The sequence below is a fragment of the Pseudophryne corroboree genome, chromosome 3 (assembly GCF_028390025.1).
Source record: "Pseudophryne corroboree isolate aPseCor3 chromosome 3, aPseCor3.hap2, whole genome shotgun sequence".
Taxonomy (NCBI): Eukaryota; Metazoa; Chordata; class Amphibia; order Anura; family Myobatrachidae; genus Pseudophryne; species Pseudophryne corroboree.
Window position 1 is genome coordinate 448,545,520 of NC_086446.1, and position 288,358 is coordinate 448,833,877.

The window sequence follows — 288,358 nt, forward strand, 5'->3', positions numbered from 1 at the left end:
GGAAGAGATTTCTCAGAAGACAGTTGCTAAGAGTCTTGGAATATCTGCCCACATCTTGTTCCATGTAAGGCCAGAAGAAACTATCAGAGATCAAACCAAAGGTTTGTGTCCACCACTAAATGTCTATGCCTGTCATGAAGGACCAACAAAGTGACTTGAACACCTAAGGTAGGATTAACCGAAGCCTCCCCTTCTATTGAACAATGGTTTCTGTCGGCACAACAATCCTTTCTCATAATCAAGTGTTTAAGTTGCCGTAATTATAGTCTATAGACTTTTGATAGGGCAATTAGATCTGGATTACTAAGCTTTCCTTGTATTATATCCAATGTGGGTGCAATATTAGGGCCATGGCTCTGTTCTGACCTCAAGTGTAACCAGGTTATTTTAGGCAAACCATCTATTTCCAATAGACTGAGCCAACAATAGGCTGGAGGCAAAACCTTACCAGATGCACCTAGAGCACTAACAACGACCTTTAGTTCACTGCATTGGAAGTTACTCTCCTTGAGTAATGCTCAAGAATCTCAGCAGTGACCGCAGTTTGTAATCTACCTTCTAACTTCAGTAGGAGAGATGATCAAATTAGAAGCGTCATAAAACCAACTGGTTAAAATTCAATATCAGTGCCTCAACCCAAACTATTAGCATAGAGAAATAATCACTTCAGCTAGCTCTGGAACACCCTTAAACCTATCACAATACTAATCACTTTACCTTGTGCAACCAATTTACTGTACACATCCTTAAATAAGAACACAAAGATTATGATTATATTTATGTTTTAGCAAAATACATCTATGTGGATACAGTATGTCGAAGACGATACACTCAGGAAACTGTATTGGAAAGACCTCCTCAGTATGATTACTTTTAGTGGTAAGCACAAGACAGAGATTCAGAATTAGGGGTAGGAATTAGTCATTACAGGGCTGCATGGCTCCCTGTGCCTGCCACGCCCCGATCAATGGTGGCACAAAGAAGGCAGGGCCACAGGGACGATGATAGTATGAAGGGACGAGACCACCGTCACCAGTGAGTGCAGCATTGCCCAAAGTGTTCTTAGGACTCTCTGGGTGGCTGCAGAAGGTGTAGTAGGGTATGCCGGCGGCCGGGCTCCCGGCGACCAGCATACCGGCGCCGGAATCCCGACAGCTGGGCGAGCACAAATGAGCCCCTTGCGGGCTCGCTGCGCTTGCTACGATGCTGGCGCGGTGGTGCGCTATGCGCGCCACACTATCTATTCTCCCTCCATGGGGGTTGTGGACCCCCAAGAGGGAGAAAAAGTGTCGATATGCCGGGTGTCGGGATTCCAGCGCCGGTATACTGTGCGCCGGGATCCCGACAGCCGGCAAACTGAAGACCACCCGCTGCAGAGGCTGCATGGTGGCAGACTGGAGTGTCTGAAAGATTCTCCAGCAGGCACTAGGCACCCTGTTAGCGAAATGTAGGGACCATGGGGCAGTGACGGTGCCACCCACAGAGCACATTCCTAGTTACAGCCCTGAGGATTAGGGTTTTTTATAAGGTAGAAATAAGTATACAATAATGATAGAGGAACACAGCTCTTTCCCAAAAATAGTCACATAATCACCAGGACCTGGCAGTTGAGCTGAAGCAGTCATCAGGAGACGATAAGTGACTGCTGAGCCACCAGGGACAATATGTCAATATTTCAAACATGGTGACATTTCACCACTGTCTACTTTATGAATGTCGACATGACGAATGATGACATATCCATCCTACAGGTATCTACTGTCTGAAAGGTTATTGTTTGTTGTCTGCATATGCAGGTTTTATTTTGTCTTTTCTGTGTTATTTTAAATAATATGGGGTCTATTCATGAAGCAGTGAAAAGAGTGGAGGAGTGAGCCTGTGGAGAAGTTGCCCGTGGGACCAAATCAATGTTGAAGTAACATTTATCAGGTGCCTTCTATAAAATTATATGAAGCAGCTAATTGGTTGCCATGGGCAACTTCTCCACTGGCTTACTTCTACACTCTTTTCACTGCTTCATGAATAGACCCCCATACATTCTCTTGTCTTGTTTAGTTGAACCAAAGTGTAAGACTAATTACTCTATCTATCTATCTATAGTTTTTTTTTTTACTGCTTTTATACTCTGTTTATGGTAACACATTCAAAATAACAGGCACCTGTTTCTCTAAAACTGCATTGTACAAATTAGTTAGTTTAGTAATTATACATATATTTCTATTTTATAGGTTTATACTATGTACTTCCAATGTATTAAAAGGAAACAACAGTCTAATGGGCCCTACACACTTGGCGATATCTTTGAAAGATATCGTTCAAAAAACGAGTTTTATGGTAAGAACTTACCCTTGTTAAAACTCTTACTGTGAGGTACACTGGGCTCCACAAGTCTGGACAATGGGGTGTAGAGTAGGATCTTGACTCGAGGCACCAACAGGCTCAAAGCTTTGACTGTTCCCAGAATGCACAGCGCCGCCCCCTATATCACCCCGCCTCCCAGCACAGGAGCTCAGTTTAATTAACCAGCCCAATGCAGTAGCAGGAAAAGAGATGACAACGGTTAGTAGCCACATACACCACACTCTCATGACAAGAGAAGTGTCAGCGGCTAATGCCATATCAACCCAAAGAAGCTAAGTGCGTCAGGGTGGGCGCCTTGTGGAGCCCAGTGTACCTCGCAGAAAGAGTTTTAACAAGGGTAAGTTCTTACCATAAAACTCGTTTTCTGTTGCGGGGTACACTGGGCTCCACAAGTCTGGACAATGGGGATGTCCTAAAGCAGTTCCTTATGGGAGGGGACGCACTGTAGCGGGCACAAGAACCCGGCGTACAAAGGAAGCATCCTGGGAAGCGGCAGTATCGAAGGCATAGAACCTTATGAACGTGTTCCCGGAGGACCACGTAGTCGCCTTGCACAATTGATCAAGGGTCGTACCACGTTGGGCCGCCCAAGAAGGTCCAACAGACCGAGTAGAATGGGCTGTAATATGAACAAGAGCTGACAGACCAGCCTTCACATAAGCATGCGCAATCACCATTCTAATCCACCTGGCCAGGGTCTGCTTGTGAGCAGGCCAGCCACGTTTGTGAAATCCAAACAAAACAAAGAGAGAATCAGACTTTCGATTAGAAGCAGTTCTCTTCACATAGATACGGAGAGCCCGTACCACATCCAAAGACCGCTCTTTGGGAGACAAATCAGGAGAGACAAAAGCTGGAACCACAATCTCCTGATTAAGGTGGAACGAAGAAACCACCTTAGGTAAATATCCGGGACGAGTCCTAAGAACCGCTCGGTCACGGTGAAAAATCAGATATGGGGAACTACAAGACAAGGCACCCAAATCCGACACTCTTCTAGCAGAGGCAATAGCCAGCAAGAACACCACCTTAAGGGAAAGCCACTTAAGGTCAGCTGAACCAAGAGGTTCAAATGGAGGCTCCTGCAATGCCTCCAAAACCACCGACAAGTCCCAAGGAGCCACAGGCGGGACATAGGGAGGTTGGATACGCAACACACCCTGAGTGAAAGTATGAACATCAGGTAAAGTTGCAATTTTTCTCTGAAACCACACCGACAAGGCAGAAATATGAACCTTGAGGGAGGCCAGACGCAGGCCTAAATCTAGGCCCTGCTGTAGAAAAGCCAAAAGTTTGGCAGTACTAAACTTGGAAGCGTCATAATGGTTAGATGCGCACCAAACAAAGTAGGAATGCCAGACCCAATGGTAAATCCGAGCAGAGGCCGGTTTCCGGGCCCGCAACATAGTTTTAATGACCTCTTCAGAAAAACCCTTAGCTCTTAAGACGGAAGCTTCAAGAGCCACGCCATCAAAAAGACAGCCGACTTAGGTCCTGGTAGACACAGGGGCCCTGAACGAGGAGGTCTGGGCATTGTGGAAGTAGAAGTGGACGCTCTGACGATAGGTCTTGCAGGTCTGAGAACCAGTGCCGTCTGGGCCACGCCGGAGCTATGAGAAGCAGATTTCCTTTTTCTTGCTTGAACTTCCGAATTACCCTGGGCAGGAGTGACACCGGAGGGAACATGTACGGCAGCCGAAACCTCCACGGCACTGCCAGCGCATCCACAAATGCTGCTTGAGGATCCCTTGTCCTTGCTCCGAAGACCGGAACCTTGTGATTGTGTCGAGACGCCATCAGATCCACATCTGGAAGACCCCACCTTTCCACGAGGAGTTGAAACACTTCTGGATGGAGGCCCCACTCGCCGGCATGCACGTCCTGACGACTGAGAAAGTCAGCTTCCCAATTCAGGACTCCCGGAATGAATATTGACGATATTGCCGGTAGATGGCGTTCTGCCCAATGTAGAATCCGTGAGGCTTCCTTCATTGCCAAACGGCTTCGAGTGCCGCCTTGATGATTTATGTAAGTCACTGTGGTGGCATTGTCCGACTGTACTTGAACAGGACGGTTCTGAATCAAATGCTGGGCTAGGTTCAATGCATTGAAGACCGCCCACAATTCCAGAATGTTGATCGAGAGGAGAGATTCCTCTTTGGTCCACCGACCCTGCAAGGAGTGCTGCTCCAGCACCACGCCCCAACCTCTTAGACTGGCATCTGTCGTCAACAGGACCCAGTTGGATATCCAGAAGGGACGGCCTCTGCACAATTGTCGGTCCTGGAGCCACCAGAGCAGCGACAGACGGACCTCCGGAGTCAAAGAGATAATTTGAGACCTGATCCGGTGAGGCAGGCCGTCCCACTTGGCTTGAATCAGCTTCTGGAGGGGGCGAGAATGGAATTGAGCATACTCCACCATGTCGAATGCTGATACCATGAGGCCCAGCACCTGCATTGCCGAATGTATCGACACTTGCGGACGAGAAAGGAAGCAACGAATCCTGTCCTGAAGTTTCAGGACTTTCTCCTGAGACAAGGACAACCTCTGGTTGTGAGTGTCCAACAGCGCTCCCAGATGCACCATGCAGGAACACTTGCTGGAAATGGCGCCCTGGGGCTGGGGGAGGGGCTTCAGGTCTAAGCCTCATCCCGCTTGCTGGCAAAACCACCGGGTACTGTGGGCGATATTAAAATCGGTTTTAAGAGAAAACCTGACATGCGCCCATGCCATACTTGCCTACCCTCCCGGAATGGCCGGGAGGCTCCCGGAAAACGGGTGACCCTCCCGGCCCCCCGGAAGAGCAGGCAAGTCTCCCGATTTACGGGGGTCACCCCCTGCCCGCCGCCCACTTAACGAGTAAAGTGGGCGGTCCGGGCAGGTGATGACGCGATTCTTGTTGAATCGCGTCATCGTAACCACGCCCCCTGCTGTATAATGCCGGTAATCGCGGCATTACACAGCGGGGCGTGGCTTAAATGACGCTGCCCAGAAGCCATGCCCCGTTCCACCTCTGACCCGCCCCCGTTCCGCCTCTGGCCCGCCCCCCTGACACGTCACCTCATTGCCAGCCCCCCCCTGCTGAGCCGACGGGCTGCTCTCTCCCGGAGAGAGCAGCCCAGAAGTCGGCAACTATGGCCCATGCCCTGGTGATCTAGCGGGATCGCCTGTATCCACAGTGTCCACCGCCAGCGCGTGCGGCCTGCCTTCCACTGACCGCACCGGATCGCGATAAAGACCGGGTCCCGCGAGCGGGACCCACTTACCACCTCCCGAAGCGCGGCCACGCGATCCTGGAGAGCCCCAGCCGTGTGTGTCTAACATGAAGAAAACCAGAGCCTCCGCTGTAGGTACCCGGCAACCAGGGCTCGGGAGTGTACAGCGCCGCAGGGGAGAGCTGGAGCTGCAGCAGTTAATGTCACAAGACATTTACCACCGCTGCTGCCCTTGAAGTCTTCACTTTTTACCTCATAAAAAGCTTTTCTCAGGGCTGCTAGGAGCAGCTCCTCTGTTAAGTGCCTGCTTACTGCAGCACCAACTGACAAACTGAGCTCCTGTGCTGGGAGGCGGGGTGATATAGGGGGCGGCGCTGTGCATTCTGGGAACAGTCAAAGCTTTGAGCCTGTTGGTGCCTCGGATCAAGATCCTACTCTACACCCCATTGTCCAGACTTGTGGAGCCCAGTGTACCCCGCAGCAGAAATGACAGATAAATAGTCCATATCTTTCAGTGTGTATGCAACAACGATGAACGATGCGCGTCCCTGCAATCGTTCATCGTTGATCGATCATCATTTAAACATGCAAGCCAATTTGGATGATATCGATGTAAGTAATGTCATATCGTCCAAATTGGCCATACGTATCATCTAGAGATGAGCGGGTTCGGTTTCTCTGAATCCGAACCCGCCAGAACTTCATGGTTTTTTTCACGGGTCCGAGCAGACTCGGATCTTCCCGCCTTGCTCGGTTAACCCGAGCGCGCCCGAACGTCATCATGACGCTGTCGGATTCTCGCGAGGCTCGGATTCTATCGCGAGACTCGGATTCTATATAAGGAGCCGCGCGTCGCCGCCATTTTCACACGTGCATTGAGATTGATAGGGAGAGGACGTGGCTGGCGTCCTCTCCATTTAGATTATAAGAGACTGAGAGAGATTTACTGGAGCTGACTAGGAGGAGTACTGTTACTGTAGAAGTGTAGAGACTGAGTGGAGAGAGTTTACTAGTGAGGACAGTGCAGTTTACTTTATAATCCGTTCTCTGCCTGAAAAAAGCGATACACAGCACACAGTGACTCAGTCACATACCATATCTGTGTGCACTGCTCAGGCTCAGGCCAGTGTGCTGCATCATCTATTATCTATATATAATATTATATATATCTGTCTGACTGCTCAGCTCACACAGCTTATAATTGTGGGGGAGACTGGGGAGCACTACTGCAGTGCCAGTTATAGGTTATAGCAGGAGCCAGGAGTACATAATATATTATATAGTGAGTGACCACCAGACACACAGTGCAGTTTATTTAATATATCCGTTCTCTGCCTGAAAAAAGCGATACACACAGTGACTCAGTCAGTCACATACCATATCTGTGTGCACTGCTCAGGCTCAGGCCAGTGTGCTGCATCATCTATTATCTATATATAATATTATATATATCTGTCTGACTGCTCAGCTCACACAGCTTATAATTGTGGGGGAGACTGGGGAGCACTACTGCAGTGCCAGTTATAGGTTATAGCAGGAGCCAGGAGTACATAATATATTATATAGTGAGTGACCACCAGACACACAGTGCAGTTTATTTAATATATCCGTTCTCTGCCTGAAAAAAGCGATACACACAGTGACTCAGTCAGTCACATACCATATCTGTGTGCACTGCTCAGGCTCAGGCCAGTGTGCTGCATCATCTATTATCTATATATAATATTATATATATCTGTCTGACTGCTCAGCTCACACAGCTTATAATTGTGGGGGAGACTGGGGAGCACTACTGCAGTGCCAGTTATAGGTTATAGCAGGAGCCAGGAGTACATAATATATTATATAGTGAGTGACCACCAGACACACAGTGCAGTTTATTTAATATATCCGTTCTCTGCCTGAAAAAAGCGATACACACAGTGACTCAGTCAGTCACATACCATATCTGTGTGCACTGCTCAGGCTCAGGCCAGTGTGCTGCATCATCTATATATATTATATATCTGTCTGACTGCTCAGCTCACACAGCTTATAATTGTGGGGGAGACTGGGGAGCACTACTGCAGTGCCAGTTATAGGTTATAGCAGGAGCCAGGAGTACATATTATATTAAAATTAAACAGTGCACACTTTTGCTGCAGGAGTGCCACTGCCAGTGTGACTGACCAGTGACCTGACCACACTGACCACCAGTATAGTTAGTAGTATACTTATATTGTGATTGCCTGAAAAAGTTAAACACTCGTCGTGTGACTTCACTTGTGTGTTTTTTTTTTTTTATTCTATAAAAATAAAACTCATTCTGCTGACAGACAGTGTCCAGCAGGTCCGTCATTATATAATATATAATATATACCTGTCCGGCTGCAGTAGTGATATATATATATTTTTTATATCATTTATCATCCAGTCGCAGCAGACACAGTACGGTAGTTCACGGCTGTGGCTACCTCTGTGTCTCTGCACTCGGCAGGCAGTCCGTCCATAATTGTAATACCACCTAACCGTGGATTTTTTTCATTCTTCTTTATACATACATAGTTACATAGACATCTTCTCTTTATCAACCAGTCTATATTAGCTGCAGACACAGTACAGTACGGTAGTTCACGGCTGTGGCTACCTCTGTGTCTGCACTCGGCAGGCAGTCCGTCCATAATTGTATACCACCTAACCGTGGTTTTTTTTCATTCTTCTTTATACATACATAGTTACATAGACATCTTCTCTTTATCAACCAGTCTATATTAGCTGCAGACACAGTACAGTACGGTAGTTCACGGCTGTGGCTACCTCTGTGTCTGCACTCGGCAGGCAGTCCGTCCATAATTGTATACCACCTAACCGTGGATTTTTTTCAGTCTTCTTTATACATACATAGTTACATAGACATCTTCTCTTTATCAACCAGTCTATATTAGCTGCAGACACAGTACAGTACGGTAGTTCACGGCTGTGGCTACCTCTGTGTCTGCAGTCGGCAGGCAGTCCATAATTGTATACTAGTATCCATCTCCATTGTTTACCTGAGGTGCCTTTTAGTTGTGCCTATTAAAATATGGAGAACAAAAATGTTGAGGTTCCAAAATTAGGGAAAGATCAAGATCCACTTCCACCTCGTGCTGAAGCTGCTGCCACTAGTCATGGCCGAGACGATGAAATGCCAGCAACGTCGTCTGCCAAGGCCGATGCCCAATGTCATAGTACAGAGCATGTCAAATCCAAAACACCAAATATCAGAAAAAAAAGGACTCCAAAACCTAAAATAAAATTGTCGGAGGAGAAGCGTAAACTTGCCAATATGCCATTTACCACACGGAGTGGCAAGGAACGGCTGAGGCCCTGGCCTATGTTCATGGCTAGTGGTTCAGCTTCACATGAGGATGGAAGCACTCAGCCTCTCGCTAGAAAAATGAAAAGACTCAAGCTGGCAAAAGCAGCACAGCAAAGAACTGTGCATTCTTCGAAATCCCAAATCCACAAGGAGAGTCCAATTGTGTCGGTTGCGATGCCTGACCTTCCCAACACTGGACGTGAAGAGCATGCGCCTTCCACCATTTGCACGCCCCCTGCAAGTGCTGGAAGGAGCACCCGCAGTCCAGTTCCTGATAGTCAGATTGAAGATGTCAGTGTTGAAGTACACCAGGATGAGGAGGATATGGGTGTTGCTGGCGCTGGGGAGGAAATTGACCAGGAGGATTCTGATGGTGAGGTGGTTTGTTTAAGTCAGGCACCCGGGGAGACACCTGTTGTCCGTGGGAGGAATATGGCCGTTGACATGCCAGGTGAAAATACCAAAAAAATCAGCTCTTCGGTGTGGAGGTATTTCACCAGAAATGCGGACAACAGGTGTCAAGCCGTGTGTTCCCTTTGTCAAGCTGTAATAAGTAGGGGTAAGGACGTTAACCACCTCGGAACATCCTCCCTTATACGTCACCTGCAGCGCATTCATAATAAGTCAGTGACAAGTTCAAAAACTTTGGGTGACAGCGGAAGCAGTCCACTGACCAGTAAATCCCTTCCTCTTGTAACCAAGCTCACGCAAACCACCCCACCAACTCCCTCAGTGTCAATTTCCTCCTTCCCCAGGAATGCCAATAGTCCTGCAGGCCATGTCACTGGCAATTCTGACGAGTCCTCTCCTGCCTGGGATTCCTCCGATGCATCCTTGCGTGTAACGCCTACTGCTGCTGGCGCTGCTGTTGTTGCCGCTGGGAGTCGATGGTCATCCCAGAGGGGAAGTCGTAAGCCCACTTGTACTACTTCCAGTAAGCAATTGACTGTTCAACAGTCCTTTGCGAGGAAGATGAAATATCACAGCAGTCATCCTACTGCAAAGCGGATAACTGAGGCCTTGACAACTATGTTGGTGTTAGACGTGCGTCCGGTATCCGCCGTTAGTTCACAGGGAACTAGACAATTTATTGAGGCAGTGTGCCCCCGTTACCAAATACCATCTAGGTTCCACTTCTCTAGGCAGGCGATACCGAGAATGTACACGGACGTCAGAAAAAGACTCACCAGTGTCCTAAAAAATGCAGTTGTACCCAATGTCCACTTAACCACGGACATGTGGACAAGTGGAGCAGGGCAGGGTCAGGACTATATGACTGTGACAGCCCACTGGGTAGATGTATGGACTCCCGCCGCAAGAACAGCAGCGGCGGCACCAGTAGCAGCATCTCGCAAACGCCAACTCTTTCCTAGGCAGGCTACGCTTTGTATCACCGCTTTCCAGAATACGCACACAGCTGAAAACCTCTTACGGCAACTGAGGAAGATCATCGCGGAATGGCTTACCCCAATTGGACTCTCCTGTGGATTTGTGGCATCGGACAACGCCAGCAATATTGGCCCTCATTCCGAGTTGATCGCTAAGTTTTTCGGTCGCACAACATATTCGCAAAGTTGCGTTAATGTAGTAAATATGCGAACCTCCGCCCCCAACGTATTTTTGCACATTCGTACGCAGTATTACACAAAGTGGGCGTACGCCAAATGACATCGCAGTAATGCGAAACCATCGCAGCATTGCGAAATCATCGCAATAACACATACTTAATCGTAAAAATACTAAGTTTGAGTATATTTACAAAGTTTTGCGTAAAAGTGCCCACTTTTAAGGTAAAACGCACAAAAATGTTTTTTTGGCCTATTAAGTGCAATGACACCTTTCCTTTTAAAGACCACAAGCCCTTTTCAATTACGAACCCAATTAGTGTAATGATTGATAATGTTCCAAAACAATTAAGTGTGAGAATAAAAAAAAATTAACACTTTGTTGCCATAATTGGCCATCAACATGTCAAAGTGTAAAATTTTATTTTTATTTTTTTCACTTTTTTAATTTTTAAAGGTGTTGTTTGTGAATGAAGGTGTTTACATGTTTCTTAACACAATAATCTCCTTTTTTTTTTGGTAAAAATGTAACGTTAGATGTGTGTAATTTTTTGTACAAAACAAATTCTGCCTGCCAATCTGCTGATCCTTTTTTGCATTAATAAACACAACACCCGGTTAACTTTAATCAACTTTTTTATTTTTGTATTTGTTAATATTTTTTTTTTTTTACAAATAAAAGAATACAAGTCAAGCAAATTTTTGCAAATGGTCCACACAATCCATCATTCCTTGCAGGTGTTGGCTCATGGTGTAAAGTATCCCTGAAAAACTTGTGGGATCTCCAACTGCAACATCTGAAATTAAGATGCAACACAAACATTAATAACTTAATTACATTACTTATTAGCCAAGCAAGGCGCAAAGCACACTTAAATGCTGGCATGTCCAAACTGCTGGACTCCAGCTGTTGTGAAACTACATATACCAGCATGCCTTTACACAGTTTTGTGGTCAGGGAATGGCAAAGCTGTGTCAGGGCATGCTGGGATGTGTAGTTTCTCAACAGTTGGAGTGCCGCAGTTTGGACAGGCCTGCTTTAATGGCAAAGTTACTACATCCTGCCTGTTTTATGGTACAATCATTAGCAGAACACACAAGCCTGCTCAGCCTTTTTATCAGATTTTAAAGTGTTCCAGACCATGTGTTACATTTACTACTATGTGAGTTATATTTAAGATGGAACGTTGCCCATAGCAATCAAGCAAAAATATGATTATTATATTGTAGAAGTGGATCCCAATTTTTTAAGTATAATCTTATTGATTGCTATGTCCGACATCCCATGTTAAAGATAACTACCATCTTCGTCAGTGTGACACCATGTTGGCATTCATTCCCATTTGTTGTTTTATTTGTTTTGTATTTTTAGTGGGTTGGTCCTGCATCATCACACTGCATATCTACATCTTCAGAAGGCCAACATATCATAGCATTCCCACACTCCATGAAAGCTGCCCTTACTAAATAAGTGCAAACATGTTTGACTTGAACACTTATTAATTTTGAGAATGTAACTTTCACACAAAAAAACAGTGTGTCATTAGGCTGCATAACAAAGTGAAGCATGTGATTTTTAAGTGTAAATATTCAGACTACACAGGCCCAAGTGTAAAAGGCAAACATACTAAACTCCACTCAGGTCTAACTGTTTCCCAGAAAAAGTAACACATATAAACCCTGTTCTCCTGGCAACCCTGGCTACCTAATGAGTGTCAACCTAGAGTGGACACACAAAACATTGCACACATACACACTGTACATATAATGACACTCACAAATATGTAAAGGCAACATGTACACCATGATGAAATTTTTAAATATTTTTCCAGGGTCCAAGAATTCAAACAGTACAACACTGCATGTTTTGGCATTGTAAGTGTAAGTGGGTAATCATTTTAAAAAAAATTAAAATATACTTACTTTCCACGGCAACATCCAGACTCCCGGAACGTTCGGCAGGGGCTTCCTCTGCCCATTCACTTGGTGGGGATGTTGGCTGGATGGGGGAAGGCGGCTGGATGGGGGAAGGAGGAGGGATTGGGGAAGGAGGAGGGATTGGGGAAGGAGGAGGGATTGTGGAAGGAGGCTGGATGGGGGAAGGAGGCTGGATTTGGTCCGCAATTTCAGAGGGGGGGTCTGATTGAGAGGGCGAGGGGGGCGGAGAAAAAGTTAAAGCAATAGAGGGTGAGGGTGGTTCAGATTGTGATGTTGATTTTGAAGGAGAAGGGGTATGGGAAGGAGGAGAAGGGGTCCCAGAAAGAGATGGAGAGGTGTGGTGAGAAGGGGAATGTAAAGTGGAGTGGGCCAGGGAAGCTGATGGGGCCTGGGAAGATGAGGGGGACTGGGAAGCTGAGGGGGACTGGGAAGCTGAGGGGGAGTGAGAAGGGGAGGGGGAGTGAGAAGGGGAGGGGGAGTGAGAAGGGGAGGGGGAGTGAGAAGGGGAGGGGGAGTGAGAAGGGGAAGGGGGTGGGGAGTTTTGCCGTTGTTGTTGTCCTAGAATGATAATATTGTTCAAATTGTTCAAACATGATAAATTACATAGTAATCAATTTGTTTTATCAATGTTCTGTTCATTGTTAAATTATTTGTTTTGTTCCAAAGAAAAGCAAACATGTTAAGATCCTCTTCATGTTGGCCACAGCAAACAAAATGAGTCTAAAATTTAACTTTGAAGCTCATTCCTTAATCTAGGCAATTGAGTCATAGTGATTGGTCTCAGCAACATCACCAGATTACTATTCAAGGCACCTTATTATATAGGCTGCACTGATCAAGTATTGTGGATTAATTTCCTGCCTGCTTCTTATTTTTTGTAAACATGCACTTGTTTGGTGTTACTTTGCTACAGTCAGTACTGTTTTACCTAACCACACACAGTGTCCTAATTTCCATAAAAGGGCATTGCAGGTTGCAATTAGCCTACCACTTACTGTAAAATGTCTGCAAATCCAAGGGGTTTACAGCAGGTATTGAGTAGGCAATTGGCCAAAAGCATGTGCAGTGCAGGGGTGGCAGATATAACATGTCCCGAGAGAGTGTGTTTTTTTTTTTAAATTTAAAATTATGGCCAGGGTAAATACATGCAGCTTTATTTTAGCCTTGCAAATTTTTGCACCTGATTTAACACACCCCACCCAAAACTTACTCTCTCTGCACATGTTACATATGCTTCCCCTGCAGTGCTCATTGTATTTAACAATTGTTACTTAAATTACGGAAGGCCAAAAATTGGAAAATAACACATTAGCACAATTTAGTGCAAAAAACTTATGTAAGGTAACTTACTTCGTGTATGCAGCGCACGGATTTGATGGCGGATCTCCGCCAACAAATCTGGAGTCCGCCTACGGAGATCACTCCACCTCCTTTCGAGCTGGATGATTGTCCGCCTGCTGCGGACTCGCGTCCGCAGCAGGCGGCGGACCTCCGCGTAGGCCTCGCGCTTCACCCGATTGGGGATGAAGCGCCCAACGCGGCCTACGCGGCGGTCCATCACCGCAACCAGCACGCGGAGCTCCCGCCTGGTGAACGGTGCTGCACGCATCATGGCAATGGCGTTTTCCTTATTTGGGCATATATTTATAGTGTCTGTTAGCATGTGATTGGTCAAAAATCTATGTTGTCATTTCTATTAACTTTATTGATCTTTGCAATGCTGTGAAAAGCAGAGTGTTATTTGGCACGAGCGTAAAAACGCAATAGCAGAAGCGAAAATGTTTGGTACACAAATTTAAGCAAACAAAACACACACAGAGACAGACTTTAGTTACAAATACTAAACATATCTGTGTACTCACCACAGTTCGTGTGATAATTCAGCTGGACAGTCACAAAGTGTGAAACATTGAGTATCATTTGTTTGTGTGTTTGGTTACATAATCAGGATTTGATGATATAAAACAAATAAGGACACTATTTAGCAACATTACAGTATTTAAATTTCAAAATAAACATTGTAAGCTTAACGTGTTTTTGTATTTTGAACCAAAAACAATTACACATTCCAACACCACAAAATCCGTACCCAATCACTTTACAAGATCATACAAATTGAAATCATGGTTTATAAAACAGAAGCATACTGTGTTGTATTATTTGGCCAAATATAAAATATATAAACACTATACCTGAAATATTCTGCTACAATTCTTGCCCTCACTTGGCTCCCCCTCCGTGTCACACTCCCCCCACCGAAGCGTGGCACAACCCCTGGCTCCTCATCAGGCAATTCCTCTGCCTGAGGAAGCTCTACACTACTCCTTACCGCGATATTATGGAGTATTGCGCACAGGACCACTATTTTACTTGCCATCTCCGGCGAATACATGATGTCGCCACCAGTGCGGTGGAGAACACGAAACCGCCCTTTCAGGACACCAATTGTGCGCTCCACCAGCTGCCTAGTGGCAGTAAGCGCGGAGTTAAATGCCATCTGTGGTCCTGGCCTGGGATTACGGTAAGGAGTCATGAGCCAGGGGGTGCAAGGATATCCACGGTCTCCTGTTGGAATAAAAGCAAAAATTTAGATCTTAAAATTTTAAAATTTAATTTTGTTTTAATCAAAAATATTTGAGCAACAACTCACCCAATAACCACATGTCTGGTCGTTGACTTGATCTTAATCTCTGCCATATCCCTGATTGTCTAATGACATACGCATCATGGGAACTTCCAGTAAACTTTGCGTTCAGGGAAAGGATCTGGAGGGATGGCCCACAAACAACCATTACATTCAGAGAATGAAACAGTTTCCTGTTTCTAAAAATTTCTTCATTATGTTTTGGTGGCTGAATAGCTACATGTGTGCCATCCACAACCCCAATAACATGTGGGAAGCGACTACCACCTTCCGCAAATTGCCGCTTCACCACATCTAGGGCACCAACATCCAAAGGCATAGCAATAAATTGCTTAACACGCTTGAGGAAAGCCTGGCAGACACGTCGCAGGACCTTACTGAACTGGCCCTGCGACATGCCAACCAGGTCTCCAACCACATGCTGGAATGATCCTGTGGCCAAAAAATGTAACACTGCAAGGAATTGTGTCAATGGTGGTATTGCTGTAGGATACCGAATTTCAGACTCCAGATCACTCTCTATTATGGAGAGAGTGTCTAGGATTAGATGTGGTGGCAGCCGGTATCTACGCACCACCACATCATCTGGCATCCCAAAAAGTCTGACACGGGTTCTGAAAATTGGTGGCCTAGCACGCCTCCGTTGCCTTGGTTGATGAGGAGCCGGCTGTGGTTGTGGGGCTGGCGGTTGGGGTGGGAGTGCTGGCGTGGGTTGGGGAGGTAGGGCTTCTGCCGCAATATGTATTGACATCACACACTTTTTGGAGAGAATGTTAAGAAATGTAAAAAAAAAATAATTCAAAGTTTTCCAAAATTTTACACAATAACTGTTTTTACAATTGTGGTGTCAACTTACTGCAGGAGCGTACATTTTTTCTGTGTTGAATTCATGTCCAAAATGCAAAAATAAAAAGCAAATAAAACTAAATTTAATATTTGGATATAAAAAACATATATTAATGCAAAAAAACTTTATTAAAAAAAAATACCAAAAAAATAAGAAATTTAGTACCTAGTCCAGGAAAGACAAACACTACTTTGCAGATCAATCCTGGAAAACCCAAACACTTTGTTTAGCAAACTTTAAAAAAAAAAAAATTAAAATTTTAACAAACACAAACAAGCACCAACACAGGCCAAGGACACTTACCTGCTCCTAAAGAAATAAAGTCTTGTTTTTGTGGACCACACCCAAAAATGAATACAAAATTGGTTTTTCTCACCAAAAAGTAAACTCCTACAAGAGAACACAAATGACAGTCAAAAACAGCATACAGACACTTCCAACAAACAAGCTCCAACACAGGCCAACGACACTTACCTGCTCCTAAAGAAATAAAGTCTTGTTTTTGTGGACCACACCCAAAAATGAATACAAAATTGGTTTTTCTCACCAAAAAGTAAACTCCTACAAGAGAACACAAATGACAGTCAAAAACAGCATACAGACACTTCCAACAAACAAGCTCCAACACAGGCCAACGACACTTACCTGCTCCTAAAGAAATAAAGTCTTGTTTTTGTGGACCACACCCAAAAATGAATACAAAATTGGTTTTTCTCACCAAAAAGTAAACTCCTACAAGAGAACACTAATGACAGTCAAAACAAAGAAGCACGGGAATATTTTCACAAATGGACTTGCAAAATATATATGTGTTATAAAAATTAAAATATTAAAATGTATTTAAAAAACTTGCCAACACCAAAAAAAAAAAAAAAAAAACAGAATACTCACAAACGAAAATACCCACAAAAAATGCCACTGTCTATATTCAAAACGCAAAGAAAAGGACAAAGGTATGCTTGACAATTACTCACTCTGCCAATTCCACTATCACCTTCCCGCACAAGCCAACAACTCAAACGCCAAACTACCAACACTTACAGCATGCACAGTAGGCCCTTAAATAAGCAGTGCAATCATTCAACAGAATAACAGTGTACACCTGTGTGAATTAACGAGTCGCACGTAGGTATATAAGCGCACACACCTCGGCGTACACACGTCATCACAAACATGGCTTCTCGTGAGCAAATCGCAGCAGAGATAGACCGCATTGCAGAGCAGCAGATGGCATTGCAGAAACAACGGCTAGAGTGTCAAAGGCGCTTGTTAGAATACGCCTCTGCGGAGGTTAATGCAGGACCTAGTACTCTGCAAATTTCTGCTTCTGAACCTCAACAATTGAGTGTGGATACCCTGCCACACACACATAGTGAGCAAACTGAGGGAGAATTGACTTTAGCCACACAAACACAGCAGACAGAAGCTGCTAGTGAGGAGGAAGATGGAGATGACCAACCTGAAGAAACCTCACAGGCTACCTCCAGACGGAAAAAAAGACAGCCTGCATTCACTAAGAGGGAGTTGCGTGTCTTGGTCACGCAGGCCATGTCCAAAATACATAGGGGCCCCAAAAACATGGGGGCTGCTTCCAAAGAACGCATCTGGAGAGACATCACAAAATCTGTGAATGAAGTTGGCTCTGTCGTCAGAACATCACAGGAAGTGAGACGACGGTAAGTGCATCTTGACAATCCTTTTTCTGTGCTAAGTTGCATAAAAAATGTAGTTACATGTCATGTTATGTCTAGCAAACACAAGCAGAACATGTGTGCTATATATTTACTTTGAACAATAAGAAGACTCAACTTTTTCCCTCTTTCACAATATTTATGTAGGTGGGCCGACTTCAAATCCCGCCTGAAGGCAAAGAGGGCTGCGGAGTGGAATGCCTCAAGGGCAACAGGGGGGGGACCACCTGTCGCTGTGGAGTTTACTGACTTGGAGGAGATGGCGATGGCCTGTGTGAGTTATGAGGAGGGCCAAGGGGTGTCTCATATGGACACGGACCTGCCTGAGATTCTGACGGGACATGACTTGGAAGGTAAGTTTACACATGTATTTGTCTGAAATTTGAACTGTATTAATAATCTTAAACTAATTTTGACTCCAACTTTTCCCCCACACATTCTTCTATTTGCTTGCCACAAAACACAGCACAGGGGGGTGAACAGTTTGAGTCACAGGCCGGTTATGTGGTTGAGGCTGAGGTGGAGGGACCTAGTGGGTCTGCCAGTGTGGGCCAACAAAACCCACCTATGCAGGTTCCTACTGGCCCCCCCACCCAACCCTCTGCTATCCCGGAGATCCTGCTTGAAATTGCTAGGTATGGTGAGAGCCTAAACACATTTCAAGACGGGGTCATCCGGGAGGTAAGCCAGATAACTGTCCGGCTCACTGAGATCCGAACCTGTGTTGAGCAAGGTGTTGCTCAACTCTGCCAAAGTCTGGCAGAGATCAGGCAGGCCCAAGAACAACTGGCCTCCTCAAACCAAAGCCTTGCAACTAACATCTTGCAAGGGCTCCAGGCCATCGCTGTCTCCCTTGCCCACAGTGGCAGAGAGCCAACCACATCGGCTCCCTCCCCTGCCCCTGCCCAGGAAGAACAGGACACTGGGCAGGCCCAACGAAGGTCACTCCGCAGACCAAGCAAAGAAGATCAGCCTCAGGCGGGGCGAAAAAGAAGAAAGTGATGTCTCTCCAGATGGGCAGCACCCATGTTTTTGTAGTTGCCTCTATGTTATTTTGGACTTGGCTTGTGTGGCCAGAATGGATCACTCCCTCTTAGTGAAATGACTTTTTTCTGTTTGGAGGAATTGTAGCCTGTGAGTTTCTTTTAAAAAACAACAGAGCCATCTTCCTCTCACTAGTGTGCTGTGTATTGTTGTGTTTGTGTGGTGGATACTAATTATTTCTCAGTTTGTGTCAAATTTTTGTGTGGCAGGGTGTGAAATATGTTGAATTTATGAATTTATAAGATACTTTTGTCAGAAGCAGAAATTTGCAGAGTACTGAGTTCTGCAATATAATTTTTGTCAGTGCCATCTGCTTGGTGCTTGGTCTATCTCTGCCTGTGAGACTCATGTGGAGCCATGTTTAAATGTTGGATAATATTATTACTGTAATAAAAATTTAAAAAAAAAAATGTGTGCAATTTCTTGAAGGTAATGCATTAGCAAAATCTTAGTTACCAAAAGATTAGGTCAACATATAGACACTTGGTGACCAATCTGCTAATTCTCCTTAAAATTAAACAAAAATGTTAAAAAAGGTATGTTTTGCACCACACTTTAATGTCCATATTAATAAAACAGACACGACAACTTGATAAAATATCTTTGGACAACATGACATCATTGAAAACATTGACAGATGTTAAAAACATATATTATTGTGACTTTTAAAAATAAAACATAGTGTATGCGGCATTATGTGGGTGTTGGTTAATTAATCAGAATGTTGCAGAATTATATAACTTTAAATAAAAATGTAACTTGTTTGTATTTAGTAGTCTAACACACATTAAAACATTTCGTCACAATGCTTACACACCAAGTTAAACACAAATAACAACCTTATTTCACAGTGTGTGAGATTAATATGTGAGTAGAATAAACATGTAATGTGTGTTCAGTCAATTGGTGGTTGGTAACTTTCATGTGCTCAGTAATTAACAAGTAATTGAACATCAGATGAATGTGCTCTCCAATTAACTGCTAATTACTGCATACACACTTGTACCAGTACTTCGCAAATGTAGAGTAACTGCAGACCTACTCTGCTGCTGCGTGAATGTTGCTACGGTTTCCTATGTTAGTTTTAACAGCGACAAAGTTTATTTGCGAAAAACACGCCCATTGCAAGTTGCATACTCCCACACAGTACGCCCACTTTCACGCCCATGTCGGAGCATTGCGAAGTCTCACCTCCGCCACGCCCACGCCACTCCTCGTTTTCATTTGGCAGTTACGGCTTTTTTTCCCCAAAGTAATTTTGCACAGTTGTCGTACGTATGTCTTCGCGCATGCGTAATCACGCATTTGCGCATGCGCAGATACTTACATTTCGGACATTTGCGATGCGATGACTCTTAGCGATCAACTCGGAATGAGGGCCATTGTGTGTGCATTAAATATGGGCAAATTCCAGCACGTCCCATGTTTTGCACATACCTTGAATTTGGTGGTGCAGAATTTTTTAAAAAACGACAGGGGCGTGCAAGAGATGCTGTCGGTGGCCAGAAGAATTGCGGGACACTTTCGGCGTACAGGCACCACGTACAGAAGACTGGAGCACCACCAAAAACTACTGAACCTGCCCTGCCATCATCTGAAGCAAGAAGTGGTAACGAGGTGGAATTCAACCCTCTATATGCTTCAGAGGTTGGAGGAGCAGCAAAAGGCCATTCAAGCCTATACAATTGAGCACGATATAGGAGGTGGAATGCACCTGTCTCAAGTGCAGTGGAGAATGATTTCAACGTTGTGCAAGGTTCTGATGCCCTTTGAACTTGCCACACGTGAAGTCAGTTCAGACACTGCCAGCCTGAGTCAGGTCATTCCCCTCATCAGGCTTTTGCAGAAGAAGCTGGAGGCATTGAAGAAGGAGCTAAAAGGGAGCGATTCCGCTAGGCATGTGGGACTTGTGGATGCAGCCCTTAATTCGCTTAACAAGGATTCACGGGTGGTCAATCTGTTGAAATCAGAGCACTACATTTTGGCCACCGTGCTCGATCCTAGATTTAAAGCCTACCTTGGATCTCTCTTTCCGGCAGACACAAGTCTGCTGGGGTTGAAAGACCTGCTGGTGACAAAATTGTCAAGTCAAGCGGAACGCGACCTGTCAACATCTCCTCCTTCACATTCTCCCGCAACTGGGGGTGCGAGGAAAAGGCTCAGAATTCCGAGCCCACCCGCTGGCGGTGATGCAGGGCAGTCTGGAGCGACTGCTGATGCTGACATCTGGTCCGGACTGAAGGACCTGACAACGATTACGGACATGTCGTCTACTGTCACTGCATATGATTCTCTCAACATTGATAGAATGGTGGAGGATTATATGAGTGACCGCATCCAAGTAGGCACGTCACACAGTCCGTACTTATACTGGCAGGAAAAAGAGGCAATTTGGAGGCCCTTGCACAAACTGGCTTTATTCTACCTAAGTTGCCCTCCCACAAGTGTGTACTCCGAAAGAGTGTTTAGTGCCGCCGCTCACCTTGTCAGCAATCGGCGTACGAGGTTACATCCAGAAAATGTGGAGAAGATGATGTTCATTAAAATGAATTATAATCAATTCCTCCGCGGAGACATTGACCAGCAGCAATTGCCTCCACAAAGTACACAGGGAGCTGAGATGGTGGATTCCAGTGGGGACGAATTGATAATCTGTGAGGAGGGGGATGTACACGGTGATATATCGGAGGGTGAAGATGAGGTGGACATCTTGCCTCTGTAGAGCCAGTTTGTGCAAGGAGAGATTAATTGCTTCTTTTTTGGGGGGGGTCCAAACCAACCCGTCATATCAGTCACAGTCGTGTGGCAGACCCTGTCACTGAAATGATGGGTTGGTTAAAGTGTGCATGTCCTGTTTTGTTTATACAACATAAGGGTGGGTGGGAGGGCCCAAGGACAATTCCATCTTGCACCTCTTTTTTCTTTTCTTTTTCTTTGCATCATGTGCTGATTGGGGAGGGTTTTTTGGAAGGGACATCCTGCGTGACACTGCAGTGCCACTCCTAGATGGGCCCGGTGTTTGTGTCGGCCACTAGGGTCGCTAATCTTACTCACACAGTCAGCTACCTCATTGCGCCTCTTTTTTTCTTTGCGTCATGTGCTGTTTGGGGAGGGTTTTTTGGAAGGGACATCCTGCGTGACACTGCAGTGCCACTCCTAGATGGGCCCGGTGTTTGTGTCGGCCACTAGGGTCGCTAATCTTACTCACACAGCTACCTCATTGCGCCTCTTTTTTTCTTTGCGTCATGTGCTGTTTGGGGAGGGTTTTTTGGAAGGGACATCCTGCGTGACACTGCAGTGCCACTGCTAGATGGGCCCGGTGTTTGTGTCGGCCACTAGGGTCGCTAATCTTACTCACACAGCTACCTCATTGCGCCTCTTTTTTTCTTTGCGTCATGTGCTGTTTGGGGAGGGTTTTTTGGAAGGGCCATCCTGCGTGACACTGCAGTGCCACTCCTAGATGGGCCCGGTGTTTGTGTCGGCCACTAGGGTCGCTAATCTTACTCACACAGCTACCTCATTGCGCCTCTTTTTTTCTTTGCGTCATGTGCTGTTTGGGGAGGGTTTTTTGGAAGGGACATCCTGCGTGACACTGCAGTGCCACTCCTAGATGGGCCCGGTGTTTGTGTCGGCCACTAGGGTCGCTTATCTTACTCACACAGCGACCTCGGTGCAAATTTTAGGACTAAAAATAATATTGTGAGGTGTGAGGTATTCAGAATAGACTGAAAATGAGTGTAAATTATGGTTTTTGAGGTTAATAATACTTTGGGATCAAAATGACCCCCAAATTCTATGATTTAAGCTGTTTTTTAGTGTTTTTTGAAAAAAACACCCGAATCCAAAACACACCCGAATCCGACAAAAAAAATTCGGTGAGGTTTTGCCAAAACGCGTTCGAACCCAAAACACGGCCGCGGAACCGAACCCAAAACCAAAACACAAAACCCGAAAAATTTCAGGCGCTCATCTCTAGTATCATCCAGTGTGTATGATTAAAATCGCTGAAGAAAAATCGGCCAACGATAATATCATTGGTCGGTAACATCGGCAAAATCGCCAAGGCTGCATTAGTAAAAATATTGGGGGTCATTCCGAGTTGTTCGCTCGCAAGCTGCTTTTAGCAGCTTTGCACACGCTAAGCCGCCGCCTCCTGGGAGTGAGTCTTAGCTTATCAAAATTGCGAACGAAAGATTCGCAATATTGCGAAAAGACTTCTCTGTGCAGTTTCTGAGTAGCTCGAGACTTACTCTTCCAGTGCGATCAGTTCAGTGCTTGTCGTTCCTGGTTTGACGTCACAAACACACCCAGCGTTCGCCCAGACACTCCTCCGTTTCTCCAGCCACTCCCGCGTTTTTCCCAGAAACGGTAGCGTTTTTTCACACACACCCATAAAACGGCCTGTTTCCGCCCAGAAACACCCACTTCCTGTCAATCACATTACGATCACCAGAACGAAGAAAAAACCTTGTAATGCCGTGAGTAAAATTCCTACCTGCATAGCAAATTTACTTGGCGCAGTCGCACTGCGGACATTGCGCATGCGCATTAGCGACTAATCGCTCCGTTGCGAAAAAAAAATAACGAACGAACAACTCGGAATGACCCCCATTGTGTAACAAAATTTGCTGCACAAAATAGAATACAAAAGATACTGACAGAGAAGAACTGGAGTACTCAGTAGAGTAATAGAACCTCTGTTGATAAAGTTTTTTGACTGAAAGATAGCTCATGGATTTGAAATGTGAGCTCTACAGATAAGATGCACAGGCCAGAGGAGGGACATAACATTTGTAGCTCTTAAGCACACACACCATGCTATGCTGGAAATCTTGTTCACCTCCTTCTGAAACATCACATAGTAAACAACCTCAGACATATGAAGCTAACCAAAATATATTCTAACAGCAACAGCACATTTCTTCTTGATAATTACTAGTGATGTGCACCGGGGACATTTTTCGGGTTTTGTGTTTTGGTTTCGGTTCCGCGGCCGTGTTTTGGATTCGGACGCGTTTTGCCAAAACCTCACCGAAATTTTTTTGTCGGATTCGGGTGTGTTTTGGATTCGGGTGTTTTTAAAAAAAAAACCCTAAAAAACAGCTTAAATCATAGAATTTGGGGGTCATTTTGATCCCATAGTATTATTAACCTCAATAACCATAATTTCCACTCATTTCCAGTCTATTCTGAACACCTCACACCTCACAATATTATTTTTAGTCCTAAAATTTGCACCGAGGTCGCTGGATGGCTAAGCTAAGCGACACAAGTGGCCGACACAAACACCTGGCCCATCTAGGAGTGGCACTGCAGTGTCAGACAGGATGGCACTTCAAAAAAATTGTCCCCAAACAGCACATGATGCAAAGAAAAAAAGAGGCGCACCAAGGTCGCTGTGTGACTAAGCTAAGCGACACAAGTGGCCGACACAAACACCTGGCCCATCAAGGAGTGGCACTGCAGTGTCAGACAGGATGGCACTTCAAAAAAATTGTCCCCAAACAGCACATGATGCAAAGAAAAAAAGAGGCGCACCAAGGTCGCTGTGTGACTAAGCTAAGCGACACAAGTGGCCGACACAAACACCTGGCCCATCTAGGAGTGGCACTGCAGTGTCAGACAGGATGGCACTTCAAAAAAATTGTCCCCAAACAGCACATGATGCAAAGAAAAAAAGAGGCGCACCACAGGTATAGAATTTAGATGGATAGTATACTTAATGACGACACAGAGGTAGGTACAGCAGTGGCCTTCCGTACCGTACTGCTATATATAGTATACTGGTGGTCACTGTGTCAGCAAACTGCAAAACTAAAATGCACCACAGGTATAGAACGTAGATGGATAGTATACTTAATGACGACACAGAGGTAGGTACAGCAGTGGCCTTCCGTACCGTACTGCTATATATAGTATACTGGTGGTCACTGTGTCAGCAAACTGCAAAACTAAAATGCACCACAGGTATAGAATGTAGATGGATAGTATACTTAATGACGACACAGAGGTAGGTACAGCAGTGGCCTTCCGTACCGTACTGCTATATATAGTATACTGGTGGTCACTGTGTCAGCAAACTGCAAAACTAAAATGCACCACAGGTTTAGAATGTAGATGGATAGTATACTTAATGACGACACAGAGGTAGGTACAGCAGTGGCCTTCCGTACCGTACTGCTATATATAGTATACTGGTGGTCACTGTGTCAGCAAACTGCAAAACTAAAATGCACCACAGGTATAGAATGTAGATGGATAGTATACTTAATGACGACACAGAGGTAGGTACAGCAGTGGCCTTCCGTACCGTACTGCTATATATAGTATACTGGTGGTCACTGTGTCAGCAAACTGCACAACTGAAATGCACCACAGGTATAGAATCTAGATGGATAGTATACTTAATAACGACACAGAGGTAGGTACAGCAGTGGCCTACTGTACCGTAATGCTTTATATTATATACTGGTGGTCACTGGTCAGCAAAACTCTGCACTGTACTCCTATATAATATTATACTGGTGGTCCCCAGTCCCCACAATAAAGCAGCACACTGAGCACAGATATGGAGTGTTTTTCAGGCAGACAACGTATACTGGTGGTCACTGTCAGCAAAACTCTGCACTGTACTCCTGCTATATAATACAGTTGCTCCCCAGTCCCCACAATTAAGCAGTGTGAGCACAGATATATGCAGCACACTGAGCACAGATATGGAGTGTTTTTTTCAGGCAGAGAAAAGATAACTGGTGGTCACTGATCAGCAAAACTCTGCGCTGTACTCCTCCTATATTATACAGCTGCTCCCCAGCCCTCCCCACAATTAAGCAATAATGCACAATCAAGTTCAACAATAACGGAGAGGACACCAGCCACGTCCTCTCCCTAACATTTCCAATGCACGAGTGAAAATGGCGGCGACGCGCGGCTGCTTATATAGAATCCGAATCTCGCGAGAATCCGACAGCGGGATGATGACGTTCGGGCGCGCTCGGGTTAACCGAGCCATACGGGAGAATCCCAGTATGCCTCGGACCCGTGTAAAAAGGATGAAGTTCGGGGGGGTTCGGTTCCCGAGAAACCGAACCCGCTCATCACTAATAATTTCTTGGCTTAGTGGTTAAGAGTCTGTAATAAGAAAAAACAATGACACACCACAATCAATTCTTTGTGAAGTCACTTTATTCCCATTGTGCCAGGCAACAATTATTTCAGAGAGTGCAGAAAATTGTGTTCTGTATGGATCAATTTTATTTATTGGTATTACAGTGTATTAGACCTTTACAAAGTCTATTTAATGTCTATGCCTTCCTTATTTTGTCATATGTGCTTAAACAGTATATAATAAAACAGGAATAATATGTAAGTAGTAAATAAGACCCACATACACTATATGCATCAGTAATGTTATTGGATCCTGAGAAGTCAATAGTCTGCATTTTCTTGCATACTGACTCAGTACACAAAATGGCTGCCACCACTGTGTCCAGGATAGTGATAGGTAAGTTCTAACAAAGTGATGGGCAATAGGCGTCACTTACTGATCCCAGCTCCTTTCTGCTTTGCGGTCATATTATTTTTTGTTTTCACTTGTAACACGTTTATACTAGTTAAAAGCCCATCAAAACGAAGGACGCCAGGGCCGGATTATATTAGGACATACCCTCCAACTGTACCTTTTTAATAGGTACAGTACCTTTTTTTCATGGTCTGTACCGATTTTTGCCTCTCCAAACTTCCATTGAAAGTATAGGAAAAGGGACGTGACCACGCCCCCCTTTACACGCGACCACGCCCCTTTTTCGGATTTGTACCGATTTTTCTGTGTAAAATGTTGGAGGGTATGTTAGGAGGGCGGTCGCTACTCATGCAGGAGGTGCTGGGTTTTTGGAAGTCCTGCTGCTGGGAGCTGGGGCTCTGTCATGCTAAGTGTGTGTCAGTGTGTGTGAGTGTGTGTGTAGCGTTAACCTTTTATAAATATAGATGCTGTATATCTGTAATGAGCAGGCTTTAATGATGCTGCACTACAGTATATCCACTAGTACTGGCACGTGTAAGCTCACCAGTCCCACACAGCTCCTGGCCAGTCTGTGGGGTAGAGGACACCAGTAGTCACCCGCAGCTGGGAGGGGCGAGCAAAGGACCCCCCGCTCTCTTGGCGCACAGTATATATCAAGCTTTTGAGCCAGTTATCTGCCTCCTCACCCGCATCATCTGCAGAACCAGAACTGACCCCTCCTCCATCCGGTCACTGCACTGCTCACCAGACACAGGGTCTCACCTCTTCCTGGCAGACTGATTCACCTTCTTCCCCCTGGGTCCCCGATGCCTCTGCTCTGAGCGCTGCAGGACCATCTGGTGGTTCCTGTATCCATTTCCTGGTTACTGCTGTTACTTGTTGCCAAGTCCCGGGATGGCAAGTAAAATAAGAATTTACTTACCGATAATTCTATTTCTCGTAGTTCGTAGTGGATGTTGGGAACTCCGTAAGGACCATGGGGAATAGCGGCTCCGCAGGAGACTGGGCACAAAAGTAAAAGCTTTAGGACTACCTGGTGTGCACTGGCTCCTCCCCCTATGACCCTCCTCCAAGCCTCAGTTAGGATACTGTGCCCGGACGAGCGTACACAATAAGGAAGGATATTGAATCCCGGGTAAGACTCATACCAGCCACACCAATCACACCGTACAACCTGTGATCTGAACCCAGTTAACAGCATGATAACAGAGGAGCCTCTGAAAAGATGGCTCACAACAATAATAACCCGATTTTTGTAACAATAACTATGTACAAGTATTGCAGACAATCCGCACTTGGGATGGGCGCCCAGCATCCACTACGGACTACGAGAAATAGAATTATCGGTAAGTAAATTCTTATTTTCTCTGACGTCCTAGTGGATGCTGGGAACTCCGTAAGGACCATGGGGATTATACCAAAGCTCCCAAACGGGCGGGAGAGTGCGGATGACTCTGCAGCACCGAATGAGAGAACGCCAGGTCCTTCTCAGCCAGGGTATCAAATTTGTAGAATTTAGCAAACGTGTTTGCCCCTGACCAAGTAGCTGCTCGGCAAAGTTGTAAAGCCGAGACCCCTCGGGCAGCCGCCCAAGATGAGCCCACTTTCCTTGTGGAATGGGCTTTTACAGATTTTGGCTGTGGCAGGCCTGCCACAGAATGTGCAAGCTGAATTGTACTACAAATCCAACGAGCAATAGTCTGCTTAGAAGCAGGAGCACCCAGCTTGTTGGGTGCATACAGGATAAACAGCGAGTCAGATTTTCTGACTCCAGCCGTCCTGGAAACATATATTTTCAGGGCCCTGACTACGTCCAGCAACTTGGAGTCCTCCAAGTCCCTAGTAGCCGCAGGCACCACAATAGGCTGGTTCAAGTGAAATGCTGAAACCACCTTAGGGAGAAATTGAGGACGAGTCCTCAATTCTGCCCTGTCCGTATGAAAAATTAGGTAAGGGCTTTTATAGGATAAAGCCGCCAATTCTGAGACACGCCTGGCTGAAGCCAGGGCTAACAGCATTACCACCTTCCATGTGAGATATTTTAAGTCCACAGTGGAAAGTGGTTCAAACCAATGTGATTTTAGGAATCCCAAAACTACATTGAGATCCCAAGGTGCCACTGGAGGCACAAAAGGAGGTTGTATATGCAGTACCCCCTTGACAAACGTCTGTACTTCAGGAACTGAAGCCAGTTCTTTTTGGAAGAAAATCGACAGGGCCGAAATCTGAACCTTAATGGACCCTAATTTTAGGCCCATAGACAGTCCTGTTTGCAGGAAATGCAGGAAACGACCCAGTTGAAATTCCTCTGTAGGGGCCTTCCTGGCCTCGCACCACGCAACATATTTACGCCAAATACGGTGATAATGTTGTACGGTTACATCCTTCCTGGCTTTGATCAGGGTAGGGATGACTTCATCCGGAATGCCTTTTTCCTTCAGGATTCGGCGTTCAACCGCCATGCCGTCAAACGCAGCCGCGGTAAGTCTTGGAAGAGACAGGGTCCCTGCTGGAGCAGGTCCTTTCTTAGAGGTAGAGGCCACGGCTCCTCTGTGAGCATCTCTTGAAGTTCCGGGTACCAAGTCCTTCTTGGCCAATCCGGAGCCACGAGTATAGTCCTTACTCCTCTCCTTCTTATGATCCTCAGTACCTTGGGTATGAGAGGCAGAGGAGGGAACACATACACTGACTGGTACACCCATGGTGTTACCAGTGCGTCCACAGCTATTGCCTGAGGGTCCCTCGACCTGGCGCAATACCTGTCTAGTTTTTTGTTGAGGCGGGACGCCATCATGTCCACCTTTGGTTTTTCCCAACGGTTCACAATCATGTGGAAGACTTCTGGGTGAAGTCCCCACTCCCCCGGGTGGAGGTCGTGTCTGCTGAGGAAGTCTACTTCCCAGTTGTCCACTCCCGGAATGAACACTGCTGACAGTGCTATCACATGATTTTCTGCCCAGCGAAGAATCCTTGCAACTTCTGTCATTGCCCTCCTGCTTCTTGTGCCGCCCTGTCTGTTTACATGGGCGACTGCCGTGATGTTGTCCGACTGGATCAGCACCGGCTGACCTTGAAGCAGAGGTCTTGCTAGGCTCAGAGCATTGTAGATGGCTCTTAGCTCCAGGATATTTATGTGAAGTGATGTCTCCAGCCTTGACCACAAGCCCTGGAAATTTCTTCCCTGTGTGACTGCTCCCCAGCCTCTCAGGCTGGCATCCGTGGTCACCAGGACCCAGTCCTGAATGCCGAATCTGCGGCCCTCTAGAAGATGAGCACTCTGCAACCACCACAGGAGAGACACTCTTGTCCTTGGAGACAAGATTATCCGCTGATGCATCTGAAGATGCGACCCGGACCATTTGTCTAGCAGATCCCACTGGAAGGTTCTTGCATGGAATCTGCTGAATGGGATTGCTTCGTAAGAAGCCACCATTTTTCCCAGAACCCTTGTGCATTGATGCACTGAGACTTGGCCTGGTTTTAGGAGCTTTCTGACTAGTTCGGATAACTCCCTGGCTTTCTCCTCTGGGAGAAACACCTATTTCTGGACTGTGTCCAGGATCATCCCTAGGAATAGAAGTCGTGTCGTCGGGATCAGCTGCGATTTTGGAATATTGAGAATCCAACCGTGCTGGCGCAGCACTATCTGAGATAGTGCTACCCCGACTTCCAACTGTTCCCTGGATCTTGCCCTTATCAGGAGATCGTCCAAGTAAGGGATAACTAAAACTCCCTTCCTTCGAAGGAGTATCATCATTTCGGCCATTACCTTGGTAAAGACCTGGGGTGCCGTGGACAATCCAAACGGCAGCGTCTGAAACTGATAGTGACAGTTCTGTACCACAAACCTGAGGTACCCTTGGTGAGAAGGGTAAATTGGGACGTGTAGGTAAGCATCTTTGATGTCCAGAGACACCATATAGTCCCCTTCTTCCAGGTTTGCAATCACTGCTCTGAGTGACTCCATCTTGAATTTGAACCTTTGTATGTAAGTGTTCAAGGATTTCAGGTTTAAAATTGGTCTCACCGAGCCGTCCGGCTTCAGTACCACAAATAGTGTGGAATAGTACCCCTTTCCTTGTTGTAGGAGGGGTACCTTGATTATCACCTACTGGGAATACAGCTTGTGAATGGCTTCCAATACTGCCTCCCTGTCTGAGGGAGACGTCGGTAAAGCAGACTTTAGAAAACGGCGAGGGGGAGACGTCTCGAATTCCAATTTGTACCCCTGAGATACCACCTGAAGGATCCAGGGGTCCACTTGTGAGTGGGCCCACTGCGCACTGAACTTCTTGAGACGGGCCCCCACCGTGCCTGAGTCCGCTTGTAAAGCCCCAGCGTCATGCTGAGGACTTTGCGGAGGCGGGAGAGGGCTTTTGTTCCTGGGAACTGGCTGTTTGTTGCAGCCTTTTTCCTCTCCCTCTGCCACGGGGCAGAAATGAGGCGCCTTTTGCCCGCTTGCCCTTATGGGGCCGAAAGGACTGTGCCTGATAGTATGGAGTCTTCTTAGGTTGAGAAGCTACCTGGGGTAAAAATGTGGATTTTCCAGCAGTTGCCGTGGCTACCAGGTCTGATAGACCTACCCCAAATAACTCCTCCCCCTTATAAGGCAATACTTCCATGTGCCTTTTAGAATCCGCATCACCTGACCACTGCCGCGTCCATAAACCTCTTCTTGCAGAAATGGACAGCGCGCTAACTCTTGATGCCAGTCGGCAAATATCCCTCTGTGCATCACGCATATATAGAAATGCATCCTTCAAATGCTCTATAGTCAATAATATACTGTCCCTATCAAGGGTATCAATATTTTCAGTCAGGGAATCCGATCACGCCAGGCCCGCACTGCAAATCCAGGCTGAGGCTATTGCTGGTCGCAGTATAACACCCGTGTGAGAGTATATACATTTTAGGATATTCTCCAGCTTTCTATCGGCAGGTTCCTTTAGGGCGGCCGTATCAGGAGAGGGTAATGCTACCTGTTTAGACAATCGTGTGAGCGCTTTATCCACCCTAGGGGGTGTTTCCCAACGTGCCCTATCCTCTGGCGGGAAAGGGTACGATGCCAATAACCTTTTAGGAATTATCAGTTTTTTATCGGGGGAAACCCACGTTTTTCTCACCAAACATAATACCCTTCTTAGTGGTACTTGTATTATCAGATATATGCAATACATTTTTCATTGCTTCAATCATGTAACGTGTGGCCCTAGTGGAAGTCACGTTTGTCTCCTCATCATCGACACTGGAGTCAGTATCCGTGTCTGTGTCTGCCATTTGAGGTAACGGGCGTTTGAGACCCCTGGACAGGCACAAGCTGATTAGCCGGCTGTCTCATGTCGTCAACTGTCTGTCGTAAGGAGCTGACACTGTCACGCAGTTCCTTCCACAAGCTCATCCACTCAGGTGTCGACTCCCTAGGGGGTGACAACTGTATAATAGGCAATTGCTCCGCTTCCATCTCATTTTCCTCCTCAAACATGTCGACACAATCGTACCGACACACCGCACACACACAGGGAATGCTCTGATAGAGGACAGGACCCCACTAGCCCTTTGGGGAGACAGAGGGAGAGTATGCCAGCACACACCAAAGCGCTATATATATACAGGAATACCACTATCAAGTGTGCTTTTCCTTTATAGCTGCTGTTAATATAAAACTGCGCCAAATTAGTGCCCCCCCTCTCTTTTTTACCCTTTTCTATAGTGCAGGACTGCAGGGGAGAGTCAGGGAGACGTCCTTCCAGCGGAGCTGTGATGGAAAATGGCGCCCGTGTGCTGAGGAGATAGGCTCCGCCCCCTTCTCGGCGGCCTTTTCTCCCGCTTTTTTGGTAATTCTGGCAGGGGTTAAAATACACCCATATAGCCCTGGGGGTTATATGTGGTGTATTTATGCCAGCCAAGGTGTTTTACATTGCTGCTCAGGGCGCCCCCCCCCCTAGCGCCCTTCACCCTCAGTGACCGGAGTGTGAAGTGTGCCTGAGTAACAATGGCGCACAGCTGCAGTGCTGTGCGCTACCTTGTTGAAGACTGATGTCTTCTGCCGCCGATTTTTCCGGACCTTTTCTTGCTTCTGGCTCTGTAAGGGGGCCGGCGGCGCGGCTCCGGGACCGAGCTCCGAGGCTGGGCCTGTGTTCGGTCCCTCTGGAGCTAATGGTGTCCAGTAGCCTAAGAAGCCCAATCCACTCTGCACGCAGGTGAGTTCGCTTCTTCTCCCCTTAGTCCCTCGATGCAGTGAGCCTGTTGCCAGCAGGTCTCACTGAAAATAAAAAACCTAAAACTAAACTTTTCACTAAGAAGCTCAGGAGAGCCCCTAGTGTGCACCCTTCTCGGCCGGGCACAAAAATCTAACTGAGGCTTGGAGGAGGGTCATAGGGGGAGGAGCCAGTGCACACCAGGTAGTCCTAAAGCTTTTACTTTTGTGCCCAGTCTCCTGCGGAGCCGCTATTCCCCATGGTCCTTACGGAGTTCCCAGCATCCACTAGGACGTCAGAGAAACTGGGGTTGCAGCATAGTATATGGAGGAGGGGGTGCAGAGTATGCAGTATATGGTGGGAGCAGTATATGGAGGAGGGGGTGCCCTGTATATAGGGGGCACTACATGGAGGTGTATGGGGGTGCAGTGAGTATATAGGGGCAGTATATGGTGGGGGTTCAGAATATGGAAGAGGATATGGGTGCAGTATATATAGGGGCAGTATATGATGGGGGTGCAGTGTACATAGGGAGTGTGTATGTGTGTGCGTGTCTGTGTCACACAGAGGTGACTATATTGAAAAAAATCAGCATCTCTCTCTCCACTGTCCCTATCTGCCCCTACCAATCCTATGCTCACTTTCTCTGCCCAGCCCCCTCTCTTCATATGCAGCAAGTGTGAAACAGTCAGATCAGTATTATTATTATTATTATCAGCAGTAGGTGAGGAGGTTGTAACATCTCCTTGCAGTTTCACTTTTGTTTGAGCACACAAAGGAATCATTTGGTCTGTGTGGCGGCCTCTAGTGGCCCCCAGCACACATAACAGATGTGAGGAGCAGACCTGGCTTTTATATTATAGGATTCCCACTGACATGTCTTCAAGGATAGGTGTCTCTTTCATTAAATGTATTCACTTCATTATTATGGAGATTAAGGTGTAGATTTACTAAAGCTTCTAAAGCAGACAAGTGGTGGTATTAGCCATAGCAACCAATCAGATTCTAGCTATCATTTCTCTATTTTATTTTATAAAATGATAGGTTGCTACACCACCACTTGTCAGTTTTAGAGGCGTTAATACGACTACCTCTAAGAGTTATGTGCTTAACATAGCTCTGGAAGTGGATCAGGTTGTCTATAACTGCTCTAACATAAAAGCATGTCTTTTTGGCTGTTGAAAAATGAAATAACTCTCAAAACAACATTGTATTATTACTTCTCAGCAGCAGTCAGAGATTAAGCTATAATCTCTGAAGCATCCCAATCTACAGGAAACATTACCATAAAATTACTTTTGCAATTTTTATTTATTTAATAATGTAAAAATGCGGCCTGAGGATATGGTCACGTAGTAACACCCCTATTTCCGAATTACCCCAATGTGTATGGTACAGTAAGTGTAGGATTATTACCATAAAATTAAAATGTGCATATTAAATAAAACAGTTGAATTTTGTTACTGCAACATTTTCTTTTATCTTTTCATTTTAAAAGTTTGGTTTTATTAGTAAAGCAACTTTTAAGCAGAAAATATATTACGAGTTATGACAAAACAAATCGAGCTTGCAATCTTTAAAATAATAATAATAATTCTTTCAAAGTTCTAGTAAAATCTTGAATATGTTTAAACCCCGGATCCCGGCCGCCGGGATTCCATCCCCAACCCGTTTAAACACAGTTCATAATGTGATCATTCTGTCCAGTATACAGTATAGAAAAATATTTATGTATAAAGTGCCTAGCAGTAGCTAACAAAGTAATTACTTTTTTGTACACTGAGAAACTGGCATGGTTCCATATATACAAACCCAATATTTCAAAATCGCAGTTTATTTGCTCCTTATGTCACCTCATCAGAGCATCTAGAGATCTAGCGTGCCTTTTATGCCAAATCTCTATTCCTGCCGTTACCAATAATGCAGTTGGTGAACCCTTACGTTTGGTCATGTGCAGCCGTAACAGTACTACTGCCCTTTCAGTTTATAAAGTGTAAATTCAGGGATTGACCAGAACTGTCTTGTAGCCCTTGAGGACCCGGAACTTGTTGCAGCTTAGGTTCACTAGAAGCTGTTTGAGTCCTGTTTTATAGGGAACCAGATCTAGCTCCAAGATTGATTTTTCTTTCTTACTCATGGTGCCCACACTGAAAGGAAAAAAGGGACAGGCAATTGTTATAATTCAGTGGTTATCATGTGACAATAAATAGAGGGAATACACACCTGTTACTGGCGGCCGGGATTCCGTCTGTCATTATCCTGACAGAGGGATCCCGGCCACCAGTATGCCAGCAGTGGGGCGAGTGCTAGTATCTATTCTCCCTCTATGGGTGTCGTGGAAACCCACAGAGGGAGAAAAGCCTGTGGCGTCGGGATTCCAGCGGCAGCATTTCACCACCTGTCGGGATTCCGGCATTGGCATTGTGACTGCCAGGATCCTGACAGGCAGTCTCGTGATTGCCTCCCAAATAGAGAATGTATGTTCAGTGTTGGACTAGGGCATGAAGGGCCCAACAGGGGAATGCAGGTGTAGGGCCCCATGCTTAAGGGATGTGGCCAGTTACCACGAGGAGACCAGCCACACAGAGGCTTAGACAGCCATTACAGACCATCATGTATTTGACACTCTAATAGAGTATCAATGTTTAATTTGACTACATTATCTGGATCCTGACATTAGAGGAAGGGATGGGTCCCTCAGGCAGCGGGGCCCACTGGCGATTTCCTCTGTACCCCTGTGGTCCAGTCCGACCCTGTGTATATTTATTAGATTTTAAGCTTGTGAGCAGGGCCTTCCCCCCTCTATGACTGTTTGCTTTTACCCAGTTTTGATTTATCATTGTTTCCAATTGTAAAGCGCAACGGAATTTGTTGCGCTATATAAGAAACTGTTAATAAATAATAAATAAATAAGTGGCGTGTTTTGAAATTAATATTATTTTAGCATTTTAAATGTTGTTACCAACCTGGAAACAATTGGTGGCTTTAAGAATCCACCTCTTAGAAATTATACCGGAGGTTTACTAGTCTGAAGGATTCTATTGGGGCCTCTAGTCAGTGTATTAACAGAGTTAGTCCTAGTTCAATAAAAACAATTATATTTTATTTTCAAGATCAGCAATTTGGTACAGGCATATTCATCACACCTCATTAAACAACCCAGATCATATTAGTTCAAGAACAACCATATTTGACATTTTGGTGGAAGCAGTTGGATTTAGGGTGTTATTCAGGTTTGTCAGCAAAGCAAAAAAGTTAGCAATTGGCCAAAACCATGTTGCACTGTAGGTGGTTCAGATGTAACATGTGCAGAGAGATTTAGATTTGGGTGGGTTATATGGTTTCTGTGCATGGTAAATCCTGGCTGCTTTATTTCTACACTGCACTTTAGATTTCAGCTTGAACCCCCCCCCCCCCCCCCAATCTAACTCTATCTGCACATGTTACATCTGCCCCACCTACAGTGCTACATGCAGGGGCGCAGCCAGTACTTTGTGGGCCCCCTAGCAACATTTTGAAGTGGCCCCTGTCCCAATACTTCTAGAGAGACACTTCTCTGCAGCAGTTGTTAATTTTATGCTCTATAATAATGCACTAGTTCATTTTCTGAACCATAGCAGAGCCTTATTTAATGTCATGCCCCATAGTAGTGCCCTAGTTTCTTTTATGAATCACAGTAATTCTCAAGTTCACACTATGTCACATTTTAGAGCTGCCAGTACACATTATGCAGCACAGTACCCCCAATTCACATTATGATATAGTGCTCCCCATTCATATCGTGCTTTATTACAGTGCCCCGGTTCATATTATATATTGCAGGTTCCAAGGAAAAAGTTTTAAAAGACCTCTACGTACCACCCAATGGCGAAAAATGTATATAACACATGCAACTTTGACAGGGAAGGTGGGCCCCTCTCAGCTCTGGGCCCCATAGCAGCTGCACTGCCTGCACCTATGGCAGCTACACCCTTGGCTACATGGTTTTGTCCAATTGCTAACTTTTATGTTTTGCTGAATAAGGCCCTTAGTGCTGCGCAAGATACGACAGAAGCAGGAAGATCTGTCCATTGACAAACTTATGCGATGCTAAATGGAAATTCAATAAAAATAGAAGGATAGAACAAATAATGAATAGCATTATTACTGCTGCTACAGAATGAAGCATGCAGATCACATTATATTTAGTTAGTACACATCAGATCAAATGCTAATTTTTAAGAGAAGGGGTTCTCAAATCTAGTCTTTAAGTACCACCAACACGTCATGTTTTGTGTATTTCTTTACTCATGCACAGGTGAGTTACTCTATGTTGCTGCATCAGTAATTATCCCACCTGCTTTTACAGACAGAAATCCTGAAAACATGACCAGTTGGGGAAAGTTGAGGGTTGAGGTTCAGAAACCACTGGTTTAAAGCAAAGCTAGTTCAGTTTTGAAGACCTAGAGCAAATGTTCTCAAACTCGGTCTTCAGGACCCCACACAGTGCATGTTTTGCAGGTCTCCTCACTGAATTACAAGTGAAATAATTAGTTCCACCTGTGGTCTTTTAAAAATGTGTCAGTGAGTAATTAATTCACCTGTTCACCTGCTGGGTTACCTGCAAAACATGCACTGTGTGGGGTCCTGAGGACCGAGTTTGAGAACCTATGACCTAGACAGAGCATAGGACCTATGCTCTAGGTCACAGGTTCTCAAACTCGGTCCTCAGGACCCCACACAGTGCGCATGTTTTGCAGGTCTCCTCACAGAATCACAAGTGAAATCATTTGCTCCACCTGTGGACTTTTTAAAATGTGTCAGTGAATTATGAATACACCTGTGCACTTGCTGGGTTACCTGCAAAACATGCACTGTGTGGGGTCCTGAGGACCAAGTTTGAGAACCACTGCTCTAGGTCATAGGTTCTCAAACTCAGTCCTCAGGACTCCACACAGTGCATGTTTTGCAGGTAACCCAGCAGGTGCACAGGTGTATTAATTATTCACTGACACATTTTTAAAGGTCCACAGGTGGAGCTACTTATTTCACTTGCAATTCTGTGAGGAGACCTGCAAAAACATGCACCGTGTGGAGTCCTGAGGACCGAGTTTGAGAACCTGTGACCTAAAGAAACAAAGCCCAACCACTTAACTGGCTAAAAAAAATGTCCAAAAAACATTAGTTTTTTTATTGTTTTAGGATTGAATTAGGTTAGGAACATTTAGTTAAAAAAAACATATCCAACACATATTTTATTTAAAAAAAGTTTTTTTCCAAAAACATTGATACATTCATCGATGGTTGATGATCAGACCCTTCACTACTTTATATTTACATGGCATTGCTCCTATCTGCAACCATCAGCAGGCTCGGCGACAGGGGGGGTCAGAGGGGACACCCGTACCGGGCCCCGATGTTGTGAGGGGCCCCAAGATTCTGAGGGACAGTCAGCATGGATGCAGCAGTGCGGCGCAGCTAGAAATGGATTTATTCTAGTTGGTTTGCGCCGCCCGCCCGCCTGGCAGGGACGTCAAAATAGGGGCAGATTGAGATGCTGTGTCAGTCCTTGCTCATCCGAGCCCCGTGCTCACCTTACCGGTTGTTCTCCCCCCCACTGCCAGGCCGATTCATCTCAAGCGAAGCTGCCATGACCAGAGCTTCTGCACATGCGCAGAAGCTCACTCAAGCTGCTAAAGCCACGGTGATGAGCTGCTCAGTGCTCACTGCTGTCCTGACCTTACTCCTCCTCCCCCAGCTCCCGCACTCACTGTCTGGCTGTTGAGTGCTGTGGGTGAGGAGCCCTTCGGACAGACACAGCAGGCAGGTAAGTGTACTGTGCCTTATAAAGTACCACATTTTAATGTGCTTAGTTGCACAAGTTTGGCAGCTATGTGTCACAGAAATCTTTTTTTAAAATGCTGACAACTGTCCATAAATGATGCAAGACACATGTCCAGCCATGTTTGCTGAGTGACTTATTAAGGTGTCCCAGCAACTGATTCCTTTGAAATACAAGATACCTATAACCTGATAGATAGATAGATAGATAGATAGATAGATAGATAGATAGATAGATAGATAGATAGAGTAATTAGTCTTACACTTTGGTTCAACTAAACAAGACAAGAGAATGTATGGGGGTCTATTCATGAAGCAGTGAAAAGAGTGTAGAAGTAAGCCAGTGGAGAAGTTGCCCATGGCAACCAATTAGCTGCTTCATATAATTTTATAGAAGGCACCTGATAAATAGACAGATAGATAGATAGAAAGCTGTCCTGACCTTGCTCCTTCTCCCCCAGCTCCCGCACTTACTGTCTGGTTGCTGAGTGCCATGGGTAAGGAGCCCTGCGGACAGACACAGTGGGTGGGTAAGTGTACTGTGCTGTGGGTGGGTGCCTAGGGGAGGGCAGCTTCCAAGACACAACAATAAGTATATATTGTTATATGTGCAGAGATGGGGGCAGCTATAGAGTTATTTGTACAGGGGGCTACTACTGTGTGGCATAGCATGTAAAGGGCACTATTACTGTGACCGCAATGTGTATAAGCCGCACTACTGGGGGCATTATCTGTATGAGCGGCAATACTGTGGGTGTTATGTGTATAAGTGGCCCTACTACTATGGGCATTATGTGTATATGTAGCGTTACTACAATCGGCATTATGTGTATAAGCGTCAATGCTATGGGCATTATGTGTATATGTGGCGTTACTACTATCTGCATTATGTGCATAAGTGACAATACTGTGGGCATTATGTGTATAATCGGCAATACTACTATCAGCTTTATGTGTATAATCGGCACTACTACCATAGGCATTATGTGTATAAACGGCAATGCTGTGGGCATTATGTGTATAAGTGGCACTACTGCTGTGGGCATTATACGTATAAGGGACACTAGTGTATTTTATGTGGATCTGTCTTTTTTCAATGTATTTTATGTTGGATCTGGCTTTTAAAATGTAGTTTATGTTGATCTGGCCCTTTCACTGTATGGTATAACAGTGTCTTATATTTGGCAATACATTTATTGGCACATGAAGTGGAGGGATGTGTGGGTCTGGGGTGAAGTGGGGAGAGGGACCTCAGAGAAATTAGTATACCAGGCCCCAAGATTTCTGTTGCCGTCCCTGCCCATCAGGAAAGGTGAGTGCTGCTTTTTTACAGACTGCTAATGTCTGCAGCCGTGGGATGGAGAGTGTCGCTGGGCTATCCAATCATCAGTGATCGACTGCACGACAGGCACTAGGGGAGGGAACCAGGAAGCAGAAGGACCTTCTGTGAATGGCAGCTGCTGGAAGATTCTCTTCCAGAAGCCACATAGTGGGCATTTCTGACTGGTCAGATGCAACCATGTCAGGGAAAGCATGGTCAATGGTGTAGATCAGGGACGTGGTGAAGATGCTGTATAATAAACTATTAAAAAAACTTGTGTCCTGTTTTTATTTTAATATTTACTTTACAGGTGGACTAGAGATACCAGAAGCCCTTAGTGTCTGGGCATGCTGGCTGTTGTGGTTCTCCATGTGCCAGCATGCTGGGGTAGGCTTGCTGGAACCTGTAGGCCGTTTTTAAAAAACAATATTCTCATACCATGAACCCCACATCCACTGCCACCAGGGGTGCGAGGCAGAGCACTGGGCTGAATGTTGCTCGGGAGCGGAGACCCCATTTAATTTGTTTGGGGTCCCCATTTTCTGAGGAATTCCAGCCCTGGACTGACCAGTTTGAGGGTGGCTAATGTGAGTGTCCCCCCCCTGCTATGGCATTACTAGTCCTGGCTGGTTCAGCCTGGTGCTGGTTATTCTTTAATAATGAGAACCCCACACTTTTTTTTAAGGGGGGCAGGGTTTAATAAGCCAGTGCCCCCAGCCATTGACTTCATTGCCTGTCACTGGTGTATATACTGAGTTGCTGCCTTCTGGTTACCAGAAATGGGTAGACTATAGATACTCCCAAACCCTTGAATAAACACAGCTGGCTGATAAATTTGAGGAGAAGTTGTCCATGGCAACCTATCAGCTTCTAGCTATTATTTTATAGAATGAACTAGATAAATTATAGAAGCTAATTGTTTGATATGGGCAACTTCTCCACTTAATCTCTTCAGAAGGGTTGATACATCTCCCCCTATGCAGTAGCGTCACAATGGGGTTGCGGCCAACACCCAGGTGTCACCCACCGAGGGGTGTCACCAAAGTGTGTAGAAGATTAACTGCAGTCTCCTGGGTTAGCCAGCATCTCCCGTATCCCCGTAGAGATGGAAACTGGGGTCAGGTAGCGTAACCACGCCCCGTGCTGTGAAGCCATGCCTGTGAAGTTAAGCCATGTCCCTTTCAGTGCCCATTAAGCCACACCCCTTTTATAGAAGCCGCACCAGGTGTTAGTCATGTATGTGATGCCTCTGCCCCTATGTACAATTATCATAAAGTACGTGCTGACACAACAACTATATAATATTCAGCCTGCCAAGGTTATCTGCAGCCCAACCATCAACAAGCAATGGACAAGAACTGTTTTAGATGTGGTCTGAAAAAAATCTGAGTTGCTATTTGTTCTTTGTCTCCTCATCCTCTGTCCCCTCTATACTCAACATCATCAAGTATGTTCCCTAAGTAGTAGCATAGTAAGAATTTCTGAACCAACTGCCACTCCACCATGGAACACTGGGTCCCGTGGGTGGGATAGCGAGACAGTGCCCAAAAAATGAAATGAAAATCGGTTGGGAGGTATGCACTCAGATGCCCCCTAGTGGAAACACTTGCAAGAAAATTCTGGTTTCCTCTTTAGTGCCAAACTTTCTTCCGATAAAGTTAATCATCACCACACACATAGTTACACAGTCATTTTTGATGCCTACTAAATGTACATTTACATGTACATTTGTTGGTGATTTCTCCATTTTTTTTCATTTCTTTGATTATTGCTTATGTTTTTTTATTTACTTACAGTAATTTCATTGGTGTCTTCAGGATACCACAGCCTTCAATAACCAGCAGACAGTCGTGAATATCCTCACTTAGAGGATTGCAGATGGTGACATGTACTTTGCATGGCTTGTCCACTACAGCAGATCCCAGGAACTGCAGGGGACATGACAGAATGGTTATTATAGCAGTTCGAATGTAGCAAATCTGTACTCTTCCCTCTGCATTCTAAAGCTGGGTACACAGGGAGGAAGCAGACAGCAACATTACAGGTGCTGACACCCCAAAGACCTAAATATAAAACAAGGAAACCAACAATATTTAGCCTATCCATACTGAATAGGAAAAATATACTGAGATATGTATCCATTTAGGGAACCATTGATCACAGCCACTGCTATGTCTATCTATCTATCTATCTATCTATCTATCTATCTATCTATCTATCTATCTATCTATCTGTCTATCTATCTATCCCATGTCCTCCTCCTGGTGTAAATCTCCAAATGTTCAGGTACTGAGATACCCATGTCAGCATCTTTAGATGCACCATTGGTCACATCACCCAACCTGGCATCAGCCCTGTGGAAGGTGCAGTTTCTCCAGCTGAGCATGACTGCCTATGTGAGCGGTTCAGTGTCTGTGCATGCTACTGCTTCGAGCGACACTCTCATGACATACCGCGACACTCCCATAAGACGCAACATCTCCATGCGTCTTTTTTAGCCACCCTGTTAGTTCCCAGTCACCCTCCCAGATCGCCCCTTACATTTTAGATTCGGCGCATCCATATCTGTACTGCGACTCTGTGTATATAACTTTGGTACATATGTGTACTACTACACAGCTGCATGCACATAGGAAGAAAAACATCGCTAAGCGGTGTCCGACATTGTTGCTACGTATTGTACATCTATGAATCAGGCCCATGGTCTCTTTAGCAACTGCCTGTCCTTGTGACACACGCGTACATACCCAGCATTAACACTTTTATACACCAATATGACAATTAATAATCCTTGTTCTCTTCTATCTGCCTATGCCCTGCACGCTCTGCGCTCTCTTGTGATTCGGGGTATCGGGGTATATGTAATACCATACAAAACAACTTTACTGTCATTGAACAAAACAGAATGAATTGACAAATAAAATAACACTGGTAACAATAAAACAACAGATGGCAAAAGCATTACGCCTTCTCACATAAGAAATCAGATCAGTGCGCCATGACAATTTAACATACATACAGCAGACTGAAAAAAAGTATTATATAAACATTTTGTATGTGTCAGCAAGGTTCTGATTACATTGGTCAGATAAAATATCCCTAGTTTTCCTTAAAACTCTCTTCTCATAGAGGTCCTGAATGCAAGTCAACTTCACCCCAACTACTTTTCCTGCAGTCCTAAGCAGACGGTCAAGCACACCTCACTCAGCTGCAGTACAGTTGCCATACAATAAAATCATCAAGACACTCTCAACTATGCATCAGTAGAAGGGTTTCTTTACTCACACAGACTGCCCTTAACTGTCTCCAAACAACAAATAAAAAAAGCATTGCTGTGCCTTTTTTTGATATAGGTGTAGTATTTAATTACCATGTCAGACTTATCAAGATCCGGATCCCCAAAAATGTAAAGCTTTCCACGACCTCAATGGTCAGAACATCTAAAACTATTGCATACCTCCCAACATGACCCTCTCCAGGAGGGACACAATGCTCTGCTTCTGGACTTTTCTCTTAACTTATGATTGCCGGCACCTGTGTTGAACAGGTTAGTGGATAAGAAAGGTGTTTCAGCACAGGTGAGGGCAATGATACATTAAGAGGGAAGTCCAGGAGCAGCGCATTCTGTCCCTCCTGGAGAGGGTCATGTTGGGAGGTATGCTATTGGTTGCATAAGCAATTTATTTCCCTACCTAAAATCAATAAAAAGCCTGTGTGATGCAGGCAAACTCAGGATTTCTAGAGGGGGGTTTCCAAAAGCATGTGCACAATTTCACTCTCTGCGGAACACCTGAACAAGAGCAGGAGTTTGGGGGAGTGGTAGAAGAACCTAGTAATGATCCTGGACATTAATGCAAACATTGGTCTTTTTTAGAGATGTGCAGCGGGCACTTTTTGTGTTTTGGTTCTAATTCCACTTTCGTGTTTTGGTTTTGGCTTGGTTTTGCCAAAGCCAGCCTTTCGTGTTTTGGTTTTGGATCTGGATGATTTTTGTTTTGGTTTTTTTAAAACACAGAATTTGGGGGTCATTTTGCTCCTACGGTATTATTAACCTCAGTAACATTCATTTCCACTCATTTCCAGTCTATTCTGAACACCTCACACCTCACAATATTGTTTTTAGGCCTAAAAGTTGCACCGAGGTGGCTGTGTGACTAAGCTAAGCGACACAAGTGTGCGGCACAAACACCTGGCCCATCTAGGAGTGGCACTGCAGTTGCAGACAAGATGGCACTATTCAAAAACTAGTCCCCAAACAGCACATGATGCAAAGAAGAAAAAGAGGTGCAATGAGGTAGTTGGATGGCCAAGCTAAGCGACACAAGTGTGCGGCACAAACACCTGTCCCATCTAGGAGTGGTAGTTACAGACAGGATGGCACTTAAAAAAACTAATCCCCAAACAGCACATGATGCAAAGAAGAAAAAGAGGTGCAAGATGGAATTGTCCTTGGTTCTTTTTACTGAACTTTGGCTTTTTGGATTTTACATGCCCTCAACTATCACATTGGGCATCGGCCTTGGCAGACGACGTTGATGGCATTTCATCATCTATGTCATGGCTAGTGGCAGCAGCTTCAGCACTAGGAGGAAGTGGTTCTTCTTGATCTTTCCCTATTTTATCCTCAAAATTTTTGTTCTCCATTATTTTTTGGGAGTTGTATAAGACAATATGCGGCACAGGAATGACTGGAATGACTGATGGACAGGACACTACTACTGGTCTGATGTAGCACAACACAACAACACTGTAAGGGACTTGTGGTTGTTGTTGTTATTATTATTATACGTCAGCAGTGGACATATAGCAGCAGCGTATATCGTCACTTGGATGACTGATGGACAGGACACTACCACTGGTCTGATGCAGCACAACACAACAACACTGTAAGGGACTTGTGGTTGTTGTTGTTATTATTATTATACGGCAGCAGTGGACATATAGCAGCATCGTATACCACTGACTCGTCACTGGAATGACTGATGTTACAGGACACTACCACTGGTCTGATGCAGCACAAACACAGCAACACTGTAAGGGACTTGTTGTTGTTGTTGTTATTATACGACAGCAGTGGACATATAGCAGCAGCGTATACCACTGTGACTGCCTCGTCACTGGAATGACTGATGGACAGGACACTACCACTGGTCTGATGCAGCACAACACACCACTTTCTACAGCTACACTGGATATATGGCAAGAGAGGACACCAACACTGTGACTGGCTGGACTGATGCAGCACAATACACTGACTACACTGGACTGGACAGCACAACACAGCACCACTTTATACAGCTACACTGGATATATGGCAGCAGAGAACACCAACACTGTGACTGGCTGTACTGATGCAGCACAATACACTGACTACACTGGACTGGACTGGACAGCACAACACAGCACCACTTTATACAGCTACACTGGCAGGAGGGGACACCAACACTGTGACTGGCTGGACTGATGCAGCCCAATTCACTGACTACACTGGACTGGACAGCACAACACAGCACCACTTTATACAGCTACACTGGCAGGAGGGGAAACCAACACTGTGACTGGCTGGACTGATGCAGCACAATTCACTGACTACACTGGACTGAGCAGCACAACACAGCACAAGACTCGCCACCCCACTTTCCCGCCCCCACACAGACACTAAACACCGAGGACACGTCCTCTTAATACACTCTCCGAGACTGGAGTGAAAATGGCCGCGACGCGCGGCTGCTTATATGGAATCCAAATCCTGCGAGAATCAGACAGCGGGATGATGACGTTTTGCCGCGTTCGGGTTTCCGAGTCAGGCGGGAAAAGCCGTGCCGGGCTCGGAACCGAACTCGGAAGGCAAAGTCCGGTATGGTTCGGTTCTCTGAGAACCGAACCCGCTCATATCTACTTTTTATATACTGGAAACTGCATGGAATACAGTATTAATATGTAACAATATAGATAGTCTATAGTATAGTCCTGTCTCTTCTTCCTGCTAGCTACTCTCTGGTCCAGTGCACTGATTGATGATTCAGATTCACAGACACAGCAAACTTGGTAGAAGAAGCTGCTACCACTGGGCATGTGCAGCAGCTCTGCTCTGTCCCTTACACTGCATGAAGTGGCTGCAGCTCTAGAAATCGTGTTATATACTATTGCTATTTTTCCTTATAATTTAAGCCATTTACCATGAGGAGGGGGGGGGGGGGGGGGTTCTAGCCAACCGGAACCTCCACCCCCCCGTGTTTGCCTATGAGTCTGTTTTAAAACTAAAAATTTCAAAGGCAAAACCAACCTGGTTTTGCTTGCATTTTAACTGTGTCTCTCTACTGGTGCAAATCTTCTGCATGTCGTCATTATGAATGTCAATATGCAGACTACATACCATGCTGAGGGTATACCTGACATTTAGACTTGGCACAGACTAGTGTCATTTACCATCAATCCTCTGCACCTTTTTGCTAGCCATATACTGGAAATAATATCCCCATTATCCAGTACCGTTAGAGATGTGGGGGTTCGGATTAACTCAGATTTACTCAGATCTCAAAAACGGCATCTTATTGGCTATCATCTCTCACATGCTTTGGATAGCCAATAAGATAAATCCAGATAAATCCATACTTGTGCTAATTTGGCAAAACAAAGTAAATCCGAACCCGCACATCTCTCCTGTATATACTGAAGTGAAATACACTCATAGGAAAACATATTACAACTATTGCTAGGCACTGAGGTAACCAAACATTGCCAGCTACAACTGCACATATATACACCAATTGCTTGCCATACACTACGCAGATACACCTGAAGTAACAACCATGTGCTGCACAACAGATTTCCTAGAGGCATACCCCAGCTGTCAGCAGGGGTCGTGGCCACAATGACACAATTTGACAGACACATCCCCGTTCCGCCTCTTCACATCATCACGCCAACTGGCATGCCCCCATATGTCACGAAATGCCCCGCACCTGCAATACCAACCTGCCAGAAAATTGGCAAGACTGCCACAGCCCTACCCCAAAGACATAATGCTGCAGATTGCGGGTCATGACAATTGCATACAAAAACATGCCTTGTCCCAGCTCAAATGCACCTTTAGAATGGAGAGAGTCAGAGTATAAGTCATTGTTGAATCGGTTCAAAGATTTTTTTATGTATTGAAAATATTTTATTTAGACACCTATTGCTGTTCTTAATAATGCTTGTTCTGTTTGCGTTTTGTTTATTTTAATACTCTAGTTACAGGCTGGTCTATTACTGCTAGTGTTCCACTGCACTGATTGGCTACAGGTTGGTATATCCCTGTGAGTGTTCTAGTGCACAGATTGGCTACAGGTTGGTATATCCCTGTGAGTGTTACAGTGCACTGATTGGCTACAGGTTGGTATATCCCTGTGAGTGTTACAGTGCACAGATTGGCTACAGGTCATACTTGCCTACCTGACCCTCTCCATGAGGGAGAAAATGCTCTGTTCCTGGACTTTCCTGGTAATGTATGATTGCCATCACCTGTGGTGAGCTAGTTAATTGATAAGAAAGGTGTTTCACCACAGATGATGGCAATCATACATTATCAGGAAAGTCCAGGAACAGAGCATTTTCTCCCTCATGGAGAGGGTCAGGTAGGCAAGTATGCTACAGGTTGGTATATCTCTGTGAGTGTTACAGTGCACTGATTGGCTACAGGTTGGTATATCCCTGTTAGTGTTCTATTGCACTGATTATCTGTAGAGTGGTATATCCCTATGAGTGTTGTAGTGCACTGATTGGCTACAGGTTGGTATATCCCTGTGAGTGTTCCAGTGCACTTATTAGCTACAGATTAGTTTATCCTTGTGTGTGTTTCAGTGCACGGATTAGTTGCAGGTAGATCTATCCCTATGAGTGTTCTGATTCATATATAAATGGCTAAAATGCATGCACATATTATTAGCATAAACACAAGACAAACTATTATAAACTCGAAATCTCTCCCAAATGCAGTTGTCTCACATTGATCATGATCTGTGGCATAGCTAAGTTGATATCCTTTTTCACTAGAACTTTCTCCCAGGTAACGTTCTGTTCCCCAACAGCGGTCACTCTGATCAAATTGTTGTCACCAAGATATTTTCCATACTGTGAATATGGGATTTGTAACAAAAGCCATTTCTCTGCCAGAAAATAGTCACAAAGACATTGTTAGCTATTTATACATTCAATACACATCACATAACCTGTTGGGAGGTATTCAATTTGCCGGCTGTCGGGATCCTGGCTGTCAGGAGACCGACACTGGAATTCTGACACCTGGTGAAATACCGGTGGTTCGGAATCCCGACCGCCGGCCGGAATCCCCCACTTTTAGTGCTTGAACCACTGCTTGGTGATTAACTGCACATCAATAATTTTGATATATCATGGCCCTGATAATAATTGCCAAACTTGTTTTACAGACGCAGGAAGGAGTATCCATATATATCACACAATGTACAGATATAATATAGCACAACACAATATGACATAGACTAGCATCAGACTAATACAATAATGTTCTCTTTCAACTAGTATTAAAGACCTGTCATTCGTTGGGTCGTTGGGCCTAATTCTGAGTTGATTGCAGCAGCAAATTTGTTAGCAGTTGGGCAAAACTATGTGCACTGCAGGGGGGCAGATATAACATGTGCAGAGAGAGTTAGATTTGTGTGGGGTGTGTTCAAACTGAAATGTAAATTGCAGTGTAAAAATAAAGCAGCCAGTATTTACCCTGCACAGAAACGAAATAACCCACCCAAATCTAACTCTCTCTGCAAATGTTATATCTGCCCCCCCCCCCTGCAGTGCACATGGTTTTTCCCAATTGCTAACAAACTTGCTGCTACGATCAACTCAGAATTACCCCCACTAGCTGTTGCGGCTGGTGTTGCTACTCCCCATCTCTTTTTTCTCTACCTTCTCGTTCTCTTTCCCTGTCTTAAGCTGGGTACACAATATGTGATATGTCTTAACATATCGAGCACATTGCCTAGTGTGTACCGGCAATTGCACACTGCCGCAGGGTTAGGCTGCCGAAAGGGACGGTTAGCATTAGGCTGTAGCAGGAAGGTGTTAGGGTTAGGCTGTGGGAGGGGTGAGTTAGGATTAGGATCTGTGGCGCGGGTTACCTGCAAAACATGCACTGTGTGGAGTCCTGAGGACCGAGTTTGAGAACCTGTGCCTTAAAGGAATATTGTTTTATCACCCAAGTTGGAGATGTATTAAACCTTCTAAAAAGGACAAGTGTGGAAGTTGCCCATACTGTAGCAACAAATCCACTTCTAGCTATCATTTTATAGAATATACTAGACAATTGAAATCTTGAAGCATATTGGATGCAATGGGCAACTTCTCCACTTTTCCTCTTTGGCAGATTTGATACATCTCCCTCAGAACACTATGTCATTAGTTACGATAACTGGTTACACTGTAGCCAAGCTTATTTTTTCTAGAACTGCTGACTTTGGCAGTAACTGCTCACAGCTGTGACACACAGTTAACAGAACCAATCTTTCTTGCTAATTGCCTATTGGATTACCAAGTGTTATCAGTGTTATCAGTGTATAATTTGCATATAAAGAAATGATTTACATTACCTTCATGAGGCCCAAGATCAATGTACTTGGAGTCCTTCCAGAACTGGTGACCCGCTTTCCCTCTGTGCTTCATGGACTGCCCATTAAAGCTTAACTTTAAGGTCTTAGCAACTGAGAGCAAGTTCGCAGCCAATAAAACCAAGTTGATGGTTTGCCCAACCTGTGGCGACTCTGTCAATTTAAACTTAAGTAATAATTTAGCATCTTGTAGTGGACGGTTGAGGGGTTCATGAACAGCAGAGGATCCATTTTGGAAAGTCTCACCATGTTCATGTGAAACTCCATTAGAAGAAATGCCATTGGTAACATCAGAGTGCACACTACCATTTGAAGATAACGTTACATTTCTCCTTTGTAATCTTCGCAAAGCTTTCTGGAAAGCTTTTCTTTCTTCAATGGATCCTTATTAAGAAACACAAGAAACAATTAACTTTACAGACGTTTTAAACAAAGGCAATAAGACAAGACATGCTTGTATACAATCTTTTGCCCTATACAAAACTCAAAGCATGCGCCATTGTACACTGACAGTGCTGCTCAACATCCATTAGTATCACACAACCACAAATACACACAAATATACACAGTAAAAATAATAAATGATAGAAGTCCAGCACATTCCTCTTTGAAATAGCCAACATACAATTTCCCTGGTAAGCCGCAGAGTTGGGATATCGGCAGTAGTCTGTGTGGGCTCCAACTGCCTCACCAGAAAAAGAAGGTACATATGTGTAGGCTATTCTGTATGGAATATCTTTATGACCTGTACCTTTGTTTTGATAAGAAGTTTTCATCTGCCAAAAAAGGGCTAAACTTTTTGCAATCAAATAATCACAATGCTGTATTATTGTTCTTTATTGAATTAGTATCTGCCTTGAGGCTATTAATACTTGTTAACTATGCTTTTATATAAACTATATGATAATTGGAGTTTAATTGGCCATACACTGAAAGATACTGTAATATGGCAAATCTGACTAATCAATGACCATTCTGAATGATTTTCTTCCAGTTTCAGAACATGAATGACTATCTGCCATTGCTCAAGAATGGCAAAACACAGTTTTTGAATCTTTGAAGTGTATGGTACTTTATGATTTCCTAATTTTGTGATGAAATGTCGGTGGACATTTACATGTGTCATAGGAATTTAATAAATAATGTTAAAAAAGGAACAAAAAGTGGGGATCTCCCAAAATTGTAACCAGCACTAGTGCTTTCAGTCTAGTTCTGGTTATCCCTAACTCAGGGGAAAAACCGATGTAGGGTCCTCCTGACTTTAGGGTAACCAGCACTAGACTTTGCCAGCTAGGGCTGGTAGAACCATAGCGGGAAGATAGGCAGTGTGGGGTCCATCCACCATGGTTCCAATAAGCTCTTAGCTAGTTGCCACCAAGTCTGAATCCCTAGGAGGATCAAGCCTGCATAGGGGTACACATCCTTAGACCATGATTTTGAGTTTTATGCAAGTTAAAAAATGGATGTTTATAACAATTATGCACCCTGACAGAGGCTATGACTGCAGATGGATCCCTGCATCCATGATGTGGTCATTTCTGGAAGCTAAATAGGCAGTTATCTTGTGGACGTAGACAAAGGAACCATTTGGTGGTAGTGTCTTGGTAGTGCCATAGGCATGTATCCAGAGTTCATTGCTATTCAAAGCATGCTTATAGCAAAGAGACATCAATTTTAGATGGATCTCTTGCACGCAGCATGGTGTAGGTGTAAGTGCCCATACCAATGATGATTATTGCATCTGTGGATCAGTGGGCCTATACGCATTATCATATGGTACTAAATCTGTCTGTCGCAGCTAATGGGATGGATGTAAGTCACAATGTGATGTAATGAGATTACGTTGAGGATAATGGGGGTGGCAAGGAGCCTCACAGGCAGCCAAGAGGAAGACTTCAGGAGCTGGGCGCTATTGCCAAGATGCTTTTAATGCCAGGGTCAGCCCTGATTCAGACTCTGAGTAAGTGAAAATCAGAAACAGTGTTAACTCTGGTATATTTTGCAAACATCCCTTTTATGAAGTCTCATATAAGTACAGTATAACGTATCTGGTCAACATTTTTTTTACTAGGTATACTATGCAAGGGCCACACATTACCTTTCATCAAGAATGAAAAAAAAAACAGCTCCAAAGCAACTTCAACACTCTCAAATGTCACAATGCCCACATGTGCAGCACACTTGCTGGAAGAATGCATTGCATGCCACTTTCACACATCCACTTGCCACAAAATGTTCTTCACATGCACTCAGATCACACAGGCACTCAGATTCCCACTTGCAATAACATGCTCCTCACATGCACTCAGAATCCACATGCACTTAGACCCCCACTTGCCATAAAATGCTCCCTGCATGCACTCAGAACCCACAGTCTTTAAGACCCTCACTTGCCATAAAAAGCTCCCCATATGCACTCAGAACACACAGGCACTGAGAACCACACTTGTCATAAAATGCTCCCACATGCGTTTGGACCTCCACGAGTCCTCACTTTCCACATTTACTCCTAAGCTCCACTCATATCTCCCATGTTCCTTTCAGATGTCCTCACATGCGCTTACTCACTAGCCAGTCTAAAACCTACCTTACAGCCAGTGTGGGCAGAGGTGGAGCATGTGATAGAGAGCACACTGTACTTCCTCCTCCTATGATTGGTTGACTTCCCTGCACTGTGCAGAAAGCGGTCATTTAACAAGCTGCAAGCTAACTTCTAACATACAGACTGATGTTGGGTACACACTAGGTCAACTTGACGGCAGACCTGCCGTCTCGTTGACCGAGCGGAAATTCAGGTAAGCATATACACTTACCGATTGACTGCTTGATGTATCATCCTTATGTCACAGCTGGTCAGGAATTTGAATTTGTCTGTCCAGGGGCCTAATTGAGACCGATCCAGGCAGCAAAATTTCCATAAGTGTAGTGTACCACATCATATACACATTATGCACCGCAATAGTAGGTGCCATTATAGATTATCCCACACATAATGACCCAAAATTCATATTATGCCACACTGAATGAGCCAAAATTCCCACAGACTGAGCCAAAATTCACATTATGCCACACAGAATGAGCGAAAATTCACAATATGCCACACAATATGAGCCAAAATTCACAATATGCCACACAGTATGAGCCAAAATTCACCATATGCCACACAGTATGAGCCAAAATTCACAATATGCCACATGGAATGAGCCAAAATTCACAATATGCCACACGGAATTATCCAAAATTCACATTATGCCAAAATGAGACAAAATTCAGGGACAGGGAGATAGAGTGACAGCAATGACAGGGAGAGTGACAGCAGGGATAGTGAGAGTGACAACAGGGAAAGGGAGTGTGACAGCAGGGACAGGGCGTAGGACAGCAGGGACAGGGAGAGTGACAGCAGTAACAGGGACAGGGAGAGTGACAGCAGGGACAGGGAGAGTGACAGCAGGGACAGAGAGAGTGACAGCAGAGACAGAGAGAGTGGAAGAGGGACATAGGGAAGCAGGAGAACCTCATTTAATGAGATGAGCAACGGAGGTGCGCAAGGGTCTGTGGCAGAGAAGCCCATGGGCAGTGGCGGTGGTGAGAAGGAGGCCTTCGGTGCGGCTGCGGCGAGGTCCCTCTGACCGCCATAATTTTTTTCTCAGTGGCAGTGAGCAGTCAGCAGTGGGCAGTGGTCAGCAGTGAGCGGCGGGCGGTGGTCAGCGGTGAGTGGAGGGCGGTGGTCAGCGGCGGGCGTCTGTGAGCGGCAGGCCTAGAGCCTCACAGGTCCGACATCTACACAGCCGCCTAGTCGGCGTGGGCGCCGGGCAGGCACGGGAGCAGCAGCATCCTTTAAGTGCAGCAGGCTGTCCACTTCCCTCGCCTCCTGCTGCACAGTGCACACTCTTTAATACAATAAAAAAAAAATGACTTCCAGGTCAGTGGAAGAAGTCCCGGTATGCCATACCGCCGCATACCGGCCCACTTCGACCACTGATGTGCAGAGAGAGTTAGGTTTGGATGGGTTATTTTGTTTCTGTGCAGGGTAAATACTGGCTGCTTTATTTTTACACTGCAATGTAGATTTCAGTTTGAACACACCCCAACTAAATATAACTTTCTTTGCACATGTTATATCTGCCCCATCTGCACTGCACATGGTTTTGCCCATTAGAGAAAGATTTTGCTGCTGCGATCAGGTCTGAATTAGGCCCCAGGTTTGGCCTCAGTCCCTGCAGCCAGTGTACGGGTGGTCTGTAGATATATTGGGCATCGACTGTGAATTATGTCATTAACAGACATATCGGATGTACACACCCGCCGACTGGCCCATGATATATGGCCCATTGTGTACTGAGCTTTATTCTCTGCTTCATAATAGAGCAGAGAATAAGTCACAATGGGGCCACAGAGCTAAGGGCCATCTGTTGTTCACCACTGGTCTAACTTGTAGGTGTAAAAGATTTTTGGAAAATAAACATTTAGTTGTGTTTCGCATCTAAATGAAGTATGATACTATTGTTGTATACTGTAGTTAATATTTTAAAAGTTTGTTAAAAGCCATTAAACGGGGCGTGGCCTGGCTGTGGATGCAGGAGGTTGTGCAGCACACGAGCTCCTGAGACAGTAGCAGTTTTAACTGCTCAATTGCACTTTTAATCGGGGAATTATAACCCCCCATATATCTACCCGGGCCCCCCAAGCATTGAACAGGGCGGTTGCGGAGCCGGCGGGTGCCCCCTGGACCCGTGCGGGTTGCGGCCTACCCTGCCAGCTGGAGCCGGGACCTCGCGCTCGGAGCAGCCCCGGACCGGAAGTTTGGTGCCCTGCGGCGGAGGGCCGAGACGGAGCTGTCCCCATTACCCCCGGAGCCCCCACACCACTCACCACTCTGCATCCAGTCTGGGTGAGTCTCTCCCTGGCCGACCCGCTCTGTGCGGCGATCCCCCGTGTACCCGGCGGTTAGCTCCGTAGTGTGAGAGATCGAGACGCCGGTCACGTGGTGCCGCTCCCGGGGCCGAACGCGGCCGCCGCTACACTCAGCGTGTCCCCTGAGACCCCTCCTGGGCTCCGGAGATCCCAGCCACTGCCACCACTGAATATACCCCGCAGGAGGGGTCTATATGGGGCATATAACAGGCACCTGAAGCTGGTGGCCTGGCGGCGCCATTTTGGATCCTGGCAGACACCTCTAACAACCAGGAATAGAAGCCTGGAAAAGCACCCACAATAAGAGAAGCTGAACTGGGGGGATTTCTAGCCCTGCGGCCAACTAAGGTGTCGGGGAAGGGGGCTGTCGACACAGAACTCCAGCCTAACCCTGACTGCACATTCTTAGCCCGACATAGAGAAGTGAGGCTCCCCCTTGTGGATCCCTATCACATCTCACCTCTCCTACTGTTATACTTGTCTGTATTATAACAAATTACCTTGCCTACGAATATTCACCGCAGTGCGACCAGCATGTCTCCACCCAAAAGAAAATAGATGCCTCCTCCAGCAGCCATGTAGGGCCGTCTCGAGGGATGATGGCTGACGCCTTCTGACACGTTCTATCACCCAAACGACCACAGATCTGTCTTGCGGACTCTGCAGTCTCTCGCTAGGTCCGACAATGATAACGCATCCACCCAGGCATGTCTGTAATTAAGCGACTTACCGAACGCACTCACCACTGCATATGGCACTCTGTTCTACAAGGTGGCGACATAGGGATTTGTGAATATCAGCCCCAAGCTCTGGGACACGGGACCGGGGGAGTAATCAAGGTGTGACCTGAGGTACTGGGTCGCCCGACACCCCTGCTTCAGTGCTGGCCGTGCAGGTTCCGACGCTCAAATCCCCTTCCTACCACCCATGAGTCGCAGGAAACGTAGGGGAGTGAAAACCTCTGCTTGCCAGTCTGACATCACCCCCCGCTCAGATTTAAGGAGGTTTCTCAATCTCCGGAAAGATACAGATATGGCGACTCCATCGACGTCTTCCTCTCCGGCACATGCTGAGAGGTCGGAGACGCAAGGCGAACCCAGGATGATTACACCAGATAGGAGCTCCTCTGGACAGCAGGACATGCAGAAGGTCCTCGCCCTCCTACAAACCCTGCCCACTAAAGCGGACTTCACATCTTTGGAGAGTAAACTTCGGGATGTGGTCCACTCTGAGGTGTCCTCACTTCGGTCGGAACTGACTCAGCTGGGCTCTCGTATTGAAATATTGGAGACCAGGGGAGATGACTCCAACGCTTTCCAACACGCATTGGTGGATACTATCAGACTTCAAGCAGAGGAGGTTCAGAAGTTGCACGACCATCTTGATGATATAGACAACAGGGGACGTAGGAACAATCTGCGGGTGAGGGGCATCCCTGAAGACATACCACAGCAAAGCATCCCAGATGCCCTTAATAAGATCTTTGGTGCAGTCCTGGAAACCGACCCGAACGACCCCATTGTCTTTGACAGGGCACACAGAGCACTGCGCCCCAGAGGCTTGCAGTCCGACCGTCCAAGAGACATTATTTGCCGTCTTCACTACTACAGCCAAAAAGAAGAGATAATCAGGAAACTTCGTAACACCAGAGACCTAGACTTCAACGGCTCACCTATCCAGGTCTTCCAGGATCTTTCTCGCCACACCCTACAGTCTAGACGTCAATTAAAACCACTAACAGATGCCCTCCGCAAAAACAACATCAAATACAGATGGGGATTTCCTTTCAGCATTACAGCAACCAATGATGGCCGGTCTGCAACGATTAGGACCCCTGAGGATGTTGCCCCCTTCTGCTCCACCCTATCTATTGACCCAGTACAGGTCCCCGAATGGCAATCCGTAGGCTTGAGGATTCGCCCCCCCCAACCGCCCCGGGCTGATATACCTTTCCAAACTGTGGGATCTCCCTCAGCAGCACAGAAACGGAATCGCTCCCTTCCGTCCCCGTTATCTTCATCATCCTACTCGGCTACGAAGACCTAATCTCCCCACCTTTGGAGTGGTATCTTTTTCTCACTACCCACGATTGATTGGAATAAAGAGGACTGCTTCAATATGTCGAGTCACTGCAGGAGGGACCACGGCTCCTACAGGAAGACTCCCTCCCTTGAGGCACCTTGAGGTTGAGGGACACGATGCCTCTCGGATCACCGTCTCTATGTTTGATAGTCACATCATGCCCGAGGGACCTAGTCATTTCAGTTTCCCGAATAGAGTGAGATTGAAGCAACTTTGTCACGGTCTCTACTGCATTACCATAGTTCGGTTACAGTACTGCCCTTATTGTTGTGACGGGTGGTCTTCTGTTTGCCGGCGGTCGGGCTCCCGGCGCTCAGTATACCGGCGCCGGGAGCCCGACAGCCGGCATACCGACAATTATTTTCCCTCGTGGGGGTCCACGACCCCCATAGAGGGAGAATAAAATAGTGTGGCGCGCGTAGCGCGCCACCGTGCCCGTAGCGTGGCGAGCGCAGCGAGCCCGCAAGGGGCTCATTTGCGCTCACCAAGCAGTCGGTAAGCCGGCGGTCGGGCTCCCGGCGCCGGGATGCTGGTCGCCGGGAGCCCGACCGCCGGCCAGCCGTAGTGAACCCGTTGTGACATGCAATGTTCATATTATTGTGGTCGCTAATTATGTTACACTGATATAGTTCGTGTTGGAGGGCGGATCCGTCCCTCCCTTGTTACCCCACTTACACCGCAATGTTTGGTCCTGGAACGATCAGCGGGAACACTGTCCCCATTGTTCGTATCACCAGGAGCGGTGTTATGTCTTCATTTGTTCAAATGTTCTATATTGTTCTGCTTTTCTGTTCTGTTGTTCTTCCTCTGTCCGCTTCTTTCTCCCCTTCTCTTCTTCAGGTTCTCTCCTCCCTTCCAAAACTACCTAGGCACACCAACGCCCAAACCCTACCCTATGCCGATGGGACCTTTGTCAGACCAGACTCACTATTTCTTTTTGGAACAGGTAAATGGCGTTACTAAAAGTGGTTTCTATTAATGCCCGGGGACTCAACATTCCTGAGAAGAGGTCAAGGGCCTTACGAGAATTGAAAGCCGAAAAAGCAGACGTTGCCTTTGTGCAAGAAACCCACTTTAAAGAGGGGGTGGCCCCCTCTCTCGGGAATCGAGACTTCCCTACAGGGTATTTCTCCAATAATGTGGAGGGTAAGACTCTGGGGGTAGCGATTCTATTTGCCAAACATGTCGCCCTTGCAGATGTTGTTTGCCATAAACTTGTCCCTGGCAGGGCTCTGCTTATAAACTGCACTATCGCCAATAGAGCTTTTACTTTTCTTAATGTTTATGCCCCCAACAAGATACAGCCAGGCTTTTTGGAAAGAGTTCTCACACAAGCCCAACCCCACATTAATGGGGTTTTGCTCTTTGGCGGGGATTTAAACTGGTCCTTGGAACCCCGACTAGACTCCTCCAACCCCTCCCCTAGGTATTCGGACAAATTGCACCGTAGGGTCAGGAGGATTCTACATAACTTTCAACTCATTGATGTCTGGAGGATACAACACCCCTCCACTCGAGATTTTACCTTTTATTCACACCCTCACAACACTTACACTAGGATTGACTACTTATTTATCCCGCATAGATTTTTGCACCTGGCTGAGGCATCTGCTGTGGGCAACATGTCCTGGACAGACCATGCTCCTGTCTCTTTGGGGATTCGCCTGTCCCCTGCTCACCCGAATTCCTACACGTGGAGACTAAACGAGATGGTCATCCAGGATCCCGGTTGCCAGCAGCAGATTAGAGAGGCTATAGCCAACTATATCGAAGTTAACGACACAGAGGGAATCTCTAAAGTGGTAGTCTGGGAGGCCCATAAATGTGTAATAAGGGGAAAACTTATTCAACTGGGCGCCCATAGGAAAAGACAACATATGGCGGCACGGGAGGCCTTGGTACAAAAAATTCAAGCCTTAGAACTTCTCCATAAATCTACCATGTCTGAGGATAACCTCCAATCATTACTAATGGCTCGGAAGGAATTGGACTCGCTTATGTCCCACAGATTGAAGTTAGAAGCTAGGAAATGCCGTAGTCGTTATTTTCTATGGGGGAACAAGCCTGGGAAGCTGCTGGCGCGGGCTCTCCAGGCCCAGCGCGCGGCATCGTTTATATCTAAAGTAAAATCGCATACGGGAACAACACAACACACCACGACTGAGATAGCAGCAGCCTTCCGACACTATTACACCCAGTTATACAATCTAAGAGGCCCCACGGAGGCAGAATCTGACCTCTCCCGAAAGGCCTCTATTGCAGAGTTTTTACGTGAAATTAATTTCCCCACTCTTACACCTGAAGAAGTCGAGTCACTTGAGAACCCCTACACTCTGGCAGAGCTTGAAGAGGCTGTCAAAGCCACCCCGAATGGCAGGAGTCCGGGCCCTGACGGCTTCTCTTTAGCATATTATAAGACATTTGGGGATGTTTTGCTACCTCTGATGCTTAGAGCCTTTAATCAGGTTTCAGTCCAGTACTTCTTCTCTCCCCAGTCTATGTTAGCACATATCACAGTGATCCATAAGGAGGGCAAAGACCCGTCACACTGTTCCAGCTATAGACCCATTTCCCTGCTAAATGTGGACTTGAAGCTCTTCGCCAAATTAATGGCGAATCGCTTAAAACTCTTCCTCCCAAAACTAATACACTCGGACCAGGTGGGTTTCGTTCCGGGCCGCGAGGCCAGGGACAACACCACGAAGGTGCTGGATTTAATTTATTACGCATCAACTTGTAAATCCCCCTCCATCCTCCTCTCAACAGACGCAGAAAAAGCGTTTGACAGAGTGGACTGGGATTTCCTGTTGGGGGTGTTGGAGCACATGGGCATGGGCATGGTAGGCCTCCAGAGAATTAGGGCCCTGTACTCCGGCCCCGCTGCTCGCGTTCGTATCAATGGTGAACTATCGGAACCGTTCCAGATACGGAATGGCACTCGCCAGGGGTGTCCTCTGTCACCACTTATTTTTGTGCTTTGCATGGAAGCCCTGGCGAGGGCCATCCGCCAGAATGTTGACATCACAGGGCTGCAGGTGGGGACGAAGGAGTACAAGCTTGCCCTGTTTGCAGATGACCTCCTTGCAGTGATTTCTAATCCTTTGACCTCTATACCCAACCTTCTTAAAGAGTTCAAGCGTTTTGGAACTCTCTCCAATTTTAAAATTAATTTGTCAAAATCTACAGCAATGAATTTAACACTAGACCAGACCAGCCTCCAAGTACTACAATCTATCTCGCCCTTTGCATGGCACCCAACACAATTAAAATATTTAGGAGTAATCCTACACAGGGATCTTTCCCAGATTTACCAATTGAATTTCCCCCCATTACTATCAAAACTTCAATCTGACCTCTCCAAATGGGGTGGGAAAAAAATCTCATGGATAGGGAGAATAGCGGTAATCAAAATGAATATTTTACCCAGAATTCTTTACCTACTACAAACTCTGCCGGTCACTATCCCTCGATCATGGTTCCTCTTACTACAACGAAAGATCAGAGACTACATTTGGGCGGGGCGTAAACCCCGATTTAAGCATGAGATCCTCTTTAGACGAAAACATCAAGGAGGCCTTCAGCTTCCCCACTTTCTATCCTACCACCATGCAGTACTCCTTACGAGGGTCATGGAGTGGAGTAGCGAACTCCACAGGAAACAATGGGTAGACATTGAACTGGCCTCTCTTCCCTCTCTTAGCCAGAACTCCCCCTGGCTTTCTAAGGTCCCCCAGGTATTGCACCCATTAGCTGGCCCCATCTTTTCGTGCTGGCGTCTTTTACGCTCCCTCCCGCATCTTTCAGCACACCCCTTCCCACTCTCACCGTTGTTTGGGAATCCAGAGTTCCCCCCAGGATGCCACTCCCTGTCGTTTTATTTGTGGCAGGAAAGGGGCATCCTGAGAACTAATCAACTGCTGGACTCATCTGGTATAATACCTTTTCCCGAACTGCAAAATAAATGGAATCTACCCAATAAGGAAATCTGGAGATATCTCCAAATTAAACATTATCTACAGACTTTTTGCTCTTCTGGAAAGGGTATACGAGCACTGACCCTATTTGAACAGATGTGCCTCTCCCACACATACCCTAGACACACTCTCTCCACGTTCTACAAATGGATCTTGAACCATAGATTTTCTTCCCAACCGAAATTTGTCAGGGATTGGGAGTTAGATCTAGGGGGTTTGGTGACCACAGATGATTGGGAGGGTATTTATAAAAATACCTTCTCCCTAACTACAAATGTGCTAGTCTTGGAAACTCACTACAAGGTACTTACAAGGTGGTATAGATGCCCAAATATCCTTGCGAAAATTTATCCTGGAGTACCCAACACGTGCTGGAGATGCGGGACTGCATTAGGTACCCCACTACATATATGGTGGGAATGCTCTCTTTTGCAACCATTTTGGCGCAAGGTGGTGGAGACAGCTAGCATTATCCTTGGGGAAGACTTACCCTTTTGCCCGGGTTTTTGGTTATTAAATCACACGCGTACACCTAGATATCATCTCAAGAAATCACTACTTCGCCATATTTTGAGTGCCTCTAAGGCAGTGATCCCAGTTCACTGGAAATCAACAGTGTCCCCCACTATGAGAGAATGGACGGCCCGCTTAGATCACTATATGGCAATGGAAGACCTTATTCTATCTTTGGAAATGAGAAACACTTCCTTCATAGCTACTTGGAGCCCATGGCTGGAATACAAAGCCACAACCCATCACAAATCCTCTCTTTAAGAAAAACCCATCCGCCATGCCTCCAGTAGTTATATGATATAAATCACGGTTAAAGCTCCTTAGGTTAGGATGAGAACCCCCCTCCCCAAACCTTGTCTCTCTACGCTATCTTTCCTTTTACTTCTCTACATTGAGAGTAACACTACTCCTAATCCCTTTCTCTTTCTCCCTACTTCTCGCTACCCTTCTTTCCTCTCATACTTCTACTCTCTCTCTTTCGCTTCAAGAAGTTGTAATCCACGAAATGTATAAGACCATACTCCTTTATGCCTTGTTTATATTTCTTTCTCTGGAGATGTGATGCATATGTGGAGGAGAGATATCCCCCTTCACGGGTCTTTCTGTTTTACGTGGTATTGAGTATCTCCAGAGGATGTTTCTCTGATGGTACTAGAAGCTATTGTAATGTTTCTGCAACTTCTTGTTTTTGCTCATTTCGAAACTTCAATAAAAACTATTTGCAAAAAAAAAAAAAAGCCATTAAACAAGTCCTTGCGCATGCCCAGTAGGAAAATCTCCGGGAAAATGTCAACTGTCAATATACTGTGACTACACTGCTGCTGCCTGCTAGAGAGGAGTGGGCCCGGACGGAGATTGAACACGGGCCCCCTCAACTCTTAATTCCCCCCTGATACAAATGTTCATTTTATACCCAGAAATAATGTGATTGTGTCAATGCTGTGTATTCAATATTTCAGGTAACATAAACCAGAATTTATTTAAGTATATTGGGCATGATTCAGGTCCCAACTGGATTGTGGCTATAGTCACAATGTACCAATGTTCTGTACGTGCCAGTATTGTGCATGTGCAAAGCGGCTGCAGATGCCAGGTGATTAACAGTCTGCAGCCATTTGGGGGCAGGGGAAGGGGGATGGTGATGGTCTCCGTTTCGCAAAACAGAGGTATGTCACCTCCATAATGTAGGCGTGCCAAAACCAGGGTCTCTGTATTCTGACAGAGATTTCCTGGCCTCAGTGACGGAGCTGTGGTAGCCGGTCTGCATAACTGGAGCAGGGGTGGATTGGGATGGAAAACCAGCCCAGGAAATTTATGGAAACAGCCCTAATAGGGGTACGGTCTGATGAGAGGGTGGGGACTGTTGAGGGTGTTGGGATAGCACCTCATAGGGCCTGATTATACGCATTTGAGGCCTTCCTTGCATCTTTTGTTGCAGTTGTGTCTGAGACCAGGGGCGGATTGGGAACTGAAAGTGGCCCTGAAAATTTTGTAGAACTTGCCCAACATGGGCAGCACAAGAGGTATAACATACCGTGTAGCCATGTCAGCCTACCAGGAATCTTCATGGTGAGCCCTATGGCCAATCCCCCCCTGAACCTGAGTGTCACTCAGCCAGCTGATGATATCGCAGGTGATCCAATTTTGCGTCCTAGTACACAGAAAAGGATCACACATGCATGAAGGAGGCATCTACTTATACCAGACTCCTCCTTCTGCATTACCACATGTAAGCATCGCTTCCAAGAAAGAAAAGCAGCGATACTTACTGCAACCACATCAGAATCACCCCCCCCATTGTGTCTTCAATGCCACTGCTGTACCATATTCATCTCCTCACCACCGACCCAAATTCTTATTTCTGTTCCCCCCTCTGCAAGCTGCACCATAAAACCAATATTGTATTAATAATATAACGGGTTTAAAAAAATAAATAAATTGGGTAAATTTTTTTGCAAAGTGTTCTATAAGTGTTGTGTACCTTCTTCATTCTTATAGCTGAGTGTGATATCTTCACGTTCATCCGACCCCACACACTTTGTGCTGATGCGATATCCAATCAAATGTGGGTCACAGAAATGCTTTTCTTTCTTTTTACCATATATTGTCCATGACACACAGTCTGCATTCACCATGGAGAACACAAATGAGGAATCATAGCTGAGGTCAACTTCTCCTTCTTTGATGGCCTTCACTGATGCTGGACCACAGCAATAGATTCCTATTGACATGCAAACTGATTAACACAAGAGACGTACTCAGTAGGTATGCAATATGGAGGATGACATTACCTATGCTTACCATCACTTGTTTCTTGTGGGGTTGGATCTAGAACCTGCCACCCTCCATAGCCTGGAGGTAAGTCTCTTCTCGCCATCCAGCATTCACACCACACGTGAAAGTTCCTAGAGGAAAATACATAATGTACTTCTATAAATTTTGGTACAGATTACTTTGACATGTGTATGCTTAGAGATACAGTGGAGAAGCTGCTCATAGCAGCTCATCAGATGTTAACTGTCATTTATCTAGCACAGTCTTACTGTTTTTATGTGTAGCCGCATCTGTCATCATTAATATCTGGACTGCAAAAGAACCACCTGAAACAGCAGTCCCATCTCCATCTGCATGCTGCGATTGGGCATGGAAGAGAGCATACTTGACACTCCCACAAGACAGAAGAGTTCCATGAGTCCACAAGGTCACCTCCCAGACTTGCCCATTTCAACCATTATGTGCTCCGTCAATGGTCGGACCAGTCCGTACACACTAGCAAACTCTGTCTATGGGCCTAATTCAGGCAACGTCAGCGATCGCAGTCTGAATCCCTTTGGGGAGTGCGCTCGCACACCCCGTGAAGCCCAGTGAGATGCGAAAGCCAGATTGACAGACAGGGGCGGTCGCGGGGCGAAAAGGGGCGTGCCAACGGTGTTAGATGGCACATGCAGCCACTGTGACCCAGAACACGGCGGGTAGCAGGCTGCCAGCGCAGCTAGGCTGCGCAGGCAGGGAGCTACAGTACTTGGCAGGTACAAAAGCATCGCCGCCGTGTGATGCATGGCCTTACATGCGGGGTAGACTAGTCCTGTGCTGAGCATCCCTCACATGTCTGAGAATCTGATCGTAGATGTGCTCAATTTAGCACATCTATGATCAGCTCTGAATCACCCCCTATGTGCATACATCTGGTCTGGCGCATATGCAGCCGATTTCTTGCTGTGCTGAAATCCCAGAGATCTGTGCACTGTGACTTGAGTACGACTAAGTGCGCAGCCCTAAGTGCAGTTTACATTGGCACAGTAAAAGTGGAATGTGGGTACATCCAATGTACAGTATGTGCAGTGTGCACTCTGATCAAATAAGAATCATGTGCTGTATGCCTCTGTTTCTGTGCACCAGGAGATGGCCCTAGCTATATTTAATATTATTTTTTGTTCTGCAATCACCCTGTTCCTTACCAAATGCTGTCATTGCTTTCCTCAGGAAGTTTCTTGCCAGTCGTATCATAATATTCATCAATAATCAGATTTCCATTAGTGTCATGAGCAGAGTCAAAGTTTGTTACAACCCGGGTTGGGATCCCTAAGCTTCTCATCACTAGAAAAAAAAGGAAATGTTGCTTACTTTACAACAGACCAGGTTATTGCTGAAGCTCATGTTAATCACAATTATATGTATATACTGTATGTGTATCTCCATCCATACCACTAGGGGGAGGCAGACATCACAGGCCAGTGATCTCCAACACGTAGCTCGTGAGCTACCGGTAGCTCGCCGTAGTATTTTCGGTAGCTCACAGAGAGCACGGGCTTGGACAGTCACTGGCACTCCTCCTCCCTTCATTTTTAACATGGTGCTGGCCGTCAGCCAATCAGAGCTTGTGAACCGGCAGTGGCGGCACCTGATTGGCTGCCGGGCCGCGAGTTTTGATTGGCTCACTTGCCGGCACCATATTTTAAATGCCCGCCGCCGCCGCCGGAGTCTTTGTCACCCTCACCACAGCCACTCTCCGGATTTCACAGGAGAGGCGCGCGCTGCGCCCTCTTCCCCTCCCATCAACCCATACAGGAGGAGCAGCACCAGCGGAAGTAGAAGAAGCCAGCAAGGGTTAGCACTATGTGGGGCACTGTATCGGACACTGCGGGGGGAAGGGGGGGGGGGCATTTTATCTGGCGCTGCGGGGGGCATTTTAAAAGGCACTATGGGGGGAATTGTATCTGGCACTGGTGGGGGCATTGTATCTGGCACTGCGGGGGGGCATTATTTGTGTATCTGGCACTGCTGGGGGGCATTATTTGTGTATCTGGCACTGCTGGGAGGCATTATTTGTTTATCTGGCACTGCTGTGAGGCATTATTTGTGTATCTGGCACTGCACATTATTTGTGTATCTGGCACTGCTGGGAGGCATTATTTGTGTATCTGGCACTGCTGAGGGGCATTATTTGTGTATCTGGCACTGCTGGGGGGCATTATTTGTGTATCTGGCACTGCTGGAGGCATTATTTGTGTATCTGGCACTGCTGGAGGCATTATTTGAATATCTGGCACTGCTGAGGGGCATTATTTGAATATCTGGCATTACGCGGGGGGGGGGGGGGGGGGGGCATTATTTGCAGTTGTGAGGCCGCACCGACTTTCACAGGAAAGCACGCGCATTGGGGGGAGAGGGTAGCTCCTTCAGAGGTTTTATTTTCTGAAAGTAGCTCACACCCCAATTAAGGTTGGAGACCACTGTCATAGGCCATCTACATATTGGAAATGTTGATAATGTAAACCTTGAAGGTTTTACATATACAGTATGTTTCCTAAGTAGAAAATGACCTTAAAGAAGTAGAAAAAGAAGTATACATGTGTTACGATCCTGATGCTCAGGACAGGGGAGATCTTATGTAGTGAGTCCTGAGCACCAAGACGGAATGCTGGGATTGGGAAATGGGAAGGAAATAGCCCCTAGCACCCTACCTCCGTTGTCTTAACCGTGTTATCAATTCACGCCTGAACGACTATGGTTTCTTGGGCCCATGGCAGCCGCGTTTGAAGGGCGGATTAGGTCTGCCCAACGCCGATGCCCCCTCAGGTCTTAAAGAGAGACAAGGCGTGAACTGAGACAGGGTAATAACAAGGGGACCTCTAACTGAAACAACCACGCTAGGGGCTATAAACTACCTAAAAACGAAACGTATGTGCGGCACGCCGCCAAAGGAAAAGAACTACAAAGAAACCACTGTCCACTCCCCTACACGGCACCGCCGAGTTCCGGGGAGGACAGTGAAAGCGGAAACCTCCGCAAATGCACCAATTCACAGTAAAGTAAACACTAAGCGGCATAGGCCGCAACACGCGGCAGAAGCCGCTACTCACGAAACCGGGCGAGAACCCCAGATGACAAACAGGTTCGCAAGGACTAGAAGGATTCCCAGGACCGGCTTTGGACCTCCAAAGTACCAAAGGGCAGGGAGCAAGATCCACCAAACACGGCTGACAGGAACAGAGTTCTGCAAGGCAGGAACAGCATACAAGAAGCTATCACCGGCGGGGCTGCAGTGTGCTGGCTCACATAAAAAGGCCCTGCTGGCCAATAACAGGAGGGCCAGCAGGACCAGCCCCCAGACCCTAATTACTAGTTGCCGTGCAGCTGCCCTGCTGCACGAGCAACCTAATTAACTATTCTTAGCAACGGGGAACGCGGTCCACCTGTGGCGTCCCCGTTGCTATGCACCCGGCGGCCCTGCACGCACGGCGTCCTGCGTTGCCAGGGACCCGGCGGCTATCATGCGCACGGCGCCCTGGCGTTGCTAGGCGCCGTGCGGGGGACAGGGAAGGAGAGAGGCGCGGCGGCCGTGACCGCTGCTCAGTCAGGGCACGGCCGAAGACCGCCGTGCCTAACAGTACCCCCCCCCCCCCTTGAGGAGGGGTTAAAGAACCCCTAGAGCCAGGTTTCTGAGGAAACTCCTGAAAGAAAATCCTCTTCAGCTTGGGAGCATGTAAATCTTTTTCCAAAACCCAAGATCTTCAGGACCATAACCTTTCCAGTGGACCAAAAAATAGAGCCGACCCCGAGAAAGCTTAGAATCTAAAACCTTCTCCACCAAGAACCCTTGTAGCCCCTGAACATCCACCGGAGATCTACCCTGGGAAGTCCTCCGAGGAAATCTCCTGGAAGAAAAATACTGTTTCAAAAGAGAACAGTGAAAAGTATTGCCAATTTTGAGAGATCTCGGCAAGCGTAGCCGAAAAGCAACTGGGTTGACCTTCTTAATGATAAGGAGTGGTCCAATAAATTTGGGTCCCAATCTAGCCGAAGGTTGTCGGAGCTTGATGTTGCGAGTTGACAACCATACCTTATCTCCCACCTTAAAAGTGCAAGGACGTCGGAGCCTATCAGAAAATTTCTTTTCTCGGAAGGCAGCTTTTCTCAAGGCAAGGTGCACCTTTCTCCAAATTGTTCTGAGATGGGAGGTTAAGGTCAACGAGGAGACTGGAGAATGAGGAAAAAAAGAGTTGGCTCTAGGATGAAAGCCAAAGACTGAAAAGAATGGGGACTCCTTGGTGGAAGAATGACAAGAGTTATTATAAGCAAATTCGGCTAACGGAAGAAATTCAGACCAATCATTCTGGAGTTTGGCCGAATACAACCGTAAATACTGTTTTAATGACTGGTTAACTCGTTCGGTTTGTCCGTTAGATTGTGGATGGTACCCAGATGTTAAAGAGAGTTTCATATTTAATGAGGCACAAAAACATTTCCAGAAACGAGCAATGAATTGCGGACCCCGATCAGAGACAATATCCCTGGGCAACCCATGGAGCCTGAACACATGACGGAGAAACAAGACTGCCAACCCTTGAGCAGAAGGTAATCGGGGAAGAGCAATGAAATGAGCCATCTTACTAAAACGATCTACTACCACCCAAATGACTCGAAATCCGGCTGAAAGAGGAAGGTCCACCACGAAATCCATGGATATATATGACCATGGCCTGAGAGGAACGGCTAAAGGTACGAGTTGCCCGATCGGCAATGAACGAGGAACCTTATGCCGTGCACAAACCTGACAGGAATGGACAAATTCCCTTACATCTTTAGAAAGACTAGGCCACTACACCGAGCGAGAGACTAACTCCAAGGTCTTAGTGATACCTGGATGACCAGAGACTTTGTTGTCATGAAACTCAGCTAAAACAGTGCCTCTCAGAAATTCAGGGACAAAGAGACGATCAGCAGGAGTCGGTTTAGGAGCCTGCTGTTGAAGCTGGACTAACTGAGTAAATAAATCCTGTGTGAGGCCTGCCCGGATGACAGATGATGGAACTATGGGGGTAGTAGCAGGATGGTTATTGTGAACCGGAAGAAAACAACGTGACAGGGCATCAGCTTTAGTATTTTTGGAATCGGGCTGTCACGATACGGGTATCTGGACGCCATTACTTACCCTTCAGATGCCTCCTAAGGCTGGCTCAGCGTTCCAGGACCGGATCCCGCTGTTCCTGAGTTTCCACATGCAGAATGTCAGAGTGGTGATTTCATCAGCCGCGGCCTCCGCTGTGCCCGCGTGGTTAAATGTGCGCTTGTCAGTCTGGCGTCTCCTGTCTCCTGTGGCCGGCGTCGCCATTACTGTTTCAATTCTCACATGGATTACAAACCAAACTTCCCTCCAAGTGTCTGCATGGGCGCAGCCATCTTGGATTTTGTCATCTGATCATTTCCACCAATCTGCTGTCTGTATTGTTGATTTGCATAATTGCCTAGCCAACCCCTTCCTTGCTGCAGGTATAAGTAAGCTGTGCCTGAGCAAGGAAGGCGTCAGTGCTTTGGTTGTCTAACCTAGTTCCAGTTTGTCTCTCTCCTGTGGTTGTCTTCCAGGTTCCAGCTCCTGTCTCCAGACTTCTGCTATAGAGACCCGCACCAGCATTCCATCTGCGGTGTAGCCTGACTCTCCGATCCATTCTGGACTCACCTGTTTCCAGTTACAACAATCACCTGCTTCCAGCCCAGCTTCCAGCAGTGTACAGCTTCTCTTAAAGGGCCGGTGTCCTTTCTGCAGTTTACCACTCTCCACCGGTATTATTATTTCACCGCTCTCAAACTGCAAACTTCATTATCAATCACCTGCTTCCAGCCCAGCTTCCAGCAGTGTACAGCTTCTCTTAAAGGGCCGGTGTCCTTTCTGCAGTTTACCACTCTCCACCGGTATTATTATTTCACCGCTCTCAAACTCCAAACTTCATTATTATTTCATCGCTCTCAAGTTCGTTTATTATTTAACTGGTTCCAGCCAGTACCCACTCCGTACCAACAACTAGAGATGAGCGGGTTCGGTTTCTCTGAATCCGAACCCGCACGAACTTCATGTTTTTTTTCACGGGTCCGAGCGACTCGGATCTTCCCGCCTTGCTCGGTTAACCCGAGCGCGCCCGAACGTCATCATGACGCTGTCGGATTCTCGCGAGGCTCGGATTCTATCGCGAGACTCGAATTCTATATAAGGAGCCGCGCGTCGCCGCCATTTTCACACGTGCATTGAGATTGATAGGGAGAGGACGTGGCTGGCGTCCTCTCCGTTTAGAATAGATTAGAGAGACACTTGATTTACTAATTTTGGGGAGCATTAGGAGTACTCAGTACAGTGCAGAGTTTTGCTGATAGTGACACTGACCACCAGTTTTATTTATAATCCGTTCTCTGCCTGAAAAAAGCGATACACAGCACACAGTGACTCAGTCACATACCATATCTGTGTGCACTGCTCAGGCTCAGGCCAGTGTGCTGCATCATCTATTATCTATATATAATATTATATATATCTGATTATCTGTCTGACTGCTCAGCTCACACAGCTTATAATTGTGGGGGAGACTGGGGAGCACTACTGCAGTGCCAGTTATAGGTTATAGCAGGAGCCAGGAGTACATAATATATTATATAGTGAGTGACCACCAGACACACAGTGCAGTTTATTTAATATATCCGTTCTCTGCCTGAAAAAAGCGATACACACAGTGACTCAGTCAGTCACATACCATATCTGTGTGCACTGCTCAGGCTCAGGCCAGTGTGCTGCATCATCTATATATATTATATATCTGTCTGACTGCTCAGCTCACACAGCTTATAATTGTGGGGGAGACTGGGGAGCACTACTGCAGTGCCAGTTATAGGTTATAGCAGGAGCCAGGAGTACATAATATTATATTAAAACAGTGCACACTTTTGCTGCAGGAGTGCCACTGCCAGTGTGACTAGTGACCAGTGACCTGACCACCAGTATATATAATATTAGTAGTATACTATCTCTTTATCAACCAGTCTATATTAGCAGCAGACACAGTACAGTGCGGTAGTTCACGGCTGTGGCTACCTCTGTGTCGGCACTCGGCAGCCCGTCCATAATTGTATATACCACCTAACCGTGGTTTTTTTTTCTTTCTTTATACATACATACTAGTTACGAGTATACTATCTCTTTATCAACCAGTCTATATTAGCAGCAGACACAGTACAGTGCGGTAGTTCACGGCTGTGGCTACCTCTGTGTCGGCACTCGGCAGCCCGTCCATAATTGTATATACCACCTAACCGTGGTTTTTTTTTCTTTCTTTATACATACATACTAGTTACGAGTATACTATCTCTTTATCAACCAGTCTATATATTAGCAGCAGACACAGTACAGTGCGGTAGTTCATGGCTGTGGCTACCTCTGTGTCGGCACTCGGCAGCCCGTCCATAATTGTATATACCACCTAACCGTGGTTTTTTTTTCTTTCTTTATACATACATACTAGTTACGAGTATACTATCTCTTTATCAACCAGTCTATATATTAGCAGCAGACACAGTACAGTGCGGTAGTTCACGGCTGTGGCTACCTCTGTGTCGGCACTCGGCAGCCCGTCCATAATTGTATATACCACCTAACCGTGGTTTTTTTTTCTTTCTTTATACATACATACTAGTTACGAGTATACTATCTCTTTATCAACCAGTCTATATATTAGCAGCAGACACAGTACAGTGCGGTAGTTCACGGCTGTGGCTACCTCTGTGTCGGCACTCGGCAGCCCGTCCATAATTGTATATACCACCTAACCGTGGTTTTTTTTTCTTTCTTTATACATACATACTAGTTACGAGTATACTATCTCTTTATCAACCAGTCTATATATTAGCAGCAGACACAGTACAGTGCGGTAGTTCACGGCTGTGGCTACCTCTGTGTCGGCACTCGGCAGCCCGTCCATAATTGTATACTAGTATCCAATCCATCCATCTCCATTGTTTACCTGAGGTGCCTTTTAGCTGTGCCTATTAAAATATGGAGAACAAAAATGTTGAGGTTCCAAAATTAGGGAAAGATCAAGATCCACTTCCACCTCGTGCTGAAGCTGCTGCCACTAGTCATGGCCGAGACGATGAAATGCCAGCAACGTCGTCTGCCAAGGCCGATGCCCAATGGCATAGTACAGAGCATGTCAAAACCAAAACACCAAATATCAGTAAAAAAAGGACTCCAAAACCTAAAATAAAATTGTCGGAGGAGAAGCGTAAACTTGCCAATATGCCATTTACCACACGGAGTGGCAAGGAACGGCTGAGGCCCTGGCCTATGTTCATGGCTAGTGGTTCAGCTTCACATGAGGATGGAAGCACTCAGCCTCTCGCTAGAAAACTGAAAAGACTCAAGCTGGCAAAAGCACCGCAAAGAACTGTGCGTTCTTTGAAATCCCAAATCCACAAGGAGAGTCCAATTGTGTCGGTTGCGATGCCTGACCTTCCCAACACTGGACGTGAAGAGCATGCGCCTTCCACCATTTGCACGCCCCCTGCAAGTGCTGGAAGGAGCACCCGCAGTCCAGTTCCTGATAGTCAGATTGAAGATGTCAGTGTTGAAGTACACCAGGATGAGGAGGATATGGGTGTTGCTGGCGCTGGGGAGGAAATTGACCAGGAGGATTCTGATGGTGAGGTGGTTTGTTTAAGTCAGGCACCCGGGGAGACACCTGTTGTCCGTGGGAGGAATATGGCCGTTGACATGCCAGGTGAAAATACCAAAAAAATCAGCTCTTCGGTGTGGAGGTATTTCACCAGAAATGCGGACAACAGGTGTCAAGCCATGTGTTCCCTTTGTCAAGCTGTAATAAGTAGGGGTAAGGACGTTAACCACCTCGGAACATCCTCCCTTATACGTCACCTGCAGCGCATTCATAATAAGTCAGTGACAAGTTCAAAAACTTTGGGTGACAGCGGAAGCAGTCCACTGACCAGTAAATCCCTTCCTCTTGTAACCAAGCTCACGCAAACCACCCCACCAACTCCCTCAGTGTCAATTTCCTCCTTCCCCAGGAATGCCAATAGTCCTGCAGGCCATGTCACTGGCAATTCTGACGAGTCCTCTCCTGCCTGGGATTCCTCCGATGCATCCTTGCGTGTAACGCCTACTGCTGCTGGCGCTGCTATTGTTGCCGCTGGGAGTCGATGGTCATCCCAGAGGGGAAGTCGTAAGCCCACTTGTACTACTTCCAGTAAGCAATTGACTGTTCAACAGTCCTTTGCGAGGAAGATGAAATATCACAGCAGTCATCCTACTGCAAAGCGGATAACTGAGTCCTTGACAACTATGTTGGTGTTAGACGTGCGTCCGGTATCCGCCGTTAGTTCACAGGGAACTAGACAATTTATTGAGGCAGTGTGCCCCCGTTACCAAATACCATCTAGGTTCCACTTCTGTAGGCAGGCGATACCGAGAATGTACACGGACGTCAGAAAAAGACTCACCAGTGTCCTAAAAAATGCAGTTGTACCCAATGTCCACTTAACCACGGACATGTGGACAAGTGGAGCAGGGCAGGGTCAGGACTATATGACTGTGACAGCCCACTGGGTAGATGTATGGACTCCCGCCGCAAGAACAGTAGCGGCGGCACCAGTAGCAGCATCTCGCAAACGCCAACTCTTTCCTAGGCAGGCTACGCTTTGTATCACCGCTTTCCAGAATACGCACGCAGCTGAAAACCTCTTACGGCAACTGAGGAAGATCATCGCGGAATGGCTTACCCCAATTGGACTCTCCTGTGGATTTGTGGCATCGGACAACGCCAGCAATATTGTGTGTGCATTAAATATGGGCAAATTCCAGCACGTCCCATGTTTTGCACATACCTTGAATTTGGTGGTGCAGAATTTTTTAAAAAACGACAGGGGCGTGCAAGAGATGCTGTCGGTGGCCAGAAAAATTGCGGGACACTTTCGGCGTACAGGCACCACGTACAGAAGACTGGAGCACCACCAAAAACTACTGAACCTGCCCAGCCATCATCTGAAGCAAGAAGTGGTAACGAGGTGGAATTCAACCCTCTATATGCTTCAGAGGTTGGAGGAGCAGCAAAAGGCCATTCAAGCCTATACAATTGAGCACGATATAGTAGGTGGAATGCACCTGTCTCAAGTGCAGTGGAGAATGATTTCAACGTTGTGCAAGGTTCTGATGCCCTTTGAACTTGCCACACGTGAAGTCAGTTCAGACACTGCCAGCCTGAGTCAGGTCATTCCCCTCATCAGGCTTTTGCAGAAGAAGCTGGAGGCATTGAAGAAGGAGCTAAAAGGGAGCGATTCCGCTAGGCATGTGGGACTTGTGGATGCAGCCCTTAATTCGCTTAACAAGGATTCACGGGTGGTCAATCTGTTGAAATCAGAGCACTACATTTTGGCCACCGTGCTCGATCCTAGATTTAAAGCCTACCTTGGATCTCTCTTTCCGGCAGACACAGGTCTGCTGGGGTTGAAAGACCTGCTGGTGACAAAATTGTCAAGTCAAGCGGAACGCGACCTGTCAACATCTCCTCCTTCACATTCTCCCGCAACTGGGGGTGCGAGGAAAAGGCTCAGAATTCCGAGCCCACCCGCTGGCGGTGATGCAGGGCAGTCTGGAGCGACTGCTGATGCTGACATCTGGTCCGGACTGAAGGACCTGACAACGATTACGGACATGTCGTCTACTGTCACTGCATATGATTCTCTCAACATTGATAGAATGGTGGAGGATTATATGAGTGACCGCATCCAAGTAGGCACGTCACACAGTCCGTACTTATACTGGCAGGAAAAAGAGGCAATTTGGAGGCCCTTGCACAAACTGGCTTTATTCTACCTAAGTTGCCCTCCCACAAGTGTGTACTCCGAAAGAGTGTTTAGTGCCGCCGCTCACCTTGTCAGCAATCGGCGTACGAGGTTACATCCAGAAAATGTGGAGAAGATGATGTTCATTAAAATGAATTATAATCAATTCCTCCGCGGAGACATTGACCAGCAGCAATTGCCTCCACAAAGTACACAGGGAGCTGAGATGGTGGATTCCAGTGGGGACGAATTGATAATCTGTGAGGAGGGGGATGTACACGGTGATATATCGGAGGGTGAAGATGAGGTGGACATCTTGCCTCTGTAGAGCCAGTTTGTGCAAGGAGAGATTAATTGCTTCTTTTTTTGGGGGGGTCCAAACCAACCCGTCATATCAGTCACAGTCGTGTGGCAGACCCTGTCACTGAAATGATGGGTTGGTTAAAGTGTGCATGTCCTGTTTTGTTTATACAACATAAGGGTGGGTGGGAGGGCCCAAGGACAATTCCATCTTGCACCTCTTTTTTCTTTTCTTTTTCTTTGCATCATGTGCTGATTGGGGAGGGTTTTTTGGAAGGGACATCCTGCGTGACACTGCAGTGCCACTCCTAGATGGGCCCGGTGTTTGTGTCGGCCACTAGGGTCGCTAATCTTACTCACACAGTCAGCTACCTCATTGCGCCTCTTTTTTTCTTTGCGTCATGTGCTGTTTGGGGAGGGTTTTTTTAGAGGGACATCCTGCGTGACACTGCAGTGCCACTCCTAGATGGGCCCGGTGTTTGTGTCGGCCACTAGGGTCGCTAATCTTACTCACACAGCTACCTCATTGCGCCTCTTTTTTTCTTTGCGTCATGTGCTGTTTGGGGAGGGTTTTTTGGAAGGGACATCCTGCGTGACACTGCAGTGCCACTCCTAGATGGGCCCGGTGTTTGTGTCGGCCACTAGGGTCGCTAATCTTACTCACACAGCTACCTCATTGCGCCTCTTTTTTTCTTTGCGTCATGTGCTGTTTGGGGAGGGTTTTTTGGAAGGGACATCCTGCGTGACACTGCAGTGCCACTCCTAGATGGGCCCGGTGTTTGTGTCGGCCACTAGGGTCGCTAATCTTACTCACACAGCTACCTCATTGCGCCTCTTTTTTTCTTTGCGTCATGTGCTGTTTGGGGAGGGTTTTTTGGAAGGGACATCCTGCGTGACACTGCAGTGCCACTCCTAGATGGGCCCGGTGTTTGTGTCGGCCACTAGGGTCGCTTATCTTACTCACACAGCGACCTCGGTGCAAATTTTAGGACTAAAAATAATATTGTGAGGTGTGAGGTATTCAGAATAGACTGAAAATGAGTGTAAATTATGGTTTTTGAGGTTAATAATACTTTGGGATCAAAATGACCCCCAAATGCTATGATTTAAGCTGTTTTTTAGTGTTTTTTGAAAAAAACACCCGAATCCAAAACACACCCGAATCCGACAAAAAAAATTCGGTGAGGTTTTGCCAAAACGCGTTCGAACCCAAAACACGGCCGCGGAACCGAACCCAAAACCAAAACACAAAACCCGAAAAATTTCAGGCGCTCATCTCTACCAACAACAGTCTGGTTCCAGCCAGTATACACAGTATCACTGACCTGGTCGAAGGGTGTTGTGGACTCGGGGCTTCTTCCGGTGACAGGGAAGAGGAACCGCTACTGGGTCGCAATAGAGATGGCCGGATGTAGGTCTTCTTCATACAGGATGAAGACGGTAAGCAGGAAGCACGGAGGAATGATGAAGGTCTCCTGAAAAACAAGACTAGTGAAAGTGCTGAGTGCTGAGGTACAGAGATGCTGGTATTATTGAGGTGCTGAAGGCACTGAGGTGCTGAGACACCGAGGTACTGAGGTGTTGGAGTTCTGTGATACTAAGGTGCAGAGGCTCCGAGGTGGAACAGAGGCACTGAGGTGCCGAGGTACTGAAGTGCTGATGGCGCTCAGGCGCCTTGGTGGCACGGAGGTGCGTGATAGCGCTCGGGCGCTTGGAGGCACGGAAGTGCGTGATGGCGCTCGGGCGCTTGGAGGCACGGAGGTGCGTGATGGCGCTCGGGCGCTTGGAGGCACGGAGGTGCGTGATGGCGCTCGGGCGCTTGGAGGCACGGAGGTGCGTGATGGCGCTCGGGCGCTTGGAGGCACGGAAGTGCGTGATGGCGCTCGGGCGCTTGGAGGCACGGAAGTGCGTGATGGCGCTCGGGCGCTTGGAGGCACGGAGGTGCGTGATGGCGCTCGGGCGCTTGGAGGCACGGAAGTGCGTGATGGCGCTCGGGCGCTTGGAGGCACGGAAGTGCGTGATGGCGCTCGGGCGCTTGGAGGCACGGAGGTGCGTGATGGCGCTCGGGCGCTTGGAGGCACGGAAGTGCGTGGAGACACTGGAGACACTGGGACACTGGAGACACTGGAGACACTGGGACACTGGAGACACTGGAGACACTGGAGACACAGCGGAAAATAGGAACAAGGGAGCTCTGGAAATCACTGCTTCTGACAAGCAGAACGATGATACACAGGCGCCAGCTCCCTGCTCGGCGTCTGGCTTTGAACCTCCCGCCTTGGTCTGATTGGCGGAGCGGGCAGATGACGTCAGCCCCGCTCCGCCTACCTAATCTAAAGCAGCATGGCGGCGCCCTCGCTCCGGGAGCCGCCGGAGAGACCCGCCGACCCGACGCCGGACCCCCGAGGCCGCCGGAGGGGAGAGACGCCAGGCCATCCAGGACACCCGCAGCGGTAAGCGCGGCCGCCGCTGCCCGCGGGGTGTGACAGTACCCCCTCCTCCAGAAGTGGCCCCTGGACACTTTCCGGGTTTAGTTGGATGTCTGGAATGGAAGATTCGAACCAGTCGGGGAGCCATTACCTCAGTAGCATTGATCCAACTTCTCTCTTCAGGACCATAACCTTTCCATTCTACCAAGTACTGTAATTTCTTATGAAAATAACGAGAGTCAAGAATAGCTTTGATTTCAAATTCTGTCCCAGCTTCAGACACAGTAGTAGTTGGCCTAGGAGATGCTGAGTGGAACCGATTTAGAATGAGGGGGCGGAGGAGAGAGACGTGGAAGGAGTTTGGAATTCGAAGGTGGGAAGGCAACTCCAATTTGCAAACGACCGGGTTCAAGACTTGCCGCACTGAGAAAGGACCAATGAACCTTGGGGCAAATTTCATGGTGGGTACTTTCAAACGAAGATTGCGGGTAGAGAGCCATACCTTGTCACCAACCTTATATTGAGGAGCTGCTCGTCGTTTCCTATCCGCAAAGAATTTATAGCGACCGGAAACCCTCTTAAGATTGGCATGAACTCGGCTCCAAATTTGAGTGAAATGTCGAAGAGTTGAGGCTGCAGCAGGAACTTCTTCTGGAGGACAAATGGGCAACTCCGGAACTTGGGGATGAAATCCATAATTAATAAAGAATGGAGACTCACCAGTAGAAGAATGATAAAAATGGTTGTGGGCAAACTCAGCCCACGGCAACAACTCCACCCAGTTATCTTGAGAAGGGGAAAGGTAAATACGGAGAAAAGTCTCTAGATCCTGATTGACGCGTTCAGTTTGCCCATTAGTCTGTGGATGGTAAGCAGAAGAGAATTTGAGCTTAATTTGTAGAGTTGAACAGAGGGCTCTCCAGAATCTCGCTGTAAACTGTACTCCCCGATCTGAGACTATTTCCAGAGGTAACCCGTGCAGGCGGAAATGCTCTTGGATAAATAACAGGGCCAACTTGGAAGCGGAGGGTAATCCGGTCAACGGAATAAAATGTGCCATCTTAGAGAATCGGTCAATGATCACCCAAATGGTGTTATGACCCTTAGAGAGCGGTAATTCAGTAACAAAGTCCATCGAGATATGAGTCCAAGGCCTTTTAGGAATGGACAAAGGATGCAACAAACCCGTAGGCGGCAGACGTGGAGTTTTGTGCTGAGCACATTGAGGACACGAATTGACATACTCTTGAACATCTTTTTTCATAGTGTCCCACCAGTATGATCTTCGCAGAAATTCCCACATTTTCTGAATTCCCGGATGACCAGAAAACTTAGAAGTGTGTGCCCACTGCAACAGTCTCGGTCGAAATTTAACTGGTACCGACATTCTTCCCGGAGGAGGGCCCAACCTAGTGGGAGCTGCAGAAATAGAGATGGGACTGAGGATTAATGCCTTCCCCATAGTATTTTCCTCATCGGAAGCCATCACTGAACGGGATAGGGCATCCGCCTTGGTATTTAGAATTCCAGCCCGATACTTGATGATAAAGGAAAATCTGGTAAAGAAGAGCGCCCATCTCGCCTGACGGGGGTTCAAACATTGGGCCGTCTTTAGATACAGTAAATTCTTGTGGTCCGTAAAAATTGTAATTAAGTGTTTAGCACCCTCCAGAAGATACCTCCATTCTTCCAACGCAGATTTAATTGCCAGTAGCTCTTTGTCTCCGATGGTGTAATTTAGTTCAGCAGGGGAGAACTTGCGAGAATGAAACCCACACGGATGCAACTTCCCATCTGAGGCGTATTGCGAGAGTACAGCACCTATGCCTACCGTGGAAGCATCAACCTCCAAAAAGAATGGTTTTAGGAAATCTGGCTGCTGAAGTACGGGAGCAGATATAAAGGCGGTCTTCAACTGTTTGAACGCTGCTATTGCTTCAGAAGGCCAATTGCTTGGGTCAGCCCCTTTTTTAGTCAGAGCCGTAATAGGTGCCACGATGGTAGAGAAACCTCTTATAAATTTCCGATAATAATTTGCGAATCCTAGAAATCGTTGCACTGCTTTTAAGGAAAGAGGTTGAGTCCAATCCCGGATGGCCGAAAGTTTCTCCGGATCCATACGCAATTCAGTTCCAGAAATAATGTAGCCCAAAAATGAAATAGAAGGAACCTCAAAGGTGCACTTGGAGATCTTGCCATAAAGATGATTCTTGCGCAACCGAAGGAGTACTTCCTTGACTTGTAGTCGGTGCTCAGAAAGATTCTTAGAAAAAATCAAAATGTCATCCAAATAGACTACTACATTCAGATACAACATATCCCGAAAGACTTCATTAATGAATCCTTGAAAGACAGCGGGGGCGTTGCTGAGGCCAAATGGCATTACCAGGTACTCATAATGCCCATCTCTCGTATTGAAAGCCGTCTTCCACTCATCTCCTTGACGAATACGTATCAAGTTGTATGCTCCTCTTAAGTCAAGCTTAGTAAATACTCGAGCTCCACGCACTCTATCGAAAAGCTCTGTGATGAGCGGCAGAGGATACTTGTTTTTAATGGTGACTTCATTTAAACCACGATAGTCGATGCATGGTCTCAGCCCTCCATCTTTTTTCTTTACAAAGAAGAAGCCAGCTCCCGCTGGAGAAGTGGAGGGACGGATGAAGCCCTTCTGCAAATTCGACTTAATGTACTCAGACATAGCTTGTGTCTCTGGAACCGACAAAGGATAAGTGCGACCTCGAGGCGGTATTTTCCCAGGAATGAGCTCAATGGGACAGTCCCAAGCCCTATGCGGAGGTAATTTATCAGCCGCCTGTTCCGAGAAGACATCCAAAAACTCTCGATAAGCCTCAGGAACTAACTCCACGTCCAACTTGGCCGACGCACGGAGTGGAACGACAGGAGTAAGACAATTCAATCGGCAGAAAGGACTCCAAGAAATTATTTGTGTCGACCCCCAGTCGACATGAGGGTTGTGTAGCCTGAGCCAGGGAAAACCCAAAACGAGATCATGAGACATTTCCTGAATAACTAGAAACTTCAGTTGTTCATGATGTAAAGCTCCCACTTGTAGCTGAATTGACTCAGACTGACTCGTAATCAAGGCGTTAGGAATTTGAACCCCGTTAATGGCTGTAATAGTAATAGGTCGTTCGACCAACTGTAATTTCAAACCCAAACTCTGGGCGCAGGAAAGAGAAATAAAATTCCCCGCAGCACCTGAATCCAAAAGAGCCATAACGGTCTTGACTTTTGTTTTAGTAGACAAAGATACTGAGAGTAAACAGTCCACTTCTGGAGAAGATTGAGAAACCACACCCAGCTTGACTTCCCCGGAACAGGCTAGGATTGCCCGTTTCCCGGGCGAGCTTTGCAAGACTTGAGGAAGTGATCCGCGGCTCCACAGTAGAGGCAAAGTTTGTTCTCACGCCGACGCTGTCGCTCCTCTGGAGACAGTCGAGACCGATTAATCTGCATGGGTTCGTCTGGAGCTGTCGTAACCGATGGTTTAGACGGAGGAGCCCGGAATCTGCACCGATCAGACCGAGAACGTTCGCCAACTCGTTCCTGCATGCGGAGATCCACTTTCACACAGAGCGAGATCAACTGTTCCAAGGAATCTGGCAAATCTCTTGTAATCAATTCGTCTTTAAGACGGTCGGACAGCCCGTTCCAGAAAGCGGCCCGTAAGGCATCATTATCCAAGCGCAATTCGGAAGCTATGGTCTGAAAATGAATCACATACTGACCCACTGAACGAGAGCCTTGTCGAACTCTAAGAAGATCTGAAGAGGCAGCGGCCGTTCTGCCAGGCTCATCAAAGATCCGGCGGAAAGATGAGATGAAATTAGTGTAGTTGGAAACCAAAGGATCAGATCGCTCCCATAAAGGAGACACCCATTCCAACGCTGAACCCTCAAGCAAGGAAATAATGTATGCTACTTTGGATCGATCCGTGGGAAAATTGTGTGCGAGGAGTTCAAACTGCACCTCGCACTGGTTAAGAAAACCACGGCAATTCTTCGGGTTGCCGTTGTAGCGAGAGGGAGTGGGAAGCTGAAGGCGTGACCTGGTACCGGACACTGCGTGAGCATTAACAGGAACGACTGCCGGAGTGGGTACTGGAGCTGGAACTGGAACTACTGAAGCCAGGGAAACCTGAATTTGATCCAACCTGCCGGATAGCTCTTGAAGATACCGCATCACCTGGTTTTGCGCCGCTTCCTGACTCTGTACACGGGAAACCAGATCTTGGATGGCACTTGCTTCTGGGTTCCGATTCCCCGGGTCCATGTGGCCTGTGTATACTATCACTGACCTGGTCGAAGGGTGTTGTGGACTCGGGGCTTCTTCCGGTGACAGGGAAGAGGAACCGCTACTGGGTCGCAATAGAGATGGCCGGATGTAGGTCTTCTTCATACAGGATGAAGACGGTAAGCAGGAAGCACGGAGGAATGATGAAGGTCTCCTGAAAAACAAGACTAGTGAAAGTGCTGAGTGCTGAGGTACAGAGATGCTGGTATTATTGAGGTGCTGAAGGCACTGAGGTGCTGAGACACCGAGGTACTGAGGTGTTGGAGTTCTGTGATACTAAGGTGCAGAGGCTCCGAGGTGGAACAGAGGCACTGAGGTGCCGAGGTACTGAAGTGCTGATGGCGCTCAGGCGCCTTGGTGGCACGGAGGTGCGTGATAGCGCTCGGGCGCTTGGAGGCACGGAAGTGCGTGATGGCGCTCGGGCGCTTGGAGGCACGGAGGTGCGTGATGGCGCTCGGGCGCTTGGAGGCACGGAGGTGCGTGATGGCGCTCGGGCGCTTGGAGGCACGGAGGTGCGTGATGGCACTCGGGCGCTTGGAGGCACGGAAGTGCGTGATGGCGCTCGGGCGCTTGGAGGCACGGAAGTGCGTGATGGCGCTCAGGCGCTTGGAGGCACGGAGGTGCGTGATGGCGCTCGGGCGCTTGGAGGCACGGAAGTGCGTGATGGCGCTCGGGCGCTTGGAGGCACGGAAGTGCGTGATGGCGCTCGGGCGCTTGGAGGCACGGAGGTGCGTGATGGCGCTCGGGCGCTTGGAGGCACGGAAGTGCGTGGAGACACTGGAGACACTGGGACACTGGAGACACTGGAGACACTGGGACACTGGAGACACTGGAGACACTGGAGACACTGGAGACACAGCGGACAATAGGAACAAGGGAGCTCTGGAAATCACTGCTTCTGACAAGCAGAACGATGATACACAGGCGCCAGCTCCTTGCTCGGCGTCTGGCTTTGAACCTCCCGCCTTGGTCTGATTGGCGGAGCGGGCAGATGACGTCAGCCCCGCTCCGCCTACCTAATCTAAAGCAGCATGGCGGCGCCCTCGCTCCGGGAGCCGCCGGAGAGACCCGCCGACCCGACGCCGGACCCCCGAGGCCGCCGGAGGGGAGAGACGCCAGGCCATCCAGGACACCCGCAGCGGTAAGCGCGGCCGCCGCTGCCCGCGGGGTGTGACACACAGCAGCCGTTTTATCTTCAGCAGCCCAGCCTTTCCTGGAACACCAGCTGGTACGATCCTGGGTTCTCTCCATTGCTACAGTCAGGCCTGGTAAGGACTTTCCAACTAGAAGATTATAAGAACTGTCTCACGCTACCAGTGCCTGTGGCCCTTGCCACCCTGTAGTACCCAGGAATTGTATTTATCCTCTGTTGACTTTTATGTTTCCTTTACTGCTGCTGTGTTACGGAGTTTGTCATAATAAACATCATTGACTTTTATCCTGGTTGTCGTGGTCACGCCTTCGGGCAGTTATTCTACATGTTACTTACATGTCTAGGGGTCTGATACAACCTCCCAGGTTCCGTTACATCTCAGCCCCTACAACTGAGGCTGCCTCCCGTCAGCTCAGGCCCTCAGTTGTGACACGGGCCTGAAGGTGATGATAAACCTGAAACGAGTAAAAAACAATGCCCAATGTGCCTGCCGAGCATTAAGCCGTTTAGCTGACTCAATATACTGCAGGTTCTTATGGTCAGTAAACACTGTAATAGTATGCCTAGCTCCCTCCAGCCAATGCCTCCACTCCTCGAAAGCCCATTTAACTGCCAGCAATTCTCGATTACCAACGTCATAGTTGGATTCTGTGGAGGAGAATTTCCTGGACATGAAGGCACAAGGGTGTAATTCCTGAGACTCCGGATCTTCCTGAGATAGGATAGCCCCCACTCCAACCTCTGAAGCATCTACCTCGACTATAAAGGGGAGCTCCGGGTTAGGGTGCCTGAGAACAGGAGCCGAGACAAAGGCCTGCTTTAAGGCCCGAAAGGCAGACTCGGCTGCAGGCGACCAATTGGAAGGGTCCGCTCCTTTTTTAGTCAATGCTACTATAGGAGCGACCAAATCAGAAAAGGTATGAATGAACCGCCTATAATAGTTTGCAAACCCTAAAAAGCGCTGAATTGCTTTTAAATTTGTGGGTTGCGCCCAATTAAGGATGGCCTGGAGTTTTTTCGGTTCCATGAAAAATCCCTGGGGAGAAATAATATACCCCAAGAAGGACACTTCCGTGATGTGAAAATCACATTTCTCTAGTTTTGCGTATAAATGATTCTCCCGTAGTTTTTGAAGAACCAAACGCACATGGGTAATATGTCGTTCCATAGACTCAGAATAAATCAAAATGTCGTCTAAATAAACGAAAACGAACTCTCCAAGAAAGTCACGAAGAACATCATTGATGAGGTCTTGAAATACCGCAGGAGCATTTGACAGCCCAAAGGGCATCACCAGGTATTCATAATGACCCGACTGTGTGCTGAAGGCCGTCTTCCACTCATCCCCAGATCTTATTCGGATGAGATTGTAAGCTCCTCTAAGATCGATTTTTGAGAAGATAACGGCAGAGCGTAACTGATCAAAAAGTACTGAAATCAAAGGCAAAGGTAGGTGTTTTTAACAGAAATTTTATTCAGTGCCCGAAAATCAATACATGGTCTGAGCGACCCATCTTTTTTCTCAACAAAAAAGAATCCTGCACTCAAAGGAGATTTCGAAGGCCTAATGAAGCCTTTTTTCAGGCTTTCCTGGATATAATTATCCATAGCCGTGGTTTCTGGCCCGGAGAGGGCATATAATCTCCCCTTAGGTAAAGTGGCCCCGGGAACTAAATCTATAGCGCAGTCATAGGACCGATGGGGAGGCAGAACGTCCGCATTTCCCTTGGAGAACACATCAGCAAAATCCTGATATTCCAGAGGAATAAGTTCTGGGGTAACTGCCGCAACCCGGACAGGATGGGAAATACACTCCTTAACACAAAAAGGACCCCATTGGGAAATCTCCCCAGACCGCCAATCTATGGTGGGATTATGAAAGGCAAGCCAGGGGTGACCCAAAACTACTGGAACTGCCGGACAATGTGTAAGGTAAAATTCTATTTCTTCTGAATGTAGGGCCCCCACTGTCAGCAATACTGGAGGTGTGCGGTGAGTAATAACCCCATTGGAAAGCGGACCCCCATCCAAGCCGTGCATGGTGATATGTCTATCTAAGGGTATCAGTGGAACACCTAAAGCCTTAGCCCAAGCTAAATCCATAAAATTTCCTGCAGCTCCACTGTCGACGAAGGCCGACACCAACGAACTGAGGCTGCCAAAGGAAATCTTTACCGGAACTAATAGAGAATTATTAGAGGAGAATAACTGCAGACCCAAGTGAACCCCCTCACAATTCACTTGGTCAGAGCGTTTCCCGGCTTGTTCGGGCAGTTACGTGCGATATGTCCCTTACCACCACAATACAAACAAAGACCAAAACTTAACCTTCTGGTTCTTTCCTCTGAGGACAGCCGGGAGAGACCCATTTGCATGGGCTCCTCGACGTCCTCAGGAAAAGTATATACACATGGATTAGGCCTAAAAGTTGTTCCTCTTTCAGCCCTCCGCTCTCGGAGACGACGATCAATTTTAATAGCGAGCTCCATGAGTTTGTCTAGAGTCTCAGGAGCGGGGTACTGAAGGAGACTGTCAATAATCACTTCCGACAGACCGAGGCGAAACTGACTGCGCAGGGCCGGGTCATTCCAGCCACAGTCGTTCGACCAACGGTGAAATTCGGTACAATACACCTCTGCTGGATTTTTGCCTTGCTTAAGGGCACGCAGGTGACTCTCAGCTGATGCTTCTCTATCTGGGTCGTCATATAAGAGGCCTAAGGATTTAAAAAAGGTGTCTACTGATAACAAAGCAGCATCATCCGCTCTTAGCCCAAACGCCCAGGTCTGTGGATCACCCTGAAGTAGAGACATCACAATCCTGACCCGCTGAGACTCAGTACCAGAGGAACGGGGCCTTAAACGAAAATAAAGCTTACAAGCTTCCTTAAAATTAAAAAAATCCTTTCGGTTACCCGAAAAACGGTCAGGTAAATGCATCTTTGGTTCTGGAACCATACTCGGGGAGGCTCGCAAAAGATCTTCCTGCGATCTCACCCGAAGAGTAAGGTCCTGAACCATCTGAGTTAATTCCTGTATTTGGTTAACCAAAAGCTGACTGGGGTTTGGCCCTAAACCTGCCGGATTCATGAGGCCGAATTTCTAGGCCCACCAATACAACGGAAAAAATTAAACCCCCTTTTTCTTTTTTGTGGGCCGGTGATAATGTTACGATCCTGATGCTCAGGACAGGGGAGATCTTATGTAGTGAGTCCTGAGCACCAAGACGGAATGCTGGGATTGGGAAATGGGAAGGAAATAGCCCCTAGCACCCTACCTCCGTTGTCTTACCCATGTTATCAATTCACGCCTGAACGACTATGGTTTCTTGGGCCCATGGCAGCCGCGTTTGAAGGGCGGATTAGGTCTGGCCAACTCCGATGCCCCCTCAGGTCTTAAAGAGAGACAAGGCGTGAACTGAGACAGGGTAATAACAAGGGGACCTCTAACTGAAACAACCACGCTAGGGGCTATAAACTACCTAAAAACGAAACGTATGTGCGGCACGCCGCCAAAGGAAAAGAACTACAAAGAAACCACTGTTCACTCCCCTACACGGCACCGCCGAGTTCCGGGGAGGACAGTGAAAGCGGAAACCTCCGCAAATGCACCAATTCACAGTAAACTAAACACTAAGCGGCATAGGCCGCAACACGCGGCAGAAGCCGCTACTCACGAAACCGGGCGAGAACCCCAGATGACAAACAGGTTCGCAAGGACTAGAAGTATTCCCAGGACCGGCTTCGGACCTCCAAAGTACCAAAGGGCAGGGAGCAAGATCCACCAAACACGGCTGACAGGAACAGAGTTCTGCAAGGCAGGAACAGCATACAAGAAGCTATCACCGGCGGGGCTGCAGTGTGCTGGCTCACATAAAAAGGCCCTGCTGGCCAATAACAGGAGGGCCAGCAGGACCAGCCCCCAGACCCTGATTACTAGTTGCCGTGCAGCTGCCCTGCTGCACGAGCAACCTAATTAACTATTCTTAGCAACGGGGAACGCGGTCCACCTGTGGCGTCCCCGTTGCTATGCACCCGGTGGCCCTGCACGCACGGCGTCCTGCGTTGCCAGGGACCCGGCGGCTATCGTGCGCACGGCGTCCTGGCGTTGCTAGGCGCCGTGCGGGGGACAGGGAAGGAGAGAGGCGCGGCGGCCGTGACCGCTGCTCAGTCAGGGCACGGCCGAAGACCGCCGCGCCTAACAACATGTATACAGTTGTGCAGAGACTAAAGCAAACAATGAAAATTACAGCCTATGCCAGTGGTTCCCAAACTTTTTTTGAATCATGGCACCCTAGAGTATCAGAATTTTTTTCATGGCACCCCTAAGCCAATAGTTTCATACTGAAAAATTTAGAAAGCAATATTAAATTAAGTAAATTGTCTTTATATGTCATCCTTAGGGTAACTTATGTGGTGAGGGACAACATTTGCTTCTGATTGTCAATATATTTTATGATTGTCAGCCATTAACACTGGTTTTGCTTTTTACATTGACCATGCAGAATTTGAATTGGTTCTGGACCACCAACCCGAGGCTCCCCTGCAAGTGTCCCAAGGCACCCCAGGGTGCCACGGCACACAGTTTGGGAACCACTGGCCTATGCTGTAACCCTTTCATGCATAAATAATGACAACCTAATGCAGGATGAAAATTTATATATATATATATATATATATATATATATATACATACAAATGAACAAGAAGAGGCGGCACTCAGCAGGCTTAAGAAAACTTCAAAGTGATGTATTCAGTGCAGTCAATGACTGCACTGAATACATCACTTTGAAGTTTTCTTAAGCCTGCTGAGTGCCGCCTCTTCTTGTTCATTTGTATGTATACTAAGGGTCTTATCCCTGAGGAGGGCACCGGAGCGAGTTACACCCATTACTTGGGGAGGCCATGAGTGCCGGAGTACTGTTTGTTTATATATATATATATATATATATATATATATATATAAATTCTTTAGAGCTTATAAAAACCTTTTTTTTTTCAAACTATAAAATGTTCTTTTCTAACAAATGTTTTTATCAAGTTGCTTATTTTTCTTCGGAAACAGAAAATACTCTAAGTTGAAAATGATACTTTTTTGTTTTGTCTGTTTATGGATATATTCATCCAGACACATAAATGTCCTCAGTGTTTATAACACAAATATTTACATGGATTCAGTATGATAACTGGCGGCCGGCCTTCAGTATACCGACAGCAGCATCCCGGCCACCAGTATGCTAGCAGCAGGGCGTGCGCTAGAAAGCCCCTTGTCGTGGACACCCACAGAGGGAGAATAGCCTGTGTTGCCGGGATTCCAGTGTCGGCAATTCTCAGCTTGTCGGAATTCCATCATCTGTATTGTGATCACCGGGATCCCGACTGGCGGTATGTTAACCGCTTCCCATTCACATGTACTTCTGAGTTTTCTTCATATGTAGAAAGGTAGCCTTTTTCACACTTTCTTTTTAACTGAATTTGACCGAATTTGAATTTGGTGTGAAAGTTGGAGAAGCACTCAGGACACAAAGGCTATCAGTTGTCAAAACTGGTATATATGGCTATTATATGAGGAATACTGTATATTTAGGTTAGGCCTGTATGCCAGGACAAGCCTTGCACACAGTATGGATCACTGAAGTGAACATATGATTTTATATTAACTGTGAAAAAAAACGAGTACTTGAGCAAAACATCTACCATATCACTGGAGTATTTATAATGGGTGCAGTGTTTGCGGTGCACACGGGCCCGCAGGGGTCCAGGGGGGCCCACACCGCACACCCTGTACTCATTAATTGATATACTTACCCTCCGGAGTCCCGCAGCGCAGCAGCGATACCGAAATAACTGGTAAAATGGCGCTGCACCATTTTCCTGGTGATTCGCGCATGCGCAGTAGGAAAATCACTGGGAAAATGGGCGTCGCGCCATTTTCCCGGAGATCTGCAAATGCGCTGTAGACTGTGGGACAGCACTAGGGTCCCCTAGTGCCCATAGTCTACACAGACCTGAGGAAAATGCCGGAATAAAAGGGCATTGAAACATTGTCCAATACACGCTGTGTGACTGTCTCTACAAATAGACGCTTAGAGTGCCGCTCTCGTTTGTTTGATATATATATATATATATATATATATATATATACAACGAACGGTCAACACATAAATGGTAGCATCAAAAGCAGCGATTGCTCAGCCAATCAGCTCTCATACTCTCAGCTTCTTACTTACTTCTTACTTGTCTATACAGACTGAATATATTTATTTTTGAAAAAGAAAGTGGTTGAAGAGCAGGCTGCCCAGCAGGTTGACTGCACCATACAGATCTAATATTGCCACATTAGCACATTAGTACAATAGAACTGATTGTGTTTCTGTGGCACAAACCAGCACAGCCCAACAGGGTGGCAGTGTGCTCTGTGCAGCTACCGCCCATCCCCCTGAGTACATACTGCCATAAGACTGTGCCCGTTGTGGAGGGTAGGCGGCTCTGCCACCACCGGGACACTACTGTACCACTCCGAACATCTTAGTGGTGCTTGGAGTGGCTGTACAACCTCTGTTATATGCTCAAAAGTGAACTTTTTATAAACTGAAACACAAAAATAACACTTTATGCATCATACTTATGTATTGCCCATTACCTGTGCACATAACAGCAGCAAAGACCCAACACTGGCCGTATCTGACAGGCTGACAGTCACTCTTATACCACTGTCTTAAAATGGCAGTACTTCCATTCCATGTAGAAGGACTCACTCCAGTTTTATAATCTTCACCCCAGTTACCTTGTAGGACTCCATTGTCATCATTAGAGTTGATCTACAATATTAATGAAAAATCACATATATTGACAGTACTGTGCAAAAGTTTTAGGCAGGTGTAGTTTGCTGCAAACTAAGAATGCTTTAAAATATAGAAGTGTTAATAGTTTTTTTTTTTAAATCAATTAACAATATGCAAAATGAATGAATAGAAAACAAATTTAAATCAAATCAATGTTTGGCGTGACCACCCTTTGCCTTCAAAACAGCATCGGTTCTTCTAGGTACACTTGCACACAGTTTTTGAAAGAACTCGGGAAGGAGGTTGTTCCAGATATCTTGGAGCACTAACCACAGATCATCTGTGGATGTAGGCTTGCTAAAATCCTTCTGTCTCCTTATGTAATCCCAGACAGACCCGATGATGTTGAGATCAGGGCTCTGTGGAAGCCATATCATCCCCAGAGCCCTGTCCTCTGTTTGAGGGCACACCCCTAGTCAGGGCCGAAACTAGGATTTTCCCCACCTGGGGCAAGGCAGTAATTTGCCCCCCCTCAAAAAAAAAAACACAGACAAACAAACAAACAAACAAACAAACAAACAAACAACACAACAAAATAAAAAACCCCAAAAAACCCCAAAACCCTGTGAGGCTTAAATAATCTGATTATCAAACATTTTAAAAATAGGGGATACTATTGGACCATATTCACCTATGTGCCTCAAATGCCCTATGTGCCATATGCCCCGTAAGCGTGTTTAACTACATGCTCTTCTGTGTGTCCCCATACAATGCACTATATCATAATACTTCATCACTGCACTACATTCCCCTATCCCCTGCACTACATCACTATACTACATCCCCTAAACCCTGAACTACATTACTACACTGCATGCCCCTGTGCACTGCACTACATACCCTATATGCTACACTACATCACTTTGCTACATCCCCTTATATGCTACACCACATCAATGCACTACATGCCCCTATATACTGCAATACATTACTACACTACACTACATAACCTATATGGTACACTACATCACTACACTACAACCCGCTATAAGGTATACCAAATCCCCCAATCTTGGAGGAAAAGCAGAGGTTGATACTGCTAACTAGGAGCACAGTGCGCTTCTATAGCTTGTACGGTGCCCCGCACGCTAGTCGCAGCACTGCATGGCAAAGAAGACAGTTTAAGACAGTAGCCGGCATAGGAGAGATCCCAGGTACTGGAGCTCACCTTACCCACACAGCGTCGGAGCCAGCTATGGGCAGACAGGGGGTTCAGAGACATTGCCCCGGGAGCTGTCTGCTGTCTCACTGGCGCAGCACAGCACTGCCCGTAAAAGGCAAAACATAAAACCCTGCTACTCTGTAACTCCTTGGCGCCCCCTCAAATCCTGCACCCCAAAGGGAAGCACCCTTAGCTCCCTCTCCCCCCCCCCCCCTCCCCAGTTACGGCCCTGCCCTAGTTATAAAGCTATAATATATATTGTGCTCATAGTAATATCATTTGTATTCATTACAGGTGGAATGCTTTATCTAAACATAAGTTTACTGAAATTCATGCAAATTTTACAACTTGCATATGTTAGGTTTAGTTCATACTTACCTACTTTGCTGCTCCCTCCTCCAGCGTTGTAGGTGCATGGGGGCGTGGTCGGCAGCAGGATGGGTGGTCCGGGGGCGCTATATAGCGGGGGGTGGAGCTACGATGACGCGATTCACCGCAAATCGAGTCATCGGACCCCCTCGGACCGCCCGCTTGTTCTCTGCTGCGAGCGCCCGAGGAGGGTCGTAGAGGGGCTGCAGGGTAAGCGGGAGGCTTGCCCACCTTTCCGGGGGGCCGGGAGGGCCACACGATTTTCGTGAGCCTCCCGGCCATTCCGGGAGTCTAGGCAAGTATGGTTTAGTTGCTACTAATCTCTTATATACTGTAATGCTACAGTATATCTGTGTATCTAGTAGCTGTAGGAGGTTCTGCCCCCTCTCTCCCCTTACATAGCAAATACTAAGACCTTATTATACTTACTTAAAATTTGCACTCACCATGGCACATACTACTCTGCTAATGTACACAGGATTATTCCTTAAAGATAAATCCTTAAATGCATCCTGTAGGTAGTTTAAATTCTTGTCCAATATCCTCAGGCTGATGTCCAAAATATCGTCCTCCCACTACAAAGAAGAGTTGATTTAGTTTATTACATAATAGTAGTGCAGATATAGCTTTTAACATAAAATATAGTACATTGATTTATGCATGCTGAATGGTCCAATTGTTATTCCTCTTATAATGTCGCTCATTTCATAGGGGTTGGTCTGGGGGTATAAGGCGTCCATTAGCAACACTCATCATAAAGCATTTTTTCAATGATTTTCATATGTTATCAACATCCCAAGATTGTGGCAGATAAACAATTGTGTTAAATAAATGTTAATATTACCACTGGTAGTAGATATCACCGGCATTAAGCCTTTGATGTACAGTACAAGCTTTATTGCTGGTGACACTCATTCTTTCACCAGCAGTATGGTTTTTCGCTCATCAATACAATGGGCCTAGGGGGTAATTCAGATCTGATCGCACATCTGCGATCATTTACTCTGACATGCGGGGGCAGTGGCAAACGCAGGATTTGCATGGGGGGTTTTCCAGAACTGGGTGGAGCCAATCACAGGGGTGGGGACTACTACAAACTAGTGTGTCTGTGTGTGTGTGTGTGTGTATATATTAGTGATGAGCACCGGAAATTTTTCGGGTTTTGTGTTTTGGTTTTGGGTTCGGTTCCGCGGCCGTGTTTTGGGTTCGAACGCGTTTTGGCAAAACCTCACCGAATTTTTTTTGTCGGATTCGGGTGTGTTTTGGATTCGGGTGTTTTTTTCAAAAAACCCTAAAAAACAGCTTAAATCATAGAATTTGGGGGTCATTTTGATCCCAAAGTATTATTAACCTCAATAACCATAATTTCCACTCATTTTCAGTCTATTCTGAACACCTCACACCTCACAATATTATTTTTAGTCCTAAAATTTGCACCGAGGTCGCTGGATGGCTAAGCTAAGCGACCCAAGTGGCCGACACAAACACCTGGCCCATCTAGGAGTGGCACTGCAGTGTCACGCAGGATGGCCCTTCCAAAAAACACTCCCCAAACAGCACATGACGCAAAGAAAAAAAGAGGCGCAATGAGGTAGCTGTGTGAGTAAGCTAAGCGACCCTAGTGGCCGACACAAACACCGGGCCCATCTAGGAGTGGCACTGCAGTGTCACGCAGGATGGCCCTTCCAAAAAACACCCCCCAAACAGCACATGACGCAAAGAAAAATGAAAGAAAAAAGAGGTGCAAGATGGAATTGTCCTTGGGCCTTCCCACCCACCCTTATGTTGTATAAACAGGACATGCACACTTTAACCAACCCATCATTTCAGTGACAGGGTCTGCCACACGACTGTGACTGAAATGACGGGTTGGTTTGGACCCCCACCAAAAAAGAAGCAATTAATCTCTCCTTGCACAAACTGGCTCTACAGAGGCAAGATGTCCACCTCATCATCATCCTCCGATATATCACCGTGTACATCCTCCTCCTCACAGATTATCAATTCGTCCCCACTGGAATCCACCATCTCAGCTCCCTGTGTACTACTTTGTGGAGGCAATTGCTGCTGGTCAATGTCTCCACGGAGGAATTGATTATAATTCATTTTAATGAACATCATCTTCTCCACATTTTCTGGATGTAACCTCGTACGCCGATTGCTGACAAGGTGAGCGGCGGCACTAAACACTCTTTCGGAGTACACACTTGTGGGAGGGCAACTTAGGTAGAATAAAGCCAGTTTGTGCAAGGGCCTCCAAATTGCCTCTTTTTCCTGCCAGTATAAGTACGGACTGTCTGACGTGCCTACTTGGATGCGGTCACTCATATAATCCTCCACCATTCTTTCAATGGGGAGAGAATCATATGCAGTGACAGTAGACGACATGTCCGTAATCGTTGTCAGGTCCTTCAGTCCGGACCAGATGTCAGCATCAGCAGTCGCTCCAGACTGCCCTGCATCACGCCAGCGGGTGGGCTCGGAATTCTGAGCCTTTTCCTCGCACCCCCAGTTGCGGGAGAATGTGAAGGAGGAGATGTTGACAGGTCGCGTTCCGCTTGATTTGACAATTTTGTCACCAGCAGTTCTTTGAACCCCAGCAGACTTGTGTCTGCCGGAAAGAGAGATCCAAGGTAGGTTTTAAATCTAGGATCGAGCACGGTGGCCAAAATGTAGTGCTCTGATTTCAACAGATTGACCACCCGTGAATCCTTGTTAAGCGAATTAAGGGCTCCATCCACAAGTCCCACATGCCTAGCGGAATCGCTCTGTGTTAGCTCCTCCTTCAATGTCTCCAGCTTCTTCTGCAAAAGCCTGATGAGGGGAATGACCTGACTCAGGCTGGCAGTGTCTGAACTGACTTCACGTGTGGCAAGTTCAAAAGGTTGCAGAACCTTGCACAACGTTGAAATCATTCTCCACTGCGCTTGAGACAGGTGCATTCCACCTCCTATATCGTGCTCAGTTGTATAGGCTTGAATGGCCTTTTGCTGCTCCTCCAACCTCTGAAGCATATAGAGGGTTGAATTCCACCTCGTTACCACTTCTTGCTTCAGATGATGGCAGGGCAGGTTCAGGCGTTTTTGGTGGTGCTCCAGTCTTCTGTACGTGGTGCCTGTACGCCGAAAGTGTCCCGCAATTCTTCTGGCCACCGACAGCATCTCTTGCACGCCCCTCTCGTTTTTTAAATAATTCTGCACCACCAAATTCAAGGTATGTGCAAAACATGGGACGTGCTAGAATTTGCCCATATTTAATGCACACACAATATTGCTGGCGTTGTCCGATGCCACAAATCCACAGGAGAGTCCAATTGGGGTAAGCCATTCTGCGATGATCTTCCTCAGTTGCCGTAAGAGGTTTTTAGCTGTGTGCGTATTCTGGAAAGCGGTGATACAAAGCGTAGCCTGCCTAGGAAAGAGTTGGCGTTTGCGAGATGCTGCTACTGGTGCCGCCGCTGCTGTTCTTGCAGCGGGAGTCCATACATCTACCCAGTGGGCTGTCACAGTCATATAGTCCTGAGCCTTCCCTGCTCCACTTGTCCACATGTCCGTGGTTAAGTGGACATTGGGTACAACTGCATTTTTTAGGACACTGGTGAGTCTTTTTCTGAGGTCTGTGTACATTTTCGGTATCGCCTGCCTAGAGAAATGGAACCTAGATGGTATTTGGTACCGGGGACACAGTACCTCCAACAAGTCTCTAGTTGCCTCTGCAGTAATGATGGATACCGGAACCACGTTTCTCACCGCCCAGGATGCCAAGGCCTCAGTTATCCGCTTTGCAGCAGGATGACTGCTGTGATATTTCATCTTCCTCGCAAAGGACTGTTGGACAGTCAATTGCTTGGTGGAAGTAGTAAAAGTGGTCTTACGAGTACGACTTCCCCTCTGGGATGACCATCGACTCCCAGCAGCAACAACAGCAGCGCCAGCAGCAGTAGGCGTTACACGCAAGGATGCATCGGAGGAATCCCAGGCAGGAGAGGACTCGTCATAATTGCCAGTGACATGGCCTGCAGGACTATTGGCATTCCTGGGGAAGGAGGAAATTGACACTGAGGGAGTTGGTGGGGTGGTTTGCGTGAGCTTGGTTACAAGAGGAAGGGATTTACTGGTCAGTGGACTGCTTCCGCTGTCGCCCAAAGTTTTTGAACTTGTCACTGACTTATGATGAATGCGCTGCAGGTGACGTATAAGGGAGGATGTTCCGAGGTGGTTAACGTCCTTACCCCTACTTATTACAGCTTGACAAAGGCAACACACGGCTTGACAAATGTTGTCCGCATTTCTGTTGAAATACTTCCACACCGAAGAGCTGATTTTTTTGGTATTTTCACCAGGCATGTCAATGGCCCTATTCCTCCCACGGACAACAGGTGTCTCCCCGGGTGCCTGACTTAAACAAACCACCTCACCATCAGAATCCTCCTGGTCAATTTCCTCCCCAGCGCCAGCAACACCCATATCCTCCTCATCCTGGTGTACTTCAACACTGACATCTTCAATCTGACTATCAGGAACTGGACTGCGGGTGCTCCTTCCAGCACTTGCAGAAGGCGTGCAAATGGTGGAAGGCGCATGCTCTTCACGTCCAGTGTTGGGAAGGTCAGGCATCGCAAACGACACAATTGGACTCTCCTTGTGGATTTGTGATTTCGAAGAACGCACAGTTCTTTGCTGTGCTTTTGCCAGCTTGAGTCTTTTCATTTTTCTAGCGAGAGGCTGAGTGCTTCCATCCTCATGTGAAGCTGAACCACTAGCCATGAACATAGGCCAGGGCCTCAGCCGTTCCTTGCCACTCCGTGTGGTAAATGGCATATTGGCAAGTTTACGCTTCTCCTCCGACAATTTTATTTTAGATTTTTGAGTCCTTTTTTTACTGATATTTGGTGTTTTGGATTTTACATGCTCTGTACTATGCCATTGGGCATCGGCCTTGGCAGACGACGTTGCTGGCATTTCATCATCTCGGCCATGACTAGTGGCAGCAGCTTCAGCACGAGGTGGAAGTCGATCTTGATCTTTCCCTATTTTTGGAACCTCAACATTTTTGTTCTCCATATTTTAATAGGCACAACTAAAAGGCACCTCAGGTAAACAATGGAGATGGATGGATACTAGTATACTTATGGATTGACGAGCGACTGCCGACACAGAGGTAGCTACAGCCGTGGACTACCGTACTGCGTCTGCTGCTAATATAGACTGGATGATAATGATATAAAATATATATATATATATCACTACTGCAGCCGGACAGGTATATATTATATAATGACAGACCTGCTGGACACTGTCAGCTCAGCACTGCAGACTCCTAAAGTAAGCTACTAGTAGTATCAAGAAGATAGAAAAAAAAAACACCACAGGTAGGTGGTATACAATTATGGATGGACGAGCGACTGCCGACACAGAGGTAGCTACAGCCGTGGACTACCGTACTGCGTCTGCTGCTAATATAGACTGGATGATAATGATATAAAAAATATATATATATATCACTACTGCAGCAGGACAGGTATATATTATATAATGACGGACCTGCTGGACACTGTCAGCTCAGCACTGCAGACTCCTAAAGTAAGCTACTAGTAGTATCAAGAAGATAGAAAAAAAAAAACACCACAGGTAGGTGGTATACAATTATGGATGGACTAGCGACTGCCGACACAGAGGTAGCTACAGCCGTGGACTACCGTACTGCGTCTGCTGCTAATATAGACTGGATGATAATGATATAAAAAATATATATATATATATATATCACTACTGCAGCCGGACAGGTATATATTATATAATGACGGACCTGCTGGACACTGTCAGCTCAGCACTGCAGACTCCTAAAGTAAGCTACTAGTATCAAGAAGATAGAAAAAAAAAAAACACCACGGGTAGGTGGTATACAATTATGGATGGACGAGCGACTGCCGACACAGAGGTAGCTACAGCCGTGGACTACCGTACTGCGTCTGCTGCTAATATAGACTGGATGATAATGATATAAAAAATATATATATATCACTACTGCAGCCGGACAGGTATATATTATATAATGACGGACCTGCTGGACACTGTCAGCAGAATGCGTTTATAGAATAAAAACACCACACGACGAGTGTTTAACTTTTTCAGGCAGACAATCACAATATACTGGTGGTCAGTGGTCACTGGTCAGTCACACTGGCACTGGCAGTGGCACTCTGGCAGCAAAAGTGTGCACTGTTAAAATATGTACTCCTGCTATAACTGCTCCCCAGTCTCCCCCACAATTAAGCTGTGTGAGCAGTGAGCACTCAGCACAGTCAGATATACAGTATTACATAGATGATGCAGCACACTGAGGGCACACTGAGGCTGAGCACAGATATGGTATGTGACTGTGTCACACTGTGTATCGTTTTTTTTCAGGCAGAGAACGGATTAATTAAACTGGTGGTCACTGGTCACACTATCAGCAAGTAGTAGTGGTCACTGGTCAGTCACACTGGCACTGGCAGTGGCACTCTGGCAGCAAAAGTGTGCACTGTTAAAATATGTACTCCTGCTATAACTGCTCCCCAGTCTCCCCCACAATTAAGCTGTGTGAGCAGTGAGCACTCAGCACAGTCAGATATACAGTATTACATAGATGATGCAGCACACTGAGGGCACACTGAGGCTGAGCACAGATATGGTATGTGACTGTGTCACACTGTGTATCGTTTTTTTTCAGGCAGAGAACGGATTAATTAAACTGGTGGTCACTGGTCACACTATCAGCAAGTAGTACTCCGTCCTAATATGCTCCCCAAAATTAGTAAATCAAGTGTCTCTACTCTCTACTCTCTAGTCTACTCTAAACGGAGAGGACGCCAGCCACATCCTCTCCCTATCAATCTCAATGCACGTGTGAAAATGGCGGCGATGCACGGCTCCTTATATAAAATCCAAGTCTCGCGATAGAATACGAGCCTCGCGAGAATCCGACAGCGGGATGATGACGTTCGGGCGCGCTCGGGTTAGCCGAGCAAGGCGGGAAGATCCGAGTCTGCCTCGGACCCGTGTAAAAAGGCTGAAGTTCGGGGGGGTTCGGTTTCCGAGAAACCGAACCCGCTCATCTCTAGTATATATATATATATATCTATCAGGATGATGAAGGGGCTGCGCGCCCCGAAACGTTGATGTAACTCTGCAGCTTGTTTACTAAATATTCTTTTGCACCTTCAAGTCTCTGAGTGCCGCCTTCTTTACATGGGATAGTGATGGAGGTGGAAACCTCATAGGATGGCACCTTAGCCAGAAAGCCCACGGAGGCCTTCCGAGTGCCGGCTACTACAAGGGTATCTATCTATCTATCTATCTATCTATCTATCTATCTATCTATCTATCTATCTATCTATCTATCTATCTATCTATCTATCTATCTATCTATCTATCTAATCTATCACACATACATAAACACATATACATAGCATATTAAACATGCATACATATATATATATATATACACGTATATATACACATGTATATATCATATGTGTGTGTGTATGTATGTATGTATGTATGTATGTATGTATGTATGTATATACATGTGTATATATGTATCATAGTTGCCTACCCTCCCTCATTCTGCAGGTGACTCCCTGAAATAGCAGCAATCTCCCTCACTCCCTGAATAGTCCAGCAATCTCCCTGATTGCAGCTTTTTCCCATTATGTTAATGTTACATTCTTGGGGGAAAAAAGAAGTCAGATATATACATTCAAAAGGGATCATCAGAGCCATTTCCCTGCATTGGTTATAAGGCACAATGATCCCTATGGCTACATGCCTTTTAAATAAGGTTTCTCTTGGTTACTTACAGTATATGGAACCAGGGCCGGATTAACAATGGGGCGGGTGGAGCTGCAGCTCCAGGCCCCCCATGAAAATAGGCCCAGATGGTGCTGGTAGACATTGGCGACAAGAAAAAATATATTATTTTTTTTCTGTCACCACCGTCAGTGGCCGTCCGAAACCCCACCCACTTCCCCCCTCACCCCTCCACCCCACCTAGTGTCCGACTACACATACACTTCATAGTGTGGCGCAGCTGAATGGCCTCCCTGCGCCTCTGTGCAGATGCACTGCAGTGCAGTACTAAGAGGCTGGCCGCGGGCTGAGGCGGTCTGGCCTCTCCCCTCCACTCACGTCATGTTTCCTCCCCCTGCTCCTCTCGGACGCTGCCGCGTGCTATTGCCACAGCTGAAAGCTGCGAGATCCAAACAACGGGGAACCGCTGCTGCCTGCTCCATTGATGGGGTCCCGCTGCTGATGTGGACCCGCTGCTGATGAGGACCCGCTGCTGCTGTCGCCTCTGATGTGGACCCGCTGCTGATGAGGACCCACTGCTGCTGTCGCCTCTGATGCGGACCCGATGCTGCCGGCGCCTCTGATGCAGACCCGCGGCTGCTGAGGACCCGCTGCTGCCGTCGCCTCTGATGTGGACCCGCTGCTGATGAGGACCCACTGCTGCCGTCGCCTCTGATGCGGACCCGCTGCCGCCAACGATGGGGACCTGCTACTATCGAAGGTGCAAAGTGCTGCCTGTACAGAGAGGGGATGCCTGGTCACATGTTAACAAAGTGCCACCTGTTCGGGGGTTAGGGGATGCCTGTCTCAACCCTTTCACTGTGCCCCCCCCCCTTTTCTCTTTCTCTCTGTCTCCTCCGCTCTCTCTTCCCTCTTTCTGTGTGTCTTCCCCTTCCCTCTCTCTCACACTCTCCCTCTGCTCCCCCCTTCTCTCTCTGTCTCCCACCTTCTCTCTCTGTCTCCCCCTCTCCCCTTCTCTCTCTGTCTCCCCCTCTCCCCTTCTCGCTCTCTATCCCCCTTCTCTCTCTCTCTCTAGCCCCCATCTCTCTCTCTCTCTCTGTGTATCCCCCCTTCTCTCTCTTCCCACTCTCTCCGCCTTCTCCCTCACAAATTTCTTCCCCTCTCACTTTGTCTCCCCCTTCTCTCTCTCTCTCTCTCTCTCTCTCTCTCCCTCCCTTCTCTGTGTGTGTGTGGGTCTCCCACTTCTTTCTCTGTGTGTGGGTCTCCCCCTTCTTTCTCTGTGTGTGGGTCTCCCCCTTATTTCTCTGTATGTGGGTCTCCCTCTTCTCTCTCTCTCTCTATTTGTGGGTCCCCCTTCTCTCTCTCTCTATTTGTGGGCTCACCTCTCTCTCTCTCCCCCTCTTTCTCTCTCTCTCTCTCTCGGTCTCTCTGGGTCCCCCCTTCTCTCTCTCTCTCTCTGGGTCCCCCCTTCTCTCTCTCTCTCTCTCTGTGTGGGTCTCCCCTTCCCGCACTCTGTGTGCGTCTCTCTCTTTCTCTGTGGGTCTCCCCCTTCTCTCTCTCTGTGGGTCTCCCTCTTCTCTCTCACTCTCTCTGGGTCTACCCTCTCTCTCTCTCTCTCTGTGGGTCTCCCCCTTCTCTCTCTCTCTCGGTCTCCCCCTTTCTCTTTCTCTGGGTCTCCGCCTTCTCTCTCTCTCTCTGTGGGTCTCCCCCTTCTCTCTCTCTCTCTCTTTCTCTCTCTCTCTGGGTCTCCCCCTTCTCTCTCTCTCTCTGTTTCTCTCTGTCTCTCACACTCTGTGTTTTCCTTTCACTCATCACCCCTCTCCCCCTTTCTATCTCTACCACTTATTCCCCCTCTCTCTATCTCCCACTTTTCCCTCTCCCATGTCTCCCCCTTCTCTCTGCCTCTCTCTGTCACTCTTTTCTCCCTCACCCCCTCTCTGTATCTTCCCCCTTCTCTCTCTCTTTGTGTCCCCCTAATCTCTGTCTCTCCCTTCTCCCTCTGTGGCTCCTTCCATTCTCTCTCTGCCACCCTTTCTCTCTCTCTCTCTCTCTCTCTCCCACTCTTTCTCTCTCTCCCATTTCTCTACCCTCCCTTTCTCTTTCCTTCTCCCCCTCTATGTTCCCCCCTTCTCTCCCTGTGTGTCTCCCCACTTCTCTCTCTCTCTCTCTCTCTCTATATATATATATATATATGTATCCCCCCTTCTCGCTCTCTCTGTGTATCCCCTTCTCTCTCTTCCCTCTGTCTCCCATCAACCCTCTCTCCCCCTTTCTGTCTCTACCACTTCTCCCCTCTCCTCTGTGTCTCCCACTATTCCTCTCCTCTGCGTCTCACCCTTCTCTCTCTCTGTCTCCCCCTTTTTTCTTTCTCTGTTTCCCCCTTCTCTCTCTCCTCTCCCCCTCACCCCTCTCTCTCTGTATCTTCCCCTTCTCTCTCTCTCTCCATATCTCCCCCCTTTCTCTCTCTGTCTCCCCACTTCTGTCTCCTCTCCCCCTCTCCTCCTCTCTCTCTCCCCCCCCTTCTCTCTGTGTCTCTCCATTCTCCCTCTGTTTCTCCTCCTCTTCTCTTCTCTCTGTCACCCCCATCTTTCTCTCCCCCTCTTCTCTCTCTCTCTCCTCTCTCTCACCCCCTCTCTGTCTCCCTGTTCTCCCTCTGTCTATCTCTCTCTCTGTATCTCCCCCTTCTTTCTCTCTCTGTCTCCCCCTTCTCTCTGTGTCTCCACCTTCACTCTTTCTGTGTCTCTTTCTGTACCTACCCCCTTTCTCTCTCCCACTTCTCCCCACTCTTTCTCACCACATCACTAGTCATGCCACCACAGCACTGGTCACACCCCTGTGGGGGCACACAATAGGCCCTTCAGCAATTTTAGCTCCAGGCCCATGTGGACCTTAATCTGGCCCTGTATGGAACCTCTTCTAGAACACAATACACAAACACATCCTGCAAAATATAAGAGTCTTTTCTTCAACAAGTAGATCTTACTAACTTTGGGGTCATTTACATTTGGATGTAAGTCATGTTTATGACACGTCCATGCTAACAGCTGTTACTGTCACAATCTCCCTGAAATTCTTTTTCAAAAGTAGGCAAGTATGATATGTATGCACATGGATATATATGTACTATAATTAAAATAAAGTAAACTTTTACTGCACTTACAAGTGCCACCAGGAAGACAGCAGGCTGCAGAGGATGCTAGACAGCCATTAATAATACTCATGCAGCTTAAAAAAAATAAAAAATTTTTTTTTTAGTGGAGGGGGGTTTCTGGGTGCTCAGAAACCCCCCCTGGGTGCGCCACTGGGGGGGACGCCCAGCACAGGGCTAGTTTGCACCGCATGTCAGGCTCGAGTCCCCCGCACAAGTACAAAAGCATTGCACTGCAGCGATGCTTTTGTACCAGGCCGCTACTCGCCGCGTCCCGGGTCACAGCGGCTGCGTGTGATGTCACGCAGCCGCGCCCCCCCAATGGTCCGGACATGCCTCCGTTGTCCGGACCGCGCCCCGCCAACGGCGTTCTTCTGCTGTTGGCTCGCACCCTCCCGCCCGCGGCCGCCTCTGTCTGTCAAGCTTTTAGCATCTCACTGGGCTCCCGGGGTGCGCACTCCACAAAAAAATTCAGACTGTGTTCGCTGCCGCTGCAGTGATCCAGTCTGAATTAGCCCCCTAATTTAGATCTGATTGCAGCAGCAAATTTGTTAGCTAATGGGCAAAACCATGTGCACTGCAGGGGTGGGTGGGGGGGGGGAGATATAACATGTGAAGAAAGAGTTAGATTTGAGTGGGTTATTTTGTTTCTGTGCAGGGTAAATACTGGCTGCTTTATTTTTACACTGCAATTTAGATTTCAGTTTCAACACATCCCACCCAAATCTAACTCTCTCTGCACATGTTATATCTGCCCCTCCTGCAGTGCACATGGGGCCTAATTCAGGGGCTGAACCAGATCTGATCGGTGCTGTGCGTTTTCGCACAGCAGTGATCAGGTCTGAACTGCGCATGCGCTGGCAGCAAATTTGTTAGCTAATGGGCAAAACCATGTGCACTGCAGGGGTGTGTGAGTGGGGGGGGGTGGGGGGGGGCATACTTACCGACAATCTGGCTGCCAGGTCGGAGCAGCAGGGGCGTGGCGATGTGGCTGGATGATGTATAGTGGTGGGGTTGGGGGCGTGGCTACATGATCATGTCATCGTGGCCCCGCCCCTGTCTAGCAATGCCGTTAATATTGCAAGGCAGGGAGCGGCGCCAGGATGACGCAAATCGCGTCATCTGACTCCCAGACCATGCACTTTGAACTGCGCCGCCGGGGGTTTGGTAGGTGATGCGGGGATGTTGCAGATGGTTGCCGCTCGGCCGGGAGACTTGCCTACTCTTCCGGGGGGGCCGGGAGCGCCACCCGATTTTCGGGTGAATAAGCAAGTATGGGGGTGGGGGTATATATAACATGTGCAGAGAGAGTTAGATTTGGGTGAGGTGTGTTCAAACTGAAATCTAAATTGAAATCGTAAAAATAAAGCAGCCAGTATTTACCCTGCATAGAAACAAAATAACCCACCCAAATCTAACTCTCTCTGCAAATGATATATCTGCCTCCCCTGCAGTGCACATGGTTTTGCCCAACTGCTAACAAATTTGCTGCTGCGATCAACTCTGTATAACCCCTTGTAAGAGTATGAACTTTTCAGTAATATAGGACTCATTCTTTACAATGCAGCAATTTTGACACTGGATTTTAACAGTTGGAACACACAGTAGGACCCAGCGCCGTAACTAGGTGTGTGCTGAAGGGGCATTGCCCACAGCGCACACCTAGTTAGAGTGCATATTCCCCCTGGCTGCGCTCCCACTGCCCGTCCATGAGGAGGCTGTCTGAAAGGGCCCCCTGCCACCCGCCACAGATCGGATCTCTATTACCGATCTGTGGTGCGGCAATGTGCTCCCCACTGACAGCCGATACAGCCGCCGGTCCTGCGCTCCGCCTACCCCTGCCTAATAGGAACCCGCCCGCACGTGATGTGAAGACGCCAGGCTGTGTGCGCCCTCCTCCTTTACCGCGTCTTGACGTCTCCTCCCCTGCTCCAGCTTTTTTTCATGAAGCTCTCTCCCGAACCTACTGTGCGCTCTCCCCTCCTGTTCCAAGGCTCTCCACATGTGCGCTCTCTCCTGTAGCCGCCTCCTGTCAGTCCTAGGATGCCTGCCAGGTAATTGTTATATGTGATGCGACTGGGAACTGGGGGGAAAGGGGGGGGGAGTTTGATTTTGAGCCACGTATGTAACTCAGTGCCGGATAAAATATGTTTGGATGTATATACACATTATAAGTTATATTGTAACTTATCATGTGTATATACTTGCAAACATATTTTAAGTGTTATGTCCCTGTATCTCACCCTCAGCACCCATAACCTCCCTGTAACTCCCCCTGAGTGCCCCTTTCCTCACCCTCCCTGTTACTCCCCCCTCAGCGTCCCAGCCCTTACCCTCCCTGTATCTGCACCTTCAGCATCCCTGCCCTCATCAAAAAAGGGCACGCTGTCTGCCGTAATGTGTAAAAGGGGGACGCTGTCTGCCGTAATGTGTAAAAGGGGACGCTGTCTGCCGTAATGTGTAAAAAGGGGATACTGTCTGCCTTAATGTGTAAAAAGGGGACACTGTCTGCCTTAATGTGTAAAAAGGGGACACTGTCTGCCGTAATGTATAAAAAAGGGGACACTGTCTGCCGTAATGTGTAAAGAGGGGATGCTGTCTGCCGTAATGTGTAAAAAGGGGATGCTGTCTGCCGTAATGTGAAAAAGCAGCTCTACCTGGTGTAGTGGTGCTACTGTGCGGTGTAATTTGAATAATGGTGACTACTGTGCACCATTATATAAATTGGTATTATTTTGTGGCCACACCCCTTTCCCGTGAAGCCACGCCCCTATATTTTTTGCTGCCGTCGGTTTACGTTAAGGGGGGGGGGCGCCGATGCCACTTCTTGCACACAGCGCTAAAATGTCTAGTTACGGCACTGGCAGGACCTAATCTATGGTGTGCAAAACAGCCTAATTAAAAATCCTGTTTGGTGATGCCACGCACCTCGATTGGCACTGATGTACCTAGAGTTCCAGCAAAGTATGTAAGATTGCAACATTTGTGGAGGAACATAAATGTGCACCAGCTAATGGGAAGATTGCTTGGCTGTTTCTTACAAAGTGAAGAGTGTGCACACTAGTGCATACCTCCCAACTGTCCCGATTTTTGCGGGACAGTCCCGTCTTTTTGGGACTGTCCCGCTGTCCCACCTGCGGGCCACAGTGTCCCACGGTGGGGGGCAGTTGGGAGGCTCCTGCACTCACTGGTCTGCTTAGCAGAGCAGTGGTGAACATAGGCGTGCGCAAGGGGGGTGCCTGGTGCGCACAGGCACCCCCTAATGTCCTGCACCCCCCGCACGTCACGCCTGCTATCCGATCATCGCTGTCTGTGTGCTGCTGTTATAGCAGTGCTACAGTAGCACTGCTACAACAGCAGCACACAGAGAGCGGTGATTGGATCACCTGCTGCATTGCCCGGACTGCCACAGCCCCTACCGACTCACACAGTCACAGGGCTCCTGCTGGTGTAGAGTAGACAGGAAAAGTTTTTTCCTGCTACATAGTCTGCAAGGGGCCGTCTGAGGTTCCGCTCACTAGAAGTCCGGCGCTGCGGCCGCCAGCCCACTCCTACTCCACTTCCGCCGCCAGCACTCACTGCAGTCTACACACCGGACGTTACATGCCGGTGCTTCGCTAGCCCTCACTGAGCCGCCTGACTCGGTGCCTCCTCTGCGGCTTGTGTCTTCTAACAAGGTATTCAGGCACCATAAAAAAAATGAGTGAATAAATGGGGTTCATATGTTTGTGTATGTTTCCTAGTGCATGTCCATGTATATGTCTATGTATGTATGTATGTATGTATATATATATATAGTATGTTTACAAGGCGGCACTCAGGAGACTCATGAATAAGTGCAAAAAAACGGTGCAGTTTTATTTATTAGGTTAATGTTTTCAAGGTTTGGGGACCCCCGTCCCCGAAACGTTGACCCAATGACCCGCTGCAGTGTGGCATACTGAGTATCGGAGGACACTACAATGTGGTATAGTGTGCATTGGCAGTGCCGTATGACCCGCTGCAGTGTGGCATACTGAGTATCGGAGGACACTACAATGTGGTATAGTGTGCATTGGCAGTGCCGTAACTAGCCATTTTAGCGCTGTGTGCAAGAATCGACAGTGGCGCCCCCCCCCCATGTAAGACAGGGGCAGTGCGCGCTGCAGGCGCGCGAAAAATTTATAGGGGCGTGGCTTCATGGGGAAGGGGCGTGGCCACAAAATAACAGCAATTCATACTACGGTGCACAGTAGTCTACATTATTCAAATTACGCTGCACAGTAGCGCCACTACACCAGGTAGAGCCCCTTTTATACATTACAGCAGACAGCGTCCCCCTTTTTACACATTACGGCAGCCAGTCCCCCTCTTTACACATTGCGGCAGCCAGGCCCCCTCTTTACACATTGCGGCAGCCAGGCACCCTTTTTACACATTGCGGCAGCCAGACCCCCTTTTTATACATTGTGGCAGCCAGTCCCCCTTTTTACACATTGCGGCAGCCAGGACCCCTTTTTACACATTGCGGCAGACGGTGTCCCCCTGAGAGAGAGAGAGAGAGAGAGAGAGAGAAAGAGAGAGAGAGAGACATACTTACCTTCTCCCCGCTGACAGGCTCCTCGTGCAGCTCCCTCTCGGTGCAGGCTGTGTGAGGTGACAAGGAGGAGGAGGGAGGGGGTGCAGGGAGCCGCAGCAGCGCTGTTTGATTGGTAGTAAGCGCTGCTGCAGCATCGCCCTCTCCTTCTGTATTGGTTGCCTGGCGCTGCTGTGGATGCTGGGATGAAGGAACCGCATCCCAGCATCCATAGCAGCGCCGGGCAGCCAATACAGAAGGAGAGGGGGATGCTGCAGTGGTGCTTACTACCAATCAAATAGCGCTGCTGCGGCTCCCTGCTCCCCCTCCCTCCTCCTCCTTGAACCCGGCGCTGGTCTCTCTCCTCCAGCGCGGCGCACGGCGCACACAGAGGCGGCATGTAATGAGTCAATTTGACTCATTACATGCCGCTGGCCGTTGCGCCCCCAGGGCAACTGCGCTGTGTGCCAAGCCCCCTTGGCACACACGTAGTTACGGCCCTGCTATAAAGTGGAATAATATGTATTGGGAGCAGTGCAATGGGGTATAATGTGTATTAGGTACACTACAATATGACATAATTTGTATCGGGTGCACTGCAATGTGGCATAATTTGTATCGGGAGCACTGCAATGTGGCATAATGTATATTGGGAGCACTACAATGAGGCATAATATATATCTGGGGACACTACAATGTTGCATCATGTGTATCGAGGGACACTACGATGTGGTATAATGTGTACTGGAAGCACTACAATGTGGAATAATATGTATTGGGAGCAGTGCAATATGGCATAATGTGCATCAGGAAACACTACAATATGACAGTATGTGTATCGGGGCACTGCAATGTTGCATAATGTGTATTGGGAGCAGTACAATGTGGCATAATATGTATCGGGGGACATGACAATGTGGCATGAAAAGTTTTGTGGGCAATACTAAAAAAACTGATGGTGATCATTTTAGCATATTCAGTGTGCTACACGTTGAAAAAATCTCTGGGGTAAGAAAAAGGAAGGGTCGTTTTGGTGGCAGGGTGGCTATATCTGTATAGATTTGATGGTTTCATTTATGCTTTTGTATATAAATAGAAATTGAATCATGGATACCTTAACTCCCAGCCAGGGCCATCCAATCATCACCTCTAATACCACTTTTACACCAACTCGAACTCCCGGGTTATTGCCGGGGCCAACCCGGGTCGGGCCTCAGTCATGATCTGACTGCCTCGCGATGTGACGTGCTGACGTCACACCACACGCCTTTCCTCACTGCCCACCCTGCGCTGTCTTCCCTCCCGTGCTCAGGCTCTCTCCACTCAGTCACGCACTCTTCACGTGTGTGCCCTGCTCTGCCTTCCATTGCCGACAGCCAGATACACGCCAGCCCAGGGGAGCCTAGGACTATCTGCCGCTGGAGCAGCAGTACAGAGAGGAAGGCAGGTGAGACAGACTCATTCACTGAGGGGAAAGAGAGGGGTTCAGACCAGCATCTATTCAGTGGAGACAGGAGGAGAGGGGACATGCTCCCACTGGGACAAAAATGGGGGCATGTCTTGCAATCACGGACCCTCCCGTGAAGCCACACCCCCTTTTCAATAGGCCACACCCCCTTTTTGGGTGGGTTTGTGCAGAAGTCCCTAATCACTGCAGCCAAAAGTTGGGAGGTATGCTAGTGCCACAAGTTATGTGGAGCAGTGCAAACATTGTTTAGTGCTTGTTAAAAACCACATAGCTAAATACAGTAGAGCTAAACACAAACTGTGAGTTGGCAGATGTAGGTACTTGTTTCATAAATATAATGTTAGTCTGCTTGTAAAGCACAACATTGAATGCAGTCACCATTGTGTTACTTCTCTTTCCTATAATCCATATTATAATACACAAAAATCTGTCCTGTCTCCAGCATGCCCAGTGGGAGCCTGGTCATATGCCTTATGAACCAACAGCTCCCACTGCACTGCAATGTGACAGGCCTTAGATGACCGAGGAGGACCATTCTTCGGGGACTGGGAATGGGTTTAGTATCAACAGGGGCTGGCTGGCAACTTTTAGCCTGGGGGGCAAGTCCAGAGCACTGGCCCATAAGTAGTGGCGCCATCTTAAATGGAGGCTATTTTGTTTAAAAAAAAAATGTTAATAAAAAAAAATTAGGCCTGGTGTAAATTATCGCAAAGATACAGTGATACAGTGTGTCATCCCGGGGTCAATGCTAATTGCCCCATTACCACTGGGGGGGGGGGGGGCTGTCATCAGGGCACTGGCTGCTGCTAGGTGTAGCTTTTACAATTAGTCAGCGTGTGTTTTACCTAGTCTCTCCTATCCAGATCTGTGACTCTATGACTCAGAGCTCCTAGCCACGCCCAGCGTTAGCAAATGAGTCATAGGGGGAGATTCAAATGTTTGAAAAGTCGGTTGGGTGTCTGTTTTTCCCTGTCTATTAGATGGTCTATAGCAGTAAACTCATAACAATGCATGTTTTCCAAATCTCCTAGTTAGTGCACAGGTGTATTTATTACATGTTGACACATTTTGAAAGATTCATAACGATTCATAGGTGGTGCTAATTATTTCACTTGTAATCCTGAGGAGATCTGTAAAACATGCTGCTCTAAATTAGAAATATACTATTTCTATTTTGATCATGGTGAGGTCCAGAAGTTTCCACACAACTGTAAACCCCACCCACATTTGCCTATGAAGTACATATACTTTGATTACTAATATGATTTTTATATATCCAAAACCTTCTTTAATTTTAAGGATTGTGGGGGCTATTCAGGTTTGTTAGCAAACCAAAGAGGCACACTAATAGCCAAAACCATGTTACAGGTGGGACAAATATAACATGTACAGAGAGAAGTTAGAGTTGGGTGGGTTATATTGTTTCTGCGCAGGGTAAATACTTTCTGCTTAATTTTACACTGCAATTTAGATGTCAGTTTGAATACGCCCCACCCAAATCTAACTCTCTCTGCACATGTGACATCTGCCCCACCTGCAGTGCAACATGGATTTGCCCATTAGTGTGCTTTTTTGGTTTGCTTACAAACCTGAATAAGGCCCTGTGTCTTTCTTTGATGTTTTCACGTATTGTCTATCTGTCCATTTTCTTATTACAACTTATTTATATATTATTTGTGATGAATATTGGTAGTGTAAATAATGTAGCTTATATGGGTGTTCCCGAGACAAAGTATCTTTTTCACTCAGCAGGAAACTGCTTACCAATTCCAACTTGTTTCTAGGTAGGACATGCATATATATGACAGTAATTAACCAGATGAAAGCAATACATCAATTACCTGTCCATAGTTCCAAGGACAGGTAGAAATCCATTTATGATTGCCTTGGTAAACAAATCCATAGTCATTCATGATGTATTCCTGCCGCTTGGCTTCATTTTCCAGAAAGACATCATCATCTGTCAAGTACAGACAAGATATTACCATATAAACTGTTATAGACACTGGAAAACTACTACAGTATCATAAATAATTGTCTTTGAACTGTGTGATACTGGCACTGTACTGGGAAATGTACTGGAATTGTTAAAAAAATAATAATTTCTCTTAACCCTCAGTCAGGCGTAGCTGGCCTGACAGGCGCCGCAAAGCTGTTCTCGCTCCCCTATCTGCCCCTAGGGCTCGCAGGGGCCTGTCCCTCCTAGTTCCTTCCTATCTCTAGGTGCTGTTCGAAACCCCCCTAGTCAGTTTTTCCGCCGCCTGCGTGGAGTGCCGTAGTGACCCTCCTGGTCTCTCACACTGCGCCCAAACTCCTCTGACTTTTGAAGGTTTGTTTTTCCTTTTATTTTCATCTATTAATTGTTTACTTTGCTCATTTTATGAATGAAAATTACAAAGGTTGTGGATATTTTGCGGAAATATGTAGGTTTGTCCAGAGTCGCCTCTCAGGCACACTGCACCCAAACTTATACTCATGTTCATGTTTTTTCTTTTTTGCTTCAGATTTTCTGCTGAAATGGCCCGTAAAACCTACGATTTCTCTCTTTGTACATCCTAATGAAGGTCACTGATCACTTTAAGAGTGTTAGAATTGAGTTAATTAGGTGCTAATGACGATTTTCTAACAGGCGCACTGCGCCTGAACCCGGGAGTCCCAGAGGTGTGCCTGACAAAGGGTTAACCAGCATTCACAGAAATGTTTCTGCAAAGAAATTTAAACAATACATTACCTATGGGCAGCACAGTTGATGTAATGGTTAGCATTACTGCGTCACAGCACTGAGGGCTTAGGTTTGATTCCTAACAAGACCCTAAATGTGTGGCATTAGTAGGCTTGCCCATGGGCAGACTTAGGGGTCAGGCCACCCCTAGGCAAATTATTTGCTGCCGCCAATCACATCACAGCCCTCTTCATTTTTGGCCAGTCCGGATGCCTCAAGGCCACCAAAGCAGACCTAACCTCACCCCACTACCAGCTCCTGGACCACTGTTTTCTGCCCATTGTCCCACTCAGGGGCATAGCTTTGCGCATTGGGGTCCCATAGCACAGTTGAGTCAGCCCCCCCCCCCCCCCCCCCTGTCCCGCCTCACCTGACTGCAAGAGGCACCCTTTTCCCCTAGTGAATTACTCAGAGATCCGTCCCCCCCCCCCCCCCGGCTACTTAAAGATCCCCTGCTGCCCGCAGGTGGTCACTCACTCACTGAACTGCAGCCACATCTGCTGCTCTCCCGGCCGCCTCCATCTGGAGGAGGAGAAGGTGGACGCTGAGAGGAGGAGTGGTGGACGCTGAGAGGAGGAGTGGTGGACACTGAGAGGAGGAGTGGTGCCCGTGGTCCAGTGATGTCCCTGCAGACTTGGCCACGCCTCCTCCCAGCATTAGTTAGGACTCAGGAGAGGCGGAGCCAGCCGGGTGAGCAGCAGTACAGCACACTTAGGTAATAGCAACCAGCGGGCCTCATAGCAACCGCATCCCCTGCACCTATGGTAGCTACACCCATGGTCCCACTCCAATCAGTTGTAATGGCAAAAAAAAAAAAAGAATCAGCTGGCCTCATCAGCCTTACATGGCACCCCCAGCTAGTGCCGTGCCTAGTGGTAAATCCACCACTGGGCTTACCATACTATTACTTTAAACTGGGACACTGTTCTGTGGCTGACTTAATTCAAGCCTGCATTTCAGCTGGCTTTAATCAACCACAGAACCTGTGGGGGTCATTCCGAGTTGTTCGCTCTGTAAATTTCTTCGCATCGCAGCGATTTTCCACTTAGTGCGCATGCACAATGTTCGCACTGCGACTGCGCCAAGTAAATTTGCTATGCAGTTAGGAATTTTACTCACAGCTTTTTCTTCGTTCTGGTGATCGTAATGTGATTGACAGGAAGTGGGTGTTTCTGGGCGGAAACAGGCCGTTTTATGGGCGTGTGGGAAAAAACGCTACCGTTTCTGGCGCGGGAGTGGCTGGAGAAACGGAGGAGTGTCTGGACGAATGCTGGGTGTGTTTGTGACGTCAAACCAGGAACGACAAGCACTGAACTGATCGCACTGGCAGAGTAAGTCTCGAGCTACTCAGAAACTGCACAGAGATGTCTTTTCGCAATATTGCGAATCTTTCGTTCGCAATTTTAAGAAGCTAAGATTCACTCCCAGTAGGCGGCGGCTTAGCATGTGTAAAGCTGCTAAAAGCAGCTTGCGAGCGAACAACTCGGAATGAGGGCCTGTGTAATTCATGAGTGTCCCGCTCTAAAGGGATAGTATGGTAAGCCTAGGCATTTCTATGTTCTAGTGTTTGCATGGGTTTCCTCTGAGTACGCTGGTCTCCTCCCACAAGCCAAAAACATTCTAGTAGGTTAGTTGTATTTGGACCAAAAAAACTAACAACCCTAGTAGTGTAGAGAGTTGAAATATGTGTGTAATATTGGGATCAGCATGGATGACTGCCAGACGGGATGCCAGCGGTCAAAATACAGATGCTGGAATCCTGAAAGGAGAAAACCTGACGGGGTGAGTATGCTATGCTAACCCCCCTCCCCTACCTCCTAACCTTAACCCTCCCTTCCTACAGCCGAACCCTAACCTCCCTCCTGAGTGCCTAATGCTAACCTCCCCCTGGTGGTGCCTAAACCTAACCCCCCCCTGCCCCGCAGCCTGAACCTAACCCTCCCCACTTAGTGCCTAAACCTAACCTCCCCCTGGTGGTGCCTAACCCTAACCCCACTGTCCGCAGCCTAACCCTAACCTCCCAGCCACCGCAGCCTAAGCCCCCTTGAGTTGGCTAAAACTAACCCCCGACACTATCCCAATGCAGCGCTACTTGCAACGGTTGGGATCCCGGCTGTCAGAGTTCCGGCGTCGATCTCCAGCCTGGATGCCAATGTCAGCGTTCTGACGGGTGTCAGGATCCCAACGTCGGTATTTAGACTGCTCAGATTCCGACAGCCGGGATCTTAACCGCATACCCTATTGGCGATGGTATGGCAGAGTAATAGTATACACTTGCAGATCCTTCAAAGTCATGAAGCAGCCCTGTACTTAACCAGCAGAGTAATTAATTTAGCAGTAATGTGGGTGTACAGTTGCATACCTCCAAACTGTCCCGACTTTGGCGGGACAGTCCATTTTTTTGGGACTGTCCCACTGCAATGTCCCGCGGTGGTGGTGAGGGGACAGTTGGGAGTCTCCTGTTAGTTGCTGCTCTGCCTAGCAGAGAAGCGGTGAATAGACGCTGTGAGCATGTGCACAGCATCTATTCACGAGAGTCAGAGGGACTGGGGGCAAGCCAGCAGCTCACAGAGCGCTGGGTATGCCCCCTCAATGATGAAATCAGGAGGAGTGGCTTGCGATTGTAGCATCCCCGCAAAGCCCCTTTTCAGACTCGGGTGCAACTACGCAGTGCAGAAGTCCCAACCCCCAAAGTGGCAATGGGGCATAAATACAAGTAAATAGTAATAAATCCAAGACAATAGTAGGCAGTCACCTCTGGCCGCCTGCCCTGAAGGGGGCACACTGATCTCCTCCATTGCGCCAGGTCCTGCTTTATGCTCCATGGAGCAGGAATAAGCAGGGAGCCCGGGGGGCAAAGGCGTAGCTTCCATAGGTGCAAAGAGTGAAGCTGCAATGGGGCTCAGAGGGTCCCACTTTTCCTGTCCAAGTTACATGTATTATATATTTTTTCACCATTGGGTGGTACTACACATAGAGGCCCTTACAAACTTTTGCCTTGGGGTCTACTAAAATCTAGTTGTGCTCCTGGACCTGCTCATTGTAATGAGATATAAAATGAATTGGAAGGCGTTATTGTGTTACATAATATGAACTAGGGCACTGTGCTGGGACCAATGTGAAGTGGAGGCACTATAAAGTGGCATAATATCAACTGGGGCACTGGAATGTGTCATAAACAGGGGGCACTGTATGTCATATTGTAAATTGGGGGTACTGTGTTGCATACTGTGTACTGGCAGCCCTACAATGTGACATAATGTGAACTATGGGACAACTATGGGGCATAACATTAACTAATGCACTACTATGGTTCAGATAATGAACTAGGGCACTATTCTAGGGCATAAAATTAATAACTGCTGTGGAGTGGTGTCTCTCTAGAAGCATTGGGACAGGAGCCTCTTCAAAATGTTGCTATGGGGCCCACAAAGTTCTGGCTACGCCCTTGCCAGGGGGCATGTGCCACGTTCTTCCCTGTCCCTGTCTGGGTGCTGCTGGGGTGGTGGATGTGAATGTAGAAGGTGAATGTGATCTGCAGAAGGCAGGGACCATCCCACAGCAGTGGCACCTATGGGGAGAGACTTTATCTTAAGTGCAAAAATCCTCCACCTTATAGTTCCCTCCTCAGAGCTGTATAGTGGCACAGGCAGCTGCACAGAGGGACCATTCTATAAAAAGATTGCTATGGGCAACTTCTCTACTCTTTAAATGGTGTGATACATTTCTCCTGCACTAATGTACTGATAATAGTGCTCAGCACCAGTGGCGGCTCCAGAGATGGGGCTGCAGTACAGTCCAAAATTGAAATAGGGAGCCACACCTACTGCAAAAACATTGCTGTCCAGGACTCAGTGGCAGTTGCTGTGGCTCCACTATTTGAATTTTGGACTGTGCTGCAGCCCCAACTCTGGAACCGCCACTTGTCAGCACTAAACTCAATCTCACTAGTGAACGGATGGGGTTCCAAGAGGTTATAGTTAGACCCCTTGCCCACTGGCATAAAAAGTAAAAAGCTCTTTTTGATTGCAGACATCTTCCTTTATCATTGGCCCCTGCCTGATATGTAAAAGGTTTTTCCATACCTGAACACCAGGGGTTGAAGAGAAGCACAAACATTCCCAGCTGATAGATGGCGGCTTTACTTCCTTTGGATATTTGAACTTTTAGAGTATATTGCCCAATTATTGCATTGGGAGAAGGCAACATGGTGATCATCATTGAGTTGGGCTCATTGCTCTGAATAACCGCACTCCAGGCCCTTCGATTTAAAGCCTTTGTTAAAGTGAATACTGCTTTAGTTCCAGAGGCCTCATCAGGCCATGGCCCTATTAATATAAAGGAGTAAGAGGAGATGAGTTAAGGTGGATGAAAGGCAATGTTCAGCATCAAAGTTCTGCATTTCTAAAGGCGGCATATGACATCTTTTATTTGTTATGGGATACCTTTGTTGTCATGCTAATATTTATGTTGGAGATCTTTTATTACTTCCTGCAGTCACTTGCCTGTTTCTGCAATGAAGATGATCTTGTCTGATCCTTCTTGAAATCCTGTTGTTTTGAAGTGCAATGCAATAAAAAATGGCTGTCCCCTTCGGATGATGAGACGTTTGTCACCAATTTCCACCGTATGATGCAAAGTATTATTTTTCTGGCAGAGAAAATCTGAGAAAGCAACTTCCAGCACTGGACAAACAAAAAAATATTAGTGTGTGTGTATAAATGCTTCTAAATGGTAAATCGGGCAGAAATCACAGGAAAAGAGACTGTAATGGACAGTTTACAGGAATAAAACGTGTTTTACAAGGCCCTTCTTGGTGAGTAGGACAAGGATATTTCCATGTTTGAAAGACACCTTGTTTCACACAGAGCAGTAGAGGGCCCCTACACAGTTTTCAGTAACGATTTTTTGCATACACACTGAACGATTTGTATGAACGATATAAACGATATGACATTGCAAACATCAATATCGTCCAAAATGGCTTGCAATGATAAACGATGATAGACCAATGATGAATGACTGCGGTGACGTGCATCATTCATCGTTGGTACCTCCACACTGAACGATATGAACGATATAGCGTTCATTTTTGAACGATATCTTTCATATCTTTCTAAAATGTTGTCCAGTGTGTAGGGCCCTTAAAACAGAGAAACCAACCAGACACCCAGTGGCGGACCTACATTTTTAGGACCCTGAAGCTTGAAGTGTTATGAGGGCTTCTTTGCAACCAGTGAATAGGTTGAAATTGTTCCAGGAGCTGCTGGCAGTTGTAGTCTAGCTCTGTGGTTTGTTCTCGGTATGGAGCGTGAAACGTGTATCCATTTTAAACTACAATTCCTGACTCTGGGAAAACCACAGATATCCCCGAGCTAGACTACAGCTCCCAGCAGCTCCCGTGGTACTAAGTGATGCGCATCCAAGGTGTAATAGCAGCTATGCTGTACTAGAAGGCTGGTTGTTATGGTGTTCTTGGTGACGAGCTATAACCAGTACATAAAAACAAGAGGTAAAATCAGATTTTTGGTGTTAAAATGCACAAGCGAGACAAGTGCAGCTGGATCCCTATTGTTATGAGCTATTAAACTGCACAATTGTGTACCAGGTTTAATATTTAACCTTCTACGTAATGTTTGGTGTTTCCAAAAAGATTTTTATTTCTTATGCCTCTCCTTTTTATACCGACTTTTAACTTTGTAATTGACAAAGGGTAAAATGTATCAAAGCTCTGAGAGAGAGAAATTGGAGAGAGATAAAGTGCCAACCAAACATCTTCTAAGATGACATTTAGAAGTTGATTGGTTTGTTCTTTAATTCTCTCCACTTTAACTCTCTCTCCAAACTTTGATAAATCTCCCCCAAATCTTTTCAGAAACATAAATCATAACAGAGGCACCTGAAGGTTGCAACGGGTACTAATTCTGTCCAACAAAACAATGAAGTCATTTGTAAAGTTCAATTATGTTTAATTACAATAAACATTTATGTAGTTTAAAGAACAATAGTATATTATATTATTTCTCTACTTCAGGCATAAGACATTATTTATTAGACGTATAATTAGCGGTTAATTGCTGAACTTCTGTCTACCTCTGTAGTGATTGGGTGCAATAATCAGGATACGGGCACCTGGATTCTCGGTTTTATGAGTCTGAGGGTTTTAGCATGTATAGACATTAACTCTTCCTGGTCAATATTTTAATTATTGCTGCAAATACAAGAACTATATCAAGGCTAAAGCCCCTTTCAGACATGTGACTCGGGAATTTACTGGGTCTAGCAGCCGGCAAATTCCCGGGTCTCAGCTCCGTGACCCTAGTCCCAGGTTGTGTCCTTTGACACATGCTGAAAATCCCTGGTTGATAGGCGTTCTCGTGCATAAACCCGGAATTTTAGCTGCCTGTCTGAAGTGTCTATAGAAAGAGAGACTGCTAATCTCAAATTCAATTCAGCCTTTGAAGTAGAGGAGTGGAGAACAGTGGAAGGACAGGAAAATATTGTTTATGATATTAAATAATAGAAACATGACTCTATGCTGATTTACATTTAAGTAACTGCTTAAATTTGCTGACAGCGTTCAGAGGGTTTTTTTCTGATTTGATTGCAGATTCTGCAATCCTTTTTTTCCGCATGCTGGGGGTCGCCCATTGCAGGGCAAGGCCGTCCAGCATGCTAAATGGCCTGCCCATTGGCTGCGACTACAATTTAATTGCGGTTGCAGCAACTGTTGCCGACCCCCTGCAGCCGCAGCTAGGCTGTGAATGCAGGCGATCCTCCGCCATTTTCTTGATCGGAGCGACTGCACGTGACGTCATGCAGATGCTGCCGCCCCGCCCCCCCCCTTTTTAAAGCACCGCGTGTGCACACTGCTGGCGCTGCCGGGTTTATTGCGACCGCATTTATTAGCGATGCAACCTGAATAACCCTCAGAGTTTGTGCTGCATATGGTGCATTGAAAATGTTGGACCTGGAGTCTTACGTATTGTGACACAACAAACGTAGGGAAACCATATACTTAGCACTAATTGCTTGTTGAGATTAGCACAGACATGCATGAGTCATAAGTCCACAAGAAAATACATCACATACATAGTACAGCAAAAAGTCTGTAGACTGAAAAAAGGTGCAAGACTTTTTTCGGGTAGCTGCAGTTTGTGTGCTCTGATGCGTGTTATTTACTAAGGTCTAACATTTTTTATATATAACTTTAGTACAGTTGTATATACATTCAGTTATATGTGATCTATATTTTAATTGTGAAATGCTTCATACATGTTATTTATTATTTACTACAGTTTAACACTCATTTGTCAAAAGAATGAATCATGTGTTATTTGTATCAGCAGCTTGGTCACAGTGCCTAAAAGGGTTTGGGTACGGATGACTGGCGGTCGGGGATCCCGACGTCGGTATGCTGACCCCCAGGATCCTAACCGCTGGGATCATAACTACATCCCCCTAAAAGAATAGGACACACTGGACTAAGGAATAGAGGCCCCCATTTATCAAGACTTGGAGAGTGATAAATAGCACGGTGATAAAGTACCAGCCAATCAGCTCCTAATTTCCATGTTACAGGCTGCGTTTGAAAAATGACAGTTAGGAGCTGATTGGTTGGTACTTTATCACCGTGCTTTTCATCACTCTCCAAGGCTTGATAAATCTGGGCCAGAATGCCCAAAGTGGTGAAACGAGGTTAACTGAGCAAGAAATATAACAGACAGACCTAGATGCTAATTTGAGTTCCTGTAAGGACATATGAGCACACTATGGAAGTTGAAACATATACTGAAAAATAATATTTTTAATGGTAGCCCGCTTCCAAAATCCTGCAGTACGAAGCCCTAACTCTGGTGATTGCTACACATTTCCATGATGAGCATGAGCCAGAAACATTATCATTTTGTATGCTTAACACTGATTTTCTATCTTTCTTTTTTTTATGGGAAGGCTGCATTCATATATGTTTAATAAATATACGCGCACAATTTAGAATGTGTTTTAAAGGTGCCATTGTACAAAGGACACATCTGTCCCGTCAGCCACTTGCATAGTCTAGATCTTGATAATAACTGCAGCATTTATATGTATTTTTTTGACAGTATGATTCAGCTTTCTGTATATTTTAATGCTGTTGTGAACAACTAACTGACACATTTAACTTCCATCATAAAGGGAAAATAAAATAAAAAATGTAGTACATAACCTAAAAGTGCATAGAACACAGTTTCATTTCCATTGGTTTTGAATATATCGTAATTTCTTTGCATATGGCAGCCTTCAGGTCTTTAGTGGTTCTTGGTCGCTGTTTGTAGACCTCAGCTCTCAGAAGGCCCCATTGGCTGTATAGAGGTCTTTCATGAAGCTGATGAGGATTGTTTTCCACCCAGTAATGAAAAATGTGCTTGTTAATGTAGCCAGACAAATGAATGTGAGCTCTGTCAGGACATTGCATCGATAACGCTGGAAGTGAGTTGCCGAGTGATGCGGAACTTCAGAAATCTACTACAAATGTGTATGACGAATGAGGGCCACACTTTGGACGATATCATAGTCAAATATAAACTGTATTCCATGTACTTTTAGATTACCATTTACCATGCCATTTTTGTTAACCTTTAAAATCTGCAAGGTTTTTTTTATGTTTACCTCACCCTATACATGGAAATACGTATGTTGTATATAGCAGAAGCTTTACAAAGCATGTAATGCTTGTAATTCTTTAGTATAACATGTCTGCTCTGTATTATCTATCAGAGGTTTCATGGAAAAACACTATACAATAGTTATAGTACACACATCATTGATATTGTTACTGCTTTTATACCCTATAGTACCTACCTTGCGCCATTTTTTCTTGCCTTGGTCCTTGTTGAACAGATCCTTCTTTTTCCTTATATGGAATGGAACCAAATCCACTATGCAGACTATACAGAGACACTGACTGCTTTGTTCCCTGCTGGATGGAATATGAAACAGGAGAGACAAGGTGGGGCGGCAGGAGTCATTGCTGTGTTTCTGACTTGGTAAAATCACAACTGGTTTGCTCACTTGAAACAGTTTTTTCTTGCCAACATTGTTTGACAGCAGGCGCGGCTATGGATTACTAGCTATTTTCATTATTTCATCACTTCCTTGGAGAAGTACTTTCTATTGTATTGTCTGACTACAAGCTATTAAATATGTTAAGATGCACTTAAGTGTCACAGCTTTCTGTATTTTGGATTTTACCTTTCATTTTTATTTCGTTATGTTTTTGTAAGTATTTACCGCACAGTGTCCTGGTTCCTGTTGGAGCTGATTCCTGTGACCGTTATTCAATGAAGAACCGATCCTCTGGTGGCTATTGTGCAATATAGAACCCAGTCCCTACTAGTTAGTGTATAGTACAGAACCTTATGTCTTGTGGCCAGGTCTGCCATCAGGGAAGGACTGCGGGGACTAGAGTCCTGGGCCCTTACAGAGAGGGGGGGCCCTGTATTCTACTGCCAATACCTTGAGAGCTGCACCAGGGTGCACAACAACAGCGGGCTGATGCACAGGGTGGACTTCTTAAAACAAGCCTTCCCTGTGCATTTGCCTTCTGTGAATCGTTCCTGCAAGTCCACAGCAATCCTTCTATATGTAACATCACGATGTGTGACATCACACAGGAGTGGATCGGTGGGGTAGACTCTTTTTATTTGGCGGTGGCCTGTCTATTTTGTCAGTCCCGGGCCCCATCATTTCTGATGCCAGCCCTGCTTGTGGCTAGTTGCAATACAAAATCAATTGTCAGGTAGCTAGTTTGAAATTTGGATCCCGCTCTTAGTAACTAGTAGAGATGAGCGGGTTCGGTTCTCTGAGAACCGAACACCCCCGAGCTTCACTAACCGAGCCCAGATCCGAGCCCCGCTCGGGTTTTCCCGCCTGACTCAGAAACCAGAAAGAGGCAAAACTTCATCATCCAGCTGTCAGATTCTCGCGGGTTTTGGATTCCATATAAGGAGCCGTGCAATGACGCCATTTTCACTCTGGAATTGGAGAGTGGCGATTACAGTGCTGTCTTGTGCTGCTCAGTCTATTGTAGTGTCTTATGCTGCATCAGTCCAGTCACAGTGGTGGTGTCCTCTGCTGCCATATGTCCAGTGCTGCTGTATAAGACCATTCCAGTGGTGCTGTGTTGTGCTGCATCAGTCCAGTGATGGTGTCTTGTGCTGCATCAGTCCAGTCACAGTGGTGGTGTCCCCTGCTGCCATATGTCCAATGCTGCTGTATAAATCCAGTCCAGTGGTGCTGTGTTGTGCTGCATCAGTCCAATGGTGGTGTCTTGTGCTGCATCAGTCCAGTCACAGTGGTGGTGTCCTCTGCTGCCATATGTCCAGTGCTGCTGTATAAGACCATTCCAGTGGTGCTGTGTTGTGCTGCATCAGTACAGTGATGGTGTCTTGTGCTGCATCAGTCCAGTCACAGTGGTGGTGTCCCCTGCTGCCATATGTCCAATGCTGCTGTATAAATCCAGTCCAGTGGTGCTGTGTTGTGCTGCATCAGTCCAATGGTGGTGTCTTGTGCTGCATCAGTCCAGTCACAGTGGTGGTGTCCTCTGCTGCCATATGTCCAGTGCTGCTGTATAAGTCCAGTCCATTGCAGTGGTGCTGTGTTGTCCTGCATCAGTCCAGTGGTGGTGTCCCTGTGCTGCTGTAAAAGTCCAGTGATACTGCCATATAAGTCCATTGATACTGCCATATATGTCCAGTGATACTGCCGTATAAATCCAGTGATACTGCCGTATAAGTCCAGTGATACTGCCGTATAAGTCCAGTGGTACTGGTGTATAAATCCAGTGGTACTGGCGTATAAATCCAGTCCAGTGATACTGCTGTATAAGTCCAGTGATACTGCCATATATGTCCAGTGGTACTGTCATATAATTCCAGTGATAATGCCATATATGTCCAGTGGTACTGCCGTATAAATCCAGTTGTACTGGCGTATAAATCCAGTCCAGTGATACTGCCGTATATATCCAATGGTACTGCCGTATAAATCCAGTTATACTGCCATATAAATCCAGTCCAGTGGTACTGCCGTATAAATCCAGTGGTACTGTCGTATAAGTCCAGTGGTACTGCCATATAATTCCAGTGGTACTGCCTTATAAATCCAGTGGTACTGCCATATAAATCCAGTGATACTGCCTTATAATTCCAGTGATACTGCCGTATAAGTCCAGTGATACTGCCGTATAATTCCAGTGGTACTGGCGTATAAATCCAGGGGTACTGCCATATAAATTTAGTCCAGTGGTACTGTCGTATAAATCCAGTGATACTGCCGTATAAGTCCAGTCATACTGCCATATAAATCCAGTCCAGTGGTAATGCCATATAAATCCAGTGGTACTACTGTATAAATCCAGTGATACTGCCGTATATAAATCCAGTCCAGTGGTACTGCCGTATAAGTCCAGTGGTACACCGGTATAAGTCCAGTGGTACTGCCGTATAATTTCAGTGATACTGACGTATAATTCCAGTTATACTGACGTATATGTCCAGTGGTACTGCCATATAATTCCAGTGGTACTGCCGTATAATTCCAGTGATACTGCCGTATAATTCCAGTGATACTGCCGTATAATTCCAGTGATACTGCCGTATAATTCCAGTGATAATGCCATATAATTCTAGTGGTACTGGCGTATAAATCCACTGATACTGCCGTATAAATCCAGACCAATGGTACTGCCATATAAATCCAGTGGTACTGCTGTATAAATCCAGTGATACTGCCATATAAATCCAGTCCAGTAGAACTGCTGTATAATTCCAGTAATACTGCTATATAAGTCTAGTGATACTGCTGTATAATTCCAGTGATACTGCTGTATAATTCCAGTGATACTGCCGTATAATTCCACTGGTACTGGTGTATAAATCCAGTGGTTCTACTGTATTAATCCAGTCCAGTGGTACTGCCGTATAAATCCAGTGGTACTGCCGTATAAATCCAGTGATACTGTCATATACATCCAGTCCAGTGGTACTGCCGTAGAAATCTAGTGGTACTGCCGTATAATTCCAGTGTTCCTGACAAATAATTCCAGTGATACTGCCATATAAGTCCAATGGTACTGCCGTATAAATCCAGTGATACTGCCGTATAATTCCAGTGATACTGCTATATAAATCCAGTGATACTGCCATTTAATTCCAGTGATACTGCCATATAATTCCAGTGATACTGCCATATAAATCCAGTGGTACTGCCGTATAAATCCAGTGGTACTGCCATATAATTCCAGTGGTACTGCCATATAATTCCAGTGATACTGCCGTATAATTCCAGTGACACTGCCGTATAATTCCAGTGGTACTTCCGTATAATTCCAGTGATACTGCTGTATAAATCCAATCCAGTGGTACTGCCGTATAAAGTCCAGTGGTACTTCCGTATAATTCCAGTGATACTGCTGTATAAATCCAATCCAGTGGTACTGCCGTAAAAGTCCAGTGGTACTGCTGTATAATTCCAGTGATACTGCCGTATAAATCCTGTGGTACTGCCGTATAAGTCCAGTCACACTGCCGTATAATTCCAGTGGTACTTCCGTATAATTCCAGTGATACTGCTGTATAAATCCAGTCCAGTGGAACTGCCGTATAAATCCAGTGTTACTGCCGTATAATTCCAGTGATACAGCCATATAAATCCAGTGATACTGCCGTATAAATCCAGTGATACTGCGGTATAATTCCAGTGGTACTGGCGTATAAATCCAGTGGTACTGCCGTATAAATCCAGTCCAATGGTACTGCCGTATAAATCCAGTGATACTGCTGTATAAATCCTGTCCAGTGGTACTGCCGTATAAGTCCAGTGGTACAGTCCTTTGCTGTATATTATTTACTCCAAATAAAGGGGTTATTAGTATTTCATCCAAACAATTTTTACAGGCTTTGCTCTGTGTGGTGTAGGGGTACGCTCTCCTGTGCCGAATATTGTGTTATATAACTCCACATAAATCCAGTGCTACTGCCGTATAATTCCAGTGATACAGCCATATAACTACAGTGATACTGCCGTATAAATCCAGTGATACTGCGGTATAATTCCAGTGGTACTGGCGTATAAATCCAGTGGTACTGCAGTATAAATCCAGTCCAGTGGTACTGCCATATAAATCAAGTGATACTGCTGCATAAATCCTGTCCAGTGGTACTGCCGTATAAGTCCAGTGGTACTGTCCTTTGCTGTATATTATTTACTCTAAATAAAGGGGTTATTAGTATTTCATCCAAACAATTTTTACAGGGTTTGCTCTGTGTGGTGTAGGGGTACGCTCTCCTGTGCCGCATATTGTGTTATATAACTCCAGAAAAAGAATGGAGAACAAAAATTTGGAAGATAAAATAGGGAAAGATCAAGAACTGCTTCCTCCTAGTGCTGAAGCTGCTCCCACTAGTCATGACATAGACGATGAAATGCCATCAACATCGTCTGCCAAGTGATAGTAGAAGGCATGTAAAATCCAAAAAGCCAAAGTTCAGTAAAAAGACACAAAAAAATTAATTTAAATGGTCTGAGGAGAAACATAAACTTGCCAATATGCCATTTACGACACGGAGTGGCAAGGAACGGCTAAGCCCTCATCCTTCTGCTAGAAAAATGAGAAAAGCACAGCAAAGAACTCTGTGTTCTAAGATGGTATCACAAATCCCCAAGGAGAGTCCAAATGTGACGGCAGTTGCGATGCCTAACCTTCCCAATACTGGACGGTAAGAGGTGGCTCCTTCCACCATTTGCACGCCCTCTGCAAGTGCTGGAAGGAGCACCCACAGTCCAGTTTCTGATATTCAAATTGAAGATGTCACTGTTGAAGTACACCAGGATGAGGATATGGATGTTGCTGGCGCTGAGGAGGAAGTTGACGATGAGGTTTCTGATGGTGATGTAGTTTGTTTAAATCAGGAACCGGGGGAGACGGTTATTGTCCGTGGGATGAATAAACCCATTGCCATGCCTGGGCAAAATACCAAAAAAGCCACCTTTTCGGTGTGGAATTATTTCTCCACAAATCCGGACAACAGGTATCAAGCCGTGTGTTGCCTTTGTCAATCCATAATAAGTAGGGGTAAGGATCTTAACTACCTAGGAACATCCTCTCTTATACGCCACCTGCTGCGCATTCATCAGAAGTCATTATCAAGTTTAGAAACTTTGGGTAAGAGCGTAAACTGTCCACTGACTCCTAAATCCCTTCTTCCTCTTGTACCCAAGCTCCTGCAAGCCACACCACCAACTCCCTCAACGTCAACTTCCTCCTCAGTCAGGAACATCAGTAGTTCTGCAGGCCATGTCACTGGCAAGACTGAGGAGTCCTCTCCTAACCGGGATTCCTCCAGAGGATCCTTGAGTGGTACTGCTGCTGATGCCGCTGCTGTTGCTGCTGCTGGGAGTCGATCGTCATCCCAGAGGGGAAGTCGGATGACCATTTGTACTACTTCAAGTAAGCAATTGACTGTCCAACAATCCTTTGCGAGGAAGGTGAAATTTGACAGTAGTCATCCTTTTGCAAAGTGGATAACAAAGGCCTTGACAGATATGTTGGAGTTAGACGTGCATCCAGTATCCGCCATTAGTTCAGTGGGACTTAGAGAATTGATGGAGGTAGTGTCCCCCCGGTACCAAATCCCATCTAGATTCCACTTCACTAGGCAGGCGATACTGAGAATATACAGAGACATCAGAAAACGTGTCCTCAGTATCCTAAAAAATGCAGTTGTACCAACTGTCCACTTAACCATGGACATGTAGACAAGTGGAACAGGGAAGACTAAGGACTATATGATTGTGACAGCCCACTGGGTAGATGTATGGCCTCCTGCAGCAACAACAGCACTGGCACCAGTAGCAGAATCTCGCAAACGCCAACTTGTTCCTAGGCAGGCTACGCTGTGTATCACCGGTTTCTGTAAGAGGCACACTACTGCCAACCTCTTACAGAAACTGAGGGACATCATTGCACAATGGCTTACCCCACTTAGACTCTTCTGGGGATTTGTGATATCGGACAAAGCCACCAATATTGTGCGTACATTACATCTGGGCAAATTCCAGCATGTCCCATGTTTTTCACATACAATTAATTTTGTAGTGCATAATTTTTTGGAAAATGACAGGGCTATGCAGGAGATGCTGTCGGTGGCACAAAAAATTGCGGGCCACTTTCGGCATTCAGCCACTGCATGCCGAAGACTGGAGCACCAACAAACACTTCTGAACCTGCCTTCCATCACCTGAAGCAAGAGATGGTAACGAGGTGGAATTCAACACTCTATATGCTTCAGAGGATGGAGGAGCAGCAAAGGGCCATTGAAGCCTATACATCCACCTATGATATAGGCAAAGGAGGGGGAATGCACCTGACTCAAGTGCAGTGGAGAATGATTTCCATCTTGTGCAAGGTTCTCCAACCCTTTGAACTTGCCACACGTGAAGTCAGTTCAGACACTGCCAGCTTGAGTCAGGTCATTCCCCTCATCAGGCTTTTGCAGAAGCAGCTGGAGAAATTGAAGGAAGAGCTAACACGGAGCGATTCCGCTAAGTATGTGGGACTTTTGGATGGAGCCCTTCTATGCTTTGCCAGGATTCTAGGGTGGTCAATCTGTTGAAATCAGAGCACTATATTTTGGCCACCGTGCTCAATCCTAGGTTTAAAGCCTAAGCTGTATCTCTCTTTCCGACAGACACAAGTCTGCAGAGGTTCAAAGACCTGCTGGTGAGAAAATTGTCAACTCAAGCGGAACGTGACCCGTCAACAGCTCCTCCTTCATTTTCTCCCGCACCTGGGGCTGCAAGGAAAAGGATAAGGTTTTCTAGCCTACCCACTGGCGGTGATGCAGGGCAGTTCAGGAGCGAGTGCTGACATCTGGTCCAGACTGAAGGACCTGCCAACGATTACTGACATGTCGTCTACTGTCACTGCATATGATTCTGTCACCATTGAAAGAATGGTGGAGGATTATATGAGTGACAGCATCCAAGTAGGCATGTCAGACAGTCCATATGTATACTGGCAGGAAAAAGAGGCAATTTGGATGTCCTTGCACAAACTGGCTTTATTTTACCTAAGTTGCACCCCTCCAATGTGTACTCCGAAAGAGTGTTTAGTGCAGCCGGTAACCTTGTCAGCGATCGGCGTAGGAGGTTACTTCCACAAAATGTGGAGAAGATGACGTTCATCAAAATGAATTATAAATTCCTCCAGGAAGACCTTGACCAGCAATTGCCTCCAGAAAGTACACAGGGGCCTGTGATGGTGGATTCCAGTGGTGACGAATTAATACTCTGTGAGGAGGAGGATGTACACACTGAAAGGGGTGAGGAATCGGAGGATGAGGTCGACATCTTGCCTCTGTAGAGCCAGTTTGTGCAAGGAGAGATTGATTGCTTCTTTTTTGGTGGGGGCCCAAACAAACCAGTCATTTCAACCACAGTCATGTGGCAGACCCTGTCGCTGAAATAACTGGTTTGTTTAAGTGTGCATGTCCTGTTTATACAACATTAGGGTGGGTGGGAGGGCCCAAGGCCAATTCCATCTTGCACCTCTTTTTCTTCTTTGCATCATGTGCTGTTTGGGGACTAGTTTTTTAAAGTGCCATCCTGTTTGACACTACCATACAAGTCCAGGGGTACTGCCGTATAAGTCATGGGGTACTGCCGTATAAGTCCAGTCCAGTGGTGCTGTTTTGTGCTGCCATAAGTCCAGTGGCAGTGTCCTGTGCTGTATATTATTTACTCCAAATAAAAGGGTTATATACATTACTTAAATTATTATCCAAATAATTTATACAGGGTTTGCCCTGTGTGGTGTAGGGGTACACTCGCCTCTGCTGCATATTATTATAATAGCTCCAAATAAAAGGGTTCTTATTATCCAAATTAATTTTACATGCTTTGCCGTGTATGTGTGGTTTAGGGGTACGCTCTCCTGTGCCACCAATATTGTGCGTGTATTACATGTGGGCAAATTCCAGCACATCCCATGTTGTTTGTGCCGCACACTTGTTTCGCTTAGCTTAGTTATACAGCAATCTTGGTGCACCTCTTTTTCATCTTTGCAACATGTGCTGTTTGTGGCCTATTTTTTTAATCTGCCATCCTGTCTGACACTGCAGTGCCACTCCTAGATGGGCCAGGTGTTTGTGCTGCACACTTGTGTCGCTTAGCTTAGCCATCCAGTGACCTTGGTGCACCTCTTTTTTTCTTTGCATCATGTGCTGTTTGAAGACTAGTTTTTTTCAGTGCCATCCTGTCTGCCACTGCAGTGCCACTCCTAGATGGGCCAGGTGTTTGTGCCGCACACTTGTGTCGCTTAGCTTAGCCATCCAGCGACCTTGGTGCACCTCTTTTTTTCTTTGCATCATGTGCTGTTTGGGGATTAGTTTTTTTAAGTGCCATCCTGTCTGACACTGCAGTGCCACTCCTAGATGGGCCAGTTGTTTGTGCCGCACACTTGTGTCGCTTAGCTTAGTCATACAGCTACCTCATTGCACCTCTTTTTCTTCTTTGCATGATGTGCTGTTTGGGGCCTAGTTTTTGAATAGTGCCATCCTATCTGAAACTGCAGTGTGAATCCTAGATGGGCCAGGTGTTTGTGCCGCACACTTGTGTCACTTAGTTTAGCCATCCAGCTACCTCATTGCACCTCTTTTTCTTCTTTGCATCATGTGCTGTTTGGGGACTATTTTTTAAATCTGCCATCCTGTCTGACACTGCAGTGACACTCCTAGATGGGCCAGGTGTTTGTGTCGGCCACTTGGGTCGCTTAGCTTAGTCACACAGTGACCTTGGTGCACCTCTTTTTTTCTTTGCATCATGTGCTGTTTGGGGACTATTTTTTGAAGTGCCATCCTGTCTGACACTGCAGTGCCACTCCTAGATGGGCCAGGTGTTTGTGCCACACACTTGTGTCACTTAGTTTAGCCATCCAGCTACCTCATTGCACCTCTTTTTCTTCTTAGCATCATGTGCTGTCTGGGGCTTATTTTTTTAAATCTGCCAACCTGTCTGACACTGCAGTGCCACTCCTAGATGGGCCAGGTGTTTGTGCTGCACACTTGTGATTCTTTCCCTCTGAAGAAATGACCAGTGCCTATTGGTCGAGAAACGCGTCAGGGTATAGGCTGTGGGACTCCTGATTTCTCCACGGACACCTTTGTCTGCGGCACTGAACTGCATTGCACCACTCGTTCTCCTCATTCTGGAGCCACCTGCAGTGGTCTTCCTTGCAAAACGGGGACTGTGGCCAGTAAACATCCTATCTACGGGTGAGCGGTGTAACCAGCTAGCGCACGGGGACTCCCAGCGCCGCCGGTCCGAACTGTCTTGGAAGCGGTAAGCCGTAACCACTTCAAACATCTCCTTCATTGTAATCTATAGAGAGCGGCTGACAGAGCCGCTACAGTGTGCAGATTAACATCTCGGATGCCGTAATCAGCAGTGCACTTGCTATTAAAGGCCTGAAAACTCCTTAAACTTTAATGAATTGCAACTGTCTATCAAAGGGTGAAGTTCCTTAACAATTTTCATTTGAAGTATTCTTTGGAACACGGAGTTAATACCTTTTGAAGTAAAATACTGGTTATAACCTCTAAATATCATCGGATGTATCTCATTGTTGTGCCATAAGGAGAACTTTATTATCTTATTGTGTCCAGTTCCTTGGAATCAATTGTGAACTTTAGTTTGGAGGATCCCATTTAATGTAATTTATTTAAGGTTTATTGATTTATGTTCATATGTGCAATATAAACTGCGATTATCATTAATTTAATATCTCAAACCCGGTCGATATGGGTTTTTTATTTAATCTTGAATAAATACTTATTATTATATAAGTCTGTTTGCGCTCTCTACGTTTCTTTTTCACTGTGTTTACAGGGTTGCTAATACTCTGGTTCTTGAGAGCAGCGAACAGCATATCAGCACAGGTTTAATAAGGCACCTTTTCTGCTGGTGGATAGTTTTTGAATAGTGCCATCCTGTCTGACACTGCAGTGCCACTCCTAGATGGGCCAGGTGTTTGTGCCGCACACTTGTGTCGCTTAGTTTAGCCATCCAGCTACCTCATTGCACCTCTTTTTCTTCTTTGCATCATGTGCTGTTTGGGGCCTATTTTTTAAATCTGCCATCCTGTCTGACACTACAGTGCCACTCCTAGATGGGCCAGGTGTTTGTGCTGCACACTTGTGTCGCTTAGCTTAGTCATACAGCCACCTCGGTGTAACCTTTTGGCCTAAAAACAATATTGTGAGGTGTTCAGAATAGACTGGAAATGAGTGGAAATGAATGTTATTGCGGTTAATAATACTGTAGGATCAAAATTACCCTCAAATTCTGTGATTTTAGGTGTTTATGTTTTAAAAAAAAAATCATCCAGATCTAAAACCAAAACCAAAACACGAAAGGGTGGTGTTGGCAAAACCAATCCAGATCCAAAACACGAGCGGGAATCCAGAACCAAAACCAAAACACAAAAAGTGCCCGCCGCACGGGTGGTATTAATGTGACCAGCCCCGCCCCCTTACTATCCCAATGGTCGGCATGCCAACTAACTGGGACTATTTCCACTCGTGGTGTCCACGACACCCATAGAGTGGGAATAGAACCCGTGGCGAGCGCAGCGAGCCCGCAAGGGGCTTGCTGCTCTGCCCCTCCCCGTCGGGATCCCAGCGTTGGTTTGCTGCCAGTATCCCAGCGTCGGTATGCTGACCAGTGTTCTCCTGACCGTCGGTCAGCCATACTACACCCCGCCGCACATCACTAGTAACTAGCACACAATAAAGAAACCATTGTCTGGCTGAAGTTGTTTGATAAAGGGCACATTGCCTGATAGTCTGTGTACAATGCAGAATGCATTCTCTTGTGGCTTGTATACAGTAAATTCCATTTGTTTGGCTGATGTGCAATATTGATTCTATCCACTTGTGGCTGAGGAACAATACTGATTCCATTCTTTTGTGGCTGGTTTACAAAATATATATATCTATAGGCATGTGTGTATGTACTGTATGTATGTGTGTGTGTATGTATGTATGTATGTGTGTATTGACAATCCAGCACTCTCAAATAATTGAACAAAGTAAAGAAATGCCCTTTGACTACCATGGTAAAAGTAGGTTGTCAATGCTGCAATAACAGGTAGGATAGAGCAGCACAGTCCGGATTCTAACTACAGATTTTGTGAAAATGTTGATTAGGATTTTGGAGAAAGTATATCCATCTTCACGCTGCTTTTCCATTCCAGCTCTGCCAGCAGCGTCAGAATGCTATATTGCACGCAGTGCCGTAACTAGGTATGTGCGCTGTGTGCCTTGCACACAGCGCAGGATGACTTGGGGTGCAATCAACCCTCCTCTGCCACACCAAGCCGACACTTCTAGTACAGCAACCCCGTCCCCCCCTGATTGAAAGGGCCCCCCGCCACAGTGGCACAGATCGGATTTCTTTTAGATCCGATCTCCGGTGCACTGCTGCGCTCGAGTGTGCGGCTCCTCACCGCATAGTAGACACTGGCAGGCAGCACGGCGCCGAAGTTCACAGGACAGCTGAGCGACGGCTCAGCTGTCCAATAACATTTGTACCAGCAGCAGCAGCAACCTGTGGGGAGGGAGGAGGAGGGATCACTGGCAGCAGCATCAAGGCAGCGTGTGGAGCCGCCAAGAGCACGGAGGTTGTCCGTGGTCACAGCTCCCTGCCAGCCAGCCAGCCCGCCCGCCCGCCCCAGCCAGCCAGCCAGCCAGCCAAACAGAATAAAGTAAGGCTGGCTGTATTACCCTCCATCTGCTATAAATTAATTTAGAATGTTAGGCATGTATGTGTGTGTGTATATAGTATATATACATATATATTACATATATATATATACACGCACACACTGATATATATATGTGTGTGTGTGGGTATATATACACACATATATATATATATATATATATATATATATATATATACATATATATACACATATATATATATACACACACATATATATATATATATATATATATATACATATATATATATATATTAGTGCTATACCTATTATTGCTTTTCTAGTGAGTCTTGAAAAAGGAGCAGACGATCCGAACCACATTGACCTGCAGACCTGCAAATATACCAGATTTTTATTGCATTATACCTTATGCCTTGTGAGTTACGTTTGTATTCCGCCATTGGTGATATATATGTATAGACCTGTCAAAGACGGCGGCATATCATTCATGTAATTCATCGGCCTTCCTCTTTATTAGGGGCCAGACGGGGGGATTCTACCTGCTGTAATGTGACAAAAGGAGCTCTACCTGTCGTACTGTGTCAGAGGGGATACTACCTGCTGTAATGTGTGAGAGAGGTTCTACCTGGTGTAATGTGTGTAAGTGGCACTACTGTTTGGCGTAATTTGAATAATGGAGACTACTGTGTAACGTAATATGAATCGGTATTATTTTTTGGTCCCTTCCCCATGAAGCCACCTCTATATTTTTTGCGCACAGCTACGACGCGCACTGGCCCTATTTTTAATATTGGGGGGGGGGGGCGCCAATGCTGTTTCTTGCACACAGCGCTAAATGTCTAGTTACGGCACTGATTGCACGACACACACTACTGTTCTGTAATGTGGGCAGACTGTGCAGTGCATCTGAGACATTGTCAGTGGGAGTCACTGATGCTCTACATGGAGTTCCTTCCCACATGGAGTAAACAGAGGTTGGAGCTGCTGTGAAGACCAGAATCTACTTCCATGAAAAGTGGTGTACACTGTAGGTGCTCAGTGTCTCTCATCTTCCATCTCTCTCATCAACCAGCCCAGCCACTGAAGTATTGGAGAACCAGAACAGTACTTGTACAGTACAGCACTACAAAATTCTACCAGCTTAGTCTACAGGTTTGCTTAGGCTTCCATGGGAAGAAGAGTGCTCATGATAGTGTCGAAGTCGAAAATATTATAGCCACACGCATCACGTACAAACACCACACAGATGGCCTCCGTGCGGGTACTTGTTCTGCCGTGCGTGCGCATACTCGCAAGCTATGTATAATCACTCACGCGGTCGTGCGTGTTAGCGCGTGGTACTAGTAACTACGGTAGCATATGCATTCGCATGGAAAAGCCACAAAGACATATCTCATATTTAATTCACATAGTACATAGTTTACACATAGTCTACACGCACCACACCAGCGAGTTTCATTTGTTTAAAAAGTACAACAACAGAGGGATTCGACTTTACAGGATATGAGGGGATAGAATTAGGTTAGGAGGTGGTGTTTGGTATCCAGCTGTACAGTATTTTAAGAGCAATATACCAGTAGCAGTTTGCGGAAGATAGCACGCTCCTGTGCATAGATATGCGCAGGAACAGAATATTAATATTACACTGTATTTACTGTACTCTTGATATTCGGCGGGAACCCAGTGGATAACATCTGCAAGTGCACCTGGACCAGGCATCGCCCACCTATTCAAACCGACCTATGACCCCTCCTGTACTGTAAATGACCTGCCCTTTGACCTTTGGGTGAAGAGATTACAGTTCCCATTGTTTCATGATTTGGACAAATGTATAAAGCCATGCCTCCTGGCCGGTCATACACATTCTCTGAAGGTCATCTACCCAGATTGACTGAGGACCGGAACCGGGTGGCGCTGGCGAACAAACGTATGTATCCGTTGATTGTAGCCTCTTCTCTTATGTGATTGTATTATTGTTGTAACCCCCTTTTGAGCAAATAACTGTTGGTGGGTTGGATCCCAACATTTTAAATACAATTGGTCTCGTATTCCTTTCCTGCTAGGGGTCATAAAGTGTATTCAGCCTCACATGTATCTACTCTGTGCTTACAGCATGACAACTTGCTTACGCAATGTGTACGTATCTGTTAGGGGTTTCATATACACACGCTTAGCGATTACAGCGGCCTGAACAGATGTATATTTAAGGTATTGCTTTTTCTTCCTGCAAGTTAATCAAACTTAACAATTGGGGGCTCTGTCCGGTTCATCTCACACTCACAGACTTGCAGGCCAGAGCAGACTTTGATCTATCAGCAAAGGGTGGAGACACATGTTAAATAACCTTGCATTGTGTGAAAACTAGTTTGTGCTGTTAGATCATGTCTGTTCTGTCTAGTCTAAAGAGGTGCTGATGTAACCCGAAGGACACAGGAAAAAAGCTGTTTAAAATCTGTGTGTAAATTGTTTTTCTTTGCATGCTCTCTCACATATTGTTGCCATAGGTTAACAGTCATTATAGATCTGTGTGACATCGGATACATTTGTTTGCTATATAGATATTTGAAAGTGTGTTAAGGGTGTAATTGTAAAACACGAAGCGCAGTTCCGGCCTAGTCATTTAGGTTTATACGGAACAATTGTGTGTCGTGTTAGTGAGTAATAGTAGTTTTTATTGCTTACATTTATCGAGATAGTGTGGTTTATTTAATTGTGAACGCACATTTGTACACGTGGTATGGTACGTGAGGACAATGTACAGAGGCATGCACGCGGCGCAGGGTCACGCACGTGGCGTAGAGACACGCATGATAGCGTGTTTACGCAAGGTTGCATAGAGTTGCAAGTGCAAGGTAAAACCACACGATAGCTGTTCAATTTAAGGCGGGATTACATTTAATAAATAGCACATAACTATCCGATTTCCAAAGCAGATTAATGTAAAACTTTGTTTAAACTGTACTACCTCTGGAATAAGACTACTAGTCAAAGGGAGTGATATTTTCTGTACAGAAAAAAAAACCCATTGTGTATTTGAGTGAGTGAAAGTAGGAGTGGCTGTATTGAACCTGGAAATTGGTATACCGTGGGGACACTGAGTAAGGAGAGGCTTGGTGGCATATGGTCGGCTGACTTACGTTAATATATAGAGAAGTACGCAAGTCATGAGGAGCGTGATAGAGTATAGAATTGTGTATTGAAGTTAAGGTTTTGTGTTACGCTCCGGCTGAGGAGCGGCTTGTGAATTCGACTCCACTGACCGCAGGGCGGATAGATAACAAGTATCTATACGCTGTGCAATTGGACCGTGCATTTGTGCATGCGATACGTGGTGAAATGTGATACCAGTTTGCGTACTTTTGCGTAAATTGTGGTATCATACGCGTTGTGTAGAGCATACGCAAGCATGATTTGTGTATTGTAGAAAGGAAGTTTTTTCGCTGTCTCTCTCAGGAAGAAATTGTCCAAGGTGAGACGTTCATTGGAAAGAGGTATCGATAGTCTGTTTCTCTCCCTACACAAATTCCAGTAAATAGAAACCAGTTGCTGATATGGTCCTCACTGGGTACGCGGTGGTCACTATTGGAGTGAGTCGTGGTACATCAGCGGAGAAGGAGTGGGTGTAAAGCGCTCGGAGAACTTACACCGTCTGTTCATTGTGCAGTTGAGTATTGTGTTTAAAAAGTCCGCAATGGGATACAATTGCACAAGCGGAAGACGTACAGCAGCCAGGGTTCAGACCGAAGAGGTGTGGCCAAAAGGGTCAACAAGATTGATAATGTGTGGGAAATATGGTCCACATGCAGAGGCTTTTTGCAATGAATGGGTACGTATGACTGCTGAAGATAGGGCATCATTCCCTAGGATGGGTATTTTTGAACCAGAGGTACTGCAGAGCATAAGAATTAGAATATGTCTGATCAAATCTAGAAAACAGAGGATCAGACATACGGACTGTTTAAATCTGTGGCAGCAGGAGGGGGAGGTGCACAGGGAACTGGCTCGCACAGCAAGTTCCAAACCTAGCGGGAATGCGATTGCGAACGCACCACCACCGCCATATGTCGATGGAGAGAAATTGGCTACAACCAATGGTGCATCGATAAAGGATAGCAAAATGATTAATCAATGTGTTAACCCTAACCCATGCCAGTTGTATCCTGTTCTGAATTTTCCCCAAGGTAGTGAGGAGGATGACAAGCCTAGCACGATATCGGCACTCTTTTTAGCAGCTACCATACAGGATACTCAGGTGGGCACGGCCCAACCACCAAGAGTAGTAGCGATGCCCCCCAGCGGAGGGGTGAGTGAGGTCGTGTCCACCGGTAAGTACGGTACCATACATTATGCAGAGACAATAGCTCCCCGTATTATAGAATCAAACAAAAAGGATGTGGTTGAGTTAAATCCAGTCAGGGTGATTGCAGTTCTCAATGGGAGAACTGATAATCAGGGAGTAACTCCCATCAGGAACATTGCAATGCATTGTCCGTGGTCCCGATCAGAACTGAGATCAATTATGTCAGAATTCCCTGATCCCAGAAAAGATCTAGTCGGACGCCAGAAATTCATTAAAAATTGGGCAACGCCCATGAGCCCACAAATAAAGATTGGCGAACAGTGCTACGAGCGAGTTTACCCTCAAACATTGACATCCCAAAATTCATAACTGATTGTAAATTAGATGTAGAAGTGCCTCTCACTGATGAGTACAACCAGGAGAATGTAAAGCAAATCAGCCTGCAATTAGGAGTGTATTTCCCTACTGTTGTTAAGTGGAACAAAATTTTCTCCATAAGACAGAAGGACAGTGAAATGGCATCTGAGTATTTCCATAGAGCACTGCAGGAAATGGCTAGATACACTGGGATAGAGGATATTAAGGAGAATACCAACCACAGGGAGGTAGCTGTCTCTGTGCTAATGGATGGATTAAAGGAGGCACTGAGGACGAGGGTGCAAACCTCTCTGCCAAATTGGAGATGTATTTCGGTAGCTGCGCTTAGAGAATCTGCCATCGAGCATAATCGCAACATCACTAAACACAGGGAGTCGCAAGGGGACAACCTGATGATGGTGAGCATACAGGCTCTTACAGGGAAGTCCCATCAGCCTAAACCCCAGACCCCTGATGGTAAGTCAAGGCCAATAATATGTTATTTTTGCAAGAGAGAAGGGCATTTTGCAAAGGAATGTAGGAGTAAAGGGACACATAATGTATATAGACCCCCTAGACATGAATACGAACCACATTACCAGACACATAGTTGGGAACAGGGAACACCTAGAAGAGATTATGAGCCGCAATGAGGGGAAACAAGGATGTACCCACCAAGGAGGGACTGGCAGACCCCGAAAACTCAGTTATCCCCTGCACATATAGTAGCTGCCAATGTCCGGCGGGAGGGTCCCACTACACAATAGAGGTTAGGCCACACCTGTAGTCTGCAGCCGGTGAAATTGATTGCTGGCCTTGGTAATGAACCTGAGGTCATGGTTGCTGTAGCTGGTGTACCATTAACTTTTCTTGTAGATACAGGGGTGGCAAGATCAGTGTTAAACTCCACCACAGGTGTAACGACCATGGGAAAAACAATTTCGGCAATGGGAGTAACGGGAAATGTACAGCAATACCCTTTGAGATAGACCTGCAGAGATTATGATAGGGCCCTTGCAAACCAAACATTCTTTTCTGCTGGCTGCATCGGCTCCGACTAATCTACTTGGCCGAGATCTGTTGTGTAAATTACGGTGTGTCATATACTGTACCCCTGAGGGTGTGTTCTTAGATATCCCTGAGAACCATGCACAGGAGGAACAAGATATATTAGACACCCCTCAAAGGCTAATGTTGCACTCTACTGTTATAGACACGCATCCATCAAAGGTAGAGGAAATGATCTCCCAAATACCGGGTTCCCTTTGGACCAAAGATGGACAGGACACTGGATTGATGGCAAATGTAGCCTCAGTAGCAGTACATGTAAAAGATGGCAGGATAGCTCCAAAAATCCCCAGTACCCTCTGAAGCCAGAGGTGGAATTAGGAGTATACCCCATGATAGAACGGCTGCCACAACAGGGCATCCTAGTCATGACGTCCGGCACAGCCAAAAGTCCCATCTTCCCTGTGAAAAAGAGTGGGGGGAGGGGTTACAGGCTAGTGCAGGATCTAAGGGGGATAAACAAGATAGTTGGGAGTCAATTCCCCGTAGTGCCCAATCCAGCTGTCATCCTCATGCAAATTCCCTCCACCTCTAAGTTCTTCACTGTCATCGATCTCTGTTCTGCTTTCTTTTCTGTCCCTCTCCATCCTAACAGCCAATACCTCTTTGTTTTCACTTACAGGGGAGTACAGTACACCTGGACTCGTCTTCCCCAAGGTTTCATTGACAGCCCAAGTATATAAGTATATTACATGACTGTTTGCAATCTTTTCGACCTGAGAGTGGATTGGTGCTAATACAATATGTTGATGACTTGTTGTTGTGCTCTGACTCATTCGAGTCATCCTTGGCAGACACTAAACAGCTTCTGTTTCATCTCTCCCAGACAGGACACAAGGTTTCAAAGGATAAGTTGCAGTTATGTCGGACTAAGGTTAAATACTTGGGGCATTGCTTGACGCAGGGACTTAGGCACCTGACCACTGACCGAATACAGGCCATCCGCGACATGACTCTGACACAAACTCAGCAACAGATCCGCACTTTCCTTGGAATGTGTGGGTACTGTCGGAACTGGATTCTAGGGTTCTCTATACTGGCACTACCGCTGCAAGAAATGGTCTCCTCGAATAAACCGGAATGGGTCTATCACACAGATGAGTCCGAACTGGCATTTGAGAGATAAAACAGTGCTTGTCACAGGCACCAGCATTAGGTATCCCAGATTATGAGAAGCCCTTTGAATTGTATGGTACCGAAAGCGCTGGGTGCGTGGCAGGTGTTTTAACACAGAAACATGGTGATGCCAGCAGACTGGTAGCCTACTACAGTGCACAGTTGGACATTGTAGCATGGTCTCTCCCCACTTGTGAAGTGTTGCAGCTATAGCTCTGCTGGTAAGTAAAAGCGAGGACGTAGTGTTAGGACACGACTTGACCATCCATACACCTCATGCAGTTTCAGCCTTGCTAAACTCCGCCCAAACCAGACATGTCTCATCCGCTCACTTTACAAGGTGGGAACTATCACTGATAGCCCCTGTAAACATCACCATAAAGGGGTGCAGCACACTAAATCCTGCAACTGATTTGCCTAGTGTGCCTGGTCATGTGCAAAGGGTGGAGGATGAGAATGATGGTGAAGGAGGATTTAGTGCAGACACTGATATGCATGATTGTATGGAATACCTGAACCAGACATTCACTGCGAGACCTGACATCAGTGACAACCCACTGGAAGGAGTAGAGTTTACCTTCGACGGTAGTTGCCACAGAAAGTCGGAATCGGGAGACCTGTGCACCGGATATGCAGTTGTAGATGACGAAGGTATCATAGAAGCTGAACCCCATGATCCACCTCACTCAGCACAATTCGCTGAGCTGGTAGCACTGACCAGAGGATGTGAGTTGGCAAAGGGTAAGTCAGCTAATATATACACGGATTCTAGGTACGCCTTTGGAGTGGTGCATGATTTTTGGGCCCTGTGGCGCCTCAGAAATTTCATAATGGCAGCTGGCACACCTGTAGTTCATGCGTCTTACATCAAAAGGATTCTGACAGCAATACAGGAACCAGACAGAGTGGCTGTTATCAAGTGTAAAGCACATACTTACAACCAAGACCCAATTTCACTTGGTAACAGCCAGGCAGACGAAGCTGCAAAATCAGCAGCAAGCACCACCATACAAACCAACATCACACCACTGATGACATTTAACACGGTTAACATGCAACAGTTAATTGAAATGCAAAATTTGTGTTCCCTACAGGAAAAGGCGGTCTGGAAGGCGAAGGGATATGGTCAGAAGTCCTCAGGACTTTGGACAGATGGATACGGTAAGCCAGTGGCCCCCAGGGCATATCTCCCAAGCCTAGCTGAGGCGGCACATGGTCTGACTCATCTAGATAAGGAAGGTATGTGCAAACTGGTAAGAGCCTACTGGAGTGCACCAGGATTCTCTTCTCATGCATAAAGAAAGCAATGACATGTCTTGCTTGAGGAAGAATATTGGTAAGGCAAAACCAACGGAGCCATCCCATATCCCTCCTACAGACGGACCTTTTCAGGTAATACAAATCGACTTCATACAGTTACCACCCTGTAGGAATTTGAAATATGTGTTTGTTTGTACCGATGTCTTTTCAAACTGGGTAGAAGCATTCCCCGCTGCCACAAATACTGCTGTGTTCACTGCAAAGAAAATCATGCAGGAATTTGTGTGCAGATATGGTATCCCTAGAATGATTGAAAGTGATAGTGGTACCCATTTTACAGGTGAAGTCTTTCAGGTCATGTGCAAACTGATAGGTATTAATAGCAAGCTGCATACTCCATACCAGCCACAGGCAAGTGCGAAGGTGTAGAGAATGAACAGCACTATTAAGAATTAACTGAGCAAAGTGATGGCTGAAACTGGATTGTTGTGGCCAGAAGCTTTGCCACTAGTGTTGTACAGCATCAGAACCACTCCCAGGTCACCGCTTAACTTATCACCCTTCGAAGTTCTTTTTGGTCGATAACCCCATGTAATGATAGACCCCAGGATAATTTGAAGTGCAATAACGAAATAACTGTGCAATATTTGGTTAGGATGAGCCAGCAATTGAGAAATCAGCAAAGGAATCTAAAACTGGCGATTCCTGACCTACCAAGCAGCAATTGTCATGACATTAAGCCTGGGGATTATGTGATGATTCAAAATTTTTTACGCTCAGGTTGCCTCGTAGACAGGTGGGAAGGACCGTATCAAGTTTTGTTGACCAGCACAACAGCACTAAAGGTTGCCGAGAGAGAGACTTGGGTCCACTCATCCCACTGCAAGAAAGTTGCCGACCCGGAGAAAACTCATGACAAAGAGCAAGGTGAAGAGAACCTCGTATCACTAGAGAATTTGTTCCGGGAAAGCTGAGAGGCAGGACTGTTGAACAGCACCTGAGCGCGGAGAACAACAAAATCAGAGATGGTTGTCATACCATTTTTCTTTTTTTTCCACCGCCCTACTGCATTTTTCTTTTTGTTTCCCTTCTTATTTTTGCTCCTTAACAAAATGGATCTACATCAAGAGACTGTTTCGGCTTTTTCTGGTGACTCTGTTTTTGATCAGGACAATCTGTTTTTGTGAGGGCCCCCGAGATGTTGAGCAAGGATCTGGAATGGGTTCTGATGGCGAGTACGGATTCGTAGGATCTCAGGAGCAGCATATCACTCTAGTAAAGGCTGGTATCAGTAAGCGATCTGGTAGACACGGAGCTCGGAGGCAATGTGAAGGGTTATTGTCTGATGAATATTGTATATGTAAGCATTGCGAAAATATAGTCGAAGATGGGTGCATCCAGAGATGTCAAACAGTAATATCGACATTGGCCGACATCCTGTGAGTGATTACCACTCATTAGTGGGTACGGTCTTAAACCAAACAGAATGCTGGGTGTGCTCACAGGTACCTCAAGGACAGAGTAAGTCGGGATTAGTGCCATACCCTTTAACGATAGATGAGGTACTCAAATTACGGGGTGGGAGACCGGTGGACAAGAAATTCAATACATCTAGGCCCCCTAACTTGAAGCTCCACCAGTATCATGTAGATAGGTCACTATTGTGTTTTAATGTGTCCAATTTCCGAAAACCAGGAAATTGGGAAGTGACATGGAATAACCAGACAATGACCTTTTCACACAGAGCTGATAGAATACCTATCGACTCTGAACTTGTACGCAAGATAGCCACCAGTGGGAAGTACTTTCGGTATAGGTATTACATGGGATTAAAACCATGTGGGCTGGAAAAGTGTCACAGGGGTATTGTGCCCACATCATTCAGCCCAATACTTGTACTGAGCAAATGAGAGAACTAGGGATTGGTTTCTTTATAAGGAAGATATGTGATATGGTGTTAATGCATTTTGTCCCTTATGTTCTCCCAGATGATGCTTATTTCATATGTGGGAGGAAAGCGTACAAGTGGCTTACTCTGAGCCCTGAAGGGTTGTGTTATATTGGGAGAGTACTACCAGAGGTCATGACCATAGCACACGACAAAATGAAAGACATTCACTGCAACACTCAGACTCCTTATACTCATACCCATTATGAACACATCATCAAGAGACACCTCATAAATAGAGCAGAGCATTCAGCCTCTGATTTTATCCATGAATCCACCGGGATTCAGTTCCTTCTCGCATTAGATATCACCCGTACTGCCAGAGGAACTATAAACTATAGGTATATCCATGCGCTAGCGAATTTGATAGATAATATCACTGAGATGTATGATGACACCTTCCGGTATACGGGTAGGGAGTTACAACCCTACAAGAAGGAGCGGATCCAGCACAGGATGGTCCTTAATTATGTTATGGCTGTGACAGGTGGGTACTGTGTTACCCTGGCAACTCAATATGGTGTGAAGTGCTGTATGTATATTATGAATAGCACTGACGACCCCACGGAGATCATCGATCAAAAGATGGACGAGATCTTGCAGTTAAAGTGGGAGTTCAGGAGGAAACACAAGCTTACCTTGGCGGCTGTGGGTAATGAACTGACCGGCTGGGTCTCATGGTTGAACCCACGCAAATGGTTCTCAGGGTTAGAAGAGTGGGCGCAAAATGTACTTATGAGTGTGGGAAAGTTTCTCCTTTGTATCCTGGGTGTCATCATAATTATTGGTCTGATATTCAGGTGTGTTTGAATTTTGACGCGGCGCAAACACAGCACAAATTTGATGAGTCTAAGGAGTGAGGGCATTGTTACAGCAGCAGATTTGATTTATGACCCATCTGTAGAGACAGTGTTATGATAAGGATTGCAAATGAATTTCATGGCCTGTTTATTTCACCATTTCTTTCTGTCTCCCCCTCTACCCAGAAACATACAATCGGAAAAGACGTCAACCAGACCCAAATTTATGTGAATGTATATTTTTATGTGTCTTACCTTCATCTCTGCAATCCTCAGTTATTGGCACACATAGTCGATAAACGTTATCTACATATAGTAGCACACACATACGTTTTCCCTCCATGTATCATCAGATAAATGTGCTCCCCATTTGTTGGTATAAGAAGCCGGAAAGGTGAGGGCTAATGACCTTGCCTAGAAAGAGCTCGGTAGTGTTTGTTTGCCCATTTACAGACCCTTAATACGGGATGAGAAGGAGTTAATGTAAACTTCGCAATACCTCAAAGCTTACTTAGAACATGTACGGCACGATGATACATGCCCCTCAGACATTAATTCATACATACATGCTTTTTCCTATCTTACTAGGCTATACATTTCCTACCTACAACTCTCCCCCAGTCATCCGAACTTTGTATATAATGTATAGATAATATCTTCAGTTTTATTAGTAAGGTGTGGCAGTTATTGTTGACTGCCAAAGGGTGGACTGTCGAAGTCAAAAATATTATAGCCACACGCATCACGTACAAACACCACACAGATGGCCTCCGTGCGGGTACTTGTTCTGCCGTGCGTGCGCATACTCGCAAGCTACGTATAATCACTCACGCGGTCGTGCGTGTTAGCGCGTGGTATGAGTAACTACAGTAGCATAGGCATTCGCATGGAAAAGCCACAAAGACATATCTCATATTTAATTCACATAGCACATAATTTACGCATAGTCTACACGCACCACACCAGCGAGTTTCATTTGTTTAAAAGGTACAGCAACAGAGGGATACGACTTTACAGGATATGAGGGGACAGAATTAGGTTAGGAGGTGGTGTTTGGTATCCAGCTGTACAGTATTTTAAGAGCAATATTCCAGTAGCAGTTTGCGGAAGATAGCACGCTCCTGCGCATAGATATGCGCAGGAACAGAATATTAATATTACACTGTATTTACTGTACTCTTGATATTCGGCGGGAACCCAGTGGATAACATCTGCAAGTGCACCTGGACCAGGCATCGCCCACCTATTCAAACCGACCTATGACCCCTCCTGTACTGTAAATGACCAGCCCTTTGACCTTTGGGTGAAGAGATAACAGTTCCCATTGTTTCATGATTTGGACAAATGTATAAAAGCCATGCCTCCTGGCCGGTCATACACATTCTCTGAAGGTCATCTACCCAGATTGACTGAGGACCGGAACCGGGTGGCGCTGGTGAACAAACGTTTGTATCCATTGATTGTAGCCTCTTCTCTTATGTGATTGTATTATTGTTGTAACCCCCTTTTGAGTAAATAACTGTTGGTGGGTTGGATCCCAACATTGGTGTCGTATTCCTTTCCTGCTAGGGGTCATAAAGTGTATTCAGCCTCACGTGTATCTACTCTGTGCTTACAGCGTGACGGCTAGCTTACGCAACGTGTACGTATCTGTTAGGGGTTTCATACACACACGCTTAGCGATCGAAGCGGCCTGAACAGATGTATATTTAAGGTATTGCTTTTTCTTCCTGAAAGTTAATCAAACTTAACAATAGTCAGGAGCGCAGAAGGGGAGAGGCGTAGTACTGATTACCCAGGTCCGGGTGTGTTGGAGGGGCCCAGGTCAGTTGCTGAGCGGGACATTTGTCGGAGGGGTGTGGCCAATCCTCCTGGATTTGACCATTCCCTCAGTACCCAAGTCCCGCTCAGCTCTTGGCAGCCTTGATGACAGGTTCCCAGGACCACCAGCTGCTCAAGCCAGCCAGCTGCCTGTTAATCATCATGATGCATATCATTCAGCGCAGAGTGCCCACCAGGCCACCTACTAGCTTAATCTGGATTTCGGGGGGACAGGGACACCATGTCAGGATGCATACCATTATACAGCCTACCAGGATAATGTCAGATTTTTTGCTACTTAGTTGACTTGGGTGGTCATTCCGAGTTGTTCGCTCGCTGCCGATTTTCGCAGCGCAGCGATCAAGTTAAAAAATGGCAAAAATGCGCGCATGCAGCGCGCATGCGCTAAGTACTTTCACACAAAACTTTGTAGATTTACACAAGCTCGAGCGACGTTTTTTCATCGCTCGAGTGATCATAGAGCGATTGACAGGAAGTGGGTGTTTCTGGGCGGAAACTGGCCATTTTCAGGGAGTGTGATAAAAAACGCAGGCATGCCAGGTAAAAAGGCAGAAGTGGCTGGAGAAACGTGGGGGTGGGGGGGTGGGGGGGTGTGTGGCTAATCTTTCGAATCTTTCGTTTGCTACTCTGCTAAGCTAAGATACACTCCCAGAGGGCGGCGGCCTAGCGTTTGCAATGCTGCTAAAAGCAGCTAGCGAGCGAACAACTCGGAATGAGGGCCTTGGTCTGCTCATAAATAGCCTTATGCAGTAACTGAGGATACAACTTAGGGTTCAGAATCACTTAAGCAAACATCTGGAAGGTACAACCATACTTTATTGTCAGTTTACAAGCACGTAGAAAAAAAAAACTACTCTAAATATTTAACTTCAAGTGGTTCAATTAATTCACAAAGAGCAATTCCACAACTTGCCTTAAGTGAACTCTATGTGAAAATGCCCCATTACAGCCCAGTTACTCTCCTTTAATTGCAAGTAGAGACTGAGTTATGTACAACTTTGCATCACCCATACTTGTGAGCACTTTGTTACGGAGCATGCGCAGCACAAAAAAACCCAAGATAAGCTCCACAAAAAGACACAGTCAACTCTGCATTAGCCCCTATACATATATTTTTTTATTTGAGCATATTGCCATTACTGAATCATCATATGATAAATGTCACTGAAATCTGATTTCGTGGATCCGTACTGGGACACATGGGTCTAGCTGAGGCAGTATTGTAGTTGAAACTGTCAGTCTTGATTAGATCTCTGCTCATTCAGGAAACACCAGGACCGGAGAAGCACTGGCAATAGGACAGGTCACTTAGAATGGGACCTGGACAGAAGTACGGAACTACAATATACATACAGTATATAATTACACATTTTTTTTTACACGTTGCACCAGGTAGAGCACGTTATACACATTGCACCAGGTAGAGCACGTTTTAACATTGCGCCAGGTAGAGCATGTTATAAACATTGCGCCAGGTAGAGCACGTTATACACATTGCATCAGGTAGAGCAAGTTATACACATTGCACCAGGTAGAGCACGTTATACACATTGCATCAGGTAGAGCAAGTTATACACATTGCACCAGGTAGAGCACGTTATACACATTGCGCCAGGTAGAGCACATTATACACATTGCATTAGGTAGAGCACATTATAAACATTGTGCCACGTAGAGCATATTATACACATTACACCGGGTACAGTACATTATACACATTGCACCAGGTACAGCACATTGTGCCAGGTAGAGCACGTTATACACATTGCACCAGGTAGATCATGTTATACACAATGCACCAGGTAGAGCACGTTATACACATTGCGCCAGGTAGAGCACATTATACACATTCCATTAGGTAGAGCACGTTATAAACATTGTGCCAGGTAGAGCATGTTATAAACATTGCGCCAGGTAGAGTAGATTATACACATCGCGCCAGGTAGAGCACGTTATACACATTGCATCAGGTAGAGCACGTTATACACATTGTACCAGGTAGAGCACGTTACACACATTGCATTAGATAGAGCACGTTTTAAACATTGTGCCAGGTAGAGCACGTTATACATATTGCACCAGGTACAGCACATTATGCATATTGCACCAGGTAGAGCACGTTGCGCCAGGTACAGCACGTAATACATATTGCACCAGGTAGAGCACGTTATACACACTGCACCAGGTAGAGCACGTTATACACATTGCGCCATGGGGGTGACACCATCATTTACCATACTGGGTGACACCAACCCTAGTGACGCCTCTGAATGGAGAGGCCCTAACACCCCGATGTGTGACAGTAAGAAGGTTCTTCACAGTGAATTAATCATTCCTATTAGGTGACCATAACCTCTGGATTACTTTTCCTTCTTCATTTGCATAAATATGGAACACTATTTTTTCAATTCACATCCTTGTTGGTGGTAACCATGTTGTACAAGGGGATGTAGTTATGTGACCGACGGAATCCGATCTTGACGGGTTATACCGACGCCAGATTCCCAATCTCTGCCCTTCCTGACAGTCAGCATGCCGACTAACAGGGACTATTGCCACTCGTGGGTATCCACAACCCCCATAGAGTGGGAACAGAACCTGTGGCGAGCGCAGCGAGCCACCGAACCCACTGCGTGGCTTCCTTTTGCTCGCCCCCTGCGCACGCCGTCAATCTGAGGACCAGGATCGGGGTCGGTATGGTGACCTCCGGGATCTTGACCGCCAGTTTCCCGATACCAACCCTTGTACATACTGTATGTGAAATTAAAAGTACAGTGTAAAAATAAAGCAGACAGTATCTACCATGCACAGAAACAATATCATCCGCCAAAATCTAAATCTCTCTGCTCATGTTACATCTGCCCTACCTGCAGTGCACATGGCTTTGCTCATTAGTGTGTTTTTTTGGTTTGCTATCAACTGTGAATAACACTCTTTAAATATATATATATATATATATATTTTTCATTTATTGGAGTTCCTTATGCACTGGATTTGTTTTAGATTACAGTAGGTTGTCATCTGAAGCATTGTTGGGAATTTTTTATCTATCCAGGTAGCAAAGGCAACGCCACTGCACTAATTCTAAGTACCAAGCACAACCCCAGGCATTACATTTGGCTCGTTATGTATTTCGATTTCATGTATCTTTGGTCTTTTTTTTATACTCCATAGTCTCTATTTGGCAACTGTACATATTATATGTATTTGGAATGAAAACGTACAAATGCCATTTCTTTGCCAATATATCTTTACGTTTCTTTTATATATATATATATATATATATATATATATTATATTTTTATTTTGTGATTTTCTTTTTATTATTATTATTATTAGTACAATTACTGTATCTATTTTTAGGTTTTACCCACAACTGTGGAATTTAGAGATGAATCACTGCCCCAGAGTCTGTCTGTCTGTCTGTCTGTCTGTCTGTCTATCTCTAGACTCAATAAGGAGTGCACTCCCCAGGCTTCTCAATAATCAGCAGGGGTAATTCATAGTACAGCCATTAATCCAACATCAACGTTTTGGTCCTTGCTTTGACCTTTCTTAAGATACTTCACATCAGCAGCTGAAATTCACGACAGCTTTTTGAGGTATACGGTATTAACGTTCTAACACGGAAACAGATTTAGGTTTGGTGCACTGCCTTTAATAGCTCCAGGACAGATGTTCAAGACAAGCACGTCAACCACAGGCAAATGCAAATCTGTTTCCATGACAGGATATTATCACCATACACCTCAACATGCTGGCGATGAATCTCAGCTGCTGATGTGCCCCTTAGATGCAGAAATCTGAACACACTACGCACCACAATTTTTGACCATGTTTCCTCCTCGCCACCACCTTACAACTGATTTTGGGACAGTATGACTGACACGAGGCACAGTCTAATGGCTCCTAAAAAAATCTTTATCCTGTGCCTATCTGGGATAAGCAGATTTTGAAGCTGCATCTCTCAAACGGACTTTTGTTAGCGAGACCAAGGGTTAAGATGGTTGAAATATCTAAGAGAGGGCGCTACTCTAAATGAAAGATGGTTAAAAGTGAACAAAATTCTACCAAGGGAACCTTTATTGTTACAATCTTATGTGAAATAGTCCTTTTACTGAAATAATATATGAAACCATTATAAAAAAATGGTATTTATTTTAGTGATGTGCACCGGACATTTTTCGGGTTTTGTGTTTTGGTTTCGGATTCGGTTCCGCGACCGTGTTTTGGATTCGGACGCGTTTTGGCAAAACCTCCCTGAAAATATTTTTGTCCGATTCGGGTGTGTTTTGGATTCGGGTGTTTTTTTTTCAAAAAACCCTAAAAAACAGCTTAAATCATAGAATTTGGGGGTCATTTTGATCCCATAGTATTATAAACCTCAATAACCATAATTTCCACTCATTTCCAGTCTATTCTGAACACCTCACAATATTATTTTTAGTCCTAAAATTTGCACCAAGGTCGCTGGATGGCTAAGCTAAGCGACCCAAGTGGCCGGCACAAACACCTGGCCCATCTAGGAGTGGCACTGCAGTGTCAGACAGGATGGCACTTCAAAAAAATTGTCCCCAAACAGCACATGATGCAAAGAAAAAGAGGCGCACCAAGGTCGCTGTGTGACTAAGCTAAGCGACACAAGTGGCCGACACAAACACCTGGCCCATCTAGGAGTGGCACTGCAGTGTCAGACAGGATGGCACTTCAAAAAAATTGTCCCCAAACAGCACATGATGCAAAGAAAAAAAGAGGCGCACCAAGGTTGCTGTGTGACTAAGCTAAGCGACAAAAGTGGCCGACACAAACACCTGGCCCATCTAGGAGTGGCACTGCAGTGTCAGACAGGATGGCCCTTCCAAAAAATACTCCCCAAACAGCACATGATGCAAAGAAAAAAAGAGGCGCACCAAGGTCGCTGTGTGACTAAGCTAAGCGACACAAGTGGCCGACACAAACACCTGGCCCATCTAGGAGTGGCACTGCACTTACCGTATATACTCGAGTATAAGCCGACTTTTCAGCACTTTTTTTATGCTGAAAAATCCCCCTCGGCTTATACTGGAGTTAGTGCCTGGGAAGAAGGGACACGGAGGGCACAGCGCGCGCCTCTCCTGTGTCCCTCCTGCATCTCCGGCAGCAGCGTCGGGTCTATTAAATGAAGTACCCATTCGTGAGCCCTGATTGGCTCACGAACCGGCACTTCATTTAACAGACCTGCCGCCGGAGATGCAGGAGGGACACAGGAGAGGTGCGCGCTGTGCCCTCCGTGTCCCTCCTTCACAAAACAGCGGGGGAGCGGGGAGGGTAAGTTGTACCTTGCACTGGGGGACCATATTTGACACTTGGGGGGGCATATGTGGCACTGAGGGGGCATATCTGGCAGTATGAGGGCATATCTGGCACTATGAGGGCATATCTGGCACCATGGGGGAATATCGGGCACTGTGGGGGCATATCTGACACTATGAGGGCATATCTGGCACTGTGGGGGAATATCTGGCAGTATGAGGGCATATCTGGCACTGTGGGGGCATATCTTGCAGTATGAGGGCATATCTGGCACTGTGGGGGCATATCTGGCAGTATGAGGGCTGTGTACGGCTAGAGCTGCATTTCCTACCCTAGGCTTATACTCGAGTCAATAAGTTTTCCATAGGTTTTTGGGGTAAAATTAGGTGTCTCGGCTTATATTCGGGTCGACTTAAACTCGAGTATATACGGTAGCTTAATAAGTACTATTTACAATCAATGAATGATAGATTAAAGAATCCCATATATGCACATGTACAGTTCACACTTTTGTTGGAGTCAATATCCACAATTTCATATTCACAGAGTGGGTCCAGTGAACGGTTACCCTGCGCGTTTCATCTCCAAGAGACTTCTTCAGGGGTTAATCTCAATTTGCTTACATATTACGGACAATTGTTGGCAATCAAAGTGCAACTTGTGCAGTAATATCCTGGAATGGGAAGGTCAGTGATTTCCTTGCCTCCTTTAAAAATCTGTCATGGTTTAAGAAGTATATCACACCTTTAATATCTAGGACCAAACATGATAAATTATAGACTGCAAATTGCCAGCTGTGGAAAGCAGATGAACTTCCTTCTATGTGGAGACTAAGTGAATATACAGCAAAAATATAGTGAATATAATAAATATATATATATATATATATATATATACAGCAAGGGAGAAGCGGCGGCACTCAGAGACTTTCACTTTCACGGATAATAAAGCAAAGGGTGCATTTATTAGGTCAACGTTTCGGGGGACAGACCCCCTTCTTCAGGACATTGCAGTGTCCTGAAGAAGGGGGTCTGTCCCCCGAAACGTTGACCTAATAAATGCACCCGTTGCTTTATTATCCGTGAAAGTGAAAGTCTCTGAGTGCCGCCGCTTCTCCCTTGCTGTACATATTGGGGTTGCCATACCCCTAGGAGGGCACCGGAGCATTATCCCGCTGGGGACAACGGAGTGCCGGGCTGCTTCCATGTTCTATATATATATATATATATATATATATATATATATATATATATACTTTCTAAATAATAAACATTCCAGATCAGGGCTCCAGAGTGATCCTAACAGACATATCTTTATCACCCATGGACATTGAGGATACAAAGCAGTGTCCAAAGTTTTACTTATTTTTGAAAAAGAGTGTAATATTATCTTCTTGACCAATTTCAAATTGTTTTGCATTCTTTGATTATGGAGAATTATAAAGGAGTACCAAAGACTGCCTTCAACAATGTTTCCACAATGGGCAAAAGACAGTGCTATATGTGTGTCCAATACCTGCTGACCACTTATGATAGGTGAATGTAAATCATTTAAGTAATTCTGCATTTGAACTCGAGATGTACGGCTGGCACTTTTCGTGTTTTGTGTTTTGGTTCTAATTCCACTTCCGTGTTTTGGTTTTGGATCTGGATGATTTTTAAAAAAACAAACATAAAAACAGCTAAAATCACAGAATTTGGGGGTAATTTGAATCCGCTCATCTCTACTTATTAACCTCAATAATAATCATTTCCAGTCTATTCTGAACACCTCACACATCACAATATTGTTTTTAGGCCAAAAGGCTGCACCAAGGTTGCTGGATGACTAAGCTAAGTGGACAACACAAACACCTGGCCCATCTAGGACTGACACTGCAGTGTCAGACAGGAGGGCAAATATAAAAAAAGGCCCCAAACAGCACATCATGCAAAGAAGAAAAAGAATTGCAATGAGGTAGTTGTATGACTAAGCCAAGCAACACAAACAATTGACCCATCTAGGCGTGGCACTGCAGTGGCAGACAGGAGGGCAGATATAAAAAAAGGCCCCAAACAGCACATCATGCAAAGAAGTAAAATAATTGCAATAAGGTAGTTGTATGACTAAGCCAAGTGACACAAACAATTGGCCCATCTAGGAGTGGCACTGCAGTGGCAGACAGGAGGGCAGATATATATAAAAAAAGGCCCCAAACAGCACATCATTCAAAGAAGAAAAATAATTCCAATGAGGTAGTTGTATGATTGACTAAGCCAAGCGATACAAACAATTGGCCCATCTAGGCGTGGCACTGCAGTGGCAGACAGGAGAGCAGATATACAAAAAAAGGCCCCAAACAGCACATCATGCAAAGAAAAAAAAGAATTGCAATGAGGTAGTTGTATGACTACGACACAAACAATTGGCCCATCTAGTAGTGTCACGCAGTGGCTGAATGTCGAAAGTGGGCCGCAATTGTTCGGTCCACTGACAGCATCTCCAGCATGCTCCAATCACTTTTAAAAAAATCTGCAATTGGTGGACTTATACGGCAGTACCCCAGGACTAATACAGCAGTATTCCTGGACTCATATGGCAGTGTCACACAGGATGGCACTTTTCAAAAACTATGCCCCAAACAGCACCTCATGCAATGATGTCGAAGAGGTGCAATAAGGTAGCTGTATGACTAAGCCAAGCGACACAAACAATTCCAACTGGAATTATACGTCCAAATCACTGGAATTAATTGGCAAAATCACTGGAATTATACGTCCAAATCATTGGAATTAATTGGCAAGATCACTGTAATTATATGTCCAAATCACTGGCATTAATTGGCAAAATCACTGTAATTAATAATTATACGTCCAAATCACTGGAATTAATTGGCAAAATCACTCGAATTATACGTCCAAATCACTGTAATTAATTGGCAAGATCACTGTAATTAATAATTATACGCCCAAATCACTGGAATTAAATGGCAAAATCTCGCTATCGCCTGCCTAGGGAAGTGGAATCTAGATGGGATTTGGTACCGGGGACACAATACCTCCATCAATTGTCTAAATCCCACTGCACTAATGGCAGATACCGGACGCACGTCTAACACCAACATAAGTGTCTAGGCTTCAGCTATGAGGACTTCCATCGTCATGTGAAGCTGAACCACTAGTCATGAACATAGGCCGGGGCCTCAGCCGTTCCTTGCCACTCCGTGTCGTAAATGGCATATTGGCAAGTTTATGTTTCTCCTCAGACCATTTAAATTTCTTTTTTTGGATCTTTTTACTGAACTTTGGCACACAACGTTGATGGCATTTCATCGTCTATGTCATGGCTAGTGGCAGCAGCTTCAGCACTAAGAGGAAGTGGTTCTTGATCTTTCCCTATTTTATCCACCAAATGTTTGTTCTTCATTATTTTTCTGGAGTTATATAACACAATATGCGGCACAGGAGAGCGTACCCCTACACCTCACAGGGCAAACCCTGTAAAAATGATTTGGATTAAATATTAATAACCCCTTTATTTGGAGTAAATAATATACAGCACAGGACAGCACCACTGAATTTATATGGCAGCACCACTGGACTGGATTTATATGGAATTATATGGATTTATATGGAATTATACGGCATGATAACTGGAATTATATGGCAGCATTCCGAGAATTATACGGCAATATCACAGGAATTATACGCCAATGTCACAGGAATTATACGCCAGTATCACGGGAATTATATGGCAGTATCACAGGAATTATACGCCAATATTCCGAGAATTATATGGCAATGTCACAGGAATTATACGCCAGTATTCCAAGAATTATATGGGAATATCACAGGAATTATACGGCAATGTCGCAGGAATTATACGGCAATGTCACAGGAATTATACGCCAGTATCTCGGGAATTATATGGCAGTATCAAAGGAATAATACGCCAGTGTTCCGAGAATTATATGGCAATGTCACAGGAATTATATGCCAGTATTCCGAGAATTATATGGGAATATCACAGGAATTATACGGCAATGTCACAGGAATTATATACCAGTATCTCGGGATTTATATGGCAGTATCACAGGAATAATACGCCAGTATTCCGAGAATTATATGGCAATGTCACAGGAATTATATGCCAGTATTCTGAGAATTATATGGGAATATCACAGGAATTATATGGCAATGTCACAGGAATTATACGCCAGTATCACGGGAATTATACGGCAATATCACAGGAATCATACGCCAGTATTACGGGAATTATACGACAGTAACACTTGATATACAGATGTGTCCACTTACATCTTTGCTTATTTGCTAAATTTGTTACAACATGCAAAACATGGCTAAGCTGTTTTTCACGAGTAACGAGTGGATGGATTTTAAAATTTTTGTTTGCCATAATAGAATATGTATAAAGTAACATATTAAAGAAGCAAGTTAAGAAAAATCACAAGGCATGGTTAAATCTCTGAATCTATGGTATGTTAAACCAAGCCATACATGGCCGGATATAGCAAAGATGTATGTGGACACATCTGTATGGCAGCAGAGGACACCTCCACTGTGACTGGTCACTGGACTGATGCTGCACAAGACACTTCCCCTGGTATAATGCAGGATAACACATCACCACTGAAAGAGACTTATACAGCTACACTGGATATATGGCAGCAGAGGACACCACCACTGTGACTGGTCACTGGACTGATGCTGCACAAGACACTACCCCTGGTCTGATGCAAGACAACTCAGCAAAAATGCAAGGGACTTATACAGCAGCCAGCAGCACTGGGGACAGTGGCGGATCTTGCCACGGGCAAGCAGGACTTTTGCCCGGGGCGCCGCCTTCCGGAGGGCGCTGGCGCCATCCGGAGGGCGCCGCACCGTGGCAAGATCCGCCACTGCTGCCCGCTGTGTCCCTGTCCGCCTCCGCTGCCGTCCCCGTCCCCGTCCGCCTCCTGAAGGGAACTAGACGCTATGCGTCTAGTTTCCCTTCCTGGAGAGTAACTTTGCTGAGCGGTGCGCGATGACGTCATCGCGCACCGCACAGCAAAGGTCCTTTCTACGAAGGGAACTAGACTCATAGCGTCTAGTTTCCCTTCGTGGAGAGGACCTTTTGCTGTGCGGTGCGCGATGACGTCATCGCGCACCGCTCAGCATTCAAGCGGCGCTTTTAATGTACAGGGGGCGTAATTGACCACGCCCCCTGTATTAGGCCACGCCCCATTTCCTGCCCGGGGCGCAGAGCGCCCTTGAACCGGCCCTGACTGGGGACATATAGCAGCAGAGGACACCAACACTGTAACTGGCTGGACTGATGCAGCATAAGACACTGACTACACTGGACTGGACTGAGCAGCACAACACAGCACAAGACTCGCCACCCCACTTTCCCGCCCCCACACAGACACTGAACACTGAGGACACGTCCTCTCACTACACTCTCCGAGACTGGAATGAAAATGGCCGCGACGCTCGGCTCCGTATATGGAATCCAAATCCCGCGAGAATCCGACAGCGGGATGATGACGTTTTGCCTCGTTCGGGTTTCCGAGTCAGGCGGGAAAACCCTAGCCTGGCTTGGAACCGGACTCGAATGGTGAAGTTTGGTATGGTTCGGTTCTCTGAAAGCCGAACCCGCTCATCTCTAATTTGAACTGTAGTATACTTTACTTTAATTCACAAGTGCAGGGAGATATGTAAATAGAGAAGAGGTGTGCCAGTTGTGTTCACTTGGGGAACTGAAAGTAAAAGCAGATACTGTATCTATTCCCCAAACAAGATGAGTATGTCCCCTTGGTGAGGACGAGGGCAGCTGGACATGCACAGTGTATACAGTTTATAGGTATAAACAAATGTTTATTTCTAAAAGAGGAGGAAGATCATTTGTAGGATACAGGAAGCACCAATTGTGCCTGTCCTCCAGGGAGAGGCCGGAGGTACATGTTACAAGGGCAGACTAGTGGAGGCATATGTGACAAGAGAAGAGTGGAAAGGGAATATGTAACATGTATTCCCATCATTCGCTCTCTTGAAAACATATTGTAGTTTATCTTTAATTATAGCCAGAGTTGGTTCATGTACTGGGTTGAAAAAGTCCCTGTATATTGTTTGCATGGTAATATTTTCCACTCTGAGTTACTCTCAGTGACATACTGTTTGTATCCCCACCAAATACCTGCAGGGTAAGGGCTGTTTGTGTTTCAACATGTCCAATTATTGTTTCTGTGATTCTGTGATTTTGTTCTCTGTGTGGCCAAGCTATTGTGCAATAACTTAATGTGTCATCCTTTGCTTTCAAGAGCTGTGGACACATTTATCAGCTTGGATTTCAAGGTGAAATAAATTATAATGATGCTCATAAGAACCACTCTGATGCAATGTGCTCCTCTGAAAGCTGTATGCTATAATGATCATTAACGTTCATCAGTTACTACCAGGGTCGGACTGGCCCACAGGGGTACCAGGGAAACCACCGGTAGGCCCCACTGCCTGAGGGCCCACTCCTTCCTCTAGGGATCAGGTTCCAGACTGTGCACTTGTATTATACATGGTAGATATGTTGCATTACACTGCACTAAACTATTGTGTATTTCAAGCCTCTGTGGAGGCTGGTCACACCCCCTTTGTAGGCTGGCCACACCCCTAAGCATGGGCCCCTATAACTGCATTCCCCCAGTGGGCCCTTCATGCCTCAGTCTGACACTGATTACTACAGTATATGCAGATGTGTGATGCATTTAGTTTATGCAATTGTACCACTTTTCACTATGTAGTACTGGCCTTCTCCATATAAGAAATTATCAGATCTTTATTAAATTGTTATTTATGTCCTCTACAGACAATATTCTATGTTATGCATGTTTTCTTGAAGTTACATACAGCATAACAATGTTATTGGCTTAATATACAGCTAGAAGCCATAAACTAATAAAATGTCACAGATGACATCATCATTTTTTTTTTCGAGGCTAAGACCCTTTTGTATGTTAGTACCAACCCCACATGTGGTAAAATACATTTTTATGTAGGTACCAGTTCCTTCCCTGCACTTTAATTACTACTATGTCCTCACTAAGATCTACAGGTCGATGTACTAAGTCTTTGGGGGCGAGATGTATTAACATACATCGCCGCCCACCGCTGTGATACTAATCGCATATGTACTAACATATGCAATTAACATCGCAATGCGGTACCTGGGGCCCCATCACATCCCTGGGGTCTCCATCTCCTCACCTGCCGGGAAGTAGGAAGCAGGCTGTCCCGGGCGCTCCTCCTCCTCCCTGCAGCCGGATAGACCTCCGGCTGTGTTGTTAGGGGGAGGAAGAGTTTGGCTTCACAGGACCAGGGCTGCCTTATCGGAGGTATGCTGGGGGGAGGGGGGTCAGCATCAGCGGTGCGGCGGAGGCAGTGGGTATTGCCGGGGTGCGGGGCCGCGCATCGCTATCGCTGTGGGGCATACACACGGAGAGATCCGTGCTTAACTTCTAAGCAATCTAGTCAGATTGCTTAGATTTTAAGCACAGATCTCTCCGTGTGTACCCCCCTTTAGTAAATAGACCCCTAAGCCATGTATCAGGCTGTGTTTGAAAAATGACAGGAGCTGGTTGGTTGGTACTTTTTTCTCAATACACTTTTATCTCTCTCCAAAGCTTAGTATATAGACCCCCTTAGATCTATATTTAGTAAACATAAAAACCCTTTTTCTCCAGTATTTCAGATGAAGAAAATAAGCTTTTCTATTTGTAGAAAACTGCAGTGATGTCACAATTTCACAGAGTTTTCTTTTGTCTTCTTGAGTCTGGGTCTGGTGCTGAGGGGGATATTGTCTTCCTTTGCAGTGCTACTGAGGGGGACAAATGGCCCCTTCTGCAACCACCATCGCCACTTTGCGGTGATGGGAGAATTCCTTTTTTTAGGAGGCATGGATGCGTCTCCCTGGATTTGGCCACACCCCCTCAGTACCCAGGCCCGTGGCTACTGAGCACAATGTAAAGTTTCTGTTGGCTGGGTACTACCATGAGATCAGCCATCTTACGGCATACAGCTGTATTTCAGCCTGGTTGGTTTTCCCCTACCTTCCCCTATGTTGGCCTGCCTTACTCCTATCTACCTTGATGACATTCCACACAGGGGACTGTAACCACATGACAGATGAGCCTGCCTCTCCAATACTGCCCCGGATTGAGAAAGATAAATGAGGGGGAGGGGGTTTAATGTAATCTGGGTAGTGGTCTGGCTATTGATTATATGGTGGATTGAGGGTGAGTGGGAATAAGTAAAGTGTCGGAGAGGCGACTGATTTATTTGTGGTTAGTGTGGTGTTATGGGTTAATATTTATATCTGTGATTATGTATGCTTTAATTTATTAAAAATACTTTTTTCCTTTTCTGTTTAACCTTTTTAATAAACTATTTACAAAAAATATAAAAAAAAAATCAAAAGTACATTAAAAATGTGTATGTTACTAGAATAAGTACACTTAATTTATCAGATGTGGAAATGTTCTTGTGTGAAATTTAATTTAGTGTATGTGGCATACACATTTTTATGTGTACTTGTGGTTGTTTTGTGCTTTTTTTGCTTTTCAACAAATGCATGTTTACATAATCACAGATAATATCATCAGATTGAGTTAATAATATTATCAGATTGCATTAATAATATTATCAGATTGCATTAATAATATTATCAGATTGCATGAATAATATTATCAGATTGCAGTGCTTTGATTATCTGTTTTTTTTGTTTATGAGATTGACTACTTTGTTACTGTACCTTAGATCTGTTTGATAATTATTTCCATTTGTTGTATGAAAACACTCCAGCCCAGTGCCTAGGGTGTTATGATTTGCTAAGGCAGACATGTCATATTGCAGATGCATCTCATGTTTTCATTTCTTACATCTTTTTCTGTGTTATTTTCTTTTTAACTTAGTAAAAGTCCGGTGTTATGACATTTTTGGAGACGTGCTCTCCCTCATCTTATTGGGAGTCTCTTATGGGCCCTACACACTGGGTGATATTACTGAAAGATATGAACAATCTTGTTCATTAATGAATGAGATACCGTTCATATCTTTCAGTGTGGAGGCACCAGCGATGAACGATGCGCGGCCCCACGCTCGTTCATCGTTGGTGCCCTGACACTTGTGCATGCAGGCCAATATGGACAATCTCGTCCATATTTGCATGCACTGCTATGGAGCCGGGTGACGGGGGGAGGGAAGAAACTTCACTCCCCCCGTCACCTCTCTCCCGTCACCAGGTCGCCCGTCTGCCGTATCGGCGGTCAGGCAGCTCAGCGGCGGGTCGCGCAGTGTGTAGGGCCCATTAGACATAGGTCCTCAACTGTTCTACCATCAATTATCAGTGATAGGATATACTATGCTTACTTCTTGGTTCCTGGAGCCTGTTCTACTTCTTCTACTGGCTCTGGATTTTGGTGATTTTCATAACAATACCGGATCGCCATGCTTCTATTTAATACTGAAAATAATTGTGAAATTAATATCAGTCTTTCTGATAAACAATATTTCTCTGACGTCCTAGTGGATGCTGGGGACTCCGTCAGGACCATGGGGATTAGCGGCTCCGCAGGAGACAGGGCACAAAAATAAAGCTTTAGGATCAGGTGGTGTGCACTGGCTCCTCCCCCTATGACCCTCCTCCAAGCCTCAGTTAGGTTTTTGTGCCCGTCCGAGCAGGGTGCAATCTAGGTGGCTCTCCTAAAGAGCTGCTTAGAAAAAGTTTTTAGGTTTTTTATTTTACAGTGAGTCCTGCTGGCAACAGGCTCACTGCAACGAGGGACTTAGGGGAGAAGAAGTGAACTCACCTGCGTGCAGGATGGATTGGCTTCTTAGGCTACTGGACACCATTAGCTCCAGAGGGATCGAACATAGGCCCAGCCATGGAGTCCGGTCCCGGAGCCGCGCCGCCGACCCCCTTGCAGATGCCGAAAAGTGAAGAGGTCCAGAAACCGGCGGCAGAAGACTTTTCAGTCTTCATGAGGTAGCGCACAGCACTGCAGCTGTGCGCCATTGTTGTCACACACTTCACACCAGCGGTCACTGAGGGTGCAGGGCGCTGTGGGGGGCGCCCTGGGCAGCAATGAAATACCTATACTGGCTAAAAGATACATCACATATAGCCCCTGGGGCTATATGGATGTATTTAACCCCTGCCAGGTCTCAGAAAAACGGGAGAAGAAGCCCGCCGAAAAGGGGGCGGGGCCTATTCTCCTCAGCACACAGCGCCATTTTCCCTCACAGAAATGCTGGTGGGAAGGCTCCCAGGCTCTCCCCTGCACTGCACTACAGAAACAGGGTTAAAACAGAGAGGGGGGGCACTTATTTGGCGATATGATTATATATATTAAGATGCTATAAGGGAAAAACACTTATATAAAGGTTGTCCCTGTATAATTATAGCGTTTTGGTGTGTGCTGGCAAACTCTCCCTCTGTCTCTCCAAAGGGCTAGTGGGGTCCTGTCCTCTATCAGAGCATTCCCTGTGTGTGTGCTGTGTGTCGGTACGTGTGTGTCGACATGTATGAGGACGATGTTGGTGAGGAGGCGGAGCAATTGCCTGTAATGGTGATGTCACTCTCTAGGGAGTCGACACCGGAATGGATGGCTTATTTAAGGAATTACGTGATAATGTCAACACGCTGCAAGGTCGGTTGACGACATGAGACGGCCGGCAAACCAATTAGTACCTGTCCAGGCGTCTCAAACACCGTCAGGGGCGTTAAAACGTCTTTTTACCTCAGTCGGTCGACACAGACACAGACACGGACACTGACTCCAGTGTCGACGGTGAAGAAACAAACGTATTTTTCTTTTAGGGCCACACGTTACTTGTTAAGGGCAATGAAGGAGGTGTTACATATTTCTGATACTACAAGTACCACAAAAAAGGGTATTTTGTGGAGTGTGAAAAAACTACCTGTAGTTTTTCCTGAATCAGATAAATTAAATGAAGTGTGTGATGATGCGTGGGTTTCCCCCGATAGAAAATTATTGGCGGTATACCCTTTCCCGCCAGAAGTTAGGGCGCGTTGGAAAACACCCCTTAGGGTGGATAAGGCGCTCACACGCTTATCAAAACAAGTGGCGGTACCGTCTCCAGATAGGGCCGCCCTCAAGGAGCCAGCTGGTAGGAGGCTGGAAAATATCCTAAAAAGTATATACACACATACTGGTGTTATACTGCGACCAGCGATCGCCTCAGCCTGGATGTGCAGCGCTGGGGTGGCTTGGTCGGATTCCCTGACTGAAAATATTGATACCCTTGACAGGGACAGTATTTTATTGACTATAGAGCATTTAAAGGATGCATTTCTATATATGCGAGATGCACAGAGGGATATTTGCACTCTGGCATCAAGAGTAAGTGCGATGTCCATATCTGCCAGAAGTTGTTTATGGACACGACAGTGGTCAGGTGATGCAGATTCCAAACGGCACATGGAAGTATTGCCGTATAAAGGAGAAAAAGACAACGTCTTTTCAGCCTCAGTCCTTTCGTCCCCATAAGGGCAAGCGGTCAAAAGGCCAGTCATATCTGCCATGGGATAGAGGAAAGGGAAGAAGACTGCAGCAGGCAGCCCATTCCCAGGAACAGAAGCCCTCCACCGCTTCTGCCAAGTCCTCAGCATGACGCTGGGGCCGTACAAGCGGACTCAGGTGTGGTGGGGGGTCGTCTCAAGAGTTTCAGCACGCAGTGGGCTCACTCGCAAGTGGACCCCTGGATCCTACAAGTAGTATCCCAGGGGTACAGATTGGAAATTCGAGACGTCTCCCCCTCGCAGGTTCCTGAAGTCTGCTTTACCAACGTCTCCCTCCGACAGGGAGGCAGTAGTGGAAACAATTCACAAGCTGTATTCCCAGCAGGTGATAATCAAAGTACCCCTCCTACAACAAGGAAAGGGGTATTATTCCACACTATATTGTGGTACTGAAGCCAGACGGCTCGGTGAGACCTATTCTAAATCTGAAATATTTGAACACTTACATAAAAAGGTTCAAATCAAGATGGAGTCACTCAGAGCAGTGATAGCGAACCAGGAAAAAGGGGACTATATGGTGTCCCGGGACAGATGCTTACCTCCATGTCCCAATTTGCCCTTCTTACCAAGGGTACCTCAGGTTCGTGGTACAGAACTGTCACTATCAGTTTCAGACGCTGCCGGTTGGATTGTCCACGGCACCCCGGGTCCTTACCAAGGTAATGGCCGAAATGATGATTCTTCTTCAAAGAAAATGGACGATCTCCTGATAAGGGCAAGGTCCAGAGAACAGTTGGAGGTCGGAGTAGCACTATCTCAAGTAGTTCTACGACAGCACGGGTGGATTCTAAATATTCCAAAACCGCAGCTGTTTCCGACGACACGTCTGCTTTTCCTAGGGATGATTCTGGACACAGTCCAGAAAAAGGTGTTTCTCCCGGAGAAGAAAGCCAGGGAGTTATCCGAGCTAGTCAGGAACCTCCTAAAACCAGGAAAAGTGTCAGTGCATCATTGCACAAGGGTCCTGGGAAAAATGGTGGCTTCTTACGAAGCGATTCCATTCGGCAGATTTCACGCAAGAACTTTTCAGTGGGATCTGCTGGACAAATGGTCCGGATCGCATCTGCAGATGCATCAGCGGATAACCTTATCGCCACGTACAAGGGTGTCTCTTCTGTGGTGGTTGCAGAGTGCTCATCTGTTAGAGGGCCGCAGATTCGGCATACAGGACTGGGTCCTGGTGACCACGGATGCCAGTCTGAGAGGCTGGGGAGCGGTCACACAGGGAAGAAACTTCCAGGGAGTATGGTCAAGCCTGGAGATGTCTCTTCACATAAATATACTGGAGCTAAGAGCGATTTACAATGCTCTAAGCCTGGCAAAACCCCTGCTTCAGGGTCAGCCGGCGTTGATCCAGTCGGACAACATCACGGCAGTCGCCCACGTAAACAGACAGGGCGGCACAAGAAGCAGGAGAGCAATGGCAGAAGCTGCAAGGATTCTTCGCTGGGCGGAAGATCATGTGATAGCACTGTCAGCAGTGTTCATTCCGGGAGTGGACAACTGGGAAGCAGACTTCCTCAGCAGACACGATCTACACCCGGGAGAGTGGGGACTTCATCCAGAAGTCTTCCACATGATTGTGAACTGTTGGGAAAAACCAAAGGTGGATATGATGGCGTCTCGCCTCAACAAAAAACTGGACAGGTATTGCGCCAGGTCAAGAGACCCTCAGGCAATAGCTGTGGACGCTCTGGTAACACCGTGGGTGTTCCAGTCAGTGTATGTGTTTCCTCCTCTGCCTCTCATACCAAAGTACTGAGAATTATACGGCAAAGGGGAGTAAGAACGATACTCGTGGCTCCGGATTGGCCAAGAAGAACTTGGTACCCGGAACTTCAGGAGATGCTCACGGAAGATCCATGGCCTCTACCTCTAAGACGGGACCTGCTTCAGCAGGGACCGTGTCTATTCCAAGACTTACCGCGGCTGCGTTTGACGGCATGGCGGTTGAACGCCGAATTCTAAGGGAAAAAGGCATTCCGGAAGAGGTCATTCCTACACTGGTAAAAGCCAGGAAGGAGGTGACCGCACAAAATTATCACCGCATTTGGAGAAAATATGTTGCGTGGTGTGAGGCCAGGAAGGCCCCCACGGAGGAATTTCAATTGGGTCGATTCCTACATTTCCTGCAAACAGGATTGTCTATGGGCCTCAAATTGGGGTCCATTAAGGTTCAAATTTCGGCCCTGTCGATTTTCTTCCAGAAAGAATTGGCTTCAGTTCCTGAAGTCCAGACTTTTGTAAAAGGAGTACTACATATACAGCCCCCGGTTGTGCCCCCAGTGGCTCCGTGGGACCTTAATGTAGTTTTGGATTTTCTCAAATCCCATTGGTTTGAGCCACTCAAATCGGTGGATTTGAAATATCTTACATGGAAAGTAACCATGCTACTGGCCCTGGCTTCAGCCAGGAGAGTGTCAGAATTGGCGGCTTTATCGTATAAAAGCCCATATCTGATTTTCCATTCGGACAGGGCAGAACTGCGGACGCGTCCTCAGTTTCTGCCTAAGGTGGTGTCAGCGTTTCACCTGAACCAGCCTATTGTGGTGCCTGCGGCTACTAGCGATTTGGAGGATTCCAAGTTGCTGGACGTTGTCAGGGCATTGAAAATATATATTTCAAGGACGGCTGGAGTCAGAAAATCTGACTCGCTGTTTATACTGTATGCACCCAACAAGCTGGGTGCTCCTGCTTCTAAGCAGACGATTGCTCGTTGGATTTGTAGCACAACTCAACTTGCACATTCTGTGGCAGGCCTGCCACAGCCTAAATCTGTCAAGGCCCATTCCACAAGGAAGGTGGGCTCATCCTGGGCGGCTGCCCGAGGGGTCTCGGCATTACAACTCTGCCGAGCAGCTACGTGGTCGGGGGAGAACACGTTTGTAAAATTCTACAAATTTGATACCCTGGCTAAAGAGGACCTGGAGTTCTCTCATTCGGTGCTGCAGAGTCATCCGCACTCTCCCGCCCGTTTGGGAGCTTTGGTGTAATCCCCATGGTCCTGACGGAGTCCCCAGCATCCACTAGGACGTCAGAGAAAATAAGATTTTACTTACCGATAAATCTATTTCTCGTAGTCCGTAGTGGATGCTGGGCGCCCATCCCAAGTGCGGATTGTCTGCAATACTTGTACATAGTTATTGTTACAAAAAAATCGGGTTGTTATTGTTGTGAGCCGTCTGTTCAGAGGCTCCTACGTTTGTCATACTGTTAACTGGGTTCAGATCACAAGTTGTACGGTGTGATTGGTGTGGCTGGTATGAGTCTTACCCGGGATTCAAAATCCTTCCTTATTGTGTACGCTCGTCCGGGCACAGTATCCTAACTGAGGCTTGGAGGAGGGTCATAGGGGGAGGAGCCAGTGCACACCACCTGATCCTAAAGCTTTATTTTTGTGCCCTGTCTCCTGCGGAGCCGCTAATCCCCATGGTCCTGACGGAGTCCCCAGCATCCACTACGGACTACGAGAAATAGATTTATCGGTAAGTAAAATCTTATTTACTTTTGCATATGCCCACTTAGCACATCTTTTAAAATTGCGCAAGTGTAGTATAAAAGAAAAGCAGTGTGGTGGAGTGGAGGGTGCCCTGGAAAAGATACGCTTACCGCTGCTGCAGCATCAGGATTTTTGGATCAGTACATTGATCCAAGTTCACAATGTGTGGGAAGAGGAACATTGATCTCCGGAAACATCAGAGATCGATGACCATCCCTACTCTTGACTCTGATTGACCGGTTTGCATAGTGGACTTCTACTCCTCCACTGATACTACTCCTCTTTAAGGTAGATCTGCCATATTGCAGCTGCATATCACGTATTGATTTCTTCCAGCTCTCATTTACTGGCAGCATTGATGAGTTCCATGCCTGTTACTCGCTGTCATCACATCTCATTGTTGATATCTGGATATTTTCTGTATTTTGGTCCTTATTACAATATACTATCACCACCCAACTCTTTTATAGTATACATATGTTCCAGTATTGTCTGCCTATCATTGCTATCATTGTGCTAGTATCTCTACATACAATCATCAAGGATATCAACATAATTAATCTATTACCATCTTTCCTTCAGCATCAAGATGGTGACAGGTTGTCAGACATATATGTGGGTGAGCACCTGGGATCCAATGATCATCAAGCAGTATGGTTTAGTATAAAGACAGGATCCAACTCCTGTCACACAAAAACAAAGGTGTTGGATTTTAGAAATGCTGACTTTGCAAAAATGGGGAAATGTTTAAGTGATTCATTGGCGGACTGGAGGAACTTGGAAGGGGTGCAGGAGAGATGGGAAAACTGAAAAGTGCAATACTAAGGGCAACAGACCTTTGTATCAAAAGGGTAAGGAAAAGCACCAGGAAAAGGAAGCCAGTGTGGTTAACAAAAGAAGTAGCAACTAGTGTGAAAGCAAAAAAGATGGCTTTTAGGAAATACAAACAGACTCAAAATAATAATGACAAAGAGGTGTATCTTGACAGACGGAAGGATGCTAAGAAGTGATCAGACGTGCAAAGGCAGAAGCTGAGGAGAAAATGGCCCAGTCAGTAGATAAAGGGAGCAAAACTTTTTTTAAGTATATAAATGAAAGGAGAAAATCAAATGGAGGAATAATAAGACTTAAGACAGAGAGTGAGCATCTGGTGGAGAGAGACAAGGCAATAGCAGATCACCTAAATAATTATTTTTGCTCAGTATTTACTACAGAAGGAGAAGGGAAGGGGACACAGTTATGTTGCAAGGACATTCATAAAAATAAGGTGGATGAAAGTACATTTACAGAGGAGAAGGTCCTAACTGAACTTTTAAAACTAAAAGTGGATAAATCAATGGGGCCAGATGGGATACACCCAAGGATACTAAAAGAGCTAAAAGATGTGCTGGTGGTACCATTAACAGAATTATTTAACCAGTCACTAAATACAGGTGCCATTCCAGAGGACTGGTAAAGAGCAAATGTAGTTCCACTGTACAAAAGTGGAAGCAAGGAAGAAGCAAGTAACTACAGACCAGTAAGCCTTACATCAGTAGTAGGGAAAGTAATGGAAAAACTACTAAAAGAAAGAGTTGTGGAATATCTTAAATCAAACAACTTACAGGATCCAAAATAGCATGGATTTACTGGTGGGAGATCATGCCAAACAAATCTTATTGACTTTTTTGACTCTGTGATGAAAATAATAGATCAATGGGGAGCTGTAGATGTAGCATATCTAGACTTTAGTAAGGCATTTGACACTGTCCCACATCGCAGACTGCTAAATAAACTTGAAAGTGTGGGGGTGGATTATAAAATAGTTAAATGGATAAGAACCTGGTTGCAGGATAGGAAACAGACAGTTGTAGTAAATGGAGTGCAATCTATGGAGGGAAATGTTACCAGTGGAGTACCCCAGTGATCTGTACTCAGACCAGTTCTCTTTAATATCTTTGTTGGTGACATTGCAAATGGTATTGAAGGGAAAGTATGCCTTTTTGCAGATGATACAAAGATATGCAACAGGGTAGACACACCAGGAGGGGTAAAACAAATGACTGATGACATAGCTAGGCTTGAAAAATGGTCAAGAACATGGCAATTACAGATTAATGCTAAAAAATGCAAAATCATGCACTTGGGTCTCAAAAACCCAAAGGCTAAATATAGTATCAAGGGTACTATAATGGAAACTACTGAGGAGGAAAGGGATTTAGGAGTCACTATTTCAAGTGACTTAAAGGCAGGAAAGCAATGCAACAAAGCAATGAGATAGGCAAGTCAGATGCTTGCTTGCATAGGGAGAGGAATCAGTAGCAGGAAAAGAGAAGTAATAATGCCGCTGTATAGGTCTTTGGTACGGCCCCATCGGGAATACTGTGTCCAGTTCTGGAGACCATATCTCCAGAAGGATATAAATACATTAGAGAGTGTACAAAGAAGGGCAACTAAAATGGTGCATGGCCTACATAACAAAACTTACCCGGAAAGGCTAAAAGATCTTAACATGTATAGTATGGAGCAGAGAAGGGAAAGGGGAGACATGATAGAAACTTTCAAATATACCAAAGGTTTTAACAAAGTTCAGGAGGGAAACATTCTTCAAAAGAAGAGAAGTATTAGAACTCGAGGACATACACTGAAACTGGAGGGAGGCAGGTTCAGGGGAAATTTAAGGAAAAATGATTTCACAGAAAGGGTAGTGGATAAGTGGAATAGCCTCCCATCAGAGGTGGTAGAGGCTAAGACTGTAGAGCAATTTAAACATGCTTGGGATAGGCATATGAATATCCTTACAAAGAATTATGGTTCAAAAAGGGTTGCGATTACTTAAAGGATAAAAAAAATGGGCAGACTAGATGGGCCAAGTGGTTCTTATTTGCCGTCAAATTCTATGTTTCTATGTTTAAGATATCATTAGTTTTTGTGTTTACACCAGCAATATCAAATACTGCCTGAATTGCACATTAGGATCTATTCACTTTATGAAGGCTGATGGGGTCTATTATTAAACACTAGTTAAAAGCCCGTCAAAATGACAGCCAACCGGGCCGTATTATATTAGGAGGGCAGTCACTACTCACACAGGAGCTGCCGGGTTTCTAGAGTTGCTGCTGCTGGGAGCAGGCCTCTGTCATGCTGAGTGTATGTGTGGTCAGGGACGTGCAGTGAGGTAAATGGCTCAGGAGGCACTGGCTAGTACATGAGCCAAATGTACACGCAATATATGAGCCCAAGGGTGCATGTGGGCATTAAACACAGGTGCAGCAGTATATGCTGCTGGAAATTTGGTGAGTTTTGATCAGAGATGTGCAGAAAATATAGGCAGGGGAGGGACTGCTTCTCCTCTCATAGACTTTTTACTCCAGAGTTTTTAGAATAATACAAAGAAGATATTTTTAATATGTATTTTTCATGTACTTTATATAGTCAAAACTCTGGTGTATACATTAGTATGACAGGAAAGGCTCTGCCTCACCTCACCGCACGGCACTGGTGTGTGTAGCATTAACCTTTTATAAATATAGATGCTGTATATCTGTAATGGGCAGGCTATGACGATGCAGCACTATATGCGGGATACAGTTAATTTCCTGACAATCGGGATCCCGGTGGTCAGGAGATTGACGCCGGAATCCTGACAGCCGAGGAAATGAAGACAGACGGAATCCCCAAAAACGCTCGGTATTCTTTGCTGGTTGGTGGGTCCACGCCACTAACCGAAGGGGAATATAACAGTGTGGTGAGCGAAGTGAGCCACCAGGCCTGAAGCATGTTGAGTGCAGAGAGCTCGCAAGGGGACTTGATGCGCCGCTGTCGGGATTCTGACTGTTGGGATTCCAGCATCGGTCTCCTGATCGCCGAGATCCTCACTGTCGGTAAATCATACTGAATCCCTATATACACCAGTATTGGCACGTGTAAGCTCCTTCTCCCCCCGCTGGTAAGTGGCCACACGTGTCCCCGATGCCTCCGTTCTGAGCGCTGCGGGGTGATCTGGTGGGTCCTGCATCCATTTCCTGGTTACTGCTGCTACTTGTTGCTGAGTCCCAGGATGACAACTAACCTGGGGTTGCAGCATAGTATATGGAGGAGGGAGTGCAGAGTATGCAGTATATGGTGGGAGCAGTATATGGAGGAGGGGGTGCCCTGTATATAGGAGGCACTATATGGAGGGGTATGGGGGTGCAGTGTGTATGTAGGGGCAGTGACGTGCAGTGAGGTCACTGGTTGGGGAGGCACTGGCAGCTAACAAGCCCCCCCCCAAAAAAAAAAAAAAAGTGTGGTCCCCCAACACATCAGTAAAACCAGCACTAGGCAGAACCAGCCAGGGGGAGTAATGCCATAGCAGGGGAGACACTCAGTGTGGTGTCCCCCTGCCGTAACATTAATCTGCCCCCAAAGCCAGTCAGCCCAGGGCTGGAATTCCTCTGAAAGTGGGAGCCCCCCCCAAAAAAAATTGGGTCTCCCCTCCCGAGCAATAACCAGCACTGGGCTGATAGCCCAGTGCTATGCCCCGCACCCCTGGTGGCGGTGGGTGCGGGGTTCATTGTGTGTTAATATTGTTCTTTACAGGTGGCCTACAGGTCCCAGCAAGCCTGCCCCAGCAAGCTGGCACTTGGGAAATCACAAGTGCCAGCATACCCGGACATAAAGGGCCTGCTGGCACCCGTAGTCCACCTGCAAAGAATAGTAATATTGTTCTTTACAGGTAGCCTACAGGTCCCAGCAAGCCTGCCCCAGCATGCTGGCACTTGGAGAACCACAAGTGCCAGCATGCCCGGACATAAAGGGCCCGCTGGCACCTGTAGTCCACCTGTAAAGAAAATATTAAAATAAAACACCACACGTCTTGAAAATAAGCTTTATTAAACTGGGTCTTCACCTGGGGGCGGCGGCCTTTAAGCTCTTTTGCGTGGCCGCCGCCTTCCCAGGGCTTCCGGCGTCTTCACCTGGGGGGCGCCACCCCCCCAGGGCTTCCAGCGTCTTCACCTGGTGGGCGGCGGCTGCTAAGCTCTTTTGCATAGCCGCCCCCCAGCCAGGACTTCCGGCGTCTTCTTTCTTCAGGAGCTCTTCACTGCTCCTCCTCCGCCGTCGGACTGACTCTCCTCCGCCTCGCGCTGACTTATATAAGTCAGCCGGAGGGGGCGGGGCGATGACGCGGCGAGCCGTGATTGGCTCGCGGCGGCCATCTTGAATTTCAAAAATGACGCTGAGGCGCCATTTTTGAAACTGGAACCGCTCCGCTGCCAAACTCTGCAGGATAAAGGTAAATTTCCGCCGCCGCAACCCGCCACCCGCACTGCCGCTGCCCGCACCACCGCCGCATCCCGCCGCCCGCTCCATCGCCGCATCCAGCCGCCCGCACCTCCTCCGCCAGCGTCGCCCACACAGTGATTGACAGCGGATCCAGTGACGGATCCGCTGGCCAATCACTGTGGCCTCACTGACAGGGACGTGCTTTCATAGGTTGAAAGCACGTCCCTGTATGAAAGCGGCACCACTAATGGTGCCGCTCTCCCATATATTTTTAATGGGCTTTTACAGCCCATGGCTAGTCCCCGCCCGTGCCCGCCCCCCGCTCCCCATACTTTCCCCAGTGACAACGGGAGGCACCACGATCGGTGCCTCCCAAACACAAAAAGAAAACAGCAATGCAAAGAATAATATTAAGAAGATACATATGACACAGAATATGTGTCATATGCATCTTCTTTGTATTAATGACAGGGGAGGCACTGCCTCCCCTGACTGCACGTCCCTGTGTAGGGGCAGTATATGGTGGGGTGCATAGTGTACATGGGGAATGTGTGTGTGTGTGTGTGTGTGTGTGTGTGTGTGTGTGTTTGTGTGTGGTGTGTGTATCTCCATGTCACACAGAGGTGGCTATATTGAAGAATATGCATCTATCTCCACTGTCCCTATCTGCCACTACCACTCCACTCTCTTCCCAGTCCCTATCTATCCCAACCCCTTTCTCCCCCATGCCCTATCTGCCCCTGCCCCCCTCTCTCCCCAGTCCATATCTGCCCCAACCCTCCTGCCCTCTTTCTTTTTCCCCCAGTCCATATTTGCCCCTACCCCACTCTACACCGGCTAGTCCCTATCTGCCCCTGCCCCCAATCTCTCTCCCCAACCCCTTCTCTCCTTATGCAGCAAGTGTGAAACAGTCAGATCAGCATTATTAATATTAGCAGCAGGGTAGGAGGCTGTAACATCTCCCTGCAGTATTAGTTTTACTTTGAGCTGTATCTGCTTCCAGCACGCAAAGGAATCATTTGGTCCATGGGTCGACCTCTAGTGGCCGTGAGCTCACATAACAGACGTGAAGAGCAGACTTGGCATTTATTATATAGGTTGAATTCTTTTTGTTTAATGTAATAAATTAATTGATTGATTTCTTAATTGGAATTGCTATTATAAAATTATATATATATATATATATATATATATATGTATCTTTGTAATAAAATGTAATAAAGTGTGTCAATATTTGATACAGGATAAAACTGGTTATGTTTTGGAAACATACAAAAAGTTTACAAGATGTATGCTAATACATAATGCATATCTGCAGTCTCCTAACACTTCTGCTATTTCCCATACTTAGTCATCACATACTTCCCATGATGAAAACACAGGCACGCCTGAAAATCAACTAATAACTACATTGCAACATGATTCAAAACCAAAATTGTGTACAATAGAGAAGAAAGGATAAAGAAGGCACACAGGCATGCACAGGCCACATACAAAAAGAAAAAACACTCTGTAAAAATCCAAATTAGTACAATTGTAAAGATGAAGAGAAAAAGGTAATGCTCAGAATAATTTATATAATAAAATCAAGTACTGATAAGAGAAATAGGATATATATATATATATATATATATATAAACAAATTCCCAAGTGCGCTATATAAGAACGTCTTTACGGTAATTCTTCCAATGTTGTTTCCATAGGTGTAAGTTGGATATTGGAGACAGTTTGTGACTGGGAACCTCTAACGGACACCCCTCCCCAAATGGTCACCCAAACAAGAGGCCAATTAGTAAAAGATTATTTTAATAACATTAATTTGAACAAATGCAATTTTTTTACACTTACAGTTCATCATGTAATGAGTATACAGATAATAAAAATAAGTGTCAGTAAGAAGACAACTACTGTGTTTGTTGAATAATTTAAACTCTAGATACTCCCTTACCTTTTTAAGGTGCGAGCTCAAAAGGGAGTATCTTCACAAACTAAGTTGGAAACTTCTGACTGACAAACCCAACGTGTTTCGTCTTATCAACTTCATCAGGGGTGACTTGTTTGGGGATGAAAGAATATTAATTTTTTTTTATTTCCCATGAGTGGGGCTAAAAAAAAATAATTATTTAATTATAAACCACCTATAGTGGATAAGTGTGTTATAACCCATACCTAAAACTATAAAATGAATTATGACCCTATATATCATTGCATGCTACCATATGTATATCATAGAATTAATCTGAATATGGATAAACATTGTGAAAGTAAGAGTGAATTGATGTGTTATGTCCCATAACTAGGACAGTAATGATATTGTTACCATCAGAACTGTGTTCATTTCAACCAGTAACAATGTCTCTCAATATTATCTGCATCTGCTTCTTGGAAGCTTTAAGTGACCTTTATTTGGAATCTTCTTTTACTGTGAAAAGTAGAAATTGTACTGAAGTTGGTACTGCTAGAACTGTGTTCCCTTTAATTGGTGGCAATGTTTCTATTTTTTATAAGATCCGTTCTGTGAGCTTTACTGAGGAAGTTGCATTGCGTTGTGATTGTCAAATCAGCTTTATACTTTTTGGTATGTACATTTATTTGTAAATTATGTGTGATCCACAAACGACTGACTGACACACCTTTCACTAATATTCATTTAAATTTTTATTTCTTTAGAATTATATTTTTATGGGTAAATACCCGAATTTAAAATAATTCTGATTATAAGATCTGGATATTCTCCTTAGGTATGTCTGATCATTGCTAAACATCAGAACTGATAATATAGGCCTTTTAGTTCTGATATTTTGATACAAATGTGAATTTTTCCTTTTTTTCAAGCAGTCCGCCAAAATATGGATGTATAACTGCCAGTATCTTTAAAAAGAACTTCAATCAATAGTTTTTATAAGGAACTCTCTAAATAGAGTTCTTTTAATTATTTTTAAGGTATGTTTTTCATTTTTTGTTTTCACTATTCAACAAAATGTAATACATTATATATATTTTGTTATAAACTCCTGCAATATGGTCATCAGACCTTTCATCTTTTCCCTATTAGGCAGCCTGTAGAAATCTCCATCTTAAATAAGCCCTTACCAGGAGCCAATATAGGAGATTTTATTATCCTTATATTTAAGGTATGCTCCTATATCTTTAGAACCAATTATTGAAGTAGCTGTAAAATACAGTAAGAATAAATCAAGTAGTTTAAACACATCTATTAATTGTATACTCTATTCACAATTTTAGGTTGTGATTTTCTACATTTAAACTTATTAATGACAAGTAAACCTGCCATCTATATTTGGTAGGTACTCACTTTATTCTTTCAATTCCTCATACCATATAGATACCATTCTTCATAAATTCTGGACATCAGTCCTTTGAAAATATTTTTTTTTCATATTGTCTCTCCAACTACGTCTCAAGGAATCCTTTAATGACAAATCTACTCTGCTGGACTCAGTTGGTGACCTTCCATCATCATTACGTAAATAGTCAAAGTTTGACCCTGTGTCTCACAATCAATCAAAGTTTTTTGTTGCACCCTAGACAGCTTTGTACAGCAACTCATCTCTAAACCTAGAAATAGTCATTTGAACTTATGTCTTGAGGAGTGGGGGGCACTGATGTCGCTTAGCAAGTATGATGATGTGGTCAGTAGTCCCGCTGATAAAGGCGGGGCCATAGTTATTCAGAATGTTTCTGACTATGTGTCAGAATTGGACCACCAACTAAGTGACAACAGTGTCTATCGCAAACTCCCTTCAGATCCTACCCTTCAGTTTAAACAGGAATTAGATCAGGTACTGAGGGAGGCGGTTTCTGGTGAATTGATTTCACAGACGACTTGTGATGCTCTGACTACCAGCTTTCCGGTAACACCTCTACTCTATTTGTTACCCAAGATCCATAAGGATGCTTGCTGTCCCCCTGCTAGGCCCATTATATCGGCTAGGGGGTCCCTGTATCAAAAGATTTCCATGTATTTGGACTTCTTTCTGCAACCATGTGTGCTGGCTAAGGCATCATACTTAAAGGATACAACTATGTTGTTAAAACGGTTGGGGGAGCTCCAACTTATTCTGTCTGATTGCCTGTTGGCAATGATTGACGTCGATAGCCTGTACACATACATCCCCCATCACGAAGAAGTCCTGGCAGTTAGATCTATGATTAGAGGGAATCCACTTTACAAAGGCCCGGAGGTAGATTTGTTTATTCGTTTGCTCAAGCTTACTCTACAGCATAATTACTTCATGTTCAATAATGCGTACTACCTGCAATTGCAGGGGTGCGCATGGGTAGCAATGTGACTCCTTCATTCGGGAACAGTTACATGTTCGCGGTGGAGGAGTCCCTATTCTTGAACCGCCCAGAAATTAACACTCAGATCATACTATATGTACGCTATATTGATGACCTGCTGGTATTGTGGAGTGGGTCTCAACAGGACCTGGAGTCTCTGATCATCAGACACAATGTGTCTGACTCACCAGTGAAATTCACCTATAGTATTGATTGCATGAGTGTTAATTTCTTGGATGTATGCATTAAGATTACCAATGGTAAAATCAGCACTGAGCTTTTTGTCAAGCTCACGGATAGGAACAACATGTTGCTGGCATCTAGCCATCACCCATTACTTCTCAAAAAAGGTCTTCCGTACTCTCAAATGCTGCAGGTGCGCAGAATCATGAGTGATGAGAGTGCAGTAGAAAAAGCATTAGACTCTATGGTCACTAGATTCCAACAGAGAGGATATCCACTTGATGACTTGGTGTCTACCAAGTTGAAAGTGCTGAAAATCCTAAAATCACTTGCGTTAACTCCAGCAGTGAAAAAATCAGAAGATCGCCTGATTTGGGTTAATAAATTCCATTGTCATAGAAATCAGATTACTAGGCTGAGCAAGTCCTTGTGGCCAGTAGTGCAGTCTGACAAGCATTTGAAAAGCCTTACCAATACTTAGATCATGCCGGCATATAGGAGGGGCAAGAACGTAAGGGACTACGTGGTGAAAACGGATATACAGTTTCCGTTACCACATGATGCCAAAGCAATTGGTTTCCTTAACCCCACACGTCCGGGCTGTTTCAAATGCTTAGGCTGCACAACCTATAGCCATATAATTGCGGGTGACAGCTTTTGCCACCCCTACACGGGTAAGAAATTCAAAATCCTACATCGGGTGACCTGTACCACGAAGTTCGTGGTTTATTTATTGAGCTGTCTCTGTGGCCTACATTATGTGGGCAAAACGGAATGTGCCTTTAAAGAATGCATGGCGGCGCACAGATCTGTTATAAGAGCTGCACTTAGTTCAGGGAAAAGTGATCAACCTATACCTAGACATTTTGTGCTAGCACGCCATTCCCTGGCACAATTACGGTATCGGCTCATAGACCACATTCCTCCCCTTAAACGTGGTGGGGACAGGGGTCTTTTATTGCTAAAAAGGGAAGCTAAGTGGATTCACCTTCTTGACACATTGTCCCCAAGAGGGCTCAATGAGCATCAAGGTCCAACATGTTTTATTTAGTGGGGTTTAGTTGATTGTATGAATTAGATCTATTTAGCTGATTATTGCCAGAGTTTGTGTGGAGTTTGGATGTTCTCCGCACTACCTCAGGCTATGGTCAGCTGCTACTTAATTGCTGCATTGTACTAATGTAAGTTCTAATACTAGCTATTGTGCACTGGGCATTGTTCTTTCGAGCTTTTTATGTCGTTAGACGTTTACACTTTATGCAGTGAGTGGGATTATTTTAAATCTTCTATTATGGCTCTAATCTTAAATAATGTAACAGGTATAACAGCTTTGATTCTCTAATAGGTGCACTATGTACGTTTATCTTGTACTGGCATTGATTTTATATGTTAACACTTGTTCACATTTGTTTTTCTTATTGTTTGCAGTGTGCTCCGTTCGGTTGCCATGACGCCGGTACCTGTAGATGACGTCATCGGACCGAGCGGGACGCGGCGGGCGGACGGCGCCATGCACAATCAGAGGAGGCTATTTAGATATGTATGTTTGCACGGTCTTATTGTTCTGATGAAAATGTAATCTCATTTACATTGAAATGTTGACAGCTCTTTAGGCTCTTGTCCTGTTTCTCCGCCGTGAGTGCCGCCTAAACAGATGGTGTGTGTTTGGGGAAGGAATTCTCCCTTCTTCAATTGGAGGGCACCGGCTTGTTTAATGTGTTTTCTCTGAAGGAATTGGAGTGCCGCCTGACTGATTGTTCTATATATGTGTGTATATATATATATATATATATATATATATCCACAAACATGGAGTGGCACTCGTAGGACTTCAATCAAATAACAGAGGACACAGCGGTCACCAGTTTGTTATAATCGACGTTTAAATTATCGAAACGTCGATTATAACAAACTGGTGACCGCTGTGTCCTCTGTTATTTGATTGAAGTCCTACGAGTGCCACTCCATGTTTGTGGATATACATGATCCTTGGATCACTTGAGGAGGCACCGGGGCAAGTGTATTTGTGTGTTAGAGTGCCGGTCTCCACACTGCATTATATATATATATATATATATACCATGCAGTTTGACCCGGCACTCCTTACGCTCCCCAGCGTTGTAGAATACTTGCCCCCGTGCCTTCACCTCCTGGATACAATCCCCTATACAGCAGCAGCAATGAGGGTGGCACTGGGAGACGTAGCAAGTAAGTTGAAGAAAAAAGTGCTTTAAAGAATCAACGTTTCGGGGACACAGCCCCTTCGTCAGGATACAGTATTAGACAATATTCAGTGTTTAAATACCTGTGCATGCAGAGGTTTCTCACCGCCATCAGCCGTCGCGCCGCCCAGATCCCGGAACTGACGTCACTCCCCCCACAGGAAGTGACGTGTCACCGGTCCGTCTAGCCGGCGCTCTCGGGCTGTGGAAGATAAGTAACCATGACAACGTCAACAACATTCGTGACATGTTAGTGAAATCCAAAGCATAAACCTAAAGTGCAGTGCAAAATACAAAAGCGACATTGTCATTGTTACATATGTGTGCATACTATTAAAAATAGGACATAATACAATATAGTGCTAACAGATGCTACAGCGCCATGCAGTGTGTTTATAAGATCAATGCATATAGCTTAGCTCAAATAGGTAGCAAAAATCGACACTCAAAAATACATATATAGGCCCTCATTCCGAGTTGTTCGCTCGTTCTTTTTCATCGCATCGCAGTGAAAATCCGCTTAGTACGCATGCGCAAAGTTCGCACTGCGACTGCGCCAAGTAACTTTACTATGAAGAAAGTATTTTTACTCACGGCTTTTTCTTCGCTCCGGCGATCGTAATGTGATTGACAGGAAATGGGTGTTACTGGGCGGAAACACAGCGTTTCAGGGGCGTGTGGCTGAAAACGCTACCGTTTCCGGAAAAAACGCAGGAGTGGCCGGGGAAACGGTGGGAGTGCCTGGGCGAACGCTGGGTGTGTTTGTGACGTCAACCAGGAACGACAAGCACTGAACTGATCGCACAGGCAGAGTAAGTCTGGAGCTACTCTGAAACTGCTAAGTAGTTAGTAATCGCAATATTGCGAATACATCGGTCGCAATTTTAAGAAGCTAAGATTCACTCCCAGTAGGCGGCGGCTTAGCGTGAGCAACTCTGCTAAATTCGCCTTGCGACCGACCAACTCGGAATGAGGGCCATAATCTGGAGTTGGTAACTTTTAGAACAAACAGAGGCTTTTGCATTAATGCGTCGACTATCGTCTAAAAAGATAATATCAAGTAGCCACTAGTAACAACTCTTAGCTGATTCAAGAGTACTCATATTAAGATCATAAAATAATATAATAATGAGGGACAGTTTACAGGAAACATTTCAAGCTCAATGTCTCATTCAATCCTTTAGGATGTACTGTATTAAGGGTGGAGATCCATTTTGCCTCTATCTGGAGCAATTTCTTGGATTGATCCCCCCCTCGTAGCGACAGTGGAACCTGATCGCTGATCTTATAACGGAGGGTTGCCATACCGTGTTTAGCTGACACGAAATGGCGAGCCACCGGTTGGTCACCAGTCCCTGCCTTATAGGCTTCCCTTATCGCATAACGATGTTGTGCCATCCTTGTTTTGAATGCACAATCGGTTTTGCCGACATATGTCAACCCACAAGGGCATGTCAACATATATACGACAAATTTTGAGTCACAAGATAATGGGTACTTAATAAGATATTTTTTGCCTGTATGGGGATGCTGAAAGGAATCACCTTGTGTCAGGTAGCTACAGGTGGTACATCCACTACATTTAAAACAGCCATTTTTACGTTTCAAGAAGTTCTTGACAGGGAGATCTTTACCAAACTTGGATATGTCGGTCTTAACGACAAAATCCCTAATACTCCTACCTTTAGAATAACTATTGAGGAGTCTAGATTGGTACACCTCACCCAAATCCTTAACAGAAGCTACAATTGGCCATAGTTGTTTGGATCTAGAGGCTATATGTTTACTGCTGGTACTAAATTGTGTTACCCAAGGTACCCTCCCTTTAAGTTGTTTGGGAACTTTGGGAGCCAGCAGTTGCTGCCTTGATATCCCTAAGGCTGTATACAAAACACACCTACTCACCTTAAAGATACATCCTCTTTGCTACGTCTACTAGAGAAAATGGGGACATTACCCCATGAGGTCATGTTAGCATCCATAGATGTAGCGAGCCTGTACACCTGTATCCCTCATGGGGCAGGTGTACAGGCTGTTAAACATCTCATAACTAATAATCCCCATTATACTGGCCCAGACATAGATTTTTTTCTGTCTCTTCTAGAGTTCACATTGGTACATAATTATTTCATGTACGACAATAAGTTTTACATCCAATGTACTGGCTGTGCCATGGGGTCGGCCGTGGCCCCGGCATTCGCCAACTCGTACATGTGGGAACTTGAAAGAGAATTATTCTTACTGGATAGCACTATTACTTCGCAGGTATGTCTATATCAGCGCTATATAGATGACGTACTGATTTTCTGGGGAGGCCCAAGAGATAAACTAATTTGGATAATTGAACAGCATAATTTTTCACCAAGCCCCATTAAATTCACCATGGAGATGGATGATACACAAATCAATTTTCTTGATGTATACATTACCGTCATAGATGGGAAAATTGGTACTAAGTTGTACACTAAGGCGACTGACAGAAATAACCTGTTAAAATTCGATAGCTTTCATCCGAAAGCTACCATCCAGGGTTTGCCCTATTCCCAGTTTCTACGGGTCTGTCGTATTACTAACACAATGGCAGAACGTGATAAACAACTGGCAACAATGACTACTAAGTTTAGAGAGAGGGGCTACCCGCATGAGCTTTTAGAACAAGCCAAACGAAAAGCCTTAGGGATAGCAAAGCAGCAACTGCTGGCTCCCAAAGTTTCCAAACAACTTAAAGGGAGGGTACCTTGGGTAACACAATTTAGTACCAGCAGTAAACATATAGCCTCTAGAACCAAACAACTATGGCCAATTGTAGCTTCTGTTAAGGATTTGGGTGAGGTGTACCAATCTAGACTCCTCAATAGTTATTCTAAAGGTAGGAGTATTAGGGATTTTGTCGCTAAGACCGACATATCCAAGTTTGGTAAAGATCTCCCTGTCAAGAACTTCTTGAAACGTAAAAATGGCTGTTTTAAATGTAGTGGATGTACCACCTGTAGCTACCTGACACAAGATGATTCCTTTCAGCATCCCCATACAGGCAAAAAATATCTTATTGAGTACCCATTATCTTGTGACTCAAAATTTGTCGTATATATGTTGACATGCCCTTGTGGGTTGACATATGTCGGCAAAACCAATTGTGCATTCAAAACAAGGATGGCACAACATCGTTATGCGATAAGGGAAGCCTATAAGGCAGGGACTAGTGACCAACCGGTGGCTCGCCATTTCGTGTCAGCTAAACACGGTATGGCAACCCTCCGTTATAAGATCAGCGATCAGATTCCACTGTCGCTACCAGGGGGGGATCGATCCAAGAAATTGCTCCAGATAGAGGCAAAATGGATCTCCACCCTTAATACAGTACATCCTAAAGGATCGAATGAGACATTGAGCTTGAAATGTTTCCTGTAAACTGTCCCTCATTATTATATTATTTTATGATCTTAATATGAGTACTCTTGAATCAGCTAAGAGTTGTTACTAGTGGCTACTTGATATTATCTTTTTAGATGATAGTCGATGCATTAATGCAAAAGCCTCTGTTTGTTCTAAAAGTTACCAACTCCAGATTATATATGTGTTTTTGAGTGTCGATTTTTGCTATCTATTTGAGCTATGCTATATGCATTGATCTTATAAACACACTGCATGGCGCTGTAGCATCTGTTAGCACTATATTGTATTATGTCCTATTTTTAATAGTATGCACACATATGTAACAATGACAATGTCGCTTTTGTATTTTGCACTGCACTTTAGGTTTATGCTTTGGATTTCACTAACATGTCACGAATGTTGTTGACGTTGTCATGGTTACTTATCTTCCACAGCCCGAGAGCGCCGGCTAGACGGACCGGTGACGCATCACTTCCTGTGGGGGGAGTGACGTCAGTTCCGGGATCTGGGCGGCGCGACGGCTGATGGCGGTGAGAAACCTCTGTATGCACAGGTATTTAAACACTGAATATTGTCTAATACTGTATCCTGACGAAGGGGCTGTGTCCCCGAAACGTTGATTCATTAAAGCACTTTTTTCTTCAACTTACTTGCTACGTCTCCCAGTGCCGCCCTCATTGCTGCTGCTATATATATATATATATATATATATATATATTATATATATATATATATGTATATATATGTATATAAAATATTCAATTACAATCTGCACTCACGTCCAGAATACTTAATCTGTGGGGTGCTCCGCAAAGGCAACAATAATTGTTCCACATATACATCCACGGTCTAATAGACCATATAGAGGGCACCCACCAAACCAATAAAAAGTTCAATGTTTCTTTATTTGGTCATCAGCATCAAAAGTACAGTCAACATTTTGACCCCGCACAGGGTCTTTGTCAAGACAGACAATCAAGACATCCTACCTCCAAGAGGACTAGAGGCATACTGACAATTCCTCCCAGGCTCCTATAAATACCTCACATCTATTACAATAATTGATTAATTGTTGAAATCACGTGAACAGAAAGACGAAAGCAAAGCAACCTAAAAGTGGCACACATTTGCAGGGAATTCTTCAACAGTCTTACAAACAACTTCATGAACAAGGGCCCTCTTTCTGAGTTAATTGCTCGCTAGCTACTTTTAGCAGCCATGCAAAAGCATAGTCGCCGCCCACGGGGGAGTGTATTTTCGCTTTGCAAGAGTGTGAACGCCTGTGCAGCCGAGTAGTACAAAAACATTTTGTGCAAAACAAGACCAGCTTGTAGTTACTTATTCTGGCCTTATTCCAAATTGATCACTAGCTGTGGTTGTTCGCTGCGTAGCGATCATTTAAAAAAACAGCAAAACTACGCATGCGTATGAGACGCAATGCACACGCGCATCGTACAGGTACAAAGAGCATCGTTGTTTTGCACTGCTTCTAGCAACGATTCCATTTGCACAGCCGAACGCAATGAGATTGACAGGACGAGGGCGTTTATGGGTGTCAACTGACCGCTTTCTGGAAGTGTTTGGAAAAACACAGGCGTGTCCAGGCGTTTGCAGGGCGGGTATCTGACGTCAATTCCGGGACCTTGAACACAAGTGCGATCATGTGACCTAACTAATCACATGACCGCAAGTCCCAGAGCTCTATAGACATAGCTATTAATACTTGTATGTAAGCGAGGTTGCTCAGTAAACAACGCCCAAATAACGGGTCATCTGACCACTAGTGTGGTCACGTGACCAAGACAATCACGTGTCCTCAACTCTTACAGTCTCAGAGATTTAGTTATGGGTTCCTAGCTGAAAGTGAAGCTTGATACTCGGTACCTAGCAACCGAGTAATAGGAAATAGAATCACTTCCTGTCCCTGGGTTCTTGCGATCATGTGATCATATTTGAAATAAAAATTTAAAAGTTTAAATGGTTTTCTCAATCTCGTTTTTGTAAAGATCAATTAGGACTGTCTTTCTGGCTGTTTTCACCATAATTTAGTTCAGTTAGATATCTGTTTTAAAGTTTATTAAACTAATTAATGTGTACACACTTGTGGGGCTTTTATGATCAGCACTGCTATATAATGGCTTACTGCACACTGCACACACACCTTGACAAAGCTGCTGAAGCAGTAAAACGCGTTGGTAGCACTCCTGTTTGGCAATGGAGGTCCTCTTAATGCTGGATTTGGCTGATGTTTGTGCTGTCCTGTTGTAGATGGACCATGGCAGATCCTTTGGCAGAAATTCCAGAATGTCTCCCACAATGGTAGTAGTGGCTCCCAATAGCGGACTTCCCCCTGCACCCAGTTTAGTGTGGGCTAGGCATCCCACTATACAAACAATTTTTCCTGATGCCTGGCAAGTGACTGAATTGCGGGGGATGCATAAGAGCTTTGCCACCCAGGTCTTCCATTCCAACTCTACCTGGTGGCTGGCCAGCCAACCAGCCACCTTATTACAGATACAGCGTGATCTGTCACTCTCTTGTGTCATACATATACTGTACTGGCTGCTGTTGAAAGTCTGGGACAACTAAAACTACTGATATATGCCTGGAAGTCCGCTATTGGGAGCCACTACTACCATTGTGGGAGACATTCTGGAATTTCTGCCAAAGGACCTGCCATGGTCCATCTACAACAGGACAGCACAAACATCAGCCAAATCCAGCATTAAGAGGACCTCCATTGCCAAACAGGAGTGCTAACCTATTTGGAGGACTAACCCTTTGCAAGGAACTGGTAATATGTGCAACTAACTATCTCCCTAGGACTGAGGCACCTTCTATGAATTGTTTCCCAGCATGATTCAATACTATACTTAGAAGTGCTGTGTATGCCCTGTTTTTAATTTCTGTTGCAACAGTATATATACAAAACTCAATTTTTAACTAAATGTTTCTATATTATATTATGTAATAAACATTGTGAATTTTATCTCACCCAGCTTATTAGCAATGATTTTCTGTAATACATTTATCTGATACTAGCCAATGCCTCCCCAGCCATTGACCTCACCACACGTGTCTGGGGACCGCATGCTGTCTGCGGAAGATGGCGCATACAGTCCATGTGCCGCTGCCTGCAGGGGGGGGGGGGGGAGGCGTGTGCTGCCTGCGCAGTCTGTGGTCATACAGAAGAGGAAGGATGGTCCAGAGCATCTCCCTTCAGCGTGGCCTGTGAGGGACATACAGCATGGGGCCCCAAACACCCTGGGGTGGGGGAAAAGCGGGAGGCAGCCAGGCTGGGGTGTCCATCCCTGCTGCTGCTGCTCCTGATTCCTAGTGAGTCAAGGAGGAGGTGCAGAGGCTGCTTTTAGAGTGGGGCTGGGGAGTGTGCTCACACCTGACCGGGGTGTCTCTTCCATGACATTTTTAACATGCTTAATTTCCCCCCTCCTACAACAGATTGACGATCATCGATGACTGTCGATCGGTGCACCTGGTCAGCGTATCCGCCATGTAAGGAGTTCACACCTACAGATGTATGGGGGCATAGCCAGATTAAGGGGGGGATGCAGGATATACTGTACCCCGGGCCCCCCTCTGCCAGGGGCCCCCCTGGCCATGGCACACTGACATCACTAGCTTTCTAGCAGTCCATGTAAAGAGCATTTTGTCCCTCCTGGAATAGGTTATGTTGGGAGGTATGCACAATCTTATATACAGTACCCCCTTCCATTGCGGCCCCCCTGTCTAAAGTGCCCCAGGCACCCCCAAGGCTTAATCCAGCCCTGTATGGGGGCATTACTTCTATGGAGATCCACCAACCTGCTATCTCCTTTCACTGGGTTACACTCCTGGGCGGGGATGCACATAGATAGTAGCAGCTACCCCATTGTCGTCCCTCTATATAGGTGGCTTCCTCCCCGATGTCCATCGCCATGCTGGATGATAAATGTAGTCCAGCAGCCTGTGTTATCTATACGGGTGAGCAGGGGCATGATTACACAGAGGGCCCTGTCACCTTTCAGCAGCCTGCAGATGGTTAAAGTCTGCATGCTTCATGCATGTATCATCGAATCTGGGTCCCACCCCATCTATACTCTCATTCCAAATGCATAGGCTGAGCAAGGGAAGAATTAGGAATATGGAAAGTTTCTGCAATCACATCTGTCTGCATGCAGTGATTATTGGGAGTTTGGACTTTTGCGTATGATCCTTTATAGCAATCAGGACTGGATTAATAATGAGGGCAGGTGGATCTGCAGCTCCAGGCCCACTAGGCCCACCAATGAAAATAGGCTTGTCGTCCACGGGATCTGTTGGATTCGGGAATATGATTTTTTTTTTTTTTTTTTACAGATACCGCGTGATCTGTCACTTTCTTGTGTCATGTATATACTGCACTGGCTGCTGTTGAAGGAATCCAGAAAGCAGCTGCAATGTAGGCGTCTCCTGCCGAACTTGGATGAGGGGAATGTTCAAAATATGGAAAGTTCAGTGTGCATGTTACTTGGGGTGAAAGGGCCAAACTTTTGACATACTGTGTTATCTGCTGATCACTAGAGCAGTAGACCTCCAGTTAAATGACCATGTCATGTTTGAGGCACACAGTGTGTCAAATTGGGTTGCCCTATAATCATGTTCTGTGCTGAAGAGTATATTTAAAACAAAGTACAGTACATAGGGCAGCACATAAAACAAGATACCAACCAGGTTGCAAAGAGATCCATGGGCTTAACTATAGTGGGTGCCAGGGGTGCCACTGCTATGGGTGCCAGACGCTTAGTGAGGCCTGGACCCAGTTTAAAAAGTTGCATACCAATTTCCCAGATTTGCCTACTAAGCAATTGAGTCTGATTCATTGCCCAGCCTTAATTGTGTGACATTACATATTCAGTGAGATGAGTGTGTAGTGGATGTTATAATGGTGAGGGGGCACTGTATTGTGGCATAATTCAAACTGGATGCCATTGTAATGTGTCATAGTCAGATCTGCCCATTGTAATGTGGAGGGCTCTATAAGGTTACATAATAAAAACTGGGGCACTGTAATGTGGCACAATAGCTAATGGAGGCATTGTAGTGTGACATACTGTAATATGAAATGGGGCTCTGCAACATGGAATAATCTGAACTGGAGGGTACTCTATTGTGGCACAGTAGAAACAGGAGGCAGTGGCACTGTAATGTGGCATAATATAAACTGGGGACAGTACATGTCATAATATGAACTGAGGATATTGGGGGTTATTCAGGTTTGTTAGCAAACAAAAAAGTAAGTAATTTGGCAAAGCCATGTTGCACTGCAGGAGGGGCAGATGTAACATGTGCAGAGATATTTAGATTTGGGTGGGTTATATTGTTTCTGTGCATGGTTAATACTGGCTGCTTAATCTCTACACTGCAATTTAGATTTCAGTTTGAACACACCCCACCCAAATCTAAATTTCTCTGACGTCCTAGTGGATGCTGGGAACTCCGTAAGGACCATGGGGAATAGCGGGCTCCGAAGGAGGCTGGGCACTTTAGAAAGATTTATGACTACCTGGTGTGCACTGGCTCCTCCCACTATGACCCTCCTCCAAGCCTCAGTTAGATTTTGTGCCCGGCCGAGGTTGGATGCACACTAGGGGCTCTCCTGAGCCTTTAGAAAGAAAGATAGAAATTAGGTTTTTTATTTTCAGTGCAACAGGCTCACTGCAGCGAGGGACTAAGGGGAGAAGAAGCGAACCTGCCTGCTTGCAGCCAGCTTGGGCTTCTTAGGCTACTGGACACCATTAGCTCCAGAGGGATCGACCGCAGGCCCAGTCCTTGGTGTTCAGTCCCGGAGCCGCGCCGCCGCCCCCCTTACAGAGCCAGAAGCAAGAAGAGGTCCAGAAAATCGGCGGCAGAAGACATCAGTCTTCACCAAGGTAGCGCACAGCACTGCAGCTGTGCGCCATTGCTCCTCACACACACTTCACACTCCGGTCACTGAGGGTGCAGGGCACTGGGGGGGGGGGCGCCCTGAGAAGCAATAATAACACCTTGGCTGGCAAAAATACCACAATATATAGCCCCAGAGGCTATATATGTGGAAAATACCCCTGCCAGAATATAGGAAAAAGCGGGAGAATAGTCCGCGGAAAAGGGGCGGAGCTATCTCCTGCAGCACACTGGCGCCATTTTTCCCTCACAGCTCCGCTGGAAGGAAGCTCCCTGGCTCTCCCCTGCAGTCTACACTACAGAAAAGGGTAAAAAAGAGAGGGGGGGCACTAAATTTAGGCGCAGTATACAATTATAAAAAAAGCAGCTATAGGGGACATAACTCAGTTAGTCCCTGCATTATATAGCGCTCTGGTGTGTGCTGGCATACTCTCACTCTGTCCCCCCAAAGGGCTTTTGTGGGTCCTGTCCTCTGTTGGAGCATTCCCTGTGTGTGTGCGGTGTGTCGGTACGGCTGTGTCGACATGTTTGATGAGGATAATGATGTGGAGACGGAGCAGATGCCTTTAGAAGGGATGTCACCCCCTGCGGGGCAGACACCTGAGTGGTTGAGCTTATGGAAAGAAATGAGTGCACGTATAGACTCCTTACATAAGAAATTTGACGACATGCCAAATGTGGGACAGCCGACTTCTCAGCTCGTGCCTGTCCAGGCGTCGCACAGGTCATCAGGGGCTCTAAAACGCCCGCTACCTCAGACCGCAGACCCAGATGTCGACACTGATACTGACACCAGTGTCGACGACGATGAGTCTAACCTGATGCCCACTAAGGCCATTCACTGCATGATTGAGGCAATGAAAGAGGTGTTACACATTTCTGATATAAATACAGGTACCACTAAAAAGGGTATTATGTTTGGGGAGAAAAAACTACCCGTAGTTTTTCCCCCATCAGATGAATTAAATGAAGTATGTGAAGAAGCGTGGGCTTTCCCTGATAAAAAATTGATAATTCCTAAGAAGGTACTAATGGCGTTCCCTTTCCCGCCAGAGGTTAGGTCACGTTGGGAAACACCTCCTAAGGTGGATAAAGCGCTCACACGTTTGTCTAAAAAGGTGGCACTACCATCTCCGGATACGGCCGCCCTCAAGGAACCTGCTGATAGAAAGCAGGAGGCGATCCTGAAGTCTGTATATACACACTCAGGCATTATACTTAGGCCAGCTATTGCGTCAGCTTGGATGTGCAGTGCTGCCGCTGCGTGGTCAGATAAACTGTCAGAAAATATTGACACATTAGACAGGGACACGATCCTGCTAACCATAGACCATATCAAAGACTCAGTCTTGTATATGAGAGATGCACAGAGGGAAATCTGCCGACTGGCATCTAAAGTAAGTGCATTGTCCATTTCTGCTAGGAGAAGCTTATGGACTCGCCAGTGGACAGGAGATGCAGATTCTAAAAGGCACATGGAAGTGTTGCCATATAAGGGTGAGGAATTATTTGGGGATGGTCTCTCGGACCTAGTTTCCACAGCAACGTCTGGGAAGTCAGCATTTTTACCCCATGTCCCCTCACAGCCTAAGAAGGCGCCGTTTTATCAGGTTCAGTCCTTTCGGACCCAGAAAAACAGGCGTGGAAAAGGCGGGTCTTTTCTGTCCAGAGGCAGAGGTAGGGGAAAAAGGCTGCAACAAACAGCAGGTTCCCAGGACCAAAAGTCCTCCCCCGCTTCTTCTTCCAAGTCCGCCGCATGACGGTGGGGCTCCACAGGCGGAACCAGGTACGGTGGGGGGCCGCCTCAAGAATTTCAGCGATCAGTGGGCTCGCTCACAGGTGGATCCCTGGATCCTTCAAATAGTATCTCAGGGGTACAAACTGGAATTCGAGGCGTCTCCACCCCATCGGTTCCTAAAATCTGCCTTGCCGATTGCTCCCTCAGACAGGGAGGCGGTGCTAGCGGCTATTCACAAGCTGTATTCCCAGCAGGTGATAATCAAGGTACCCCTACTTCAACAAGGCCGGGGTTACTATTCCACACTATTTGTGGTACCGAAACCGGACGGTTCGGTGAGACCCATTTTAAATTTGAAATCCTTGAACACATACATAAAAAAATTCAAGTTCAAGATGGAATCGCTCAGGGCGGTTATTGCAAGCCTGGACGAGGGGGATTACATGGTATCCCTGGACATCAAGGATGCTTACTTGCATGTCCCCATTTACCATCCTCACCAGGAGTACCTCAGATTTGTGGTACAGGATTGCCATTACCAATTCCAGACGCTGCCGTTTGGACTGTCCACGGCACCGAGGGTATTTACCAAGGTTATGGCGGAAATGATGATACTCCTTCGAAAAAAGGGAGTTTTAATTATCCCGTACTTGGACGATCTCCTAATAAAAGCGAGGTCCAAGGAACAGTTGTTGGTGGGAGTAGCACTATCTCAGGAGGTGCTGCACCAGCACGGCTGGATTCTGAATATCCCAAAGTCACAGCTGGTTCCGACGACACGGCTACTGTTCCTGGGTATGATTCTGGATACAGTCCAAAAAAAAAAAAAAAAAAAGTGTTTCTCCCGGAGGAGAAAGCCAGGGAGTTGTCATCTCTAGTCAGAGACCTCCTGAAACCAAAACAGGTATCAGTGCATCGCTGCACGCGGGTCCTGGGAAAGATGGTGGCTTCTTCCGAAGCAATTCCCTTCGGCAGGTTCCATGCCAGAATCTTTCAGTGGGACCTGTTGGACCAGTGGTCCGGATCGCATCTTCAGATGCATCGCTTAATAACCCTGTCTCCAAGAACCAGGGTGTCTCTACTGTGGTGGCTGCAGAGTGCCCATCTTCTAGAGGGCCGCAGGTTCGGCATACAGGACTGGGTCCTGGTGACCACGGATGCCAGCCTTCGAGGCTGGGGGGCAGTCACAAAGGGAAGAAACTTCCAGGGACTATGGTCGAGTCAGGAGACTTCCCTTCACATAAATATTCTGGAACTAAGGGTCATCTACAATGCCCTAAGTCAAGCAAAATCCCTGCTCCTACACCAGCCGGTGCTGATCCAGTCAGACAACATCACGGCAGTCGCCCATGTAAATCGACAGGGCGGCACAAGAAGCAGGATGGCGATGGCAGAAGCCACAAGAATTCTCCGTTGGGCGGAGAATCATGTGCTAGCACTGTCAGCAGTGTTCATTCCGGGAGTGGACAACTGGGAAGCAGACTTCCTCAGCAGACATGACCTCCACCCGGGAGAGTGGGGACTTCATCCAGAAGTCTTCCAGATGCAGGTAAACCGTTGGGAAAAACCACAGGTGGAAATGATGGCGTCCCGCCTCAACAAAAAGCTAAAAAGATATTGCGCCAGGTCAAGGGACCCTCAGGCGATAGCTGTGGACGCTCTAGTGACACCGTGGGTGTACCAGTCGGTTTATGTGTTCCCTCCTCTGCCTCTCATACCAAAGGTATTGAGAATAATAAGAAAGCGAGGAGTAAACACAATTCTCGTGGTTCCGGATTGGCCAAGACGAGCGTGGTACCCGGAACTTCAAGAGATGCTCTCAGAGGACCCGTGGCCTCTACCGCTCAGACAGGACCTGCTACAGCAGGGGCTCTGTCTGTTCCAAGACTTACCGCGGCTGCATTTGACGGCATGGCGGTTGAACACCGGATCCTGAAGGAAAAGGGTATTCCGGAAGAAGTCATTCCTACGCTTATTAAGGCCAGGAAAGACGTTACAGCAAAGCATTATCACCGCATATGGCGGAAATATGTTGTATGGTGCGAGGCAAAAAAGGCCCCAACAGAGGAATTTCAGCTGGGTCGATTTCTGCATTTCCTGCAAGCAGGAGTGAATATGGGCCTAAAGCTAGGCTCCATTAAAGTACAGATCTCGGCTCTGTCGATTTTCTTTCAAAAAGAACTAGCTTCAGTACCTGAAGTTCAGACATTTGTGAAAGGAGTGCTGCATATTCAGCCCCCGTTTGTGCCCCCTGTGGCACCTTGGGATCTCAACGTGGTGTTGAGTTTCTTAAAATCACATTGGTTTGAGCCACTTAAAACCGTGGATCTAAAATATCTCACGTGGAAAGTGGTCATGTTATTGGCCTTGGCTTCAGCCAGGCGAGTGTCAGAATTGGCGGCTTTATCATGTAAAAGCCCTTATCTGATTTTCCATATGGATAGGGCAGAATTGAGGACTCGTCCCCAGTTTCTTCCAAAGGTGGTATCAGCCTTTCACTTAAACCAACCTATCGTGGTGCCTGCGGCTACTAGGGACTTGGAGGACTCCAAGTTACTGGACGTAGTCAGGGCCTTGAAAATTTATGTTTCCAGGACGGCTGGAGTCAGGAAAACTGACTCACTATTTATCCTGTATGCACCCAACAAGCTGGGTGCTCCTGCTTCTAAGCAGACTATTGCTCGCTGGATTTGTAGCACAATTCAGCAGGCGCATTCTGCGGCTGGACTGCCGCATCCTAAATCAGTAAAAGCCCATTCCACAAGGAAGGTGGGCTCATCTTGGGCGGCTGCCCGAGGGGTCTCGGCTTTACAACTTTGCCGAGCTGCTACTTGGTCAGGGGCAAACACGTTTGCAAAATTCTACAAATTTGATACCCTGGCTGAGGAGGACCTGGAGTTCTCTCATTCGGTGCTGCAGAGTCATCCGCACTCTCCCGCCCGTTTGGGAGCTTTGGTATAATCCCCATGGTCCTTACGGAGTTCCCAGCATCCACTAGGACGTCAGAGAAAATAAGATTTTACTCACCGGTAAATCTATTTCTCGTAGTCCGTAGTGGATGCTGGGCGCCCGTCCCAAGTGCGGATTGTCTGCAATACTTGTACATAGTTACTGTTAACTAAAGGGTTATTGTTGAGCCATCTGTTGAGAGGCTCAGTTATATTTCATACTGTTAAACTGGGTATTGTATCACGAGTTGTACAGTGTGATTGGTGTGGCTGGTAAGAGTCTTACCCGGGATTCAAAATCCTTCCTTATTATGTCAGCTCGTCCGGGCACAGTGTCCTAACTGAGGCTTGGAGGAGGGTCATGGTGGGAGGAGCCAGTGCACACCAGGTAGTCATAAATCTTTCTAGAGTGCCCAGCCTCCTTCGGAGCCCGCTATTCCCCATGGTCCTTACGGAGTTCCCAGCATCCACTACGGACTACGAGAAATAGATTTACCGGTGAGTAAAATCTTATTTTCCCTACAAATGTTACATCTGCCTCACCTGCAGTGCAATATGGTTTTGTCCAATTGCTTACTTTTTTGGTTTGCTAACAAACCTGTATAAGGCCCCTTGTGTGGCATAATGTGTACTGGCAGCCCTACAATTTGAGATCATGTAAACTATGGAACTACTATGGGTACTAATATGGTTCATAAAATGAAGTAGAGCACTGTTATGGGGCACAAAATGAATAACTGCTGCGGGTAGGTGTCTCTCAAGAAGCATTGAAACAGGAGCCCCTTCAATATGTTGCTATGTGGACCACAAAGTTCTGGTTCTGCAAGTAAAGAATAAATCCTTTAGTGTTGGTTATTCAGTTGTGACACAGGTCAGAGCAAAACTTTAAACACGCACACAACATCATCAGTTATCAGCACCTAGATACAGTATCTTTTCTACTGTCTAACATATGATTGCACCTAAAAGGTGGAAACACCATAAGGAGCAGGCAGAATGAATGCTACAAGGACTGTGAGTTTAGTACTGTGTACATCATGCAGTATATGTGTGTTTGAATTTGTGTGTTACATGGTATGACATATGATGGTTAAAATGAAGACATATGTAAGAGCAGGGGTTACACAAGGGGTTATATCTACAGTCCAGGTAAAATTAAAACAAACTGCACATACAGTTGTATCGCTGCAGTGCAGGGTGGTATTTGGTAATAATATTGCTGGGGTGGTGCTCGCATTTTTCTACCCTCATCACCTGTCTTTGTCCCCTGCAGCCTATTTTATTGCTATGAAGTGTTTATAGAATTGTCAAATTACATTATATTGTACTTATGTTACTCTCACATCTGGCTGCTTGCTGGACAGTGCCCACAATTACAGCTCCACCTCCTGCTGATTTTGCACTGCCTAATGACAACTTGTCTATACATATACAAGGGGTCATTCTCTGAGTATTTTCCATGGCCACTTCAGTTATGCCACCCCTAGACACAGGGCTGTCTTTTCGTATGGGCTCAATGTGCACTTGCCCAAGGGCCCCAGGAGTTTAAAGGCCCTAGGCTGATAGCTGAGGGTCCTCTTTTTCCAGAGGCCCTGGGGAATCAGAGATATACAACTTCATAGCAGTGGTCGCCATCCAAGCATGTTGATAGCTCTTCCCAGCCAGATAGCTCGTTTTTTTTCTGACTTAGAGTTTTTCTGAGGGTATACTCCAAAAGCTGGGACTCTCCCCTTCCAGGGGATACTGGCAGCTTGCCTTTACTATGCCCAGAACCAGAGTTATCAGCCTTCCAGCAGCTGGTCCCTGCTCCAGCTCCACACGCCTGGTATGCAGTTTTATATTTTCGTCGGTGGATTGCACTGGTTCCTGAATTCTGATCCCCAAGTCCCCAGTACCTCCTGAAAAGCTAAGAAATCTATTTCCAGGAACTGGAGATATCTGCAATCAAGCAAGCTGCCCTCCCACCAGAAAATCTCCTGCGAATTAAACACCCCCTACCACCCTGGAAGAGTTGTAACAGGGCCCCTTCATTCAGCCCAATTCCCCCTTCTAGAGTTTAGTGTTCTGCCTCCCACCCCATCTCCCACAATCTGTGCAGTAAAGGAGTAATTAGCAGAAATGGCTGTTCCAGGTCCTACATGCTACATGGGGAGACCCTTCAAAATTTTGCTGTTTGACACACAAAGTTCTAGTCACACCCCATAGCACAGGCCATCCTCCTACAATACTGGTCATACCCCCACATCATTAGTTACCCCCTGACGGTGCTGGTAACACCCACTGCAGCAGCATACAATAGGTTCTTCATACAGTATATATCAGCTCCATGTGGACCTTAATCTGGCACTGGATTTGAATTGTGTGCCTTTTGGGTGATTGGAGAAATTAGAAAGCACCTACTTGAGGAGCGTATTGTGTTTTGCTGTTTAGTGACATGCGCTGTGTGTTAGTCCCAGGGAGTTCCATGCAGCTGTAAGCAGCATATAAATGGGATGCAGTCAATCTGCCGGCGGTCGGGTTCCCGGTGTTCAGGATACAGATGCCAAAATCCCTACAGCCGACAATGCCACCAGCCGGAATCCCATCGCACAAGGGCTATTCCCCCTCCTGGGTGTCCATGACACCCATGCACTGAAATATAATAGTGCGGAACAGTTTTCACACAGGTTATTCACCCATCTTTTTGCTATTTGTTCACCAGGGCTGGTGGATGGTTAACCAACTGGGTGAAGGTAAACCAGCAAACGTCTATCCTCCTTCACTAGAGTAGTCTTAATGGTTAATTTCAAAAGTACTCCTGTACCTGGAGATTTCTTAGGTCTGTCTGCAATATTGCTTCTTGTAGCACCAGGTCTAAGATGCTAGCAAACATTTCAGTGTGAGAGAAATATGGTTATGCAGCATGTGATTATAACCTGTTACAAAAAACATAATATGTGCTTGCTGGTTTAGTTGCAAACATTAGTGCTTGCTGCATTTTATAAACCATGGTTCAGTATTACTTAACAATATACAATATATGAGTTTATGACATTTGATATATTTCATAAGCACATTTATATGACAGCGCTGCCATCTACTGGTATAAAACAGCAACTTGACCTAGTTTTCCAAATATCTTAGGTAAGAAATACAGTAAAAGCCTTCTTAAGATACACCTGGCTGCAATAAAAATAGCATTGTCTCACAAAATATAAAAAATAGTGATTTAAGACTTGACATTCAACATGAAGTTAGAAAGTGGCTTAGGGGCTTATTCACTGAGCGTCGGGTTCTAAAACTCTGTGCTTTCAACCATATCTATGCCCAAAATTGAAAAGGGCAATTATGTTATTAGCAAAACATAGTACAGTCAGGGCCGGATTAAGGACCACGTGGGCCTGGAGCTGAAAATATTCAAAGGCCTATACTGAGAAGGGGAGGAGCTGTGACCAGTGCACTGTACGTGTGGCGCCAAGATTTAAAAAAAAGTTTGGGAACCACTGCCCTATACTATTAGATCTCGGTCACCGAATACATATAAATTGAATAACTTTGCGAGAAAATACATTTTCAATACTTATGATTTATGGTTGATGATGGACCTATTTTTATTTGGAGGCCTGGAGCTGCAGCTCCATCCGCCCCATTGTTAATCTGGCTCTGAGTACAGTACATCTTAGGTAGAGGCCCTACACAGTGTTGCTGAAGCCTTAAGGATTGTTGCGACTGCCCAGGAAGGGAGGTAGGTTTCAATGTACTCCTGCAACCATATTAGTTCCACCAATGAAAGGTCATAATTATGCAGCAAGGGAACCGTGCTTATGTATCTTCAGTGCTGCAATGTGTTGTACTCAGTAGCGGATCTTGCCACAGGCAAGCAGGACTTTTGCCCGGGGCGCCGCCTTCCGGAGGGCGCCAGCGCCATCCGGAGGGCGCCGCGCCATGGCAAGATCCGCTACTGCTGTGCCCCCACTGCCGCTGCCCGCTGTGTCCCGCAGTGAAGGGAACTAGACGCGTAGCATCTAGTTTCCCTTCGTGGAGAGGACCTTTACTGTGTGGTGCGCGATGACATCATCGCGCACCGCACACCAAAGGTCCTCTCCAAGAAGGGAACTAGACACTACGCGTCTAGTTTCCCTTCGTGGAGAGGACCTTTGCTGTGCAGTGCGCAATGACATCGCGCACCGCACAGCATTTCAGCGGCGCTACTACTGTACAGGGGGCGTAACTGACCACGCCCCCTACATGAAGCCACACCCCTATATCCCGGCCGGGGCGCAAAAAGCCCTAGAACCGGCCCTGGTTGTACTTGTTATGTAACTTCTCTGATCAGGGAATCCATGGGACCCATAGACAAGTTTGTCTAATGCGGACTAGACAATATGCCACCATAGACGCTCCTCCTCTGCTCTCTTCCTGAGTATGAGTGGAGGCTTACACATGCATACAGGGGAACCCTGTTTCAGCTTCCTGCTCCTGTGTCATAATTATCATAGAGGAACTCAGAGCCAAAATTAAGCTTATGTTGTATTGCTTGTATTTTATTATTTGGGGGCTTACTGTCCTTTTATGGTTCATTGTTAATTCGGAACACCTGCAAGGTATACTAAAACTTTTTTAAATCGTGGCACACTAGAGCATCAGAATTTTTTTCACTCCACGCCTAGGCCAAAAGTTTCTTATTGAGAAATTTGTAAGGAAATATTAAATTAAGAAAATTGTGATTATATGTCATCCTCAGGTTCTATTGTGTGGTGAGGGACACGATTTGCTTCTGTTTGTCCACATATTTTATGATTGACAGCCAACAGCACTGGTTTTTACATTGATCATAAATAATTTGAATTGGTCCTGGATCACCAACCCAAGGCACCCCTGCAAGTATCCTGAGGTACTCCAGGGTGCCACGGCACACAGTTTGAGAACCACTGCTATAGCCCATTTTTGGGCTCTACACCTCGCAGTCTGAGGTCCATTCATATGTATAGTATTAAAACGTTTATTCAGACTATAGAGTATTTAGAGGTTCACTTATAGAAGAAAGATAACAAGGTTAAATTAAGAGAGTGAATACATATTTTATTTGATAAATGAGCACAATGATGTATGTTATGCAATGAATGCACAAGGTCATTTCTGAACAGTATGAGAGGAAAACTGTAGTGCAAATGCTATTGTGATTTCACGTGTCTATTTACTGCAGCCATTGCATGGAAAAGTGGATGGATTTGCAGGCCAAACTTGCTGTGTCTGCATGGGAGTAAATGTACTGTATGTAGTGGTCTATAAGGTAATTGGATGGACTAGGGTATTCCTGTCATAGTACAGATCAGATATGTAAATGCTTCGAAAATTGGATTTCATTATACAGGACAGGATTATGTAAATGAGATAAAGATGTGTCTATTCTTTGTGGCAGGGTGCACAGCATTTTCCTCCTGGAAAAAGGGCTTGTAATTTCTTGTAGCTCTGAGGTCAGGTCTTGTCCCTGTACCTATATAATTGGACTGGGTCTTGCCTCTGTACCTATAATGGGATCCAGTCATTGCTCCTGTACCTATAATGGAATCGGGTCTTGCCCCTGTACCTATAATGGGATCCAGACTTTGCTTCTGTACCTATAATTGGATCTGGTCTTTGCCCTTGTACATATAATGGGATCTAGTCTTTGCCCTTGTTTCTATAATGGGATCTGGTCTTTGCCCCTGTATCTGTAATGAGATCTGGTCTTTGCCCCTGTATCTGTAATGGGATCTGGTCTTTGTCCCTGTATCTGTAATGGGATCTGGTTTTTGCCCCTGTATCTGTAATGGGATCTGGTCTTTGCCCCTGTATCTGTAATGGGATCTGGTCTTTGCCCCTGTATCTGTAATGGGATCTGGTCTTTGCCCCTGTATCTGTAATGGGATCTGGTCTTTGCCCTTGTACTTAGAATCGGATCTAGCCTTTGCCCCTGTACATATAACGGGATCTGGTCTTTGCCCCTGTATCTGTAATGGGATCTGGCCTTTGCCCCTGTATCTGTAATGGGATCTGGTCTTTGCCCTTGTACTTATAATCGGATCTAGCCTTTGCCCCTGTACATATAACGGGATCTGGTCTTTGCCCCTAAAGCTATAATTGGGTATGGTCCTGCCCGTGTACCTACTATGGGATCCTGTATTCCCCGCTAAAGCTATAATGGGATCTAGTCTTAGCCCCTGTACCTTTAATGGGATCCTGTCTTGCCCCTAAAGCTATAATGGGATCTAGTTTTTGCTCCTGTACCTATAATGGGATCTGGTATTTGTCCTTGTATCTATAATGGGATCTGTTCTTTGCCCCTGTGCCTATAATGGGCTCCTGTCTTACCTCTAAAGCTATAATGGGATCTAGTCTTTGCCCCTGTAACTATAATGGATGCTGTATTTCCTCTAAAACTAGAATGGGATCTGATCATTGCTCCTGTACCTATAAAGGAATCCTGTCTTGCCCGTAAAGCTATAATAGGATCTGGTCTTGCCCCTGAATACCTATAATGCAATGTATTTAGGAACTTTCAGTTGCTATTTTGCAGTAAAATCATTTCTGCTGCCAATGTAATAAAAGCCTTTAGAAACACAAAAATGACATCCATAATGTTTCTTCACCCGCATGATTATTTTAAATGATAAATGGGGCTATACTGAGCAGTATTGTAGGAGAAAAACATACAGTATGATGAAATTAATATGGGGGTTAGTCCTTACGTTTTTTTCGTGTGTTGAAACATTACACTTTGCTGTAGCTTTATGTGCAAAGCCACATTATAGAGAATTCTGGGGCATATGTAAGGGCCATGATGTGGGCACATACATTAACATGAACTAGGAAGGCAAATAGCACTTGATCACATAAAACAGCATTGCCAGCTCACACATTTACAGTTTAGAAATTGAATATGACCCTTATTGACTGCAAATAGCAAAAGCCGCATACAAAATATCTGTCACATTGCAACAAGTGACCTTTTTAGACATCTATAAAACATGCCCACGGTGGTTTTAGAAAAATAGAAGTCACTTTATGTAAAACAGCATCGTGGGATTTCTCCAGCTGTCAAGCAACACAAGTGTACATGGCTAAGACAGATCCAACACTGCCTGCCTGTGTCCTACATAATGTGCAGAAACCTGCTGACATACAGAGCTAAATTATAAATTAACTTGCAGCGTTATACATGTAAATGTTATAAATAAATTATTCATTCTCGTGAACTTCTATCTCCAGATATCCTTTAGCATTCTGGAACTTGTTACTTGTGAAATCAACCAGCAAATACTTCTTCCCAGCCTTATATGGCGTTACTGTTAGAGGAATTGTGATGGTCTCGTTCGGGTTCACTGTGCATGCCCTAAAGACAGAGCACATAAAAATAATATTATTACATTTCTATACAAGCACAGCTGCAAATATATAAATGAAAAGTGGCTTTTCCATCAAATGGTAGATGTCATATTAGAGCTATTCAGGGGCATATTGGCCATATGGCTCACCAGGAAGATTTCTGGAAGGCCAACAAGTCTGTGGGGCTATGACAGGCAGCCCACCGCACTTAGGGGGTCATTCTCACCTGATCGCACTCTGCCGTTCATCGCTGCATAGCGATCAGGTCAGAAGTGCGCATGCGCTGGCGCCGCAGTGCGCCGGCACATGCCAGACAGCTGACGGCTGTCATAGCTCAGCGATCGCCTCTGCCTGATTGACAGGCAGAGACGTTCGCTGGGCGGGAGGGGGCGGCACGGCGGCCGTTTAGTGGGCGCGGTGCCACGCAGGCGTGGCTGGACCATGCGGGAGGCGGGCTGCAGCGGTTGCGTGACATCACACGCAGCTGCTGTGACCATCACAACGACGAGTAACTCCCTGCCAGCACGCAGGAGCTGCACTGGTAGGGAGCTACTCTTCAAGTACAAAAGCAACGCCGCTGTGCGATGCTTTTGTACTTGTGCGGTGGGCCCGGGCCTGACATGCGAGGTGGACTAGCCCTGTGCTGGGCGTCCCCCTGCATGTCGGTGTGGATAATCGTAGCTGTGCTAAAATTGGCACAGCTACGATCAGGTCTGAATTAGGCCCTTATTACACTGCATTATCCCCATTCATTGTTATTCCATCTCTGCAGTACATCAACATACCTCCACGGTTGTGACTGGAAAGGGGTGGGGCCTCAAGTGGAGGGGCAGGGCCTAGCACCGCGATCCCCCATTTTTGTCATTTTGGGGGTGTACCCAATGCTCCCTGAGCTGCTGGGCAGCCCCTGGCTCCACTCCCTACACTGATAGATGCCGTGCACATGCGCACGGCATCTAATCAGTAATCACTGGCTACTTTGCTGAGCAGAGCAGCGGTGATCACTGGCTCTGCCAACTGTCTCTCTCCCGCCCGCGGGACACTGCGGCACGCTGGTGGACAGCGAGACAGTCCCGCTAATTGGACACTGTCCCGCTGTCCCACCCGTATTCGGGACAGTTAGGAGGTATGCATCAACCCTGTCATCCCATGATGCTGCTTTGGCTACACGCCATGATATTCCTCTTGTTCTACCCATGCCAGGACACTTCTACAAAATTTGACAGGGCCACTTTTAATTCCCAATCCGCCCCAGGTCTCAGACACAACTGCAGCAAAAGACGCAAGTAAGGCTACAAGTACGTAAGATCAGGCCCTATGAGGAGGGATCCTGCCCCCTCATCAGACCCCACCCCCATCATCAGACCGCACCCCCATAAGGGCTGCTTCCATAAATTTCCCAGGCTGGTTTTCCATCCCAATCCGCCCCCTGGAGCTATTTTACTCTAACATATAGATCTACAGCACAGATTAGGTGCATCATTTGCAATTAGGAGTAAATTCAGATACAATAATTAAAATATAGTTTGTAATTAGAATATTTATTGCCAATACACTATTATTATAGTTTAAACTATAAAGGCATTTGCTCTAATACAGTCTGTTCTATTAAGGTATAATCAGAGGAGTAGTGATTATGGGGCACAGAAAGTGGCTGTTGCTGTGGGCAGCATCTGCAAAAGCAAGATTTCTTATATTGGGGGTCATTCCGAGTTGTTCGCTAGCTGCTTTCGTTCGCTGTGCAGCGATCAGGCAAAAATCGGCACTTCTGCGCATGCATATGCGGCACAATGCGCACGCGCGTCGTACTATTACAACGAACGATGTAGTTTCACACAAGGTCTAGCGAAGCTTTTCAGTCACACTGCTGACCGCAGAGTAATTGACATGAAGTGGGCGTTTCTGGGTGTCAACTGACCGTTTTCAGGGATTGTTCGAAAAAACGCAGGCATGCCAGGAGAACTGCAGGCGTGGCTGGGCGAACACAGGGCGTGTTCGTGACGTCAAAACAGGAACTGAATTGTCTGAAGTGATTTCAAGCGCTGAGTAGGTCTGAAGCTACTCTAAAACTGCACAAAATTATTTTGTAGCCGCTGTGCGATCCTTTTGTTCGCACTTCTGCTAAGCTAAAATACACTCCCAGTGGGAGGCGGCATAGCGTTTGCACGGCTGCTAAAAACTGCTAGCGAGTGAACAACTCGGATGACCACCCTTAAACTAACATGACAATCTATAGGGCTAATGCAGGGGTTCTTGTGTCTGCAAGCAAAAAGCAGTGCCGCTTATTCATTTTGCGCCAGCTGCCGCAACCGCCATCATTGTATTGCACATGCACCAGCCCAGAGCTAGGTCCAAAAGATCCATCAGAAACAAGCTTCCCTTCCCTGTATGCATCAATTGCACAGGGCTCTTGATATCTGCCTACGACACTCCCACATGGTAGGGCGGTTCCGTGTGCTCGTATTGTTAGTGTCTAGTTGCCATGCTGAAACTCCTAATTTTACTGAAATAAAGATGTAGCCAAGTTCTGTACTACTCAAATAGGATGGACATACGCATAGTGCAGAAATATGTATCTGAGCATAAGCTGGCATAATGAGAACTGGGGGTGCTATGTGGCATGTGTACAGGCAGTAGTACAATGTGGCATATTGCTAACATGGGGCACTACAATATGACATACAGGTAATATGAGCTAGGGGCAATGTGTGGTACAATGGGAACCTAGACCACCACTATACTTCATAAAGTGAACTAGGGACTAGTTAATAACATTTTCTAGGGCATTACTAAGGGGCATACAATGATGATCAACTACTGTGGATAGAGGTGACTCTATAAAAGGGGGAAGGGGCCCTTCAAAACGTTACTATGGGGCTCACAAAGTTCTGCTCATGCCCCTGACTACAGATAAAACGAAACAAAAAGAAAAACATTACTTTAAGAACAAAAGACAAAGCACTAGTATATTGCAAGGACATGCCAGTATTACATCAATAAGAAAATAGTTTGTTTTATGTTCCTTAGAGAAGGGCTCAAAGTGCATTGTTTAAAAACAAACATAAGAAACATGCATTCCAAGTATATGTTCTTATGGCATGGTGTCTCAGGGCCAGCAATATATAACGTTTATTTGTCGCAACCCAGTAAAGATCTAATCTAGAGAAGAACTATCAATTTAAACGTATAGCAAAGGTAGGCAACCTGTAGTTCTCCAGCTGTTGAAGACCTGGAGGTCTGATCATAGCTGCACTACAAGTTCCAGCATGTCTAGCTAGCCAAAGCACCAGGCCATTGCCGACCTGTGTTTTAGTGGCAGTAAAAGTGTAATTTTAACATATTATGCCGATAGTGTGGTAAACAGAGGCTTAAATGCTTACCTTATTGTTACTGGATCTTTGATCAGACCGCTGCCTTCTGCAGTCACCACAATATCAGAAACGTCTTTACTAAAGGGGTTGGCGAATACGATTTCAACATCAACTGGTTTGTTCAAGTAGGCCTCTCCCTTGAGCTGGAAATAATCATGGGATAAAATGATTCCAGTGTTATAATATGTGCTGTATATCACACAAATCTATTTAGCTTTAAAGCCCCTCTCGCTACCAACGTAAACAGGAAACATGACATCATGTAGCCCAAGGCCGGACTGGCCATTTGGACAGAAGGGATGACGGCCTGTTGGGCTGATCCGGCCACACAGAGAGCTGCGATGGCCATGCGCCGCACAGCTTTCTGGCTCTCTCTTTGACCACCCTACCACCTGACGTTGCCTGTCTCCGGTAAAGAGGGGGTGTGCCATGAGGCCAGGCCCTCTTGACTCATGGCATGCCCCCATGAGCAATGGCCACACCCCTTGTTATATGCTCACCTGCGTTGCGCAGTCTCACTCAAAAAGCACACCCCGTCCATCCCTGGCGCAGCCTATGATGATCCTCTTTTCAAACGCCTTCCAGCAAGACATTTCTTTAGCAAATGATCTAATCAGTGCTCCTCTATCCATTTTATACCTTCACAAACACGTGTCTGCTGCAGGAACACACCATTTCGCTTGCGTGCGCGTGGGAATGGGTCCAATCACTTTTGTCTACATAGTGTACTGTATATACAAGTTCATTTCAGTGATATTATAGATGCTGCATGAGGTTTTAATTATTGAAACTATATTATCACCTTGGAAATATTTTCAATGTGTAGCCCTCCACATAGCTGAACCAGCAAATTAGTTTTGTTAACCAGCATGCAATTGCAGCAGATGTACCTGTGTGAGCAGGAGGACAAATCACAAACTGCAGTCTCTTACAACACCTTCTCCCCAGAGTTTTTGGTGAGGCTTTAAGGTAAACAGTGGAGGCCCAGGATAGAAGTGCTGCCTACAGAAGCCCCAGAGGGAGACGGGACACCAAGAAAATGGGGTTGTATCTGCACACACACTATTTATTGATACATGATTGGAACAAAAAGCTCCAAGAATAGCCCCTATTAATTGTAGGTATGTACCATTAATGTTGGGGGTGCTACCAACTACAGCTAAGGTAAGTAGACAAGGAAAAAGGAAGAAAAGGCTGTATTGTTGATGCACAAGAATAAGAGTGACCTGATTATCACCACGTTCTCAAGAATTCCTAAAATTTAACTTTTATTGTTGTCGAATTAAAATAGTGTGACAATAACAAACACACAAACTACGAGTATAGACGAAACATAGAGGTTAAAATCAAGACACATACAACATATACCACAAGTGCAATTGGAATAATAAATGTGATTAAAGATTAAAAGATGTGTCCGCGTATTGATTCTTATGTCCTATTATATGATATTGCTCTTAATCTTACACCAGTCTGATAATCGTTGTCAGCAGTTGGTCACCATGTCTTTACATGACCATTTATTAATATATATATATAGTGTCAGAACTATTTCACTCGTATTTTTATGTTGACAGCTGACAGTATCCTTCAGACAGCAAGTATAATATATTATATAGATATCAACGCTGTCTATTTGTTATTCTGTACGCAGAAGAGCCTTATTAGGAAAGAGTATGATTTACTATATATGTATCAGTAGTTCAGTATTATAATACATCCTTCTTAAGCCTTTCAGGGGGCGTTTATAAAGAGGGCAAATTAAATTCTTCTGCCTAAGAATTGGCACATTAACTACACCAATTAGTGCTTATGAGCTGATTATGGTTGTAGATAGTGCTAGTAGAATGCAATGTATTAGTATGTCTCAAAGATTGTATTTAATATACTTGTGGCTTCAGTGAGACTCTCTGTAATCACATGGGGCGACTGTAACAAAGATCATACTATTTCAGGTAATGAGAATGAATACCTTCCTCATTCCTCAGTGTCAATGTTATAAGTATATGGCTATTTATTATATTCATTTAGCTATACCAAATGCTGATGTCCCACTTGGGGAGAGCACCTTATTATGACAATAAATTCAATATATCTCAATTTAGGAGAAGATAGCAATGTCCCCTTTTAATTATGGATAACCAAACGGTTATAAATTATAATTTGTACTTTGCTGGCTTTATTATTGCCTCTAAAGATATAAACGTACTAAATTGTCTGGGCTAGTTATTCTCAAATAGCACAGGTTCAAATTGACACTGATACATTTAGTCTGTTAGCAATTGTTGAATTTGTATCATAAACGTCTCCTCATGACTAACAGGTGGCCTCAATGATTAAATGTGAAACATTGTAACATTCCCATATGTTTGTTTAATCCACAACACTGTTTGTCATTGCTTGTTCGCTAGCATAGGTATATAACATGAATCTGCTTAAATTAAGGCAGTAGGTGTCCTTTCATTGAATTATATCAGCACATCTACTAATTACTTTGGCACTAATTACATTATCCATAAGCATTGGAAGGAATACAGATCTCTATCATTTAGTGTTCCATCTGCCTGTTATATAATGATAAATCTACAGCACATATCTACTGTGTTCAGGCAGTTGGAGTCTTTTCATTGAATTGTATCAGAACGTCTATTAATTAATCTTGCACTGATTGCATTATCCTTAGGCATTGGAAGGAATACAGATCTCTGTCATTAACTATTCCGTCTATCTGCTGTACAATACTATAGGTGCTATCAGGTTTTAACTCATCAACTAGATCAGAACTGGTTATACATTTAAATTAGTATATGAGCAAGGGCATAGAACAAAAACGCGGACACACGCTGCCTACACACGTGTTCCGCCGTTACTCTGACAGCTTCGTCAGGGCTGAGGAGACGGGACACCTGAAGAAAATATTTTCCTAGGTGTTAATTCAGTTTTATGTGCTAATACTAAATGAAGCTGTCCTGCACGCCATGTAGTTACTAAGCAGATGACTGTGTGGGAATTGGTGGAAATTTTATCAAGCCTCCAAAAAAGTGGAGAAAGGGACAAGTAGAGAAGTTGCTCACAAAAACCAATTAGCTTCTAGCTTGTATTTATCAAGTACATTTTATTAAATGATAGGTACATGCTGGTTGGTTGCTATGGGCAGCTTCTCCACTGGTCCACTTCTCCACTCTTTAGAAGGCTGGATACATCACCCCCTTTGTCTTATATCATGCCAGCCTACTATCTGCTGCAACAGTACTGCGATCAGCAAGGTGATGTGTTGCAGTAACAATACTGTTGCTTCACAAGTTTACACTCATGCTCAAATGTAAGTGATTTGTGACTGAATCACAGTTGCCTACCCTCTGCATTCTGCAGGAGACTCCCTGAAATAGTAGCAATCTCCCTGACTCCGTGGATAGACCAGCAATCTCCCTGATTGCACCTTATCCCCATTATGCAGCTGTTACATTCTTGGGGATAAAAAAGAAATCAGAGATACATACATTCAAAGGGATATGGTTGTTAGGTCGACAGTCATTAGGTCGACCACTAAAGGTCGACATTCATTATGTCAACATGGTCATTAGGTCGACATGGTCATTAGGTCGACATGTACTATGCCGACGGGTCAAAAGGTCGACTCGACATGAGTTTTTCACATTTTCTAAATTTGTGGGATTTTTCCATACTTAACGATCCACGTGGACTACGATTGGAAAGCGAGGCACCTTGCCCGAAGCATGGCAAGTGAAGCGAGCCATGCGAGGGGACACGGTGCACTAATTGGGGTTCCTCGTCACTTTACGAAGAAAACAACAACAAAAACAGTACAAAAACACATGCCGACCTTTTGACCTGTCGACCTAGTACATGTCGACCTAATTTCCATGTCGACTTACTGCCCATGTCGACCTTCAGTGGTCGACCTAATGACGACCTAAGTTGGGTCGACCCAACAACCCATACCCCATTCAAATGGGATCATCAGCGCCATTTCCCTGCATTGGTTATAAGACACAATGGGGTAAATGTATTAACCTGGAGAAGGTATAAGGAAGTGATAAACCAGTGAAAAGTACAAGGTGATAAACGCACCACCCAGTCAGCTCTTAACTGTCAATTTGCATATTGGAGCTGATTGGCTGGTGCGTTTATCACCTTGCACATATCACTAGTTTATCACTTCCTTATGCCTTCTCCAGGTTAATACATCTGCCTCAATGATCCCTATGGCTACATACATTTTAAATAAGGTTTCTCATGGGCACTTAAAGTATATGGAACCTCTTGTATAACACAATACACAAACAAATCCTGAAAAATCCTCTTTTCTTCAACAAGTAGATCTTACGACTTTGGGGCTCATTTACATTTGGATGTAAGTCATGTTTATTAGAGATGAGCGGGTTCGGCAGTTCTCAGAGAACCGAACCCTACCGAACTTTGCCTTTCCGAGCCCGGATCCGAGTCCGGCTCGGGTTTTCCTGCCTGACTCGGAAACCCAAACGCGAAAAAACGTCATCATCCCGCTGTCGGATTCTCGCAGGATTTGGATTCCATATAAGGAGCCGCGTGTCGCGGCCATTTTCACTCCAGCCAGTCAATAGGACACGAGGACATGCACTGAGACTGGAGGGGGGGAGGTTCAGGGGAAATTTGCGGAAAAATTATTTCACAGAAAGGGTAGTGGACAAGTGGAATAGCCTCCCATCAGAGGTGGTAGAGGCTAAGACAGTAGAGCAATTTAAACATGCATGGGATAGACATAAGGATATCCTTACAAAGAAATAAGGAACAAATAAGGTTAGTGATAAAAAAAAAAAAATAATATATAAAAAAAAAAAAGGGGCAGACTAGATGGGCCAAGTGGTTCTTATCTGCCGACAAATTCTATGTTTCTATGTTTCAGTCTCGGAGAGTGTATAGAGAGGACGTGTCCTCAGAGTTCAGTGTCTGTGTGTTGGGGCGGGAAAGTGGGGTGGCAAGTGTTGTCCAGTCCAGTGTAGTCACTCAGTGTATTGTGCTGCATCAGTCCAGGCAGTCACAGTGTTGGTGTTCTCTGCTGCCATGTATCCAGTGTAGCTGTATAAGTGGTGCTGTGTTGTGCAGACCAGTCCAGTGTAGTCAGTGTATTGTGCTGCATCAGTCCAGCCAGTCACAGTGTTGGTGTTCTCTGCTGCCATATATCCAGTGTAGCTGTATAAAGTGGTGCTGTGTTGTGCAGACCAGTGGTAGTGTCCTGTGTCATCAGTAATTCCAGTGACGATATACGCTGCTGTTATATGTCCACTGCTGCAGTATAATAATAATTATAACAACAACCTGTTGTGCTGCATCAGACCAGTGGTAGTGTCCTGTGTCATCAGTAATTCCAGTGACGATATACGCTGCTGCTATATGTCCACTGCTGCAGTATAATATTTATAACAACAACAACAACAACCTGTTATGCTGCATTAGACCAGTGTAGTGTCCTGTGTCATCAGTAATTCCAGTGACGATATACGCTGCTGCTATATGTCCACTGCTGCAGTATAATATTTATAACAACAACAACAACCTGTTATGCTGCATTAGACCAGTGTAGTGTCCTGTGTCATCAGTAATTCCAGTGACGATATACGCTGCTGCTATATGTCCACTGCTGCAGTATAATAATTATAACAACAACAACCTGATGTGCTGCATCAGACCAGTGGTAGTGTCCTGTGTCATCAGTAATTCCAGTGACGATATACGCTGCTGCTATATGTCCACTGCTGACGTATAATAATTATAACAACAACAACCTGTTGTGCTGCATCAGACCAGTGGTAGTGTCCTGTCCATCAGTCATTCCAGTCATTCCTGTGCCGCATATTGTCTCATATAACTCCCAAAAAATAATGGAGAACAAAAATTTTGAGGATAAAATAGGGAAAGATCAAGAAGAACCACTTCCTCCTAGTGCTGAAGCTGCTGCCACTAGCCATGACATAGATGATGAAATGCCATCAACGTTTTCTGCCAAGGCCGATGCCCAATGTGATAGTAGAGAGCATGTAAAATCCAAAAAGCCAATGTTCAGTAAAAAGACCCAAAAAAAGAAACTGAAATGGTCTGAGGAGAAACGTAAACTTGCCAATATGCCATTTACGACACGGAGTGGCAAGGAACGGCTGAGACCCTGGCCTATGTTCATGACTAGTGGTTCAGCTTCACATGACGATGGAAGCCCTCATAACTGAGGCCTTGACACTTATGTTGGTGTTAGAGGTGCACCCGGTATCCGCCATTAGTGCAGTGGTATTTAGACAATTGATGGAGGTATTGTGTCCCCGGTACCAAATCCCATCTAGATTCCACTTCACTAGGCAGGCAATAGCGAGATTTTGCCATTTAATGCCAGTGATTTGGACGTATAATTCCAGTGATTTTGCCAATTAATTTCAGTGATTTATAATTATTAATTACAGTAATCTTGCCAATTAATTCCAGTGATTTGGACGTATAATTACAGTGATTTTGCCAATTAATGTCAGTGATTTATAATTATTAATTACAGTGATCTTGCCATTTAATTCCAGTGATTTGGACGTATAATTCCAGTTGGAATTGTTTGTGTCGCTTGGCTTAGTCATACAGCTACCTCATTGCACCTCTTCGACATCTTTGCATGAGGTGCTGTTTGGGGCCTAGTTTTTGAAAAGTGCCATCCTGTGTGACACTGCCGTATGAGTCCACGGGTACTGCTGTATTAGTCCTGGGGTACTGCCGTATAAATCCACCAATTGCAGATTTTTTTTAAAGTGACTGGAGCGTGCTGGAGATGCTGTCAGTGGACCGAACAATTGCGGCCCACTCTCGACATTCAGCCACTGCGTGACACTACTAGATGGGCCAGGTGGTTGTGTCGCTTAGCTTAGTCATACAGCAACCTTGGTGCACCTTTTTTTCTTCTTTGCATCATGTGCTGTTAGGTGCCTTTTTTTGATATCTGCCCTCCTGTCTTCCACTGCAGTGCCACGCCTAGATGGGCCAATTGTGTGTGTCGCTTGGCTTAGTCATACAACTACCTCATTGCAAATCTTTTTGTACTTTGCATGATGTGCTGCTTGGGGCCTTTTTTTTTTTAATATCTGCCCTCCTGTCTGCCACTGCAGTGCCACGCCTAGATGGGCCAATTGTTTGTGTCGCTTGGCTTAGTCATACAACTACCTCATTGCAATTCTTTTTCTTCTTTGCATGATGTGCTGTTTGGGGCCTTTTTTTTATATCTGCCCTCCTGTCTGCCATTGCAGTGCCACGCCTAGATGGGCCAATTGTTTGTGTCGCTTGGCTTAGTCATACAACTACCTCATTGCAATTCTTTTTCTTCTTTGCATCATGTGCTGTTTGGGGCCTTCTTTTAATATCTGGCGTCCTGTCTGACACTGCAGTGCCACTCCTAGATGGGCCAGGTGTTTGTGTTGTCCACTTGTGTCGCTTAGCTTAGTCATCCAGCAACCTCGGTGCAACCTTTTGGCCTAAAAACAATATTGTGAGGTGTTCAGTGTTCAGAATAGACTGATAATGAGTGGAAATGATTGTTATTGAGGTTAATAATACCGTAGGAGCAAAATTACCCCCAGATTCTGTGATTTTAGCTGTTTTTATGTTTTTTTTCAAACATCATCCAGATCCAAAACCAAAACACGCAAGGGTGGTTTTGGCAAAACCAAGCCAAAACAAAAACACGAAAGTGGAATTAAAACCAAAACCAAAACACAAAACACGAAAAGTGCCCGCCGCACATATGACACGCCTCTCAGATGTAGCAGTATAAGTCTGAGCTGATAGGTGTGACTTTCACAGTCTCCCTGAAATGCTTTTGCAAAAGTAGGCAAGTATGGACTGAATATGCCTGATTTCAGTAATGTATTCTCTTAATATGCAACCACCAGCAGAGACAGAAACTTTGTGGGTTGCCCAGAACACAGTGTCAATTCACTCTATTGCAAAATAATGTTATTGAATCCTAGTAAACTAAGAGGTGGGGCTGCTAGATCCGCCCCTTACACTAAAGCTGGGTACACACCAGACAGAGATGTCGTTGGACCCACCATTGCGCCAACTGCGCAGCCGATTCATGACTTACTGATCGGCTGCTTGATATGTCAATCAGGATTTGAATTTGCCAGCCCAGCTGTGACATCAGCCCCTGCAGCAAGTGTACGAGCAGTTGGCAGACTGCCCGTAGGCGTACATACAGCCAGATGCACCGATGTATCATTAGACATATCAGTCATATCAGACATTGGGGTCTATTCATGAAGCAGTAAAAAGTGTGGAGAAGTGAGCCAATGGAGAAGTTGCCCATGGCAACAAATCAGCATTGTAGTAACATTTATCATTTGCATGATACTATACAATTGTACGGAGCAGCTGATTGGATGCCATTGGGAGCCTCTCCACAGGTTCACTTCTCCACTCTTTTCACTGCTTCATGAATAGACCCCATTATCAGTTACCGACAGTCAACCATGACATAGCCTCTCAGAGAGGAGTTTTGGCCACACGGCACATGGGCATGGTTTGGAAGAATCCAAGTATTATCTGGCTGGATTGGAGGTGATTTTTAATAATTTAAGATTTTTATTTAGAAACGTTATAGTGTTATGATGTGGGAGAGATCTGATCTGGACTTCCCTTACACTTCTATATGGCACAACATACAGTAAGTGACGTCACTAATGATTAGAGATGAGCGGGTTCGGTTCCTCGAGATCCGAACCCCCCCAAACTTCACCTATTTTACACGGTTCCGAGGCAGCCTCGGATATTCCCGCCTTGCTCGGTTAACCTGAGCACACCCGAACGTCATCATCCCGCTGTTGTATTCTCGCGAGATTCGTATTCTATATAAGGAGCCGCGCGTCGCCGCCATTTTCACTCGTGCTTTGGAGATGATAGCGAGAGGACGTGGCTGCGTTCTCTCAGTTTCTGTGTTCACTGTTCAGTGTGCTGCAAATATCTGTGCTCAGTGTGCTGCAAATATCTGTGCTCAGTGTGCTGCAAATATCTACGTTCTCTGCCTGAAAACGCTCCATATCTGTGCTGCAAAGTAGGAGGACAGTGCAGAATTTTGCTGACCACCAGTATATATGTATAGCAGTACAGTACAGTAGTCCATTGCTCTACCTCTGTGTCATCAAGTATACTATCCATATCTGTGCTGCATTGTAGTTGTGCACAGTATATAGTAGGAGGACAGTGCAGAATTTTGCTGACCACCAGATATATATATATATATATATATATATATATATATACCAGTACGGTACAGTAGTCCATTGCTCTACCTCTGTGTCGTCAAGTATACTATCCATATCTGTGCTGCATTGTAGTTGTGCGCAGTATATAGTAGGAGGACAGTGCAGAATTTTGCTGACCACCAGTATATATATATAGCAGTACGGTACAGTAGTCCATTGTTCTACCTCTGTGTCGTCAAGTATACTATCCATATCTGTGCTGCATTGTAGTTGGGCACAGTATATAGTAGGAGGACAGTGCATAATTTTGCTGACCACCAGTATATATATATAGCAGTACGGTACAGTAGTCCATTGCTCTACCTCTGTGTCCTCAAGTATACTATCCATATCTGTGCTGCATTGTAGTTGTGCGCAGTATATAGTAGGAGGACAGTGCAGAATTTTGCTGACCACCAGTATATATATATAGCAGTACGGTACAGTAGTCCATTGCTCTACCTCTGTGTCATCAAGTATACTATCCATATCTGTGCGGCATTGTAGTTGTGCGCAGTATATAGTAGGAGGACAGTGCAGAATTTTGCTGACCACCAGTATATATATATATATATAGCAGTACGGTACAGTAGTCCATTGCTCTACCTCTGTGTCGTCAAGTATACTATCCATATCTGTGCTGCATTGTAGTTGTGCGCAGTATATAGTAGGAGGACAGTGAATAATTTTGCTGACCACCAGTATATATATATAGCAGTACGGTACAGTAGTCCATTGCTCTACCTCTGTGTCGTCAAGTATACTATCCATATCTGTGCTGCATTCTAGTTGTGCGCAGTATATAGTAGGAGGACAGTGCAGAATTTTGCTGACCACCAGTATATATATATATATATATATATATATATATATATAGCAGTAAGGTACAGTAGGCCATTGCTATTGATATATTACTGGCATATAATTCCACACATTAAAAGATTGAGAAAAAAAATGTGGAGGGTAAAATAGGGAAAGATCAAGATCCACTTCCACCTCGTGCTGAAGCTGCTGCCACTAGTCATGGCCGAGACGATGAAATGCCATCAATGTCGTCTGCCAAGGCCGGTGCCCAATGTCATAGTAGAGAGCATGTAAAATCCAAAAAACAAAAGTACAGTAAAATGACCCAAAAATCAAAATTAAAATCGTCTGAGGAGAAGCGTAAACTTGCCAATATGCCATTTACGACACGGAGTGGCAAGGAACGGCTGAGGCCCTCTCCTATGTTACTCATGACTAGTGGGTCAGCTTCACATGAGGATGGAAGCACTCATCCTCCCACTAGAAAAATGAAAAGACTTAAGCTGGCAAAAGCACAGCAAAGAACTGTGCGTTCTTCTTAATCACAAATCCCCAAGGAGAGTCCAATTGTGTCGGTTGCGATGCCTGACCTTCCCAACACTGGACGGGAAGAGGTGGCACCTTCCACCATTTGCACGCCCCCTGCAAGTGCTGGAAGGAGCACCCGCAGTCCAGTTCCTGATAGTCAAATTGAAGATGTCACTGTTGAAGTACACCAGGATGAGGATATGGGTGTTGCTGGCGCTGAGGAGGAAATTGACAAGGAGGATTCTGATGAGGTGGTTTGTTTGTCAGGCACCAGGAAGACACATGTGTTCGTGGGACGAATATGGCCATTGACATGCGTGGTCAAATTACAAAAAAAAAATCACTTCTTCAGTGTGGAATTATTTTAACAGAAATGTGGACAACAGGTGTCAATCCGTGTGTTGCCTTTGTCAAGCTGTAATAAGTAGGGGTAAGGACGTTAACCACCTAGGAACATCCTCCCTTATACGTCACCTGTAGCATTCATCAGAAGTCATTGACAAGTTCAAAAACTTTGGGTGACAGCGGAAGCAGTCCACTGACCACTAAATCCCTTCCTCTTGTAACCAAGCTCCTGCAAACCACACCACCAACTCCCTCAGTGTCAATTTCCTCCTTAGACAGGAAAGCCAATAGTCCTGCAGGCCATGTCACTGGCAAGTCTGACGAGTCCTCTCCTGCCTGAGATTCCTCCGATGCATCCTTGAGTGTAACGCCTACTGCTGCTGGCGCTGCTGTTGTTGCTGCTGGGAGTCGATCGTCATCCCAGAGGGGAAGTCGGAAGACCACTTGTACTACTTCCAGTAAGCAATTGACTGTCCAACAGTCCTTTGCGAGGAAGATGAAATATCACAGCAGTCATCCTGCTGCAAAGCGGATAACTCAGGTCTTGGCAGCTTCGGTGGTGTTAAACGTGTGTCCGGTATCCACCGTTAATTCACAGGGAACTAGAGAATTGCTTGAGGTAATGTGTCCCCGGTACCAAATACCATCTAGGTTCCATTTCTCTAGGCAGGCGATACCGAGAATGTACACAGACGTCAGAAAAAGAGTCACCAGTGTCCTAGAAAATGCAGTTGTACCCAATGTCCACTTAACCACGGACATGTGGGCAAGTGGTGCAGGGCAGACTCAGGACTATATGACTGTGACAGCCCACTGGGTAGATGTATTGCCTCCCGCAGCAAGAACAGCAGCGGCGGCACCAGTAGCAGCATCTCGCAAACGCCAACTCGTTCCTAGGCAGGCTACGCTTCGTATCACCGCTTTCCATAAGAGGCACACAGCTGACAACCTCTTACGGAAACTGAGGAACATCATCGCAGAATGGCTTACCCCAATTGGACTCTCCTGGGGATTTGTGACATCGGACAACCCCACCAATATTGTGCGTGCATTACCTGTGGGCAAATTCCAGCATGTCCCATGTTTTGCACATACATTGAATTTGGTGGTGCAGAATTTTAAAAAAAACGACAGGGGCGTGCAAGAGATGCTGTCAATGGCCCGAAGGATTGCGGGCCACTTTCGGCATTCAGCTACCGCGTGCCGAAGACTGGAGCACAGCAAACACTCCTGAACCTGCCCCGCCATCATCTGAAGCAAGAGGTGGTAATAAGGTGGAATTCAACCCTCTATATGCTTCAGAGGATGGAGGAGCAGCAAAAGGCAATTCAAGCCTATACAACTACCTACGATATAGGCAAAGGATGGGGAATGCACCTGACTCAAGTGCAGTGGAGAATGATTTCAACGTTGTGCAAGGTTCTGCAACCCTTTGAACTTGCCACACGTGAAGTCAGTTCAGACACTGCCGGCCTGAGTCAGGTCATTCCTCTCATCAGGCTTTTGCAGAAGAAGCTGGAGAGATTGAAGGAGGAGCTAAAACTGAGCGATTCCGCTAGGTATGTGGGACTTGTGGATAGAGCCCAGGATTCACGGGTGGTCAATCTGTTGAAATCAGAGCACTACATTTTGGCCACCGTGCTTGATCCTAGGTTTAAAGCCTACGTTGTATCTCTCTTTCCGGCAGATACAAGTCTGCAGAGGTGCAAAGACCTGCTGGTGAGAAAATTGTCAAGTCAAGCAGAACGTGACTCATCAACAGCTCCTCCTTCACATTCTCCCGCAACTGGGGCTGCGAGGAGAAGGCTAAGAATTCCGAGCCCACCCACTGGCGGTGATGCAGGGCAGTCTGGAGTGAGTGCTGACATCTGACTGAAGGACCTGCCAACTGAAGGACCTGCCAACGATGTCGTCTACTGTCACTGCATATGATTCTGTCACCACTGAAAGAATGGTGGAGGATTATATGAGTGACCGCATCCAAGTAGGCACGTCAGACAGTCCGTACGTATACTGGCATGAAAAAGAGGCAATTTGGAGGCCCTTGCACAAACTGGCTTTATTTTACCTAAGTTGCCCCCCTCCAGTGTGTACTCCGAAAGAGTGTTTAGTGCAGCCGCTCACCTTGTCAGCAATCGGCGTACGAGGTTACTTCCAGAAAATGTGGAGAAGATGATGTTCATCAAAATGAATTATAATCAATTCCTCCGTCGAGACATTCACCAGCAATTGCCTCCAGAAAGTACACAGTGACCTGAGATGGTGGATTCCAGTGGGGACGAATTATTAATCTGTGAGGAGGGGGATGTACATAGTTAAAGGGGTGAGGAATCGGACGATGAGGAGGAGGTGGACATCTTGCCTCTGTAGAGCCAGTTTGTGAAAGGAGAGATTGATTGCTTCTTTTTTGGTGGGGGCCCAAACCAACCAGTCATTTCAGTCACAGTTGTGTGGCAGACCCTGTCGCTGAAATGATGGGTTTGTTAAAGTGTGCATGTCCTGTTTATACAACATAAGGGTGGGTGGGAGGGCCCAAGGACAATTCCATCTTGCACCTCTTTTTTCTTTAATTTATCTTTGCATCATGTGATGTTTGGGGACAATTTTTTTAAGTGCCATCCTGTCTGACACTGCAGTGCCACTGCAAAAAAAGAAGAAGTTTGAGGACGGCCGCACAGGAAAAAACTGTACAGTATATAGTTACCCCAGAAAAAACTGACACTCTCGGGATATTCTTTCCCTTAATTGGTCAATGGTATACCTACACCAAATTGGTATGTTGGTAACAAGGATTTTGACGGTCAGTGGTGCTCCCAAGGGTATAGAAACATGTATCGAAACAAGGGGAGGCTTACAGAGAAGACAAAAGATGACCCTGGTAGGGAGCACTCTTATCTGAGGTACTTTAACACAAAGATTTATTTTTTCATAGAACAATCATAAAATAACAATTTTTATTGGTATGCCTTAAAAATACTATTATATGTATATATATATATATATAGACAAATGGTCCCGGCACTCTTTCCACAAAGTGAAGATACTGCGGTGCCTTCCCTGAGGGGTTACCTCATAGATACATGTGGGGAATAAAGGCGGCACTCACGCAGATATTTGCTGAAGTAGAAAAGTTGTCAGTTTTATTAGACCGACATGTTTCGGGGACTCGCCCCGTCCTCAGGCCATTAATGCCCTGAGGACGGGGCGAGTCCCCGAAACATGTCGGTCTAATAAAACTGACAACTTTTCTACTTCAGCAAATATCTGCGTGAGTGCCGCCTTTATTCCCCACATGTATATATATATATATATACACTGGAATTCTACAAAAACCTGTGTGAATTCATTAATAAATATGTGATCATGAACGAAAATATTTTCAGAGAGTGTGTGTATTCTTTAATAAATGGCCTCAGCCAAAACCATAGGATGTATTAAGGTCCGTCTGTATAATAGTTCCCTTAACACAATGTGTTGGGAATCGAAGTGTTTAAAAATTGAATAGTGTGACCATCATCTAATCAGTTATATAGCCCATACATAAGTTTCACAGGGCAATTGGTTTGAATCATGGGTCACTGGTTGGTTACTTCGATTGGGTCACCTGTACAACAGTACAGGTCCTAAAAGTCAGCAAGAAGTATCTGTGGAGCTGTAAGTGGTGGACATAAACATGTTATCCACCCACCTGGTGATACTGCCACCTCTGTGAAAAAAAATATATATAGTTGTTATTCACATGTGTACTAAATGCAGGGGTTTGCAACCCTAATGCTTGTACAGAGGCTCAAAAACAGCACATTTGCTCAGTGTAGATTATTCACAAAGGACAGGGGCGGGGCCTGTAAATCTGCAATGTACAATAATCTCTCAATATATCTCTTTAAACTGTACAAAATCTCCAATGCAGCATATTCCCGGATAAGTACTGTAATTATTGTGCTTTAACAGTAATGTGAGGCACACCTCATAGAGGATAATTTCCTAGTCGTGCTTATGGCTAAAATATAAACACATATACCACAGGAATACAAATTGACATGATTGTTAGAAGATTTGATATAATCAATTGTGAGATGTGAGGCACAGATACCTCAATTATTCACAGGTTGTCAGACAGTTTTGATACCAAATCTTAAAGCACTAGATAGAGATATATACAGTGGCCATGATACAGGTATGACTACCCTTCTGCTGTTCTCCCGTCTTGCCAAATGGTATAGGACGAGGAATGAGAGAGGGTAAGTGCACCCAACTTGGCCAGAAGAAAGAAAGAGGAGGTATCAAGCAGAGTGACCTGCGGCAGGTGCTCCCTGATGCCCTTTTGACAAGCAGTGCAGAGAATGTTTAACCTGCACTTCGGTCTCTAGTGCGGTACACTCCTGAAAGTTCCTTATTGTACTGTCAGATACTTGTATGAAGCATATATATCTTTCAATTTCTCAAAGAGCTGTGTCTAAATTTATAATTGATATGCTCATGAAAAACTACTTTTGTTGTATTTGTACCAGCAAAATAGAGCACATGTAACTCTTTAAACTTGCACTTAATCTCTCTAGCAGTACACTCCTAAATAGTTACTTTTCTTTGTCACAGAGGTATGGGCACACAAAATACATCAATTTTCTCAATAATTGTCAAACACTTGTAAGGTGCTTAATTCACAACCTCAATCTAGGATTAAAGGGGGTCGTGCTCCAGCAAGGGTGTAAAACTCACAATTTTAACATTGAGCAGACATTTACAATTGCTGAAATCATAATGTGGTAATTAGAACACAACCCCTGTTGGGGCTCACTGATAATCATAAACAGCTGTTCCCTCTTATGCAGATACACCTATCAGCAACCAAATAGCAGTTAGCTGATAATGTTAATCCTGCTACAATTTGTACATGATACAATGTGAGAAGGTATAAGATATTGCCAGCAGTCTGATAGCAGTTAAAATAGTAATTGTTAATCCTATTGTAATTATAGGGGATGCAATGTAACAATTACTTATTCAAAAAGTGGTCCACTACATAATCCTAAATTCTAATGTAGTGAGAAACAGTGTGCATGATTTGTCTCATATACCATATATAATTGGCAACATAAAGGAGGATTTGTGTGGTTAATCATACAGTTACCACTCCTGAAGCTGGCCTCGGAGGGGAGAGGAGACACTGCCCCAGGATCCCATACGAGAGTGTCCTCAATCTCGGGCGCTTCCTCCCGCTCGTTAGCCGCACAAAAAACCCGCCCGCCTGAGCCGCTCAAATCAGCGGCGGCTGGCCGCTTCCTCTGCTTTCGCCACCACAGTGCTGATTGTAACTGACGGACCCGTGAATCACGTGTGCGCACCACGGGACTCACACGGTGTTCCTGACGTACGTTTCGCAATGCTTGATCACAGGTAATTCGGTAGCCTGTGAGCTGGTGTTTTTAAAGGAGAGTCACTTTCCATTCACAGCTTATAGTGATTCATTTAATCAGTTTTACATACCGGTAATTACTTTCACAGTGTGATTAATTGTTTAATAAGTTTTGAATACCGGGAACAATTATATATCTAAAAGGGGAGACTACCAGAAAATAAAAATAAAAATAAAAATAAAATAAATATATAATCAAAAATTACCAAAAATTACCAATAATGAAGGATAAAAAATAATTAAAAATGAAAATAATTATTAATTATGAGAATGATGATAAATGATGAAATAATTAAATAGAACTGAAATTAAAAAATAATTCCCACAGAGCATTTTAGGTGAGCAGTGATATGAGGTCAACCATAATATAATATAAGGAAGAAGGAATAACAGAAAACAGTAAAATAATTCTACATTTATTATATGTTAGTTTTGAAAAACACTAATAATGTGTATATTGTGAGATAATGGGCGAGAAGGCAGATGATTTTATCTGACCCATACGTGGGTAATGAACTTGTTTAGATCAAATGTAAGGGATAGAAATAAATTTATATATGTATATATGCTTTTTCAAACACCTTACAGTGTATATGCATTATTTGTGTATATCTAAGTTGTCTATACAATTGCTTCTACCTACACATTATACATAAATTATGTGTAGAACTGTGTTCATATTAGGTGTGGTTATGCTAAATTCCCAATTAATGAGGTGATGCTGTGAGTGAAGTGGGACCATGAATTGAAGATTATTGTGGCAATGTGTCCAAGGCAGAGAAATTGTTAGTCTGCCAAGGTGAGTGATATTATGTGGTTAAAATAAATTATTATATAATTGTGTACTATTACAATGAGTGTGTAATGTGGTGAGAATGACCCAGGTGTGATAATCACATAGCAGGGATATCGGTAACCTAATTATAAGTGCAAACTAACCAAAAAAGTGATGGTGAAAAGCATAAATAATGAGAAAAGGGTGAAACCTCTAGCCTGATAAATTGAAGTGATACGTACTCTAAAATAATGAAGTGACTTGTGTTTAAGTTAATAAATATATGTATATGTGAAGGTCCTGAACAAAATCAGAGGCATGAATTATTATTGATTCTAACCAATACATAGTAATGAATATTATGTCAGAATCACTTGGGAAGGAAGGCTCCAAAGTTAATGTTCTCATTTAGACCCTCTGGGTTGAGAGCCCCAAGTTTAAAGGTCCATTCACATTCCCTCTGTAATAGGCTGTTAGTAAGATCGCCTCCTCTGTTCCCTAACTTAACTTGTTCAAGGCCATAGATTTTGAAATTTACCCATGATCCATCATGTTCAAAATGGAAATGACGTGCAACTGAAGTCAATTTTTTAAATTTAGTCAGATCCTTTGCAGCATTCCGTATTGAGCCAATATGCTCCAAAATACGTTGTTTAAAAGGTCTGCTTGTCATCCCCACATAGCGTTTATTGCACTCACATGATATGCAATAGACTACGGCTTCTGTATTACAATTGATGAAATGTTGGGATCTTATGTCCTTTCCAAAACGATCCCTGATTATATCCGTTTGTTTTATCCACTTGCAGGCTTTACAATGTCCGCAAGGGAAAGTTCCCACAGTTTTTGGTTTTATAGTTGGGACCCTCTTAAAATGACTTGAGACCAGCTGATCTCTCAGATTTTGGGATCTTTTCCAACTCATGGAAACATGAGGGCCTAATCTTTCGGCTAGGACAGGGTCTAATTGGAGAATGCCCCAATGTTTTTGAATTGCCTCTTTGGCTTGGTGCCATTGGCGACAAAACCTCCCAACAAAGCGTAGGGTGCCTTTCTCTTCTTTTTTAGATTCCTTTTTTGTAAAAATTAATTCCTCTCGGTTTAGATACCGAACACTGTTATGGGCTTTTTTAACAGATGTTTTGCTATACCCTCTTTCATGAAGCCTTCTTGTTAAATCCTTACTCTGTTCAGCAAAAAGTACATCATCTGAACAGTTCCTCCTCAAACGGAGGAATTCCCCTTTCGGAATGTTCTTAATAGTAGATGGTAGGTGCGAGCTAGCATGATGTAGAAGAGAGTTTGTTGAGGTTTCTTTCCTATATAGCTTTGTAGAGATCATGCCTTCCTGGTTTTTATATATCAGTAGATCCAGAAAGGGAAGTTCCTGTTGACTGATGTCATGAGTAAGATGTATATTTAATTGATTGTTGTTAAGGTGTTCAATGAACAGCAGAAGTAATTGAATGTCGCCTTCCCAGATCATCAGGATATCATCGATGTATCTAATCCACATTATGATGTTAGGAGTGAAATTGTCATTCTGATCCGTAAACACGTGTTGCTTTTCCCACCATCCTAGGAAAATGTTTGCATATGTGGGAGCACATGCTGCTCCCATGGCGGTTCCACGTGTTTGTAAATAGAACCTATCATTAAACAGGAAAAAATTGTGGTATAATATGAACTGGAGAAGGTCAGATATGAAAGCATGAAATCCCTCATAGCTTTCTGTTTTCATGAAATAATTAACTGCCTCCAAACCTATTTTGTGGTCAATGGATGTGTATAATGCCTCCACATCCAGGGAGACTAAAAACTGATTTTCCTCTAACCGTATGCCATGTAATTTCCGTAGGACATCCGACGTGTCCTGGACATAGGATGGAAGGGACTGAACATGATGCCTGAGATGTGTGTCTACAAAGATGCTCGCTTTTTCTGTTAGGGCACCAATGCCCGAAACAATTGGCCTCCCAGGTGGTGTAGTTAAGTTTTTATGCACCTTTGGGAGCAAATAAAAGGTTGGTATCCGTGGATAGTCATTTGAAAGGAATGCAAATTCATGAGAAGTGATGATACCATCCTTCAGGGCATTTGTGATCTTTCTATTATAGATAGATCTAAAATCCTCTAATGGATTGAAAAGAAGTCTTTTATAGCATGTGGGATTCTCCAGTTGCCTGTAGGCTTCCTGTAAATATTTAGTTTGAGGCCACAGAACCACATTTCCTCCCTTATCTGATGGTTTTATAATTGTATCATTCCATGATTGTATGTCATGGAAGGCTAATTTCTCTTTCTTAGTTAGATTGGAGTTTCGGGGGTATGTGGGTTTTTTTACATGAATTTGATCAAATTCTTTGGGTACAGCCTTAATGAAAATCTGTATCTCTGGACTTGTGTGTTCTGAGGGAAAAAAGGAGGATTTTTTCTTGACTATTGGTCTAGTTGCCACTTCCCATTCCTGATCCTTAGACATTGAGGTTTCTTGTTCAAGATCCATCAGGGCCTCAAGGGCTTCAGATTCCAAGGTAGCTAGGTTTTCACCTGCTTGGATCAGAGAGTGGTCCTTTTGGGTTCCCTGATTTTGGTTATGGAACTTGGTAAGAAGCAATTTTCTGCCAAACAATTTAAGGTCCTTCTCCCATTCAAATCTATTGAAATGCCACTCCTAGATGGGCCAGGTGTTTGTGTCGGCCACTTGGGTCGCTTAGCTTAGTCATCCAGCGACCTCGGTGCAAATTTTAGGACTAAAAATAATATTGTGAGGTGTGAGGTGTTCAGAATAGACTGGAAATGAGTGGAAATTATGGTTATTGAGGTTAATAAAACTATGGGATCAAAATGACCCCCAAATTCTATGATTTAAGATGTTTTTGAGGGGTTTTTGAAAAAAAACACCCGAATCCAAAACACACCCGAATCCGACAAAAAATTTTCAGGGAGGTTTTGCTAAAACACGTCCGAATCCAAAACACGGCCACGGAACCAAATCTAAAACCAAAACACAAAACCCGAAACATTTCCGGTGCACATCTCTACTAATGATGAGATCATGTCACCTAGGCTCCCAATATTTGTATCGCCAATGAAAGTAGAATTACAAAGTGCTGTATGTTGCACGCTTTGTGTGGAATCAAATGAGATAACAATAACATGCACATATACTGTAGCTGAACCTGGAAATGTAAAATGCATTTTATGTTTATGTAATTTATTACTACTATATAATAACCTTCAAATATTATTGCCATATTTCAGAAAAAAACTAAGTATAAAAAAAAAGCAAAAGGTATTGTTTTTACATGTACTTTTATTTTATTGTAATCTTTAAAATGAATACAATATAAACAACAATAACACGCTAGATTCCCTTTAATGCATGGTTGCATCGATACCCATAAGAACAAAAATAGTGCTACAGTAGTGTGATTAGGATAACTGCATTTTGGACACGAGTGCAATAATATTCTTAGTATATATTATAAATCATACCTGTATTTCAAATTTAGGATTTTCCAGGACAATATTTGTTTGAACAATCACTGTTCCATTGGATGGTTCAGAGGAACATGCAGCTGTCACCTCAATTGCATTATCTGCACTCATCAGGTCCTCATACTGAGCGTAGGTTATGATCACTGGCTCTTTCTTCACTGAATGGGAGAATATATTTCAGATTTTATCAGAAAGATATACATTGAGAGTCACCTTTCATTTTCAACTATGATTATATACTGTACATCAAATGCAATTGGGACCTGTTTGCAGAAAGATGATATTAAGCATTATAATGACAAACAAGATTATAGTATTGGATGACACAAGTCTTTTAACTACTTAACTGGCGAATATTTGATAATAATTAAAAAGTCTTAAAAAAAGTCAATTTTGAATAAATAAAATAGGTTAATAATACCAATTTAAAATATATTTAATAATATTTTTGCAAAAAAACGCACCCTGTGGGAGTATAGCGCCACCCTGTGGGTGTTCTAGAAGACCTTTTTAACATTATCCTCCTCCTTTAGCATTTTTTATTCATTTTTGTAGACTCATCTGTAACAACTGACCCCCATTTAGCATCCACATCTTCTCCTGTAATGCTGATGCCCCCAGATATTTTCCCCCCTCACATGTGGCATATTCTTGTAGGCTGTTATCCCCCGAGTAGAGTAATGCCTACCTAAACCCAGTCCAATGGCACAAATCCTTAGGTTATGGCACCTCCTCCCGCAATTGAGAGAGATTCAATAAATATCATTTCTTTGTGGTAGTAAGAAATTAAAGGCACGCTTGATAAAGGGGGTATCAGATAAATTGAGAGGGGACTCATTGGAACACCTGTGGACAGGGGGTCAGAGGCACACTTGTGGAGGGGGACAGAGGCACATTTGGGGAAGGGGATGCAGATGCACACTTAGGGAGGTTGGGTGAAGAGGCACATTTGTGGAGGAATGGGGGCAGATACACACTTGGGAAGGAATGGGGTCAGTGGAACATTTTGGGAGGGATGGGACAGAGGCACACTTTGGAAAGCTCTGTGTGCCTCTATTACTGTGCAATACAGCAGGCATGGGGAGGTGAAGAAAGGAGGAAGAGAGTTTGGTGCCAAGGAATAGGAGTGGCCACCCGCTGATCAGCATTATGAGCGTCAATGTCAGATGGGGGCACAGCACACCACTGATTTCAGGAGCAACCAACTTCACTGTGCACTGCAGGCTTCCCTATTATCCTAGGCCTGGTACATCAGGGATCATTAGCAAGTACTCTAAAGAACAATTTTAGTGTATCAAGCTTGCCAAGGTAAACCATAAACTAAATTCCCATAGTGTAATTGGCATTAGCAGCAGTTAAGTTTCTGGTCATGGCAGGTAGACAGTATTTGTTTTATATTTACAGGCACATTTATCACAATCTGCATCTCAGATGTGATGTGATAAATCTGCCTACATTCGCATTGCGATATTTGAAAATATCACACAAACGTATTTATTAACAGTTTCTTATATAGCACAGCAAATTCCAATTGGAAACACAAGTGATAAAACAAAACTGGGTAATAACAGACAGTCATAGAGGTAGGACAGCTCTGCTCGCAAGCTCACGATCTATAGAGATCTAGGCATTGATACACAAGGATAGGTATTAGCTATTGCATAGTAATCCACCAGATTGCAAAGGTGCGTGGTGGGCTGTATGATATGGTCAAACAGCCAGGGGTTAAAGTGAGGGGGAACGAGATGGAACTGAGTTCCACCACCTGTAATGGTAGTGGGAACTAGTGCCACCACCTTCATTGCCCTGCACAGTAATTCCAGCAGGAAAACCTGCCCCATCACCTACAGTACATCAATAGATGATGCAGGCAGCGCTCGTGTTACTGATGAGCTTCTGCCACCTCCCCCTTCCTCAGGTCCTGGTGGCTCCACGGTCTTCCTCCATCTACAGACCATCCCCCCCGGCTACTCACACATGCTGTGTCTGTTGGACAGCATTCATCCCCTCCTCAGGTCCCAGTGGCTTCCTTTTCTGGCACGGCTTATGAGATGTCATGCTGTCACTGCTGCTGAAGTGAAGAAGAGCCATGAAGAGGAGCAGGCTCTGTGCACCTTGAAAACAAGATGAGAGGAGGCTGGAGAGACAAGAGAGGTGGGGAAGCTGCTGGAGGGATAAAGGGCATGGAGCTGCTGGAGGGACACAGGCAGTGAGCTGCCGGAGTGACAGAGTCAGAGATGTGTAAAAGGTGCACTACGTGGGCATTGTATTATAAGGGGTACTACTGTGTGGCATAACGTGCATAAAGGGTACCATTGTGTAGTGCAATGTAAATAAAGGGCACTACTGAGTGACATAACCTGAATAAAGGGCATTACTATGTGGTGTAATATAAATCAGGGGCACTACATGTGGTGTAATGTGAATGAGATTGTGCTACTGTGTGGTGTAATTTGAAATGGGGCTGCTATTATGTGATCACGCAGCTTCTTTTTGAGATCAATGTCCCTTTATAAAGTATAGGAAGTAGGGCATTAATTTTTATAGTTTGCAGGGAAGTGCCGGAAACACCAGCACTGGCAAGGGCTCCACTTAATGTGTGTGTGTGAAGTGGGGGGGGGGGGGGGAGGAATGAGTTCCACCACCTCTCCAGGACCACTTTGTTGGCCTGGGGTCAGGAGGATGAGAAAATGACTGTACAGAGGGGATTAGTTTATGAAGGGTATGTGGGCAGTTCTGGAATTTGATAAGCTTGCCTGAAGAGGTGGGTTTTCAGGGAACTCTTGAAGGTTTGGAGACTAGAGGTGAGTCTTATTGTGAGAGGGAGGTCATTCCACAGAGTGGGTGCAGCCTGAAGAAAGTCCTGCTACCGTAAATGCGAGTGAATAATGAGTGTGAATGAGAGACGTAAACTTTGTGAAGAGCAAAGAAGTCAAGTTGGGAGATAATTTGAGATAAGCAAAGATATGTACCTTGGTGTAGTTTGGTTAATGTAAATAAAATAATTTTATATAGAATACAGGTAACCAATGGAGGGGACTGACAGAGCGGATCCACCGATGATGAGCGTCTAGCAAGGAAGATTAGTTTGGCAGTAGCATTCAGATGGATTACATAGGTAATCCCGCCAGGCGAGGTGCCGACTGTCAGTATCCCAACGGCGGCATCCCATCTGGCAGAATGCCAGATGTGGGGCGAACGGTACGAGTCCCCTTGCGGGCTTAGTGGCTATCTGCGCTCACCACAGTTTCTATTCCCACTCTATGGGTGTCATGGACACCCACTAGTGGAAATAGCCCCTTCGCGCTGGTATTCCGGCTGGCGGCATTGTCGGCTGGCGGGATTCTGGCGTCTGCATCCTGACCGCCGGGATCCCGACAGCCAGCAAATTGAATGGATCCTGTTCAGATTGGATTGTAGTGGTGAGAGTCTGTATTTGGTAAGACCAGTAAGAAGACTATTGCAATATCAATGTGGGAGATAATGGGGGTCATTCCGAGTTGTTCGCTCGCTAGCAGATTTTAGCAGCATTACACACGCTAGGCTGCCGCCCTCTGGGAGTGTATCTTAGCTTAGCAGAATTACGAACGAAAGATCAGCAGAATTGCGAATAGAAATTTCTTAGCAGTTTCTGAGTAACTCGAGACTTACTCCTACACTGCGATCAGCTCAGCCCGTTTCGTTCCTGGTTTGACGTCACAAACACGCCCTGCGTTCGGCCAGCCACTCCCCCGTTTCTCCAGACACTCCCACATTTTTTCCTGGCACGCCTGCACACGCCCAGAAAACGGCCAGTTTCCGCCCAGAAACACCCACTTCCTGTCAATCACACTCCGATCACTTCAACGATGAAAAATCTTCGTTCGGACGTGAGTAAATCTACTAAGTTTTGTGCTAAAATACTAACCGTATGCGCACTGCGTACCATGCGCATGTGCATTTTTGCCTTAATCGCTCCGTTGCGAAAATCGGCAACGAGCGAACAACTCGGAATGACCCCCAATGAGAGCATGGATTTAAGTTTTTTCAGTGTCTTATGTAAGGTATGGTCATATGTTGGTTATGTGTTTTAGATGCATGTAGCATGATTTTGAGACAGACTGAATATGGGGAACAAAAGACAGTTCATTGTCAAGGATGACACCTAGGCAGAGTGCTTGTGGGGCAGGATTGATTGTCAAGTTCTCATCAGTGATAGAGATATCAGGTTGGTAACTGCTATTGGTTTGGTGGAAATATAATTAATTCTGTTTTGGAAATAATGAGTTTGAGGTGCAAGAGGACATACAATATGAAACAGCAGAAAGGCATTCATTGACACGGACCAATACAGATGGTGACAAATCTGGGGAGGATAGGTAGATTTTGCATACAGATGATACAGAAATCCAAAAGAGCTGATTAGAAGGGATTGAGACGTGATTTAAATATATTAAAAAGTTGATTGGGGTTTAAGGCTTGAGCATAGATGAGAGTTTGGAAATATGTTTTTTTTTGGCAGTGTGCAGGGCATTACGATAGGTGTGGCAGATAGTCTTATAAGTGAGGAAGTAGCTTGGAGTACGAGATTTACACCACTGACGTTCAACTTTACGTGAGTTTTTGTAGGTGTCTTGTTAATTTAGAGTGCCATGGTTGACATCTAGGCCTATGTGGAGTGTGATGGGCAGCTGGAGCCAGTTAATTTTGGGCTATTTCTAGAGTCTGGTTCAGGTGTGATACAGCCATCTCAGGAAAAGTGAATGCAGAAATAGGTGAGGGCAGCTGTTGTAGAAAGGTTGAATGTTCTTGAAAATTAATTGTGTTAATAATTCTGGAGGCTTGAGGAGGATTGGAGAACTATGGTGGCATTGAGTTTGAAGTAATGGAGGAGAGCATGCAGGCGATAGGGTTGTGAACTGAGATAAAGTAGTGTAAATGAATTCAGAAACTCAGCATAGTCTGGTGAATATAAGATCAAGGCAGTGGTCCTCCTGATGAGTACAGGAATCAGTCCACTTGGGAGAGGCAGAGAGAGCAGGTAAAAGAGAGTAATTTGGAGTCATGAGAAGCAGACTATCAATAGCGAGATGAAAATCACCTGTGGTGATGGTGGAGATGTCAAAGTATTGGGAGTAACGGAGTCATTTGTGTTGCCCAGGTGGGCGATAGATAGCTGCAACATGCCGTGAGAAAGGAAAGTAAATCCTGATAGAATATACTTCTTATGATGTGAATGTGAGCAATGGAACCTGTGTTAGAACTGTGGTTGTAAAAGATTGGGATAATAATAATAATCCAACCCCACCTCCTTTACTGTTACTAGGCGTGAATGTGTGTGAATTGGAGACCACCATGTGACAGTGCTGCAGGGGAGGCCGTGTCTGATTGTGTGAGCCATGTTTCTGTTATAGCCAGCAAGTTGAAGTTGTTAGATATGAAGAGGTCATGAATGGATGTTAAATTGTTATAAACAGAGCATGCATTTTATAAAGCACATTTTAGTGATTTGGTGGGTGATGAGAAACATGTGATGTTTATGAGGTTATCTGGATTATGTATTGCTGCGAATCAGGTAAATGTGAGTGGGGCAGGTGATTGGGGCCCAGATTTGGTGAAATGTCACCAGCCAATTGAAGCAAGAGAGAAAGATAAATATACTTCTAAGAGGTTTCTTTTTTTTTATGGTGAGAGGTTGTGGATGTTATTGTCAAAGTATAAAGATAAGTAAAAATCTCATGAGTGTTAATAAGAGAGGAGTGGATAATTGAAGCGGCAATGTGTACAGAGGGGTGAGTTGCAGGGCAAATGAAGTATATAATTGCTTTGTGTTACAGCCATATTACAATTTGTGTTACAATTTGCATGTAGGGACAGAGCCTGTGAATCCCCTCAGCACTTCTCAGGGTATTTCTCGCAAAGGGTGTGACTGTGCATGCACCGTTGCTCTCTCACCCCACTAGACCCCCTGTGGCCGCTGTGTTTCCGGCCTACCTGCTGCTGCCTGGCTTCCTGCTTAGACTAGATAATACTTAAACTTATCTACATAGGACTGGTGATCGGTGACCTCCTTTTCTGTGACCCAGTCAGCTGATCTGTGTAATCAGGTGAGAAGGTGTTAATGTGCCTGCCAGGACTTTAGCTGACTGCACAGATCAGCTGACCAGATCAAGAGAAGGAGCCCACCGGTCATGGATCCCTGAATGGAGGTAAATTACATTTTATTTATTTGCTATTATTAACTATTTTCTCTGTGATCTACATTACACACAGGCTCATCACAAAAGCCTTCTCCTGCTCTGCTCTGCCTCTCAGCATGTAAGAAGGGCAGGATAGGCGTAGTGAAAATGGGGAGAAAGCCTGCATTACACCATCTGAAGGCTCACCCTGGTATATTTGTACAATTTACTGTCGTGTTATAGTAAATCTGAAACAGATTGCACTTCCCATTACAAGTATGGGAAATGTGATTTGCTAACTATAAGAATGCCAATTTAAGGACTTGGAGGATTCTTTTACGAAAAATCCTAGAAAAGCCATTTGATATATTTAGGTGATATTAAAATAATGTAAAAAGGGTGTGAAAACACCCAGTTTTACATTATTTTAGTAAAAAACAAGACAATATTGAAAAATTTTCCCCATAGTTTTCTTTTGTACATGTAGAATCCAACGTGTTACACAAACCCCACATAGGAAGAAAAACACAATCATTGTTCTTATACAACTTTAGCTAAACTTTTCACAGGAATATCTTACAGATGCTGCTAAATATCTATGGAATTATTTTAATATTCATATTTGTTAATTAAACATAAATGCCATTGATGACCTACAGTATAGCCACTGCTACAAAATCACCCTTGTTACCTGTTGAAAGGGCTATTGGAAACAATCTGTAGGGATGCATTTGGGACCATAATATAATTGCTTATACTTAGCTAATGAACACAATTAAATACAATTTCATAGCCAGGAAAACTAAAATACAAGGCAATCCCATATTGCCACATTCATACCACAGAAGACGTTTGCCTATCAGTAATATACATAAATATTTGTTTTTTCCATCCCTCTACAAAATGTTTACCTTCACAGCTTTCTAGATGGATTTCCCTGCTCTCCTTCAGAAGTTCATGCAATTCCTTCCTGGTGTAAAGGACGGAGCATGCCCTGATGTCAACTTTAATAGTCTTTGAGTCTGTTGTCAGGTTTGTGATTAATAAACTGAGATCTACGTCTTTGCCAATAGCCCGCACACTGCTCGTCTTAAACTCTGCCGATATCTCCTTTTCAATGCAAGGAGATGTACAGAACTGGGTCATCATTTCTTCCATGGTTGGCTATGCACTTTCCAAAAAAATACCTGCAGGAAGACAGAACAAACATGACACCCATATTCCACTAGAAAAGTATGTGCAAAAGAAACAACTCCTGGAAGAAATGTTTCAGCCAATGTATAAAGCTTGGTGGTGATGTAGTATCAGTATGTGTTATTTACAGGATCACTAAACCTAATCCTGATGTCACTGGCTACTAAGGCTGGGGTGGGGGGGGGGGGGGGGGTATCAAACCTTTGAGAGAGCTATATACGGGCAGATTAATAAACCCTGGTGAGAGATGCATTGGAGAGAGATAAAGTTCCAACCAGTCTGCTCCTAGCTGTCATTTTTCAAACACAGTCTGTAACATGGCAGTTAGATGCTGATTGCCTGGTACTTTATCTCTGTCCAAGGCCTGATACATATCAACCTCAAACTCTTATATATACATTTGTAAATGTTAATAGCAGCTCCAAAAATTATACTGTAGATATTGTAAAAAAATGTTTATGAAATTGGGGATGTTTTTTCCTGTTTAATACACTGATAGACACTGCAAGATCTTCAGCTTGAAATGACCAACAACAAAGAACAATGTAGGCCCACATAGCTTACAGGACATATCGGGGGAGATTCAAATGTTTGAAAAGTCGGTTGGGTGTCTGTTTATTCCTATCTAATAAACAGGAAAAAACAGACTCCCAACTGACTTTTCAAACATTTGAATCTCCCACATCTACTTTCAAATTGGCTTCCATTAAAGCTATTAAGACATACATACATACATACATACATACATACATACATACATACATACATAGGGATATATTTACTAAAGTCACGATTTTGTCCGAGTTTTTTTTTTCAAAGGGTCATCTCAGGAATTTACTAAACAACTTGGAGAACCACAAGTACCAGCATGCGGGGAAATAACAGATCCGCTGGTACCTGTAGTTCTAAAAAAAAAAAAACACAAGACACACACCGTGAAAGTAAAATTTTATTCAGACACACTTACACACTCACATACCTACATCCAATGCTGAGAATCACGTCCACTTGTCCATGTAGAATCCACGGGGTACCTGTAAAAATAAAATTATACTTACAACCAATCCAGTGAAGATCTGTCCTCTTCTTTCATGAAGTAATCCAGGGACTTGAATAAAATAAAAAAAACGAAAACCCGGTCCACGCACCTAAAGGGATTCCATGTTCACACATGGAACCCCTTTCCCCGAATGCCGTGACCCCCATGACTTCTGTCACTGAAGGTCCCGCCAGCCAATCAGGGAGCGCCACATCATGGCGCTCTCCTGATTGGCTGTGCGCTCCTAGCCTGTCAATCAGGAGGAGTGCACTGGCTAGAATGAAACTTAGCGCAGCTCCATTCTACCAAATGATGGGAACTTTGCGGTCTGCAGTAAACCGTGAAGTTAATTGGGGTCACCCACAAAAGTCCCTGGATTACTTAGTGAAAGAAGAGGACAGAGCTTCACTGGATTGGTTGTAAGTATAATTTTATTTTTACAGGTACCCCTGTGGATTCTACATAGACAAGTGGACGTGATTCTCAGCGTTGGATGTAGATAAGTATGTGAGTGTGTGTGTGTGTCTGAATAAAATTTTACTTTCACGGTGTGTGTCTTGTGTTTTTTTTGGGGTATTTTTTGTTGTTGTAGAACTACAGGTGCCAGCCCTTTATTTCCCCGCATGCTGGTACTTGTGATTCTCCAAGTACCAGCTTATGGGAGAGGCTTGCTGGGACTTCTAGTTTTATGACAAAAAACGATATTCTCTTTTTACACAAACACAGCTATCAGCCCGGCACCCACCGCCCAGGGGTGCCGGGGACAGCTTCGGGCTTCACCCCTGGCCCTTGGGTGCCTGGAGGGGGGGACCCCTTGATTTAAGGGGTCCCCACTTCTCCAGGGAACCCCGGCCAGGGGTGACTAGTTGGGGGGGGGGGGTAAAGCCACGGCCGCAGGGACCTATATAAAAGTGTCCCCTGGCTGTGGCATTATCTCTCCGGCTAGTGGAGCCTGGTACTGGTTTAAAAAATACGAGCGACCCCTACATCTTTTGTCCCCCCTATTTTTTGAACCAGGACTGGACGCAGAGCCTGGTGCTGGTTGTATAAATATGGGGGGACCCTACGCATTTTTCCCCCTGTATATTTACAACCAGAACTGTCTCAAAGAGCCCGAGGCTGGTTATGCTTAGGAGGGGGGATCTCACACAATTTTTTTAATTTACTTTATCACTTTAAATACTGTACACAATGAAGCCTGCACGGATCTCACTGATCCGGCCGGGCTTCATTGTGTGATGTCCGACAGTGTTTTACTAAACACTCCCACAAAACTCTGACCGAAAATACGAAGGACATCGACATCGATGAGAAAAACTCGGCAGCTTAGTAAATTCACGAAAATGAGTTCAAAAAGTTGCAGTAAAATACGTCCGATAAAATTTGAGATTAAACTCCCATCAAATCGGCACAAACATGAATTTTAGTAAATATACCCCATAGTGTCCAATATAAAATAGTAGTGCCATCTAAGCTTCAGTGTACAAATGCGCACCACTGCCTGACTGTACAGTAGAGATGAGACAAATGTTCTAAATAGTTCCGTATAAATTCTGTCTCATTTCACATTTGTCTGAAGAATTTACATGTTTTGCTGTCAAGATTTGGTCTTAAGGTGCATATATAGGGTGAGATTTTGGCTATCTTCAATTTTGACTATGCAATATGGACAGGGCCGGTTCAGGGGCTTTTTGCGCCCCGGGCGGCAATAAGGGCGTGGCTTCATACAGGGGGCGTGGTCAGTTATGCCCCCTGTACAGTAGTAGCGCTGCTGAAATGATGTGCGGTGCGCGATGACGTCATCGCGCACCGCACAGCAAAGGTCCTCTCCACGAAGGGAAACTAGACGCTACGCGTCTAGTTCCCTTCGTGGAGAGGACCGTTGCTGTGCGGTGCGCGATGACGTCAACGCGCACCGCACATCATTACAGTAAAGGTCCTCTCCACGAAGCATCTAGTTTCCCTTCACAGCGGGCAGCGGCAGAGGACAGAGCGGGCAGCGGGGGGCACAGCAGCAGCGGATCTTGCCATGGTGCAGCGCCCTCCAGATGGCGCCGACGCCCTCTGGAAGGCGGTGCCCCGGGCAAAAGTCCTGCTTGCCCGTGGCAAGATCCGCTACTGGATATGGACAATGAGATATTGTCTATCTGTGATTGCGATATTGGCTATGTGCTATATTGACTAAGTGCCAATTTTAACTATACTTTAGTACTAGATAATCAAAATTGACTTGCCTGCACAGTCCGCAGGACCGCGCATCGGTATCGCAAGATGGCTAACACTTTGCGATTTGCACTAACTTTCCTTGCAATTTTGACTATATAGTCAAAATCGCAAGGATAAATCTCACCGTGTCTACACACCTTTACTCTTAAGTGTCTAGGATAAGTACTTGTACCATACTCGCCTATTTTTGAAAAAGCATTTCAGAGACATTTTGAAAGCAACACCTATGAGAGATGTCATAAAGTGGAGGTTTACTGGTCTGCCTGAGCACTGTTACACTGTTGCTCATTAAGATCTACTTGTTTAAGAAAAGACACTGATACATTTTAGGGCTTGTTCATGTATTGTGATCTACTCACATGAGGTTCCATATTAGTGGCCATGAGAAACTGTATCTGAAAATGTCAATAGCCATAGGGATCATAGGCCCAAATGTATTAAGCCTGAACAAGAGATAAAGTGGAGACGGATAAAGAGAGATAAATGTCCAGCCAAATAGCTCCTGTCATTTTTCAAACACAATCTGTGACATGACAGTTAGGAGCTGATTGGCTGGTCATTTATCTCTCTTTATCCGTCTCCACTTCATCTCTTGTTAAGGCTTAATACATTTGGCCCATTGTGCCTTATAACCAAGGCAGGAAATGGCACTGATGATCCCATTTGAATGTATTTATTAGAGATGAGCGCCTGAAATTTTTCGGGTTTTGTGTTTTGGTTTTGGGTTCGGTTCCGCGGCCGTGTTTTGGGTTCGAACGCGTTTTGGCAAAACCTCACCGAATTTTTTTTGTCGGATTCGGGTGTGTTTTGGATTCGGGTGTTTTTTTCCAAAAACACTAAAAAACAGCTTAAATCATAGAATTTGGGGGTCATTTTGATCCCAAAGTATTATTAACCTCAAAAACCATAATTTACACTCATTTTCAGTCTATTCTGAATACCTCACACCTCACAATATTATTTTTAGTCCTAAAATTTGCACCGAGGTCGCTGTGTGAGTAAGATAAGCGACCCTAGTGGCCGACACAAACACCGGGCCCATCTAGGAGTGGCACTGCAGTGTCACGCAGGATGTCCCTTCCAAAAAACCCTCCCCAAACAGCACATGACGCAAAGAAAAAAAGAGGCGCAATGAGGTAGCTGTGTGAGTAAGATTAGCGACCCTAGTGGCCGACACAAACACCGGGCCCATCTAGGAGTGGCACTGCAGTGTCACGCAGGATGGCCCTTCCAAAAAACCCTCCCCAAACAGCACATGACGCAAAGAAAAAAAGAGGCGCAATGAGGTAGCTGTGTGAGTAAGATTAGCGACCCTAGTGGCCGACACAAACACCGGGCCCATCTAGGAGTGGCACTGCAGTGTCACGCAGGATGGCCCTTCCAAAAAACCCTCCCCAAACAGCACATGACGCAAAGAAAAAAAGAGGCGCAATGAGGTAGCTGACTGTGTGAGTAAGATTAGCGACCCTAGTGGCCGACACAAACACCGGGCCCATCTAGGAGTGGCACTGCAGTGTCACGCAGGATGTCCCTTCCAAAAAACCCTCCCCAAACAGCACATGATGCAAAGAAAAAGAAAAGAAAAAAGAGGTGCAAGATGGAATTGTCCTTGGGCCCTCCCACCCACCCTTATGTTGTATAAACAAAACAGGACATGCACACTTTAACCAACCCATCATTTCAGTGACAGGGTCTGCCACACGACTGTGACTGATATGACGGGTTGGTTTGGACCCCCCCCAAAAAAGAAGCAATTAATCTCTCCTTGCACAAACTGGCTCTACAGAGGCAAGATGTCCACCTCATCTTCACCCTCCGATATATCACCGTGTACATCCCCCTCCTCACAGATTATCAATTCGTCCCCACTGGAATCCACCATCTCAGCTCCCTGTGTACTTTGTGGAGGCAATTGCTGCTGGTCAATGTCTCCGCGGAAGAATTGATTATAATTCATTTTAATGAACATCATCTTCTCCACATTTTCTGGATGTAACCTCGTACGCCGATTGCTGACAAGGTGAGCGGCGGCACTAAACACTCTTTCGGAGTACACACTTGTGGGAGGGCAACTTAGGTAGAATAAAGCCAGTTTGTGCAAGGGCCTCCAAATTGCCTCTTTTTCCTGCCAGTATAAGTACGGACTGTGTGACGTGCCTACTTGGATGCGGTCACTCATATAATCCTCCACCATTCTATCAATGTTGAGAGAATCATATGCAGTGACAGTAGACGACATGTCCGTAATCGTTGTCAGGTCCTTCAGTCCGGACCAGATGTCAGCATCAGCAGTCGCTCCAGACTGCCCTGCATCACCGCCAGCGGGTGGGCTCGGAATTCTGAGCCTTTTCCTCGCACCCCCAGTTGCGGGAGAATGTGAAGGAGGAGATGTTGACAGGTCGCGTTCCGCTTGACTTGACAATTTTGTCACCAGCAGGTCTTTCAACCCCAGCAGACCTGTGTCTGCCGGAAAGAGAGATCCAAGGTAGGCTTTAAATCTAGGATCGAGCACGGTGGCCAAAATGTAGTGCTCTGATTTCAACAGATTGACCACCCGTGAATCCTTGTTAAGCGAATTAAGGGCTGCATCCACAAGTCCCACATGCCTAGCGGAATCGCTCCCTTTTAGCTCCTTCTTCAATGCCTCCAGCTTCTTCTGCAAAAGCCTGATGAGGGGAATGACCTGACTCAGGCTGGCAGTGTCTGAACTGACTTCACGTGTGGCAAGTTCAAAGGGCATCAGAACCTTGCACAACGTTGAAATCATTCTCCACTGCACTTGAGACAGGTGCATTCCATCTCCTATATCGTGCTCAATTGTATAGGCTTGAATGGCCTTTTGCTGCTCCTCCAACCTCTGAAGCATATAGAGGGTTGAATTCCACCTCGTTACCACTTCTTGCTTCAGATGATGGCAGGGCAGGTTCAGTAGTTTTTGGTGGTGCTCCAGTCTTCTGTACGTGGTGCCTGTACGCCGAAAGTGTCCCGCAATTTTTCTGGCCACCGACAGCATCTCTTGCACGCCCCTGTCGTTTTTTAAAAAATTCTGCACCACCAAATTCAAGGTATGTGCAAAACATGGGACGTGCTGGAATTTGCCCATATTTAATGCACACACAATATTGCTGGCGTTGTCCGATGCCACAAATCCACAGGAGAGTCCAATTGGGGTAAGCCATTCCGCGATGATCTTCCTCAGTTGCCGTAAGAGGTTTTCAGCTGTGTGCGTATTCTGGAAAGCGGTGATACAAAGCGTAGCCTGCCTAGGAAAGAGTTGGCGTTTGCGAGATGCTGCTACTGGTGCCGCCGCTGCTGTTCTTGCGGCGGGAGTCCATACATCTACCCAGTGGGCTGTCACAGTCATATAGTCCTGACCCTGCCCTGCTCCACTTGTCCACATGTCCGTGGTTAAGTGGACATTGGGTACAACTGCATTTTTTAGGAGACTGGTGAGTCTTTTTCTGACGTCCGTGTACATTCTCGGTATCGCCTGCCTAGAGAAGTGGAACCTAGATGGTATTTGGTAACGGGGGCACACTGCCTCAATAAATTGTCTAGTTCCCTGTGAACTAACGGCGGATACCGGACGCACGTCTAACACCAACATAGTTGTCAAGGACTCAGTTATCCGCTTTGCAGTAGGATGACTGCTGTGATATTTCATCTTCCTCGCAAAGGACTGTTGAACAGTCAATTGCTTACTGGAAGTAGTACAAGTGGGCTTACGACTTCCCCTCTGGGATGACCATCGACTCCCAGCGGCAACAACAGCAGCGCCAGCAGCAGTAGGCGTTACACGCAAGGATGCATCGGAGGAATCCCAGGCAGGAGAGGACTCGTCAGACTTGCCAGTGACATGGCCTGCAGGACTATTGGCATTCCTGGGGAAGGAGGAAATTGACACTGAGGGAGTTGGTGGGGTGGTTTGCGTGAGCTTGGTTACAAGAGGAAGGGATTTACTGGTCAGTGGACTGCTTCCGCTGTCACCCAAAGTTTTTGAACTTGTCACTGACTTATTATGAATGCGCTGCAGGTGACGTATAAGGGAGGATGTTCCGAGGTGGTTAACGTCCTTACCCCTACTTATTACAGCTTGACAAAGGGAACACACGGCTTGACACCTGTTGTCCGCATTTCTGGTGAAATACCTCCACACCGAAGAGCTGATTTTTTTGGTATTTTCACCTGGCATGTCAACGGCCATATTCCTCCCACGGACAACAGGTGTCTCCCCGGGTGCCTGACTTAAACAAACCACCTCACCATCAGAATCCTCCTTGTCAATTTCCTCCCCAGCGCCAGCAACACCCATATCCTCCTCATCCTGGTGTACTTCAACACTGACATCTTCAATCTGACTATCAGGAACTGGAATGCGGGTGCTCCTTCCAGCACTTGCAGGGGGCGTGCAAATGGTGGAAGGCGCATGCTCTTCACGTCCAGTGTTGGGAAGGTCAGGCATCGCAACCGACACAATTGGACTCTCCTTGTGGATTTGGGATTTCAAAGAACGCACAGTTCTTTGCGGTGCTTTTGCCAGCTTGAGTCTTTTCAGTTTTCTAGCGAGAGGCTGAGTGCTTCCATCCTCATGTGAAGCTGAACCACTAGCCATGAACATAGGCCAGGGCCTCAGCCGTTCCTTGCCACTCCGTGTGGTAAATGGCATATTGGCAAGTTTACGCTTCTCCTCCGACAATTTTATTTTAGGTTTTGGAGTCCTTTTTTTACTGATATTTGGTGTTTTGGTTTTGACATGCTCTGTACTATGCCATTGGGCATCGGCCTTGGCAGACGACGTTGCTGGCATTTCATCGTCTCGGCCATGACTAGTGGCAGCAGCTTCAGCACGAGGTGGAAGTGGATCTTGATCTTTCCCTAATTTTGGAACCTCAACATTTTTGTTCTCCATATTTTAATAGGCACAACTAAAAGGCACCTCAGGTAAACAATGGAGATGGATGGATTGGATACTAGTATACAATTATGGACGGGCTGCCGAGTGCTGACACAGAGGTAGCCACAGCCGTGAACTACCGCACTGTACTGTGTCTGCTGCTAATATATAGACTGGTTGATAAAGAGATAGTATACTCGTAACTAGTATGTATGTATAAAGAAAGAAAAAAAAACCACGGTTAGGTGGTATATACAATTATGGACGGGCTGCCGAGTGCCGACACAGAGGTAGCCACAGCCGTGAACTACCGCACTGTACTGTGTCTGCTGCTAATATATAGACTGGTTGATAAAGAGATAGTATACTCGTAACTAGTATGTATGTATAAAGAAAGAAAAAAAAACCACGGTTAGGTGGTATATACAATTATGGACGGGCTGCCGAGTGCCGACACAGAGGTAGCCACAGCCGTGAACTACCGCACTGTACTGTGTCTGCTGCTAATATATAGACTGGTTGATAAAGAGATAGTATACTCGTAACTAGTATGTATGTATAAAGAAAGAAAAAAAAACCACGGTTAGGTGGTATATACAATTATGGACGGGCTGCCGAGTGCCGACACAGAGGTAGCCACAGCCGTGAACTACCGCACTGTACTGTGTCTGCTGCTAATATATAGACTGGTTGATAAAGAGATAGTATACTCGTAACTAGTATGTATGTATAAAGAAAGAAAAAAAAACCACGGTTAGGTGGTATATACAATTATGGACGGGCTGCCGAGTGCCGACACAGAGGTAGCCACAGCCGTGAACTACCGCACTGTACTGTGTCTGCTGCTAATATATAGACTGGTTGATAAAGAGATAGTATACTCGTAACTAGTATGTATGTATAAAGAAAGAAAGAAAAAACCACGGTTAGGTGGTATATACAATTATGGACGGGCTGCCGAGTGCCGACACAGAGGTAGCCACAGCCGTGAACTACTGCACTGTACTGTGTCTGCTGCTAATATATAGACTGGTTGATAAAGAGATAGTATACTCGTAACTAGTATGTATGTATAAAGAAAGAAAAAAAAACCACGGTTAGGTGGTATATACAATTATGGACGGGCTGCCGAGTGCCGACACAGAGGTAGCCACAGCCGTGAACTACCGCACTGTACTGTGTCTGCTGCTAATATATAGACTGGTTGATAAAGAGATAGTATACTCGTAACTAGTATGTATGTATAAAGAAAGAAAAAAAAACCACGGTTAGGTCACTGGTATATACAATTATGGACGGGCTGCGGAGTGCCGACACAGAGGTAGCCACAGCCGTGAACTACCGCACTGTACTGTGTCTGCTGCTAATATAGACTGGTTGATAAAGAGATAGTATACTACTAATATTATATACTGGTGGTCAGGTCACTGGTCACTAGTCACACTGGCAGTGGCACTCCTGCAGCAAAAGTGTGCACTGTTTAATTTTAATATAATATTATGTACTCCTGGCTCCTGCTATAACCTATAACTGGCACTGCAGTAGTGCTCCCCAGTCTCCCCCACAATTATAAGCTGTGTGAGCTGAGCAGTCAGACAGATATATAATATATATAGATGATGCAGCACACTGGCCTGAGCCTGAGCAGTGCACACAGATATGGTATGTGACTGAGTCACTGTGTGCTGTGTATCGCTTTTTTCAGGCAGAGAACGGATTATAAATAAAAGTGGTGGTCACTGGTCACTATCAGCAAAACTCTGCACTGTACACACTACTGAGTACTCCTAATGCTCCCCAAAATTAGTAAATCAAGTGTCTCTCTAATCTATTCTAATTCTAAACGGAGAGGACGCCAGCCACGTCCTCTCCCTATCAATCTCAATGCACGTGTGAAAATGGCGGCGACGCGCGGCTCCTTATATAGAATCCGAGTCTCGCGATAGAATCCGAGCCTCGCGAGAATCCGACAGCGTCATGATGACGTTCGGGCGCGCTCGGGTTAACCGAGCAAGGCGGGAAGATCCGAGTCGCTCGGACCCGTGAAAAAAAACATGAAGTTCTGGCGGGTTCGGATTCAGAGAAACCGAACCCGCTCATCTCTAGTATTTATCTGATTTTTTTTCTCTCCAAATACATAACAGCTACATTGGAGGTAAGGTGCAATCAGGGAGATGACTATACTGTTTAGGTAGTCAGGGAGATTGCTGCTATTTCAGGGAGGGTTGACAAATATGCAGTACTAATATCCAATCTAGTATACTGTGGAAGGGATGGCATAATTCCACATGGAGTTAATGTGGAACATCGGGATTTACCAGGTTTAACAGAGCAACAGCAGCAGGACTAAAGGGTCCAGTCTAGGTTTTGCCTCAATCAGTTGTCAGCCAGAAGCTAGGCTAATTAATTAACAGCACCTGTAATCTAGCTTTAAGTATGTGTTCAGTGCACAGAAACAGGGCTTCTGATGGTGACTAGCATCCAGAAGGGGATATGGAGATGTCAGGGCCACTGAACTGTGCTTATGTGATCGTGTATTACTATCAATCTATACTGATGTGTTCCTGCGCTGTAAGCCAGTACTACTGATGTGATCTTGTACTGCTATGAATTTATGCTGAGGTAAACCTGCACTGCAATGCTAAGAGATTCCTGTGCTGTCCTGCTAAAGAAATAAAAGAACTGGGGACGTTTTATCTGGTCTATGTGATTCCTGTCACAATACATATAATTATTATTTATTGCAGACAAAACAGTAAAACACAGATTATTCTATGAAAGACATATATAATAATAATAATAATAATAATAATAATAATAATAATTTTATTTTTATAGAACTCTTTCTCCAATAGGACTCAAGGCGCTTAACAGATACATAGTATAATATAGTACAGAAACAAAGAAGTACAGAAAAGCTTTTCATAAAATACAGAGTGTATGTAGATACTAAAGGGACATTATGGAAATGCTTGAGTAAACAGGAAAGTCTTGAGTCTGTAAACATCCTAGTGGGTTATGGATGACCATGTGCATTCATAAACCCGTAACACTTAACTTAACTCTAAAATAAAGACTTGGAGACTTAGATTTGGCAGAAATTGTTAGCTGATTTAGTCAATAAATTCTAACTAACAATGTCTGAAATAAAAGATTAAATAATGGTGGCCAAGAAAGAATGGCTAACTTCTACCCCCAACCCGTACAAATGTACCAACTTAAAACTCAGCCTAGGGGGCGTGGCTTGGACGCAGCACTGAACAGACATGCAGTGCAGGAGCTCTCACACCTTGAGAGACAAAACCCCATTAAAAACTCCCTACTGCACATTAAATCACCCTGCCTGACTTTGCCCACGGCTGTGGACAGCACCCTGGGCGAGGGGAACCAGCCGGGAGGCCGCTGCACGACTCCCGAGATTGCGGCCTACTACAACAACCGAGACTGGGGCCTCGAGTTTACGGCCGACCCGATTTCGAGCTCCAGGCCTGAATCGCGGCCGGAACGGGTCCCGTAGCGCCACCCACCGCCGCTTGTCTCGCTCCACATTGTCCCCCAGCATACCCCATACCCCCGGGCACCCACAGGACGAGGTCCCAACACTCCCAACCCGCAGGAGCTGAAATTACAGTGCACTCTCCTTACCTGTGCACCAGCCGGCGGCCATCTTGGGACCCCATGCTGCTAATCCCTGAGCCTCCCCAGTATAGTGCCGAGCACCCTGCTGAGAGTCTGGATGAGAAGTGGGAGCCAGGGACATAGACACACTCGGCCCACACCCGCTGGCGCCATTAATAAATACAGGGAACCAAGCCACCAATGTACCAGGGACCTGGGCCTGGAAACCGGAGACGCCATCTTTAATGCTGGCAAAATAGCCAGTGCTGCAGTTTTGCCTCTGTTCCACCCCTTTCCTGCAAAATATACCAGCACCTCCGTGCCTCCACATGTGAGGCAGCAGCGGGATACTCTCACTCCCTGATGTTTAATTCAGCCTGCACAAGGGAAAGTTGGACATACTTATAAGAACAGTTTGCCCGGTCATTATATTGCGCCTTGAGACAGCAGGGGTGATACCTCAACAACCCTGCCGCCATCTGCTGTGCCCTGAGGTTGCGGACTCACCGATGTGGATGCCTAGCTCCTGCTACCTCACCTCGAGCCCTTTGATATATACATCACGTTGCTGTGGGGCTCTGGAGAGTCACACTGTGACACCTCTGACACGTTGTTTCTTGCAAATTTGCTCTGCAACGCCCTGACATGCCTGCTATCCTCGTAGCGATGTAACTTTCCAATGTCTCCCCTACGCTGATGTGACCCTCATTTAACTACTCTCTGCGCCACACATTGTTTCTACTCTACATATCTATTTCTGACGGCCGCATATGGAAAAATTCCTGGTGTCCACTCCAATGTCCTCGACTGGCCTTGCTTCAGGCGCACGTGAGGACACATCCCACAGAAACTCTTCTGATTCCGATTGCTCCACCACCCGATCTCGATCCCAAAGAAAACGTACTAACACTACGACTACTAAACAGCCTAAAATGAAACCCACTGACATTGCTGCGGTTCTTGGACCTCTCCTAGACGAAAAACTGGCGGGCATTAAAGAAGCCATTGATTCCACCTTAGCCCAGCTGACTCAACACAGTGGCCGTTTAGATGAAGTTGAGCAGAGGGTTTCAACGTTGGAGGATGATCTACAGGCCGCACAGTCTACTATAAAGACCCAGACCACAGAAATTAAAGGCCTCACTGAAAAACTCGACGATTTAGAGAATCGGAGCCGTCGAAACAACCTGAGGGTGGTGGGCATCCCGGAGTCGGTGAGGGGCCACGCGCTGCTAGACCTTCTATCCACCTGGCTGCCTGAAAAGCTGGGTATGGACCTTCAGGGCTCGCCATTGGCCATTGAAAGGGCACATAGGATTGGCCCTGAACGCAGAGACTCCGCTGGACGTCCTAGACCTGTTATCCTACGGATTCTAAACTACGCGGATAAAGCCAAGCTCTTAGACCACTACCGACAGTCAGAGAATCTCTTCTACAAGGGAGAAAGGTTGCTTATTTTCCAGGACTTCTCCACTCATGTCGCCAACAAGCGCAGAGAGTTCGCTCCGATATGCAAGCGGCTGTTTGAAGACAACGTCAAGTTCTCACTGTTATACCCTGCCCATCTTCGGGTCTTTGTCAATGGAAAACCATGCTTCTTTGACGATCCGATGGCAGCAAAGACCCATTTTGCACACCCTGACACTTGACTGTCCACCCTTACTTAAAGTTTGCTTATCTTTACAATTGCTTTGATTAGTAGGTCACACAGTGTTCGGGATATGATATAGGCATGCTATTTGCGCATGCTGGAGGCTCCGCCTCCCGTTGTTTCATGTTTGTTAGTTTGATGCTCTTGCCTGTTTGTTTGTCTGTTTGTTCTGCCTGCTGGGATGGTGTGTCCCGATCCTCCATAGGTTGGCCCCTCCTTGCTCACTGGGACGGGGGGGGGGGCACCGTTTCACCTATACGATTTTGATATTCTATTCTCCATCTACGGGGGTCGGATAGCATGGCTGACCATGCTGTTTCTCAAACCTCAACCCCAGGGACAACCCCACTTTTGGATTTTAATATAGTTTCTTGGAATGTGGAGGGTCTCAATAGCCCCATTAAACGCAAGAAGGTGGCTGCCCATCTCTCTCGCTTATCCCCTCAAGTAGTGTTCCTACAAGAAACACACTGGGTGCATAATTCCCCTATGTCATTGAGAGCCCCTTGGATTGGGGAATGCGTATCTGCTCCTTACACCAATAAAACCAGAGGTGTTGCCATCCTCTTTCATAGGAATCTTCGATTCTCCATCCTTAAAAAATATATCGACCCCGAGGGCAGATTTATCCTCTTAGATGTCTCTATTGACAATGTGATATATACCTTTTTGAATTTATATGCACCTACTGGATCTAACAATCTCTTTTTTGCAGATATCCTTCAGAGAGTTTTATCCTGGGGCGGCCAAAACTTAATCCTAGGGGGAGATTTCAACACGGTCGTTGATCCATCCATGGACAGGTCGGGGGTGAGTACCAAAAGACCCGGACCCTCTTCTACTCTGCTTTCCTCTCTCTGTTCTCAAATTACCCTACTAGACCCTTGGCGCATACATCATCCCCTTCAACGAGATTACTCTTTTTATTCACACCCACACTCTACTCACTCTCGCATTGACTATCTATTCTTATCTAAACACCTCTTTTTTAAAGTCACCCACACCTCAATTAAGGACATCATTATTTCGGACCACGCCCCCATAACCTTGTCCCTACATTTGTCCCTGCCCCAGAACATATCTAAATGTTGGAGATTCCCAGCATATCTCATGCACTCAGAGGATTTCTTATTACATCTTAAACACACCTGGCATAATTATACTACTGATAACCTGGATCAAGAATCTAACACTCCACTTTTTTGGGGGTCCTCTAAGGCAGTCCTTCGAGGCCATATTATTTCCTATGTTAATTCTAAGCGTAAGAAATTTAACACAAAATTGCAGGAACTTAGTGCGGCTCTCATACTTGCCTATCACACCTACAAACAAAGCGATAGCCCTACTCATAGAGAAACGTACCTCATGGCAAAACAAATTTATGATACCTTTCTCACTGAACAGGCCCAGAACAGCTACGACTACGGCAGGAACAGGTTTCATAGGTGGGGGAATAAGTCCGGTAAACTCTTGGCCAACTTGGTTAGGGGGCCCCGAAACAGAACGTGGGTTGACTCGTTGCACAGCTCTGGAGATGTTCTTTCTGATCCCACTGACATCTGCTCAGCTTTTATGCATTTCTATAAGTCCTTATATACTGCCGACAGTGATAACGCGACTGATGGTCAATTATTCCTAGATGAGGCGCAGTTACCGAGGCTGGAGTTGGAGGAGAGGGACTCGTTGGATGCTCCCATAACTGATGATGAGGTGCGGGCCACCATTAAGTCCCTCCCCAATGGAAAGAGCCCTGGCCCTGACGGTTTCAGTGCCGAATTCTATAAGATGCCAGATACCGATATACTCCCTATATTAACACGATTATATAATCATATCCTAACAACAGGGGAGACTCCCCTTCGTTTTAACGAAGCCAAGCTTATAGTGCTCGCGAAACCTGGTAAAGATCCTACCCAGGTAGGGTCATACCGCCCCATTTCACTCCTCAATCAAGACTTTAAAATCTTGACTAAAATCATAGCTAATAGGTTGCAAGCCTACCTACCCCGTCTTATCTCACCCGCACAGATGGGATTTGTTAAGGGTAGACAATCCACACGGGGAGCGCGGGCGGCCCTAACTGCGATATCTTACACCCGCTTCAGTCAGGCCAAAAATAATATCATTATAAATTTAGACGCGGAGAAGGCATTTGATAAAATTGCCTGGCCTCACCTGTCTCGAGTACTCGCCCACCAAGGATTTGGCGCAGCGTTTTGCAACTTGATACAGACCTTATATACTAACCCAGTGGCGCAGGTCTTGGTCAACAATGTGGCATCTCCATCCTTTGCGTTGGAAAGAGGCACTAGGCAAGGATGCCCTTTATCTCCCCTCCTTTTTGATTTAGCACTGGAACCCCTTATACGCCATATTCTGTTACACAAGAACTATAGGGACATTGCTGTGGGTACACAGGAATTAAAAGTGGTGGCATTCGCGGATGACCTCCTCCTTTTTATGTCAGACCCTCACCGCACGATCCCGCAGCTAATTGCCATGATTGATCGCTTTTCCTCTTTTGCAGGGTTTTCCATTAATTATGGTAAGTCGGAGGCGCTAGCCATATATGGACAGGCGAGACTGGGTTGGGGAACCACCTTTCCCTTTAAATGGGCAAATACACATATTATCTATCTAGGCGTTGCACTCCCTGCTCATCCCTGCCACCTATATAGGCTTAATATCACTCCGGTCCTACATAGGATTAGAACCGAACTTGGCCTTTGGCAATCCCTCCCCCTTAATCTGCTAGGGAGATGCAACCTGTTTAAGATGGCCAGCTTCCCAAAGCTCCTCTATGTTTTACAGATGACCCCTTTATTATTATCTAAGTCAGATTTATCTACTCTGAATACCTCTATCTCCAGATACATCTGGGCTGGTAAACGCCCAAGGATCAGCATGAAAAAATTATCCCAGACGGTACCTAGAGGGGGAATCAACCTACCTGATATTAAACAGTACAATCTTGCGTGCCTCCTCCGCATTGCTATGGATTGGCTTGGAGACAATAATTATTACACGGATTCCAGTCTAGATTCTCAACTTTGCGCTCCCTTGTCTCTTAGCTATCTTCTCCATGCCAGGCCCTCCATATTGGCCTCACATGTCACCACTAATTTGTTACTACTTCCCATAATACAGGCGTGGAAAATGGCGAGGAAATCTCTCAAACTTCAATATCTATACTCACTTTCACTGCCCCTTATCGGCAACCTGGAGTTTCAGGAGGGGGAGGCTCTACAGCCCTTCACTGCCTGGCATTCTCTTGGTATCCGCAACCTGCGCAGCTTGCTTAACTCCTCTCGCGTCCCGCTGTCTTTCGCAGAGGCACGAGAGAAATACGGCCTGCCTCCTCACCACGAGTTTGCCTATTTCCAGGCAATGCACTATCTTAAAACTGTACTATCTAAATTGACAGGGGTCGACTTTCTTAACTCTCTAGACACACTACTCCAATCAGCCTGCTACTCTATATCAACCATTTATACACGTATTCGTCTTGAACTTATCCCGGACACGGACCTTCCAGAGCTGTCCCAATGGTCCTCCCACATTTCAAGGGTCACCCCTGACTCCCTCTTAAGCCATTTCCAACTGACCCTAAGGCTTATTCCTGCAAGCTCTTACCAAGAAATGGCCTATAAAATGCTTCATAGGGCATACATCTCACCTAAACGCCGATTTTTAATGGGCATCTCAGAAGACACTAAATGCACTAAATGCCTAATGGAAGGGGCCGATCTCTTCCATTGCTTCTGGGAATGCGCTTTGGTATCACAGTTTTGGCATGAGGTACATCATTATGGAACTACGTCCTTAGGCATATCCTTTAGTTGCACTGTTTCCTGGGCACTGTTCGGATGTTTGACTGACCAAACAGACATCCCTAGGTCTAACAAAAAACTGCTTATGATATTATCAGCGGCTGGCAGGAAAGCAATCTTACAACAGTGGATCCACAACATACCTCCTAATCTCTCGATGGTGACCTCTAGATTATTCTTTTTATTCACCATGGACTGGCTGGAGGCCTCTATTCATAAAGAAAGGCTCGCCCCTGCCTTGTTCCAATGTTGGGACACCTACATTTTGACACTTCCTTTACACACTAAACAAGCCATTGACAAATGCTTTCAATCCACCTCATGGTATCTCCTCCACACTATAGACCACCCTAACCCCTTGAACGTTTGACCTACCCTCTCCCCCTCTCTCTGGACCCCTCCTCCACTCCCTTCTACATTCTGTTGTCTACCGGGTTGATTGGAAATATAGACCCCCGACTTGGGAGACTGTTCTGTGGATGGATCGAAGGCGCGTGACCCATGACAGGCATTACATGTTAGTTTATTTTCTTATGTTTTAGGTATTATGCTTATGTCTAGGAATTTTTAAGATAATATGACTTTGCTGGTGGAGAACCGATATTTGATCTATCCTTTCTCATCTTTAGTTTTCACCGCTTTGGTAATCAAAACACATTATAAATTCCCTGATACAACTAGCTATACACACTTTCCCTTTCTTGGAAGGGTATAAAGGTTTTATGTGAGGAAAAGTTTGAAAATTTGTTTTGATCTCTACCTGGTATTATATGAGACTGAATAATCTGTGACTCCCTGTCTATTGTCAGGATGACTTTGTATATGGCATATTATGTTATACAATGCTAACTATATATTCTATGTCTCGAAATGCTACATATCTACTCTGTACGGTATGAGATTATAATAAAAATAGTTTGAAAAAACAAACAAAACTCAGCCTAAACACCAAAACGGTGTCCCCGACCGGGTGATCCAGCAGATATATATAGTCAACAAAGGTGAGTGCACCAACCAAACCCAAAATAATCATTAAAACATCTAGATAAGACCTAAAAACAATGAATCTGCCGTTCTTTCCCACCAAAGCAAAGTTCCTGACCCAGCAACTTCGCCCCGCCACCACAACACCCAACGAACCGAAGACACCCCAGCAAAAAGATCCTCCAAAAAAATACACAAACCTTCCCTATCCAAGTGTACTCCATCAGGCCGGAAAAGATAGTGATACCTAAACCTAATTCTTTAACTAACACCACGCAAATCCAATTGCGACATCTTCCCCAGGTAGTTGCCACCTAAATGAAGCACCAATATATCGGCCAACCCATGACACTGTACGTTCTCCAGCAGAAATGCCTTTAAAGCACTCCACGGCATACCTCTAACACCCAACCACCTCACCTCATCAGTGCCAGGAAAGACAGGCGCCTCACCAGAGGCAACAAACCTAGCCTCCCAGTACACAAGGAGTGGCCTACCACCCATATCCTGCACCTATTACCCACCAAACCTATAGGGAAGGGAAAAAAGAATAAAAATACGTTAGTATGGATATGTTATTAGAGACCATACCATTAGCCTGTGCAGGAGGATCTGGCAGAAGAAAATTTTGGCCAAGCATACCACAGTCACATAGGGGACCAGCTTCAAGCCAATATGAAGCAACAGAGTCACACAAAGGGGAAAGCACGAACAAATGGGGGGGGGGGGGGGGGGAGGGGGGTAATGGGAACACACAGGTAAAACTCGACCCCGGAGGAAAAAACATAAAGCCTGCTGAGGGACGTAAATTGAAGCCAATTAGCCGAATCAAAGAAGAACCCGAATTAAGTCCGTCAGGCCATGCAGAAAAATTGTTAAAAACTCCGGGCACACTGCTGCTGTGCTAATCAACGAGTAGGATGGACAGGGGAAGACAAACATAAAACACAACAACCACAATAAGACATAAACAAGAAAACCACAGTAAACATCAACACAAAAGATCGGGTCTAATATAACACTTATAACTGGTAGATCTCCAACAACCCAAAACTTTGAGGGGTCAAAAACAGCAGCCGATGGACTCGCCGCAGCGCTATCCAGAGTACCGGAAAGCACCCTTGCGCCCCTACGGCCACTGCCCGCTTGGCCAGAGGCCGGGGGGTGCAGGAACCGGAGTGGAAGACACAGCCCCAGTGTAATGGGAGCCACGGGAGGAACGACTGCATACAGCAGCGCCGTTAGTCCCAGGCCGCCACCCACCAACATGGCCTCCGTACCTCACAGCCACAACTCCCCCCTGTAAACCCCCGACAGCCACAGCAGAAGCCACATAATCCCCACCTACCCGTTCCGCCCTACTGCCCCACCCCCCAAGTTCCTCAGGCCTGCGGGATCCCAGGGAGGCACGAGATCCAGGCCCCCGAACCCTACGAGGTGAGGGGCTCACCAGGCGGTAGCCAGCCACAGCGTGTCGGTGCAGCGCCCTCCTGCTCGCCGGATCCACATACAGGGCCAGAGTGAGACTCCCGAATTTGCTGGCAGCCCTTGGACTTCCAGAAGAGTAGGTGGTCCTCCCTCTTCCTAATGAAGTGGGTACTATGGTGAGTATAATGCAGTGAATTGCAGGTAAATGAGGAAGGAGCCCTCTGGATAAACTCGAGATTCACAGCATTCCCTGTGAGGGAGGAGGGCCTAGATACGCAAGGTCCCAGCTCCACCCCCAAGTCCACCTCCATTCACATGTGTATCTCTGCTCAGGGCTTCTTCCAGAGGATAGAGTGCAAAACTAGGGCCCTCATTCCGAGTTGATCGCTCGCAAGGCGATTTTAGCAGAGTTACACACGCTAAGCCGCCGCCTACTGGGAGTGAATCTTAGCTTCTTAAAATTGCGAACGATGTATTCGCAATAATGCGATTACAAACTACTTAGCAGTTTCAGAGTAGCTTCAGACTTACTCGGCATCTGCGATCAGTTCAGTGCTTGTCGTTCCTGGTTTGACGTCACAAACACACCCAGCGTTCGCCCAGACACTCCCCCGTTTCTCCGGCCACTCCTGCGTTTTTTCCGGAAACGGTAGCGTTTTTATCCACACGCCCATAAAACGCCGTGTTTCCGCCCAGTAACACCCATTTCCTGTCAATCACACTACGATCGCCGGCAGGGCCGGCTCTAGGCACGTTCGACTAGAGCGGCCGCGCGGGGCGCCACCCTTAATGGGCGCCGCGCGCTGGCGCCGCCATAGTCTTACCTGGAGCCGGCCCTGTACACTGCAGGCAGCTCTCCCCGCCGTCCCCGGCCTTTCAAAACTGTGCGCTGCGCTGCGCGGCGCCGGCGTCTGACGTCAGACGCCGCGCAGCGCGCACCAAGCGGCCGGGAACAGTCGGTGGCCCTCAGGCTCAACAGCAGCACGTCCCCTCCCAGCGCCGCCGCAGGTATGTTGGGATCGTCGGGGCCGGGCACTGTGTGTGGGGGCACTGGCACTGTGTGTGGGGGCACTGGCACTGTGTGGGGGCACTGGCACTATGTGGGGGCATATCTGCACTGTGGGGGCACTGGCACTGTGTGGGGGCATATCTGCACTGTGGGGGCACTGGCACTGTGTGGGGGCATATCTGTCGCTGTGGGGTCATATCTGCACTGTGGGGGCATTTATGAATCTTGCACTGTGGGGGCATTTATGTATCTGGCACTGTGGGGGCATTTATCTGGCACTGGGGGGCATTCATTTATCTGGCACTGCGGGGGGGGGGGCATTTATCTGTGCACTGTGAGGGGGCATTAATGTATCTGGCACTGTGGGGGCATTTCTGGCACTGTGGGGGCATATCTGTGCTGTGGGGGCATGTATGTATCTGCACTGTGGGGGCATGTATGTATCTGGCACTGTGGGGGCATTTCTGTATCTGGCACTGTGGGGGCATTTCTGTATCTGGCACTGTGGGGGTATATCTGCACTGTGGGGGCACTTATTTATCTGGCACTGTGGGGGGCATTTATTTATCTGGCACTGTGGGGGCATATCTGGCACTGTGGGGGCATATCTGGCACTGTGGGGGCATATCTGGCACTGGGGCATATCTGGCACTGTGGGGGCATATCTGGCACTGGGGGCATTAATGTATCTGACACTGTGGGGGGCAATAATGCATCTGGCACTGGGGGCATTTATGCATCTGGCAATGTGTGGGCATTTATGTATCTGGCACTGGGGGCATTTATGTATCTGGCCCTGTGGGGGCAATTTTATATATGGCACTGTGGGGACATATCTGGCACTGTGTGGGCATTTTTATATCTGGCACTGTGGGGGCACTTATGTATCTGGCACTCTGTGGCCATTTATGTAGCTGGCACTGCTGGGGGGGGGCATGTCGCGTGTAGCTGGCACTGCTGGGGAGCATGTCGCGTGTAGCTGGCACTGCTGGGGAGCATGTCGCGTGTAGCTGGCACTGCTGGGGAGCATGTCGCGTGTAGCTGGCACTGCTGGGGAGCATGTCGCGTGTAGCTGGCACTGCTGGGGAGCATGCCGCTGGCACTGCTGGGGGGCATGTCGCGTGTAGCTGGCACTGCTGGGGGGCATGTCGCGTGTAGCTGGCACTGCTGGGGGGCTTGTCGCGTGTAGCTGGCACTGCTGGGGGGGGCTTGTCGCGTGTAGCTGGCACTGCTGGGGGGGGCTTGTCGCGTGTAGCTGGCACTGCTGGGGGGGGCTTGTCGCGTGTAGCTGGCACTGCTGGGGGGCATGTCGCGTGTAGCTGGCACTGCTGGGGGGGCATGTCGCGTGTAGCTGGCACTGCTGGGGGGGCATGTCGCGTGTAGCTGGCACTGCTGGGGGGGCATGTCGCGTGTAGCTGGCACTGCTGGGGGGCATGTCGCGTGTAGCTGGCACTGCTGGGGGGCATGTCGCGTGTAGCTGGCACTGCTGGGGGGCATGTCGCGTGTAGCTGGCACTGCTGGGGGGCATGTCGCGTGTAGCTGGCACTGCAGGGGGGCTTGTCGCGTGTAGCTGGCACTGCAGGGGGGCTTGTCGCGTGTAGCTGGCACTGCAGGGGGGCTTGTCGCGTGTAGCTGGCACTGCAGGGGGGCTTGTCGCGTGTAGCTGGCACTGCTGGGGGGCTTGTCGCGTGTAGCTGGCACTGCTGGGGGGCTTGTCGCGTGTAGCTGGCACTGCTGGGGGGCTTGTCGCGTGTAGCTGGCACTGCTGGGGGGCATGTCGCGTGTAGCTGGCACTGCTGGGGGGCATGTCGCGTGTAGCTGGCACTGCTGGGGGGCATGTCGCGTGTAGCTGGCACTGCTGGGGGGCGTGTCATGTAGTGTTCCCGCTAGGCGTCTGTGGCTAGGCAATGTGTCTCAGTGCTGTGCCTGGCGCAAAGTGTATAGGAGGTTCTACCTGGTGCAGTGTGTATTAGCTGCACTACTGTGTGGTGTAATGCAAATTGCCACTATTATGTGGCCACGTACCTTCCCCACGAAGTAACTCCCCTTAATTTTTGCCATTCTTTGACGTATAGGTATGGGAACAACAAGCAGTATGTACATCATTTTGCCCTCCTAACTTAAAAATGTGCCCTCCCTGTGATCAGCACCATGCCCTAAAAAGTGAACACTATCATGTGTAGCTGGCACTGCTGCGGGACATGTCATGTGTAGCTGGCACTGCTGCGGGGCATGTCATGTGTAGCTGGCACTGCTGCGGGGCATGTCATGTGTAGCTGGCACTGCTGCGGGGCATGTCATGTGTAGCTGGCACTATACTGGAGACATTGTGTGTAAGGAACACTACTGTGGCTATGTGTAAGGCTGCTAATTGTGTGAAAATATGTTTATAGTTTGATGATATGAAGTTATGAGGCCACGCCCACTTTCCAGAGGCCACACCCACTTTTCCGGGAGCGCGCGCGCCTTCGGCGCGCGCATGGGGGGGGGGGGGCGCTTTTACATTTTCTCGCTCAGGGTGCTAGTAGGCCTGGAGCCGGCCCTGATCGCCGGAGCGAAGAAAAAGCCTTGAGTAAAAATACTATCTTCATTGTTAAATTACTTGGCGCAGTCGGAGTGCGAATATTGCGCATGCGTACTAAGAGGAATTTCACTGCGATGCGATGAAAATTACCGAGCGAACGACTCGGAATGAGGGCCTAGGTAAATATGCATTATACACAGAGCTCTAATGCAATGTTTATAGCAAATATAATACTATTTTATTTTAGATAATTAACTTGTATTTTTTTAGTTGAGATATCTGTGGTACTGGATTTATTTAAAAGAATAATGAGAAAATACCTTGAGAAATAGATACGTGCACTCATGATTTATATATGACAAAATGTGTAGATTATAAAAATGCATAGACTGTCTTGAGTGGGAATAACAGTTTCCAACGCCTACAATATTTAATTACAGATAAGAACAATCAGCGGCAAGGATGTAGTAGCAATACTATAACACAAAACATACTAAATACTCTTAATACATACAAAGATGCGGGAAAACTATATGGCCCTCATTCCGAGTTGTTCGCTCGGTATTTTTCATCGCATCGCAGTGAAAATCCGCTTAGTACGCATGCGCAATGTTCGCACTGCGACTGCGCCAAGTAACTTTACTATGAAGAAAGTAATTTTACTCACGGCTTTTTCTTCGCTCCGGCGATCGTAATGTGATTGACAGGAAATGGGTGTTACTGGGCGGAAACACGGCGTTTCAGGGGCGTGTGGCTGAAAACGCTACCGTTTCCGGAAAAAACGCAGGAGTGGCCGGAGAAACGGTGGGAGTGCCTGGGCGAACGCTGGGTGTGTTTGTGACGTCAACCAGGAACGACAAGCACTGAACTGATCGCACAGGCAGAGTAAGTCTGGAGCTACTCTGAAACTGCTAAGTAGTTAGTAATCGCAATATTGCGCATACATCGGTCGCAATTTTAAGAAGCTAAGATTCACTCCCAGTAGGCGGCGGCTTAGCGTGTGTAACTCTGCTAAATTCGCCTTGCGACCGATCAACTCGGAATGAGGGCCTATATATTTCATCATTTGGGATAGCATGTAAATATTTCTCTGCTGTTATGCCAGTTTTTTACATTACCACAGGAAATATAATGACAGGGTGGCGTTAATTGCGGGATGAAACAATATTTGTTCAGCATGTTGGGTGTCTGTGGAGTAATTCTGTGTGAAACAGTACATTGAAATAACAAGGGAGAGAGATTGTGCAATTTTACACTTCTGGGCAGAGCTGTTACGCCACGCAAAATGGGCACATTGTGACTGGTGGCTGTGTTAACTGCTGTCACATGCTGAATTCTGGGACCCCATTATTGAGTCCGGCGGTGACAGGAGTGGATCCAGGGATCCAGTGCAATCGCTCCACCTATAATACTACTCACCTGCCCACTACCGCTGGCTCCAGTATAGCAGTACAGCGGCATATCAAGCCGGGAGACAGAGGGTACTGATGATGTTTAGTGGCAGTCTCCATCCCAATGGCAGCAGTTTCCAGACTACTAATCCCCTGCAGTTCCATCTTGCAAACCCTGTGCAGTAACTACTTCTGTCCTGTGCAGTTTCCAGACTGCTAATCCTCTGCTGCTCCAGCCTGCAAACCCTGTGCAGTTACTACTTCTGTCCTGTGCAGTTTCCAGACTGCTAATCCTCTGCTGCTCCAGCCTGCAAACCCTGTGCAGTTACTACTTCTGTCCTGTGCAGTTTCCAGACTGCTAATCCTCTGCTGCTCCAGCCTGCAAACCCTGTGCAGTTACTACTTCTGTCCTGTGCAGTTTCTAGACTGCTAATCCTCTGCTGCTCCAGCCTGCAAACCCTGTGCAGTTACTACTTCTGTCCTGTACAGTTTCCAGACTACTAATCCTCTGCTGCTCCAGCCTGCAAACCCTGTGCAGTTACTACTTCTGTCCTGTACAGTTTCCAGACTACTAATCCTCTGCTGCTCCAGCCTGCAAACCCTGTGCAGTAACCTCTGTAATCTTGTGCAGCTTTCAAACTGCTAATCATATTCACCCCCATCTTACAAAGCTTGTGGGGTTGCAGATTGTTAATCATCTTCAGCTCCAGCTTGCAATCCTGTGTAGTTTCCAGACCGCTAATCATCTCCATCTAAAGCAGCGATTTTCAACCGCTGTGCCGCGGCACACTAGTGTGCCGCGAGCGGTCTCTAGGTGTGCCGCCGCCAGCCAGAGATGCTCCCCACCGCTGCCCGCCAGAGATATCCGTTGCCGCCCGCCAGCCAGAGACCCGCCGCCAGACGGAATCAACAGCCGGCTCGGGCAGCGCTGTGCAGTGTGCACTTCCGCGTGCGTGACTCATAGGTCACGCACGCTACGTCTCAATACTGCCTGGAGTGCCCTCACGCCCGCCCGCCCACTGACCACTCCACGTCACATTCCTGCCTGGAGTGTATGTCCGTCCTTCCACTGGCCATTCCACGTCGCATTCCTGCCTGGAGTGTCCGTCTGTCCGTCTGTCCACTGGCCACTGCTGCTCCTCCATCCATGCTGTCATCTCAGCGTTACAGATGCAGGTTTTATATTTAAAATAAAAATTTTATTTATGTAAGCAATGTTTGGAATCACTGGGGGGGGGGGATGTGGGTGGCAGCAATTATTATTGGGGGCAGTGGGTGGAATTACTGGGGGGGGCAGTGTGTGGAATTACTGGGGAGAAAGTGTATGGCATTATTAAGGATTAGATATGTTTTACCGACAAATGTGATGTTGGCTGTCAGTATACCGACCGAATCCCGTCTGTTTAATTACTGTGGGGGCCAATGTTTTTTTTTTCCCGTGGCGCACTGATGGTGTGCCTTGGCAATTTTAAACTCTTATCGGTGTGCCGCGAGTTGAAAAAGGTTGAAAATCACTGATCTAAAGCATGCAAGTCTGTGCAGTTTACCACTTTAGTCCTGTGCAGTTTCCAAACTGCTAATCATTTCCATCTCCATCTTGCAAAGCTTCTGCAGTTTCTAGACTAATCATCTTTAGCACCAGCCTACAAAGCCTGTGTATTTTACCACTGTTGTCCTGTGCAGTTCCCAGACTGCTAATTATCTCCAGCTCCAGCCTGTAAGCCTTTGCTGTTAACTATTGCTATCATGAACAGCTCCCTTACTGTTATCACATGCAGTTTACACCTGCAGTCCCTGTGCAGTCCCAACCAGCTTCCTCAATATTGTTCCAGTTCATTACTTCATTGCAGTATCAGTGCTATACAGTTTATACCTTTGCTCTCCCACCATTCTGCTTCATTGCATTTCACTAGGACCGCATGAAGAGCGATTTATTACTACCTGCTAGCTTCCACAGCGCTCCGGTTACCACTACTAGTACAGGGGACCCTGACCAGAATCTCACACCTCCTAGTGTTCTGAGATTTTCTAATCATCTACTTTTTTCTGATTTGTATATGATCAAGCAAGAAATAGAATGGGGATTAACCCCCGGTGTCCCCCAGCACACCAAGCTGTACCTGTAACATGACTTATATATAATAAAAATTCAGAAGTTTTAGTTACGTACAGTACATTTGCTAATATCTGATAAGCCATCAGGCCCCGACACGGCTCCTCTGATTACTGGTGATCCCTAATGCTAGGTTTAAGCCTGGGATGCAGAACCACACAAGTCGGTAAAGGCCAGCCACCCCAGAGCAGCACACACGTAATAAGGTAAAGTGTTAGTAGGTGCTGATAAAAAGAAAGCAAAATCTATATACAAAAATGTATATATTAGCAGAGGCGTCACTCACCTCTGTGACACCTGGTGCGGCAACGAGTATAAAGGGGCGGGGCTTCACGGGAATGGGCGTGGCTTAAACAGATGGGCGGGGCTTCGCGGGCAGAACCCGTTTTTAGATTATTGCAGGCACACAAAGGGGCGGGGCTTTGCGAAGGGGCGGGGCTTCGCGTCCCGACACCCGTTTTTTTTTCCCACTGGGGGGTGTGGGAGGTGAGGGCTCACTCCCGGGAGGTGCTGTCCCTGCAGTGCTGGCTCCTACACAGTGACAGGAGCCGAGTACTGCACATAATATAACAGTGCAGCACTCGGCTTCTGTCACTCTGCAGGAGCCGGCATTTTGGTGTCACCCCTCGGCGGGTGACACCCGGGAGCGGGCCGCACCCCCCGCACCCCCCTTGTGACGCCACTGTATATTAGTGAAGTGAGTCTGGCGTGCAGTCCTCCTCGGATTGGTGTGGCCGTGCTGCTCAGGGGTAGCACACTGTGAGATCTTATTTAGCACACCCTTAACACTTTCATTAATCCTTTAGGTTTTTTAATTACACCTTCACTTTTTGAATATAGATTTTGCTTTCTTTTTATTAACACCTACTAACACTTTACCTGGTGACTTATCGGATATTTGCAAATGTATGTAACTAAGACCTCTTGATTTCTATTAGATATATCGTTTTTCAAGCCATGTTACAGGTACAGCTTGGCGTGCTGGGGTTATTTCTTGCTCAGACTACCCCCTCCCTTTCACGCACCTATAGTGTATTTTCTAATTGATATGAGCAACTTGCATTTTGTTTTGCATATGATCCAGCAGAGGGTTTAATACAGATGTACCATGAATTTGCTGTTTGAGGTGTAAAACTATTTAGGCTGACAGATAAATAGCATGTCCTCATAGTGCTGAATTGTAAATTATCTAAAATCCCCCAAAGTCTAATGTGGGAATTTATATAACAATCATGTTTAGTAACCATCATATAGAATAAAGGAATATCAAACTGGAACAAGTTCATGTAAATTATTAGCATAAAGCTTTAGCTATAATATATTTAGAAATTATTAATTGTATCTGACATTGGTAACAGAAAATCAAATCATTGGAATAACCTGTTTAAAACTCATCAGGTAAAATAGTTGAAATTAAAATCGATATATCTTATATAATAAAAGCTTACGCCTTAAATCATGTGTTTTTCGCGCTGGCGGCCACTAGATGGTAACTGATGGAGCAATTCAAGTGTTGCTCCATTCAGGTGCGCACAGCCGCTGGCGCTGACATTACTGTTATGTTATTCCAGCATTTTGACTGGCTGGTAACTAGTAGAAATTGAGAAAATACTTGTGATACAATTGCTGTCAATAGTGTAAGAAATATTATTACATATTTACTGTTAGTGAGATCTCTTATAAAAGGGAATTCATTAAAACAAATACAATGAAAGACAACGATAGATCCCAGAAAAAGAAAAATATTAAAGGGACACTACTAAAGTAAAACTATAAACCTCTTAATCTGAGTAGCTGCAATAATAAAAAGAATTTAAGCTTCATATGGGTTTTCAGAGGCAAGTTATAATGTACACTAAAAGAGTTGCATTGTGCTAAACTGTTATGGCGTTTGGAATTACCCAGTATACAGTATGATTAAATCATGCACAGTATGAACACACAATACATACTGAAATTCCAGATCTGTAGTACTGTACATGCAGTTACAGTAAAATGTGCTTATCTAAGTTCTGGGTGCATTGCTGTATTGTACTTTTGACAACTAACCATGTATATTCACTCTGCAAATACTCCTGCTGGGTTTTTGATTGAGCTAAAAATTAGTAAAACCATAGAATGTAACACTTTTAATAACTTCAACATTTGTTCTCTCTTTTAACCACTTAGGGGTATATTCAATAAGAGTGGGATCCATTCCGACATGCAGTTGTCGGAATGGATCCAACAACCCCTATTCAATGGACTGCCAAATCCGACTGTCGGATTTGGCCATATACAGGTACCCGTCTTGCCGCTGCTGTCAGCGGTTGCAGACGTGCTGACAGCAGCAGCCAGGTGCGCAGATGGCAGACGAGAGCAGGACGGCAGTGGGAGTAAGCTGGGCGGCGGGGGGGGGGGGGGGCAGAGACCGGTGGTGGCAGGAGGAACTGGCTGCAGGGAGGGATGTGCCTGCGGGCGTCGGCGAGAGCACAGATCGGCGGCCGGCGGGAGGAGCTGGCTCTGGGGGAAAATTACTGCGGGGAGGAGGGGTGAGGTGCCTGGCCGGGGGATGGGAATGGGGGAGGGGCTGATCATCAGTCCCCTTTTCCACACATGCATTATGATGACAGTGTCCCCAGTTCATATTATGCCACATTGCAGTGCCACCAGTTCATATTATGCCACACTATAATGCCTCCACTTCATATTGTGCCACATTACAGTGACCTAGATCATATTATGTAACATTATAATGCCCTCCAGTTATTTTATACTACATTACAATGAGCAGGTCCAGGGGCATAACTAGATATATTGCATGCTCCAACGCCAAAGCTTGTAAGGGTCCCTATTTACCACCCAAGTGTGAAAATGTATGTAACTTTAACAAGGAAGGAGGGCCTATATCAGCTCTGGCCTCATAGGGCCGGTGTAAACCTTGGCCAAACCTGGGACACTTAAGACTCGGGGGCACGGGGGAAGGGGGGGGGGGTATGTTAGATTGTGCATTCCTTCCAACATGACCCATTCCAGGAGAGACAAAATGCTTTCTACCTGGGTACTAATTAGCTCTGCCTAATTGATAGATTACTATTTTATAAAGTTTTCTTGTAGTGGAACAAAGACAACTTAAAAAACATTATACATACACATAGAAAAAATAAAATCTATAATTTATCTTGTCACATGCAAGAATAGCAGCAGCCTCTGTACTACTTACACACTGGGACAGGACTCAAGAGGACTGTGTGAATCTCTCTCTCTAGACCTGAATGCTTTCATTATTTAACAGGTTACACAGGACCCAGACACCCAAGTGGAGAGGAGGAGAAGCTGGGAACTCTGGGTCACTTACAGCCCTCTCCCCCTCCTATCTCTCCTCTGGTTGAGAAGCTCCATTAGTACAGATAGCTCATAAAACCTGATAATCTTGTGTTTCTGCTTGCACTGCATAATGTCCTGCTCACATTCTGGCTGTCCAGTTCTGCTGTTGCACAAGAGGAAGAGCTAGTGATGTCAGTGTGCTCCAACCAGTATCCCCTGCACCCCCCCCCCCTTCTTAAACTGGCAATGCCTATAGCATCTGCACTCCCTGCACCAATGGTAGCTACGCCCTTACATGTGTATGCTTGTCAGTTTGTATGTTCTCCACGTGTGTTATGGATTCCTCCAGGTTTTCTGGTTTCCTACAAAGTCCAAAAACATACACATAGACTAACTGGCTTCTGAGAAAAATGGACCCTAGTATGTTATGAGTTAGGGTACTTAGATACTTAGCTTCAGTGAGGCAGGGCAGTGCCGGCAATAGAAATCTTGGTGCCTGGTACATTGATATCTCTGGGGGCCCCCACCTTCGACCCCTGCACCCACACATCCCTCCCATGGGAGCGAGAGAGAAAGGGTGTCCGTGTGAGAGTGACAGAAGTGAGAAAGAGAGGGAGGGGGGGAGGGGGGGGGTCAGGGAGAGATAAAGAGAAAAAGGGGGTGTCAGAGAGAGGGTTTCCTGGAAAAAGAGGGAAAAATAGAAAGAGTGAGGGGAGAGCGATATAAAGGGTGTCAGGGAGAGAGAGAGTGCCATAGAGGGAGAGGAGCAAGAGAGGAATGGGAGCGAGTGGGAGTGAGAGAGTGTCAGGGAGAAAGAGAGAGAGGGGAGCAAGAGAGAGTGAGAGAGTGTCAGGGAAAAAGAAAGAAAGAAAGAAAGAAAGAAAGAAAGAAAGAAAGAAAGAAAGAAAGAAAGAAAGAAAGAAAGAAAGAGGGAGAGAAATGGGAGAGAAAGTGTCAGGGAGAGAGAGATAGCGAGAGAGACAGTGTCACGGAAAGAGAGATTCAGAGAGAGACTATCAGGGAGAGGAAAACTGTGTCAGGGAGAGAGAGAGAAAGGGAGGGAGAAAGAGACAGTGGGTAAGGATTTAGAGATGGACGCAGCGTGCGTCTGTATGCAGCACCCGCATCCATCTGGTCAGTGCATGCACACTGGTTGCAATGAACATACGCGACCCTTCTCCATGTGACCACAAGGTGAATGACAGTGGCGGCCGCTTGGGGGGGCGGTGTATAGGCATTGTGAGGGGTGTGGCGGGCAAAACAGGGACATTTTGGGAGTATCTTCAGGGTGGCTGCATGATGTCACACGCAGCTGCTCCGAGAAAAAAAAATGGCGCTGGACCGCCTACCGCACTGACAGGGGTCAACCTCTAATCGATGTGTCCGCAATTAATTTGCGGACGCATCACTGGGTGGCACCACCCACATGCTGGGCGGACTTGCCCTGTGCTGGGCAGCCCCCAGCATGTTAGTAGATGGACACAGATCTTGCTGCAGGAAGCAAGATCTGTGTCCATCTCAGGCAGAGAGAGAGAGACGGTATCAGGGAGAGAGAGACAGTGTCAGGGAGAGAGACCGGGAGAGATAGACACAGCATCAGAGAGAGAGAGAGAGAGAGAGAGTGTCAGGGAGAGTGTGAGAGAGACAGTGTTAGGGAGAGAGAGGGACAGGGAGTGATTGGGAGAGACATTACCTGACTGCACTGCAGAACTGAGCACATGACATGTCTCTCACGGGTGCGGGCAGTTCTCAGCATTAGGCTCCGACCCCTGAACACCCGTGAATCATGGCACTGCTGCTCAGCTCTGCTGCCGGGAGCCAGTCGGTCCTGGTAATTGGGAAGTGGGGGGGGGGGGGGGGGGCAGGGTGCTCTGATAACTCATTTGTTTTTATTTTGCCCACTTATAGCTGGCATTGCGGCACTCCATTTTGTGCCTGTGAGCCACGGGGCCCCTCAGGACCTCGGGGCCCGGGACAAGGGTACCCTTTGTACTCCACTGTCGCCGGGCCTGGGACAGGGACCATATTGAATGATTTCTTAGAAGTTACACCACTAAGCATGCCCAAAATGGTTTCCTTAGCCTCTGCAAATATGTACAGTGCTTTGAGTCTTAGTGTGATGAAGGCATCATAATAATAATAATAATAATAATAATAATAATAGTAATAATAATAATGATTATTATTATTATTATAATATAATTATAATATTAATAATAATAATTATTATTATTATTATTATTATTACTACTACAGGTTGAGGCTCCCTTATCTGTTATTCTGCCAGCCTGACATGTCACATGATACTTATGTGTCATTGAATTAAAGCTGCAATAGCAGCTCTAATTCAAAACCCAGCAGCTGCAGGGAAAAGCCTGCTCCGCTAGGTTTTTAAAATTTCCCGCTGTCCATTGAATTCCCCCCAATAAGTTAAATGTGTAAAGTAAACCACTAGCGTAGCACATTTTTTACCTCTGGTTAAGATCATCTTAAAAGATGACAATTTGTTTTTTCATATTATAACTGAAGCATATAAAACACCTCTGGCAATACATGTAGCTACTGTATTATAGAACATATAATCCAACAGAAACAAAGAGCACTGTGATTACAGTATGAGCCAAAACTAACAAAAGTGCATTCAGCAAATGATCAGCAAATAATCCAGTCTGGCTTAGGCGTTAATGTCGGTCTATTTAAAAATTGTGGTAATAGCAAGGTTTTTCAAGATAAAAAACAATTGATAATTTTTTACTGTTGCCGTTGAGCCATTGCTGCACCCTCTCACTCTTCCCTTATCCTTTCCTTACACCAACTGCTATCTTCAATAGTTCCATTACATTTGTTGTGTTTTTGGTCCTGTGTCATAGACAAATAGTTTAAAATATATCAGAAACAGCAAGCGATAAATATTGCATAATAACTCCGTAGGTCAACTATGGATATTCCTGGTCTGATTTATATGGATACTGTCCAGTTTTTTTTATCTCTCAGTTCTATTCATACCAGTAGTATGTTCTGCTAAGTCATTGGTTCTGTAATGAATGTCTAGCTACTGTATGTTAGTACGATGTCTCATGCAAGTCCATTGACCAGTTCATAAAGCATGCACAAATTTCCCTAATTTACAATCAGTGAATTTAATGTATGCCAGTTATCTATTCACAGCTATATAATAAACTTTATTAGATCAATTTGACATATAGTAATGAGGAGCAAGTGCCCGAAAGGCAGGAGAGAGTGTAAACCCCTAGGGAGTGGGGTCCTTCACACTGGGAATTTTAGACAATCAGGGCTTTCAGGGGAGTGTTTAGGGTGGGATGTCAGGCATTTTGTGGTCAGTTTAGTTAGGGTCTGCCTCTTGTTCTGCTTTCAACGCCCACCCACCTCAATTTTTTTTCTTCTATTTTTGCCTTTTGAGGTTTGTCAGCCACTATGCAACGAGAAAGAACTGCAATCCAGGAGCTATTGCTCCAGTTTATGTAAGGTGCACTCTCTCTTACAATACACGGTCTATTCTGTTCTACCCTACTAGGAGTCAGTGGCACTGGCTGGTGTGCCGGACCTAATCTGGTTTATTGGCGAGATAGTTGGGGCCTTGTAATTGCTATATGAAATGGGCAATTGGCCTAGTTAGATGTTTGTCATGGACATTGGATTAGCATAAGATGTAATATCACTAAACAGCTGGCTGTTCTTTCTTTCTTTCTAAGACTATACTTCTTTTGATGTTTTCAGAAATAAAAGGTTAACCAAGATTAATGGCATTTACGTTGTTAGTGTTGTTAATTTAGATAAGTTTAGTGTGATATTTGTTAAGTAAGGTTTAATGCGTGGAGGGACTCAGTCTCACATCTGCCAAAAGGGAGTTTATTGAACTGTAGGAAGTATGCAAGTTTTCTAGCTTCTAGAAATCCTGGTCACATGATTTTCCGGGATTCGGTTATGTGACCGGTGGTTGGGAGACTGGCGGTCACTATACCGACGCCGGGATCGTGAACAGTTAACAGCCCGCCAGTCGGTATGCCGACCAGCAGGGACTATTCCCACTCGTGGGTGTCCACGACACCCATAGAGTGGGAATAGAACCTGTGGCGAGCGTAAGTTGGGCGTGGGGGGCAGCAGGCAGTCAGTGGTGACCTGTCATATGCATATAGTGGCAGTGGACTACTTAGGGGCTGAGGAACAAAAAATAATATATTGGAATGCCCTCTACAACTCCTCGCGCTAGTAGATTTGTAAAAGAGTAAAATCAGCTACAAGTAATTAAGGCCTGGTTAGGACCTAAAGATTCAGAGCAACACGAAAAAAACACCAATCACTGGGCTAGGTGCCTCTCATAAATATATAAATTTACACATCTATGTGCATTTTCCTTATTAATACACAAGAGGCTTGTTTAATGGTAAAAACATGAAATATTACTTTTCAGGGTGCCGTTATCTCAGTTTGGAAAGAAAAATCAGGATTAATTTTTTTCTGAGAGGTACATACTGTATGTACAAGTTGTTTGTTACCAAAAATGCTGAAGTCTGAGACTAATGTCCTACTGTTTTTATTAGATTTTGAAAATTAAATTTTTTCTAAATTTTACCAACTTTAGGCCTAGAAATCTTATGGTTGGCAAAATAGAAAAAAAATTTTTTGGCTCAAGACAAGGTCCATATGATTCTAAGCTACTGAGAAAATGTGAAGTTTGAGTATGAAGTGGAACTACAGTTATATATTAAATTACTTTACAGAAGTTTAAAATTTTCAATAAAAAATTAATGAAAAATAATTGTAAAAGAAATATGTATTATATTTTGTTGCTCCCGAAATCCAATTCATTAGTTTTCTTTAAGGATATATGGATGAGTAGACAACAGCTTTTGCCTGTAGAGACAGGCACAGTGTAGAGTAGGCTAAGAGGATTTGACATGTCTGCGCATGTTGAGACATGAACTAAGTGTTCCCGCTAGACTGTTTCAGTGGTGCGCAACACCCTGCCCCCTTTTTGGGACGCCAAAATGTTGCGCCCTGCCCGATTTCCAGATGTGCTATAAACTGCTGTGTGTTTGTTCAGCTGCTCTGTCGCTTTGTAACCAGCCAGCACCTTTGGACAATATTGCTGAAAACAATACTTTGAGCTGCAAGGTGGTCAAAATTGATAGGAAATGAATGTTATTGAGGTTAATAATACCGTAGGAACAAAAACAGGCCCAAATTACATGATTTTAGCTGTTTTTAGCATAATTATTTTTCAACATGGATCCAAACCCAAAACCAAAATAAAAAACCAAAACACAAAATTAGAATCAAAACCAAAACACAAAATTAATCCAGACCAAAAACTAAATTAAAACACGGGGGGTGTGTGGGGGGGGGGGGGGGGGGCGGCGCACATCTCTAGTAATTGTTAAATTTTAGGTATAACACTGCATATCTGACCCCTGGGAAATGCTGAAAACCAATTGCTTGCTATATACTGTATACTATAGTTCTAAATCTGCTCTCTATTTTCTATTTACAAGCAAATAATTCAGACAAATTAATGTAATAAGGACAGATTATATAAAACACCAACAAATACAGTACAGTATACCTTCTCATCATATTTAAGCTACTGCTTTGTGCCTATAATAGCAACCATAAATTAAGCTGTATTTTAGAAGTATTGTGTCAGCTATTGTTGTCATATCATCTTTAATAATCTTACATATAAGTACATGTAATTGGGTAATTACATTAATTAATAAAATTACTGAACACAAACGTGAAGTGGTTGTATAAAGAAAGTCTAAAATGTTTTGCTAGGGGCAAAGATAGAAAAGTCTTATTCAATACGAAGATATTTAAAGAACACTTTTTTTTTTTTACAAATATTAATAATCATATTTAATGAGGCACACTGTTGCTAGGCATTGCAGTCTCTTTTATGGGGTATAGTTTTTTTACTAGATCAGAAGTAGTTGAGTTTAACACTATTACTGAGAACCCCGTTGTTTGGATTTCCTATGAGTATACCAGCAGTCTGTACATGTAATCAGCCCACAAACAGCTTGAAATGTAAGTACAAGAGAAGGGGACGATTCCGTACTAGGCTACAAGTAGTCTACATAAATGTGTACGTATGTTATACTAACAGTACATATTCATTTAGATAAAGAAGGCTAGAGCTGATTCTTTCTTACATTACATCTGTTGGTGGTGCTCCCGAGGTTTAACAAAAAAAAGGGATAAAACAGGGGATTCCTGCAAGTGTGCAGGATTGAAGCAAAAAACCTGTTTGTGGGGGCACTCTGAAAAATATTTGAAACATTTACTTTTATTTAAAAAAAAAAAATGGTCAAAAAATTACCTCATTAATCTCCTGATATGGAAATTATGGACATTTTGTCCTGTGGGAAAATATGTTCAGCAAAATATTAATCTTACTGTAATTGCTCAATGTGCTGAAAATCACTTAATTAATACTGAATATTGCTTTCTAAAATGGCATACCAGAATGAAAGTAATAAATTGCTCCTACAGGTTGAGTATCCCTTATCCAAAATGCTTGGGACCAGAAGTATTTTGGAATAATTGCATACAATAATGAGATATCATGGTGATGGGACCCAAGTCTAAGCGCAGAATGCATTTATGTTACATATACACCTTATACACACAGCCTGAAGGTAAATTTAGCCAATATTTTTAATACCTTTGTGCATTAAACAAAGTGTGTGTACATTCACACAATTCATTTATGTTTAATATACACCTTATACACACAGCCTTTAATACAATACTTTTAATAACTTTGTATATTAAACTAGGTTTGTGTACATTGAGCCATCAGAAAACAAAGGTTTCACCATCTCACTCTCACTTCTGTATTTCGGAATATTCCATATTTCTGAATATTTGGATATGGGATACTCAACTTGTATTTATCCTTCATACAACTTATGTTGGGATATACTTAGTACAACACAAGTTGCAATCATTTTTTCTTCACACAAATTAGTAGTTAGACCTAATTGTCTCCTGTACCGAAGGGTTTATTTTACCAATATCACTTTGGGGAGAGTTTTCCCCCTCTCTAACTAGGGATTGTTGTATTGTTTCTGAAAACAGGTAGTATATTTGGTTTCCAGATTTCTGGGAGTACGCACATTGCTTGTCCCTCAAACCTTAATTTTGATTTTGTTGACCATATTGTCCACAAAAGGACTAAAAGATAAATGCATCAATTTCTCTTCAATAAAAAAAAAACAAATATTGTGCCAGCATAGAAAGGGCTACATCCACCAATACTTAATAAATGAAGACAGCAGGAAAAGACTAGACAAGTTTGTGAAGATATGGTCCATGTGGTAAAATGTACACAAACTACTTACTATTGGTCAGTGTCAGACTGGGGCATGAAGAGCCCACCAGGGGAATGCTATGGTAGGGTCCCATGCTTAGGGGTGTACCACCACAGACACTTTGCTAATCATTAAAGAGTATATTGTTTGGGCTCCTTTATAAATATATACTGCTAGTGCATACATGATAACATTCTAGATTAATAACAGTAAAATACCGCAGTATAATATAACATATGTATAATGTATAATTCAAGTGCACAATCTAAAACCTGATCCCTACAGGTGGGCCAGTCTGACCCTGCTCTTGGTGACTCCTGTCTTTGACATGTTATTAGATATTTTTTCTGTAAGATTCTGGTCTTTTTACTATTTATGTAACTTATTATCTATTCGTTCAAAATAAAGCACATAATTAGCAAAAGCATAATTGTAAATATAAAACAAAAATAAGGAACATAAATTCTTGCTTGTTATGTAGAATACATGCATTCATACACAAATTTGCGGCTGAAAATCTTCTTTGATGATAAACCCAAATCGCATAATAACAACATTACAAAATCACATAATAACAATAATAATATCCATTCCTCAATACTTCGTTTTACTACTCTTCTTCTTTGCCCCTGCTTCTCTTAGTCTTTGTTTCTGACCTCTCTTTCTCCTCTCTCTTTCCTCCATCTTCTTCCTGTTCTTATACTGTTTCCTATAATATCAAAAATTGATGAGACTGACTAATGGTGTATAATTGTATATGTTCACGAGACTCCATCTATGTGAGTGTTTTATTTCCCCTACTGGGGTATTGTTGTTTTTGTATCTTGGCGAATCCACAGGATTCCTATTGTACACTGCTAATATTACTTTCTGTACTGTATCTCATCTCCCTAATAAAATATATAAAAAAAACAAAACAATAATAATAACATTACAGAAAACATACAATAAACAACAACAGATCAGTAAATATGGCATAACTGTTGTTCTCCACTCCCCTATTTCTCAGCGTTAGACAGACGGAATGCAGAATCCTATAACTGTTTTACAGTTTGATTTTACCTTTGTGTTGGAACTGGTTCCTGACAGAATCTTTCCAGCATTACCCTATAATTTAGCGAATAAGGATGCAGGCTTTTTGGAAATGGTGAAAGATAATGTATGAAATCTCTGCTGAATCAAATCTCTGTCTCCGCTGGTGTGCTCATTTCAATCAGCAACAAATTAATAATAAATGTTAGTCAGTGCTGAGCATCTTTTGTGGCGTACAAACACACCCTGTTAAACTTGAAACTCTCGTATGTGACTCGATCAAATCAAGAACTCCTTGTTCATCATTTTAGACCTTTATTCCATCCCTTTGTGGTTTTTTTTTTTTGCTATGTGTCATGTGACATTTGTAAGATTTACATTGTAAATAATCTTGGGCTCCTTATACAATTGATTGTTCAATCAAAACAGATCATCACGTTGTGAGTAAGCATTGCAGCCAGTGGTTACATAAATTTATTCTGCACGTATAGTATGCATCACAGGTGACTAAGCTGAATAAACAACTGTACTCAGAAAATGTTAATGAACTTGCTTTCAGGTCAAGTTTACTTCTTACTGACATTTACAAAGGCAAATTATATACTGTACAGTAGATGGATAGACCTCTCTTTGTGTACCATTCTCATGGAAACAGCTTTTTCATTTAGTAGTTTACCATAAGAAAAAAATAATTTTAAAAATCAAAATTTCCACAAAATATTCTCTTTATTAGAGGCATGGTGTAATTTTAAGGGGGGAATTCAATTAGCCTCGGTATTTAAAAGACAGCAGGGATTTTTTTCCCGCCCTTCTGAGGCAGGCGATAAAAAATCCAAAGTCACTCCAGAGGGAGCGGTGCTTGGGGGGTGGTTGTGGGGGGGGGGGGGGGAGCATGGATCACTTGATCCTGCTCACTAGCCTGCTGCTCAGATCATCTTACAGGCACTCTAAGTGGCAGAGCACCTCCAACAGGTGCACACGCCTTCTTATGACCCTGCTGATTACTGCTATTTAATGGAGGTCTGTTGGATGTGATCGTGACACTAATCTCCTCTTCATTAAAAGGACACAATATTGTAGCTTTCTATATATTCTTACATCTTGGGGAGAGACAGCGGGCTGTGACAAATTAGTTCTGGCTGTTATATTCCCACATTAAGTTTAAAGTAATGTCAATAATTTACTGCAGTGGAAAACACTTGTACTTACAAAATATTTTACTTTTCCTATGTTAAAAGTAAGAAATCAGTACGTGGGTAGGGGTGTGGTATGGCTGACCGGCGGTCAGCATACCGGCGGGGAGGGGCGAGTGCAGCAAGCCACCTGCGGCCGCCACGGGTTCTATTCCCACTCTATGGGTGTTGTGGACCCACTAGTGGAAATAGTCCCTGTTGGTTGGCATGCTGACCGTCGGGATAGTGAGGGGGTGGGATCACTGGCGTTTCTATAATGGATGCAGTGTGTGCGGTGCACACGGGCCCCTGAGTCCAGAGGGAGCCCCCACCGCACACGCTGCACCCATTTTCTAAATACTCACCCCTCCGGAGTCCCGCGGCGACGTCCACGGCGGTATTAAAACTCTGTGAAAATGGAGTTCTGCGCATGCGCAGTAGAGAAATCTCAGGGAAAATGGCTGCCGTGCCATTTTCCCAGAGATCTGTGCATGCGCAGTAGAGTCTGAGCGCTCTAGTGCTCCGACTCTCAGCGCTGCGGGCAGAGAGGAGGGGGCCCAAACGGAGGAGGCTGCACCCGGGCCTCCTCCTCTTTTAAAGCGCCCCTGGGCGGGATGTTTATGGAGGTCATGTGACCGACGGTCTCCCGAACGCCGTTCAATGAATACCACCCCGTGGGTAGAAATGTCAGCTTCTACACCATTTGCATTGAATTTACTATTTAAGCAAGTCAATCTTTACTCATTTTAGTAACCACCTTTGATTATATCTGCAGTCTAAGTGATACTGGACTAGTGTGGTAAGGGTTAATATGCGGCTTTGCCAGTCAAGTCTAGGGTATATGCGCTTATATAACCGGGTCATGCATGAAATGCTACAGTATGTACAGTAGAGGAGGTGGATAGAGATTGCCTTGAAGGAATCAGGAGATCCCTCTCTGGAAATAATGCATCCATTAGCACAAAGCTGCAAATGCTATTGGAAGATGGTGTTACCTAATGGGGCCAAGCTCAGCATTTTGGAGCTTAGTAAGTTGGACTAGATCACAGTTTGTTTTAAAAATAATGGGGACTGTTGTATGAAATGTTAGTTAGCCCAATGCTGGAAATATCTGTGATAGACTACTTTTAAATAGCCAGGGCTGCCGAGGGGTGGTTTAGTGGGTACCAATTACCCGGGCCCGGAAGACCTCTCAACAGCACTGTAAATAGTTCCTCCACTTACTCATACTTAAAGTGATACTAACATATGACTGTAAGGAAACAGGGATGTGACATATAAGCCCCACACTCGTACTAATTGCACAGAGATATTATGGGGCTGATGCAGAGTTGAATGCAAGTCAGACCTAATTACTTGCACAATGGGCCTGATTCAGAGGTGAACACTAACTGAACACAATGCTGATGTTTGCACAGTTGAGTGACAATTATTTGATACTGATCATGCACAAATTATTCTGAAAACCCATACTGAGCATGCATTCCCCTGACTGTACAGATAAAGGCGCTGTTGCGTACGGAGGTGCTAGCATCAGAGATGGCAAGGCAAAGTAAAGGGTGTTCCTGGATATTGCCCTGGAGAGAGCACAAGAAAAGGATAGTTTCATGAATATGGGCAGGGCTGGCTCCATGCATTCTAGCACCCTGTGTGAGAATTTTATGTTACGTCATAGTAGTACCCCTTATACACGTTACGTAACACAGTATACACGTATACCCTTATACACGTTACCCAGTATACCCTTATACACATTACGTCATACAGTAGTACTCATGATACACGTTACATCGCATAGTAGTGCCCCTGCTACATGTTACATCACACAGTAGTACCCCTGATACACATTACATCACACCGTAGTGCCCCTTATACACATTATGTCACACAGTAAGGCTCCTTAAACATTTTTCATCACACTGTTATGCCACACAGTAGTGCCCCTGATACACATTATGTCACACAGTAGTACCCCTTATACACATTACATAACACAATAGTACTCCTGATACACGTTACATCACACAGTTATACCCCTGCTACATGTTACATCACACAGTAGTACCCCTGATACACATTACATCACACCGTAGTGCCCCTTATACACATTATGTCACACAGTAATGCTCCTTAAACATTTTTCATCACACTGTTATGCCACACAGTAGTGCCCCTGATACACATTATGTCACACAGTAGTACCCCTTATACACATTACATAACACAATAGTACTCCTGATACACGTTACATCACACAGTAATACCCCTGCTACATGTTACATCACACAGTAGTACCCCTGCTACATGTTACAACACACAGTAATATCCCTGATACACATTACATCACACAGTAGTAGTCCTTATACACATTACATCACACAGTAGTGCCCCTTATACACATTATGTCACACAGTAATGCCCCATAAACATGTTTCATCACACTGTAGTACCCCTGATACACATTACATAACACAGTAGTACCCCGATACACATTACATCACACAGTAGCACCCCGATACACATTACATCACACAGTAGTGCCCCTGATACACATTACATCACACAGTAGTACCCCATATACATGTTACATCACACAGTAGTACCTCTGATACATGTTACATCACACAGTAGAGCCCCTATACACATTACATCACACAGTAGTGCCCCTGATACACATTGCATCACACATTAGTACCCCATATACATGTTACATCAGACAGTAGTACCCCAATACATGTTATGTCACATGATATATGTTACATTACAATGCCCCTTATACACATTACATCACACAGAAATAATTAAAAACAATGAAACCTAGAGAGCACAGTAAGCATACTGCTGGGTAGGTGCAGACATTTTGTGTTATAACTTACATGATTCTATATTCCACACACATAAGGTACCAGCTGAGGCATGCATGTTGGGCGCACTACATAGCATTACCCTGGGTGGAATATGTCATGCCAAGAAAAGATGGGTGGTTGCAGCATCCTAACACTAGGAATAGGGCCCAACATAACTGTCAGTTCCAGATATTTTTAATCCTATCCACCAGCATACTCTCATGATCCTGACTGTATTTCTTATATTCTGTGGCTTACCTCAGCATATCCAGTAACCTGCCTCTGTTTCAGCTCAGCATGAAGACTGCAAATCTGTGTTAATTTCTTAATTAAGCCACCTAAGAAGGTATTCCTCTGAGTAATCAGTAGTCAGCTGAGAGCAGCATTTGATTCTTCACAGTGTTTAGCAATCTGGAGTTTGGGCCTAAAAACCAGCTTCCTCTGTTCATTTTAGGAGTTTAGGTTCAGTGTTTTTCCGGCCTGCTAGGCCTTACTCGACATCAGAGCCTAACCTGGAGTACTGACATGACAGGGTCTGATCACCTGACCTGGAGCTATCCAATCCTGTGCCAGTCTGAGACTCTCTGAATCACCTGACTCTGTTCACCAATCACCAAGGACCAAGAAGTATAAGTAAAGGGACTTGTGTTACAGAAGCTGCCAGTTCCTTTAGTCACACAGCTCAGTGTGAGCTTAGTAGCTGAGCTCCCTAAGAGGTAACACTTTTACCTTAGTTCCTGTAAAACTCTGCTCTTTTGTTACCTAGTCTGGATTACAGTTGTGTTACCAGTTATATCCAGTATCAGTCTCGTCTTAAAGACACAGTCGCAGTATTCTTCAGTCTCGTCTTAAATACACAGTCACAGTATTCTTCAGTCTTTTCTTAAAGACACAGCCGCAGTATTCTTTAGTCTCATCTTTGAGACACAGTCACAGTATTCTTCAGTCTCATCTTAAAGTCACAGCCACAGTCTTCAGTTCTTTTTCAGCCTTGTCTTAAAGTCACAGCCTTAGTCTTCAGTTCTTCAACCTCATCTTAAAATCACAGCCACAGTCATTGTTCTTCATACAGATTGCTAGAGCATCATTTTTAAATTATTAACTCCATTCTTCAGTTCAGTAATTGGGGTAACCTCAGCCTCTGTGAATTATCCTTACTCCATTAAATCTTACTTTTTGTACCAACTTCATCGTCCATAGTCTTCCTTGAGCTCTTCATTTCAATGATTCCCACAGACCAGCCAATATACACACAGTCCTCCAGTTACCCGCACAGACTTCACATACACGTCGGGTTCACAAAACTACAGTCTTGACATGTACCAGGTGAGGTAGCCATGATGGAAATACAGGAAACACCTCCTAGATCTAAAATATCACAGAATTAATAATGCTGCCCTGGTGTTCTCCATTTTATCATGCTGCCTTGTGAGCACTCCGTCCGGCATCCTGTGTGAAATGGTGCCCAAATCACCACGGGAGGGATTTATATTGAATCCAAAACACGCAAAATTTGGCACCGGAAGATGACGTTTTGCCATATTTTGAAATCCCTGTTTTCTGCCCCTGTTTTCTGGGAGTGGTGAGGTCAAGGACTGCATTGTTAGGTATTGCAGTCACAAGCTGCAGGGAAGTAGGCCCTTAGTGCCTATCATTCCTGCAGAAGGATTACATGTCTATCAAGCCAGAGGTGCATTTTTGTCACTTCCTAAATAATTAATCATAGACCTTTCCTTCAAAGATTTTTTTTCAACATTTCTATCTGAACTGGTTGTCAGGTCACCCTGCATATATCATAGATCATCGATACAAGAGATTCGACAACAAATTTGCTCATTTTCAGAATAAAAGTTAATTTGGTGTGACTTAAAATAACTCACTAAATTCTCAGCAGCATCATTACACATTTTGTAAATACCAGATGGTGTATTTAACAGATGTGAAGGGACATTTGCTATATTGAATGGTCTAGTCGTGTAAGATAAAAAGAAAGAAAGAAGTGAATTAAAAAAAGAGAAAGATTGTTATATTGTTATGTTATTTAGAAAATCTGTAGGGGTAAGGATCATTTTCATGATGTTATCTTGAGATCCATTTGCTAAAAAAATAAATAAATAAAAAGCGTTGTGATAGGTGCTTTACTGGTGCATACAGTCCTGAGCTCCTATTAAATAATACAGGACAGCATTAACCATTAACATTAACCCTTTATTGGTTACAGTCACTCTGGTGCTGTAACTGCCTGCAAAAGTTTTTGGTGTGAGCCAATTTCCAAAGTTGTCAGTGTGCCACTGTATAAGTGTGCCATTGTATAAGCGCAGTGAGTTGCAGCAGTCTGTAAAAAAATTTAAATAAAAAAACAAAACAAAATTAAAAAAAATCAGGGCCAAGCAGTGACACTGTGTTACAATAATGCTCAGTAGCTGCTTTGCCACTTTGTTGATATAAGCACTGTGTGAGTCGCAGTGTGAAGTTGTCATTTGTTAAAAAACAGAAAAAAAGTTTTGATTTTTTTTTTCTAAAACGTGTGTGTGTCCAAGGCCAGGAAGTGACACTGTGTTACAATTACCCTCAGCAGGTGCTGTGCCACTGCATTAATAATATAAGTACTGTGAGTCAATATGGATCATGATTAGTCAATGGAAGAACAGAAGTAGTAGTACTAGTGCTGTGGCTGCTGACAGTCATGATAGCACTAAAACACTTCTAGAGGTGGTCCAGGGAGCAGAATGTGGGCACCTGAAATCTAAATATTTCAAAATGTTAAAAAAAATAGGTAGAGGTGTCACCTTTAAAACTGACAAATCAGTGCCCCAAAAAAAGAACATTAAGGGGGAATGCAATTGTTTGAAAAGTCGGTTGGGTGTCTGTTTTGTCCTGTCTATTAGATAGGAAAAACAGACACCCAACTGACTTTTCAAACAATTGAATATCCCCCTTAGGGAATTCAATTGTTTGAAAAGTTGGTTGGGTGTCTGCTTATCCCCCCTGTCTATTAGATAGGAAAAAACAGACACCCAACTGACTTTTCAAACAATTGAATATCCCCCTAAGACTGAAGAACTAACTGTGTGTTCACAAACCCCTGAGGAGAGTCTAGGGGTGTCCACGTTAACTGTGTCTGATTATGACTCATAGAAAAGCCTCCTTCCACCATTTCTGCACCATCTGCAAATGTGGGGATGAGCAGTACAAATAAAGATGGTGATGATGACATAATAGAAATTGAAGATGCTAGTGTGGAAGTGCAACAGGATGGCTGGGATAATTATGTACTTTCTGATCTATTGAGCATATTGATGATGAGGATGTTGATGATATTGGCCCTCATTCCGAGTTGATCGCTCACTAGCTACTTTTTGTACCCGTACGATGGTGCATACACATGCGCAGTTTTGCAGTTTTTTACCTGATCGCTATGCTGCGAAAATCAGCAGCAAGCGATCAACTCGAAATGACCCCCCAATGTTTGGGCAAGTCAGCCACCAGTGGCAGCAGTTTTTGTCCGTGATAATAAGAAAGCCATTGCCATAAGACTAGAAAAGGCACTTTTTGGATGTGGGATTATTTTTACCCAAATTCTGAGAACATTTGTTAAGGATTTGAACACTACATGGTGGTAGATAATTCAGAGATCTTAGTTACATATACTGCAAAGATATGGTTAAGCCTCCAGGCCAACGTCAAGGTTTCTCTGATACTGGAGGTCCCTAACACTGCATGATAACAGTACCCCCCCCCCCCCAGGCCATATAACTGTCTACTGTAAGGCCACATGATAATAGCATTAATAAAAATATATCAAAATTGAGAGATAACTGCCATCTTGCATCACTTTTCATAATGGCTGTATTTTTGGGGGGCATTGGGGATGGCCTTTTTTGCATATATACTTATGAATTATTGCTAATACATTACTAATTTGCAACAGAATTTTAAACAGAAATTGGCCTTTGGCCAATATTGGTGAAGAATATTGTGAGCTGTGAGGTGGTCAAAATTGACTGGATATGACTGTAAATTAATATAATGGAGGTTAATAATATGGTATGAACAAAAAAAGACCCAACTTACATGATTTTAGCTGTTTTTGCTATTTATAAAAAAAATAACAGATCCAAAACCACAACCAAAACACTGGGGTCAGTGCAAATCTCTACTTAAAATTCTATATTAAAGAACTATCAGTTCATGGGTGGGCATTAAAAGACAAGGCTGAAGGTAAATTTAGAGACTAATGGGCCTAAATCAGTAAGGATTGCAAATTCTGCCAATTAGGAGTTCCGCCGCAATGATCTCGATCGCGGCGGCTGCATGTACAGCTGTCGTGATTATGCCCCAACAGGCCCTTGTTTGGCCACCTCCACCCCCAGTTTGTGCCGCGCTGCCCCTGCAATGCTCCGTCTCCTCCCCCCGCCCCGCGACCGCCTCTGCCTGACTGACAGGCAGAGGCGATCACATTTTCTGCGGCCCCCCAACAGAAAATGCGGGCGCATGCGCAGGATGGGCTCTGCGCATGCGCCCGCATCTTTTTCTCAAAATTTGGGGTTATATCGCACACTGCAATCCAACCTGAATTAGGCCCAATATCCATAAACTAAAAATAAGATCAGAGTACCCACTGTTATCCTTCACACAAGATAAGTAAGTTTTGGATACTGGGTTTGCTCAATGATAAATCACCTAAATATGGCTTTCATACTTTCAGTAGAATTATTCTTTATTGAGTCACTATCTGGGGTACCCCAGTGGATGATATTGGAGACTGTCACCTTTTGGGGTACCAGAATAATTGCATATTGAATTATGGACTGACGATTAGGATTGCAAAGGTTACTCTCACACATGGTTATACTGTAGATTACCAAATACGTGCTATGGGTTTAGGCCCCCCTCTGTTCCTGTCTCATGATCAAGCTGTCTCTGTTTCTTCCTATTCCAAAACAGTCTGCTGGCACATTGTATTCTGAAGCAAAGGGGTAAGAAAATGGATTCAATACTGTGGTTGTTGCCTAGGATAGAAAGGTGCTGTCCAACCCTTCCATAAATAGCACCACCTGTGTCAGTGTGCATTGTCATGGGACTCCAGCAGTGTTTAGTAACATTCTGTGCTACTTTCCTCATGTAGGTATAGTTACTACATTCTAAAACTCTTAAAATTATCAGAACTTTAAGCATATCTTCTATAACCTTCAGTCATATTATGCAAATAATGATCAATTATGCTAATTACTTAGGATACCATCTGCTTTGCTATCTTGTACATTTCTTTCCTGTGTTTTGCAGATAATGTTACTATTATTCATGCTGCATCATATTTCAAGTTTTTATATTTGTAACACTCCTCTTATTTAGAAAGATGGAAAGGGCATCCCAAGACAACACTCTGAGGGACAGCCTGGTAGGTGTCATTCTAAAGGTGTTTATGTACTGTAGATTGACCGAGTTAGGATGATATGTTTCTGTCCCTGTTACTCTGCATTTCTGTACAAGCAATGGCTTTTATATGGCCTGAGCAAACGTTGTGCCAAATGTTTTTTGTTTTGAAATTATGGGAAGTTTCCAACAATAACAAATAGCCTACCTCAGTGGTTCCCAAACTGGGTGCCTTGGGGTACTTACAGGGGTGCCCTGGGTTGGTAGTCCACCAGAACCATTATTCGTGTAATAGGTAAAACCAGTGCTTTTAGCTTCCAATCATAACTATGTGGACAAACAGAAAAGAATCCTGTTCCTCACCACATAACTGAATCATGACATGTAAACACAGGATAACTCATAAACACAATTTACTGAATTTCTCAATAAGAAACGTTTGGCCTAGGGGTGCCATGAAAAAAAATCTTGGGAACTACTGGCCTACCTACAGTATTCTGTCTGGCATGATTTTGTTCTTTCACAGAAGTATCATCATCATCATCATAATAGTAAATAATAATAATAATAATAATAATAATAATAATAATAATAATAATAATAATAATAGTATTCTACATGCAACATGGTAACAGTATGCTGATTACATATCTATCTATCTATCTATCTATCTATCTATCTATCTATCTATCTATCTATCTATCTATCTATCTATCTATCTATCAGTATGGAACTTAATATGCTATGAATGAAGCACAACCCTACCATATTGTAGTTATTTCATAGTTTTTTGTTTTTCTATGTTTCCTATTAAGGAATGTCACCTTGCTAGGGTTGTGCTGCATATTGTTTGCATTGTGCAGCATTACACAGGGCAGGGCCTGATTTTTGTGCTTTGTCAGTCACTCAAATATAGTTTGGTAATTTCCTGGATGCCCTTTAACGTGTTAAGTATTACATCAAGCAATGTTATGTGATAAGTCCAGCACTCACCTTACTGTCTTCATGCAGTATGTCTGCCACCCGCTGAATCAGAGAGATGATTATTTGCTGTTTCTGGTCATGAATGCTTGTATTGTACTCAGGGGAAACGCCTTTTGAAACTTCACCAAAGCAGCTGTAGAAGAAAAAAATAATAATAATAAATTGTGACTCACGTCCCTTGTTCTAGCATGCTAACAATTAGCACTATTTATATTTTCACTTTCCAGAAGCCCCTATAATATCCCTTGGCCGTGCACTGCATAGGAATAAGTAATGCACATCAGATGGGAGGCATTTGATATGCCGGATGTGGGGATCCCTGCGCTCAGTATACCGGCAATCCTGACAACCGGCATACCGACAACTATTCTCCCTCTTGGGGGGTCCACAACCCCCCTGGAGGGAGAATAAATAGCGTGGTGCATGTAGCGCGCCACCGTGCCCGCAAGGGGCTCTTTTTCGCTCTCCCTGCTGCCGGCATGCCTAGCATACCATGCTGGTATGCTGGGCGCCGGGATCCCCACAGCTGGCATAACATACTATACCCCATCAGATGGCCAGCAAGTATTTGGTTTTTTTTAAAAAGGAAGTAAGTGGGAGAAAGTTTTTTTTCAATGTGTGAACTAAAAATGTAATAATAATACTACTATTACTACTAATTGCAGCAAGAATAGGGAATTGTTCAGTATCCAATACACGTCACAGGCAAAAGTGTATTTCTAGTATTTATAATGGATGAACCCAAAGCACACATACTTGTTGCCAGCAACTGTGTCTCCCCTCCTCCATGGTGCCCTCTTCCCAGTGACATCTTCAAAAAGATGGCGCCACACAGTGAAAGTAAAGACTCTGGCACTGAGCCATATGTGCACATGCGCTATATTCCCGAATAACATTGGGAAGAGGGGCACCAGGTAAAATATGGAGGGTCCGATTGCTTAGGGGGGCCTGCTGCACACTGCCCCCTTGGGTGATTATATGCCCCTGATCACGGGCTGATTCATAATTGCATCATACTTGCCTACTCTGCCGGAATGGCGGTAGGCTCCCGAAAAATCGGCCACTTGGAAAAAAGGCAAGTCTCCCAGTATTGGCCAGTCACCCGCACAGACCCCCACCACCTTCTCTCCCTCTCATCCACCTGTTTGCTGTGTGAAAGTGGACAGGGTGATGACATGATTCACATATCATTGTGACGTAATCTGGGCATTGTGTAGTGGGGTAGGGGATGCAATGATGTGATTGTGCCACCATGCCTCTGCACTGCCCACCTATACCAATGTCCCACTTCCTATGGAGCTGACCTGGCTGTCTCCTCCCGGAAAAGGGGGGGGGGGGTGGCAGCCAGAAAGTCACCAAGTATGACTTGCATGCACTTCTGTTTTTGGACTTTTTGGACTGTGCATACTCTACAGCATTTGCATTTGTGAGCTGCTACGTGCAACACATTCATAGGCGTGCGCAGGCACCCCCTAATGTCCGGCACCCCGCTTACACATGCCTGTAACCAGGGACGTGCAGTCAGGGGGGGCAGTGCCTCCCCTGTCATTAATGAGTAAAATAATACAAAGAAGATACTTATGACACATAAGTATCTTCTTTATTATTTTACTCATGATTAAATCAGTTTGGGAGGCACCGATCGTGGTGCCTCCCGTACCGACTGATAAAAGATATGGGAGCGGGGGGCGGGTGCGGGTGGGGCCTAACAATGGGCAGGAAAAGCCCATTGAAATTGTATGGGAAAGCGGCACCATTAGAGGTGCCGCTTTCCTACAGGGACGTGCTTTCAACCTATGAAAGCACGTCCCCTGTCAGTGAGGCCACAGTGATTGGCCAGCGGATCCGTCACTGGATCCGCTGTCAATCACTGTGTGGGCCTCGGCGGCGGCGGAGGTGCGGGATGCGGCGGGCCGGGCGGCGGAGGTGCTGGCGGCGGTGATGCGGACGACGGTAGCGGCGGCGGGACGCGGCATTACCTACAGTTCAGCAGAGTTTGGCAGCGGAAGCGGTACCCATTTCAAAAATGGTGCCTCAGCGTCATTTTTGAAATTCAAGATGGCCGCGCGAGCCAATCATGGCTCGCCGAGTCATCGCCCCGCCCCCTCCGCTGACTTATATAAGTCAGCGCGAGGCAGCGGCTGTCAGTCCGACGGCGGAGGAGGAGCTGAGAAGAGCTCCTGAAGACCAAAGACGCCGGAAGTCCTGGATGGGCGGCGGCTATGCAAAAGAGCTTAGCAGCCGCCGCCCACCAGGTGAAGATGCTGGAAGTCCTGGATGGGCGGCGGCTATGCAAAAGCGCTTAGCAGCCGCCGCCCACCAGGTGAAGATGCTGGAAATCCTGGGAAGGCGGCGGCCATGCAAAAGAGCTTACAGGCCGCCGCCTCCCAGGTGAAGACGCCGGAGGAAGACGCCAGAAGCCCTGGGGAGGTGGCGCCCCCCCAGGTGAAGACGCCAGAAGCCCTGGGAAAGGCGGCGGCCACGCAAAAGAGCTTAAAGGCCGCCGCCCCCAGGTGAAGACCCTGTTTAATAAAGTTTTTTTTTAAAGTATGTGTTGTGTTTTATTTTTAATATTTTCTTTACAGGTGGACTACGGGTGCCAGTGGGCCCTTTATGTCCGGGCATGCTGGCACTTGTGGTTCTCCAAGTGCCAGCATGCTGGGGCAGGCTTGCTGGGACCTGTAGGTCACCTGTAAAGAACAATATTACTATTCTTTACAGGTGGACTGCAGGTGCCAGCAGGCCATTTATGTCCGGGCATGCTGGCACTTGTGGTTCTCAAAGTGCCAGCATGCTGGGGCAGGCTTGCTGGGACCTGTAGGCCACCTGTAAAGAACAGAGCATACAATGAACCCCGCACCCACCGCCACCAGGGGGGGTTAGTTGCAGTGCCTCCCCAGCCCCTGACCTCACCGCACGTCACTGCCTGTAACTGAGTCATTGCCAGGCTTGCAGTTCTATTCCTGAGTGTGTATGCCCACCCGCACTCTGCTCCCACCAGCACAGACCGCCCGCTCTCTACGGCCGTCCGCCTGCTCGCTATGCCCGCCCACCCCCACTCTCTACACCTGCCCACCCCCGCTCTCTACACCCGCACCCGCCCTCCACTTCCCTCTCTTTCTCTTCACCTGCCCGATATGCCCGGTCAGCAGGCTTGGCGATAGGGGAAGAGACACGCCACTGCAGGGGCAGTAGAGGGTGCATTTGTCAGCTGCACCCGCTACTGGAACCCACATGTCAACAGGATTGCAGGGAAGGAGGGGGTGAAGGAGAGAGAGGACGGCAGTAGTTGTCTATGCATGGAGGGGCAGGCGGTGAGGTGCGCTCAGCTGCGAGCGCACCCACAAGTAATGTATAATGTATATATTATATAATGTATTTGGAGAGGCACTATGTGTCACATAATGTGTGTGTGGGGGGGGGGGCACTGTGTGGCATATGTGTTTAGGGTGCACTGTGTATTATATAATGTGTTTGGGGGGTACTATGGGGTCTATTAAGGCCGGGGCATAATGTGACTTAATATGAATTTTGCCTCATACCGTGTGGCGTAATGTAAATTTTGGCTCATATCGTGCAGCGTAATGTAAATTTTGGCTCATACTGTGTGGCATAATGTGAATTTTATCTCTTACTGTGTGACGTAACGTGAATTTTATCTCATGCTGTGTGGCGTAATGTGAATTTTATCTCATACTGTGTGGCGTAGCGTGAATTTTGGCTCATACCGTGTGGCATAATGTGAATTTTGCACCAAGGCTCACCACTCTCTAGTTCCACCACTAGGTCAGGGATAGGTTGGGGAAGTGTAAGTAGCGATAGGATGCAGCAGCAGCTAGGACTTATGCTGTAGCGGACAGTCAGTAGTGGCTACTGGTCGCACCATTATGTTTCATTTTATTTCTCTGGGGCAGAGGCGGAACTAGCGCCAGAGCAGGCAGTGCCTTGCACTGGGGCCCGCCACTGTCAAGGGGCCAAAAGCCAGAGCGGCATGTAATGAGTCAAACTGACTCATTACATGCCGCCTGGCTGCCGCTGTGTGCCACCGCCGAGGCCGAGGAGAGGATGCGCACCAGCTACAGGGGGGAAGGAGGAGGAGGGGGCGTGGAGGAGGGAGCCACAGCAGCGCTGTGTAATTGGTAGAAGCGCTGCTGCTGTCCCTCTCCTTTACCATAGGCTGCCCTCCGCCGCTGTGAATGCTGGGATGCGCATCGCATCCCAGCATTCACAGCGGCGGAGGGCAGCCTATGGTAAAGGAGAGGGCCAGCAGCAGCAGTGCTTCTACCAATTACACAGTGCTGCTGCGGCTCCCTCCTCCACCCCCCCCCCCCCTCCTTCTTCTCCCCTGCCAGAAGCTGCACGAGGAGCCTGAGCCAGCGGAAATGGTAAGTATACCTATTCTATCTATCTATCGATCTATCTATCTATCTATCTATCTATCTATCTATCTATCTATCTATCCTGTTTGCCATAATGTGTAAAAAAATGGGACGCTGTCTGCCGTAATGTGCAAAAAATGGGACGCTGTCTGCCGTAATGTGTAATAAATGGGATGCTGTCTGCCGTAATATGCAAAAAATGGGACGATGTCTGCCATAATGTGTAATAAATGGGACGCTGTCTGCCGTAATGTTAAAAAAATGGGACGCTGTCTGCCGTAATGTGCAAAAAATGGGACGCTGTCTGCCGTAATGTGTAATAAGGGGACGCTGTCTGCTGTAATGTGTTAAAAGGGACGCTGTCTGCCGTAATGTGTAAAAAGGGGATGCTGTCTGCCGTAATTTGTAAAAAAGGGGACACTGTCTGTCGTAATGTGTAAAAAGGGCATGCTGTCTGTCGTAATGTGTAAAAAGGAGACACTGTCTGCCGTAATGTGTAAAAAGGGGGACGCTGTCGGCCGTAATGTGTAAAAAAGGGGAAGCTGTCTGCCGTAATGTGTAAAAGGGTCTCTACCTGATGTAGTGGTACTACCGTGTGGTGTAATTTGAATAATGGAGACTACTGTGCACCATTATATGAATTGGTATTATTTTGTGGCCACAACCCTTCCCCACGAAGCCACGCCCCTATTTTTTGGACGCGCGCCTGCGGTGCGCACTGCCCCTTGTTTTGCATAGAGGGGCAGGGCTCCGATGTCGCTTCTTGCACACAGCACTAAAATTACTAATTACAGCACTGTTGCTAGGTATCCATTTCTCTGGTCCTGAGCAGGTCCCCCTCGTCAGATCCTCTCCAGGGTTGAGGCGGTGGACTTAGATGGGGGAGGGGGGGGGCAAAGCATTTTGTCGCACATGGGCCCACCGCTCGCTAGTTCCGCCACTGCTCTGGGGTGTATTGTATCTACTTGTATTATTAGGAACTAGAGAGAAATTAGATTACGCTATGTGATTTTACTGAGAGAATGTAAAATAGTGTTAGACATGTCCCTGGGTGATGCGAGACACGCCCAAAAGGCGGTGCGAGACACGCCCTAAAGGTGGTGCTAGACACGCCCCTCCAGCAGTGCACCCCCTAACAAAATTTGCTGCGCACGCCTATGAACACATTTTAGCAGCAGCCACTTGTCCAAATGTCCACCTGTGGCTGAGTGAGTTAATTGGGCACCAAGGAGTTTACATATAAGATGTGGAAGCCTGGAATTGCAGGGTATTCAGTGGTAAGCACTCGCAGAGAACCATCTGACTTAAGACATATCTCTTGCAGTAGGGGGTGTATGTCTGATACAAATGTGCACTGATAGTACGGATGGCTCTTTCACAAGTGGATGGAAAGGGTCAGCTAGCTGTAAATACAGGTGAAGATCCAAGCATACAATTCAGCTGCATCTGTGGCCAACTTGCATGGAACTCTGAATAAGCCCCATATGTACAGTATATGCCCAAATATTGAAAAGTGGGACTCAATGCATTTCTTTGTAAATCCCTTCTAGAACATATTTTGTTTGCAGAAATGTAACCGTTTATGACCCCTTGTCCATTTAAATTGACATTATTACATTTTCTTTATTAATATTGCTAATTGTATTATTTGATATAATAATATTTTCATTGAATAATAATAATAATAATAATAATAATAAGAAATATATTTTTATTTAATAAATTACTCAATAATTAAAAAACAACAACATATTTTTTGTGGGTTCCTTAGGGAATAATTTGTTTACTTTACCAGTGTCATAACTGGAATATACCAAAAACATGCTATGGGTCATGAAGGGTTAAGTTTGTAATACAGTACATTTAACATCTATATACAGTAGTGCTCATGTGCCCTAGCTTTTCTAAGAGTCCTGAATTTCTCCTGTCATGGGATTTTGAAATACATCTTAAATATGTTACCCAGGATTTGGAAACAACCATAGTTAGATAAAGTAGGTGCGGAAATAGATATACTTCGTATTTTGTTTTGTGGCAATTTTAATTTGAATACTGCCAGTTTCAAAGGATCTAAAATTAGATTTAGGGAAGTCTGCTCACACACAGGAAGATTTCTCAGACATTGGATTAAGATAAAGTAGAGAGAGATAAAGTACCAACCAGTCAGCTCCTGTTGTCATTTTACAGGCTGTGCTAGAAAAAGTGACACGTACAAGCTGATTCGTTGGTATGTTATCTCTCCCAACTTTTTTCCCTCAAAGATTTGATAAATCTACTCCTTTGCCTTCTTTATTTTCCTGCATCTCCATTCACTTGCATTGAGACTGCAGAGGATAAAGCGGAGTGTTAACAGGGTCCATTGACTGGGCAAACTAACAACTGATCCAGACGTAGACCTGATATTCTCCTAATCGGAAACTCGAATGACATAATGCACAGAGCAGGACTAAATATCTAGTGAGAGAAGTCGCTGGTATATACCAAAAAACACATTTTGATGTCTTGAGATGTTGTTGGGTAGTGGCTCTATACATAATGATAAAACAACTATCTTGGTATGCCCATTTATGGATTGGTGTTTGTAAATGGGGCACGAGCAGGAATCAGATCATAGGGTACTGTGCATGAATCAACGTGACCAGAAATATAGGTTTGGTATGCATTATTTGTTTACCACTGAAATGTGTAAACAAAATAAAAAGATTATTTTGATGTTCAGTATAATCTGCTAAAAATAATTACCAGAATATTTACTTTGTAAGGCATTATGGGGCGATGTATTAAGCCTGGAGAAGGCATAAAGAAGTGATAAAGTGGTGATAAGTGCACAGTGATAACGCACCAGCCAATCCAATATGTTAATTGACAGCTGATTGGCTGGTGTGTTATCACCTTGCTCTTATCACTGGTTTATCGCTTCTTTAGGCCTTCTCAAGGATTAATACATCTGCCCCTATTTATCTGATTATAATGCAATACTACTGTATGTTTAGAATTGTAAACTCTATAATGCAAATATCTGTATTTTTAATTTGTAATTTAAGTATTAGGGTTTTAACTTTTAACATGCTTTGAAGAGGCTGTAAATGCAAATAAAGTGACTGAAGTCCCAACAACCAATATGAATCTATAAACTTGCTTTTACAGTTTAGAAAGTGAAATCAAACATTGGAGTGTTTACTATAAGTGACAAGACATTTTCTTCATGTAACTTTTAGAAAGGTTTCATAAATGTCACTACTGTTAGAGATGGCTTTTAGATTTGATGGAGAACCCAGTATAACACACATCAAAGAGCTCTGGCATGACAAAGGAACTTGTAAGAATAATTTCCACCTTGTAAAGCAATACTCATATATTATCCTGTCTTCCTAATTATATGTCACCAGTGTTTTATGTAAATCGTTCTTCATTCCAAATATATTTGTCACGTTCCATATAATTAACAGTATTAACAGTACATATTTAAAAAAATCAATACGGAAACACAAACAGCAAGATACAAAGTAGTGATCTTGATGTTTGAGTGTATTTTTTGCGTTTGCTAAATAATCTAGACAGAAGTAGGTGCTCACAGTATGTTTCTTGAATATACAGTATACACAAACAGGCAAGATTAGGTTAAAGGGTTAAAGGATAAAATAACTGCAGCTATTATGCTGGGTACCACAGCTTGCTGACATAACTAGATACTTGAAATAACAATTGTGGCTGATATTTCCTCTTGAAGACTTTTATATGATGTTTCGGGCATTTAAAACACAGCTTTCATATAACTGAACTTTCTTAGTAACAGCAGAAACCATGGAAACAATCATTGCAACTCACAGGGTGCTTCATGGGTACAGATTTTGGAAAAGGAAATATTACATTCCTATGGTACAGTTATCCGCTTGACTAAGTGGGTTTTCCTTGACTAAAGCAAAAAGGCAAATATTTTTTTACTCCATTGCTGTGTGTTACTAAATATGTATACATAGCCAAATGAGACACCTAATGGTGGGTACACACTGCTTGATATATCTGCAGATCAATGGATCTGCAGATATATCTATAGCCGGATTGGGCAGTGTGTTGTGCATATACACTGCCCGATTCATTGTGACTGACGTCACAACCTGGGGGGGCATTTACATGCACCTGCCCAGTTCAGCCGTTAATCATCACCGACTGCTACAGCCAGGGCCGGTGCAAGGTTTCTCAGCACCCTAGGCACATCTTCCACTGCTGCCCGCCCCCCCCCCCTTACACACACACACACACACACACACACACACACACACACACACACACACACACACACACACACACACACACACACACACTTCAATACCCAACTCCTGAGGTGAAAAAGAGTATTAGGGTTCGGTTAGTGGTAATCATACTAGGGTTAGTTTACTGGATTGGGTTAGGATATTTGGGATATGGCATTAGGGTTGTTTTAGTGGTTTATGTTAGTGAATTAGGGTTAGTTAGGGGTGTGGGGTAGAGTATTAGGGATAGGCTATTAGGGTTGGTATAAGGTATTAGGGGTTATGATTTGGGAAATGTTTGGATACATTATATATAGATATTGATAGATAGACTCCTGTACTTATGGGTGGCACTCCACGGATTTCAAAGAAGTATGCACATATGCATAAATAGCTTAACAACGTTTCAGATGCATCATAAGATGCAGTATTACAGCACCTGAAACATTGATAAGCTATTTCTGGTATGTGCATACTTCTTTGAAATCCGTGGAGTGCTGCCCATAAGTACAGGAAAATGTTTGAAATTGGCAATTTCAGGGAGGGCACTCGGGTACATGCAAAAGCTTTTCTGTTTTCTTTAAAAAAAAAATAAAAAAAAATTATAATATATATATATATATATATATACATACACAGTATACATACACATAAACACCAGAGGTCCGGCTGTCCAGAGTATTGTATGATGGTCTGGGTGCCCGCAAATGAACAAGTATATTAGAGACGGAGGTGCAGCACTCACAGATATAGAAATACACTTACTACCGCAATATGTCCCAGCAACGTTTCAGTGCCTTTATTCACGGTACTGTCATCTGCCTGACAGTGTTGTGAACAGGGGTGTCAGAATGTTTTTTGGTTGGGGGGGGCAAGATAAAATCTCAGTTTGGCGCCCCTAACTTCTAGCCACCTTAGACAGGTCACTTGTAGCCAGTGGTCGAAGGGGAAATTTTGAAGTGGGGGTATGGAAAAGTGAAGGTTACGCGCTCTGGAAAAGGGGGCATGACCACTCAAAAGGTGTCCTTCAGTTTAGTTTACCACACCATATACCCCTTATACACATTACGCACCACAATAGTAGGTCCCCTTATACTATCTAGTACTTGTGCCCCTTTCACATTATACCACACGGTGTGAGCCGAAATTCACATAAAGCAAACGATATGAGCCAAAATTGACATTATAGCACACGGTATGAGCCGAAATTCACATTATACCACACGGTATGAGCCGAAATTCACATTATAGCACACAAAATGACCCGAAATTTACATTATTCCACATGGTATGCGCCGAAATTCACATTATAGCACACAGAAAGAGCCGAAATTCACATTATAGCACATGGAGGGAGCCGAAATCACATTATAACACACGGTATGAGCCGAAAATAACATTATAGCACACAGTATGAGCCGAAATTCACATTATACCACATGGTATGCGCCGAAATTCACATTATAGCACACAGTATGAGCTAAAATTCACATTATAGCACACAGAATAAGCTAAAATTCATATTATAGCACACAGAATGAGCTGAAATTCACATTATAGCACATAGAATGAGCTAAAATTCACATTAAAGCACACGGTATGAGCCAAAATCACATTATGCCACATGGAATGAGACAAAATTCAGAGAGCATGACAGTAGGAACATAGAGACAGGGAGAGTGACAGAGGGACAGGGAAAGTGACATCAGGGATAGGAAGTGACAGAGGGACAGGGAGAGTGACAGCAGGGACATAAGGACAGAGAGAGGGACAGCAAGGGCATACAGTAGGGACTAGGGAGAGAGAAAGGCAGCAGGGTAAGATTACCTATTTAGCAGCGGCGGTGTTGAGGATGCTGTTGTCTGCGATGTGGTCCAGAGGAGGCAGAGGTGTAGAGAAGGACTTACGGCGGCAACGGGGCGGCTAAGGGTGGCGGCGGTGTAGTGGAAGAGGAGGCAGAGGGCGGCAGCGTTGCAAGGAGGAGGAGGCTGTGGTCGGCGGCACTGCGGCTCCTATGAACACGGTGCTACTATTTCAAATCTGCCGCGGGCCGGCGCTTGTATTCTGACTGTCGGGATGCCAAACACCGGGATCACAACTACATACCCCACATGTCACCCTGCACTCAGCCATACAGCACTTAATATCACTTTGCACACTGCTTTACTGCACCCCCATGACACCAGGCATGCATCCTACCTTACTGCACCCCATGTCACCCTTCTTTGCTGCACCCCCATGTCCTCCTACACCCTGCCTTACTGAACCTCCATGTTACCCTGCAGCCAGCAGACCTATAATAGCCAATCTCACCTCCCCAGGCTGGTAACCAGGGACAGGACTCCACTCTCTGCAGGTACTATGATATTGGCCACGCTTCAGTGTCTTCTTCATCGGTGTGCAGAGAGCCAGTGGTGCAAGAAGAAGAAGGTGCTGTGAAACTGCTGCTGGCGCTCCGCAGTTGCTTCCTAGCCAGCAT

At 45.4% G+C, this 288,358-nt stretch overlaps 3 protein-coding genes across 5 annotated transcripts; all 3 read right to left on the minus strand.

Annotated features, from left to right (window-relative positions):
• Positions 1 to 11,104: 11,104 nt before the first annotated feature.
• Positions 11,105 to 16,030, minus strand: LOC135055925 (putative nuclease HARBI1). Of its 2 annotated transcripts, XM_063960527.1 has the most exons (5): positions 15,070 to 16,030; positions 14,612 to 14,984; positions 14,282 to 14,303; positions 12,405 to 12,977; positions 11,105 to 11,278 (listed from the first exon to the last, which is right to left on the minus strand). In XM_063960527.1, the coding sequence occupies exons 1-3, from the start codon at positions 15,812 to 15,814 to the stop codon at positions 14,300 to 14,302; spliced, it is 1,122 nt and encodes a 373-aa protein (XP_063816597.1). In that variant the 5' UTR covers positions 15,815 to 16,030; the 3' UTR covers positions 11,105 to 11,278; positions 12,405 to 12,977; positions 14,282 to 14,299. The 2 variants fall into 2 exon arrangements, with proteins under 2 accessions (XP_063816597.1, XP_063816596.1); XM_063960526.1 differs by having other exon boundaries at positions 14,282 to 14,984.
• A 17,856-nt stretch (positions 16,031 to 33,886) lies between these two features.
• Positions 33,887 to 158,232, minus strand: LOC135057304 (protein-glutamine gamma-glutamyltransferase 5-like). Its single transcript, XM_063963194.1, has 13 exons — positions 158,153 to 158,232; positions 114,498 to 114,685; positions 114,078 to 114,320; positions 109,112 to 109,230; positions 90,753 to 90,881; positions 88,574 to 88,751; positions 64,073 to 64,211; positions 62,916 to 63,019; positions 62,596 to 62,835; positions 49,114 to 49,515; positions 47,495 to 47,655; positions 41,300 to 41,433; positions 33,887 to 34,511 (listed from the first exon to the last, which is right to left on the minus strand). Exons 1-13 carry the CDS (start codon positions 158,230 to 158,232, stop codon positions 34,364 to 34,366), a joined length of 2,265 nt encoding a protein of 754 aa, XP_063819264.1. The 3' UTR covers positions 33,887 to 34,363.
• Positions 158,233 to 194,822: 36,590 nt separating this feature from the next.
• On the minus strand, positions 194,823 to 277,328 carry LOC135055927 (protein-glutamine gamma-glutamyltransferase E-like). 2 transcript variants are annotated; one of them, XM_063960529.1, is made up of 5 exons: positions 277,257 to 277,328; positions 228,208 to 228,483; positions 221,136 to 221,296; positions 200,510 to 200,643; positions 194,823 to 197,136 (listed from the first exon to the last, which is right to left on the minus strand). In XM_063960529.1, exons 2-5 carry the CDS (start codon positions 228,452 to 228,454, stop codon positions 196,983 to 196,985), a joined length of 696 nt encoding a protein of 231 aa, XP_063816599.1. In that variant the 5' UTR covers positions 228,455 to 228,483; positions 277,257 to 277,328; the 3' UTR covers positions 194,823 to 196,982. The 2 variants fall into 2 exon arrangements, with proteins under 2 accessions (XP_063816599.1, XP_063816600.1); XM_063960530.1 differs by lacking the exon at positions 277,257 to 277,328 and adding an exon at positions 266,900 to 267,107.
• Positions 277,329 to 288,358: the final 11,030 nt, after the last annotated feature.

Coding starts and splice junctions, on each gene's coding strand:
- LOC135055925 (XM_063960526.1), bottom strand. CDS start 15,814: ATGTCAATACATATTGCGGCAGAAGCCCTACCTCCCCAACCCACGCCA. Junction 14,985..15,069: donor ACCAGACATGTGGTTATTGG/GTGAGTTGTTGC, acceptor TTATTCCAACAG/GAGACCGTGGATATCCTTGC.
- LOC135057304 (XM_063963194.1), bottom strand. CDS start 158,232: ATGGCGATCCGGTATTGTTATGAAAATCACCAAAATCCAGAGCCAGTA. Junction 49,516..62,595: donor CAGCTATAAGAATGAAGAAG/GTACACAACACT, acceptor TTTCTTAATAAG/GATCCATTGAAGAAAGAAAA. Junction 47,656..49,113: donor TGATCTTGGGCCTCATGAAG/GTAATGTAAATC, acceptor ATTTTCTGGCAG/AGAAATGGCTTTTGTTACAA.
- LOC135055927 (XM_063960529.1), bottom strand. CDS start 228,454: ATGGAAGAAATGATGACCCAGTTCTGTACATCTCCTTGCATTGAAAAG. Junction 200,644..221,135: donor ATCCTAAATTTGAAATACAG/GTATGATTTATA, acceptor GATTATTTCCAG/CTCAAGGGAGAGGCCTACTT. Junction 197,137..200,509: donor AAAGATCCAGTAACAATAAG/GTAAGCATTTAA, acceptor CTCTGTCTTTAG/GGCATGCACAGTGAACCCGA.